General features: G+C 42.4%; 7 protein-coding genes and 3 pseudogenes across 35 annotated transcripts in view; 7 read left to right on the forward strand and 3 right to left on the reverse strand.

Annotated features, from left to right (window-relative positions):
* The first annotated feature begins 21,770 nt into the window (after positions 1-21,770).
* Nsd1 (nuclear receptor binding SET domain protein 1) lies at positions 21,771-165,814 on the forward strand. 20 transcript variants are annotated; one of them, XM_063230857.1, is made up of 24 exons: positions 21,771-21,793; positions 25,055-25,168; positions 25,909-25,998; positions 64,174-64,309; positions 82,663-82,835; positions 86,253-88,830; positions 100,443-100,567; positions 104,980-105,250; positions 106,444-106,553; positions 114,745-114,817; positions 118,121-118,239; positions 119,195-119,338; positions 123,699-123,822; positions 127,705-127,905; positions 128,958-129,137; positions 131,733-131,889; positions 134,437-134,642; positions 137,398-137,510; positions 142,869-143,138; positions 144,336-144,452; positions 146,438-146,579; positions 152,055-152,161; positions 156,848-157,052; positions 159,533-165,814. In XM_063230857.1, exons 2-24 carry the CDS (start codon positions 25,139-25,141, stop codon positions 161,158-161,160), a joined length of 7,299 nt encoding a protein of 2,432 aa, XP_063086927.1. In that variant the 5' UTR covers positions 21,771-21,793; positions 25,055-25,138; the 3' UTR covers positions 161,161-165,814. The 20 variants fall into 20 exon arrangements, with proteins under 20 accessions (XP_063086927.1, XP_063086920.1, XP_063086930.1 ...); XM_063230860.1 differs by lacking the exon at positions 21,771-21,793 and adding an exon at positions 21,884-21,904; XM_063230854.1 differs by lacking the exon at positions 21,771-21,793 and adding an exon at positions 22,463-22,599.
* LOC134471737 (uncharacterized) lies at positions 107,340-114,738 on the forward strand (annotated as a pseudogene).
* LOC111757844 (U6 spliceosomal RNA) lies at positions 154,920-155,017 on the forward strand (annotated as a pseudogene).
* A 1,533-nt stretch (positions 165,815-167,347) lies between the features above and the next one.
* On the reverse strand, positions 167,348-169,512 carry Rab24 (RAB24, member RAS oncogene family). 2 transcript variants are annotated; one of them, XM_063230867.1, is made up of 8 exons: positions 169,035-169,512; positions 168,888-168,956; positions 168,621-168,699; positions 168,449-168,516; positions 168,211-168,348; positions 167,995-168,045; positions 167,796-167,858; positions 167,348-167,691 (listed from the first exon to the last, which is right to left on the reverse strand). In XM_063230867.1, the coding sequence occupies exons 1-7, from the start codon at positions 169,149-169,151 to the stop codon at positions 167,802-167,804; spliced, it is 579 nt and encodes a 192-aa protein (XP_063086937.1). In that variant the 5' UTR covers positions 169,152-169,512; the 3' UTR covers positions 167,348-167,691; positions 167,796-167,801. The 2 variants fall into 2 exon arrangements, with proteins under 2 accessions (XP_063086937.1, XP_003473289.1); XM_003473241.5 differs by having other exon boundaries at positions 168,249-168,348; positions 169,035-169,493.
* Positions 169,513-169,578: 66 nt separating this feature from the next.
* Prelid1 (PRELI domain containing 1) lies at positions 169,579-173,593 on the forward strand. 3 transcript variants are annotated; one of them, XM_063230864.1, is made up of 5 exons: positions 169,579-169,862; positions 170,304-170,622; positions 172,599-172,712; positions 172,830-172,908; positions 173,101-173,593. In XM_063230864.1, exons 1-5 carry the CDS (start codon positions 169,771-169,773, stop codon positions 173,247-173,249), a joined length of 753 nt encoding a protein of 250 aa, XP_063086934.1. In that variant the 5' UTR covers positions 169,579-169,770; the 3' UTR covers positions 173,250-173,593. The 3 variants fall into 3 exon arrangements, with proteins under 3 accessions (XP_063086934.1, XP_003473290.2, XP_063086935.1); XM_003473242.5 differs by having other exon boundaries at positions 170,397-170,622; XM_063230865.1 differs by having other exon boundaries at positions 173,052-173,225.
* Positions 173,594-173,803: 210 nt separating this feature from the next.
* On the reverse strand, positions 173,804-179,411 carry Mxd3 (MAX dimerization protein 3). Of its 2 annotated transcripts, XM_063230866.1 has the most exons (7): positions 178,198-179,411; positions 177,821-177,929; positions 177,123-177,152; positions 176,879-177,007; positions 174,650-174,734; positions 174,365-174,548; positions 173,804-174,278 (listed from the first exon to the last, which is right to left on the reverse strand). In XM_063230866.1, exons 2-7 carry the CDS (start codon positions 177,918-177,920, stop codon positions 174,264-174,266), a joined length of 543 nt encoding a protein of 180 aa, XP_063086936.1. In that variant the 5' UTR covers positions 177,921-177,929; positions 178,198-179,411; the 3' UTR covers positions 173,804-174,263. The 2 variants fall into 2 exon arrangements, with proteins under 2 accessions (XP_063086936.1, XP_003473291.1); XM_003473243.5 differs by lacking the exon at positions 174,650-174,734 and having other exon boundaries at positions 176,879-176,993; positions 178,198-178,707.
* A 20,573-nt stretch (positions 179,412-199,984) lies between these two features.
* Lman2 (lectin, mannose binding 2) lies at positions 199,985-214,255 on the reverse strand. Its single transcript, XM_003473244.5, has 8 exons — positions 213,864-214,255; positions 213,591-213,709; positions 208,596-208,713; positions 207,676-207,755; positions 207,332-207,493; positions 207,088-207,202; positions 204,208-204,327; positions 199,985-202,329 (listed from the first exon to the last, which is right to left on the reverse strand). Exons 1-8 carry the CDS (start codon positions 214,141-214,143, stop codon positions 202,169-202,171), a joined length of 1,155 nt encoding a protein of 384 aa, XP_003473292.2. The 5' UTR covers positions 214,144-214,255; the 3' UTR covers positions 199,985-202,168.
* Positions 214,256-214,381: 126 nt separating this feature from the next.
* LOC100727874 (high mobility group protein B1-like) lies at positions 214,382-215,735 on the forward strand (annotated as a pseudogene).
* Positions 215,736-220,960: 5,225 nt separating this feature from the next.
* Rgs14 (regulator of G protein signaling 14) lies at positions 220,961-234,658 on the forward strand. Of its 5 annotated transcripts, none has more exons than XM_063230869.1 (15): positions 220,961-221,190; positions 228,189-228,210; positions 228,375-228,553; positions 228,887-228,979; positions 229,062-229,205; positions 229,482-229,625; positions 229,741-229,852; positions 230,168-230,280; positions 230,695-230,904; positions 232,720-232,796; positions 232,983-233,127; positions 233,216-233,297; positions 233,407-233,453; positions 233,605-233,650; positions 233,936-234,658. In XM_063230869.1, the coding sequence occupies exons 1-15, from the start codon at positions 221,146-221,148 to the stop codon at positions 234,136-234,138; spliced, it is 1,662 nt and encodes a 553-aa protein (XP_063086939.1). In that variant the 5' UTR covers positions 220,961-221,145; the 3' UTR covers positions 234,139-234,658. The 5 variants fall into 5 exon arrangements, with proteins under 5 accessions (XP_063086939.1, XP_063086938.1, XP_063086940.1 ...); XM_063230868.1 differs by having other exon boundaries at positions 220,962-221,190; positions 233,536-233,650; XM_005005181.4 differs by having other exon boundaries at positions 220,963-221,190; positions 233,001-233,127; positions 233,536-233,650.
* Positions 234,659-243,404: 8,746 nt separating this feature from the next.
* Positions 243,405-251,059, forward strand: part of Slc34a1 (solute carrier family 34 member 1) — a 13,974-nt gene continuing 6,319 nt past the window's right edge. Inside the window, exons 1-8 of one of the 2 annotated variants that reach the window (XM_003473245.4) lie at positions 243,405-243,556; positions 244,867-244,996; positions 245,138-245,287; positions 245,374-245,502; positions 245,574-245,717; positions 246,566-246,677; positions 246,811-247,006; positions 247,091-247,186. In XM_003473245.4, the coding sequence (XP_003473293.2) occupies positions 244,888-244,996; positions 245,138-245,287; positions 245,374-245,502; positions 245,574-245,717; positions 246,566-246,677; positions 246,811-247,006; positions 247,091-247,186 (936 nt within the window). In that variant the 5' untranslated portion in view covers positions 243,405-243,556; positions 244,867-244,887. The remainder of the gene's footprint in view (positions 243,557-244,866; positions 244,997-245,137; positions 245,288-245,373; positions 245,503-245,573; positions 245,718-246,565; positions 246,678-246,810; positions 247,007-247,090; positions 247,187-251,059) is intronic. The other variant, XM_013156224.3, reaches the window with a different exon arrangement.

A 251,059-nucleotide genomic window follows, 5' to 3' on the forward strand; every position in this document is an offset into this window, starting at 1 on the left:
AAAAATACTTGGTATAATGATCTCTGGTATACAGTATGTGCTCCATGGATGTTCCTGGAATATTCAAAATTCATATCCCAGGCTGACTAACAGATCTCAGAGAGGCTTCAAAGACTTTCAGGACATGTGACCTTGCCCCTGAAATATATCTGCTATATCCCAGAGGACACAGCAGAGGCAATGAGACCAATGTCCAAGACATTCCTAAAAATACACCATAAAATACAAAGAGCTCAAAATAGAAATACAGAGAAGGTACAAACAGGCAATTTACTAATAAGAAAAGCCAGAAGCCAACAAGTATAGGGACATACTAAACTTGAGAATAATGGAAGAGATGCTCTTATTCTGTACTTTTAAGAATAGGAGTGGTGGGCTGGGGATTTAGCTCAGCGGCATAAGCGCCTGCCTTACAAGCAGGCAGTCATGAGTTCGATCCTCAGTACCGATAAAAAGGAAAAAGACAAAAAAAAAAAAGAATAGGAGTGGTGGGCCTGGGGTTTAGCTCAGTGGCACAAGAGCCTGCCTGACAAGCATGAATTCTATCCCTGGTAACAAAAAAAAAAAAAAAGGCTAGGAGTTGTGGCACAGCCTGTAATCCCAGCAGTGGGAATTGGAGGCAGCAGGATTGCAAATTCTAGCCCAGCCTGGGCAGTTTTTCGAGGCCTGGTCTCAAAATAAGGGCTGGGGATATAGCTCAGTGGAAAGGTTCTAGATTTAGCCCCCATTACTAGGAAGGAAGGAAGGAAGGAAGGAAGGAAGGAAGGAAGGAAGGAAGGAAAGAAGGAAGGAAGAAGAGAGGAAAGAAAGAAAAAAAGAAAGAAAGCTGCTAATGAGGTTGGGAAAGGGCTGGAGATTTAGCTCAGCAGTATAAGACTGCCTAGCAAGCTTGAGGTCGTGAGTTCAATACGTGGTACCAGTAAATAAATAAATAGAGTGGGAAGGGCTAGGAGAGCATCTGCAAACCCAGCACTCTGAGACCTTAAGACAGGAAGATGAAAAGTTCAAGCCCATTCTGGGCAATTTAGCAACTTAGCTAGCAAAATTCTGCTTCCAAAACCAGGAAAGAAAAAAAAAAAAAAATCAGGCCAGTGATGTAGCCCTGGGTTCAACTCCCAGTAGGAGACGGGGATGTGGCTGGGAGATATAACCCAGAGCACTTGCCCAGCACGCTGGAGACCCTGAACAGTTAGGTGAGTAGTGGGTATAGTGGTTCAGGTCTGTAACCTCAGCACTCCACTAGAGAAGGAGGAAGATGAGACAGGAGTATTTCTAATTTAAGACCGCCAGGGCTACATAACAACACACTGTCTCAAAAATATCTTAAAAAGGGGCTGGGGATTTAGCTCAGCGGCATAAGTGCCTGCCTTGCAAGCAGGCAGTCATGAGTTCAATCCCCAGTACCAGTAAAAACAAAAAAGACAAACAAACAAAAAAAAAATCTTAAAAAGTCCTAAACAACAGCCAGGCATAGTGGTTTATGTTTGTAATACCAGCGCTTCAGAGGCTGAGGCAGGAGAAACCCAGAAAGTTCAAGGCTAGCCTGGGGCTACTTGGTGAGTTCATCAGCCTGAACTACATAGTGAGATCCTGTCTCAAAAAATAAATAAATAAATTTTAAAATAATAATAATGATAAAAATAAATAATAATAATAATAATGATAAAGAGGTGGGTGAACCTGGGCCTGGTGGCACACCTCAGCAGTGGGAGGCTGAGGTAGGAGCATCATTGTCAGTTCCAGGTCAATCTGGGCTACTTAGCAAGCTCAAGACCAGTCTGAACTTCACCATGAGACTTGTCTCAAAACAAAAACAAAAAACACGCAAGCAGTTGGAGTCAATCTGCCAGGGCTTAGGAAAGGACTGCAGGACAGATACATGGTGAACATTAAAGGAAGTCAGGCCAACGTATTGTGCTTGACCCTGAGAAAAGTTAACAAGAACAGAAAAAAAAAAAAAAAAAGGAACAAGAAGACACCACCCCAAGTCCACCGTATTCCTGCCTTGTGCCCCAAACATCCCCAGCCCCTGTCCAGTCCCACTCCTTCCCTCTTTCACCTCTTTTTTCCCCTCCGGTTCTTATCCTGTGAAAATTTTGCAGCGGAGGGCTGCGGGAACACGCTGGCGTGCTTGCGCCACCTTCTGACATGTATGGGAAGTGCCGCACCCCCGTCAGCCTGCTGGGCAGAGGTCAGAACTGAGGGCTACCATGGGCTGGGGGTTTAGCTTAGCCGCCTATGCCCCTGCCCTGGCTAAGCACGAGGTCGTGACTTCGAAGAACTGAGGGCTAAAGCTGCCTTTCCCAGCCGCTGGCCACTCGTGATTCCTGGAGGACCGTTCAATTCTGGGTGCTGTATTTTTCAGAGCAGGGCCTATAAGGCCACTTTCACCTTACTCTGAAAGTCAGTGAAGGGTAAAACTGAAACTGTCCCAGTTTGCTCTACGCTGACCTCAGGATTGTTTCCAAGTTCCTTTTTATCATCTTTGTCCGCGGTACCCAGGATTGAACACATGGCCTCCGCACTGAGCTGCCAACCCCAGAACTTTTTTCTTTTGAGACAGTCTCCCTAAGTTATCATTTTCTCCAGGTGGGCTCACACTTATTTCTTTTTTGATGCAGAGTCTTGCTATGTAGCTCAGGCTGGCCTTGAACTCACACAGACCCTCCTTCCTTAGCCTCCCGAGTGAGTGCTGGGATTACAGGCATGCACCACCACGCCCAGCTTGCCTCCACTCTCCTTAATGAAACAGCTGCTTCTGTGTTAATTTCAGTCTCCCTCCCTCCTGATCCCCCATGCACCCTGGGTGCGTTCCCATAGGTTGTTCCCTCTTTCTTCTCACTGAGCCCCCAAACTCCTATTCCTCTTTCAGACCTCAGAGTCCTCAGAGACCTTCTAATACTCCCACAGGAGCCAGAAATAAGGATGAGGGAAGTGTCTCGGTGGGAATAGCCAGATGTGGTGGTGCATGCCAATAATCCCAGTGCTTAGGGGGCTGAAGCAGGAGGATCACTGCAAATCTGAGGCCAGTTTAGGCTACATAGTGAGCTCAAGGGCAGCCTGAACTGCACAGTAGGACCCTGTCTCAAAAAGACAAAAACAACAACAAAAGTGGGAACAGCATATACAGAGGCCAAAGTCTCCTTCAAGGAGACCAAAGAAGACCAAAGACCAGAGAGGGTGACTGAGCTGGTTGGCTACTGCAACAGATTTCCCGGGCACTGGTGACAGCTGAAACCCCATCAAACAGTGAAAGGTTGCAGTTTTCAGCAGCAAAGGATGATGTCAGCCATGTGTCTGCTTAGGCTCACATCAGACTGCCAGGCAGATTTCGGGAGTACAGGCGAGGCATTACAGCACAGAGATGATGGAGCCTTGGACCCTAGAGCCCCTGTTCCATACTAAGCAGGTCCTAAAACAGGGTTCCCTTGACTTTTTCCTTCCTAGACAAGGATAGTCCTTCAGGGTACCAGAACCACTGCCTGATATCACAGAGAGGACCCCAGCTCACCCAAGTGTGCCCAATGGTAGCTCTGGGTACCTCTTGACAGTCTCCCGACATCCAACTTCTCACCTGGGGTAGGAGGCCTCCAAGTGCTGCCCATGGAGGAGAAAGCTTGTTTCAAAGTTGAGAAGTCAGTTGTGAGTGGCAGAGATGGGATTTGAACTGGGATCTCTGCCCTCTCTGCCACACTATGTGGCCAGCAGTTTCAGGTATGGCTCTGACACCCTGATGACCTTGGGCATCTGGTTTACCTTTCTCTGTCTCAGGACTCTTTGAGTGGGCAAGGATCATAACCCACCCAGTAAACTTTATGAAGAGGCATTTGACAGATGGTTGCTGTTCTGTGAATACTGTCACAGGAGCTTAGCACTTTCCTGGAGGAAATGTGCTTCAGGCTCCTGACTCAGGGAGAACAAAAGGAACTCCAGAAGGAACCACAAGGGAAGAGCAAACAAGCAGTGTCCCAAGGCAGGTCTGGAGTTAAGTCATGCTGAGTTCCAAGCACAGAGCAGGTGCTAAGGGCACCAGATTGGAGGAGCCTTGAATGCCTCACTCAGCAGCCATCCAAAGGTTGTAGAGTTAGACCAATCATGGCCCATGCTGACTTCCAGTGATGGCCTGCTCTCTCCCCCAGGGGCAATAGCACTGGTCTTTGGTGGCCTGAGGGATTTTAGATGGTGGGGAAGGGCAGTAGTTAGCAACAAGGAACTGCAGAGTTCAGGGAATTCAAGTTCAGCTACCCCTCCCCGCCTGAGGGAAACTGCCAGGTGTAGTTCCCCTGCCAGTCACACGGTGGCAACAATGCATCATGAGATCTCTGCTTCTCCCTCTCAGCCAAAATGAAAGCCCAGTGCCAAGGCCTTCCAGGTCCCAAAGAGACATAGGGAAAAGCCTTACAATATTTCTATGAGGTTGAGTCCTGAACTTACCTCATAGAAATGATGGTTCCCAGAAACAAAATAGGATTCCAAGATCACCCAACCAGGATCTGAACCCTGGTCAGTGTATTTCCCAGTCTGGCCCCAGCAGCTGTCTGTCCTGGAGGAGCAGGCCTAGTCCAGCCTCCTCCCCACATCCTGGGGCAGAGCTGCTTGAGATAAGCAGACAGAAGGAGGAGTGTCAGGCAAGGCAAGGACCTTTGCTTTTGCTCCTTCTGTCTCCAGAGTTTAGATTTCAAATGTAGATTTTGCAATGGAGATGAAAGTAAAGTGACAGTTTCTACCTCTGACATAAGAGAGGCTTGATCAGGACTGTATGGTGGTGCATGCCTGCAACTCCAGCACCAGGAGACTGAGGCTGAAGCCAGGAGATCACTGTGGGCTACATTAGCAAGTTCAAGGCCAGCCTGCACTACAAAGTGAAACCCTGTGTCAGGAAAAGAGGGAGGCTGATCTGAAGAATGAGGACTCCCAGGCTCCCTCTCACCAGCCTAGGCTCCTGAGACTGAATTCCCAGTCTCTTAGCTTCAAAAGAGAGAGGAGCTCATTCTGATCGAACATTACACAGCGGCATTATGTCAAACATCCCTTTTATATACCTTTACCACCCACTGTGGGCTGACAAAAGGCACAATATTCCAAGTTCAAGGCCTATTTTAAATGCTATTTATAGACTTATATGTAAGTATATATATTTTAAAATTTTTTCCAGGTGTAGAAGGCCACACCTGTAATCCCAGCACTCTGGAGTTTGAGCAAGGAGACTGCCATAAATTCAGTGCCACCTTTGACTATATAGTAAGCCCAAAGCCAACCTGAGCTATACAGAAAGATAAAACAAAACAAAACAAAAACTTATAGTTAAAGCAAGGTGATGTGTGCCTGTAACCCTAGCATCAGGCAGAGACAGGGGGACTGACTTTAAAGCCAGTCAGTACTATGTAGGAGGACTGTGTCTCAGAAAACATCAAGTCAGGGCCAGTAGCACATGCCTGTGATTGTAGAACTTCGGGATGCCAAGGCAGAAGAATCATAAGTTTACGTTCATTCTTAAAATTTAATTGATTTATTTATTTACTCATTTATTTTTTGAGACAAGGTCTCATTATATGTAATTTAGACTGGCTTCAAACTCACAGCAATCCTCCTACCTCAGCCTCTTGAGTGCTGGGTTTACAAGCATGTACCATCATGCCGGCCCATAAGTGTAAATTCTGCCTGGGCTATCTAGTACGATCCTGTCTTAAATAAATAAATAAACAGTTGGAGATATAGGCCAGCATGAAGGCCCTGGGTTCAATTTCTAGTACAGCAAATAAGAACATGGTCAGGCATGGTAACCCACACCTGTAATCCTAGCATGTGGAAAGCTGAGCCAAGAGGATTGCTGTGAATTCAAGGTGAGCCTGAACCACAGAATGAGACTCTTGTCTTTTTTTTTTTTTTTTTCTTCTTTGTTTGTTTGTTGTTAGTACCGGGGATGGGGATTGAACTCACAACTGTGCGCTTCCAAGGCAGGCACTTATGCCGCTGGGCTAAATCCCTGGCACTGTAAGACTCTGTTTTAAAAAACAAAACAAACAATAATAACAAAAGGGCTGGAGATATAGCTCAGAGTGAAGCTCTGGGTTCTATTCCAATACCACAAATATTCTCAAATATTCTTTCTTCTTTTAATACCGAGTTTACTTTTTTTTTGGTTCTTGTCTTTCTTTCTTTCTTTCTTTCTTTTTTTTGGTATGGGGGATCAAACCCAAGTTTATTTTTTAAAAAGATCTTTCTTTCTTTCTTTCTTTCTTTCTTTCTAAATAAAAACACTTTTGCCAGGCATGATGATGTATACCTGTAACTCCAGCACTCTGGAGGCTGAGGCAGGAGGATCCCTATGAGTTCAAGGCCAGCCTGGGCTACAAAGTGAGTTCAAGAGCTGTTTGAGTTGAATAGCTAAAACTGTCTCAAAATTGAACTGGATAGCTAAACCCTGTCTCAAAAAGACAAAAAAATTAAAAAATAAAATAAGCACACTTTTGTTTTTGGTACTGGGAATTGAACTCACAACCTCACACTTGACAGGCAGGCACTTCAGCTGCTGAGCTAAATCCCTGCTCCTCATGCCTTTTTTTGATAATTGTAGGGATGGAATACAGCCCTTGACTAGAGTATACTAAACAAGCACTCTGCCACTGAACTACACTCAGTTTAATATGTACAGCACATACTTTTTTTTTTTTTTTTTTTTTTTTTTGTCTTTTTCCTTTTTATCGGTACCAGGAATCGAACTCACGACTGCCTGCTTGCAAGGCAGGTGCTTATGCCGCTGAGCTAAATCCCCAGCCCCAACACATACTTATTTTTTGTGGTGCTAGAGATGGAACTCAGGGACTTACACTTGCTAGACCGTGTTCTACCACTAGCTACACCCCCAGCCCCCAACCACTAGTACATATATTGAATAAATGATTTGCATTGTTTGCCTTTGCAGTATTAGGGTCTGAATCTGGGCTTTTTTTTTTTTTTTTTTTTTTTTATCGGTACCAGGGATCGAACTCACGACTGCCTGCTTGCAAGGCAGGTGCCTATGCCACTGAGCTAAATCCCCAGCCCCCCTTTTTTTTGTCTTTTTGACACAGGGTCTTGCTATGCAGTTCAGGCTGGCCTTGAGCTCACTTTGTAGCCAAGGCTGATCTCAAACTCGCAATGATCCTCCGGCCTCAACCTCCCGAGTGCTGGGATTACAGGCACACACCACCACGCCCAGCTGAATCTGGGCTTTCATACTAAGCTACATCCCCAGCCTCTTTCATACACTGAGCCAGAGATACCCCGACACATCCAGGTAGCGAAGCTGTGTGACAAATCTGGGCTAGAGTCTGAGGCTCAGGCATTGCTGCCACTTAGGGGATGCAGTGACAGAAGAGACCCCTGAGGTCTCTGGTATAGGGCACTGGGACATTTGTTTGCTGGGAGGGAGAAAGAGGAGGCATGCCCGGGACACGAAGAAGCAGGAATACAATGCTCCCAAAGGTGCAGTTAAGTGCTGCCGCAAATGAAGCAGCAAAGATCTCGAAATGCCACCAGATTTGCCTGGGTATCACAATTAGCGACCTGAAACCAGATTACAGTGGGATGCAGCGCGAGAGGAGGGTAGTGGAAGCAAGGACAAGCAAAGAAGTTGAGGTTTTCCTCTTAAAAGAATCTAGAAGTGGTGGCACTTGTCTGAAATCCCAGCACTATGGGAAGCTGAGGCAGGAAGTCAGCAAATTTGAGCTAGGGAAATGAACAATTTAGTAGGATAATCCCTCTTCCCCTCTTCGCAGGCTGTCAGGAAGGCGCAGGAAGACAGGAAATGGTTGGAGCTCTTAAGGGGAAGGGCTAGAAAGAACTGTGGCCCACCAACAAAAGAGGGAACGCTAGGGTGGAACTCGGAGGTCTGGAGAGCCATTCCATTTCTCCTCATCTCCCTCGCAGAGTACAAGAGAAGCAAGCGCGAGCTGGATCTGGGGCACCCAGGGCTTTAACGGGAATTGGAGCCCTTCCCTGGCCCAGCCCAGTCAGCAAATACTGCCTGCGAGGCACCGCAGTTGCACTGGGGTGCTCGCAAGATGACGGCCCGGCCACCACTGATTGGCCCGCACCAGTCATGTGACCTCTCCGGCCAATTAGAGTCGCGCTCCCAGGACCGCAGTTCCACGCGTGGCCCATTGCTGAATCCTCCGCGCTGGTCTCAGTACCGCTGCCTTGTGGGCCTTGTGCACCCCTGGAGGTGATGACCTGCGAGGCGGAGCCAGCCGCCCATTGTCCCTCTGCAGGGCACCAGGACGTTTTGTCCTTAAGCTAAATCCCTGGCTTCTCTTTGGCTTCTGTGACTAGGTTCCTGTGGCCCTCTCTTCCCAGATCCAGCGCAGTACGTTAGCAGATTTCGAACTGAATCACTTGTGCACCCATTGTTCTGCTTTGATAAACCTCAAGTTCCTCGTCTGGAAAACAGGACTAGGGTAGTGTTACTACCTACTTCACTGTTTCGGGGAAGAAGTTTCTGGCCCCTATTTTTTCTTCTGGCCCCCATTTTTAATGACTAGGGATAATTTGCTCGGGACAACCAATCCCTCCACATTGGCCAGAAGTTAAGGCTACTTTTTCTCTTTTCCCTTACTGGAATGTGTACTGCTTGTTCAGTGAGTGCCCCACATGGCTTTTGAATCTTCCCACCCCACGATCACTTCATTTAATCTAACAAACTGGGTATAGTGGCAAATGCCAAATACCAGATTTTGCAAGGTTGAAGCAGGAGGATTGTGAGTTCAAGAGCAGTGTGGGCTACATAGTGTCTTCAGAAAGCCTAAACTACATAGCAGGGCCCCTCTTTTAAAAATTGTTATTACTTTTTTTTTTTTTTTTGGGAACAGGGGATTGAAATGACCTCGAACTTGTCAGGCAGGTGCTTATGCTACTGAGCTAAATCTCCAACCTATTAATTAATTTTTTAAAAACCAGGACTAACCAACCAACCGACTAAAATAACCATGCCTGGCTTCCAAGAATGTTTCTGACCTCTCATTGCCACAAACTTGGGAGGCAAAAGGAATTGGAGTTCTCTCTCTTGGTTTCAGTCCCTGCATGACCTTGATATCCAGGGTCCAGCATAATTCCAAATTCCCTGATGCCCCCTGGGCAGGGCTGCAGAATCAGTCCCCAGAGTGCTTGTTGTTAACTCCAGATCTACCACTGACTCCCTAGGTGAGGGACCCAGAGTTTTAGGGGGAGAAAGGTAGGGAGAAGAGGGCAGAGCTGTTGTCATCTTTTAGACCTAAAATGGTGGTCAGTCTCTCTCTCTCTCTCTTTCTCCCTCTCTCTCTTTGTCTGTGTCTGTCTGTCCATCCGTCTGTCTGTCTGTCTGTCTCTCTCTGTAGTACAGGGTACAGGGGCTAGCTATAGGGTACATGTCTGTAATCCTAGCCCCTTGGGAAGCTGAGGCAGGAAGGTTACCATGAATGTTAGGCCAGTTTGAGCAACACTGTGTTTAAGTCCAGTCTGAACTACATAGCACTACATAGAAAGACTCTGTCTCAAACAAACAAATAGCAACAACAAACTCAAGTAATACAGGGTATTGAACCTAGGACCATCACTCTGAGTTACATCCCAAATAGTTTTTTTTCAGACAGTCTCACTAAGTATCCCAGGCCAGTTTGAGCTCTCCATCATCCTCCTTCAGCCTCCAGAGTGTTGGGATTACAGGCCTGTGGTCCCACGATGGGCTAGGTAGTCATTATATTGTTTCTGTCTAAGCACTGGCCCATCTGGAAATACCTATCTCACTAGAATTGTCCTCCTCAGATTTCCTGAGATTGTGTTTTTGGTTTCCATTTAAGAATCAAACCAAGATACTCTATCAGTGAACTATATGCCCAACCCATTTTTTACATTTTATTCTGAAACAGAGTTTTCCTAAATCACTCAGGCTGGCTTTGAATTTATAATCCTTCTTCTTTGGTTTCCAAGGAGCTGGGATCCCAGGCAAGGGCCGCATATCCAGCTCCCAGTGTTTTCTTACTGCCTTTGTTCTTACAAAGGCTTCAGGTCTCATCTTCTCCATGATGACCCTTGCAGTATTCATTTTTTTCCTGCTTTTTTTCAGATTGTTTTTGAGAGACAAGGTCTTGCTATGTATTCCAGCCTGGCCTTGAACTCATAGTAATCCTACTGCCTCTGCCTCCTGTGTTTTAGGATTACAAGTATGTGCCAACATACATGGCTTTCAATCCCCCCCCCCCACCGCTCCCCCGCATACTAGGGACTGAACCCAAGACCTCACAAGGCAGGAGCTAGACAAGTAATTTATCACTAAGCTACATCCCCAACCTTTTTTCCATAATTTGTTACCACATGTATGTCTGACCACAAGCATGACATATTCTGTGGATGTTCTTCAAGAGCTATTTAAACCTTACATACTACACCACAAGCATCTCTTTTACATAAGAAGCATTCTTGTCAAAAACTTTAACCCAAATCAGGCATATGGGCACATGCCTGTGATCCCAGCACTTGGAGGGCTGAGCAGGAGGATTGCCGAGAGTTCAGGGCCAACCTGGGCTACATAGTGAGCTTCAGGGCCAGCTTGGAATACATAGCAAGACCCTATTTCAAAATAACAGTAGCAAAAGAGGAGATTAAATGATACCACAAGGAAGAATCAGCCCACTGCAGAACATAAGGTATTCGGGCCAGGATATAGGCCAGTAGTACAGTGCCTGCTTGTCAGGCTCAAGGTTGTGAGTTTAATCTCCAAGTACCAAAAAAATATAAAGAACATAAGGTATTCTCAGAATACCTGGGACACTCACTTCAAAAATTAAATATTGGTGTGCAGCTGTGTACACCTATCATCCTAGCATTCTGTGCAGCAGAGGCAGGAGGATATGGAGCTCAAGCCCAGTTTGGGCAATGTAGCTATTTAGTGAGACTCTATCTCAAAAGAATACAAAGAGCTGTGGATGTAGACCAATGCAAACCCTGAGTTTAATTTGCAGTATGGGGTAGGGGAGGGGTTAAGTGCTATAGAAAACTTGAGGAAGAGCACATACCAGATTATGAGATGACATATAAACACGAGGTGTAGTGGTATGCACCTGTGCTTCCAGCTGGTTGGGAGACTGAGGAAGGGTGATTCTGAGTTGGAAGGGTAATTTGGCTAGCGTAACAACATCCCATCACAAGAATAAATAAATAAGATTTAAGGACCAATGTATCATCCATCTACCAAATACTGTTGTTATTGTTGTTGTTTTGTCTGTTTATTTATTTATTGTCTTTTTGAGACAGGATTTCACTCTCAGTTTGGCCTAGAGCTCACTTTGTAGCCTACGCTGGCCTCAGACTCATGGTGATCCTCCCGTCTCAGCCTCTGGAGTGCTGGGGTTACAAGTGAGCATCACCACGCCCAGTCTTTTCCAAATTCAAATGTTTTAAAAATGTATCTGAGCCCAGACTTTTTCAAATGCAAATGTCTTTAAAATGTCTTTGAGCTGGGTGTGGTGACACACACCTGTAACCCCCACACTCTGGAGGCTGAAGCAGGAGGATCACCATGAGTTCGAGGCCAGCCTTAGCTACAAAGTGAATTCAAGGCCAGCCTGAACTGCGCAATGAAACCCTGTCTCAAAAAGACAAAAGAAAAAAAAAAAAAAGGATATTTGGAAAAGGCATTAGATGTTAGGAAGTTATTTTTAGGTAGGCTGTGGTTATGCAGGACTCCTCATGTTTTGGAGGTTTGCTAAGTATCTAAGTGAGAATTATTAGGGTGCCCTATCCGACTATGAAGTGACTGAGGGGAACAGAAGTGTAGTTTGGTGACAGACTACTCACCAAGCATGATGAGGGGCTGGATCTAAACCCAGCTCCCCTCCTCAAAGGGAGAAAGAAAAAAGCAAGCAGGAAGGGTAAATGAGAGGGGAGAAAGACAAAAAAATTTTTTTTTGTTTTTTAAAAACTTTTTGATGTTAGCCACTAATATTTTTATTTATTTAGTACCAGAAATTAAACTCATGACCTCATGCTTGCCAGGTATGCTGCCAAGCTAAATCCCCAGCCTATTTTTGCTTTTCTCTCTCTCTCTCTTTTTTCTTTTGTTTTCAGTACCGGGGATCAGGACCAGGCGCTTATGCTGCTGAGCTAAATCCCCAGCCCCATGTTTTTGCTTTTTTTGAGACAGGATCTCAACTGTGTACATCACCACACCCAAGAAAGAGGAAGTCTATTTAAAAAAATTTGTGGGACTGTGGATTCTCAGCGGCACAGCACCTGCCTGGCAAACACAAGGTCCTGAGCTCGATTCCTGGTACAAAAAAGAAATGGTGGGCTGCAAATTGTGGCCCACCCCTTAATCCCAGCACTCAGAAGGCTGAGGCAGGAGGATTGCTGTGAGTTTAAGGTCAGCCTAGGTTACATAGTGAAAGGTTCTTGCCTTAGTATAAATTACTGTATAATTATGGTGGTGGTCTAACATGGTGGAAGGCCAAAGCAGGAATGCTTACCATTTCCTCCTTCTTCAGCCCTAATTGAACTCCCTTTCCTGTACGTGCAAAGAAAATTCCAATCAGTTCCTCACACATCATCAATATCTGCCCCATGCACCACTTCTGATCAGAGGTCATAGAACCCTCTGCCTCTCTGTATCCCATGAAAGAAGACAGCCCAACTGCCATGGGTTGTGCTCCTTTCCATGTCCTCAATAAACCTGTTCTTTTCTTTTTTACTATTGTGCCAGAAAACTCTAACACATAGTGTGTTTGAGGCCAAAGTGGGCTGCATAGCAAAACCCTGTCTCAACTCCCCTCACCAAAAATAAAAAGAAAATTTACCAAATGCTAACACATTGAGTTCAGCTGGCACAAGCATATGGTTTCTTTTTCCCATATGCTTCACAAATATCATAAACACATACAGATATTTTTTGTTATTGAAGACAAGGTTTTGGGCCAGGTATATAGCTAGGTGGTACAGCACTTGCCTGGCAAGCATGAGGTAGTTGTGAGTTTGATTTTCAGTATCACAAAAAAAAAAAAAAGACAACGAGTCAGGAATTTAGTTCAGCAGCATAAGCGCCTGCTTGCAAGCCCAAGGTGTAAGAATTCAATCCCCAGTACCAAAAAAAAAAAAAAAAAAAAGACAAGGTCTTGCTGTGTATCCCAGGTTGTCCTGGAACTCATGATCCTTCTCCTAAGCCTCCTCAATGCTAGGATTAGATACATGTGCTACCATGCCTGGCTAAAAATCTTATACTTGATCTTAGCCAAAAGGCCAAGAAGTGATTAAAAATATTAATATATTTTCTATGTGTGTCCTAGTTGTATTCTTCATCTGGTATTCTTTCTCCTATCCAGAATCTTCTCCTTAACTTCCTGGAACCCTGGACAAACGCTCCAAAGTCGCTACTCCACAAACCTCCGGCCCCTCCCTCTGATTTAATTTCTGACCTCATTTCCTACTTCTCCAAGGAAACAAGCCTGATAGCACAAGTCAGTAATCACAGCACTCAGAAGGCTGAGACAGGAGGATTGCCATGAGTTCGAGGTCAGCCTGGACTACACAGTGAGTTGAAGACAAGCCTGGAATACACAGGGAGACCTTGTCTAGAAAGATAGAAAAAAAGAAAGAAAGAAAGAACTGGGGCGTATGTAACTCAGTGTGAAGGTCTTGAGATAAATCCTGAGAGCAGCAAAAGAATAAAAGAATTATAAAGCACTTCTACAAAAAGTGGTGCCTAATTCCCTGGGGACCTGCAGGGAGGAGCCAGGGCTGTCCAAGCTGAGATTCTGGAGCCCACTGATAGAGGAGTCTGTCCCTTGGAAAGCGGGGAGGAGACAGCCAGTATAGGCCCCAAGGTGGAACTGCTTATGTAACATTGAAGCTCTTCTGCTGTTTTTTTCTTTTTTTTTTTTTTTTTTTTTTTTTTTTTTTAAAAAAGCCCTCTCACCCTGGCGCTGTCCCCAAGGACTTCTGGCCTTTGTTTTACACAGTTCTGTTTCTCAATCCTGGGTTTTGCCTAAACTCTTTGCTAGAGGGATGTGAAGATTTTCCCGATTATTCCGAGCACAACTGGTGGTAAGGAACAAATTCCCGGACCTTAAACTTCCATGTGGCCTCCTCCCTTTAGCCTGAGGAGGGCCTTTCCTGAGGTCTCCTTTCTGGTGGCTTCCTGCACAAAAGAAAAGCCACATGGCACCCAGATGTGTGTCCTGGGAGTGTGGACAGCCAGCTCAGGAGGGAGGACCCAGGAGAGTCAGCCTTGGGCCACAGTCTCACTCGGAGCTCTGACCTCGCCCTGTATCCTAGAGTTAGATCCAGTGGAGGAAAATCATCAGGGACCTAAAGGAGCTCCCTGTTTTGTTTCTCCTCTCTTTTCCTCCCTGCTTTCCTTCTTAGTATTTTTTTTTCTCCTTTTCTTTTTTCTTTCCTTTCTTTCTTCTTTCCTTCCCTCCCTCCTTCCTTATGTCTTTTTCCTTCTTTTCAACTTTGTAGCCAAGCTAGCCTAGAACTTGATGTCCTTAACTGCCCCAGAGTTGGGAGTATAGGACTGTGTTATTGGGGAATGAACTACACTGAGCTACATCTCTAGCTGGTTTAGTTTTATTTTTTGAGGTTCTTGCTAAGTCACCAAGTTGCTTAGGCCAGATTTGAACTTGTGATCTCCTATTTCAGCCTCCCAGAATTCTGGGATCATAAGCATGCACCACCATACCTAGCTGCAGTGTGTTCTATTTTATTTTATTTGGGGTGTGTGTGTGTGTGTGCTCTATTTTAAAGAGGAAGGGCATGGTGATGCACACCTATGATCACAGAGCTCATGAAGCTGAGGCAGGAGGATCAGTGGAAATTGTAAGCCGCCAGCCTGGGTTACACATTGAGAGATCCTGTCCCCCCCCCCCCACGCCCTGCTCAAAAATAAGTGGGAATAGGTTGTATGTATAGTTCTCCAAATTACTCTTTCTCCTCCTTTTTTCCTCCCCTTTGGAATGCTGGAGATTAAACCTACTACAAGTTCTCTACCACTGAACTACATACCTATCCCCTCAAAATTCTTTGAAGGGCGCCAGGCCTGTAATCACAGAATCACTGTGAGTTCAGGGCCAGCTTAGGCTGTGAAGTGAGTTCAAGGCCAGCTTGAACTATATAGTGAAACCCTGTCTGAAAAAATTCAGAAAAACAAAAAGTTGGAGCCCAACCTAGGCAACTTAATTATTTAGTGAGATCCTCTCTCAAAGGAAAAAAGAAAGAAAGCACTGGGGATGCAGCGCGGTGCAAAGGCCCTACCTTCAATCCCCAGTACCACAAGAATTTTAAAGACATTGAAAGAAACCCTTTAAATGAGTACTTAGTCTGTGGGCTGGAGATAGAGATCAGTGGTGCAGTGCTTGCCTAGTGTGTACACCACTCTGGGTTCAATCTCAGCACTGAAAAAGTAGAAGACCATCCCCTGATATCCACACTTCTCACTTCTTTACCTCTTTTCATTCATTCTTCAGTCAAGTACACACCTGAAAAGGTTTTCTAGTAGTTCACCAAACCCTTACCCAAAGTTTTATAACATTGCTCTTTTTTTTTTTGTAGCAGAAATTGAACTCAGGACCTCGGTACCTCTATCTTATCTGACACCTACCCTTTCACTGTAGTGGAGATTGAACCTAGGGCCTGAAGGCCCTTTAAAAATTTTTTTTTTTTGGCCTTTTTGAGACAGTGTCTTACTATTCAGTACAGGCTAGACTTCAACTCATTTTGTGAGGCTGGCCTGGAACTCACAGCAATCCTCCTGCTTTGGCCTCCTGAATGCTAGGATTACAGGTGTGCACCATCATGCCTGGCTAAAATTTTTTTTTGAGACAGGATCTCACCAAGTAGCTAGATTGTCCAGGTTAGGCTAGAATTTGCAACCCTCCTGTCTCAGCCTCCCACAATGCTAGGATTATAGGTATGTGCCACTATGCCTCTTTTCAGTGTTTATTGAACAACTACTGCGTATAAGTTGTACCATTCCACTACTTTCCAGGGTGGGACTTTCATAAGCTGCTTTTTGGCCTCTGCTTTCATCAGTCAGCTAGGATCTGATTCTCCTCTGAAGGGAGTTATGATATGGGGAACTGTGAAACGGTCTGCCTCTGTAGGCAGGCGGGGCAACCCAGATGGGGCTGCTGGCCGGAGGCTCTTTCCCTGATGCAGGCCTCCCTCTCTTGCCAGACCTCCCCACATACACTTTCAGGTTCAGAAGAGTTTGGCTGGGAGCCAAGGGTACACCCAAGAAAATAAAAAATCCGAGCCACAGGTTGGGGCCAGGGGAGGGATGTCAGTAGTTGGGTTGAGCAGCCCAACAGCCTCCTGGAAAAAGTATCCAGTGGTGGATGCCTCCCTGCATAGTAAGCTCTGCCTGCTTTACCTATTTTTATCTTCATAATTACCTCATTTTTGAAGCTCAAAGGCAGATAGGGACTTTCCAGTAAATGGCCCAACTGCAATCAGAGACCAAATTTATCTGACTTTCATACAGCTCTCTCTCTCCTCCTCCTCCCCTCTCTATCTCTCTCTTTGTGGTACTTGGGTACCAGTCAAACCCAGGGTTTTTGTATCAATCTACATCCCAGACCTTTAATTCTGGGGAGGTAGGTAAAAGTACTTAAAGCCAGGATCTTTGGACTAAGTGAAATCCCTGGATATTTTTACTTTACTTTACTTTTGTTTTATTTTTGTCTTTTTGAGATAGGGTCTCTCTATGCAATTCAGGCTGGCCTTGGGCTCTCTTTGTAGCCCAGGCTGGTCTCAAACTTGCAATGATCTTCTGCCTCAGCCTCCTGAGTGCTGAAACTACAGGAATGTACCACCACGCTTGGCTTATTCATTTTTGAGACAGGCTTGCTAAGCTGCTAAATCGCCCAATTTGAGCTCAAACTTCTGATCCTCCTGCTTCAGTCTCATCCTGGAATTACAGGGGTGCATGACTTTATCTCCCCCATGACGGGCTCTTCAACTGTCTGAGTCCACACTGAGAAGCCAGTAGTTACTGCAGGGGCTCATTGTGATGATGGGGTTGCTGCTTTTAAGTAGAGGGTGGTGGATCAGGGAAGACTTCCAGGAGGAGAACTGATGGATGAATAGGAACTTGCCTAACAGAGGAGAAAAAGCAGAGGGACCAGAGGTACCGGGGCTGGTTAGAATGTAGCCTGTTCTGGCCATTGGCAGCTGGAGGAATGACTGAGGGCAGATGGGCAGAGCTTAGTGGATGTCATACTTTGGATTTTGGAAAGAGAATGTTTGAAAGGAAGAAAATTTGAAGGTGGAACCTTGAGTCCTTACAGCTGGGGCTGGGTACACAGGATCAGGTTAGCAGACAGAAATCTGGTATTTGGAGCAGGAAGGAAGCTTTACAGCCAGATAGGTGTTTCATATTTTTTTCCTCCCCCAGTAATGAAGATTGAATCGAGGGCCTTCATAATGAGCTATACCCCTACTTTTTTAGAATTTTGAGACAGGGTCTCTCTAAGTGGCTAACTTGTCCAGACTGGGTTCAAACTTGTGATTGTCCTGCTTTAACCTCCCAGAGTGTTAGGATTACAGGCATGTGCTACTATACCTGACTAGTGTTACGCTTCTAGCTACTTGGGAGGCTGAGGTAGGAGAATCATGAGTTCTAGGCCGGCCTGGGCAATTTAGTGGCTTAGTGAAACCCTGTCTCAAAAATACATATATACAATAAAAGGCTGGGGAGTAGTTCACTACAAATGCCCTTGGTATAGTTCCCAAAAGAATAAAGACCAGTTGTGGTTCTGCACACCTGTAGTCTTAGCACTTGAGAGAGGCTGAGGCAGGAGGGCATTCTTGAGTTCAAAGTCTGCCTGTGTTACATAATGACTTCAAGGCCAACCTGGACTACACAGTAAGACCCTGTCTCAAAACCCTAAAATAAATAAATGAGGAAATAAAAGCAAAAATTTCTGCTGGAGGGCTGCCTGGCTTCAGATATGGCCAAAACTTTTTTTTTTTTTTTTTGGTACCAAGGATTGAACTCAGAACCTTGTGCTTGCTAGGCAGGCACTTATGCTTGCTGAGCTAGATCCCTGGGCCTAAAAATCTTCTTTATCTTGAGTCAAAGTCTGATTCAGTTGTGGAGAAATCCCTTGGTGAAGGGAGGACAGAAGCCATTTGAGGACTCAACAGAAGGGACAGTCACATTTGGAGTTAACTCCTGAAAGCCTCCCTGCCTCCCCCAAAAGTTGGCTGGTGAGTCAGAAAGCAGATAAAGAAAACTACTTCTTTCTCACAGGGACAAAGAGCTGGAACTGGGAGTCAAGGTTTGGAAGTGTGGCTCAGAGCAAGTCATGCTTCTTTGAAAAGTAGGGAACACTACAGTGCTCATCTCAGAGGACTAAAAGGAAGAGCGTTCAGGAAGAGTAGCTGGCATGGAGGAGGATATGCCCACAACTGCTACTGAAACAAAGTAATCCTGGCACCTCCCAGACAGACACAGGACCTCACTGGGGGTTGTTTCTGGGGAGGAACCTGTGCCTTCTGGGTTCTGCTGGCAGAATTTTTTACTACATGGATGTGATCATGTCATAATCTAGCTCCTTAACCTTCCATGACTCACTACTGCCTTTCAGATAAGGCCTAAACTCTTCAACTTTACCAGCAAAGCCCTGCATGATCAGGTTCCTCCAGGGGTCTCCTTTCCTTACTCAGTCCCTCACAGTCCGCCCTTCCCCTGGTGTACACCTTGCTGTACAGCCACCCTTACTTTTTTATTGTTTTGGGGTTTTTTTTTGGTACCAGGGATCAGACTCATGACCTTGCACTTAGCAGGCAAGCGCTTGAGTCACTGAGCTAAATCTCCAGCCCTAATCATTATTTTTTGTTTGTTTTTGTTTTTTGGTACCAGGGATCAAACTCAACTTACCAGGCAAGGGACTTACATTTTGTCAGTTCCTCCACAGCTTGGTATTTCTGCACAGTCTTCAGTTGGAATCCCTACTGCTTCTCCTTCAAAACTCCCTTTGGATGTCATTTCGTCTAGGAAGTGCTGTGAAAACTGCTGCAAGACTTTTGCAGTTTTCCTGGGACCTCCCACTTCTCAGTGCTCTCAGCACTGTGCTCTCTTCATTTATTTTCCTGATACTGGAGATTTTTTTCTCCTTAATTTTGAGATGCAATCCTGCTTCAGCCTCCCAGGGTGCTGGGATTACAGGCACGAACCACCTTGTCTGGTTTGAGCTCTCTATCTTATTAGCTGTCTTCCCTACAAAGCTCTAAGAGGGCGTTCTGTATCTGTTTAATTAGTGAATGAAAAAGGGGTAGTTTTGAAAAAAAGTCATTGTACATTGGCCAGATATCTCAACAAGTATCTGTTCCAGTAGGTGTGGAATGACCAGGAGCCATGATTCATAGATGAGGAAACTAAGCTAAGGCAATCTTACTTTGCCTGGTGTTCGAATTCCTGACCTTGTGTGACATCACTCTGGCCTTTTCACGGTGTCTGTAGGGTATATAGGCTAAGAACAAAGCAAATGCCAGGTGTGGAGGCACAGGTACATGCTTGTAATCCCAGCAGTCCAGAGACCAAGGCAAGGAGTTTGCTGTGAATTTGAGGCCGGCCTGCATTACATAGTGAACTCAGAATAAGCCTGGACTACACTACAAGACTGAGTCGCAAACAAACAAACAAAGGTTGAAAGGCCAGTCATACAAGGTAAGAGTCAAGGCTCTGAGGTCTTACATCAAGAGCTTCATTTTTTTAGATCTTATAAACCGGTTGTGGTGAAATGCCTGTAATCCCAGCGCTCAGAAAGTTGAGGTGGGAGGATTGCTGAGAGTTCAAGGCTGGACTGCACTACAAATTGAGACCCTGACTCAAAAAAAAAAATTTTTTTTTTTAACTTTAGATCTCAGTTCTTCACAGGCTTAGTGAAGGATTAAAGGACGGAATGGATGTGTGTCAAGTGCCCAGCAGTATTTGATTCTTGTTTCTATTTTAAAAAGGGAGGTACAGGCCCCAAGAAGTTCATGGAGTTGGATGTGGTGGTGCTTCCAAATGCAATTATGGCATTTGGAAGGCTGAGGCAGAAGGATCTCAAGTTTTGAGGCCAGCCTGGGCTACATGGCAAGTTGAAGTCCAAGATGGGGAGATCCTAGCTGGGTGTGGTGGCTCAACCCTGTAATCCCAGCACTCAAGAGACTGAGGTGGGAGGATCATTGTGAGTTCGAGACCAGCCTGAGCTACAAAGTGAGCTAGAGGCCAGCCTGAACTGCATAGTGAGACCCTGTCTCAAAAAAAAAAAAAAAAAAAAAAAAGGGAGATCCTATCTTAAAAAAAAAAAAAAATCCAATGTCCCTGAGTTGAGGTGACCAGCCAGAGAACACTTGGATCTATATTTCAGTGTTTTGCCTTCCAAGGACTCAGCCTATCATTTCTTCTCCCACTTCAAGAATCACTATATTTGTGAGAGTGTATGGACCTGTGGCTAGCTCTAATCCAGTGCTGGGACACATGGGATGCTTAGCTAGGGTCTACTGGATGGAAAAGCAGCAGCGATGGCTGCTGGGGTTGAAGACTGTGTGGCTACATTTACTGCATGAGGCAGGTAGGGCCCTTTGGTGTCACCTAGGGAAGTCTCAGAGATTTTCACTGAGGTTCCAGTCTTTTCCCCCAGGCTTATCACTAACCAGTTCACTCTCAGCTGCCAATCTCCCTTTGACCTCCTCTCCTCCTCCAGGAGACAAGGAGGTCAAACAAAAGACTACCTGCAGGATAATGTGTGGACATCAGGCATCTCAACACCTTTATTAAACTGCCTTCCTGAGAGCAAGGGTTCCCTGATGCAAGCATCTCATTGTCTGCTTCCCTAGTACTCAGCACACTGCCTACAATGCAGGAAATGGTTGATGAAAGGAGCAATGAATTATATTTTAGCATTCATTAAGTGCTTAGTCCGTAAGTGTAGTGCTTCACTTTGTAGCACTTCACTTTCTGTTACGGGAGTCTCAGAGCCCCAGGTGCTACGGAAGCCACAGGTGAGAAAACTGAGGTGTGGGGCTGTTAATGGACTCACTTAAGGGTACACAGCGGCAGCTCCCACTCTCTCAGTGGCTAAGGTGAGGAGGGGTGTGGCTTGATGAATTGGGGCTATTGGCAGAGGGATAATAGTCAGAAATGATTGGCTCAAATGATTAGGTGTGAAGAAGAAACCAGTTAGAGCTTCTCCATTGAGCTGCCCAAGAGTTTAGCAGGAATGACTCTGGAATCACTGGCTGAGTCCTATCCTGAGATGTAGACCCAGTTCTTCTTTAGCTGGTTTTAGGACAAAGAAAACTGCCAGCTCAACTCTGTAACTGAGAATTTTCAGAGTACCTGAATCTCAAAGAAGGAGCCCTCTAGCACTCTCATTACTAGCACTCTCATTACTGGGGTTCCAGGGGACGATTTCCCTCTAGCAAAGCCTAGTGGTCGTTTTGTTTGTTTGTTTGTTTGTTCTGTAGGGTGGGCATCCCAGCACTTATTCAAGTTGTGCTAAGGGCTTGTTTACTTGTGAGTTCCATTACTGCATTACAGATCTTAGGCAGCAAAAGGCTAGTGGTATCCGACGCTGCCCTGCCTGCCTGCTGGGGACCGCCGACCGCCAGGAAAAGATGGAATTTAGCTAGCTCACCACTGACACTGCATGGCAACACCCAAAGTGGCCTTTCTCCCTGGTGGGCTCTGATTAACAGAGGGCTGGGTAAACGCTCCACTGAGGCAACCCTGGGAGAAATGGGAATCACGTGGCTCTCGAGGGCGGCGCCCTCAGCTGAGATGGAGTGAACTTCAAAGGTAATCACAGGAGACTTTCTGGAGGAGGCAGAAAAATTTATGGCAGTCCACATTGGCTTCTTTCAACAACAAGGATGAGCTTAGCGTTCTAGGGATCAAGTAGCTCCAGAGGTGAGCTTTTTGCTGGGGAGCAAGCCTAGGAGGCAACGGGATTCCAGTTGGGAGAAGGGGAGGAGGGAAGAGCCAGAGTCGCAGGATCAGACCCGACTTGGGTCCCCCGACCTGCCCTTCCACAGTCTTTAAGGAATGAACGCGCCATGACCACGCTAGGTCGGTGCTCCGTGGCCCGGTCCCAGTTTCAGGCCATCGGGTCCCGGAAGCCCCCAGAAGAACGCCCCAGGGCGGGGGTTGCGCCTGCTAGTTTGGCGAGGCCTCCTCGTATAGTGAGGACGGGGTCTAGAAGGCTGTCCCACAAGAGAGAGGCGCGCGCTTCCCGGGGAACCAGACTGCGGAGCCAGCGGCCTGCGCCGGGCTGCGGTGGCACGAGAGGGCCATCTGCCTGGGTGCGGAGAACTGCAGCGTCCGCGGTGCGAGGCGCGGCCCCTCCCGGTCCCCAGCCTGGCGCGCACGCACCTATCTACGCCTGCCAGCGCCGGTGGCCCGAGCCCCAGTGCCAGGCCCAGACCTAGACTGGGCGCGGGAGGCGGTGCAGGGATTAGTGGACCCCTCCCCCGAGCTCTCCCCCCTGCACCTCCCGAGGCAGCGAGGACCCCTGGGTCCCGAGGCTAGCTCGGGAGCTTCGTCTCGGCAGTGCCCAGGCTGGAGATTCGCCTCGCTAGGCGGGGGCCGCACGGCTGCAGGCCGAGGTGCGGGAGCGCTGTTAGGCTGCAGTCCGACTCGGGTTCCGGGGTGGGCTCCCCGCCGAGGTCGCAGGGCCTCTTCCCTCCGCAGAGGCCACGGCCGGGCGAGCAGTGCCCGGGCGGGTAACCCGACCCGGGTCCCCCAGCCGCACACCCCGCACGGCGGGGCAGGGGGAGGAGATGAACAGGGGGAGGGGGAAGAAGTGGGGTGGTGGGTGAGGGGTTGTGGGGACCCCTGGGCCGAGTGCCCGGCCCGTCAGCGCTGCTTTGGGGCGGCTTCCCGCGGCCCTCGGGAGGAGCCAGCCCCCTACCTCGCAGGCGTCGAGCCTGCGGCAGGAGGGAGCCCTGGGGCTGCACAGGCTTGGCTCGGGGAGGCAGACCCGAGATGCTGCCTCCATTTTGTTTCCTGCTTAGCTAGGTCTGTGGTAGTGGTGGTGTGGGTTTGGGGTGCGGCCGAGCAGGGGGTTCACCTGCCGCCGCGCTTGCTCGGGGTCTGAGGCCTCGAAGACCCCCAGCCCCAGCTCCCAGGTGAGCCCTATGGCAGGAGGAGGTTTGCCTTGGCCTCGGGCCGAAACGAGCGGGCCGAGGGCAGGTGCCCAGTCGATGGGGAGCCTGGGCTGTAACCTAAGATGGAGGCCGGGACTGACGCGGGCCGGAGCAGGGCGGTCGAACGGGCCTCAGCCAGGCCAGGCGCTGGGGTTGGGGTTCGGGACGGGTAGGGTGCTGTAGTCGTGTGCAGCCCTAGGAACTATGCTGCGCCCTGAGGTAGGTGAGGGGATTGGAATGCCACCCACGACGCCCTCGGGCCGGGACAGCCAGAGGCGCGCGAGGCCCCTAGGGAGCTCAATTCAGGCCCCGCCCGGGCAGTCAAGCCGGCCCGTAGGCCGGGGCCGCCGAGCGCCGTGTAGGGGGAGGGGAGGGGGCGGCAGCGGCAGCTCCGCTGATTGGGCTGCGCGCTCGCGAGCCCGACTTCACCCGCCCTGAACCCCGAATAGTGAGGCGAGGGAGCGCGCGCACGGTGGGGGAAGGGGTGCGCGCGCACTCGGGGCCCCAGCTGCTGCACGCGGGCCGGCGCGAGGCTCTCGGTCGCACGCGCCGACGCGGGGGCGCGCGCGGTGGGGGTGTGAGGAGGAGGAGGCGGCCGTGGCGGCGGCGGCGGCGGAGGAGGAATAGGCCGGGGCAGGTCGCGCTCGCTGCCTTCTCCCCAGAAGAGAAACGCGGGGGGAGGGGGGTGCGGCGAGCGGCTCCGCTCTCTCCCCACCGTTCCGCTCGCGCCCCAGTGTAATGAGGGTCACCCCCTCCCCCCAGCTGGCCCGGGAGGGGGCACGGGGCACGGTAACTAGTGCGCTGGGGTGGGCGGCGGGCGGGCGAGCGCGAGGAGGAGGGGAGGCGGCGGCCGGGTGGGGAAGATGGTGGTAGCCGTGAGGTGAGGGGCTCGGGGGAGGGTCGGGCCCGTGTGGGGCTGGTGGCCGGCGGCGTTGAAGTGAGGGCCCCTTCCTCCTCCTCCATCACTACCAGCCGGGTTCAGGCCTAGCTGGCCGGGCTGCCGAGAACTTCCTCCCGGCGCGGCCCGTGCCCCGCCGCCCAGCCGCTTGGCCGCGCGCACCTCGGCCTCTGTCTCCCCTCAGGTAGCCAACTGGGGGCCGCGGGGGCAGCAAACTAAGCTTGCTGCTGAATATTGATGAGTGTGATCGGCACGGCTGGGAGGTGTTGCCGCTGTTGCGGGAGGAGCGCGGCCAGGGCAGGCGGCGGTGGCGGCGTCGGCAGCAGCCATGTTTGTCAAGCTGTAGCAGCTGCTGCTAACCTAACTGGGCTTCTCCAGCCACCTGGACTTCTCCGCCGGCCGCGTCTCGGTCTTTGGACCCTGCAGCTGCGGACTGAGTAGGCCTGCAGTCAAGAAGGCGAGCTTCGGGGTACACTGGCTTCTGTCGTCTCGCCTGCGGCCTTCGCACGGCCACTGCAAGGCTCCGGCGACGGCTGGGCGCAGGGTGCAGCGCTATTGTGACCGCTGCGTCCGAGCGAGCCAAGAAGGAGGAGGGGTACCTTTTTGTGCAGCGTCCAGAAGGCCCCCCCCCCCCGGAACCCGGCAGCCCTCTCCCTTCAAGAAATCCGGCACACCACCGGGCAGTGCAGGACTAGGAGAATTCTTGTTTGAGATTGGGAAATTTTGACTGCCAAAGGGATTTAATTTTTAGTTCAGCCCAAGTGTCCACCAGTCTGCAGTGCAGGAAAAAGACGGGCTGTTTCCATGTGGCAGGATTTGCTTAGCTCTGAGAAGATGGAGTTTGCGGAGGTTCGCCGAAGCCATTTTTCCATCCTCTGTCAGGAGAACTTTTTTCGTCCTTGGAAGTACAGCAGAAAGGCATAGAGGCCATTGGGCCTTGAGAAGTGGCTGCCATTTTGAAGGGAAGAGTCAGATGGCCTATTAACTTAGATTAATTGCTGTGTTTTTGGATTCCAGGTTGATGCCGCCCCAGGATGGATCAGACCTGTGAACTATCTAGAAGAAATTGTCTGCTGCGCTTTTCCAATCCAGTGAATTTAGATGCCCCTGAAGACAAGGACAGCCCTTTCGGTAATGGTCAATCCAATTTTTCTGAGCCACTTAATGGGTGTACTATGCAGTTATCGACTGCTAGTGGAACACCCCAAAATGCTTATGGACAAGATTCTCCATCTTGTTATATTCCACTGCGGAGACTACAGGATTTGGCCTCCATGATCAATGTAGAATATTTAAATGGGTCTGCTGATGGATCAGAGTCTTTTCAAGACCCTGAAAAAAGTGATTCAAGAGCTCAGTCGCCAATTGTTTGCACTTCCTTGAGTCCTGGTGGTCCAACAGCACTTGCTATGAAACAGGAACCCTCTTGTAATAACTCCCCTGAACTCCAGTTAAAAGTAACAAAGACTATCAAGAATGGCTTTCTGCACTTTGAGAATTTTACTTGTGTGGACGATGCAGATGTAGATTCTGAAATGGACCCAGAACAGCCAGTCAAAGAGGATGAGAGTATAGAGGAGATCTTTGAGGACATTCAGACCAATGCCACCTGCAAAAATGAGTCCAAATCAGAGAATGATGTAGAAGTGGCCATGGGAAGTGAACAAGACAGCACACCAGAGAGTAGACATGGTGCAGTCAAATCGCCATTCTTGCCATTAGCTCCTCAAACTGAAACACAGAAAAATAAGCAAAGAGATGAAGTGGACGGCAGCAATGAAAAAGCAGCCCTTCTCCCAGTCCCCTTTTCACTAGGAGATACAAACATTACCATAGAAGAGCAATTAAATTCAATAAATTTATCTTTTCAGGATGATCCAGACTCCAGTACCAGTACATTAGGAAACATGCTAGAATTACCTGGAACTTCATCATCATCTACTTCACAGGAATTGCCATTTGTAAGCAGTTTTTGGTACAACTTAAATATATACCCGAATGTATATATACAGGCCACGTAAAGGAAAACTTGTATCTGATTTGTTTTTGGTTATCAGTTCACAGCTGAACGGTTCTGAATGATAAACTTTATTGGGGAGAATTTGAATTTGATTTTTAAATTTATCTGTTGTGAGAGTTTTGTTCATTTCAGCATTTCCATAATATCTTTACATTGAGAACTGGCTAAGTATCAAACTGTAAGAGTGTTTGAGTTCAGGTTTAATTTTTCAGAATAACAACTTCAGCCTCCTGGTATAAATACAGATGAACCAATTTATTTGGAGTCCTGTTTTCACATAGACATGGCTAATTTTTTTAGTTGATGGTGACTCTTGCTGTAGATTGAAAGTGCATTTGGGGCACAGTTTGAAAGTATTTTAAGATGAGAAAGCTTTCGGGGCTGGGGATTTAGCTCAGTGGCATAAGCACCTGCCTTGCAAGCAGGTGGTCCTGCGTTTGATCCCCAGTACCGATATTTAAAAAAAAAAAAAAAAAAAAAGATGAGAGAGCTTTCTTGGAAATCAATATAAATTGGGTTAATTTTTCTGAAATGTTTGGTGAAGCTACAGAATTGTATACTTTTGATAAATACTACCATCTGTAAGGTTTTTAATCTTTCCTAGTTTTAAATTCTGAAGTGTGTTAACACACACCATTAGAAATGCACAACTCTAATTTGAGCTGTGTAATGTTGCTAGGGAGTGCTAAATAATAAAGTTCTTTTTATCAGAATTTACGTAGAATTTGACTTTTAGTTAGCTAAATGACCAGTTGACTTAGCTTAGCTTTAGATTTATTCCGGCTAAAATCCAGAAGTGTTTGATTTATAAAAAATGTCTTCTAGCTTTAATTTGTTGATTTTGATATTAGGTTTTGGTTTTTTGGGTTGTTTTGAACCGAGAACTTGCTGTGTAGTTAGGCTGTCCTTGAACTCACTGTGTAGACCAGGCTGACCTCTTAACTGGTGATCGTAGTGCCTCAACCTCCTAAGAGGAGTGCTAGGATTTCAGGTGAGGGCCACCATGCCTGTCTAGGTGCTGATTTTGTTTCTGCATGGATGTCACATTGTTGTGGTCAGCGATGTCACCACAGAGGATTTATTTTCAGGGACAACAGAGGCTTTAGAATTACTATGTGAAGATTTGATAAATGAAAGTTTTTACAGCACGTAAAGATTGTTTTGCGTGTACTAAACATTCATTCTACTATGCATCCCTGCTCTTTAAAGTAATAGAGGATCAATGTGAGTGTGTCCCTTTTGTTTTTGTTGATTTATTTCTTAATTATGCTTTATTATTCTGGTTCCTTAGCTTGACATTTAATAGATTTTTGAAAAATTGCTTTGGTGATTAGCTCAAGTTTGTATTTTCCTGGACATTTTAAGGTGGTTAGGCTGGTTTGAAAACTTGCAGTTAAGACATCTGTTTTGGGGAGTTCATGCTGAAATTGATTGTACATAGCTTTGCCCTTGTTTTCATATGTAAATTAATTTTTGGTTTTTTGAGACAGGCTCACTGTGTAGTACAAACTGGTTTTGAACTGCATTTCTCTTGCTTCAGCCTCCTGAGTGCTGGGATTACAGGCCTATGCCACCCTTGTCTGGTTTCACATGTAAATTTATTTTTTATTTTTTTATTATTATTATTTTTTTGTCTTTTTCATTTTTATCGGTACCAGGGATCGAACTCACGACCGCCTGCTTGTAAGGCAGGTGCTTATGCCGCTGAGCTAAACCTCCAGCCCCGAAATGTAAATCTTTGATACATCATAGCAAACAAATGTTACTAGAGTATTGGTTCTGTTAAAACCAAAAAAAAAAAAAAAAAAACAAAAAACCAAACACCAAATCTTGGTGCCTGTAGGAAATGTTGTATGTCTAATGTGGTAATTAGTAATCTTGGATAAACGTAGAATTTTTTTTTCAGGGAGAAAAGCTAAAAATTGCTCAGAGACTTTTTGTGAGTGTGAAGGAGCAAATTTCTAATTTATTGTTTTAGGTCTTTGGCTCATAGTTATGACTAAAATCTTTTGATTATTTTGTGTGTGTGTGGAGACCAAGGTTTCCTTACTTTTTTTTTTCTTTTTTTTGGTACTGGGGATTGAACTCACAGCCTCATGCTTGCTAGGCAGGTGCCCCTAATAGATTTCAGTCTGGCCTTAAGCTTGCTATGTATGTAGTCCAGGCTAGCCTTGAACTCACAGTTATTCTTCTGCTTCAGCCTCTTGGATTGCTGAGATTACAGGGATGTGACACCATGCCCACCTTTTTTTTTTTTTTTTTTTTTGGTACTGGGACTTGAACTCAACGATCTTACGCTTGCCAGGCTGGCACTGTGCTGCTGAGCTATATCCCAGGCACAGCTTTTTCCTTTTTGAGACAGGGCCTCAACTATTGTAGTCTAGGCCGGTCTCTAGTTTTTTTTTTTTTTGAGACAGTCTTAGTATGTAGTCTATGCCGACCTTGAATTTACTGTGAGCCTAGGACAACCTCAAATTTGGGCAGCCTTCCTGCCTCAGCCTCCTAGTGCTGGGGTTACAGGTGTGTATGACCAGGCCCAGTTCATAGATTGATAATTTTAAATGAAGTCAGCCCCAGAATAGGAATTTAACTAAACAATACAGTTTGGGAAAGATGTTAAAATATTCTTGGCCAGCTGGGGATTTAGCTCAGCAGCTCAAGTACTTACCTGGTTAAGCACAAGGTTGTGAGTTCAGAATGTATTTGGCCAGGTATGGTGGTACAAATCTATAATCCAACACTATAAGGGTGAGGCAAGAAGATCACAAATTTCAGTCTTGCCTGAGCAGTTTAGTGGCATAGTGGGACCCTATCTCAAAGTGAAGAAAGGGCTGGGTATATAACTCAGTGCAAGGGCTTTGGGTTCAGTTCCTAGGAACCCTTCCTCCCCAATCTTTTGAGGTATATCTGTAATCCCAGCATTTTGGAAGCTTGAGCTGACAGTATAAACTCAGGATCAGCTTGGGCTACGTAGTGTCCCAAAACAAAAAGCAATAATTTTGTGTACTCGTATGGCAATTTATTCAGATTGTTCCTAGTTAATTTAAATTCATTGATGTGCATGTAAAAGCCCTAATGCTTAGGAAAGAAATTTAGAAAGCTCTTAGCAAATGTTATTTTATTCTGTGTGTAATACTATTGTATTGTATTGAATTGTTTGGTACTGGGAATTGAACTCAAGGACCTTGCCCTTGCCAGGCAGGCACTATGCCACTGAATTTATACCTTATTTATTTATTTATTGGTTTTTTTAAGACAGGGTCTCATTGTGTAGTCCAGGCTGGCCTTGAATTTATGGCAATCTTCTTGCCTCAGCCTCCTGAGTGTTGCAATTACAGGTGTGAGCTGTTACTTAGATTTTTTTTTTTAGACAGGATTCTTCTATATAGTTTAGGCTGGCTGTGAGTTTGCAGTGATCCCCTGCTTCAGCTTTCCAAACGCTGGGATTACAGGGATTTACCACCACACATGGCTTTGTTTGTTTGTTTTTGGTGCTGGGGATCGAACTCATCACCTCACACTTGCCAGGCAGGCTGAGCTAAATCCCCAGCCCCCACACATGGCTTTGTGTATAATATTATAGAGTAAGATTCTCTTGAGAGTGGCTTACCATAGTTGCTAGGATTCTAAGCCTTGTCTACCATCAGAGAAAGATGCATAAATCAGGTGCTTTCTGTTGTTTTGTATGTCTTAAGTGTTGAGCACACTAATTTACTTCCTGTCAGGAACGAGTAGCCTCCTCAGTTTACCTTTTGATGCTTTTAAATTACTTTTTCCCCTACTGTGCTAGGGATCCAGTCCAGGGCCTTCGGCTTGCTAGGCAAGCCGCAAATGACACCTTCAATCCTTCTTTAATTATTCTTTCTATGTACAGTGATATGAAATGATTGTTGTATGTAGTTTAATCCTGACCTTGTTTGTTTGTTTTTCATTGCTGTAGGGGAATTGAACTTGAGGCCTTTGCACTGAGCTACCATCCTAACTTTTTTTTTTAATCTTCAGATAGTGTCTCACCAAGTCACTAAGTCAGTGCTGGTGAACCTATGCCATATGTGCTGCTGTTATCATTGAAACTTTTTTTTGGGGGGGGGGCGCGTTTGAGAGGGTTTCACTATGTAGTTTAGGCTGACTTTGAACTCACTGTGTAGCCCAAGCTGGCATCAGTCTTGGGGTGATCTTCCTGACTCAGGCTTGTGAGTGCTGGGATTACCAGTGTGTGCCACCAAATCTGGCTATTTTAAATTTAAATATTTTTTTTGGTACTGGGAATTGACTTAGGGCCTCACATTTGTCAGGCAGGCACTGTGCTGTTGAGGTACATCCACAGCCCCTTTAAAGTTTAATTTAATTTTTGAGACAGAGTCAAAATTGGAGAATTAAGTGAACATGACAGTTTTTTTTTTTTTTTCTTTTGTGCTGGAAATTGAACTCACGACCTCATGTTTGCCAAGCAGGCGCTTATGCCCCTGACCTAAATCCCTAGCCCCAAATGACAGTTTTAAAGGGCACTTGGGGATTGACATGTAGAATGGATGTATACAAGTAATAGGGTCCTACAAATTTAGATTGCATTTTGTATTCTTGTGGTAGGAATTAGGTGCAATGAGGGATTTTAGTTGAGAGATAACATGATAAAATTTATGTTTGGAAGACTTTTTTGCAGAGACCTGGTAAAGATGTTGGAGTTTCTTAGAATAGTAATTTACACTTAGCCAGGCATGGTGGCCTGTCCCTGTAATCCCAGCACACTGTGAGGTTGAGGCAGGATAAGAAATTCAAGCCTATCCTGGACATCCATCCCAATATAAAAAATTTAAAAAAGGACTGGAGAAGTGGGGTAGCTTATTGAGAAACTTGGAGCTTAAGTCTCAATTCTGTGCATGCGCATCCTCCCTTCACCAAAGAAAAAAAGACTTGAGTAATCAATACTAGAACGAAAGGGCATCAGTCTAAAAGATTACAGTATTTCAGTGGGGGTATATTGGCAGCACTGCTGGGATTGTTGGAAGCAAAGATTGGATCCTGGATTTGAAGAGTGAAAGAGATGTGAGTACAGGTAGATGTCCAAGAATTATTTCTAAGGTTCTCTCCTCTACTATCTTAGTAATTCCCTACTCCTCTTTTCCTCATTTTTCCCTGAGAAGAAAATTGCTGACACATCTCTTCCCTGACACCCTCCTGATAAGGAATCTTGATTTCTTCTTTTTTTGTTGACATCTTCATTTTTAGCCTTTCCAGTGTATCAGCTTTTCTGCCTAAAACATTGATGATATCTTCTTATTCTAAAGGACTCTTCTTAAACTTGTAACTTCTTTTTTTGAAAGTGACTTCATTTACCTCTCTGTAATGTTTTGTGATTTTACTTCCTGAACCTTTGCTCTGCTGAAACTGGTTCCCCCATCTTTTTTAGAGACAGGGTCTCACTATGTAGTTCAGGCTAGCCCTGAACCCGCTTTGTAGCTCAGTTTTGGCCCCAGCATTAATCCTTCTGCCTCAGCCTCCTGAGTCCTGGGATTACAGGTGTGTGTGCCACCATGCTTGGCACTATTCTTTTCAAAAGTCACAAATGACAGCCTCTCCATACTTACCCTGCTAGATCTGAAGCATTTTGGTCATCACATTTTTGACTTGCTCTTTTTTCTTCCTCTTCTTTTTTTATAGTATTGTCTCCTCTTAATGATTCATCTTCCTGCTTCTCCGCTGTATGAAATAGTCTCTTTCTTTCTTTCTTTTTTTTTTTTCTTTTTTGTCTTTTTGAGACAGAGTCTCTACACTGTTCAGGCTGGCCTTGAGCTCACTTTGTAGTCCAGCGTGGTCTTGAACTCACAACAATCCTCCTGCTTTAGCCTCCTGAGTGCTGGGATTACAGGTGTGAGCCACCACGCCCGGCCCAAAATAGTCTCTTTCTGAACTGACTTCAGACCAAGAAATTGAATTACCAACTGAGATTCTCTTCCACCTTGTCTGAGATTCTCTTAAATGTAATATTATTAACAATTTGGTAATAATTAGTAACAATTAAATTTTTTAAAGAGGGTCTCATTAAGTTCAGACTGTCCCCAAATTCTCAGTGATCCTCCTATCTCATTCACCCTCCTGAGTGAACTTAGGTAGCTCTTTTTTTTTTTAATCGGTACCAGGGATAGAACTCACGACTGCACACTTGCAAGACAGGCGCTTATGCTGCTGAGCTAAATCCCCAGCCCCTCTAGGTAGCTCTTATTTTTTAAAATTTTTTTAATTTTATTTTTTTGAGATGGGTCTCATTATGCAGTTCAGACTGGCCTTGAGCTCAATTTGTAGCCCAGGCTGGTCTTGAACTCGCAATGATCCTCCCACCTCAGCCTCCCAAGTGCTGGGATTACAGGTGTGAGCCACCATGGCTGGTTGGTAGCTCTTTTATTGCCAGCTGTGTTTCTTCTGTGTTAGTGATTACATGCTCCTGTTCATTTTAAGGGTGGAAATCTTGGAGTCACTGATTCATATATATGGCTAAAGCACATTGGAACACCACCTCTCTACTAGATGCTGCTAGTCTTTTTAAAAGAGAAAGAGCTAGGGATTTAGCTCAGTGGTAAGTGCAAGATCCTGAGTTTGATCTCACAAAAGAGAGAAAGAGAACAAGCAATTGAGAGAGTGAGAGTTGGGTGTGACACACAGTTGTAATCCCAGCTACTCAAAAGGCTGAGGAAGAGGGAGTGCAAGATCAGGGCCAGCTGGGGTAATTTAGTGAGACTTTGTTTCAAAGTAAGCACTTTTTTTCTTTTTATTTTTGGGTACATTTTAAATATACATAATGATTACATTCATCCTAGAGAATTTGTATCTGTACGTGATATATCTTGCTGCTTTTTTTTTCTCTCTCCTCCCTTAGCCCCCCTTCCCTTGTTTGTTTATAAAAACTTTGTTTCCATTTTTTTCCTTCTATACTTAAAGTGCCCTGAAGAACTCAGTGAGGTTAAGGCAATGCAGAATATTAAGTGGTTTAGTAGGAAATACATATGTAAGACTTTGGAAATGTGGAGGAAGACATGCCTAGAGTTATTAGGGAGGACTTTACAGAGTGGTTATTTATTTATTTAGTCTTTTTCCTTTTTATCGGTACCGGCAATCGAACTCACAACTGCCTGCTTGCAAGGCAGGTGCTTATGCCGCTGAGCTAAATCCCCAGCCCCTATTTAGTCTTTTTTGAGACAGGGTCTCGCTATGCAGTTCAGGCTGGCCTTAAGCTTACTTTTTAGCCTAGGCTGGTCTGGAACTCGCAACAATCCTCCTGCCTCAGCCTCCCAAGTGCTGGGATTACAGGTGTGAGCCACCATGTCCAGCTCCAGAATGGTTATTTATAATTTAAGCAGATAACATGCCAGTAAGGGAATAGCTATGCAAGTGATGACAAACTTACAACCTCCTGGGAGGGATGGCGTTATCAAGAGATAAAAAGGTATAAATGTAAGCCTATATGGCATGCTGTGTAGTTGAATTTTTATTTTTTTGCTACATTATACAGATTCCCTCAGTGTTTGTTTTTTCACTTCCATTGTTGTAGTACGAAGTATTTATTGTGGCTTTTTTTTTTTTTTTTTGTACTGAGGCCTGAACTCACAACCTCATGCTTGCCAGGGATTAAGTATTTATTAACAATCTTTAGTCTTTTGTTCTACCCTGTAAACTATATAAACTTTTTTCCTCAGTTTTTTTTTTTTGTACGTGTTTATAATTCATATAGTTTGCAGTCATCTTGGGGAATGGTTACATATATGTATTATATTACATTGTACTATATAAAATTATTTCTAGATCCAAAATTAGAAATCTGTTAAGGCTGTATCTTCATTGTTTTATGCTTCATGATTTCCTCACAAAACCCAAGTTCAATGTCCTTTTCTTTGTTTCTTCTTTCCCTTTTTCCTCCTCATCCTCTTTATTTTTTTGAGATGGGATCTCTGATGTCTAGGCTGGTCTCCATATGTCAGCTCTTTAGGCAATCTTCCTGTCTTAGCCTCCTGAGTAGTTGAGTCTACCAGCATGTGGGATTATTTGTAGCTTTCACAAATTTTGTTTCAGTGTATACTATACTACCTATTTAATTGGAGAATGCTCTTGAATTTGGGGGCCCAGTTCCCCCACATTTAAATTAAGGATAGTACTTTTGTTGCATAGTTGTTGAGAGGATGCAACAAGAGAATTTATATGAGCCAGATGCTGTGTGCACTTGTAATACCAGCTACTCTGGAGACTGAGGTAAGAGGAGTGCTTCAGCCCAGGAGTTCCAGACTAGCCTGAGCAACACAGTAAGACCCCTGTCTCATAAATAAACAATTAATCTAAAGTAAGTAGCACAGCACTGTCCCTGAAGTAGGTGCTCAGTAATGCTTGTTACTGTGTGCCCAGAGTATACATTTTAAAGATGGAATTGTGAATTAGAGGATAATGTCTTTTCTTGCTTCATTGACATATATCAATGCATTTTTATTTTTGTTTTAATTATTGGGGATATGTTCCTCTTTTTTTTTGAATCAGGAATTGAATTTACAACCCTGTGCTTGCCAGGCAGGTGCTGTGCCACTAAGCTCTATTTCCAGCCCTTCCATTTTTGTTTTATAATTAGAAAAAATTTGAGATCAATACTTGAGTGTCTATCCCAACTACATGTGGTATAACTTAATTTTTTTTTTTGGTCTTTTTTTGACAGGGTGTTGCTATGCAGTTCAGGCTGGCCTTGAGCTCATTTTGTATCCCAGGCTGGCCTCAAATTTACGATGATCTTTCCACTCAGCATCCTGAGTGCTGGGATTACAGGTGTGTGCCATCACACTTGGCTTATTGCTTTTTCTGGTTGTCCTTTGTCTTTTTTTTTTTCTTTTTTCCTTTTTCAGACAGGCTTTCACTATATAGTTCAGGTTAGCCTTAAACTTACTTTGTAGCCCAGGCTGGCCTCATACTCATGACAGTTCTCTTTCCTCAACCTCCTGAGTGCTGGGATTACATGTTTCATTTTTTATTCCTGGTTTTTACAGGAACACAGTAGTTATGTAAGTGGCATAAGCGTGTAGCCTTTTGGGGAGTGGCTTTTTCCTTTTTTTTTTTTTTTTTTCATACTAGGGTTCAAATTCACAACCTCATACTTGCCAGACAGGTGCTGTGCTGTTGAGCTGTATCCTAGCCCAGGATTGGCTTTTTTCACCTAGCATAATTCCCTGGTGATTCATCCAGGTTGTTGACTCTATCAGTAATTATTTTTTTTTTTATTTTTATTTTTTGCAGTATTGGAGATTAAACCTAGAGCTTTCATACTGAGTTACACCTGGCTTTTTAAGAAAAAAAGTCTATCTGGTTTTTAAATCAGATTTTATTGGTACATTTTAATTTTTTTTTTTTTAATCAGTACCAGGGATTGTGTGCTTGCAAGGCAGGCATGCTTATGCCACTGAACTATATCCCCAGCTTTTCTATTGGTACATTTTAGATACACTTAATGATTACATTCATCTTAGAGAATTTGTACTTGTGTGTTATATGACTTGTCTTTTTTCCCATTCCCCTCCATTTAGTTCCTTTTCTCTTTCCCATTTAGAAGAGCTGACGAGTTTCCATTTTTCTTATCTCATTGTTTTTACTTTTCCCTTTTTTCTTTTCCTTCCCTCCTTTTTTTTTTTTTTTTTTTGTGGTACCTAGGTCATTCTCGTGACTGTTCGCTTGCAAGGCAGATGCTTGTGCAGCTAAGCTAAATCCCCAGCTCCTCTTCACTCCTTTTTGTTGCCCTTCCCATCTGAACATTCTCTCCCTATTTTGCAATAACTGATAAGCTTTTGGTTCTTTTTTACACTGTTTCTCACACCAGAGAAACAATGGAGTACTTATACATATGTCTGATTTATTTCATCTGGCAATATCGACTCAAGTGCATCCATTTACATAGGAATGTCTCAAGTTTATCCTTCTTTATGGCAGAGCAGTACTCCATTGTATAAAAAACCCCCACATATTCCTTACCTATTCCTCAGTTGATGGGCATATGAGCTGTTTGCAAGATTTGGCTATTCTAGAATGTGCCACTACATATGTGTGAGTGCATATATCATTGTGGTATGATGCTTTTAATTCTTTTGGGAAGATCCCTACAAAAGGATAGGTGGGTTAGATAGGACCTCTAGTTCTGGTTTTTTGAGGAATTTCTACACTGACTTCCTCATGGTTGCACAAGTCGTGATTTCATTTTTGGGTAAATACAAGTTTTAAGAACTTCTTCAGGATAGATGTCCAGTAGAGCTGGATCGTATGGTCATGGCGTGTTTTTTTTCTTGATTGTTCATAATGTTGAGGATGGAACCCAGAACCTTACATGTGCTGGGCATACTCTGCTAGTCAGTATACTCCTAGCCCAACATTTTTTTTTTTTTTTTTTTTTTAAATAGGTGTCTGGAGTGAGTGTGGGGGCACACACCTATAATCCCAGCACTTGGTGGGCTGAGGCAGGAGGATCACAGCAAGTTCAAGGCCAACCTGGGCTACAAAGTGAGTTCCAGGCCAGAAACCCTGACTCAAAAAAGACCAAAAAAGAAAAAAGAAAAGGAGAGGTAGGGTTTGACAGTGTAGCTCAGTGTGGAAGGCCCTAGGTTCAGTCTTTAGTACCATTAAAAAAAAAGTGCTGGAGATATAGGTCATTGCTGGCTCAGTGGCACAAACGTCTGCCTTGCAAGCGCGCAGTCAGTCAGATATGAAAGCCTTTATATTCAAACCCCAGTACTGGAAAAACCAGCAAAATCCTATAATTTTTAAATGTTTGCATTTAGGAAATTTAATAAGAGAACTAATAAAATACATACTGATTTGGTCTTAACAATTGGAATAGATTTTATTGCTTGTTGCTGTGTGAAATTACTTAAGTAGTTCTTTTAACATATGTAGTAGCTTTATATAAAATACCATGATTCCTGCTCCCCATTGAATCCATGGCCTTCCCATTGAGCTATATTCCCAGACTTTTTTTTTTTTTTTTAAATTTTGAGGCAGAGTCTCATTAGGAGGCTGAATTGCCCACGCTTGGTTTAAATTTTTAGTCCTCCCACTTCAGTTTTGCAGTGTTGGGATTGTTGGTGTAGGTCCATATCCAGCTCCTTAATAGGCTTTTAGATTGCTGGAAGGAGAAAATCTGTTTTGGTGGTTGAACAACTATATTTACATATTAGATTAAATTAAAAATAATTACTGGTTATATGATATCCCCTCATATACCAGCAAGAAGCTGAAGGTAACACTCCTTTGTAAATTGTGAGGGATGTATTCCCAATGTCATTTCTAATTTCTCTTGATGCTGTAATTGGAGCTGGTGGGGCTCCCTGATGAAAGTACGTGATACATCAGTAATAATAATAGACATTAGTACCATACTAGTAATTATCATTGGAATTTTACATCAAAGTATTTCCTTTTTAAACATTTTTTTTGGTCTTTTTCCTTTTTATCGGTATCAGGGATCGAACTCAGGACTGCCTGCTTTACAAGGCAGGCGCTTACACTGCTGAGCTAAATCCCCAGCTCCCTTTTTTAAACATTTTTATGGCAAGGTGACAGTGTATAGTTATATAGAGACATTTATCTCTTTTTTTGCAGTATTGGGAATTGAACTCAGGGTCTTGCATGTCTGACTACTGAGCTATATCTACACGCTATTACTGATTGTTTTGTTTTGTTTTGTTTGTACCCGGAATTGAATTTAAGACCTCGCATTTGCCAGGCTGGCGCTGCCACTTGGCTATAACTGTTTTTTAAAAAAATTTTAATCCTTTAATTTTAATCCAGTTATATCCTTGGCTATAACTGTTTTTTTAAAAAAAAATTTTAGCTATTCTACCTGGATGTGGTGGTATATATGTGTACTCTCAGTTGTCAAGAGACTGAGGCAGGAGTATCACTGTGAGTTTAAGCCCAGCTTAGGCTCAAGTAGTGAGTTTAAGGTAAGGCTAAACTCTACATAGTTTCAGGACTCTCCACTCTCAATTTTTTAAAAAGTACCCTAGCAAAGGTTTTTAATTTTTTTTTCTTTTGTTGGTATTGGCAGTTGAACCTAATGTCTTCACATTGAACTACATCCTCAGCCTTTAATTATTTTAAAAATTTTAATTCTGTGTTTAGATTTTTTTTTGTCTTTTTCCTTTTGATTGGTACCAGGGATCGAACTCACGACTGCCTGCTTGCAAGGCAGGTGCTTATGCCACTGAGCTAAATTCCGAGCCCCCAAAATTTTATTTTTTTTAATTTTTTTTTTTTTGGTCTTTTTTCGTTTTTATCGGTACCAGGGATCGAACTCACGACTGCCTGCTTGCAAGGCAGGCGCTTATGCCGCTGAGCTAAATCCCCAGCCCCAAGCCCCCCAAATTTTAATTCTATTGGTTTTTTGACATAGGAACTTGCTAGGTAGTTAAGGGTGGCCTTGAACATACTATGTAGGCCAGGCTGGCCTCAAACTTGTGATCCCCCTGCTTTGGGCTCCTGAGTGTTGGGGTTATAGGTGTGCATTACAACTCTAAGTTTAGCCCTTTTTCATTTTAGACAGCCTTGCTAAGTGACTTAAATTGTCTTGACTGGGCTAGAATTTGGGATCCTCATGCCATAAACACCTAGAGCACTGGGCTTACAGGTATGCATCATTACATTTAACTAGTTAATTTTTGTAAGTAATCTGAGATGAGGGTCCAGCTTTATCATTTTGGTTATGGTTATCCATTTGTCTCAGCACTATTTGTTGAAAAGGTTACAATTTATTTATTTGGAGATGAATCTCCTGTTTAGTGCAGATTGGTCTTTAACCCACTGAGATCCTCCTGCCTCACCCTCGTGTGTGCTGGGAATACAGGTGTACACTACCATGTATTTTTTGGTTTTTGAGATATAGTCTTGCTGTATAGTTCAGACTGGTCTTGAACTTACTATGTAGCCCAGGCTGACCTTGAATTTGAGGCAATCCTCCTTTATCTTCAAGTACTAGGAATACAAGCATGCATATCACCATGTCTGGCCTAACGGTATGGTTTGGTGTGTGAATTTTTCATCACCATGCTCAGCAAAAAGACTAGTTTTTTTTCATGATAGTATTTTTGAGACAATTCTCACTATGTAGTACTGACCTTGAAATTGCAGTGTAGCCTAGGCTGGCTTCCATATGGGGAACCTCTTGCTTTCATTTTCCACACATTGGGATTATGCATGGGTACTACCTTACCTTCCTCCCAACTTTTGATACCCTCTTTGAAAAAATACATGTGATGAACTACAAAGTAAGGTCAAGGCCTGTCTGAACTATAGTGAGGCCCTGTCTCAGAAAAGAAAAAAAAAAAATGTTTTTTGAGACAGGATCTTACTGTATAGTCCAGGCTGGCCTTGAACACATTATGTAGTTGAATGCAATCCTTGAGCTTGCAATCCTCCTGCTTGAGTCTCCAGAGTGTGTTTGGATTATAGATGTGTGTCACCACACTAGCCAAAAAAGTATGATTTTAATCAGAATTTTTCTTATGTACCCTTTATGAGATTTAGGGAGTACCTTTCTAAGTTTGTTCAGGACTGTATTTTTATTATGAAAATAATTAGATTTTATTCCATGTTTTTCATCTGTTGAGCTGATGATAGCATTTTTCCCTCTTGTGGTGCCAGGCACCAAACTCAGGCCTTGTACATACTAGGCAAGTACTCTACCACTGAGCTATACACCCAGTCCCTCAACCTCAAGTTCAGTCTGTAAAATGTTTTGAAAATTAAATCCTAGCACAGTGCATGGTACATGATGGGTATTTGCTGCTGCTGTTAATATTGAGAACATATGCTAGGTGGCTGGGCTCTTTGTACTAAGTGCATAATAAGTATTATCTTAGTCAACCCTCAGAACAACCTATGAGTTGCTAGTTATAGTCATCATTACAGGTTTACACATTAGGAAATTGTTACTACTTAGGGAGATTAAGTGATTGCCCAAGTGATGGTGCAGCTATTCCAGTGAAGGCCATCTGCTTTCAGAACATCTGTCATCTGCTCTGCGGCCTCTCCTGTTGCAAAAGAGTAATTTACGAACAATGTTCACTACAAAATGTATTTTTAGTGAATGCTTGTTGTAAATGGAAGATTAAAATGAGAAAATTTTTTCTTTGCTTTTTTTTGGTCTGTGTATAAATTTGGCATCAAAACAAGAATAGAAAAGCAAGTGTTCCTGCGTCTGGCTTCTGGTATCTATCAAAACCAAATGTAAATCCATTTATTTATTTATTTATTTATTTGAGACAAGATCTTGCTGTGTAGTTCAGGCTGGCCTTAAACTTAGTGTGTAGCTCAGGCTAGCCTTGAACTCATAGCAGTCCTTTTGCCTCAATCTCTTGAGTGGAATGCTTAGGTTACAGGTGTGGGCCACCATGCCCAGCATGTAAATTCTGTCTACTATGAGAATTTACTTTATTTATTTATTTAGTCTTTTTGAGATAGGGTGTCATTATGTAGTTCAGGCTGGCCGTGGGCTCACTTTGTATCCCAGGCTGGTTTTTTTTTTTTTTGTCTTTTTCATTTTTATCCGTACCGGGGATCGAACTCAGGACTGCCTGCTTGCAAGGCAGGCGCTTATGCCGCTGAGCTAAATCCCCAGCCCCTACCCAGGCTGGTTTTAAACTTGGAATAATCCTGTCTCAGGCTCATGAGTGTTGAGGTTTACTGGAGTGCAGCACCATGCCCATCTGAGAATTTACTTTTGTTTGATGTCTGAGTTACAGCTAAGTTACTAACAACCACAGTGTAAATGTATCTGCCAACTAATAATCTTTCAGTTTATCGGGAATAAATGTTCCCCCCACAAGAAAAAAGAAATGAATGATCTTTTTACGAAATATACTGACCTTGAACCTGCTGCATACTGACCTCGAATTTACAGCAATCCTTTTGCTTCTGCCTCCCAAATGCTAGGATTACAGGTGTGTGCCATCATGCCTGGTTCTAGACTGGTTTTTATAACTTGTGATAAAATTTAATTTAAATATTCACATACACCCTGCTCCTCCCGCCCTTTTGCTGTTCTGGGGATTGAACCCAGGTTTTACACATGCTAGGCAAGTTTCGTGCCACTGATTTATACCTCCAGTCTCCCTCCCTCTTTCTTTTTTTGTTTCTGTGTTTTTGGAGGCTCTCACTGTGTAATCTATTGTGCCCTTGGATTTGCTACTGTTTGACTTGTGATCCTCCAATTTGGCCCAATACTTTAGTTACAAGTCTATACTGCCCCTAGTGCCTTGTTGTTGGTTTAAAATTATCCTTTTTAAATTTATTTTACAGTACTAGGGATTGAACCCATAACCTTCAAACTGAACTAACTACATCTCCAGGCCTTTTTTCCCCGATTTTTTATTTCTGTCTCAGTTTCTTGTTTTCCTTAAGATAAGATTTTGCATAATCCCAGCACTCAGGAGGCTGAAGTGAAGGATTGTTCCATGTTCAGGGCCACCCTGGGCTATATAGTGAGCTCAGGGACAGCCTAAAAAATGAGACCCTGTCTCAGAAAACAACAACAACAAAAAAGATCTTGCTAAGTGACCCAGCTGCCTCAGCTTCTCGAGAACCTAATAGTGAAAGCGAGTGCTATCATGTCTGGAAATATTTATCATTTTAAAGTGTACAATTCAGTGGTATTTCTTTTACATATAAGTTGTGCAACCATTACTGTTTTCTCATTCTAAAAGATTTTTATCGGGGCTGGGGATTTAGCTCAGCGGCATAAGCACCTGCCTTGCAAGCAGGCAGTCGTGAGTTCGGTCCCCGGTACCGATAAAAACGAAAAAGACAAAAAAAAAAAAAATAAAATAAAATAAAAAAAATAAAAGATTTTTATCACCTCAAAAAAGAAATCATTAGTGATAATGCATTCTTTTTTTTTGTGATAATGCATTCTTAAAATTCTAGAACTCTTGGCGGGTGAGGTAGAAGATTTCCAAGTTCTAGCCCAGCTGGGGCAACTTAGTGACTTAGAGAGACTCTACCCTGTCTCAAAAAAATCAAAACAAAACCTTTTCCAGTAAGTAGGTCCTTCCTGACTCTGTCTCTGTCTCTCTGGTGGTACTGTCAATTGAACCCAGGTCCTTTGTGCTTTGCATGGAACTACATTCCTAGCCTGTAAAAAAATTTTTTTTTTTCTTTTTTGAGGCAGGATTTCACTATGTAGCCCAGGCTGGCCTTGTACTCACTATATAGCCCAGGCTGGCCATGAACTCATGATGATCCTTGTGCCTCAGCTTCCCAACTTCTGGGATTACAGGTATGCAATCATACCTGGAAATTTTTCTTTTGTGAGACAGGGCCTCACTTGAGTAGTTCATGTTAGACTTGAATTCACCGTGTAGCCCTGACTGGCTTCAAACTTGCAGTGATTCTCCTGCCCCAGCCCCACCTTTTTAAAGTTCGGGGAGTCAGGGTCTTAATATATGTTTAAGTTGCCTGTGCTGGACAGGAATTTGTGATCTTACCTTAGTCTCCTGTAGTAGGATTGCAGACATGTGCCACCAAACCTGGTTTCTTTTTTTAAAATTTATTTTGAGACAAGCCTCTTTAAATTGGCAAAACTCTTAACTTGCAATCCTCCTGACTCAGCCTCTAGTGTGTTGGGATTCTATGTATTGCCATCACACTCTGTTATAATTTGGTTTTTGGATTAACTACCGAACAGCTTTTTCTGTTTAATAGGAAGGATGTTTATTGGTAGACTGTTTACTTAAGTAAATATTTTGGTTAACATTTCTTACTGCCCTTCTTGATTCTTGGAAAAGAAAATAAAAAGTTCTGTGCCGTCATGGCATTTTTTGTGTAATGATGATTATTTTTGCGTTTCGTAGTTATCACTAAATTTACAATTTGAGGTTTTGGATTAGATTGTCTTTATTTTGTATCTTGGGGCTTCACACAATTCCTGAAGAATATATAAGGAATATTTGCAGGGAGAATGAAGGAGTAGTCTGTGAGATAAATAAATACCTAAGTAATTTCTTGTATCTTGATTGTTCTCCAGAAAGAAAAGTGAAATTGTATTTTAGAAATATAGATTGAAAATATGTAGGGACTTGCCTATGAACAGATCGATTGGAGAAAGTTATATAATAGAAACTGTGGTACAAAATAGTTACCTGATTTTTAAGTCATGAAATTATAGCTTATCCTTATTTATTATTTTATTACTTTGGGAAAATGTGGCCACAATGGTGAAGGTTAATATTTTGTAACTAAAGTAGTGAGTAGCTAAAAATTTTGATAGCATATGTGAGAAAATCAACATTTTGAAAGTCTTCTTAGAGGTTATTCTTCAGAGGACAAGTAGCTTTCGAGCTGGCTAGCTTGCTTGTTTGCTTTTCTTTTTTTCTTCCTTCCCTATCTTTCTCTCTACCTCTGTTCATCCTTTTCTCCTTTTCTTGCCCTCCTTCTTTTTCTCTTTCCTTCTCTCCTTCTGCTGAAGATGAAAACCAGAACCACACAGTTGCTAGGCAAGTGCTCTATCAGTGGAATACAAGGTGTGATTGAAAAATTGAGCAAATGTTTAAAAACATTTTAAACTTATATTACAGTAAAAGACACATTGCCATTCATTCTCCTCAGAATACTCCCCCTTGCTTTGAACACACTTCCTTCATTGCTCTTGGCACTTTCTGAAGTAGTTTTGGAAGTCCTTTTTTGTATCTTCAGTGTGTTATTTATTGTGGGTGCCTCCATGTCCTGAATCTAAAATGTTGACCTTTTATAGTCATTTTGATGTTAGTAAAGAGCCAGAAATCTGGTTGCCAATTTGGTGAATAAGGTGGGTGAGGACTTTTTTTTTTTTTTGAGACAGGGTCTTATTATGTAGTCTGTGCTGGCCTTGAACTTACTATGTAGCCTGGGCTGGCCTTGAACTCTATAGTTCTGGTGATCCTACTACTTTAGCCCTTCTGAATGCTAGGATTATAGGCATGTGCTACCACATCTGACCTGACCAAGATTATTAGTTTTTACAGTTGAATAACCAGTGTATAGTTTATATTTTACTAGAAATGTTTAAAATCAGCTTTTCATTTTGTGGTGCTAGGGATTGAACCTAGAGCATTTTTTTTTTGGTCATTTTGAGATGGTTTCACTATTCAATTGAGGCTGGCCTTGAACTCACTTTTTATCCCATGCTGGCCTCAAACTCACAGTGATCATCCTTCTTTATATTCCCCAAAACTGGGATTACAGGTGTGTATTACCATGCCCAGCCCAGAACTCAGGGCTTTTGCACTAAGCTACATTCTTAGCTTTTTTTTCAGTTTTTTTTTTTTTTTTTATTAGCCAGTCTTTCTCTTGAATAGTACACAGCAGTACCATTGTAGTATTTTTGATCATACCTTGGGAAAACACAGAAGAGAATGCTGAGTTGCTTCACAAAGTGGCAAAGACAATGGGATAAGTGCATTCAAAGTGTGTGTGTACATGTGTGTAGTTGATGCTTTGACGGGGTTTAATGGTAGTGTGTCTTTAGTAGTATAAATTTTTAAAATGTAAATATCCATTCCCAGTCCTGTGTTCCAGCTTGTTCTTTAATATCTGGTACATTTATTTAAAGCACTTGGAAAGTGATACCTTGTGTGGCATCTAAAATAATAACATTCAGGGGCATGGTGTCACATGCCTATAATCCCAGCACTTGGGAGGCTGAGGTAGAATTGTTGCAAGTTCAATACCAGCCTGGGTTACAAAATGAGTTCAGGGCCAGCCTGAAATGCATAATGAGACTCTGTCCCAAAAAGAACAAAAGATTTCTGCAATGGCAAGTGTTATGTCCTGTTTACATTTTATAGCAAAAGTATATTTGTTATATAAATATTAATGTGAGGATATTTTACATTTTCATACCAATGATTTGAAGCTCTGTGTTTTGAAATTGAAAGATTAAAAATCAAAATATTAGCTGGGTGAGGTGGTGCATTCCTGTAATCCCAGCACTTGGGAGGCCAAGGCAGGTAGATCTCGGCAAGTTTGAGGCCAGCCTGGGTCACACAGTGAGTTCAAGGCCAGCCTGAAATACATAGTGAAACTCTATCAAAAAAAAAAAAAAGAAAAGAAAAATATTAATTTTCTTTTTTTTGGTAAGTATTAATTTTCACAGTTGTATAGCCAGCATATAATTTGCATTTACCAGTTAAAGAAATGTTTAAAATAATATTTTTAATTTTAATTTTTTTAAAAGCTGTTCTGGGGATTGAATCCAGGGCCTTTACACTGATCTATAGTCCTGGCTTTTTTCAATTTTCAATTTTGAGACAGATTTCACTTAAGTCCCTGAGTTGCCTGTGCTGAATTTGAACTTTTTTTTTTTTTCGAACTTCAACTTCTAATCCTCTTGCATTTGTTTCCCAGAGTGAAAATTAGCTTTTGTCATAACTTTTTCTTAAAAAAAAGTTTTTTTGTGTGGTATTGGGGATGGACCTTAGGATTTTGTGCATGCTAGGTAAGTATTCTTCCACTGTGCTACATCCTAATCCTTTTTTTCTTTCTGGTTTTTGAGATAGGGTTTCACTGTGTTGTTCAGGCTGCCTTTGAAGTCTGTGATCCTTCTGCCTCAGCGTTCTAAATTCTGGAATCACAGGTGTGTGTCACCATGTCCAGCTCATTTCTTATTACTGCAGTAAAATCTAGAAACACTCAGCTGGGTGCAGTGGCACACACCTGTAATCCCAGCATTTGGGAGGTTGAGGCAGGAGGATCATTGCAAGACCATCCTGGGCTACAAAGTGAGCAAGGCCAGCCTGAACTGCATAGTGTGAGACCTTGTCTCAAAAAGACCAAAAAAAAAAAAAAGAAAGAAACACTCATTCCTTTGTGTTGGAAGAGCTTGTAGCAATTTTATTTTGTGTTTTTCAGAATAGTCTTTATTATGGGCCAAGGGTTTAGCTCAGTGGCATAAGCGCCTGCCTAGCAAGCACTAAAAGAGGTCATGAATCTGATCCCTGGTCCCCCCCCCCCCCGCGCCCCCCCTCCCCCGCCCCAGTGCGCACCCGCCCAAAAAAGCTTTTATTAGTTACTAAACAACTTTTTTTTTCTTTTTGAGACAGAGTCTTGCTGTGTATTCCAGGCTGGTCTTGAACTCACTCTGTAGCCCAGGCTGGCCTCGAATTCACCTCAGTTCTCTTGCCTTAGCTTCCCTATGTGCTGGGATTATAGACCTGAGCCACCATACCTGGTGGACTTAACAATTTTTTAATTGCAAGTCTTAGTCCAGCACCCTGGTCTAAATTTAGAAATGCATCATGGTGATAAATACCCAGACTTTAGAGATCAGCTAGAATTGAAGTCATGAGTTAATAGTGTCCCCCTGTGAAGTTTGTTTTGGAATTTTTAAATCATAAATGGCAGGTAATACCCAACTAAAAGAATTTCTTTTTTCCTTCCCTCCCCTCCTGTTCATTCTCATACTGGGGATTGAAACCAAACCTTTTGCAATACACTGCATTCCCAGTTGTTTTCTTGAGACAGGGCCTTGCTAAGTTACTGATTAGGCTCAAACATAGATCCTCCTGTGTCAGCCCCCATAGCCCTCAAATTATATCTGTCCCCTCTGTTCTTCCCAACCTCGCTGTGGCATCAAATTCATGTTAATCCTCCTGTCTCAGCCTCACAAGTGCTGAGATTAGAGGTGGGTGCTACCATGCGGACTGACCTTCCAAATGGATACATATCACTGGTTAGTTTTTTAAATTTTTATCTTTTTGAGGCAGGGTCTCACTATGGAGTTCAGGATGGCCTTGAGCTCATCTTGTAACCCAGGCTTGTCTTGAACTCATAACAATTCTCCTACCTCAGCCTCTTGAGCACTGAGATTACAGGTGTGCGCCACCATGCTCACCTTAGTAATCAGATTAGCAGAGATTTGACTCTTAGATTTAAGTTTGTATGCGTTTTTTTTTTTTTTTTTGTGATATTAGTTTGGTATTTGATCCATTTATAAAGGTTATATTTTTTCACCAGGAATTTGGATACAGAATTTTTATAAATCTCAACAGTTTTATCTTTGAGAATCTTTTTTTTTTTTTTTTGTTTTGGTCTTTTTTGAGACAGGGACTCTATGCAGTTTGGGTAGCCCTTGAGCTCAGTTTGTAGCCCAGGCTGGTCTCGAACTTGTAATGATCTTCCTACCTCAGCCTCCTGAGTGCTGGGATTACAGGTGTGAGCCCAGCTGTTATTTTACCCACTTAAGAAATGTGGGTAAACTATACTATAAACTTTTTATTTATTTATTTTTATCAGTACCGGGGATTGAACTCACGACTGCATACTTGCAAGGCAGGCACTTATGCCACTGAGCTAACTCCCTGGCAAAATGTGGGTAAACTATAGAACACACTTGTTTCTTGATGATTTGTTCCCGGTCCCTGTTAGCATCTGCTATATCTTTTCATTTTTTAAAATATTCTTTATATCTCTTTTCATCTCTTTTTTTTTTTTTTTCTTGACACCACCAAAATAATCTGTTTAAATTTCTGGAATATTTTTAGATTACTCACAACTGGAGGACAAAGTGCCCACTGGCTGTAGTTTTAAATGTGATACTAGTGTGGTGGTGCATGCCTGTAATCTTAGCACTAAGGTGGCAGCTTGGGCTACATAAGCCAGTTCAAGGGTACCTGCACTGCATGGTGAGACTATGTTCAAAAAAAAAAAAAAAAGTGAGACCTTAGTAAATGCTATTGTAGGCTTATGAATTCAGGTTTTCCTTTTATGTAGTCTGTGCTGTTTTACTGCCTATACAATCTTAAGGTGGCCTTATATTTAAAGAATTAAAGAAAAACTAATTTGTTTTATTATTACTATTATTGTGACAAAGTCATTTTTGTGACAAGGTCATGCTGTATAGTTTAGGCTGGGCTTGAACTCAAGGGGATTCTGCTTCCACTTCCTGAGTTTTGAGATTACTGGTACATACCACCTACATCTGGTTGTTTTGTTTTTGAGATAAGTTTCTTGCTATTTTCCCCTTATTATTCTCAAACTCCTAGGTTCAAGTGATCCTTTTGCCTCAGCCTTCTGAGGAGTTGGGAAACTATAGGTGTGATATCCGCTCAGGTTATCATTAATTTTTTTCTTGCTCATTCAGTTATCACTTGGTCAACAAATAATGAGCATTTACAATGTGCTTTGTTTTGAGTGTAAAGAATAAAGTGATGAACAGAACAAGATGGTTCCAACCTATAGGGATCTTATAGGAAAGTGAGTTAAACTTTAAACCAGTAAATTTTCAGTACAATATATAATTGGGTGTCACTTAATAAGAGGCTCTCTGGGAAATGTCATTGTGCAAATTTTATTATTAACACGATTGGAGTGCTTGTGAAGTAGGTAGCTGAGAGACCACTGGTGTACATGTCCTGAAATACCGTTTTATGGCACAAAATTATAATTGAAGTTAAACAGAGGACTAAGCCAGGTATAGTGATGCATGCCTGTAGTCCCAGAATTTGGGAGGCTGAGGCAGGAAGATTACAAATTTGGGTCCTTCCCCGGGAAATTTAGTGAGACCTTGTATCCAAATAAAAACACTGAGGGTTAGTGTAGAACACCCTTAGATTTAGTTCTCAGTGCCTCAAAAACAAAACAGAACACCTAAAATAAATTTCTCTGCTGAACGGTCATTATTTAAACTTGTTTCAAAGCTTCCACCCTGGTCATATTATTTCCTTATAGTAGCACCATTTCAGTATTTTGTTGCCCACTAGTTACCATCTCTACACATTGATTTATCACAAGATTCATAAAGGGATTAAGGCCGGGGATTTAGCTCAGTGGCATAAGCACTTGCCTGGCCAGCTTGAGGTTGTGAGTTCGATCCCCATACCAAAAAAAAAAAAAAAAAAAGCATAAAGGGATTAAGGCCCCATAATATTCCTTGAGCATGTCACCACCATTTAATTTCAATGATAACTTGTTTTTCATAATTTTTTTCAGCTTGGGAAGGAGATCTTTGCTTGTGGTGTCTAGCCCTCAGGCTCAGAGCTCCTTTTTTTTTTTTTGGTTCGGGGAATTGAATTTGTCACACCTGCCAGGCAAGCACTGGGCCACTGAGTTATTATGTGCCCGGCCCCAGAGCTCCTACAAAAAGGTCATCCTGTGCCTGTTCCCTGGGGTGGATTGAATCAGGAGCTTGCTAGTGGTTTATCACTGAGCTATATTCCCAGCCCCTTTTTAAATTTTGAAACAGGCTAGCCTTCAACTTGGGATCCTGTTACCTTTGCCTCTTTTTTTTTTTTAATTTTAAAGAGGGTAAAATTGAACACAACAGAACAAAACAGAACATAAGAAAGCAATGTAAGAGACATAAATTTCAAAGCAAGACAATCTGAGATCTTCTATCTATCAAATTGTTTTCTTCTTTGCCTCTTGAGTAGCTGGAATTATAGGCTACAAATTTTTTAAAAAAATAGCACCATGTCTGTATCTTTTTTTCCCCCTTGTCTATTCTATTTGGTGGATAATACTGTATATATATACATATATATATTTTTTCTTTTTTTTATAGGTACCGGGGAATTGAACTCATGACCATGCACTTGCAAGTCAGACACTTATGCTGCTGAGCTAAATCCCCAGCCCCAATACTATATAATTTTTTTAAGATATAGGCTCACTTTTTAAATTTTTTTTGTATCAGGCTTTGAATCCAGGGCCTCACAGTGAATTTGATAAAGAGTCCTTTGAATCCAGGGCTCACCTACATAGGGTCTCACTATGTAGTTCAGGTTGGCCTTGAACTTACTATATATCTTGCCTCAGCCTCCTGAATGCTAGGTTTATAGGCATGTACCACCAGTTTCACCCCTCTGTGAGATAGTTTTACTAAACTGCTTAGGCTTATTTAGAGCTTGCCATTGGCCTGCCTGAACATGCACTACCCTGCCCCACCCCCCATTACACCTATGAATCATCACTCCCAGGTTTTGTGATTTTTTTTTTTAAAGTTGTTCAGAAAGCTTTAAACTTTTCTTTTCTTTCTTTCTTTTTTTTTTTTACACTACAGAGACAAAGTAAAACTTTAAACTTTTCATGGAACATAGTACCATATTTAGAATTCTATTATCAAATCCTTAATGCCATCCTTAAAATCCTTTACCAACTCAGTGTTTATTTTTCACCTTTATCTATTTCTTAAGATTTTGTCAATATTGAAATATTTAATACATACTGGAATTTTATTTAATACATACTAGGGATTGAATCCAGGTCCTGCCACATAACAGGCAAGGACTCTATCACTGAGCTTACTTTGTAGACTTTTCTGCATCTTTTTAAAATTTTGTTTGTTTGATTGTGGTTTTTGAGGATTTTGCTGTGTAGTTTAGTCTGGCCTTGAACTCAAGGCAGTCCTCCAACTTTAGTCTCCTGGGTCCTGGGATTACTGGCATGAGCCACCACACCCAGCCTACATTTCTGTTTTGAGAAGGTCTCACAAGATTACTCTGGCTCTGTTGGACTTACTGATTATCTTGCCTCAGCCCCAAGTAACTGGGATTAGGATTGTGTGCTACCCAGCTCAGCCACAAAGGAATTTTTTTTTTCACAAAGGAATTTTGCTGCATGCGTTTTTTTTTTCCCAAATGGTTAATTAGCTTTCAAGCATCATTTATTGGATTCTGTTATGCTTTAAATGTTTTATACTGAATTCCACGTGTTGGTGATATACTCTAGATTTTATATCAGTACTTTGAGAATGTTTTGTTAATTCTTCCCCACAGTTCATAGATATTTTGATGGTGTGTGTGATTTCATCACAACCAGGTAACCTCATTTTGTTGATAGGATCTTGCTATCCTAATCTGACCGTGAACTCATAGCAGTTGTCCTGACTGTCTCCCAGTGCGGGATTACACAGGTTTACTATGTAGCCCAGGCCAGGCTGGTCTCTAATTTCAGCTCATTTTGAGTAATGGGATTATAGGTGTGTGCTACTACACCTGATTTGCCTCATTAATTTTTATAACAGCAGAACAGAAAACTAGCTTATAGTATGTGTCATAATTTTTGGTGTTTTTGAGACAGGGTCTTGCTATGCAGTTCAGACTGGCCTTGAGCTCACTTTGTAGATTGGGTGGTCTTGAACTTGCAAAGATCCTCCTGCCTCAGCCTTCCGAGTGCTGGGATTACAGGAATGCACCATCATGCCTGGCTTAGTATGTGTCATAATTTATAACTAGTCCTTAGTGATGAATATTTAGTTGGTTTTCAATGCTGTTGCACCTAGTGATTGTATATATTCTCATTCCATATGAGTATATATGTATGTGTCTACAGGATGAAATACTAATTTAGCAGATAACTTAATAGTTTAACTATAAGTTTATGGATGATGGTGTTTGAGGGTTTTTTTTTTTTTTTGGTTGGTTGGTTTTGTAAACCTAATGGATTCTTTTTTTTTTTGTTTTTTTTTTTGGTCTTTTTCCTTTTTATTGGTACCGGGGATCGAACTCAACGACTGCCTGCTTGCAAGGCAGGTGCTTATGCCGCTGAGCTAAACCCCCAGCCCCTGACCAGTGGATTCTTAGAGCTAAGTTTTTGTTTTTTCTGAGACAGAGAGTCTTGCTATGTAGCTCAGGATGGCCTTGAGCTCACTGCATAGCCCAGGTTGGCCTTCACCTTGTGGCAGTCCTGCCTCAGCCTACAAAGTGCTGAGATTACGGCTGTGAGCTTTTTTTTTTTTAATGGGTATGGGGGATTGAACTCATGACTGTGTGCTTGCAAGGCAGGCACTTATCCTGCTGAACTAAATCCCCAGCCCTAGATTTTGCTTTTTATGAATGAATGAATGAATGAATGAATGAATGAATAAGGGTCAAACCTAGGGCACTGGGTATGCTAGGCAAGTGCTATTGAGCTGCATGCCCTTCCATGGATTCCTAAGTAACTATTAGCTGGACAAAGGAAGAAAGAAGCATAGTATAAATGGAAAAGGAGTCAGGCATAGAGGTGTGATAGCGTGAGAATTATGTGTAACTGTAAAGTGTAAATTGTGAGATGGATGTTGGTGGTAAAAGGCGCTATGTTTGGATGGATAAATAGGAGTTAGGTCAGCAAGGGCCTACCTGATTTGTCATTTTAGGAGTTTGGACCTTGTGCTGTTTCACTAACTCACTGATTCATTATTTTTTGTTTTGTTTTGTTTTGTTTTTTTGAGACAGCGTCTTGCTATGGAGTCTAGGCTGGCCCAGAACTAACTAGTCGAGGCTTGCCTTGAACTGTGTCATCCAGGCTGGTTTTGAACCCCACAGCAAACCTACCACAACCCTCTTGCCTTTCATTTACTGTGGTATTGAGTATTGAGATCAGGACCTCTCCACTGGACTGTATCCCCTTTCCCCCTCAATTTGAATTTGAGACAGGATCCTGCTAGATGTTTAGGCTCAGGTGGGAGTAGAACTTGTATATCTCCTGCATCAGCCTCCCCCATACATGGCATTACATGCCTGTGTCCTGGTTCCCAACTCATTTTTTTATAGCTTCATATGAAGTGATTTTTTTCTTTTTTTTTTTTGAGATAAGGTGTTTCTATGTAGTTCAGCTTGTCCTTGAACTTACTGGGTATCCCAGACTAGCCTTAAATGCATGGTGATCCTCCTGCCTTAGTTAGTGCTGGAATTAAAGGCATGTGCCAATATACTTAGCTAGCTTCAGATGAAATCATATACAAAATTCCAAGTATAGAAGATAGAAAAAGAAAAAGACGAAACTGCTTTGATTCGAGCAGCCATCTTTTCTCATTTTTGGGTGGTGCCTAAGGGTCTCTCTAGAACACTTATCTGAGGAACATAATTTGTAAACTACCTCAGTGGTAGAGTTTGAACAAAATGATTTTGAGAAGTTCAGATGGATTGATTAGCTACACCAATTAATTGTGAAGTACATTACTTTTTTTAGAGGTAGAAATACTGTAACTTGATGTGATATATGGGAAAAAAAGGAAGAGGAAACCAGTTATGTGTAAGGCCATTTTGTCAAGATTAACTGCAGTTACCAAAATGAAGGCTAATATAGATTGTTGATTTTGTCTTTATTGTTTTTTCTTTTGTTTTGTTTTTTGGGACAGGGTCCACCTATGCAGTTCAGGCTGGCCTTGAGGTCACTATGTTGCCCAGGCTGGCCTTGAACTTATGGAGATCCTTCTGCTTCAGTCTCCCAACTCTGGGATTACAGGTGTGTGCCACCATGCCAGTGTTATCTTTGTTGTGATGTAGTAAAAAGAACACAGGCATTAGTTGAACTGACAGCTTGGTTTGTTTCTTGGCTGGTTCATTTCCCACTTAGGAGCTTCATATACTGTGTCTGTAATAAGGGGATTAATACTTGCCTTATTGTCTATGAATATTCCTGATAGTTTCTGCTGCTTTTGTATGTAATGTTTTTTTTTTTTTTGCCATATGAAATTAAATAATATTAAAATATATAGTCTGCACCAAAAATGTATGCAGCTATCACAGGATTAATATAAGTTACCTTTGGGTTACAAGAGGTGCTGTAAATGGTAGCCATTAGCTTCCAGACGTTTATTAGTACAGTAAATGACCGAAGTGTGTGTGTGTGTGTGTGTGTGTGTGTGTGTGTGTATGTATGTATGTATGTATGTATGTGTATATATTTTTTTTGGTGGATTCTCTGTACATAGTATACCAGTTGTATCACATGGGTGAGAATCCCATCTCTTAGATTGGTGTTTTTTTTTTTTTTTGGTACTGGGGATTGAACTAGTAACCTTGTGCTTGGCCAAGCAGGTGCTTAGACCACTGAGCTAAATCCATAGCCCTAGAGTGCTGTATCTTATCTTCCTCTTTTTAAATAAACCCAAGGTTGTAATTTTGACCATTCATTCATGCATATATATATATTTGTCTTTTTGAGACAGTACTTCACTGGGCAGTTTAATACATATATTTGTCTTTTTGAGACAGTACTTCACTGGGCAGTTTAGGCTGGCCTTCAACTACTTTGTAGCCTAGGCTGACTTTGAACTCACAGCATTCCTCCTACTTGGGCCTCCTGGGTGCTGGAATTACAGTTGTGCACCACCAGGCCAGGCTTTGACCACATATTTACTCCCAAGTGTATGATGTGTTTGTTTTCAACCTTTCAATCTTTTATCAGAAGCGATCATGGATGTTTTAACAAATTAGATACCAAAAGCCCCATTCTGTATGTACTGACTCAGTCTTCAATTTTGCCAGTGGGTGGGGAGAATTGAGCATGTGGTGCATTTATTTATTAAAACTTAGCTGATTCCATTGTGCAGCCAGGCTTCACAACCATTGATGTGCTTCCTATAGCATACAGAAATAAATTCCTCAACTGAAGCTGAAGTCAAAGAAAATTAGCTCTAGGCCATAATCAACAATTGTATATAATACAGTGATAAATAAGAATTGGTAGAGGTGTAGCAGGTTCTTAAATGTTGAGAAAATTTTTATAGTTAGGAAGACTATGTAGAATAAAAGTGATTGATGTTAGAATGAACATGGCTCAAGTTATTATTCTTTTTGTTGATGCTGGGGAATGAACCCTTATATACCAACCCTTCCTCCACCCTTTAATTATAGATAGGGTATTTCTAAGTTACTGAATAGCTGAAGCTGGGCTTTAATATACCATCTTCCTGCTTCACTCTCTCAGAGTTCTGGGATTACAGGCAGTGCCACCACACTTGGCTTCTACAATTTTTTTTTGAATTGTGAAGAAAATGCCTCTAGTTTGCGTTAAGATAATGCCCCAAATTAAGAGGCCAAGGAATATCCTGGACTAAAGTTTTAGTCATTCAGTGTTAGTGTAACATACACTAACAATGGTTTTTTGTTGCCTCAGGCCAGGAGATTATAGCCTTTCCTCTCCTGGGGTTATATAGGGTTATACTTGTTCAAGCATGTCCTCTGCACTGTCATCAAACCTGTTTTATAAAGTAGAAAGCCTTACTCTCAAAATAAAATCCTGTTCGAGAGCAGTGTCTTGGCCCTGACATGTTTCTTCTACTCTGAGCATGCTGCCTTACTTTCATGCTTCAGGATGGGTTTCCACTGATAGTCTCCTAGCCCAGCCTTATCTGTGGTCTTTTTTATGCCTTTGACCTATCTATGAGTTGCTATGCTTTTCCAGCTTTTCTTGGACCAGTTTCCTGGTTTTTTTGTGCCTGTTTTTAAGTCTTTAGTTGTTCCCTGCCTTGTTCAGGCTTTCTCTTTGATCTCTTGTTCCCAAGGAATCTAGCCAGTGAATAAGGAGCATTTCTTACTTTATTAATAACAATTAACATTTACTAGGTTATCATTAATTCTTTGGTTGCTGCAGGCTAATATTAATGCCAACACAAGTCTATAATCCCAGCACTTGAGGAGGGTAAGATGGGATCACAAGTTCAAGCTCATCCTGGAAAATTTAGTGATTTAACAAGACCTTACCTCAAAATAAAAACAGCTGGTAATGTGTAGCTCATTGTGAAGGTCCTGGGTTCAGTCACCAGGGATCCACTATCCCTCCACTCTTTTCTGGATTTGCCTCGCTGGGTCTCAGGTCTTCCTTTTGTTTCTTGGCAAATGATAGCTTACTGAGCTAAACTCAGCCTACTAGGTAGAAAGGTTTGTTGATTTTACTTCATTTCTTTTTCCATGATTGGTATGATGAAGTAGTTCTAGTTGCTGGGTTAGCTGCATGTGGTGGTGTATGCCTGTATCTCAACACTTGGGAAGCTGAAGCGGCAGGATTGCCATAAGTTTGATGCAACCTGAACTACACAGTGAGACCTTGTCTCAAAAAACAAAAAACCCAAAAGTCGTTGGTCTCTAATTGTGTTTTTTTTTTTTTTCTTCTGGCACTGATAATTGAACCTTGGATGCTACACATGCTAGACAAGTGCTTACTGCTGAAGTACGTACGTTCTAGGCCCTTTTATTTTGAAACAAAGTCTTGCAGAGTTGCCCAGCCTGCCAACAAATGTTTCACCCTCCTGCCTCATCCTCCTGAAGAGCCGGGATTACAGGACTATTCCACTATTCCTGGCCTAATAGGCTTTTTGTTAAAGGGCACTAGACCCCTAACAGGATCACTGAATTAATTTCATTGTCTGTAGTCATGGATAATAAAATGTGTGCTGCCTGCTGGATATGAGCCCTTTTTATTTTGGAGACAGGTCTTAGGAAGTTGCCCAGGCTGCGTGAGCTCCCTGAGGACATAGTTGTTCCATCTCTGTATTTAGTTATGTATATGCTTTTCAATATGTTTATAAAATGATTAAATAATAAATGCTTAATGTAGCAAAGCGAGAATGAATCCTTCATACTTTTCACCTCAGGAATAATCATTCTTTATCAATATCCAAACTTAGTAAATATTTGAGTAAATGATCTCAGTCTGAGCAATACAGTGAAGTGCCATCTCAAACAAATGAATAGCTAAAAATAAATTCTAACTATTAAGAAGTATTGACATATTGCTCCTCAAGAGTAGGCAGCATTCCAGCGTGGTTAAGACATAGTGGTAAGTTACTTCAAAGAACTTTCTCTTTCTGAGCTATATAGAGAATATGAACAAAAGTTAGGATTTTGGTAAAGTGATTCTAGCAGTTTAAAAAGGATCCTTATCTATTTTTATTTCCCAGGATTTAGTCCTTCGATGTCTTTGTCTGTATCTGTTTTCTTAATGTTTTATTTTGGCCCTGAGGACTCAAAATTTGTAGCTTTAGCATGGATCCTTTGCTACCTAGTACTTGAGTATCATATATTCGTGTGTGTGTGTGTGTGTGTGTGTGTGTGTGTGTATTTATGCATGCATGTGCCTTTTTGGTGATTTCAGTGGGTTGTGAAATTGGAGTTTTTATTTAATGTGAAATTCCAGCAGTTTCTAAAACCTTCTGTACTTCCCAGTTCTGAGGAATGAACCTAGGACCTTTACATTTTATTTTGAGACAGGGTTTTGCTGAATTGCTAAGTTGCCCAGTCAGTCTCAAAAACATCCTTTGCCTTACCCCGCTAAAGTGCTGGGACTATAGGCGTCTTCCACCATGCCCAGCTAATGCTCCCTCCCTCTACTCCCATCTGTACTAGGATTGAACCTTCATATTGAGGTATCTGTCTAGCCTTTGTTTTTTAATTTTATTCTTTTCCTTGGTACTTGGGATTGAATCCAGAGCTTTCACAATAAGCTACATCTCTAGCCCTTTTTTATTTTTAATTTTTAAGATAGATGTAAAGTTGCTACACTAACTGGCACAGAGATGCACACTATCAGCACTCAGTAGGCTGAGGCAGGAGGATCACAGATGAAAGCTAGTCTGGGTTTCATAGTGAGTTAAAAGGGTGAGTCTGAGCTACATGACAATATGCTGCCTGAAAAAATTTTTTTCTTGTGCTACACTGTCAAGGCTGGGCTTGGATTTGCAGTTTCTTGTTTCAACCTTCCAAAGTACTAGGATTATAGGCATGTGTAATGTATCATGCCTGCTGGATGTTGAATTTCTTTCTCTTTCTCTTTTTTCTTGTCTTTTTGAGGCAGGGTCTTCCTATGCAGTTCAGGCTGGCCTTGTGCTTACTTTGTTGCCCAGGCTGGTCTCAAACTTGTAAAGATCCGATCCTCCTGTCTCATTCAGCCTCCCGAGTGCTGGGATTCTAGGCATGTTAACACATGCCAGCTTTTGGATGTTTAATTTTTTTTTTTTTTTTTTTTTTGTATTTTTCCTTTTTATCGGTACTGGGGATCGAACTCACGACTGCCTGCTTGCAAGGCAGGCGCTTATGCCGCTGAGCTAAATCCCCAGCCCCTGGATGTTTAATTTTTGTTGTCATAAATTACTGCTTTAGCCAGGTATGGTTTTTTTTTTTTTTTTTTTTTTTTTAATTTTAAAGAGATAAAAGATAAAAATAGCTTCAAAGCAGGTTAGTAGGACAGTTACAATAATTAATACATTGTGTATTGTTGTCCTCAGTAGTTATTCAAAGTACAACATACAGGCATGGTACCTTGTCCAAACAATACTAGCACAAATATTTTTTTTCAGTGAACTAAGAAAAACTAACTGTATAACGTCTTAACTATTTTGTGTTCACATATATTTTTTCTTTTCCCGTTTTTGTTTCCCCACTGGGAAAATTTGTCTTTTCTTTTAAACAGTTTCTTCCCAGTGTTAGCCAGGTATGGTGGTAGAAATCTGTAGTGCCAGTCACTAAGGAGATTGAGGCAAGAGGATCACAAGTTGTAGGTTTAGCAAGACACTGTCAAAAATACAAAAAAAAAGACGGATGGCTGGGGATGTAGAGGAGTACTTTCATAGCACGTGTGAGGCCTTGGGTTCAATCTCTCATTATTGCAAAGCAAAACCTGCTTTATGTATAACTTTTTACTATTTTACTTCGAATTGTTTCCTTTGAATTAAAATATCAGAAGTGGAATTATTCATTGTCATTTTATGGCTTATAGTAAAGAAAATTTTCCTGGTTTTTAGGATTTACCAAACTGAAGCTGAATTAACTGTAAGGTATTGTGATAGAGTCAGAAGGAAAGATACATTACTATTCTCAATGTGAAACCACTTGTATTTTTTCCTATTAATCACATATTTTATGCTTCTATTAATAATACATTGAATTCTTTTTGTAGTAGTTCTATGAGAAGACAGATCTAATACCAAGTCCTGGATTGATTCTACATACATTTTTTTTTTTTGGTATTGGAATTGAACTTAGGAGCTTGCATTTGCCAGGCATGCATTTATGCTTCTGAGCTATATCCTTGGCCCCTAAATTTTTATTTCATTTTTTCCAGTTTATTTATTTTTTAATATCAAGTATATTTATTAGAAAAGAAAGTTATGAAATAATCCTCATATCTTTCCTTAAGAAATTAAAAGAATAAAACAAAAAAGAATAGAAGAAAATAATAAAGATCAGAATACACAATCCTTTATCAAAATGCCAACATAATTTTTCATAAAGATTAACATTTTGATTCTTACATTTCTGTAAAAATACAGAAGACCCAAAACAGTCTAAACAACTTCGGTAAAGAAGCAAAATTAGAGCTCTAACCCTCCCCAGTTCCATGATTTATCACCAAGTTACACCAATCATGACAAAATGGCATTGATATCAAGATAGACAAACCACCAAAGTACCAATATGTAAGTCCCAAAATAGATACCCACACAACAGATGGTTGATTTCTGGGAAAGAAGCAAAAGCAGTTAAATAGAGGAAGAATTATATCTTCAATAAATACCTAAGAACAACTGGACATCCACATGCAAAAAATCTAAACCTTATAGCACATCAAAAGTTTCTCAAGACATCTAAAATTAAATTCAGAATGGCTTACAGTGGGTCAGTTAAAGTAAGCAAATGTGGCCTGAGTCATTGCCTTGACTGAAGTCTTTTTCTCTAGGACAAAATACATGTTTTTTCTTACAGTTTGTCACACTAATGAACAATATGATGTTTATACATGTGGGACATATTCACTAATAAGTATGTTCTCAAGGCACATCCATTTACCTATAAAAATGCCATTTATCATTCTTTGTGGTTGAGTAGTATTCCACTGTATATAAACACCATACCTTTCTTATCCATTCCTCAGTCGATGGGCATTTAGGTTGTTTACAAGATCTGGGTATTATAAACTGTGCTGCTATAAACATATTTTTGCTATAGTATGATGTTTTTGATTCTTTTAGGAAGCTATCCAGAAGGGGAATAGCTGGGTTGAATGGGATCTCCAATCCTAGTTTCTTGAGGAATCTCCACACTGATTTCCTTAGTGGTAGCACCAGTTTGCATTCCCACCAACAATGGAGAAGAGTTCCTTTTTCTCCACAGCCCCTCTGGTATTTGTTAATTGGTTGATGCTTAATATTAGCCACTCTTTCTTGGGTGAGGTGGAATCTCAGTGTTGTTTTAATTTGTATCTCTCCAAAGGCCAGTGCTGTCAAAATATTTTTTCATGTATTTATTTGCTGTTTGTACTTCATCTGAGGAGTGTGGGTTCAACTCAGCTGTCCATTTTTGAATTGGATCTTTAAATCTGAAAGAACTGATTTTTTTTTTTTTTGAGTCCTTTATACATTCTCAATAGTAATCCTTTACCTGAGGGACAGCTGGCAAACATTTTCTCCCACATTGTGAGTTGTCTTTTCACCCTGTTGGTGGTTTCTCTTGCTGTGCAAAAGCTTTTCAGTAGGATGAGATCCCATTTGTTGATTCTTTGTGATAAGTCCTTTGCACTCTGGATTTTATTCATAAAATCTTTGCTTATACCAATGTCTTCAAGAGTTTTACCTACTCTTATCTTCCAGCAGATTTAATGTTTCTGTTTTATTTTTTATTTTTTTGTCTTTTTCTTTTTTATCGGTACCAGGGATCGAACTCACAACCACATACTTGCAAGGCAGGAGCTAAATCCCCAGCCCCCAATGTTTCTGTTTTAATAATAAGATCTTTAATCTTATTATTTATGATTTTAACTTAGAACATGGTGAAAGATATGGATCCAGTTTTAATGTTCAAGTAGAAAGCCACTTTTTCCAACACCATTTATTTATTTATTTTTTACAGATTTTATTTTTTTCTTTTTCTCTTTTTATCGGTACCGGGGATTGAACTCACGACTGCCTGCTTGCAAGGCAGGTGTTTATGCCGCTGAGCTAAGTCCCCAGCTCCTCCAACACCATTTATTAAAGAGACTATCTTCCAGTGAATGTGTTTGGCACCTTTGTCAAAGATAAGGTAGCTTAGTGTGTCCACAGTTGTTTCTGCATCTTCTAATCTATTCATTTCATTGATCTTTGGGTCTTTTTTTTTTTTTTTTCCAGTACCATACTTTTTATCATAGTAGCTTTATAGTATAATTCTAAGATGGGGATTGTTATGCCCACTGTCTTGTCTTTGTTGCCCAGGATCACCTTTGCTATTCCAGGTTTCTCCTGATTCCAGATGAATGTTAGAATTGTTATCTCTAGTTCTGTAAGATATGTTGTTGGAAATTTGATTGGCATTGCATTGAATCTGTGTAACAGTTTTGGAAGTATGGCCATTTTCACTATATTGGTTCTCAAGATCATGGGATATCTGTTTTCTAATATCCTTTCAATCTCCTTTTTCAGAGTACTACAGTTTTCAATGTAGAGGACTTTTACATCTTTTGTTAGATTGATTCCTAGGCATTTCTTTTTTTTTGGAGCTATTGTAAAAGGTAGTGTTTCCCTGATTTCTCTCTGAATTTATTATTCGTGTTCAAGAAGGCTATTTAATTTTGAGTGTTGAATTTGTAACCAGCTACTACTAACTTTGCTAATTAAATCTAGAAGTCTTTTGGTGAAGTTTTTGGGGTCTTCTAGGTAGAATCTGCAAATAACGATCGTTTAACTTCTTCCTTTTCTATTTTTATTCCTTTTATTTTTTTCTCTTGTCTAATTGCTCTAGCTAAAGTTTCCAGGACTAAATTTTTATAAAGCATATAATAGAAAACTGTGATGTTTTATTATTTGATGATAGGGATGTGTTTAATAGTTTACACTCTGAAGTTAACACTGCCCAAGTCTGAATCCTGGCTCTACTACTTGGTAGTAACTACATGATTATTAGGCATATCGTAAAATAGGAGTCATAATATATCTTAGGAGAATTTAAGGAGAAATGACTTGCTGTGTAGCAAATGTCAACTAAATCTTGGTTATGGTATTTAAAGTCAGTTTAGAGTTGTGTGTGGTAATGCATACCTGTAATCCTAGCACTTGGGAGGCTGAGGCAGGGGGATCACTTCAGATTTGAAGTCAATCTAGGGCAGCATGAACTACATAGTGAGACCCTGTCTCAAAAAAAAACAAAAAAAAAAACCAAATCCCACTTCGGTTTGGAGAGAAAAAAAAAATTTAGAATTTTTAAAAACATGCTTGTCTTGTATGTAACAGTTGAAATTTTTTGGTTGTTTTTCTCCTGTCCGATTGTGTTCCACATCCAACCTGTTCAACCTGGTGCCTTTGCACTGAGCTGCATCTCCATGTAACCTGTTTTTTATTGTGAGACAGTGTCTCATTAGGTTGTTAACTTCCTGTAGCTGGGGCTCAGTTTCAGTCCATTTAGGCCTGTGCCATTATGGCTAGCTGTAGTCACAGTACTTTTTAATGAGATTCAGCTTAAATTTAGCTTGCTGTGACACTCTTGAAGATTTAATTTGTGAGCTGGGCGTGGTGGCTCACACCTGTAATCCCAGCACTCGCGAGGCTGAGGTGGGAGGATCGCTGCAAGGTTCGAGACCAGCCTGGGCTATGAAGTGAGCTCAAGGCCAGCCTGAACTGCATAGTGAGACCCCATCTCAAAAAAAGACGAAAAAAAAAAAAAAAAAAGATTGGGGCTGGGAATTTAGCTCAGCAGCATAAGGGCCTGCCTTGCAAGCAGACAGTCGTGAGTTCGATCCCCGGTACTGATAAAAAAGAAAAATACAAAAAAAAAAAAAAAAAAAAAAATTTGTGTCAGAAAACAGTGTTGATTTTTGAATAGTAATTTATATGTCATTGAATTTAGCCAAATCCTTTGATATCTTTTAAGGTAGTAATCATCATTCATTTGTGTTGTTTCAGTGAATTCATTGAACATACTTTTAAAATTAAAATTTTTTATTTTATTTTATTTTTTATTTTATAAAATTTTTTATTTTATTTACCGAGGATCGAACTCATGGCCTCACACATGTCAGGCAGGTGTTATGCTGCTGAGCTAAATCTCCGGCCTTTTAAATTTTATTTTATTTTATTTTATTTTATTTTTTATTTTTTTGTCTTTTTCAGTACCGGGGATCGAACTCACGACTGCCTGCTTGCAAGGCAGGCGCTTATGCCGCTGAGCTAAATCCCCAGCCCTTAAATTTTATTTTTGAAATGGGGTCTTACTCCATTCTCACAAGTTGAGGTTAAAAAAAAAAGGGCGGGGGGTTCTTACTGTGTAATTCAAGCTGGACTTGAATTTATTCTGTAGTCTGCGCTGGACACAAACTTTTTTGCGGGGGAGATTACTGGGGATCAAATTCATGACCTTGTACTTGCCAGGCAAATGCTTTATGCTGCTGAGCTAAACCCCTGGCCCCACACTGGACACAAACTTGCAGTGATGATGCCTCATGTGTCTACCTTCCCAGTGCGGGGGTTATAGGTATATATTACCATGTCCAACTTCAGCATACCTTTTTTTGAACATAAGTGCCAACAGGGAAGATTAAGTCTAATGAAAGGAACTCATCACACTTTTATTTTTTTTTTTGAGACAAGGTTTCACTATGTAGTCCAGGCTGACTTTGAATTCATTGTGTAGCATAGACTGGGCCTTGAACTTAAAACAGTCCTTTACTTCCACCTCTGGAATGTGGAGATGATAGGCGTGCGCCACCAAGGCTGGACAAGCTCTTTGCAAGATACAGGTCTTTCAGAAAATGTTTTGAATAGATGGGAAGGGTTACTCTTAGTCCATGTTTCCTAGATATATTTCTTTTGGTGATCTAGAGATAGCTCAGCATAGTTGCAACTATGGTAAACTTGATAGCCTAAGACCTGTGCCTATTAAACAGTCTTCCTTTTTTAATGTGTGTGTGGTTTAACTGTTAACTTTATTTTTTAAAATTATAATTATGAATACATGTTGTGTGAATAAATGGGTTTCATTGTGACATTTTCATATGTCCATATATCTTGCTTTAATTTTTGTCTTACCATCCTTTATACTCCTGTTTCTCCCTGTCTATCTTCCTTTTCCCTAAAATAGTCCATCTTGTACATTGAGTTACTGTGTTTTTAAGATGTCACTTAGCAGGGAGAAGGTGATACTTGTCTGTCTTTGTGAGTCTGGCTTATTTTGCTGTGCCTTCCTCTTAAGGCAGAAGATACATGTGTGAGTGTAGGTATGTGGTAATGGCTATGGAACTCAGGGCCTTGTGCTTGCCAGAGAGGCACTTGTGCCACTAAGCTATATCGCTGCCCCCTCATCTTGAATATTTCATACATTGCTTTTTCAGAAAGATAGTGGGGAGATGATAATACTGATTCAAAAGGTTTTGATTTTTATTGACAACCTCTTTTTTTGTCTATCTAAAGTGTCAACCCAAGAAAAAGTCTGCGCCACTGAAATACGAAGTTGGAGATCTCATTTGGGCAAAATTCAAGAGACGCCCATGGTGGCCCTGCAGGATTTGCTCTGATCCATTGATTAACACGCATTCAAAAATGAAAGGTAATATTTATAGTTGATTATACAATGCTGACATGCAGTATGGCATTATAAACTTGCATTTGCCTTTTAATATAATTTAGTTTTTGTTATCTTGACTAGTAATCCATTTATTCCTTTGAATGGTTAAGAGTCTCTCTTAAAAATTTGTTTTATTCCATGATTTAAGAATTTTCTGTGAGGCATGGCGATGCATCCCTATAATCTCAACACTAGGCAGGCTGAGGCAGGAAGATGTCAGGGAGTTCAAGGCCAGCCTAGGCTACATGGTGAGACCCTGCTACAAACAAACAAAACCGGAGTTGGGGGGATGGATGGAGAGTTTTCAGTGATTCTATCTATAAACACCAGGAAGGTGTTAGACTACTTTTTTTGGGATATAGTCTTGCTGTGTAGTCTAAGGTGGCCTTGAATTCTCTGTGTAGCCCAGGCTAGCCTCCAGTTTGAGGTGATCCTCCTGCTTCAGTTTCCTGAGTACTGAGATTACAGGCATTCCTCACTATACCTGGCCTTCCATGACTTTTATATTGACTGGAATCACTTTTCGTTGTATTTTTGGATTTATATTAGTTTTCAGATTTGTATTATTTTTGGTAATTTAAAAGCTCAAACAAGAGAAGTATGAGAGAGGGAAGGGTAATGGGGATGCAAAAAGAATTCAGATGTGTTAAGAGCCAGGTACGATGGCAGATATCTGTAATTCTGGCACTTGGGAAAATGAGGCAGGAAGATTACCAGGAATTTGAGGCCAGCTTGGGCTACATCAGAAAACCAAAAGACAAACTGAAAAGCTCTTTAAGGTTCTGTCTTACTTCAGAAAGAACAATCATGAAGGATTCACAAAACAGGGTACTGGTGAGGTTGTGAGGGAAAAAAGCCCTCCTGCTTTGTCGGTGGGAATGTAAACTAGCACAACCACTGTGGAAATCGGTATGGAGAGCCCTTAGAAAACTAAGGATAGAGATTCCATTTGGCCTCCTCTGTCTTCCTGAAAGAGTTACAGATCCTAATTACAGTGATACATGCATACCTAGGTTTATAACAACAGCACAACTTACAAAAGCTAAATTTTTTTTTTTTTTTTGGGCTACTGGGCATTGAACTCAACCTTGGACTTGCCAGACAGGTGCTTATGCTGCTGAGCTAAATCCTCAGCCTCATAAAAGCTAAATCTTGAAAGTAGTTGGTAAAACCATTCAGCGATAAAGAAGGGTAAATTTAAAAAAAAATTTTTTTTTTTGACTTTTTCCTTTTTATTGGTACCGGGGATCGAACTCATGACTGCCTGCTTGCAAGGCAGGTGCTTATGCCGCTGAGCTAAATCCCCAGCCCCCTAAATTTAAATTTTTATGAAAATGTTTGCACCTTGAGATCATAATGGTAGGTGTATTAAATCAGACGTCAAAGGTTAAATATCATGTGGTTTCTCTTGTGAGAGAAACCTGAAGCATAAATAATTTTTTTCTTTGTTTTTATTTATTTATTTGTGTTTCCGTATAGGGGATCAAATTCATGACCTTGTGCTTGCCAAGCAGGTGCTGTGCTACTGAGCTATATCCCTGGCCCAATTTTTTATTTTTTAAAAAATTTTGATTAAGTTTATTAGTACATTTTATGTGGTAAAAATAATTTAGGAGAAAAATAAATGATAGGAAAAAGAGAAACTTTCTGTCGATGAGAAGGGAATCTAGTGAGAGGGGGAGATAGAAAGGGGATCTGGGGATAAGTTGAGATGGGAGGTAGGGGAAGAGAAAGGGAAGGGAGGTAATCAAGATGCAGCTTGTATATGTACTTACTCTCAGGATAAATGTTTTCATTATGTAGTGTAAGTATATACTAATAAAAATGGGAAGAAGAGATCTGATTATTTATCCTTTGTGATATGTATGGAAAGTTTTTTGTCTTTTTTGAGACAAGGTCTGGCTATGAATTTCAGGCTGGCCTTGGGCTCATTTTGTAGCCTGGGCTGGTCTTGCATTTGTCACTGTCTGCCTGCCTCAGCCTTCCAAGTGCTGGGATTATAGGACTGCACCACCACGCCTGGGTAGAAAATCTTTTTAAATTCTCTAACCTCTTTATCCCTATGAAACTCCTTACTCATTGTAATGTTTTGTCCATATACTAGTTGGGTTCATGGTATTTGTTAAATACTGTGTGCATCATGTAGGTTGTATGCTGTGGTAGGTGCTGGGATCAGATAAGGGCAAAATATCAATACCTTTTGCCTCCATGGGAAATTAGAGTCCAGTAAAAGTGACAAGGCATCAGTTAGTAAGTCATATAGTAACTATTTAAGTGAGGATTCTGTCCAAAAGAAAAATAATTTTTTTTTTTTTTTTTTGTCTTTTTGAGACAGGGTTTCACTATGCAGTTCAGGTTGGTCTTGTACTTACTTTGTAACCCAGGCTGGCCTTGAACTTGCAGTGATCCATTTGCCTCAGCGTCTTGAGTAGTGGGATTACAGGCATGTGCCACCATGCCTGGTCAGAATTTTAATGTGCAATGGGAAGTAGATCAGGCATGAGAACAGTGGACCTTCATCCAAAAGAGATCTGCCTCAAGTGGTCAGTGGCAGTAGACCTCCAGCAAAACAGTGCTGTGAGCACCTGCACCACTGTCAGCCTAGTGCTGCCAGGCTCGGCTGTCGCTGGTGGAACATGGCAACTTGGATGCTGTGGGATTGCTGTCAGCACATGAGCTGGGGTTCTGGTGCTCTTCATCACCTTTGTGGTGGCCTGGTCCTATATGCCAACATGTAGCTATGTGTGTGTCTCACTACCTGGTTCAGGCTAGCCTCATACTCACAGAGACCTGCCTCAGCCTCCTGAGTCCTGGGATTATAAGCATGCACTACCATGTCTGGCTCTGATTTTTTCTTGTAGAATTAGCCCAATTCAGTATGATGTCATGTGAAAATCTACTTTTGCTACTTCGGGAAGAGGTGGAAAGCAAGCCAAAGTTGTGGCATGACAATGAGCTGGAACAAGATATGACAGATAGAGAAGCACAGAATGAAGACCCTCTGATTCAGATGAGGAAGAAAACAGATATAAATAAATATTTGACTAGTTAAATTGCTGCAAAATGGTCATATATATTTGAACGACTCAACTTTAGGCTGTAAAATATTATTAGTTTTTTTAGAGGGGTGAGGCGTCTTTTTGAGACAAGGTCTTGCTATGTAGTTTAGGCTGGCCTTTGATTCACTTTGTAGCCCAGGCTTTTCTTGAACTTGCAGTGGTCCTCCTGCCTTGGCCTCTCGAGTGCTGGGATAACAGGAGTGTGCCACCAAGTTTCTTATTAGGTTCTTGACAGGGATGAAACCTATTGCTTGGAATGCCAGTACTGTGATTCAAGTGTTAAGGAATTGGTTGGCACTGGCAATATGCTACAAGATGTTTTGAAATACACTAATAATACAAGAAAAACATTCTATATACACCAATAGTAATACTCAAAAACACATTCATTGTGACTCCTATCTAGACAAAAAACCTTCATAGAAGGACTTTGTCATCCTAATTGTCAGAATGTAAATGATTTATGGAAAAGTGACAGATGTGATTTTGAGATTTGTGGAACAATAATGATACTTGAGATTTGGTTTCTTTCAAAATTGCCTATGTTTTGATGAGAAAAAGGTCCGTCAAGAAAGAAAGAAAGAAATCCAACCTTTTGATTGCTGTTTACTCATTTGTTGAAAGCTTTGTTTTGAACTGTGAAGCATTTTATACTGTCTGAATACATTAGTGGTTGCAGCTTTTGGCAATATATATCAAAGAAATCTTCCAAATATGGTGTAAAAATGTACGTCTTGGTAAATGTAAAGACATTTACATCTTGAATTTAGAAATTGATTCTAGAACTTAGCCACCAGGTATGCAGAAATAAATTGTATGATGTTATATGAATAGACTTCTTGATCTATAGGGGCCAAGTTTACAGCTCAGTGGTGCAGTGCCTTCCTGGCAAGTGCAAGGCCCTGCATTTGATTCCTGGTACCCACAAAAAAGAAAAAAAAAAGAATATATGTGACATTCAACAGTTAGTTCACTACCCATTGGTGTTAATGTTTGCTAAAAGAATACCAGTTGACCAATTCAGGAACTATTAATAGGAGCAAAGTGGTAGATACCCCCAAAAATGTTGCACATTCACAGAAGAGAAATATATAGTACAATATTTGAATTTCAGAAAGATATAACATTGAAAAATGACATAACATTCACCTCCTGTAGTGAAGAAAAACAAAGTATTGATACTGTTAACATTATACCATGATAAGATTGATAATAAATCCTCAACACAGGTGAAGCATAAATAGCTATGTTTTACAACAAAAGGAAAGGCAAAGTAGAAGATGAGGTATGTAGCAAGTATGATGTCATGTGAAACACAAAGATTGGCCAGTAGTTATGTTTTACTCATTCCAAGCCTGTCAGGCATAGTTTCATAGTTTACAAAGAAAATAAGCACAGAATATCACAGAAAAAATTTTCCTAGAGATTCTAAGACTAGAATTGATAAATGATCAGTTATGACAGAGGGAGAACAGTATATATCAGCCCAAAGAAATCCACAAAGAATTCTGGAGCAGACTGTTAAACAGACAGGTGAAATATCATAAAAACCTCCTAAGAAAACAGGAAGAACAGCAAGATGGCAAGTATGTCCTAGCAAAGAAAACAGGAAAACAAAATATGTGTGCTATCAATGTGATACTTGTATGAGGAATATACTGTCCTCATATGTGAAAACTGCTTTAGATAAGCTGGGCAGGGTGGTGGCACTCCTGTAATCCCAGCACTCAAAGGCAGTAGGATTGTTGGAAGTTTGAGTCCAACCTGGGCTACAAAGTGACTCCAAGGCCAGCCCGAACCACACAGGGAGACTCTGTCTCAAAAAGACAAAAACAAAGCAAAAAAAAAAACTGCATTAGGTGTGATATTAGAAGCAAAGATTATTTCTGTGGTAGTTTTATTTGTATTTTTGTTGTATTTCACAGAGGAATTAGGAACCTTTTTGAGGCATAGTCTTACTATGGAGTTCAGGGTAGCTGTAAACTCAACTTTTTAGCCCAGACTGGTCTCGAACTTGAAGCAATCTTCCTGCTTTATCCTCCTGTGAGCAATTTATTTCTGTTGTTACTTTAGATCATGTAAGTTGGTAAATAGTTTGATATTGAAAATGTTGATGTTGGTGTCAGATGTGATGGCACACGCCTGTAATCCCAAACACTCAGCACATATTTAAAATTAAATATTTTATTTTATTGATATTTTCTTGTTAAGTATACAGTGTATAATAAAGCTTAAAATTAAATAATTCATCAATAGAAATACTTTGATCTGAGACTTTACAGCATGCATTAGAATTATTAGAATTAATTAGGTCAAATAAGGAGAAGATAGCTCCTATAACAATCTACTATGTGGTCTGGTCTTAAAAAATCTGTAGTTCAGATTTAAAGAGGTTAGCACAGTATGAAGTAGATATGGACCAAATCACACATAGCTGTCAATTTTCTGCATTTCAGAAAAGCTTCTAAATTTTTACCTGTATCACTGAATGATTAGTTACCATTTATTGAGAGAACACTGGTATATCTGTAACTTAAGTGCTACCAACTTCTTCCTATTTGTGGGAGACATGGCAAAGCTTTGATGAGATAACCAGGAACAAAAATACACAGTGAGAAAAAAATGTGGCTACCAACATTTGAAATTAACCTATAGTATATGGAAGAGATTGAACATGGAAAAAGTATGAAAGAGACTTAAGAGATGGAAGTGGAAACCCAGAGAACAAACCAAACCCAGTTTGGGTTAGTATTGTTTAGAGGTCAGATAAAATGTCCATTAATTATAAGGAGATAATAATCATTAGTACTCTTTTTGATGGTTTGATTATGACATGTTATATTGGACTGCTTTGAGGAGGTTGAGACAGAGACAGGGTTGCAACAATTAAAGAAGTATGGGGTCCAGAAAAAGTTTTAAAGATGAAACTAATGCCAGACATGGTGGCGTGTGCCTATAATCCTAGCACCTGGAAAGCTGAGGCAGGAGAATCACCACAAGTTCAAGACTAACCTGGGCTACATAGTGAGACCTGTCTCACAAACAAACAAGCATGGTATTAATGTGGATGAGAAGCACTAACTGTTCTAAAAGTAGATTGAAGCTGAAGACAGAGGGATCAGTGATAGGATCATTACATAAGGATCCTGAGAAGGAAAAAAGTGGAAAGCATTCATACCAAAGTGAGGATTTGGCCTTAATGGCAAGAAGTGTATGAATGCTAAGAGTGGGAAAGGTTGTTGGTGATTATGTCTGGTGTGGCAGATCTCTTGCTTTAGCTTTCAAGAACTAGGATGACAGGTACAAGCCACCACTCCCAACTTCTGACCTATTTATTTTAAATCAAGAATATGGTCACACTAGAGAGCAAGTGCCATACATAGTCGGTAGGAGGACCATATTTTGTGGAACTATAAAGCATTACCTCTTCCATAAACACGTTAGAATTGAACTCAGGGCTTTTCATGCTAATTTTCATTCCTGGCCCTTTTTAAATTTTAAAGAAAGAGTCTTGCTAAATTGCCCAGGCTGTATTGAAACTTGTGGTCCTCTTGCCTTAACCTCCTTGACTACTGGGATTCCAGGTGTGTACCACCACTTATGGCTCTACTTGTTCATTTGTTTGGTTGGTTTGGGTTTTTGAGAAAGAGTCTTTCTGTGCAGTTCAGGGTGACCTTGAGCTCACTTTGTAGCCAAAGCTGGTCTTGAACTCAAAATGGTTCTGATGCCTCAGCCTCCTTGTGCTGGAATTACAGTTGTGTGCCATCATGCCCACCCTTGTTTTAGTTTTAGATAGAGTTCACTATGTAGTCCAGGCTAGCCTCAAACTTGAGGTGATCCTATCTTAGTGTCCCAAGTGCTAGGATTACAGACCTGTGCCACCATTTTTTTGTTGTTGTTTTATTCTTTTTGGAAACAGAGCCTCACTATGTATTCCAGGCTGGCCTTGAACTCAGTGATCCTCTGACTCAGCTTTCCAAGTGCTGGGATTATAAGCACGTCCCACCACATCCATTGGAACCACCAGTTATGGCATTGCCTGGTGGTCCATAAGAAATGTTGGATGATTATTGTAAAACTAATCTCTCTTCCTGCTACATTGACATTATCACCAGTGTTTAACTCATTCATAGCTGTGTAATTTTTTTGAGACCTCTAAGAAAGTACAGTAGTAAAATGAACACCCATATACGTGGAGATTTAGCTGTTAAAATACTTTATACCAATCATTAATTGATATGTATAAAAAAAGAGTATACTGTTAATATTACTGTGCTATTCATGATTATTATTATTCATGTTAAAATAATCATATTTTTTAAAAAAACCTGTTTTAGTTAAACCAGTACCTCAAATGGTGATAGAGGGCAGAATGTGGTGGTATAGGCCTGTAATCCCAGCACTCAGGTGGTAGAAGCAGGGAAGATTATGAGTTTGAAGCTGAGTTACACAGTGAGACCCTTTCACTCTCTCTTGTATTTGCCTTCACACAATCAAAAAGCATGTTAGAACCCCCACTCCCCGCCCCACTTTCTTTGTTGGGCTGAAACCCAAGGCCTTGCAAACCCCTTATCACTGATAATCAGCCCCACCCTCACTGTCTCTATCATTTTATCAGACATAGTACAGCCAGTTTAAAATGTCAAGTGGCTGATCTATAAGTCTGATTAGGAAAACAGTCTGTTGATATATTCCTTCCCTGAAAGTACAGTTAGCTAGATTTTTGTTTTGAGACAACTTCACTGTGTTGTCAGGCTATTCTCAAACTTGCTTTTGTAGCCCTTGGATGTCTTCGGGATAACCCCCCCCCCCCCACGCCTTTTCCAAATACATTTTATTTCAAGGATAAACAATTTTAAAAGTAGAGAAAAAAAAAAACTACAAGAAAATTTCTATTTTTGAATTTGAATTTCTGATTCTGCTAACTCAGGTTTCCAAATGCTGAGATTACAGAGTGTACCCTTACATTTTGCTTTTTAGCTGAGTCCTTTTTTTTTTTTTGTCTTTTTGAGACAGGGTCTCACTATGCAGTTCACACTGATCTTGGGCTCACTTTGTAGCCCAGGCTGGTCTCCAATTTACAGCGATTTGCCTGCCTTAGCCTCCTGAGTGCTGGGATTACAGGAGTGCACCAGCATGCTCAGCTTTAATTGAATCTTTTAACTATATCCTCCCTTCTCCTCTCCTCTTCTCCCTCCTTCTTACCTCCCTTCTCCTCTTCTGTTTTATTTATTTTATTTTATTTTTTTTTCTTTGATACAGGGTTTCACTGTGTACTTGAGATTGGCTTTGAACTTGCTTATGTATCCTAAGCTGGTCTCAACTCGTGGTGATCCTCCTGCCTCAATCTCCTGAATGCTGGATTTATAAGCAGGCTCCCCTGTGTTTGGCTTTAGCTCGATCTTTTGATGCTTACTTCTGTGTCTCAGAATTCTGTTCTTTCAGATTATTGTTAGTTTTCACCCTAGAATTTGTGGGTTAATCATTTTTAATTAAAACATTGAGCTCTTACTTCCTACCTCAGCTCCAGCATATATTTGATAATTTTGGTTAGGAATTTTTGCAGTACATTAACAGTATATGAAAGTACATAGCTGAGCCTTTACATTCATAAACATCATTGTTTTCTCACAGTGTGTGTGTGTGTGTGTGTGTGTGTGTGTGTGTGTGTTAGAGAGACAGAGAGAGATTGGGCAGAGGGTTTCTCCTATCTTATGTATGTATGTATGTATGTATTTTATGTCCTTTCAAGACAAGTTTTTCTATGCAAGTCAGGCTGTCTTTTAACTTACTCTGTAGCCCAGCCTGGGCTGAAACCCACAGTGATCCTCCTGCCTCAGCCCCCCCAAGTGCTGGAATTACAGGTGGGTGGGAACCACACCTGGTTTGTGTGTTTATTACTAGTTCAAAGTGAAACAGTGCTATTTGTTTATGTTTTCCATGTGATTTGATATATCTGATGTTTTGTCATTTTCATCATCTTGAGGAAGATGGACTGGGGACTTAGCTCAGTAGCACTTGCCTGGCAAGCATGAAGATGTGAATTTGATTCCCGGTACCAAAAAAATCTTGAAATCTTACCCTGGAGTCTTAAATACTCTTGGTACGTGCTAGCTGTCTTCTGTGTGTGGTAAACAAATGTCATTTGAGAATTCTCTTCAAATCTCTTAAATAAAAATTCTTAGCCAAGTGTAGTATTGCACACTTACAATCCCAGCACTTGGGAGATTGAGAAGATCACTGTGAGTTTGAGGCCAACCTGAGCTACATAGAGAGTTCAAGGCCAGCCTGAACTACACAGTGAGACCTTGTCTCAACCAAAAAAAAAAAAAAAAAAAAAAAAAAAAAAACCAAAATGAAAAAAGTCAAAAACCTTTTCTTTGGTTTCACCTTATTCATTTTGAATATAGAGTTGAATATATAGAATCTCTTAATACTTTCCTGAGAAATGGAGTATTTGAAACCTTGTATTATTTAAGCACAATTTTATTTTCTTACGGTTTGATAATTTGGCTAATACTAAGTTGGAGATAAGTTTTGCTTAGAATTTTGAAATCTTCACTCCATTTTCTGTCTGTAAGACTCACCTGAGCTTGCTATGTTCTGACTTTTTTTTTAAAAGATGGTCTTGTTCTGTTGTTCTGGTCAGTCTTAGAATTTGCTGTGTAGACAGGCTGGCTTCAAATGTGTGATTTCTAATCTCAGCTTCCCAAGTTTTATACTGGGATTGCAGGTGTGTGCCACCATTCTTGTCTTGGTGAATGCTGATATTTGTTATGTGAGTTTTGTCCTTCTCTCTCTCCCTGAAAGCTGACAGTGTTTTCTGTTTGTCCTTATAGTACAGAAGGCTGTCCCTTCATGTGCATTTGTTTTCATTCATCGTACCTGATACTTAGTGGGCCCTTTTGTTCTACACATTCAGTTCCCTTTAATCTGGGACATTTACTAGAGTTATTTTGTTGACTTTCTTTTCTTCTCTTTTTGTAAAACTCGTTCAGGTGTTGATCTTGTATTTGTAGTTTTTCATCTTTTATGTAGCTTTGCTGTGCTTCAGAACAAAGTTTTGTCTTCAAACCCTTTTCTGAGCTTTATATTTTCAATTTTTGAAAAATTCCTTTTTGCTGTATGACTTTCTTTTATCATTGCAATGTGCTTTATTACCTGTGAGGCTACTAGTGATAGCTTTAGTAAAGTTTTATTTTATTTTTTACATTGTTTACAAATGTTCCAGTCTTTTTTTTTTTTTTTTTTTTTTTTTTGGTGAGGGGAGGTTAGTGTGAACCCAAGAGAAGTTTTTAAAAAGTGTTCTGCTTTGGGAATACTAAGAATTTGACTTTCACTATTCTGGATGTGAACTGGGGAGATGGCTGAGTTGTTATAGAATTTAGTTCATTCATTTGTTCACGTGAAGTTAGACTTCTACACTGTGCTTGGTGTTGTATAATCATCTGTTGTGGAGGGCAAGACTGTGTTCCAGTGGTTTGGAGCAGCGGAAAAAATTTAGATAGCCTAGCTTCTCATCAGCTTATCATGCTGATCAATTATCCATACTTTTATCATCCTAGACTCAGTTACCAAGTTTTGCCAGTTTCTAGGTAAATTGAGGATGCTGTGCTTGATAATACAGTTAGTTTTTGGCTTTGTTCATGGGTGACTTAGGATTTGGCATTTTTGGATCTTAGTTATCATACTTTTCAGCTTCCAGAATGTAGCACAGGTACCTAATTTACATTTAGCCGTTTTCTCCTGTTCTCTCTTCCTTATAATTTTATGTCTTTACAATGTTACTAGTGTACCGTTAGTGTGGTTTAGGAAAGAAGTGAATTTATTTATTTAATTTTATTTTTTGAGACAGGGTCTTACTATATCATTTAGGTTGGCCTCAAACTTGTGGCTATCCTACCTCAACCTCTTGAGTCTAGAATTACAGTATGCAACGTCACTCCTAGCAAGAAGTGAATTTAGATGTGTTTATTCAGTTTTCCATCTTTCCGGAGTCTCTTTTCCTGTGCTGAAGATTGAAAGAAGGGTTTATTTATTTATTTATTTATGTCTTTTTCCTGTTTATCAGTACCGGGGATCGAATTTATTTTTTATTTTGAGGAAGGGTCTCAGTAGATTGCTCAGGCTGTTCTTAAACATGGATGTCCTGTTGTAGCCTAAGAGGATTCTTTGTTTATTTCGTTACAGCAAAGAATTAGTGTTAACTTTATGGAACTGAAATGAACTAATATTGTATTTGAGTACACTTAATAGTCCTAAAAGCTCTACCCATGACATTTTACTTCTCTGTGGCAACTGTCACTTGTCTATTTATTTATGAGAATAAAACCAAACAAAATAGAATAAAGCCAATCAAAACAAAACAGTGAAAAGGATATAGGGCTTCAAAGTAAGATAATAGGAAATCACCAATGGCTACCATAATATGTTTTGTTATCTTCAGAATAGCTTCCCATACCATCAGATATAGTAAAATTAAGCCAAACAAAACAGAATAAAACCAATCAAAACAGTGAAAATGGGGGCTGGGTATTTAGCTCAGCGGCATAAGCGCCTTCCTTGCAAGCAGGCAGTCGTGAGTTCGATCCAAAAAAAACCACAAAAAAACAGTGAAAATGATACCAGACTTTGAAACAAAATAATGGAAATTAACAATGGCTACCACCTTCCTTTTTTAGATGTTTCTTTCCCTTTCAGTTTTACAGTATCAGCTGTACATTGTGAATCCACTGAATCCTTTAGTTTTTTTTTATACTAGGGAGACAACATGATGTTCACGTATGTGAGAGCATCTGAGAGCATAATCACAAGTTGCATCCATATATCTACAAGAGCCTCTTGATTATCCTTCTTTATAGCCAACTAGCTTTCCATTGTATAAAAATGCCATATCTTTCTTTTCCATTTGGCAGTTGATGCATAAGCTATCCTTGCTTTTTTCTGGTTCTCTGTCGCATAGAGCATTGTTTTTTTTCCTTTAACTTTAAATCTGTGAATTTCCTTTTGTGTTAATTGTATTTCTTGTATACTGCATATTGATAGATCTTGCTGCTTGATCCACTCTGCCTGTGTTTCTTTTTACTGGTGAATTGAGGTCATCTACATTAATGGTTATGTCCAGTATGTACTGGTTCATCTCTGCCATGCTTTTTTTCTGCTCTTGGCTCCCTACTTTTCCCCTGCATTCAACACTCTGTCCTGTTCGGTGATCCCTCTTTCTTCTTGTTGTTCCTGAAACCATGATCATTTTTTATCTCTCTCTGGAATATTTTTCAGTACTCTTTGTAGGGTTAGTTTGGTGGTTATGAATTCCTTCAGTTGGGCTTGGTCTTTGTCATAGGAGTGTCTTATTTCTCCATCAATGTTGAAACAGTTTTGCAGTGTAGATCAATCTGGGTTGGAAGTTGTTCTTTCAGGATTTGAAATACTTCACTCACAGCTGTTACTTAACTTGGTTTGTGTTGAGAAGTCTGTTGTGATTCTGAATAGTTTTCCTTTATTAGGTGATCTGTTTCTTTTTTCTAATATCCTTTAATATTTTGTTCTTGTGCTGAATTTCTGGGATCTTGATTATTATGTCTGGATATAGATTTTTTTTTCCTATTTTTGGTTATGGCTTGTTGGAGTTCTGTATGCTTCATTTATCTGTATGTCCTTTTCTCATGCTTGAGAAGTTATCAGCTATTTTGTAGATAGTCTCTACATCATTTGTGGTGACTCCTTTTTCATTAACATCTATCTCTCTTAAATTACTTTTTTTGCGTTATCTTGCAGTGATCAAATTGTTATTTTCTGTTGTTATTTTTTAAGAGCTCTTTCTTTTTGCAATTGCTAATTCCCATCCTGTCTTCAAGGTCTGAAAGTCTGTCTTAAGTTTTTTTTGTGTGTGTGTGGTACCAAAGATCAAACTACGACCTTGCACTTGCCAGGCAGGTACTTTTGCCACTGAACTAAACCCCTGGGGTTATCTTTAGTTTCTTTCAAGTGGTTTCGCCAGCTTTCAATGGAGATTTGAATTTCCTGGATATCTCTTTGAGTCTGTTTCATGCATTCCAGTTTTCTATATTGTTCATTCACGGTTTCTCACATTGGTCTTTGCTCTTTTTATTTTTTACCTTCTTTAGATATGCTCAGCAACTTTTTAATATGCTTGTCATTTCTTCTTTTACCTGAGATATTATTTCTCATCTGATTTCTTTTACAGCCTCATGAAGTACTTTCTTTACTTCAGTTGCCATCATCCCAGAAATTTCAGATGTGCAACTTCTACTTTCTTCCATTTCCATGTTTCCTGGACTAGTTCTGTTTGGGCTGGAGGCCAGAGATTGCCTTTTATTCCTTTGTCTTGACATTTTCCTGGGTTCTTCCACATAAGCAGGTTGTAGGGTCCCAGGTACTTACCATGTTGGCTATGCATGTACAGTGTGGGGAATGGGTTAGGCATCTACGTTTCTCTTAATTCAGGCTCATGAGGAGGCATTGAGGTTCAGGGCAGGCTTATCCAGACACTGGTGGCTCCCCAAGGCATAGTTGGTTGGTTCTGGCTAACACTGGGCATCCACAGAGACCCCTGGTGGCAGCCAGTGTGTATGCTGGGGCTGGGCTGGCTGCTTCTCCCAGTCCATGCTGGCTACCTGTGGGAGATTTTCAGTGGTGTGGGGCTGGGCTCTACTTGTCTTTCATAACCATGCTTGTGGGTTATTGACCTACACCATTTTCATATGTGTTATTTGTTTCTGACTCCATGGAAATCTGATATTCTTGTTTTGTTTTTTTTTTTTTGTTTGTTTTGCATTTTTGAGACAGGGACTTACTATATATTTCAGGCTGGGCTTGTTCCTTCTGTTAGCGCAGGCTGGCCTTGAGCTTCAGTCTGAGCTTGCTGCTGGGCCAACCTTTTGTTTGTGGTTTTTTTTGAGACTTGAACTCATTATGTAGTCCAGGATGACCTCAAATTTGTAGTGATCCTCTTGTCTCAACCTTCTGAGTGCCGGGATTACAGGCATGTGCTACCCTCCCTGTCTGGCCTGAATTTATTCTACTATTTTTGAGTATACCAGGACTATTGGTGACCTTGTTATCTAGTGGATACTTGTTTTTTAATTTTGTGTGTTTGGTACAGAAAAAGAATTCTTTTTTTCTTCTAATAACTACCTCTTCTGTGATTTTTGTGTTCTGTTGGTAGTATTTTTTTCAGTAGTTAAACTATTTAATTCCTGTGTGTGTGTTTGAGATAGGATCTGGATGAGTAGTTTAGGCCAGGCTTGAACTCCGTAGTCTAGGCTGGCCTAAGAACTGGCCTAAGGCTTTTTCTGCTTTATCCTTCAGAGTACTGGGATTACAGGCTGTTGCCACCATGCCCAGTCAGTAGTCAGTATTTTAACTGATTTATTTTTATTATCCATTGCTAAATTCTCTTCTCCTTTCTTTTAAATAATTATTGTCAATTCAGCTCTTTCCTTTCCCTTTTTTAAGTTCTTCTTTAATCTTTGCCTTTGGTTAAATTCAGGGTGCCATAACAAAATGCCATTTACCTAGGAGCTTAAATAGTTTTAATTCTTACAGCTCTGGTGGCCTGAAAGACCAAGATCATCTCAAGATCATGTAATGTTTGCTAACGATGGCTTTCTTCTCTGGCTTATAGTTAACACCTTCTTGTTGTGTTCTCAGATGTTAGAGACATAATGTTCAATAGGAGCATGCTCTGGCCTCTTTTTTCTTTTATCCCCTTCTTCCTTTTTTCCCTTCTCCCTCCCCACTCTCTTTTTCCTCTCATACGCAGTTTCCCTTATTTTCCTCTCTTCCTTTTTTTTTTTTTTTTTTTTTTTGTCTTTTTCCTTTTTATCGGTACCGGGGATTGAACTCACGACTTCCTGCTTGCAAGGCAGGTGCTTATGCCCCTGAGCTAAATCCCCAGCCCCTTTTGTTGTTGTTATGTGACAGGGTCTCAATATGCAGTTCAGGCTGGCCTTGAACTCTCAGCAGTCCTGCCTCAGCCTTGAAAGTGCTGGAATTACAGGCTTGCACCACCATGCTCAGATGAGCTGTATGTCCCTTTTCCCTCCCCTTTCTCTTCCTTTTGTTCTTGCGCTTTCTGCTTTTCTCTTTTTTTCTCTCTTTCCTCTGTCCCTCCTTCCCTCCCTTCTTTCCTACTTCTCATCTATCCATTTATCTCATCTATCTGGAGGCCTTGGTGTGTATTTCAGGCTGACTTTTAAGTCATTCTGTGGTGCAGGCTGCCCTGGAACTCTTGAGATCTCAATATGGGGATTATAGGTATACATCACCACATCTGGCTTTCCTTTATTCTTACAAGGGCACCAATACCTTAAGGGCAACCCCATCCTTACAACTAATTTAACTTTACTATCCTAAATGTACCACCTGCAAATACCATTACATTGAGGTTAGAGTTTCAACATAATGAAGTTTTTCTAGACATAATTTATCCAATTCCCTTCTATCATGAAGAGCAGTCTGAAATTCATGTTTTAAATTGTGAAAAATCTGGGCATGGTTGTGCATGCCTATAATCCCAGTCTTTGGGAAGCTGAGGCAGGAGGATTGCTATCAATTTGAGACAGGCTAGTCTCAGCTACAAAGTGAGTTCAGGGCTAGCCTGAACTGCATAATGAAACCATGTCTCTCGAAAAAGACTTCCCCCAAAGTTGTTAATCAAAATTGAATTCAAATCAAAACTGAATTCATAGGGCTGGGGGTTTAGCTCAGCAGCATAAGCGCCTGCTTGCAATCGCCTGGTCATGAGTTCGATCCTTGGTACCAAAAAAAAAAAAAAAAAAAAAAAAGAAGAAAAGAGAAAACTTAATTCATATCTATAGTACTTAAGTTTCTCAAGCTTTAGCTCTGTATGACCAGCTCAATACTTGAACTTTTTATCAATACGACCAGTGTGTTGTCTTCTCTTTCATCCCCCTCCCCACTGTCTTACACTGTAGTTTAGGCTGTCCTGGAGCTTTGTGTAACCCAGGCACATCTTATTCAGATATTTTTCCCTCAGCTTTCTCTGAGTGTTGGGATTGCAGGCACGTGATGTCATGCTGTCATGCAATCCAATTTAAAATATGGATTTTTTTTTTTGGAGGGATAGTGTATTAGGGATCAAAATCCAGGACCTTTTTACTGACCCATATCCCCAGCCACTTTTTTTTTTTTTTTTTTTTAAATTTTGAGACACAGAATCTCACTAAATTGCCCAAGCTAGGCGTGTACCTCTGTGCCTAGCTCTTTTCTCTCCATGTTATTTATAGGTTGTGGAAATTTTTTTTAAAAAATTTATTTTAAGGAGAAAAAGTAAAACAAAATTTCAAAACAGGATAGTAGAGTAACAGTGGTTCAGGGTTTTCCTTCTCAAAAACCCAAAAGTTAAATCTGCTTTTTGCATGCTGGCCAATGTTCCTCCAGTCAGCTGTCAATACATCATTCTACCTGCCCCTTTAATTCCACCCCCTGTCAAATTCCAAATAAAGCCTACAGTTTTTTCCTGAAGCTTCCAGGGGGTGCTTGTCTCTTTTGGGCAGCCCTCTCACACCTGTAGTAAAGTCCTCTTTTTTTTTTTTTTTCTATTTTTTTCTTCTTTTTCTTTCTTGGAGTACATCAGAGAACTAAACACATACATTGTATATTTTTATCTTTAAACTAATTACTCAGAGTACAAGATGCAGGTCAAGGAAGGTTTTCTAAGATAGAAAAACTAAACCTAAACTGGAGTTGGTAGCACATATGTGTAATCCCAGTATTCAGGAGGCTGAGGCAGGAACATAGTAATTAGTTTGAGGGCAGCCTGGATAACATAGTGTGTTCCAGGCCATCCTGAATTACACAGCAAGACCTTGTCTCTAAAAGAACCAAAACCAAACAAAAACAACAACAACAACTGCCTGTTTTCATTTTAAATGAGATTTATTGCTCACTGGATGTCTAAATCCTTAATCTGCCCTGGATGTTACTAGTTGTTTTTTTTTTTTTTTATTTTTAAAACCAAATTTTACTATGTAGTCTAGGCTGGCTTTGAATTTAGAGGTCCCACCCACTCCAATAGTCTCATTTCTGTTTGTCTTGGCTACCAGGCAATGACTTTTTTTCCTGTTTTATTTCAGGTAAATTGTTGATCTTAGTTGAATTTATTTATCTGAGAATGATTTATCAAATTGGCTTTAATAGCCTTATTATAGATACACATATGTGTTACTAATTTTCATCCCCTTTAATAGGTAGTTTCTATGATTTCTGTTTTAGGATTTAATTCATAGGTGAGAACTGCACTAAATTTGCTTACAAAGCCTGTTTTTAAGATGAACTGAGCTGGATGTGGTGGTATGTGCCTGTGCTTGGGAGGCTGAGGTAGGAGGATCACCAAAAAAACTCAGGGAAATCCTCCTGCCTCCTTTTTAATTTGAAAGTTTTACCTTTTGAAATAGTATAAAATGCTAATCTGTAAAGCCAACATTTGGCTACAAAGTTGTTCTCTGAAATAATTGGAATTTACTGTGTCTGTAAAAGCAGGATCATAATACTTCTTGAGTTGGTTCTAAAGCCATTGGAATTACTGTGTTTTTGTTTTTGTTTTTGCAAAAGTTTCATGTAGTACAAGATGATCTTGAACTTGCTCATGCAGCCCAGGCTGGCCTCAACTGATGGTGGTCTTCCTGCATCAGCCTCCTGAGTGCTGGGATTTATAGGTGTGTGCTACTACACTGCCCCACGCTATGTTGGAATCACGCTGTTTGATTCTAGGATTGGTTATTGTGAGAAGTCTGCATAGCCTCTATTATTAATGCATTGTACTTGGCCCTCTGTTGAAATATTGCCTCCTCCATATTGTTTACCATGGTGATTTTAGACTTTTTCTTATTTTTAAATCTGTTTTTGTGTTGCTACAACTTCTTACACGTTCTTTTATTTTTTTTTTTTTTAACACTGTGGTGATAGCATTTTATGAACTGACGGTAAAAGGAAGTTAGTTGACTGCTGTGTTAAATTGTTCTATGATTAGTTAATCAAATAACTAGTTTCAAATGCATATCAAATTTCCAGATATTGATTCTTCAACAATTCTGAAAGGTTTTTTTTGTCATATAGATTGAATTTTTAAAGCTTTCCTTATATGGAACCCTTTTCAGATTCTCTAGTTTTGAGGTTGTTTTAGTATTGTGTTTATATCCAGAGTCATCTTTGGCAGTGAGGGGTTATAATATTGTCTAGATAGTGAGCAGTTATGTTTCTGAAGTAATGGCACTTTTTTTATCCTTACAGTTGCCAACCGGAGACCCTATCGTGAGTACTATGTGGAGGCTTTTGGAGACCCTTCTGAAAGAGCCTGGGTGGCTGGAAAAGCAATCGTCATGTTTGAAGGCAGGCATCAATTTGAAGAATTACCTGTCCTTAGGAAAAGAGGAAAGCAGAAAGAAAAAGGTTATAGACATAAGGTAAAACCCAAAAAGGATCTCTCTAAAATTATTTAACTGCTGAGTATGAGCAGTCAGGGAGGAAACTTTTTTTTTTTTTTTTTTTTTTTTAAATTTGTAAGCTATTTCTTTGTTTATAGGGTGTCTGTAGTAAGCTGGGCCAGCTTTTAAAAATATACTCAAGTTTTTGAGAAATATTTGCAGTTCTGCGTTGTCTCCCACTCAAAGAAGTGACAGTATGATACAGGAAACCCAGTCTTTCTGCAAGAAGAAGGTGATCATAAAACTAAATGTTTAACTTCTTGCCCTGTGGGCTAATTATTTCTCCTGAGACTGTTGCAAATGTGGTACACACATACAAATCCAGCACTTGGGAAGCTGAGGCATGATGTAGGCTTATTATTTTATGTTTCATCAGTGTTTAAGTTTATAATTTCAAACCTGACCATATTTTCAATCGTAAAGTTTTCGTTTTTTTCCCACCTCTGCTAATGGGTAGTGAACCCAGGGCCTTGACACCAAGCTTAATTCTCAGCTCCCTCTCCCTGTTTAAATTCTTTATTGTTTTTCTCTTATCGTACTTGGCAATGGCGAAGTACGCATTTTCTTGGTATTCCTCACAGGAATAGACTAATAAAACTTTCCTAAGTAGACTCATCCTGTCTACCTTCTCTATATTTCTTCTTTTAATTCTCCACAGTTTTAAACAATGGATACACACATAATTTGCAGTGTGATATTGCCAGAAACTCTAACATAATTTGCATGAATAGGTTTTATTCTGTTCAAACCTATAAGAAAAATATAACAATGTATAATTTTCCTAAGAGGAAACATTAAATATTTACTTAATACACATTGAACAACAAAATCCTGATTTGTTATACCTTGACAGTAATGCAAATGATTAATATCCAATAAATTTTCACTAAAATTTATTTTGGCATACTGTGTGAAAAGCTTTGCTAATATTGTCAATGCCATAATTGTGTTTATTGACTTTTCCATGAAGCAGAAATAGGGTTATTTCAAGTCATCTTTTTGAATTTTGAGAGCATCTCACTAAGTTGCTTAATTAAACTTGTGATTCTTGTGACTCAACCTCTTAGAGTAGGAGATTACAGGTGTGTGCATGTATAACATTTTTTTTGAGAGAAGGTCTCCATAAGTAGTTCACTGTCCTTCAACTCATTATGTAGCTTGGAGTGACTCAAATTCAAAGTGATCGTTTTGGTCTTTGCATGCTGGGATTACATGTGTGTGCCACTATGCCTAGTTAATATTTATTTCTTTTACTTGATGTTTTACATTAAAATTGACTCAAAAAAGTTTCCTTATTTTTGTTTTTCTTTATTCTGTTTTTGTGGAACTGGATTTCAAACCCAGGGATGCACTACCACTGAGCTACACTTCCAGGCCTTTTTACTTTCTTGAGACAGGGCTGTTACATTGACATGCTGGGTTTGAACTTGAAATCCTAATCCTGCTTCAGCCTCCCAAAGTGTTGGGATTACTGGTGTATGCCATGGTGCCTGATTTGCTTACTTTTAATACTTTGTCTTTTTTTTTTTTTTTTTCCTTTTGGTACTTGAAATCAAAGTTTGGACCTCGAACTTTCCAGGCAGGTGCTATACCACTGAGCTGTATTCCCAACCCCTTACACACAAGACAATGTTTCTCATTTCAACTTTTTTATTTTTTAGGTTCCCTGAGACTTAGTGTCTTTATCTCTAAAATTAGTATAAAAACATGTATCTTGTAGAATTTTTTTTTCAAGTATTAGAAATAATTATAAAAACATATCATGTGATTTCCCCCCACCCCCCACCCCCCAGTCAGGATCTTGTTAAGCTTTCCAGATTTGCTTGAACTTGTGGTCTTCCTGCTTTAGCTTCCCAGAGTGCTGGGACTACTGAAGTGTGCTTGCATTTAAAACAGTATATGCTGTTAGGATAAAGGAATGTAACTGTATTCTTCCCACTATTTTAAGTGGTTAGTGGTGGAGAAGGGTCACAAGTTTTGTGTTAAGCCCTTAGCTATAGATTTGTCATTCTTGTTTTCTGAAGAGTTTACTCACATGAGCACTGGTCTGTGTGTGTGAAAGCAGTCGGATGGTCATTTTAGTGTCTTATAAGAGGAGGGTACGCTGTTTTGTGACCTATGCTTTGTAGAATATCTCTTTCAAATGTATTAAAACTCTTAATTAGTAGTTACAGCTTTTACTTACTAATACTATTGCTTGGGGCCAGGGATGCAGCTCAGTGGCACAGACTCCTGCCTGACAACCACAAAGCCCTGAGTTAAGTTTCTGGTCACACATAACAAAAAATAACCTATTGTATGGAGCTAAGGAAAGAACTAGAGAGTCTGGAAAATTACCTTTTCCACAGAGCCTCTAACCCTAACTGTAACCATAACGCTATGAGGAATTTAAGAAAGTTGACTTATATTTCATCATACTGAGGGTGTCTTTGTATCTCTGGGCTACATAATTATGTCTCATTGGGCTGGGTGTAGGGGTGCACACCTATAGTTCCAGTGCTAGGGAAGCCAGGGCAAGAGGATAACTGCAAGTTTCAGTCAGCCTGGGCTGCATAATAAGTTAAACTGAACTGCATAGCAAGACCATGTCTCCAAAAAGAAGAATAAAGAGAAAGAAAATTACATACTCAGAGATGACCTTGTTATAATCCAGGTTGAATACAATATTGTATAGCACACTTGTGGTTAGTCAGGTAACCTGGTGGTTTGTAGAATTTCAGATTCCAGGAGGCAGATCTAACTTATTCCTCCTGTCCTACTTTTTCGTATTTGTCTTCAGATTTTTTTTTTTTTTTTTTTTGTGATGGTTTTGAGATAGGATCTCAGTGTCTAGTCCAGGGTTGCCTTGAACTCACTGTGGAGCCCAGCTGGCCTTAAACTTATGGAAATCTTCCTGCTTCAGTCTCCTGAGTGCTGGGATTACAGGTGTGTACCATCACCACACCCAGATTTTTTGCTTTTTTTTTGTTTTTTAAATCCAATTGATCATGTTCTTGCCTTTCCTTGGATAGAAAAAACAATCCTTATTTTCATCTAAGGTATAGAGGAATATATAGGGAGGGTCTGAGTACTCTTTGATTTGGAAATGTAATTAGTTCTAGTCTAAATTATGGTCTGCTGTTTTTTTACTTACGAATGCAAGGAGGGTAGAGCATTCATGAGACCAATCATTACTACACTAATAGATCTTATGGCAGTGTTTTGGTGAACTGTGCATTATATATGCTTTGTGGGGGTACTCAGATATTAAATACTTTGCCAGTCATATGAAAGGGCCTTGAATAGTCCAACAAAGTCTGGAAAAGTATCTAGTTTGAAAGGTGTTTACCTGATTATCTTTTCCTTCTCCCATTTCTTTGATAAGTGCTATTTTTTTTTCTCTCATTTGAATTTAAGGTGCCTCAGAAAATTTTGAGTAAATGGGAAGCCAGTGTTGGTCTTGCTGAACAATATGATGTTCCCAAAGGGTCAAAGAACAGGAAATGTGTCACCAGTTCAATCAAGTTGGACAGCGAAGAGGATATGCCATTTGAGGACTGCACAAATGATCCTGAATCAGAACATGACCTGTTGCTTAATGGCTGCTTGAAATCTCTGGCTTTTGACTCTGAACATTCTGCAGATGAGAAGGAAAAACCCTCTGCTAAGTCTCGAGTCAGAAAAAGCTCTGATAATCTAAAAAGGACTAGTGTAAAAAAGGGCCTTATACAGTTTGAAACACATAAAGAGGAACGAAGGGGAAAGACTCCTGAGAACCTTAACCTAAATTTTATCTCTGGGGACGTATCTGATAATCAGGCTTCTAATGAACTTTCTAGAATAGCAAATAGCCTCAGTGGGTCTAACACTGCCCCAAGCAGTTTTCTTTTTTCTTCATGTGGAAAAAACACGGAAAAGAAAGAATTTGAGACTTCAAGTTGTGATGCGTTACTAGGATTATCTGAGGGTGCCTTGATCTCTAAACGTTCTGTAGAGAAAAAGCGAGGTCTGGTTTGTAATTCAAAAGTACAGCTTTGCTATGTTGGAGTTGGTGATGAAGAAAAGCGAAGTGATTCTATTAGTATCTGTACCACTTCTGATGATGGAAGCAGTGATCTGGATCCCATAGAACACAGCTCAGAATCTGATAACAGTGTCCTTGAGGTAACAGATACTTTTGCTAGAACAGAAAACGTGTTACCTGTGCAGAAAAATGAAAAGATGAAGTATTCTAGGTATCCTGACACAAACACTAGAGTAAAAGCCAAAACGAAGCCCTTCATTGCTAACTCACATACAGAACACTTACTGGATCGTAAGATAGCAGAGCCTGAAAGTGAAACATCTCAGGTTAATCTCTCTGATCTTAAGGTGTCTACTTTTGTTCAGAAATCCCATTCAGATTTTAGAAATGATACTCTGTCTCCAAAATTCAATACACCCAGCATTTCGAGTGAGAACTCACTAATAAAAAGCGGGGCTACACATCAAGTTCTATTAAATTCAAAAAGCAAACAGCCCAAGTTCCGAAATACAAAGTGCAAACATAAAGAAAACCCAGTTATGGTAGAATCACCAGTTATAAATGAGGACTGCAGTTTGAAATGCTGCTCTTCTGATCCTAAAGGTTCTCCTTTGACCAGCATTTCTAAAAGTGGGAAAGTGGATGGGCTGAAACTACTAAACAACATGCATGAGAAAACCAGGGATTCAAGTGACATAGAAACTGCAGTGGTGAAACATGTTCTGTCAGAATTGAAAGAACTTTCTTACAGATCCTTAAATGATGATGTCAGTGACTCTGGAACATCAAAGCCATCAAAACCATTACTGTTTTCTTCTACTTCTAGTCAGAATCATATACCTATTGAACCAGACTACAAATTCAGTACACTGCTAATGATGCTAAAAGATATGCATGATAGTAAGACCAAGGAGCAAAGATTGATGACAGGTCAAAATCTGGTCTCTTTTCGAAGTCCTGCCCGTGGAGATTGTTCTACCAGTAGCCCTGTAGGAGCATCTAAAGTTATAGTTTCAGGAGGCTCTACACATAATGCAGAAAAAAATGGAGATGGCACTCAGGACTTAGGCCGTCCTTGCCCTAATGGAAGTGACTCTGCACTGTCTGGGGAGTTGTCTGCCTCCCTACCTGACTTAGTGTCTACCAGAAGAGACTTCACTCCTGGCAAAAGTCGATCAAACTGTGTTTCTCGGCGCAACTGTGGCAGATCAAAATCATCACCCAAAATGAGAGATGCATTTTCAGTCCAGATGTCAAAGAACACATTGAACCGGAAAACCTTAAAGACAGAAAAGACCTTAAAGACAGAGCGCAAAAGAAAACTGAATCGCCTTCCATCAGGGACCCTTCCAGGTACACCACAGGGAGACATAGAGAGTGGAGGCTCAATGACTAGCCCATCTAGGGGTAGGGCAGCAGATCCTCCTAAAGAAGAACCTCTACAATTAATGGACCAGTTAGCAAAAGATGAAGATGCTCGTTTCTCTGATGTACATTTTGATAACAAAGTTAAACAGTTGGACCCTGAAAAAATTTCTGAAAAAGGACCTACTTTTGAGAATAGTAAAGGCCCTATGCTGGACTCTGAAATGAACAGTGAGAACGATGAACCCAGTTCTGGTGTAAATCAAGTAGTGCCTAAAAAGCGGTGGCAGCGTGTAAACCAAAGGCGTGCTAAAACTGGAAAGCGCACTAATAGGTTTAGGGAGAAGGAGAATTCTGAGAGTGTTTTTGGGATCTTGCCTCCTGGTGACCATGTAGAGAAAGGGCTCAGTGATTTCTCAGAGTGTAGAGCTCCTCCTTCTACAGATATACTGGAGGATTCACTAATAGCTCCTAATCATGTCAGTCACTTAGATTCAGTTGGGCCACAGTTGAATATTTGTGGTAAATCCAGTACCAGCATGGAGCACATGGAAAAAGAGCCAGGAATTCCCAACTTGACACCACAGGCTGAGCTCCCTGAGCCAGGTAAGGATTTTGGATTATGTTAGAAAGGGGTTGGAGAACAGACTGATAATGCTACCCTTCTAATCTATTTTAATGGAAAGATAAACTGGGAGGGATGGCTTGTTACTTGAATAAGGAACTTTATGTAAAAGGGCCTGAAATTAGAAGACTGGACTTTCTTATATTTTCAGACATTTTTTTTTACCAGAACTCTTAAAAACAATTCTTCCTTTCGGTGCCTCAACAACTTTTTTTTTGCAGAGTACCTAGGGCTTGACACATGATGCTAGGGCATTTGCTATACTACTGAACTATGTCCTCAGCTCCCAACAATATTTTTGCTACTATTTCCTGTCATTTTATTTTATTTTGTTTTTGAGACAAAGCCTCACTCATGGTGGCCTTGAACTCACTGTGTAGTCCAGACTGGCTTTGAACCAGGGGCAATCTTCTACCTCATCCTCCTGAGTACTGGTAGACACCTTCAAAGAACTGCACCCTTGACTGTGTAAACATACCCAGAAGTCATCTAAGGGTTCCTTTTGTGGACAGGTTGGGAATGGAGATAGGTTTCAGTGTATAGTACAGGCTGGCTTGGATCTCACTTTGTAACCCAGGCTGGCCTCAAATTCATAATTTCCTTTGCTGCCTCAACCTCACTGAGTGCTGGGATTATAGGTATGGACCACCACTGCTGGCCTAGATTTATTTCATTGTGGTTAGTACTTCTCTGCAGTATGTAATGATTACATTTATGTTATATTGTGTGTATACAATACTTTCTTGTTTCTCTCCCATCTCTGCCTGATCCCTACAACTCTTCTTCCCCTCTGTGTTTTCAAAAGTTGTATATTCATTTTTTTTTTTTCCTTTTCAAGTTAAAAAAATCCCTTTTAGGGACTTTTTCCATTTTCCCTTTTTTTGATACTGGGAATTGAACTTGGGACCTTGTACTTGCCAGGCAGGTGCTTATGCCACTGAGCTATATCCCCAGCTTCCTTTCCTTTTCTTCTCTGTCTCTGTCTCTCAACAGCATTTGCTAGGTACTTGAGGCTGGCCTTGAATTCTGTAGAGTCCAAGCTGCCTTTGGACTCATAACAATCTTTTGTCTTAGCCACCCAGTGCTGGGATTACAGGCTTATGCCATCATGTTTGGCCCTTTCCTCCATCTCTTGTTCCCCTTTTCATTTGAAAAATAGTTCCATATTTCCTGGTATCTTTTATTTTACTTTTTATACTTCGAGTTTTTCATATAAAGGAAGCTATTATATTTAATCTTGCATGTTTGATTTCATTTAATACTAGTCTTTTTTTTTTTTTTTTGTCTTTTTCCTTTTTATCGGTATCTGGGGTCGAACTCACGACTGCCTGCTTGCAAGGCAGGTGCTTATGCCACTGAGCTAAATCCCCAGCCTTTTAATACTAGTCTTGTTCTGGATCCATTTACCTAAAAATACTTTAGATTTATCCTTCTTTATAGCAGAGTAGTACTACATTGTATATGAATATCACATTTTCTTTATCCATTCGTCTGTTGATGGGCATGTAGGCTGTTTCCAAGATTTAGCTATTAGAAATTGTAAACATGGATGTGCATGTATCTCTGTAATACAATGACTTAACTCTTTCAGGAAGATAACTCTTGGGAATAATTGGGTCAAATGGAATTTCTAGTTTCAGTTTTTTGAGAAATCTCTATACTGATTTTCATTGTTACTAGTATTTTTGTTAACAAATCACCATCCATTGCAATGTATTAAAGGCTCCTTCCCCTTTTTTGAGAGAGCTTTTCACTGTAGTTGAGGTTGGCCTCTAACTGATGGCGATCCTCTTGCCTCAGCCTTCCAAGTGCCAAGGTGGCTGGCCCTTTTTTATTGTTGTTACTGTTGAGATAGGGTCTCACTGTGTAGTTTAGTCTGATCTTTTTTCACTGTGTAGCCCAGCCTGCTCTCTTAACTCATAAAAGTCCTGTCTCAGGCTCACGAGTGGGAGAAGTGGGATTACATGTATGTGCTGCCACACCTAGGGTACAATCTTTTACAAGTTGCTAACTTCAGTTATATATGAAAATTCTACTCTTCTACATTTCCCCACTGCCACTTTGCTGTTGATGTGACAAATCATGTCCTTGTATTATGTATTCATTAACATAGTTTTGTAGACCTAGTTGTTTTTATAGTTTAGTTCAATTCAATACTACAATTTGGAGTGCTTTATGCACCATTGCAGTATTCAGTGTTATAACTTTAACTTTAACATTTTAAGTTTTGAGTGCTTTCTGTTATTTGCCAGTATCTTTTAGGGCGAGGGGCTTTTTGAGACAAGGTCTTACTATGTAGTACAGGTTGTCGTTGAACTCACAGTGTAGCCCAGAGTAGTCTCACATATGGCCTCTCAAATGCTGGAATTACAGGTGTGCACTGTCGAGTGTCTTTTTGTTTCAATTTGCAAGACTTAACATATGAAGGCAGGTCCAGTGATGAACTCCCTCAGCCTTCATTTGTCTAGGATAGTCTGTTTTCTATCAGTTTTGAAGGGCAGTTTATCAGAATATAGTATTGTATTCCTGCTTGGCAGTTTTTCTTTCAGCACTTTGAATATATTATTCTAATCCCCTTTGGTGCGTACAATCTCTGACCAGAAATCTGATAATGTAGTGTGAGCGCCTATGTATGTATGTGATGAATTGTTTTTCCTGGTGTTTTTAGGATTCTCTTTTCCAAATACTGTACTGTGAAGATTCTTTTTCTTCTTTTTTTTCATCTTATTTATCACGTTTCTCATTTGGTTTGGTGCATAGACTGAATTCTTTGTTTATTTAGTTATGTATTTCTGCTTTCTTGTAGATCACGGAATTTCTGTGAGTTTATTCTGGCTGGAATATTTTAAACTTTAATTTTGATGTCCTTTTTTTTCTTAGATTTGTTAAGTCCTAGGTTATTTTTTCAATTAAGTTCTTAGTTGCTCTCCTTTTGTAACATGTATAATATTTGGTAGAGTGGTCCAATTGGTATTGTGTTGTGTTTTGTTTCATTTTTTACACAGAATCTTGCAGTGTAGTTTAGGCTGGGATTGAACCCACTAGGTAGCCCAGGCTGGCCAGGAACTCATGGCAATCCTCCTGCCTAAGTCTCTTTTGTGCTGGGGTGACAGTTGTGGGCCACCATGCTTGGCAATAATGTCTGTTTTAGATTTTATTTTTCCCCTAAGGCAAGGTTTTGCTATATGGTTCAGTCTGGCCTTGAACTCACTCTGTAGACAAGGCTGACCTCAAACTTGCTGCATTCCTCCTGCCTTCGCCTCCTGAGTGCTGGGATTATAGACATATGCCACCCCTGCCTGACTGATGATGTCTTATAAATCCTTATGTTTTCCTTTGATCCTTTGATTCTGCAACTTCAGATTCCCTGTCTTGAGTTTGCAGATTCTTTTTTCTGCTTGAATGTAGTGTTGAATTCCTCTAGTAAATTTTTTAGTTCAGTTGTACTTTTCAATTTCAGAATTTCTGATTGGTTCTTTATTACAGCTTCTATTTTGTTTTTGTTTTTTTCTCCCTCTTGAGAACAGGGTCTTGTATGTAGTCTAGGTCTGGTCTCTATGTAGCCTCAGCTGGCTCAAACTTTCAAATCTGCTCTGTCAGCCATTCTAGTCCTGGGCTGATAGTTGTGTGCCATCATGCCTGGCTAAGGGTTTCATTTTGTTGGGTGCATAGACTGTGTTCTTTGTTTAGTTGTATATTTCTGCTTTCTTGTAGATCACTGAATTTCTTCAAAACTATTAATAGCTGGATGTCCTGGCGCATAACCTATAATTTTCACACTCTAGAAAGTGGTGTGTGATTCAGGGTCACCCTAGGCAATTTAGTGACGTAGCATGACCCTATCTGAAAATAAACAAAAAGGACCTAGGTATGTAGCTTAGTGTGAAGGCCCTGGGTTCAGTCATCAGTACCATAACAATGTGTTTATTTTTTAAAGTGAGTAAGAATATACAGTGTGAAGGTTTTGGGCTAAATCCCATACTGCCAAGAAAACGGTAAATTATTCTGATATCTTTGTCAGGCTATTCATAGGTGTCTGTTTTTTAGGATTCATTTGTGGAGATTTAGAGTCTTTTATTAGGCTATTTGTGTACACTGTGCTTTTTTTTTTTTTTCCTTTTTCTTTTTTAAAGACAGCCTTTTACTATGTAGTCTAGGCTGGCTTTGAAGTCATGGCAGCCCCCCAGCCTCTCAAGTGCTAGGATTGTAAGCCTGTGCCACTACACCCAACTTGGTGCTTTGTATTATGCATTTGAAAATCCCGTGTCTCCTAGTCTTTGCAGACTGATTTCATACTGAATTCCCAGTTATTTTAGCAAGAAATTTTAGGGACTATCTGAAGGATGTAACCACTGTGGGTAGGCATGTAGTTTGCCAGTTGGAGAGGGTTACTTACTTCTTTTTCAGATATTTGCTCTCTCTGGTGTGTGTACTTCAGATGTCTTGTGCTTTTATAAGCTGCCCTGCTTGTTGTAGATAGCTAAAGCTTTCTGTTCCCTTGTCAGCTCCAAAATCAGGCAAACTGATACTATCCTTGGGGAAAGTTACCTGAAAAACCTAAACCCAGACCAGTTGCTCCAGTCTTCTCCAAAGGAGAGATCATGTTTGTGTTCTGATTGTAACGTGTCTTGTATTTCAGACACCCTGATTTTGAAGTAGACTGTTTTCAGTCTCCCTAGGTGTCTTTAATTATGTCAAGTAAAACAGTAACTATCCATGGGACAGCCCTTTGGCTAGCTAAAATGGTGGATACTTCATTTTTTTTTCCTTTGCTTACTCACCTCACACCTCTCAACCCATACTTTACAACAGGAAGCTGTCATTGGATTTGAGCTATATTGCCCTGGGGAAAGAGCAATGTTGAATGAAGTCAAAAGGTTGCTTTTACCCTTTCATGTGGTTTTTTATCTTTTGTTCACCTGAAGTTACTGCAACCTCTTAACTAGTTTCTGGGGTTCTCATAAAGATGTATTATCTGTTTTTGGTTGTTAGTTCAGCATTTCTGTGGAGGAAGGGGGAATAGGACTTTGTATTTTGTTGTCTTGATTTTCTATTTTTTTTTTTTTTCCTTCTTCCTTTTTTTTTTTTTTTTTTTTGGTCTTTTTGACCCGAGGTCTCACTGTGTAGTTTAGGCTGGTCTTGGGCTCACTCAGCCTCCTGAGTGGTAATTAGAGGCATGCATCACCATGCCCATCTCATGTCTTTTTTTAATGCTAAACCAAGTATTGTATTATATAAATGAACCGTAGTTTGCTTATTCATCAATTGGTACATGTTTCCTTTGTTTCTACATTTTGGCCTATGCATAATGCTGTTGTAAATATTTTGTGCAATATTTGCATGGATATATGCTTTTGTTTCTTTTTGTCTATACATATAAGAATAGAGTTTGTAATTTACAAGGTAATTCTGTGTTGAACCCTTTGAGGAATTACCAGAATGTTTGTAAGCTGCTTTACCATTTTACATTTACACAACTAGTATATGCTTTTCAGTTTCTCCATGTTCACCAGCATTTATTTGGTTGTAACTACTTTAGTGGGTATGGAGTAGTATCTGTGGTTCTCATTTGCATTTTGCTGATGGTTAGTAATATTCAGTATCTTTTCATGTGTTTATTGGTCCTTTGTATAATTTGGAGAAATGTCTATCTAAAATTCTGAGTCTTTGATTCTATTTTGATTCAGGGTCTTTGTCTTCATTAAGTTTTAAGTCTTCTTTATAGTAAATATGTTCTACTTTTTTACCCCCTTAATACTGGGGGCTGAATCCAGCACACTGAACTACATTCCCAGCCCCACTTTTTTTTTTGGAAACAAAACACTTGAATAGGCTGGGCTGTCTTTAAAAACACACCAAACCTCCTGCCTGAAGTCTCCTGTGTGCTGATTATAGACATGAGCCACCATGCCCAGCTCCCAGTCCCACTTTTAATTTTGAAACAGAGTCACACTAAATTGCCAAGTTGCCCAGGCTGGCCTTGAACTTGTAGTGATCTTTCTGCTTCTGCCTCTGGAGTACTGTGATTACAGGCGTGTACTATACTTGATTTGTTGTTTTGAATTTTGAGATGGGATCTTGCTAAATTGTCTAGGCTGGGTGTGAACTTGGTATCCTCCCATTTTAGCCTCTCAATATTACAGGTGATTGCTACTACATCAGGCTCATTTTTGTATATTTATATCTCAAAAACTTGGTTAACTTGTTCCTTATGTCTGATAGTTTCTTCCATGAATTGTTTCAGATTTTCTCCTTATATGACTGTGTTAACTGTAGACAGAGATGGTTTCTACTTCATCTTTTCTTATGGGGGATTCCTTTCTTTCCTTTTGTTCTTGCATGCTTTTCTTGGCTAGAAATTTCAGTTTCATGTTGAATAGATGTGGAGAGGCATCTTTGTCTTGTTCTTGATTGGGGGGAAAAGCATTCTGTATCATTAAGTATAATGTGGCTTTGGTGTTTGTTTTATTTCTTACAGTCCTGGCGATTGAGCCTAGGGTTTTCATACTGAGCTATGCTTTCAAATCATTTTCATTTTGAGAAAGGATTTTGCTAAGTTTCCCAAATTGTGCCCAAGTTTGGGATCCTCCTGCTTCTGCCTTCTAAGGTGCTGGGATTATAGAAATGTGACATATAGTTTATAGCATATAGTTTTAGAAAACACTTCATGTTGAGAAAGTTGTCCACTGTCCTTATTTTGTCACGTTTTTCAGATGTATTTTTCTGTGTATTGAAATAATTTTCTCCCTTCTATTAAGTATTACATTGATTGATTGTTGTATTTTGAACCAAACATGCAGTCTTAATGTAAAATCTGCTTGGTCATTATGTGGTTTTTTTACTTGTATTTATTGGTTTCTTTTTTATCTATATTCATAAAATATATGATTCCTTAGTTAATACTCGCCTCAGAGAGTTGTGGTATAGATATTTTAAAGAATGTGATTCTAAATATACACTTTATTACTGATCTATATCCCCAACTACTGGTAAGACCCTGTCCTCCACTGCCCCACCAGTATTGGGGATTAAATCCTGTTCCTTCTCAGTAAATCTATTGAAGACAAATGCAGGCTAAATTGCCCAAACTGGGCTTGTGCTTTTGATCTTCCTTCCTCCCAGAGTGCTGGGATTATTGTGTACCACCACAATTAACTATTTGGCAGATTCTTTTTCTTTTCTCCTCTTCCCTCCCCTCCCCTCCCCTTCCCTCCCTTTTCTTTTCTTTTCCTCCCTTTTACTCCCCCCCTTCCCCTTCCCCTTCCCCTTCCCCTTCCCCTTCCCCTTCCCCTTCCCCTTTCCCTTTCCTACTGGGTATTAAATTTATAACCTTGTGCTTGCCAAGCAGGCCCTGACGGCACTGAACTAAATCCCTGGCAACTTGGTGGATTCTTAAGTAATGATTTGCTAGAACTTATTTGTGCTTTTCTAATTTATACTTTCGTAGAACTTTTCAGTATTGCTATTCAGGGCTATATAGTTGACTTTTTGCTTTTTTGAGACAGGGTCTTAATTCTCTAGTCCAGGGTGACTTTGAACTCACTATGTAGCCCAGATTGGCTTCAAACTCACGGCAATCCTCTTTTTTCAGTTTTTCAAATGCTGGGATTATAGATGCGTACCACCGTGCCCAACTAGTTGATTTTTTTTCTTGAAATGTGAAGTGTGTGCCAGACTGTGAGACAAGTATTTGATAGGATTACTCTTTTGTTTTCAAGTGTAGATTTTCAACTCTGATTTCTCAATGTAGTTTAGGATCTGGGAATTTATCCCCTTCTTTTTCTCTCTGGTCTTGCTTTATTCTAGTTCTAGTTTTCTCTAATAGGCACCAAAATTTGAGGCAAATTATTCTTGTTCCAGGGCATTGTTTTACAGGATGACCTGTAAAATGATTATTGGTCTCCATAAAGTAAAGTAAAGTCATATTTTTTAGAAATCTGTTTTTGATTTTTGAGGTAGGATCACTTATTGCAGTTTGACGGAGTAAAGTGGTGAATCATGAGGGAAAAAAATAGATTGTAAATGAAACATTCAAAATATTTATGTATTATTTATTTATTTATTTACGTCCTTTTTGAGACAGAGTCTCGTTATTTTGTTAGCCCGGGTTGGTCTTGAATTTGGAATGATCACCTCCCTCAACCTCCTGGGTGCTGAGATTATAGGAGTGCGCCACCATACCTAGCAATGTGTTGTTTAAAATACAGTGATTTAAATCTCAATGATTAGTTTTAATAGAATAGTAAAACTTTGGTTTTCAAGCATAATTCATTCTGGAAACGTTATAATCTAAAGCTCTTGAACTTACTACTGATTTTCACCCTATGCTGGCCCACAGAAGTCTGGCCCTAGTCTCCCAAGTGCTGGGATTATAGGTGTGAGTTATCAGGCCCATTTAAAACTCAGATATTAAGAATAGATATTTAGAAACGTTTTTTTGAGTGGGGGAACCAGGAGTTCAACTTCAGATCTTGTGCTTGACAGGCAGGTGCCATGCTGCTGAGCTATACCTTAAGAATAGGTAGCTAGAATCTTTTGTAGCCACTGAAACTGTATTATCCTTTGAGCATCACAGTTAAGAAACCAGGCTCATTTTTTATTTTGTTATGTTTTATTTTATTTTTCCATTAATTTAAACATGATTTGAAAAGTTATTTAGGACATTCCTCTCCTGTCCTTCCTTGGAGTATTAGTGGTTTTTTTTTTTAAAGTGGCAAAGAGATTTTTAAAAATATAAATCCAGAAATTATGACTTTTTAAAATATTTTGCCTATAGGCAAAAACTGCTTTCCCAGTTAGCCTAATTTTATTCCTGGTTTTAGTCTGGAATACTGTGACATTGGCTCTAGATTTTTGTTTGACAGTTTTTAAATAACAGATTTATTGTCTACCTTGTACTTTTGTTTATATACTTTACATGGTTACTTTTTTCTTGACATTGTTTTCCTCCTTCCATTACCTTTATAGATCTGACTTTTTGGCAGATAGTCATATGGGTGCTTGAAATAATCTTTTTGTTCATATTTTTTATTCAGAATAAACATGAATATATTGTGAAGGCAGATGCTGTCTTTTCCTTAGTAATATTTCACAGTGTTCTTTCATTGTAATATTTCAGATATTTACATAATAATTTAACTTTTTAGTTTGGAATTTGGTAATATGTTCACATAATTCAAAATGCAAGATACAAACAGTTACTCAGTTTGTCCGACAAGGTAGTGCTTACCTGCAAGGTAATGCTTGCTAGGTGGAATCAGGAGGATCACTTGGGCTAAATAGTGAGTTCAAGGTCAGTCAGAGCTACATAGTGAGACCTTGTCTCAAAAAAAATTAATGAAAATATTCCCTGAAGTCCTATCTTCAGTGAATCAGATTTCTTTCCAGAGAGTACCAAGTGCATTTAAAAAAAAAAAAAAAAAAAGTTCCTATTTAAGCAGTTGTAACATACGTTATGTTTTGCATTTTGGTTTGTTCACTCTTTCTTTTTCTTTTCTTTCTTTCCTTTTTTTTTTTGTACTGGGGATCGAACTCACGACCTCAAGCTTGCCAGGTAGGGGCTTATGCCACTGAGCTAAATCCCCAGCCTGTTTATTCACTGTTAGGTCAGTATTTTACTCTTAGATACCTTGAGACTTATGTTTTTAAATTTCAGACTATTTTTCATATAGTGTACACAGTTTTTTGCTTTTTTTTTTTTTTTTTTTTTTGCGATAGTGGCCTTACTTGGTTTGCTCTCTTTCTTCCTTTTGCTTTTGCTTTTCGTTTTCATTTTCCTTTCCTCTCCTCTTTTTTTTTCTTTTTTGGGGACTGGAGACAAGATCTCATTGTAGAACTCCCGGAATTCCCAGGCATTATTAATTGCTTTCATTTTATTGAGAGAATATCAGTAATAAATGCCACATTCAGTGTAGGAAGGGGGGCTGGGGATTTAGTTCAGCGGCATAAGCGCCTGCCTTCACGCAGGCGGTCGTGAGTTCGATCCCTGGTACCGATAAAAATGAAAAAGACAAAAAAAAAAAAATCTGCACATCAGTGTAGGAAGAAACAGCTTCTTGTAAAGGTATATCATTTGGGAAATGCTTCTTGTTCCCTAGTGAGACTGTATCTTGCCTTATGGAGGCATTAGCTTTAGCTTCCAAAGAGTTTACAATATAGTAAAGTGACTGTAATAGATTAACATTTAATGGTTTAAACTTGGGCAAAGTTTTATAGGGAAATGGTAATAGTTGTTTCCATCATTAAAGAAAAATGTTATCCAGTTGACCCTCTGTAGCCTGTGTGTATACAGCAGTAAACCAAAAATGTTTGGAAAACAGAAACTATGTGTTCAACATGTACAAATATTGTTTTCTTGTCATTATTCCCTGAGTAATATGGTATAATATGTACTTGTATTACATTTACTTTTAATAGATATTAAAAGTAATCTAGAGATGATTTAAGTTCAGAGGAGGCTTTTGCACAGATTTTGTACAAATAAGTCTTTGTATAATAGGGACTTGAACATCGGTAGATTTTGATATCTGCAAGGGTTGTTGGAATCAAACCCCCATGGATACTGAAGGACTACTGTACTCACCCCTTCTTTCACATATATAGCATGTGACATTGTGACTTTGAGATAATCTAATTATTTTTTCAGTAATTCTGTTCCGAAATATATTCAGATTTCTTGGGCGTGGTGGTGCAGTCCCCTAGTCCCAGCACTCAGGAGGCTGAGGTGGGAGGATCACTGTGAGTTCTAGACCAGTCTGGGTTACAGTGAGATCTCAAGGCCAGCCTGAACTGCCATAGCAAGACCCTGTCTCAAAAAAGATCCCCCTCCAAAAAATACCAGAAGTGTATTAAGATTTCTAATATGAAACGCTGCAATTGAATGGATTATAAAATGCTTTTGAAATTCATGTGGTAGTGCTGATTAAGTAAATATTTTATCTAAATGTCTACCTAATGCTCTACATAATCCATATGTATTAATTTAGAAGTTTGTTGTTGTTTATGTTACCAACTTGGCGCTCTAGGAAACTATGTATTCCTCATACCTGTGAATCAAAAATATTTGGAAATTCAGGAAAACTCAAGGAAAAAAAAATATTTGGAAAATAGAAACTGTGTTCATATTCAACCTGTAGAGACTTTTGTACTGGTGTCAGTTCCTACAAGATAATGCTTTCAATTAAATCTTTTCCTCAGGATTGAATAGGCCTCTGTGTGTGTATGTGTTTACATATGTATGTGCATTCATCCATTTGTGTAAAGAAACAAAAATCCCAAAGACAGATATGGTTGCACATATCTATAATATCAGCACTTGGGAACCTGTACCAGGAGGCTTGATGTTAGACCAAGTCAGACTCCACTATATAGTGAGACCTTTCCTAACAAAAGAAGACAAAACAAAACAACAGAAAATCACCAACTTTTGCACATGGGTAAACCATAGTGTTACATTTTGAGTTTTTGCTCAAGCCAGAATCTTTTGGTTAGATGGCTTTCCATCTTGGTATTTCTAGGAGTGTGGAGATGATTTCTTGAAGACAGGGTTTTACTGTAGCTTTTTAGTTACTACTGAACATATTTCTCCTTTTAGCTGTGCGGTCAGAGAAGAAACGCCTTAGGAAACCAAGCAAGTGGCTTCTGGAATATACAGAAGAATATGATCAGATATTTGCGCCGAAGAAAAAGCACAAGAAGGTACAGGAACAAGCACATAAGGTATGTTCCAACCTATATTTAGCAAACAATCATTGGCCTTCAGGAGATAACTGTGGTATTTTGGTACCAGTATCATATTTTATCTCTTTGAGACAATAATTTCTTATCTGGGACGTTGCTTTTTTATTTCATTATCAGTTATTATTCATTCAAGAAATGTATTAATAAGTGTATATTGTGAATTGATAATATGTTTTTTCTTCTTTGCTGTCAAACAATGTTTAGGGCTTTAGGAATATTATCATGCTACATGTTAGAAACATAGGATAGAAAATAAATTACATAGGCATGGGAATGTATTCCTATTAAATCCCAGCACTCTGGGAAGCAGAAGGATTACAAATTTGAGCCCCAGCCTGAGTGACTTTGTGAGATCTTGTTTCAAAAAAATTAAAGAAAAAAGCACATGAGTATGTTTATGTTTGTCTGGGGAATATAGTTCAGGAGTTTTCCTCATCCCCTTAAAAAAAAAAATAACAAACTTTATTGGTGGGGAGAGATTACTAAAGGGATTGAACCAAGGGCCTCATACATATTAGGCAATTACTCTATTCTACCACTATGCTATAATCGCAGCTTTTTTTTTTAATACCAGGAATTGAACTTGGGACCTTGTGTTTGCCAGGCAGGTGCTGTGCCACTGAGCTATATCCCCAGTCTCCCTAGCTTTTTTATATTTGATTTTTAAGACAGAGCCTCACTGAATTGCCTAGCCTGGCCTCCTACAATCCTTCTGCCAATTGCTTTCCCATATCTGAGATTGCAGGCTTGCATTACCAAGCCTACTTTATCCTATTGATTGATTGTTTGGTACCGGGAATTAACCTCAGAACCTTGTACTTGCCAGGCAGATGCTTGTGCTGCTGAACTATATTCCCCAGCCTTATCATGGTATAGAACAAAATTTTTTGAGACAAGGTCTTACTCTTTAATTCAGGGTGATTTTAAGCTTGCTGTGCAGCACACGTTAGCCTTGAACCTGTTGCAGTTTTCTGGCTCAGCCTCCTGAGTCCTAGGATTTACAGGCATGTTTCCAGTTAAATAATATAATGTATTCTGTTTTTAAGTTCAGTTTCTTTGAAATATTTTAAAGTAAACTAGAGGTTGGAGTTGGACATAAAAAATACATTAGAACTAATTTGGTTTTTGTTTTGTTTAGATTGAATCAGGCCCTTGTGCATGCTAAGCAATGCTCTAACACTTTGTTGCATCCCTAATCCTGGAAGTATTTTGGCATATTCTTAAATATTTTAATATGCTTCTGTAAAAAATAAGACAATTTTGCCTTATAAGCAATGTAACTTTTTTTTTTTTGGTCTTTTTGAGATAGTCTCATTATGTAGTTCAGGGCGGCCTTGAACTCACTTTATAGTAGCCTTAAACTTGCTGTAATCCTCCTGCCTCAGCCTTCTGAGTGCTTGGATTATAGTTGTGCGCCACCATGTCTGGCCTAACACTTTTAGATCTTATAAAAACCGCTTATCTAATATTGGCTTTTGGAATATGTATTTTATGTATTTGTATGATTGCTTCCTCATGAGTATCATTTATCTTGTTTCTCTATTTCCTCTGTTCCTTTGAAGTAGAAGTTAGAAGTAATAAGTTTACAGATAATGTATCATATATAGCCTGACATTATAGGACATTGAATACCTTCTTTCCATAATGGAGCTGATTTATTCCGTCTCTCTGAGGTACTGGAGATGAAGATGGAACCTAAAGCTTCCTGGGCTAGACATGCACACTACCACTGAGCTGTATGGCCAAGCCTCTTTTTATTTTTAAAAAATATTTTTCCTCTTTTCTTTTTTTTTTTTTTGGTGCTAGATATCAGACTTGGCCTCATGCTTGCAAGGTAGGCACTGTGCTGCTGAGCTCCATCCCCAGTTGCTACCTCTTTTTTTTTTTCTTTTTTTAGTTTCCATTTTTTAATCTTCTCACGAGCAATTTGCATACTCACCGCAGACAAAGGCATTATAAAATCTGTATTTTTTTTATTTTAAAGAGAAAGAATAAAAATTTCAAAACATGATAATTAGAGGGTAACACTGGTTAATACATTATGTGTTGTTATTTTCAAATCAGTTGTTCAGAGTATAAGAGATCTGCATTTAATTGAACAATATTAGCACAAACCTATGTTCAGTGAACTTAGAGAAATTAGTAGTATAACTATCTTAATTATCTTTTATATCTACTTATTTTTAAGTATATTTGTTTTATAACATATATTTTTAAGTATATATATTATTTCTTTCAGTTTCTCATCTTTTTTATCCATTCCTCAGTTGATGGGCATGTAGATTGTTTCCACGATCTAGCTATTACAAATTAAACTGCTATAAACATGGGTGCACATATATCACTGTGGTACAATGTTCTTAATTCTTCTGTGAAGATATCCAGCGGTCATATTTTTAAATAAAATTTTATTGGTATATTTTAGATATACATAATGATCGCAGTCTGTGCTGCTTTTTGCCAATACCAACATTGGCATTTGTACTGCCCTATATCTCCTTCATTCTCTTCTTGTATTTCACTGTTTTCTTAAGATCTTTTCTACAAGTCTTATGTTTGGAGTCATTTTCCTTTGCACCAGTCATTAGTCATACCAAAGCTAATTGTTTTTGCCAGAATAGATTCTGCATCCAAAAAAAAAAATGATATCTCTTGAAGTTTTGTATATTTTAGCTTGTTTCCCCCAAATTTCTGTCTTAGGTACTGTTGCGTTCCCAGGGTTCAAAGTAGTTAACAATCATTTGTTTCCTCTAAAATCGTAGGCTAATCCGGATACTTACTCTGACATTTACAATGTTGGTAGATGATCAGGCACCTAGGGAGGAAAAAGATTATTTTTATTTTTAAAAATGGTCTTGCTGAATATCTTAGGCTGAGCATGAGCTGATTATCCTCCTGTTTTAGCTTCCAGAGTAGCTGGGATTAGAGGCATTTGTCACCAAACCAGGTTTAATATTCTCTTGAAGTTATTTATTACCCCTTTGATCAAGCAGCAGTGTATAGATAGTTATTTTGGTTCCAAAGGAATATCCTGTTCTCCAGTAGCCATTTCTGTGATTTTTTTTTTAATAAAAAAAATGGGTAACAACAAAAACCTCATTGATAATCTTTCCTTATATCAGTAATTTCATTAAGGGATTCAAAATAATTTGTACTCCTTTTCTCCTCCCTTTCCCCTTCCCTTCCCTTCCCTTCCCTTCCCTTCCCTTCCCTTCCCTTCCCTTCCCTTCCCTTCCCTTCCCTTCCCCCTTCTCCCCACCCCCGCTCCCTTTTGTTCTGGGGCTTGCCAGGCAGTTGCTGTGTTGCTAGCTACATCCTTGGCCCAAGGACTTCTAGATTCTGTCATTTCTTCTACTTTTAGCTAACAAACTCTTCTTGAGCTGAACTCAGAAATACTTGAAAGGCAAAATTTCTTTCCTGTTAATTACTAGTTTTAACATACTAGTTTTAATATTAAGAACTAGTTAGTTTTAATTGATAATATACTGTATCTTTTTTTTCATTTATTGGATTACCATTATGGATTTAAGCTTAAGTATAGTAAATAATATATAACAAAATTACTGAATTAACTATTTTTGAGTGTACAGTTCTGTAACATTTAGACACATTGTTATACAAATCGTATCCAGAACATTTTTCTTTTTTTAAAATTATAAAAGGAAGAAAAACTCCACAATTTTAAAACAAAATAGTAGGAGAGTAACAGTAATTAAATAAATTGTATATTGTTATCTTCAGGGTAGTTACTTAGGGTACAAAATAAAATATGAAGCCAGGCATGGCAGTGCATTCCTGTAATCCTAGCAGTTGGGAGGCTGAGGCAAGAGGATCATTCTGAGTTCAAGTCCAGGTTAGGCTACAAAGTAAACTCAAGGCAAGCCTGAACTGCATAATGATACCCTGTCTCAAAAAGACAAAAAAGAAAAACAAAGATATAAATACGAGATCTTTTCAAACAATGTTAGTGCAAACATTTTTCTATTTTCCCAAATTGAAATCCGATACCCAATAACTAATAACAGTAATTCCCTGGCAACCACTATTCTGTTTTATTTCTGTGAGTTTTATCCTTAAAGATACATATTAACAAAATCAAGCATGTTAGGCTTATTTCCCTTAGTGTAATGTCTTCAGGGTTTTTCCATGTTGTAACCTGTCAGAATTTCATTTCATTTTTTTTTTTCTTCTTGTCTTTTTGAAACAGGATCTTACTATGCAGTTCAGATTGGCCTTAGACTCACTTTGTAGCCCAGGCTTGCCTCAAACCTGACAGTGATCATCCTGCCTTAGCCTCACAAGTGTTAGGGTTCATTCTTTTTTGATGCATTATTTTTATCAAATTATAACAATTTTGGCCGGTGGATTGTATTTACACTTTGTGTTCTTAGGTAAGTTCCCGCTGTGAAGAGGAAAGCCGTCTGTCCCGCTGTCAATCTAGTTCTCAGAACAAGCAGGTGGATGAGAATTCTTTGATTTCAACCAAAGAAGAGCCTCCAGTTCTTGAAAGGGAGGCTCCATTTTTGGAGGGGCCCTTGGCTCATGCAGAACTTGGAGTTGGCCATGCTGAGTTGCCACAGCTAACCTTGTCTGTGCCTATGGCTCCAGAAGTCTCTCCAAGACCTGCCCTTGAGTCTGAAGATTTGATTGTTAAAACACCAGGTGAGGTGGGGATGGGTTTTCAGTATGTAAGTGGATATAATTGGAGACAACAAGAAATTTGTAGTGTTATTTTGATGTAAAGCATTTTAACTAAATATAGCAAAGTAGTTACTCATTTGATATCTTACCATGAATAAATTTGTGATAGTCTCAAGAACTTCTTTTTTTTTTTGATACTGGGGTTCAAACTCATAACTTTGCGATTGCCAAGCAGGCACTTACTCGGCTGAGCTAAACCCCCAGCACAAGGACATATTTTTAAAAACTACCTGCTTGCTGTATTGCTGCTTTTATGATTATTGATCAGTTGTCGTGTGAACCAACAACCAATGATAACAGAATTTGGGAAGCAGCAGTACACACTCCTATAATAATCACTTGAAAGTTGTGTTTCAGATATTCCACCAATCCCTGTGTAATTTGGGAAGTTAATTAATCTTTGAACTTTTTCCTTACCTATAAAGTGGGTATTATAATGTAATCATGATGTTACATGTTTGAACACATAATAAGCAATTGGTATTTCCCAGAAGTTAGTTACCAGCTGTTTCACCTGATAGTTAGATCTAAATATATTCTCTCATTCACATATTCACAGTTGAAATTTTTAGTAAGCCAAAGGAAGAAAGAATTCTTCTATTTGTGTTTCTATGGTTCCAAGGCAGAGCAAGTGCTAGGAAAGTTTATCCTTAGCCCCAAAAGATTTTTCAGAGATTAGACTATATAATTACTATTTTAATACCTGTTAAGTGCTAAATCTGTTTATTAAGCTCTTTTATGTAATTCTATGAATATTCTGCTAAAGTAATTGTCTTTTATTTGTTTATTGAACTTATACTTACCTAGTGGCAAAGCAAAAGTTGTAATCCTGGTCCATTTTATGGCCAGAATCCAGGTTCTCCTTTACTTTTTTTGTGCTTACTACTAATAAATGCAGTTCATCCTTTTTCCTTGATGATCATGTGGTTTAAAAAAAAACAACAAAAACATGTAGAGGAATATTCTTACGTTAAATTGCATCTTGAAATCTACTTAATGGTTTTACGTAGTAATTGTCCTTCTTATAGCCATTTTATCCCTCTCCATAAGATGGTGAGGCAGATCTAAGCAATTGTGCAGTTTGTGTTAGAATGTTGAAAATTACCTTGTACCAAGTTTCTATATCACCTAATGAAAAGATATATGCGTTTCAGGAAACTATGAAAGTAAACGCCAAAGGAAACCAACTAAGAAACTTCTTGAATCCAATGATTTAGACCCTGGATTTATGCCCAAGAAGGGGGACATTGGCTTTTCTAAAAAGGTATGTTATTTTGTTAATTCTAAAATAGAGTTAAACCTAAGAAGTATGAGTTTTAAAATTAACTTTTTTTAGTAAAATTTATAACTTGATATACAGTTGTCCTTTCTTATTCTGAGTTTCATTTTCCACATTTTCATATAACTGTGGAAAGCTACAGTATGAAAATATTAAATGGAAAATTCCAGAAATAAACATTTTATGTTTTAAGTTGTATACATTTTGGAGAAGTGTGATGAAACCTCACGTCTTGGCCCTTCAGTCCCAATCTGGATGTGAATCATCTCTTTGTCCATTGTTCAGATTGTATATGCTATCCACTTGTTTGTTGTCACTAAGCTATGTAACTTATTAGATTAGCTGTCATGGTAGGGTAGTGTTTGTGGTAAGTTTATTTTACTTAATAATGGCCCAGAGCCCAAGAATAGTGATGCTAAAAATTTGAGTTTGTCAGAGAGAATCCTCAAAGACCTTCCTTTAAGTAAAAAAGTGAAAATTCTTAATAAGAAAAAACCCTCAAATGCTGAGGTTGCTGAGCTCTTAAGAATACGTTTTGTACTTATGAAATTGTGAAGAAGAAAGTATAAATTCATAAGCTGGGGGCTTAGCTCATCGATGTAAGTACCTGCTTGGAAAGCTTGAGATTATCAGTTCGATTCCTGGCATAAAAAGGAAAGAAAACATAAATTCGTGATAATTTTGGTGTCAACACCTAAAACTACAGAATTTATGGCCATACGATAGGTCTTTAGGCAAGATGGAAGAGCATTAAATTTGTGGTTAAAAGAAATGAACAGAAAACGCAGTGAAGTTGACAATAAAGTATTACATTAAAAAATATTAAGCCTCTTAGAATACTTCAGCAAGAGAACCCTAAGAACAAGTGTGACACCATATCAAGCCATTTACTGCAAGTGAAGAATGGTTACACAGATTAGAGAATAGGTTTGGGCTGAATAATCTTAAAAATGCCTGAAGACTTTACGTGCTGATGAAGAAATTGCTGCCAAATTCCCAGTAGAGTTGAAGTTAAGGAGGAAAAATACCATCCAAAGCAAGTTTTCATTTGTGATGAATTGGGCTCTTGTGGAAGATGTCCAGTAGAATTTATATTGCTTAAGTGCAGAGGCTTGGGGCTGGAGGTTTAGCTCAGCGGCCTTGCAGGCAGGCAGTCGTAAGTGTGATCCCCGGTACCGATAAAAAGGAAAAAGACAAAAAAGTGCAGAGGCTTAATGCGTGGAAAGAAAGATTAATTCTGGTGAGTATAGTACACTAAAGGTATTTTAAAAGAGAGAGAAACCATAATCATGTAACATTCACAGCCATGCAAGTGTTCTATTTATTTATTAGTGTGTAATTGTGCCTATTTTATAAATTAAGCCTTATTACATGTGTGTATACATAGGGCAAAATATGACGTTATATACCATTTAGTACTACCCACGCTTTCAAAGCATTTTTTGGAGGTCTTGGAATGTATTGCTTTTGTATAAAGGGAGATTACTATACAATAGAAATTACAGTGTTGGTCATTTCTGCATTGGGAGTAGCTCTCTTGTCAAGGTCCCTCACCCCCTGAAAGTGTACACATGCTCTAGATTTTCTACACCCTGTCCTTGATCAGGAGCACCTCCCAGCTGGTGAGCCAACCAACTGTCTGCAGTAGTGCTGAACAGACAAAAAGATGCCAACAAATGAGAGCCTCAGCAGCTTTGCAGTCCCTCATCTCCCCACCTCACTAGCACCTCACTTGTACGAAACTAGCATCATTTCAAGAGACATTGACATAGGATCCAAGTTCATTGGAGCTGGGGTTGCCACAGTTGGGGTGGCTAGTGCTGGTGCTGGGATTAGGGCTATGTTTGGAAGCCTCATCATTGCTTATGCCAGGAACCCTTCACTGAAGCAGCAGCTCTTCTTCTATGCCTGTGTACTTTATCCTCTTGGAGCCCATGGGATCTTCTGCCTGATGGTGGCATTCTTCGTCCTCTTTTCCATGTACAGGAGCCATTTCCACACACACAGTTCTTTCTCCCAGGTCTTATGTGCCCTGTATATTACTTCCCTGGGCTGCCTGGGGAAAGCGACTGGCCCAGGGTTTGACAGTGGGAAAATAAATAAACCCTGTATTAATAAGGAAAAAAAAAGAAGAAAGAAACTACAGTGTCAGGAGCACCAATCTGAAAGATCCTGTATTAAGACTATTTTGCAGGTGAATGGCCATGTGTATAAACTGGCTTTAGGTTTTTTTTTTAAACAAGTAAAAAAGTTTTTTAAATTTTCAAAATAACATTTGTGATTTTTTTTGTCTGTGCTCAATGTCATTTATCTAACTCCTATGTAACTTTAGTCTCTTAAACCATTAGTCTGTTTAACATCTAGCTTTGTTATAATCTCAGCAAAAATATTTGAGTAAGTTTTCTGAGTATGAAGAAATTTTTTTGTTGTCAAGAAAGCCTTATTAAACATTAGATGAAACTAGAAAATTCTCCAATGGATAATGGCTAGATATTCTTTTTTTTTATTTTTGTCTTTTTCACTTTTTTTATCGGTACCAGGGATCGAACTCACGACTGCCTGCTTGCAAGGCAGGTGCTTATGCCGCTTAGCTAAATCCCCAGCCCCTAGATATTGATTCTTAAAAGTCTTACTTTTTGTATGAAAAATAACATGGGGTGAAAGTTACTGATTCAATTATAGAGTAGAAATTTCCTATTAAGTACTTTCTTTAAAGAAAAAAAACTATGTTGAAATCAAATCATACACAGAATTTTTTGATTTTCATTCTTTCTTAGCTTTAGAAAATTCTGTCCTGTAATCCTATTTTAAAAGAACCTTAAGTTTTGGTTGTTTTATAGTGTTCTTTTTTTTGGAGAGGGAGGTGTTACTAGGAACCAAACACTGAGCCTTCTCACTGAGCTAAATAACTGCAGAACAATTTTTATTATTTAATTTGAGCCAGGATTTCACTTGAGTCATTAGCTTATACTGGGCTTCAATTTGGTATCCTTGCAGATTGCTGGAATTTCAGGTCTGCAACACCACACCTGTTAGTTTCTGTTTTTGTTATATATTTATCTATTTGATTTGGCATAAATGTAAAATTTGTGTTTTTTACCTTTAAAAAAACACAAGGCATTGTTTAATTCTTCTATTGTCTTCAAACCAGTCTTAAAACTTGAACTTTTAATTATTATTAGGTGATCCAGGCACAGTAATACTCACCTATATTCTCAGCACTATAGTAGGCTGGGACAGAAGGAGTGCCATGAGTTTGAGGACAAGTTGGGCTACATAGTGAGGTCAAGATTAGCCTGAACTACGTAGCAAGACCCTATTTCTCTCCCCTCCCTATATAATTCTCATTTCCTCTGCAGTTTTTGCACCTTTTGTGATAATGTGATCTCACGAAACCCTATAGTTAATAAACCTTTGATGATTTATTGTATTAGCTTTTTCTGTCTTTGCTTTCTTTTGTTAAAGTTTTCAAGGTTGTTATAAGATACGGGTGTAAAGGGCAAAGGAAAGTGAAATTCAGTTGAATGTTTTTGAGAAAAGAAGTGGCAACTACAATTAAGGTAAATTTAGTAGTACTATGTCAAATGCTTACTTTTTTTGGGTGCCGGGGATCGAACTCATGAACTCAAGTTTGCCAAGCAGGCACTTACACCACTTGCACCCCTTCCTTTTTAAACAGGGACTCATTGTGTAGTTCAGGTGGGTCTTGAATTCTCTATGTATCCCTGGCTGGCCTTGAAGTCATGGTGAATGTCCTGCCTCAGCCTCCTGAGTGCAGGAATTATAGGTATGCACCATCGTGCCCAGTCCTGTCAGATGCTTCCTAATCTAAAATAAGACTTGTCAGGTTTGTGAGTTAGTATTTTTTAAGAGGATAAAAAGTATCATATGCTTTATATTTAATTTCATCTTTTTAGACAAATATATCTCAGGTCTCTGAGTTTTTAAAAAATTGAGATCATTTACATGAATAAAATTTTTATGATTTTTTTTTTCCATGTGTCGCCTCTACCACTCATGATATTTGCATTCAGCTGTGCCTTATAGCCCCTCTTAAATTTTGAGGCAGTTTCACTAAATTGTCCAAGCTGATGTAAGATGAGATCCTGCTTCCTCATCTTCCCAGAGATTTTATGCCCAACATATTTCTTCCTTAAAACTTGAACATATTCCTGATGATATATACATGAACGTCTTATGCCATCTGATGAGACAGTCATACTTGTACTACCAGCCATTCAATCTGCCTGATGAAACAATCATATAAATATAGTTTCATTGTTAGTGTGTTTTTCTGTCTGATGGTGTGAGACAATTGTGTAAAACCTATGTTATTATCATTCAATTTAGGGCTAATCTTTCATTGTCACCCGGAACTTCCCCATGTTACTTGTCAGTTATGTCTCCTCTCCTGTCTAAATCTGATGCTTTCTTCTGTCATAAATGATTAATTATGCTTGTTTTTAGCAATATTGGCTTTTCTTTTATTCTAACTTCTTTTATTTTTTATTTACATTATTTGTGTGTGTGTGTGTGTGCACGTGCACATACACATGGGGGGATTGAGACAGGGTCTTGCTATGTAGCCCAGGCCTTAAACTCCTAGTGATCCTGCTTCAGCTTCCTGAGTCCTATGATTACAGGTGTGTGCTGCCATATATGGCTTTTCTTTTCTTTTCTTTTTTTTTTTTTTTGTCTTTTTGAGACAGGGTCTCTGCAGTTTAAGCTGTCCTTGAGCTCACTTTATAGCCTACGCTGATCTTGAACTCGTATCGATCTTCCTGCCTCAGCCTCCAAGTGCTGGGATTATAGGCTATCAAGCCTGGCTAGGGCTTTTATTTTTTAAATAGAATTCACATATTAAGGAAAATATGCAATACTTTCAGAGACTGGCTTATTTTAATATGGTGCTCTCCAGTTCCATCTACTTTCCTGAAAATGATATCATTTTGAATAATGCTTTGTGTGTGGACATACATACCACATTTTATAGATCGATTATTCTTTTGATAGGTACCTAGGCCGACTCCATATTTTTATATTTGGTGTGATGAACTGTGCCAAATAAACACAAGTATGCTGGTATCCTCATACTATGCTGACTTTAATTCCTTTGGATGTATAACAAATAGTGATTCAATGGATCATTCATTCTTAGCTGTTCTGAGAACCTCCTCATTTGTACTAATTCATATTTCCACTAGTGGTGTAAAATGCTTCCTTTTTCTCTGGTTTGCTGTCATTTTAAATTTTGACATTCTGATGAGTATTAAAGTTCATTTTCTTTTTTATTTTTTGGTGTTTCTTTTTCTTTCTTTTGTTTTTTTTTAGGCCAGGTTTCATTATATGATTCAGGCTATCCTTGAACGCACTTTAGCCCAGGCTCACCTCAAACTTGCACCAATCTTTCTGTCTCAGCCTCCTGCATGCTGGGATTACAGGAGTGCACCACCACTCCTAGCTCATTTTCTTTTTATTAATACATGTTTGCAGTATATAATGATTACATTTATTTTGGGAAGTTGATACATATGTATAACACACTTTAGTTCTTTGTCATAAGTATTATCATTTCATTATGATGTTTATTTTTCTAATGATTAGTGATGTTGAATCTCTTCATATCTGTCAGTTGGCCATTCCTAGGTCTTTTTGAAATAATTATTGAAGTATAGTGTTCTTAATGTTTTTGGTCTTTGATTTGGCCATTCCTTTTTTGTGGGTGGCTTTTCAATTTGTGAAACAGAGTCTCACTATGTCTTGCAGGTTGATCTTGAACTCAATTATATAGTCCAAGATGGTCTGGAATTCACAGTGATCCTCTGCCTAAATCCCCAAGTGCTGGGATTATAGGAGTGTATTAGCTTGTTTGTCCTGTGGGCTTTTTTGTTTTCTTAAGTGTGTTTTTATAAGAAAAATTTAAATGTATTCATTTACATTAACGATTGATACTTTTTATATCTTGTTCTCATAAAGTTCTTTTTTGTTTTACTTTTGTTGTTCCTTTGTGTTTTTATTTCTTTAGTTTTAAAAATTAATCTATTGGGGGGGTACTGGGAAACTGAGTTTGCAGGTGTGCACCACCACACTCTGCATTCCATTTTAAAGTTTTGAAATGGAGCTTTCAATTTTCAAATGCATGTTGAATTTTTTTAAAAAATGTAAAATTCTGCCCCTCCTGTCTTTCTAATCTTTTAAATTTTATGCCATTATTGAAGTTTAGCTTTTCTGGGGTGATTATAGGCATTAGATATGGTATTAGAACAAGAAAAATATCAGGATTAGTGGTGACTGCTAGCACTGTGATGGAATGTGGCTCTTTGTTCTAAGAATTTGTACTTGCCATCTGACATAGTTTCATCTTTGAGATCATAGTTACGGAGGGGCATAATATGTCATAAGATTCAGTTTGAAACTAGATTATTATGTCTTTGCAGTCTGACCACTCTGTATATAGATATATCAATCAATAAATAGCGAGGTAGAAATTTTCTGTTGAGATAGAGCATGGCTTAACATATACCCTCATAGAGACTAAATATGTAAATTATTGAAATCTTAATCCTGCAAGGCAATTACAAAGTTCTTTCATTCTGAAAGATTTTTACTTGTGCAGTATGTTAATGGATGTTGTTATTTCTATTTTAATTTATAAAATTGATGAGATTAGAAATGAAAATATTTCCTGCATTATTCTGAGTATGATTTTGGGAACATTGTAATTGTTTTTGTCCATCACGCCTGGGTGATTATTAAAAATGAAATAAGTTGTTTATTTAAATTACGTAGATCTGGCTTTTTAACTATGTAAATCTATTTTGTGATTTGTGCCAGGAGTCTTTTTGTTCCTTTAGGGATACCTAATATCACCCTTACATTTTATTTGACTTCACTCTCATTTGTTCTTTTTTTTTTTTTTTTTTTTTTTTTGGTATGGGGATCTAACTCATGACCACATGCCTGCAAGGCAGGCACTTATGCTGCTTAGCTTAATCCCTAGCCCTTTGCATTTGTTAATGCTGAACATGAGGAAAGGTGTATTCTCGTGATTCACATCTATATTTTGATGAGCATTCAGAAATTCACAGTTGCATTTTCTTTTTGATCAAATTTTGGCAACTTTATAAGAATGGCATCTGAAATACTGACTTTAGTTAGAGTAACATTCTTGTTGGAGTGGACATTTTTTTGGATTTTTTTTTTTTTTTTTTTTTTTTTTTGTGGTGGGTGAGGGGTACTGGTGATCAAACTCGTAACATCGCACTTGCAAGGCAGGCACTTGTGCTGCTGAGTTAAACCCCTGACCCTGGAATAGCATTGTTATATGAACAATAGTGGATAAATAAAATGTTTAGCTTCTTGACTTTGAGTTTTAATGTTACTTTAGATATATCTGAAACCACTTAAGTTATAAGGGCATTCTCTGCTTCAGACCTGTTTAATATCCAATGTTCATTAAATATATAAGTATCATACCTAATGGTTATAAATACAAGTTTAGGAAGGTATTTTTGGTGTTGAGAATTTAACTCACAACCTCACACTTGCCAGGCAGGTACTGTGCTGCTGAGCTGTATCCCTGGCATGAAGGTGAATTTTTAATATAGTGTACGGTTAAATAGAAATGAACTTGGTTCTTGGTACATATTCCTCTCTCTTTCCCACTTTGGCCAGAGGAGTATTTATTTATTTATTTATTTTTGTGGTAGTCTGACTGAACAAAGGAACATTTTGTATCTGCTTTATATGCGGAAATTGTGAGTAACCTTTTCTTTTCTTTTTTTTTTTTTTAAATATGTTTGCATTGTTGGCGTTGAACTCAGGGTCTGGTGCATGTTATTAAGGTATCCTACCACTGAATTACAACTCTGACCTTCTTCCTTTTCTTTAAGAAAGACTTTTCCTTGAAATTTCTTTTCAAATCTTTGCTATTATTATACTGGTTTTTTCGTTTGTTTATTTTTGTTTTTGGTACTGGGGGTCAAACTCATGACCTCATGCTTGCCAGGCAGGTGCTTATGGTGCTGAGCTAAATCTCCAGCCCCTTAGGCTGTTTTTTTTAAATTTCCTAAAATGACTAGAATTTGGTATTTATGGCAGTAGACAATTTGGATTTGAATGTAAAAGTTAATTTTCTACTGTTTATAAATCATGTTCTTTTTTTACTTATTTGTAGTGTTATGAAGGTGGTCATTTGGAGAATGGCATTACCGAATCATGTACTCCATCTCATTTGAAGGAATTTGGTGGTGAGTATTTTTCATATGTAATAGATGTAATCAGGAATAAACTTGAAGTTTTTAGACTGGTTTTTCAAAATTATGCTTCTTAAATCTATGCAAAACAGAAAATGTTTTTATTGCTTTTTGGCTTTATGCTGTTACTAATTAAATGAAGCTACACTTATATCTGAGTTAGAAAATTTTTAGAACAACAGAGAAAAATCAGTTACTTAGTTTCATTATTAGTCTAGGTCTACAGATTTAGCATTGATTGCTTGGCTTTAAATTTTTATTTCTGTAGGATAGAAAATGTGAAATATTCAGTTGAGGGGCCAAATTATAAATAACCTATTATCCTAATTTCTTATACTAGATCTCTAACAATTGTTCAGTTAGCATAGGCTTAAAAAAGCATATATTGAATCTATCTCATTTTGATTGTCCCCTAAGGGACTGGGAATTCTCCATATGAAACTGTAAAGTTATCTCCCAGAACTTCTACTTATGATACTGGCTCTCTTCTCAGGAAGGATGAATAGTTCTTCATTCCATTACATGTGCGATATTCATAGATTATCAACTTAACTAAGGCTTTTGGTAGGAGTATTACCTCTGATCTGTCTAAAGTGTTATGAAGAATTAAAATATTATCTATACTCTCCCTGTTTTAAGGTGGAAATAAGGTAAACAAAGTAATAGAATTGAGTAACTAAATCCAGACCAAATTCATTGCCACACTGCTGTGTTACCTATCCTAGATTTTCTCCATGCTAGTTCTTTCTACCATTTTGATAATCTTTATGCCAGTACTATTTATTGATTAGTGTCATTCTTGAAATATTATCCCAGATTTAAGAACACTTCACCTGGGCCTGGGATTTAGCTCAGTGGCATAATGCCTGCCTGGCAAGCGCAAGGTCATGAGTTTGATCCCCAGTATAAAAAAACAAAAACAAAAACACTTCACCAGATCCAATCTTCCAGCAAAGATATTAGAAGATTATATTTATTTTTATTTTTTGTTACTGAGGATTCATAATCTTGCTCTTGGCCAGGCAAGTACTGCATTGCTGAGCTATACCCCTGGCTTTCATGTCGTTTTGTATGCATACTTCTTTTCATCTTTTTGAGACAAGGTCTCACTATTCAGTTCAGGCTGGCCTTGAACTCACTTTGTAGCTTAGCCTGGTCTTAAATTTGCAACAATCCTCCTGCCTCATCCTCCCAACGCTGCGTTTAGAGGTGTGCACAACCATGCCCAGCTATACTTCTTTTTAATATGATACATGATTATTAAATTTTCTAACAAATCCAGCAACATGTTAATTATATTCACGCAAACAATTATAATCCCATTGGTTGATCAGTTTGCTTGCCCGCTTTTTGGTGCCGGGAATTGAATTCATGACCTCACATTTGCCAAGCAGGCACTTAATACTGCTGAGCTAACCCCTGGCTGCTTGCTTGCTTTTAAAATAAACTTCTTCTAAAATAATGTTAGCTCTTTTATATTTGTTTTTTGTAAAACCTACCATGTAACCACTATCCTTGATAAATCTCATTGAAATGTTCCAACTCCTAAATATTTTCAACTCATGGGTTGGGGATATATCTCAGTGATAATGTTTGCCTAGCGTCCATTAGACCCTGAGTTCAATCCCAAGTACTACATAAACAAACAGAAATAATGGTTTTTAGCCTTTGTGTTACCATACTAAAAAACCATTAGACCATCAACAGCATTAGTAATACCATCTCTATTTTGATCTGACAGTCATAAAAAATAGCCCTGAATTTGGCCCCATATCAAGGTCATCAGTTTGCTGAAGCTAATTGGTTTCAAGCAGGAGCATATATATTGTCTGTTGGCCATTTCAGAGCTTTAGAAATGTAATGGTCAATCCATTGGGGCTGGGAGTGGGGGGTGGGGAGAAGACCAGCCTAAACTATACAGCAAGACCCTATCTCAAAAAAAATTTTACAGTTTTAAATTTATTTTTGAATGTACAAATAAATTTAGCATGGTGGCACACAGCCATAATCCTACCATGCAGGAAACCAAGAAAGGAGAATTGCTGTGAGTTTGAGATCAGCCTGGGCTACACAGTGAATTCAAGACCATCCTAAACTAAAAGCATACCCCTGTCTCAAAAAAAAAAAAAAAAAAAACACCAAAAATTAAAATGTACAAATGTTACAACTAAAGATTAAAAGTAGCACTGAAGCAAACTGTCTTCAAAAGTCTGCCTTTGATACCTAGCAAAAATATCTTAATATTAATTCAGTGGTATGGTCACCACTGGATTAGTTTCTTTTTCTGAACTTGCCAGGCAAGACCACACATTCACTTTATATTGTTAGATATTTGAAGATGTTATGACTGGATGAATATCCTAATTCAAGCAGCAAAATATATTGAGACATTTTCCCCTCTTCCTCCATAAACCCAACCTTACATCTTTCCATTTTAACCCTTAAATCATATGATGATATATAATTATGTATGTATGTATATATGCATGTCCTGTTGAGACAGGGTTTCACAGTGTAGCTCCGGTTGACCTTGAACTCATTTTGTAGCCCAGGATGGCTATGTAATGGTATAATTTATTTATTGTCACTCATCTTGGCATCTAGGGATTAGTATCTTTTCCAGACTAGGTAAATACATTTTCTCTCCATCTATTGGATTTTCATATTCTTTATGAACAAGAAAGCTTGTCATTTCAACCTTGGGAAATGAAATTGCTTTTAATAATTTATATATTTACTACTTAATATGTGAGGCAGAATTTATGTGTGATTACTTTCTCAACTAGTTTTCAGTAAATGGGTGGATTTCTTTGCTTTGTTTCCCATGAAAAGCAAGAAAACTTAAATGAGTTTTAAAACTAACATACCAGCAGGTGTGGTAGCATACTCTTATAATCCTAGTACTTTGGAGACTTAGGCAGGAGGAGCATTAGGAATTGGAGGATGGCTGGGCTACATAGTGAGGTCAAAGCCCGCCTGAATTACATAGTAACACTCTGTCTTAAACAATAATAATAATAATAGTAAAGTTAACATACCATAAATCTGAGATCCATTGATGGATTGATTGATTGTCTTTTTGAGACAGGGTCTCATTATGCGACTGCAGACCAGGCTGGCCCAGGCTGGTCTCAAACTCGTAATGGTCTTCTTGTATCATCCTCCCAAGTGCTAGGATTATAGGTGTGTGCCATTATGCCTGGCTAAGATCCTTTTATTTAAAAATAGGAGTTATGTGTATAACTAGTGGATATGTGTATAACTAGTCAGTAGGTAACACTTGTTTTCCTGTCATAGGTACAACCAAGATATTTGACAAGCCAAGGAAGCGAAAACGACAGAGACATATTACAGCTAAGGTGCAGTGTAAAAAACTGAAAAATGACGCCTCGGCTAAAGAGACTCCAGGTTCAGAGGTATTACTCAGTTCCTAATCTTTTGATCTTTCAAAGACAAGCTACTTTTCATAGTAGAGGCCATGTCCCTTGCCCTTGGATTTACTTAAGAATAGTATTCTATTGAAATGACTAATAGATACAGAGAATCCTGAAGTAGGAGGAGATTCTGATTTTACTAAGATTATTCACATATTACAGCTGTGGTTACGTCCCTTTAAAAAGATCACATCCTTTCGCCTATGTGCTCTAGGTGTCAGATGAAACGTACAACTTAGTTGAAAACTTGTTCTTAAACCAAGGATCTCAATATCAAGTAACCATATGATCTGAATGAACTTAGAGAATGCCCTTTAAAACTTAGATATTGCCCTTTAAAAGTTAATGCCACTCCAATTAGGAGTAAATTAATTTGCTTATTTTTTTGACCATCAGTTGGTTAATTTTAAGACAATATTTATAAGCATCATCTTTTAAGAAAGAAAGATTTAAAACCATTTTCATGCAGTCATTGGTGCTATAAATGACTTTCTAACCCAGGTTAAATATAGAATTAGGGAAAAAGAATTAAAACCAATCAGAACAGCATCACACATTATGATGCCAAATGTTTCTTTCCAGGACAGTTGAAATAGAATGCCCAAGGGGGGCATTATGTAGGAAACACTGATCTTGGAAGGACATATAAATAATCAAATAAACTTAAGAATGTTTTCTCTTCCTTAGTGAAACCTTTAAGTGGAACAACTCAAAAAGTTCCAGTGGAACAGCCTCAGAGCAGTTAGTGGCAGGGCATGAGGCGCCCACTACCCGCCCAATCACAGCAGGGTTAGAACTAACATTGCATGCAGTCCGCCCGCGTGATTGGCTGAACATCTGTAAGTGCTTAATGGCTAGACAATAGCAGCCCAGAGGGAGGGGGTCAGATGGAGACATAAATAATGCAGATGGGGGGACCTTATTTTTTCTCTGCAAGGGAGAACTGATGACTCACAGGACAGCTGCAAGCCCCAAGGAGAATATTGAGGAGGGTATAGAACACGATGCTTCGATGTCTTCGTCTAAAAAAATGCAAGGTGAACGAGGTGGAGGAGCTGCACTCAAGGAGAATGTTTGTCAGGTACAGGATCTTCGCCCACTTATATCTTCATTGTATGCTTATCTTTTAGTAGAAGCTTTGTTTATTGACTCCATAGTGGTTAGTGAAAAATTGCTTTTAGATGATTCTAATGGTGTCACTTTAAGCTTGTAACTCTTTGGTAATAAAAAGAGAAATAATTAGAAATAATTATACTTGCATGTATACCCATCTCTTGTGGTGAGAGATGTGCATGTATTTTTTTACTTAGACATAATTTTCTTGACCTGTAACTCTCCCAATATAAGACTCTTTAGGATTCTAAAGATTTTATATTAGCTTTTGAATTTTTCTTGTTGATCTTGTTGTCAATACTGGTTTGCTTGTTTTGACTTTTTGCCTTGAAGTTGTGACTTTAAGACTTACCTATATTTTTCCATTTATTTAATATATACATGTAATATGTGTTTTATTTTAAGCTCTCTGTAAATCATTCATTCATCACAATAGTCCCATAAAGTAGAGTTCTATTTTGAAGAATTTAAAGCTATGGAAAGATTAAGTAGCTTGCATAAAATAGACAAGAGCCCCTAGATGCAACGTAAGCGATCTGGGTTTAGAGTCTTAAACATTGTGTTGCCATTTTCTTTTTTTCTTTTTAATTTTATTTAAGGAGAAAAAGAGGAAAAAAAGCAGAAAAAGGGTACAAGTTATACAGAATTTCAGAAAAAAAATAAACAGGAAATCACTAGTTAATGGATTACATATTGTGCTCAACTGTATCCCCAGCCTGATTATGCCAATTATTGAGCATGAGAAGCCAGCATATAAAAACCCTTTACAGAAATTATTATTATTTTTAAATTAAAGGTAGCATGACCCTGGTCTTGGTTTGTGTGGTTGAGTGTGTATATTTGTTTTCCTGGTATAATCTGTTAATACAGCTCCTTTTCTCAAGTGTTCTTGTTTAAAGATAAATGATGTGATCATCTCAACTAATTTGTTAGTCTATAACATTTAGTTCACTTGAAATTTTTGTTCTTCAGTTTCTTTACTGTTTTCTATTAAAACCTTGAAGGTAAATTTGATTACTGTATATGAAAACTGATGTCATTGGCACTGTTAACATACAAAGCTAGAATATATTACAAGTTGTGTTTCAGTTTGTAGGTGTTAGTAGCAGGTAATAGTGAGTCAAACTTTTGAGACTACCTTGGCCTACAGGTTAAAGCCCTGGGGTCCTTAATTCTAGGCTACCTTTCTGGTCTTTCCTCCCAGAATCTTTCTAGTCATTTGTTGAAGAAACATTGATGTCTTTTAAGTGAAGAAGACCTGTTCTATTTCTTTAATTTCTTAATCATAGTATAACTTTCCCCCTTTATTGGCTTGTGCAATACGTGCCGTCAACCACCTTATCTCCCGGTATTTATGGATTTTGCACCTGTGGATTCAATGAATTATAGATGGGAAATATTTGGAAAAAGAAAGAAAGTTGTATATTCACAACTGTGCTAAATAGTTTGACCCGTGATGGCTGGTTCTTTACTGAACCTGCACAGAATTTTTTCTTGTGGTTATTCACTAAACAATACAGTATAACAGTTATTTACATAGCATTTACATTGTATGAGATATAATAAGTAATCTAGAGATGGAGATTATAAGAGAATGTGCACAGCTTAGTTGTAAATGCTATGCCATTTTATGCAAAGGTCTTCAACCTCCATAGGCTTTGGTATCCCTAGAAGGTCCTGGTTGATGTATGAGACACCTCCCACCTTTTTTTCCAGTTGGAGCATTTTTGTGCCATAGGGCTTACAAATCAGGATTTTGGGGTAGTGAAAAGTAATATTGGGGATTTATAGAATTTTCATAAACCTTATAATATCTTTGTAGCCCAGGCTGGTTTTAAACTTGCAAATGATTTTCCTGTCTCAGCCTCCCAAGTGCTGGGATTATAGGAGTGTGCCACCATGCCCTGGCAAGACCCTCATTTTCTAATACCTTGTCCTTTTTTTTTTGGTACTGGGGATCCAACTCACGACTGCACGTTTGCCAGGCAGACACTTAGGCCACTGAGCTAAGACCCCAGCCCCTCTAATACATTGTCTTAAATGATAACTTATCTTAGGTGACATCACCTTACCAATATAATTTGTCTGAGATGATTCTAGCTATATATCACTGTCAGACATTCTTAGTATTTCTTTTGAAAGTGTGATAATTCAAGTTTAGTTGACTAGTATCACTTGCTTGAACCATTGCAATGTGGCCTTCTGGTTTGTCTCTTTGTTCTTGCTTTTTTATTCTTAAATTTGTTTTTCCATGTAGCAGCCAGAGTGATCTTTTGACAATGAAAACCTCATTTCATCTTTTATTGGTAAAACTCTTCTGTATTATACTTTTGCAGTTCAAATAAAATCTAAAATGATAGGCCATTGCCTCATATTCTGCCATTTGCAACTTTCATTTACTTTAATGACATTGCTTTCTTTGTGGTTCTCAAATGTGGTATGGACTTTTGTACTCTTTAAAATACAGGTATAAACTATATTTTTTTATGTATACATATATATTGTTTCTTTTAGCTTCTCACACTAGTGAGACATTATGACGTTTATGCATGAGTGTCTGATATATTTCCTTTAGTCACATGGTCTCAGCTTTCATTCATTTACCTATTAAGGTCTCAAATTTGTCATTTATGGCTGAGTACTATGCATTGTTCAAAAGTACCACATCTTTTTAATCTGTTCCTCAGAGGATGGGCTTTAGGTTACTTCCAAGATCTAGCTATTATAAATTGTACTTCTGTGAACATCAGTGCACATATATTGCTGTGGTATGATGTTTGTAATTCTTCTGGGAAGAGATCCAGAAGGATAATAGCTGGTTCAGATGGAACCTCCAATCCTAGTTTTTTGAAGAATCTCCACACTGATTTCCAAAGTGGTTGCACTGGTCTACACTCCTCCCAGCAGCAGCAAAGGGTTCCTTTTTTCCCCCCAGCCCTGCGGCATTTGTTATTGGTTTATTTCTTGTCAATAGCCATTTTTTCTGGGGTGAGGTAGAATCTCAGTGTTGTTTTAATTTGCATCTCTTGAATGATGACTAGTGATGATGAACACTTTTTAATATATTAATTTGCCATTTTTATTTCTCCATTTGAGAGGGAATATTCATCTCAGATGCCCATTTTTGGATTGTGTTGTTAAATCTGGAGGGACCGAGTTGTTTGAGTTCTTTACATGTTCTTTATAGTAATCCTTTGTCTGAAGAACAGCTGGCAAACGTTTTCTCCCATATTGTGAATTGTCTCTTCATTCTGATTTCCTTTGCTGTGCAAAAGCTTTTCAATAACATGAGATCCCAGCTGTTGATTCTTTGTGACAGTTCCTGTGCAATCAGGGTTTTGTTCATAAAGTCTTTGCCTACATCAATATCTTCAAGAATTTTACCTCATCCATCTTTTAGCAGATTTAAGGTTTCTTTTTTTTAAAATTTTTTTAATTTTTTATTTTTTTTTGTCTTTTTCATTTTTATCGGTACTGGGGATCAAACTCACGAACGCCTGTTTGCAAGGCAGGTGCTTATGCCGCTGAGCTAAATCCCCAGCCCCTAAGGTTTCTTTTTTAATATTTAGATCTTTGATAAATTCTGAGTTTAGCGCCTGGTGAAAGACATGGTTCCAACTTTAATCTTTGACTCATGCAGAACCAGTTTTTCCAGCATCATTTACTAAAGAGCCCATCTTTCTTCTAGTGAATGTGTTCAGCTCCTTTTGTATTTTTGTACTTGTTCTTTATTCAGTTTATCACATGCATGTTTTGTCTTTCATAGACCAGTCTGAGATGCTATCCCTTATCACCATAGGCAAAGTACTTATTTGAATTTTCCCCTAATGTAATCATTATTTGACACCTTTCCTGCTTGTTTGCTTATACCTTGTTTTGAGACATGGTTTCCACTGTACAGTTCAGGCTGCCCTTGTACTCAATTTGTAAGCCAGGCTGGTCTCGAACTCACATCAGTTTTTCTAATTCAGCCTTCAAGTGCTAGCATTACAGATGTGTGCCACTATGCCTGGCCTGCTTGTGCCTTTTCCCTAGATTATTTAGTATCATAACAGAAACATAGCAAGTAAATATTTTAAATATTAGTTCTTTAAATACTTTTAAATATTAGTTCAATGAATGATAGGATTTTATGATTTTTGTAAAATCTGTTTTTGGTACCAGGGATCGAACTTATGACCTCTTATTTACCAGGCAAGCGCTTTGAGCCGCTGAGCTAAATTCCAGCCCTTTAAAGCATTCTTAACCTTTACCCTCATGAGGGCTACTTTCATTCGGGATTTTCTGAAATATTTCTATAGACAAATCTGTTTGCTTTCTTTTAACAGAACTGTGAGAAAGTGGGTGAGCTGCTCTTATGTGAGGCTCAGTGCTGTGGGGCTTTCCACCTGGAGTGCCTTGGGTTAACTGAGATGCCAAGAGGAAAATTTATCTGCAATGAGTGCCGCACAGGTAAAATAGATAAAGAAAGATCATCTTCTAAAGAAAATTTGAGTTTCATTTGTTGCAGGTTAAAAGAATTATTGGAGACATTATTCCATGGTCATGGCTGGGCTACTTCCTACACTTACATAATGAACGCTGTGAGATTCTTAACCTCAATAAAGCACATCATGTGAATAGTAAGAAGCTTAATATATAGCACAGAGAGAGCATTATATTGGAGACACAGTTAAAGTACAATGTGAGAAGCAAGATTACATTTGAATCCAGCCTGTGATATATAGCCAGACCCTGTCTTAAGAGAAAAAAATACAGTATGAGCAAAGATGAACTAATTATACAAGGGCGGACATCTGAGTATGATTTTAGAAAGAAATGGAAATTGTTGCAGGGAGAACAAAAGCACACGGTGTCGTATTAGAAGTGTATAAACAGAAAAATGAAAGTGAGTTAGATAACTGATGAGCAGCCCGTATAAATAGAAGTTAAAATAGTTTAGTTCCCAAGTGTAAGTAGTAACTGGGAGGGCTTCTGGGTCACTAGTAATGTTTTTATTTCTTAATCTCAGTGTGGATTGTAGAAGCATGTTTACTTCATGGCTATTCATGAACCATACATTTAAGATGGATGCACTTTTCATTCAGGTATTATGTGTCAGTATGTTTATCAAGGAAAGGAAAAAATTGCTGGGGAACGTTACTGTGTAAACATTTTGTCAGGCTCATACCTGTAATCCCAGCATTTGGGAGGCTGAGATATAAGGAGTTCAAGGCTGCCTGAACCACATGGAAAGACCTTGTCTCAAAAAACAAACAAACAAAAAGAGATTGGGTCAGAAAATGAGAATGGTTATCTGAGATAAGCTTGTAAAGCACATTATAAACTGTCCTAAGGAAAGTGTTCTTTATTCAGCATATTGTACAGATACTATAGCATTTAAGCACTAAAGAAATCAAGGCTGGGGCTGGGGATTTAGCTCAGTGGCATAAGCGCCTGCCTTGAAAGCAGGCAGTCATGAGTTCGATCCCTGGAACCGATAAAAATGAAAAAGACAAAAAAAAAAAGAAAAGAAACCAAGGCTGACGGTGTAAGTCTTATGCACACAAGTCATTGAAAGGTTTGGTGTCAGTGATGCCCAGTGAGAAGACATCTGTAGAGTGACGAGAGAATCACTGCCACTACCTGGGGATTCTGTCTCATAAGGAGCTATTGGAGTAGGAACTAGTCAGTTACCTATGAAGTTTTATGAGTTAGGTGTCATTGGCAGTCTCTGATAGGACACACACTAGGGAAGTTATGGAGTGTAAGAAACCTTTCATACTTGGTTTTTTGTTTTCTTTTTGGGTACCAGAGATAAACTCATGACCTTGTGCTTACTTAGCAGGCAGGCAGTCATGCCACTGAGCTATATCCCTGGCCATTCTTGCTTTTGAGACAAGGTCTTCCTCTGTAGCCCAGGCTGACCTTGGAGTCATAGTGATACTTCTCCCTTGGTCTCCTGAGCTGAGATTACAGGCATGCGCCACCATGCCTGGTCAGGCTTTCATATTTGCCAGTGAGAAAGTGCTTTGTTTTCTTTTTGCAAGATGCTTGCACTCTAAGCCAGGTTTAAAGGATAAAAGGACAGCATTTGTTTCTTGAAGAATCTTGACTTCAGTGAAAAGAAAGTCAGGGAAGAGAGAACATTATAGGAGTATGTTTTTGTTTTTGAGACAGGATCTTTCTCTATAATTCAAGCTCTCCTTAAACTCAATACATAGTCCAGGCTTACAGCAGTCCTTGTGCCTCAAGCTCCCAAGTGCTGTAAAGTATGGGCATGTGCTACCACACCTGACTATAGGGCCATTTTAAGTGTCTGTGGGAAGGGGACAGAAACTGCATGGTAGAGACATACCTGGCTACATACCCCAGCATTCTGAAAAGCTGAGGTCAGGGGACTGCAACATCAAGCCCAGCTTGGGGACCTTTGAGACTTATAAGGCACTGTGTTTTAAAAATAAGAGAACTGCAAATATAGCTCAGTGTGAATGTCCACAGTTTCATCCTCAGTACATTAAGATGGGATGAGGGGAGTGAAGAGTGAGAGGAAAACTAGTGCAGAGAAATCAATTTCTATACCATGAAAGGCAATAATGATGGAGCACAGAGAGCCAGGAGAAGGTAATCCTTAAGAGATTAAAGAATATCAGTGGGATATCAGTGTGGGATATCCCAGTGATATTCAGCTGGGATATCATTGTGCCTTGGAATTATAAAGATAAAGAGAAAACTGAAGTCCCCCCCCTTCCCCTGGCTTGGGGAGAATGATGGGAAAAATAGTTATTGTTTCCAATTTGAAAGTAGAGTTGTAGCTTCAGAGTGTAATCCCAGTGGAAAACATAATTGTATGTTGGTGTATAGAGAGCTGTATGAGAGTAGAGTCCATTCAGTGAGGGTAGTTATTTTATTTTCTTGCAGCCACATTCAGCAGTGAGAGAGCAGGACCTTGGACTTGCCAGGCAGGCGCTGTATCTCTTAAACTACATCTCTGACTCCAAAGCACATGTTTTGATACGTTGTGATGTATGTATATACATGTGCCTGGGAAACCATAACAGTATAATTATTTTGAGACTCAACAATGTGTTGTTTATATTAATAGTTCATTTCATTTTTGTTGGTGCATAGTACTTGGTACTGTGTATTTATCATAGATTATTGATCTGTTCATCTGGGTATGGGTATAGCTTCTTTTAAGTTTTTGCTCTTATAAATAAAGCTGCCATGAACATATAAATCTCTATAGACTTGTATGGGCTGTATTTTCTTTTCTCGGATAAATAAGTAGAATGGTAGAATGATATTAGTTACTGGTTAGCATTCTAAGAAGATACAAAATTATTTCCTAAAGGATTGCAGTATTTTATGTTCTCAGGAGTATGTTGGGGCAATTCTTCTACAGGTTTTTTTATTTGTTTGTGGCCAGGTCTCACTATGTAGTTTAGCCTGATCTTTAAATCAAAACTGGAATTATAGCAGACTACCATGCCTAGGTTCAAATTGTTTTTTGTGGATTTTGGAAGTTTTGTTTCGTTTTGGTTTTTTGGTCTTTTTCAGGCAGAGTCTCACTATGCGGTTCAGGCTGCCTTTGAGCACACTTGGTAGCCCAGTGGTCTTGAACTTGCAACAATCCTCCTGCCTCAGCCTTCTAAGTGCTTGAATTATAGGCATGCACTACCAAGCCCAGCCAAATTGTATTTTTAATAAAAGCACTTACTTTATATTGTGTTATATGTCTTTAAAGTTTCACTTAACAATAATATTTTTCATTCTATTTTTATGGCATTGATTTATTGAAACAGTTGTTATTATATTTGGTTGGTTATATCGTTTAAGTTTCTTTCTTTTTTTTTTTTTTGTCTTCCATATTTCATGTATATCCATAATTGAATTTAGAGACTGAATTAGATTCAAGTTCTGTTTTTCGTTTTGATAAGAATGCTTTGCAGACAGTGTGTATATGTTTTCTTGTAACATGTCAGTAAGTGTATGTTACTATTTTGTCCAGTTATGCTGGTATGTTCATTGGGCTGGATGTGGTGTCAAATGCCTATATTCTCAGCTACTTAGGAGGTTGAGGAAGATTGTGAATTCATGAACAGCCTGGACATGTTGGCAAATGTTATCTCAAAGTGAAAAGAGACAGGCTGAGAATGTCTGCTCAGTGCTCCCTAGCCTTAGTCCTCAGTAGCACACACATACCCCACTCACACAGAAGTTGTTCATTGGATTCAGATGTTCCTAACTTAGTGAATCTGTTATAAAATTGCTCAGTATCTTATCATACAGTAGTTTAAACACTGGGGTAGTTTCTTGAATTAGTTTTAATTTTTTGTTTTTACCCCTGTCTAGGGATCCATACCTGTTTTGTATGTAAGCAGAGTGGGGAAGATGTTAAAAGGTGCCTTCTACCCTTGTGTGGAAAGTTTTACCATGAAGAATGTGTCCAGAAGTACCCACCAACTGTCATGCAGAATAAGGGCTTCCGGTGTTCCCTCCACATCTGTATAACCTGCCATGCTGCTAATCCAGCCAGTGTTTCAGCATCTAAAGGTATAGGTTTTTAATGTTAACCAGTCTACACGTAGGACCCCATTCTCCTTGGCAGCAGATACTTTCAAATGTAATCTGGAATGTCTCTATGTATCTGTTTATTTAGTTACATACACAGCGGCAGTATGAGGACCATAGAGTAATAAATTAGTTTCATAGTGACCCACCATTGCATTATATGGTGATTTTAAATATTTAGATTTTATGTGAGATTTAGTTTGAAAAAATGTTTTGTTTCATTCATTATAGTTGTATAATCCCATTTTAAATTGCTATTAGTCTATTGATTGCATTTACCAGGTTCATAGTGGTTTCTACCTAGTGAAGTATATTAGGGAATATATTTTGTGTGAAAGAAGAAGAGACGTTCGTTTGTCTGAAGAACAAGATTCACAGAGAACTCCGTTTCATTGTATACACCTATTACTCTAGTTATTAGGAGGCCAAGGCAGGAAGATCACAAGTTTGGGGCCATCCTGAGTAACCTGGCACGGTCCATCGAAAAAAAGGACTGAGGATATAGGTCAGAGCTTCATGGATTCAATACCCGGTACAGAGAAGAGAAGATGGTGTTGGGTTTGAGGAATATCACTTAGTACCATGCAAGCACTGATATCACATCCGTCTACCCACATCATTTATTTTGAGACTGATTTCAGGTTTCCTAGGAGTCAGACAGTGGTTTCAATAGTCTTTTTCTTACCGTTTACCATTATGAGTTCTGACTCTTGCTTTGGAGGCTAAGCCATTTCTCCTATCTTAGCTTTCATGGTAAATTACATACTTAAGATCCATTGTTTTAAAAATGGTTGTGGTGGCGCACACATGTCACTTAAGCACTTGGGAGGACGAACCAGGAGGGTGAAGAGTTTGAGGCTATCCTTGACTCCTTAATGAGATCCTGTCTCCCTACCAAAAAATAAAATTAAAAAATCCCTTGACTTCTGTTTCTTACATTTTCACAATGCTAAAAAATAGGCTTTGGATAATTCACATTGTACATTTAATCTTTTTTATTTTTCTTTTCCCTATTCTTTCTCTCATATATTTAGGTCGTCTGATGCGCTGTGTCCGTTGTCCTGTGGCATATCATGCAAATGACTTTTGTCTAGCTGCAGGGTCAAAGATCCTTGCATCTAATAGTATCATCTGTCCTAATCACTTTACCCCTAGACGGGGCTGCCGAAATCATGAGCATGTCAATGTCAGCTGGTGTTTTGTGTGCTCAGAAGGTAAGACATGACTTCTTACTATATAAATGGTGTATAAGGGATTTTAGTACTTGGTTTTAATACTCTCCATCTCCTCCTCTGATCCCATCACAGCTTTCTGGTGACCTAATGTCCACCTACCAGAGTTATCCTGTTGATAGTGTCCTTTTCTGCAAAACTGATAAGCCTGCTACAGTTTTATCATCTCTAATGGTTGACCTTTGTTCACCAGTTTTTCTTGTTAATTTTCTTATTTGAAAACTAGAATCAAACCCATTTTACATATGAAGCATTTCTGGTATTTCAGTGAAAGGATTACATGTGCAAACTATACTGCACTCTCAATGAAACTGTTATTCTTTGGGTAACTAAGCAAGAGATGAACACTGTAGAAGGTACTCTGCCGTTGCCTCAGTTGAAGTTATGTGAATGTCACTTTTAATGTCCTGTGATAAAATAGACTTATGTACAAAAGTTAGCTAACGGTATATTTCAGAATGTATACTGTGTTTCAGACATACTTAGCAGTCTTTTTCTTCCCAAGTCAGGTGGCTTTTTATGTTTGTTTTTTTGGTATAGAGGATCAAATTCGCGACCTTGTGCTTGTCAGGCAAAGGTTTAACTCTAAATATGAACACCAGTATGCTGCAATACAGATAAAATGGTACTTTATTTTAAGAATTTGGTTGTGATTATTTGAGGAGATAAAAACATAGCATGAGAAGGAAAGTTAGGTAAAACATTCAGTTTTAGTAAGATTTTAAGAGGTAAAAGAGGCACAGTCAAAACAAGATGAACTTGGTATATTCATTTTAAGACTTCAGGGTAAAAGGCAAATATGAGAACTGTTGTATTTCTTAAATATGAATCTTGGCTGGGCTGGATAGAGCCTTGCCTAGCATGCCCCAAGCCCTTTTTAATTCCCTGAATGTTGTTTGTGGGAGTTGAAATGTTATCATCCTTTTCCTGCAATACCATATCTTTATTATCTTCAAGAATGAACTTTTCAGTATCTCTAAGTGGATTAGAAGTCACTTTTTTTTTTTTTGATATTGGAAATCAGGATTTTGTCTTGCCAAGTAGGCAGTGTGCCATTGATCTATACCAGCTCCTAGGAGTCACTTTTGAGCACATAGTTTTTAGAGAAATGAAAATTGTTACTATGTGTATATAAAAATTAATGTCTGAAATCTTGGATAGAAAAATTAATGTCTGAAATCTTGGATAGAAAGAGGAAACAAACTGAACTTTTGTCAACAAACCACAATACAGTAGTAGCTATGATGCTGGGGATTTGGCTCAGTGGTGTAAGTGCCTGCCTGGCAAGCTCAAGGTCATGAGTTCAGTCCCCAGTGCCAAAAAAAAAAAAAAAAAAGATTTATAGGTCGCTTCTGAAAAGGGGCCAGGGTACCAAAAACTCTTCTTTGGTTGGAGTATTAAATACATAGACAAGTGTATCTCACCATGGGCTATATACATTTTTATCTTTTTCGTAACACAGTAAAATGTGTAATTACCTTGCTGAAAGTGTGAAGTTATGAAAAGTTAGTAACTTAAAATGGAACCAACTATTAACATAGTAATATTTCTTATATGCCAGATAATACTAGTTGATTTATTAGCTGGTAAGGTTCTCAAACAGGTATGGTTGTTATTGGTCATTAAAATAAATAATCTTACCATTGAAGCATTTATAGCTTAGCATGTGTCTTGGTTACTTTTCTCTCATTGCTGGGACAAAATACCCAACACCCAAAAGTAAGGCAGGAAATGTTTATTTAGCTAACAGTTTGTGGAGGTTTCAGTCAATAATCAGTTGGCTCCAAGGAAGGGTGGCTTGGAACTTGGGGTAACACTTCCAAGCTATCCTTAAAAGACAGCAAAACAATAAGGGGAAATGTGAGGAGAGCAAGCCTCTTTTCCACTTTAATATTATAAGCAGACTACTCCTATCTGCCCTGTTTCTATCAGCATGGGTATAGCACTCAACACCCACCTGAGTGCCCTCCTCTTGCACAGGCTCAGGATGTTTACAAAATAAAGTCCCTAGCTCCTTGCTGAGTCTCTTAAACTTCTAAACTTCTCAAATTGACACAATGTGTTAACCTTAACAACAAGGAATGTGAATTCATGTAGTTAAAGAGCTATAATCCTAGCCTCGATCTGACTTCATTAAAACTTGTTCTTTTTATATTACGGTCATTGCATGTTTCTTTATTATGTTGCTTTTTTAAAATGTTTATATATTTATGTATATATGGGCGTGATTTTAATAGGTTTACTTTTTATTTCATTGCCTTCAAGTGCTTTTGCCAAGATATTTTTGTGTACTAACTGAAACTTTGGAATTAGGGTAGTTCAGGAATATGAGAAAGGAAATCTTTTAGAAAAATTTTCTGGGGCTGGGAATTTAGCTCAGTGGCATAAGTGCTTGCCTTGCAAGCACACAATTGTGAGTTCAATCCCCAGTATCCCCCCCCCCCCATATTTCTAGATCATTTGTTAAACTACAACTCTCTGACTTACAGAAATAGTTTGGAGCTGAGCAGAAGCTGTTTCACAAAAGTGCTTACTTTGAACCTTGTTTGTGAACATTGTGGTCTTTGAATCTTATAGGAGGCAGCCTTCTGTGCTGTGATTCTTGTCCTGCTGCTTTTCATCGTGAATGCCTGAATATTGATATCCCTGAAGGAAATTGGTATTGCAATGACTGTAAGGCAGGCAAAAAGCCACACTACAGAGAAATTGTATGGGTAAAAGTTGGACGATACAGGTGAGTAAACATGGAGACAATGCCAGTTGTTTATTTTTTACCATCCTGTTTGGTGAAGTCTCTCAGATACATTTTTCTGCTACTCTTGTCCTGAGGATTAAATCAAGGGTCTTCACAGTGAACTACATCTTCAGCACCCTCCTGCACTTTTATTTTATTTATGATTTTGTTTGTTTATGAATTTATTTATTTATAATTTGGGACGGATTTTCCTTAGGCTGACCTTGTGGGCTTACAGGTGTGCACCATCATGCAAGCACATTGCTTAGGAAAAAAAAACATCTTCTGCATGAGACACAGCCATTTCCTACTCAGTTTTTCCTTGCAAGAAAGAATAACTATGATTTGCAGTTGTATCAGTAAGATAAGTACTAAGCCAGTCGTGGTAACGCATGCTTAGAATTCCAGCACTTGGGAGGCTGAGGCAGGAGGATTGCTGTGAGTTTGAGGCCAGCCTGGGCTACATAGTGAGTTCAAGACCAGCCTGCAGTACAAAGCAAGACTGTCTCAAAACAACAAAAAATAATATAGTAGTATAATACAGTGGCAATAAATGAATGTACTGCAGCAGTAATGCATGTATTAATGAAAATAAATCTATAATCCCACAAATAAGGAAGATACATTAACATTTCAGCATGTTTACTTGCAGATGTATCAATAACATCCATCCCTATCCCCACTTAAATGGCCCCATAATTTGATACAGTTTTGCATCTTCCTTTTTCTAAAAAATTACAAAATAAAAACTTTTTTTTTTTTTGAGATAGGTTCTTGCTCTACATAGTTTGGGCTGGCCTTCAATTCACAGTGATCACCCTGCTTCAGTGTCCTGCACGCTGTGATTATAGGTGTACACCACCATACTCGGCAAAAATTTATTATATTTGGAATATATAGAAACTGTAACATAAATGATTTTAAAGTATTACAAAATAGCACAGTAATAGTTATGCTACTAATTTCTCTCATTTCATTGGAAAGAAAAGTTTGTGCTAATATTGTTTGAACATTTAAATGCAGATGTGTTGTACTCTGAGTAACTAATTTAAAAATAATGATATCCAATGTATTAACCATTGTTACCCTCCTATTACCTTGAAATTGTTTTTCTCTTTAAAAGTAAAAAACTAGTAAAGTACAGAGATAGATCACAGCAGTTTACGAGATATTTCATAAAGAATTAAAAGAGAGGAGATAATGATACCTAATACAAAGGAAGGATAACTGTTGAATGAGATGTATTGAATTACACTATTGCCATAGTTATATACATTTACTATATCAATAAAATATTTGTTGACAATAAAAATAACAAAAGAAATTTCTTGTATATACTTGTTAATAAATCAGAAGAACTGTTGTACAATTGAGACTTTTTCTGTTGTCTGATTACATGTTCTCTTTATCCACAGACATGCATGTTAAGATGAGTTTTGAGTGTTTCAGTTGTTTACCTTGCTATGTAAGCTTAGCACTTGTAAATATTTTGTTTTTCGTGTTTTAAACTTTGCTATTAGGAATTATTGATGCATTTTCCTACTGTGGTTTGTTTTTTTTTTTGTTTTTTGGTGTTTTTGAGACAGGATCTTACTCTGCAGTTCAGACTGGCCTTGAGTTTGCTTTGTAACCCAGATTGGCCTCAAATTTGCAACAATCCTGCTTTAGCCTCCCAAGTGCTGGGATTACATGTATGCGCCACTACGCATGGCTTTCCTGCTGGTTTTTTTTCTTTGTTTATTCATTTATGTCCCTGAGATTTTCTATAGTTTGTATTCCAATTCATGCATAGTCATTGTTTTGTTCTCATTTTGTTTGTATACACACTGTAGCTTCTCAAGGAATTCTCTGAAATAAAATAGCTTGGTGGGAGGTTCTAGCTTTATTTTATTGTCCTAAAATGATTATAATACTTCATGTGGTGTTTTGTCTTTTTTCCATTTTTGATGTCATTTTTCAGTACTTATAATTGGATTTTATTTCCTAGTGTACAGTATGTAGTAATATCATTCCCTTCCTGTTGAATATTCATATTTTCTAGCTTTCATCTTTGCTATTTTTAGTGAACATTATAGTAACAAAACATTTATATCTTGATTTTCTTCAAATAGACTCCTTGAATTAGAATACTAGAGTATACAGCTCAGTGCATATACGAGCATGAACAGTTATTTTCAAGTTGTAGTTCATACTACTTGCTACTTAGCCTATATGAATATCCCAAGGGACAAAAAAGAATCCATGTAGGTTGGACAGTAATGTAGTCAGATATTTTGTTTTGTTTTTCAGTGGTACAGGGCATTGATCCTAGGGTCTTTGGAGCTACGTCCCTTGCCTTTTTTATTTTTATTTTGACACTGATTTTTACTAATTTGCCAAGGCTATATTAAATATGTGAGCCTCTTGCCTCATTCGCAGTGCAGGGATTATATGAATGCACTGCCACACTTGTCACATTGTTGTTCTTTATTCCTATGTTAAAGGGGATATTTTCCCAGTGTATTACAGCCTTCTAGAAATTGCTTTCTTTGTTTTTACCTTTCCTAGGTGGTGGCCAGCAGAGATCTGCCATCCTCGAGCTATTCCTTCCAACATTGATAAAATGAGACATGATGTAGGCGAGTTCCCTGTCCTTTTTTTTGGATCTAATGACTATCTATGGACTCATCAGGCTCGAGTGTTTCCTTATATGGAGGGGGATGTGAGCAGTAAGGATAAGATGGGCAAAGGTGTGGATGGAACATATAAAAAAGGTAATTTTATCTGATATCTTGGGCTACCACAGAACTCTGTCCCCTGTCTAACGTGGTTAAAATTCATGTAATGCTACATTGAGCAGCTGTGTTTTGACCTCTAGTGTGGGGTAGAAGGTAGTTGTGGCTGAAGATACAGTAGGGGAAGTTGATCCACATAACTCATTTTTGCACCCAATCTTTTACTTAACTGTAGTTTCCTTGAGGAAGTTTTAAATTTTCATTTATTTGTTTTTGGTCTTATACCTTGTGTTTTCTCAGTAACACATCAAATAATGGATTTCTAGAACTGTTTTTTAGAATAAATCACTTTGCTAGGCAAGAGCTCAAATATAGTAAGGTTGCATTTGCTCCACAGAGTTTTTGTGTTTGTTATTTGAGACAGGGTCTCTATGTAGTTCAGGCTTTCCTGGAACCCATGGTTCTCTTGCCTTAGTGCTGGAGTTACAGGTGTCTGCCACTATATCCAGCTTTTATTCTTAAATATTTTGTTTTAGGGGGAAAAATATTTACCAAATTTGTAAGAGCAAGTAAAATTGCAAAGAATTGAATTTTTGAACTGGTCTAGCAGAGAAGTCAGTCAGGACAGGTGAACCTAAGAGCATGATCCCTTGATATAAACATAGCTAATCTTACCCCTTAGCCCAGGCAATTGAATGATTGGCACTTTTTTAAAACTTATAATGGGAAAAGGTTTCTCTGAGAGTTCAATATGCTAAAACCTGCAGAACACATAGTTGATATTTCCTCCCTTTGCTGCTTTTGAAAGGCAGTACATTTCTTGCTATTTGAATATTTTTGTGTATTGAATTTTAAGATTCTTGTCTCCATGGTAAAATAGAAAGGAATTTTTACCAAGTAAAACTTCTAATGAGGTGCATGAAATTTTTAAGCTCCTTAATAGGACATGGATGTCCTTCTGGAACAAGTAAAGCAAAAATTATATTTTTTCCACATTATTTCATTTATTGCAGTGAGCCTTGACGTAATCCATTGGCAAATGTGATTGCTTTTTAGAGATATGGACTTTTCATACTATTGATGACTTAATAATAGACGTTACTAATATAGACTGCCAGTATTACTACTACCAGAACTTAGTTCTTGACTGTTACAATCTCAAATATTCAGCAACCACACAACCAACATCTTGGCGACTACTCAGGTTGGAGGGAAACGAAAAGGGTCAGGGACAGCTACGGGTTTGAACTTGCTAAGTGGGAATTTGCCATTTCTGTACCTAAATCTGGGTCTGGCTGATTGCCTATTAAGAACTTGTTATTTCTCTAACACTAGGAACTAGACCTAGTGCTTGACAGTTGCTGAAAAAGTGCTCTTATCATTGAACTACACACCACAGCCCTTTTGATTCTTTCATCTTTTTTTTTTTTTTTTTAAATCAATGTATTGCTACATAGTTCAGGCAGGCCTAAAATTGACTGTATAGCCCAGGCTGGCCTCAGAATTTCTGATAGTTCTCCCTCACCCTCTCAAGTGCTAGGATTATATACATGTGCTGTCATATTTGGCTTAGAGGAACATTGCTAACTCTGGTAGTTGGAGTCCAGAATCCAAATTCTTGATTCTGTACCTTGAATATGAAGAGGGGGACATTCTTAAATGTGTCTAGAAAGCTTAAATTGCATCTAACTAACATGCTGAGTAAGCAGTCTCCTAATATTTGGCATAGTTTAAATGCAGGGATGAGGGAACACTGGACTGGAAAAGAGCTAAGTTAAATAGTTACAACAAAGTTTAGAAACCTTGACAGTCTTTAAAAAATTGACAGAGTATGGGAAAACTACCAAATGAAAGAAGATAGGAAGAATTGAAATTCTGAACCTGAATAAAAAATAATGAATTAACATTTTGTCTTAGGTAGAGAGCAATGTGACTCTTACTGGATTTTGTTTGTTTGTTTGGATTTTTAAGATATTACTACAGTATTTTAAGGATATGAAACCCACAAGGTTTGAATATAAGTTAAATATGAAGATCTGTGTATAATTAGAGCCTTTAGTGAATATTTTAAAGAATGAGTATTAGAAGAGTAGGACTGGTACTCTAGAGAATATGCAAGATGAGGTAACTTTAAATGTCTTTCAAAGAATACCAGGAATGCCACCTAGTGAATTCAGGAGTAATCTGGAGGTTGAACAGAGTAAAGAATTAGGCTTAAGCAGCCTGCCATGCTGATGTATACCTGCAATCCCATCATTTGGAGTCTGAGACAGGAGGGTTATAGTGAATGGAGACCAACCCTGGCTACATAGTTCAAGGCCAGCATGTACTACAAAAAGAGACCCTCTCTAAAAGAAACAAAAACGTAGCAAACGATTAGCCTTAAGTACAGTGACTTTGCTAAACAGATGAAATCTTTTTTGTTTTTGTGTGTCAAGGATCACATGAGGGTCTTACACATGCTAAGCAAGCAAATCCAGTGAATTACACCCTCGCTCCTGAAATCTATTAGGAAATGTACCCGTGATTCTTTCAGTGTCATTTGAACTGTATTTTGATTTGTAGTGTTGGTTTGTTTGTTTTCCTCTCCTGTGAAAATGGTAATCTGTAGTGTACCATTTCAAAACTGAGTACTGTGGGGACTTTCTAATCCATCTTTGATACATATTCGTGTTTTTGTGTAGTAGTGTTTGCTTTTTGTCTGAAATAGATTTATTTAATGTAATAGGGCAAAAAAGCAAAACAAGTCCATCTAGAAATTTTTTAAAGTAATTTGTGCCTTGTGTTTTCTTAGCTCTTCAGGAAGCTGCAGCAAGATTTGAGGAGTTAAAGGCACAGAAAGAGCTAAGACAGCTGCAGGAAGATAGAAAAAATGACAAGAAGCCACCACCTTATAAACATATAAAGGTGAGAAAAAATTCTTGAGACATGATCTCTGAGAGAGACGCTGTCGAGGTTTCACTTCTTCCTATTCTGCCCAGAATTGGGAAGCGCAAGCATAGCTGCTTTGAGACAAGAGGTTGAACCTTAAAGAAGAAAAAAATTACTAGAGTACCATTTCTAGAAACAGTGCGTGTACTTCAAAATGTCAGCTATGATTGAAAATGTTGGGGCTGGGGATTTAGCTCAGCGGCATAAATGCCTGCCTTGCAAGCAGGCAGTTGTGAGTTCAATCCCTGGTACCGATAAAAAAACGAAAAAGACAAAAAAAACAAGTCATGTTTCCTACTACTTTGAAAAGTTCTCTCAGGTAAAAAGGCTACATTCTATTCAATAAGTATCAATAAGTATTTTCATGTTTTAAACAAACAAACAAACATATTGAATGGAACCAAAAGAAAAGGCTATGATGAAAATTGCTAAATGGTCCTGAGAGAATGTGAGGTAATATACATGGTAAGTTTATTTGGTAATGACTGATGGTGATATTTTAGGTGACTAGTATGATTAGGAATTCCAAGGTCAGAAAAATTAATATTGAGTGTACCTAACCCTCCCATCTGCCTGATAAAATGGTCACTATATGTCAACTGGGTCCAAGAAACCTTTTGTATTTTTTTAAGCCATTTACATGAATAATTACAAACAAAAATAATAGTTAAAAATAAATTCAGAAAGTCAGTACTTAGTAAAACCTTCTATAACCTACCCATCTCCTCCGTGTTCGTATTTTTTGAGACAGTCTTGCTTTATAGTGCAGGATAGCCTTAAACTCAGCTATGTACTCCAGGTTGGCCTTAAGTTCATGGCTGGTAGTGATTTTTCTGTTGTATCCTCCTGAGTGCTGGGATAACAGGCATGTACCACTATACCTAGCCTACAATCCTGTTTTTTAAAATTAGATAAGTCTATTTTTGATCCTCCAGCATCATAAGACATGAAAGAGTACTATTAACTCTATTAACAAACTTAGGTTTCTTTTTATCATTCCTATATGAGAACCGTATTTGTTTTTTTGTCCATAGAAGTACGTTGAGAGGGGCTGGGGATTTAGCTCAGCAGCATAAACGCCTGCCTTGCAAGCAGGCAGTTGTGAGTTCGATCCCCAGTGCCGATAAAAAAGAAAAAGACAAAAAAAACCAAAACAAAACAAAAATTTTTTTGATGTAGTGATATACACTTGTAATCCTAGCTCTTGGGAGGCTGAGGCAGGAGAATAACCCAAAGTTCAAGACCAGCTGGGGCTAATGGCGAGACCCTGTCTCAAAAGGAAATGAAATAAATTTCTTAAATTGGTTACAGCCGTGTGTGGTGGTGCATACCTGTAATCCCAGCACTCATTAGGCTGAGGCAAGAATGTCACCATGAGTTGGAGGCCAGCATGAGCTATGTAGTGAGTGTAATGCCACTTGGGATGCATCTTGAGTGGCTCTGATTTGAATTCAAGCATTCCCACCTGTTTAAACCACTGGTGGTATATGCATGACTGTCCCACCCAGCAGCTCATACCACTTTTCACTGGTCTTTGCTTGTGGTAATGCAAAGGAAATCTTTGATTTAGCAGACCAGATATTATAGTTCCTTAAGGAAAATGATATTTTAAAATAGTATAGCTAATTTTTGTGGTACAGCAGTTCTAAATGTATATTATATACACCAGGAATGAGGTAGTTGTAAGATTTCCATGTTAAAATATAGAGTTAATTATTGATAAACTATTCATTAATATAAATACATTTTTTAATGTATTAAAATTTTCAATTAGTTTTAAAAATTGGAATGAATAGTGCTAATATTTACATTTGGGCAGTAATTATTCAAATTCAAGTGACTAAATTTTATAGACTTGTTATTAATTAGTAAAACAATAAAAGTGGTTAGAATCTTCATACAACCTGTAGTTTAAGCCACCCAATAGGACAGTTGTGCTTGTACCACTGGTGGTTCAAGCCACTGGGTTAATCCCCTCCAAAGGTTCACCCTTGTTTTCAATCATCCTTGCTATTTTGCAAAGCAGTCTTGGAAGTTCTTTTAGTGAATACGTTTAGGAGATGTGGTCAAAAATCTGGTGAACGCTGCTTTTGTGTCATCCGATGGAAAGGCAGACACATAAAAGCAATGTGTGCTAGTTCATTTTATTCATCATATCTGATATGCAACTTCTGGGCTTTCCCGCACAGTCAAAATTACTGTTACAGAAGGTCCAGGATTTAGCTCAGTAGCCCAGTGCATGACTGGCCAAGTGTGAGGTCCTGAAATGACCATGAAAGGTAACTGCTTTGAATCCATTAGGACATCAAAGCAACCACAACTGTATAATTAAGGACTCGGGAATGAACTACTTTATAATATAGCAAGATTGGTGGAAAAAGTACCTTCAAAGCAAGATGAAGTGTTCTGAGGGAGATTAATGGCAGTGTGTCTTTTACTGTACAAATTTTTAAATTCTTAAAATTGTAAAACATTTATTCATTTATCAATCATATGTGGAGAGAATAAAAGTAAGGGGAAATTCCGTGAGGATGGAGAGATCAGGTAAAGAACTCTGAGTCTAGTAGAATAGGTGCTCCAGTTCCCTGTAAGACCTGTAGTCTTAGGTAACCAAACTTGGCTGTTGTCTTTTATTTCCTCAGAACTTGCCTGACCTACTAGGTCTGTGGCTTCCACTTGCACGTGGTGAGTGTATTTTTCCACTAGTAAGTTACCTAAAGTATTAACCAATATTTTGAAGAGTACAGGGACAGATCTGGCAGTGAGAGCAATATCCTTTTTAATTACAGATTAAACTTGTCCAGTAGTGGGCTGTACTTGGCCCTAGAAAATTTGGTATATGGTCCCACAAGATAGTAAACTTATAATATTATTACGTGATTTTTTTAGTGATATGTTTCATGTATCAGTTGCGCAGTGCTGGAATGTAGACTTCGTAGACAAGAAAAGAATGCTGTAAGAGGTGGGCATGGTGCTCAAACTGCTTCGTGAGCCTACCACACACAGTCAATTGATATGCATATGTATACTCTTGCACAAATTGACAAGTAAAATCTAGTAATTACCATTGGTAGTTCTTGAACCTACCTATACATTTGTTTGTGAAGACGGGTTATTGTTATTAAGCAGACATGTAAGTATTCTCATGTAATTATTAAACATGGGTTTGTTGAGCCAAGAATGATGGTACATGCTTGTAATCTCATCACTTGCCAAACCCAAGCAAAAGTTTGAGGTCAGTCTACACTATGTATTGATAACATTTCCAAAATAAGAAATTTAAAAAATAAACTTGGGCTTATTGTTTTATTTTGTTTTAAATGTTAAAATATAAGAAATAGCTATGTTTGGGCTGGGGATTTAGCTCAGCGGCATACGCGCCTGCCTTGCAAACACACAGTCATGAGTTTGATCCCTGGTACTGATATAAAAAAAAAAAAATCTATGTGTGGTGGCACATACCTATAATTCCACAACTCAGGAGGATGAGGCAGAAGGATTGCTAGGAGTTCCACACAGCCTGGGCTACCTGTCTAGTTCAAAGTCAGTCTGTACTGCTTGAGACCTTGTCTGCTTTTTTTTTTTTCATCAGTACCGGGGATCGAACTCACGACCACACGCTTGCAAGGCAGGCGCTTATGCCACTGAGCTAAATCCCAAGCCCCGAGACCTTGTCTTAAACCAGTGAAGGAAGGAATATAGGTTGGTTTTGTTAATTATATGCACTAATGACAGTGATCCTCCTGCCTCAGTCTCCTAAGTGTTGAAATTACCTTCATGCTCCCCTATGCCTGGCTACTTATTTATTGGTATAGGGTACATATGTGTTAGGCAAATGCTGTTCCCCTGAACCTAGTAATCCCTAGCCAAGTAATAGTCCTTTTAGCTTGATTGAAATTTGTGATCTGGAATGTGCAGTATCACAGAAATGATTATAAGGGGACATAACAAAGAAATTAATTATGATGTCTACCATGTTTAAGAGGCTGCTGGGTTTTGTGATAATGTATACATTATTATTAGAATATTTAAAATAAATTTATTTGAAGCACATAGTTTAGTCAGATTTTATTTATTCGCTGTCTTTAAAGACTCAGTTTATTTTCACTGAATTAATAGCAACCAGGAGAGACTTACAGTATGCAGATCTATCTGGCCCAGTTTTGTCCTTCTACTCTTACTAGTATACTACTCTGACTAGTATCTACCAATAAAAATTCACATGAATTAAAAAAAAGTTCATATGAATAGTATAGTATCTTTGACCTTCAAGTTTTATCCCATTAGATTTTCTACTGTATGTTTTTTTTTTTAAAGTCGATCTGGTACTTGATTCACTGTATGTTTTGCAGCATTAGTCCTGCTACTGCATAAATGACATAGTTATGGTTGCTCTAAAGGATTTTAAACTATTATATGAAGTAAATATTAAATATTAAAATAGTAAATATTAAAATCCATCTTCACAAGTTACCCCAAGATGTTTTCATGCCATTAAGAAATTCCCATTTAAAAATAGCCGTTCAGGTGGGTACTGTTTTGCATACCAGTTATTCTAACATTCTTGGTGGCTGAGGCAGGAGAATCATAATTGTGAGCCATGGTAACTTGGCAGTTTAGAGAGACCCTATCTCAAATTTAAGAATAGGCTGAAGATGTAGCTCAGTGCAAAGGCTGAGTTGTTTTTTTTTGGGTTTTTCTTTTTCTTTTCTTTTTTTTTTGAAGAGTAGATATTTTTCTGTATCATTTAAATTGTCACCATGTGGCAATAACAAAAACCTGTTGGTTTGGCCTACGAGTTTTGAAGTTGATTTTTTTTTTTTTATATGTTTTAAAATATTTTATGAGTCGGGCAAGGTGATATATTGCCTGTAACCCCACAACTTAACTCAGGTAGCAAGATTACCCTGTTCAAGGCCAGTCTGGACTACACAACATGTCCCTGTCTCTAAAAAAATAAATAAAATTTAAAATTGTGAAATTTACCCTTTTGTCAGGGAAAGGTCTTGCATATTCCAGGCACTGTCCCTAGTGCTGAACTTTACATTATGTCCCATGGCTTTTTTTTAGGCAGAGTTTTACTGAATTACCTGGGCTGGTCTCCCAATTTGTGATCCTCCTACCTCAGCTTCCAAAGTAGCTAGGATTATAGGTGTGTGCCTTCATGTTCAGTTGAGATTCATACGTTATAAATCATGTGAGGCTTATTTTTAACTAAGCTGCCTAAATCCTGATTGTTTAAAATCATATAAAATAAAAAAAATTTGCCTATTACAGGTCCTGACTTGTTTAAGTTGAGTTGCCTGATATACAATACTGTATCCTGTTCTGCAGGTGAATCGTCCTATTGGCCGGGTGCAGATCTTCACTGCAGACTTATCAGAAATCCCCCGCTGCAACTGTAAAGCTACTGATGAAAACCCTTGCGGAATAGACTCTGAGTGCATCAACCGCATGCTGCTGTATGAGTGTCACCCCACAGTGTGTCCTGCTGGAGGCCGCTGCCAGAACCAGTGTTTCAGCAAGCGCCAGTACCCAGAGGTTGAAATTTTCCGCACATTACAGAGGGGCTGGGGTCTACGGACAAAAACAGATATTAAAAAGGTGATGAAAATGTCTTTATTATCAGATTATTTTATTTTCATTGCTTAATATGATTACTTCTTGATGAATGTGAGAAATCAAGTCATCATAGAGGAATCTAACATAGTTTAGGGGCTAAATGTTACTACTAATCATGCCATACCTTCCAGTGTAGATGATAGAGTATGGTTTCCTTCTCTATATACTGATCATGTTCACTAGGAAGCAGAATAGAAAAACAGGAAAGCTTAGACTATCACATTATTAGCTCTTTTGTGAAAATCCCAAATCCAGTAGTAACTACTAGAGGGGATAATAAGCACACAATACAGAGATGTTAATTACCTTTTAATAAAATACTTCAGTGGGATAAAAACAGTTGGGTTCATGGAAGATAAAGAGAAATAGCTAAAGGTCTTTTTCAATAAAAATGCATTAAAATCTTCAACTGTAAACCTGTCAACTTTTGTGTATTTTAACAAATAGGTAATGCTATATATAGTCTTGGTGTGATATGAATCTTATTTGACATTTTAATAAAATAAGCCTTATTTTGGGTATAATTTCTGAAGAATGTAATTGATATTTCTTAATTGGAAAGATATTAAATTGGGTAGGCTAGTTATTTGGCAAGTAATTACATACCTAGTGTTTGGGCATTGTGGGGGAGATACAGTAATCAAGATGGAAGACATAGACCCTGCTTTCATGAAGCCTACATTCTAGAGCCAAAGAGACATGGGGGAAAAAAAATCACTCAGTGCTCTGAGTTTATGTGGCAAAGGAACTGAAAGTTTTGCTTTGAGAATGTTTTCAGACTTTGAAGAGGAACACTTTTTGGCTCAGGCAAGGCCAAATATAAAATAGCAAGAACAGTGATATGAAATGTAAGGGATAGTAGGTAGGGTGAGCTCCAAGGAAGATGAACATACTTTAAGGAATTGACTTTCTCATTGACTATCCATGCCTCCTTTATGAGGAAGCTTTAGTTTATTTTTTCTGTTCTGGTGGTTCTATAGTACCTAGTTTATTCCTTTTGCTGCTGGGGTCTTTGGCGATGAGTAATTTTCATTATCAAATAATTGAGACATCATAAATTACTAATTGTATGTGGGTAAACTGATTTAAAGAATGTAATATCTTCATTAGTTTCTAAATCCAGTAAATACCTGTGTACTTTTCCCATTAAGTCAGGGATTTTTTTTTTTCTTGTTTTAGGGTGAGTTTGTGAATGAGTATGTGGGTGAACTAATAGATGAAGAAGAATGCAGAGCTCGAATCCGTTATGCCCAAGAACATGATATCACTAATTTCTATATGCTCACTCTAGATAAAGTAAGTAATGGATTATATACTAATATGGTGAAATTTGTATTATTTCAGCTAGTGTTTGTAGGTGTAATATATAAATTTTACTCATGGCCTGAGCCAGTTGTTTTCAGCATTTATGGGAATTAAGTGATACAAGTTCTATACTAGGCAGGCTTGCATGTTTCTGGCCAAAAGCAGTAAAGCCGCTTTTATAATTTGAATTGAATTCCTCTCTTTGCACTGAGCATGCCTATAGAACCTACAATCTGAGATCCTGAAGCAGGAGTGTCATAAGTTTGAGGGCAACTAGTACACTCTGGCCTTGTCTCAAAAGAAAAAATTATAAAAAGATTGGGAATGGAGCTTAATCCATTCAGTGCCCAGTCTCTTCATACCACCCTGTAAAAAGGGGCTCAAGTTGTTCTGACAGTCATAAGAATTTTATGACAAGTTTAATTTTATTGGTGCATAGATTTTTTTTTTTTTTTGTCTTTTTGAGACAGAGTCTCTGTTTGCAGTTCAGGCTGGCCTTGAGCTCACTTTGTAGCCCAGGCTGGTCTTGAACTTACAACAATCCTCCTGTTTCAGCCTCCCCAGTGCTGTGGTGCATAGAATTTTTTTTTTTCTTCTCAGTACCAGGGATCGAACTCATGACCGCCTGCTTGCAAGGCAGGTGCTTATGCCACTGAGCTAAATCCCCAGCCCCAGTGCATAGAATTTTTATATTAGAATTTATTTTAAATTTTAGTATCCGAAGCTGGTCATGGTGGTACACGTCTATAATCCCAGCACTCAGGAAGCTGAGGCAGGAAGATAGTTACAAATTTGAGACCAGCATGGGCTACAGAATGAGCTCTTGTATCTTTTTGGTTGTTTGAGATGAGGTCTGTCTTATGTAGTTCATACTGTTATTGAACCCGCTTCGTAGCCAGGCTGGCCTCAAACTCAGGGCAGTCTGCCTGCCTCAGCCTCCAAACTACTTGGATTACAGACATACATAATAATCCTTTTCCTAGCATTTATTTTTAATAAATGGTTTTCAGAAGATTTTTTTTTTTAATTGTACTTTTATGGTGTATGAAATCTTTACCTCCGGATAGTCTCATTGTAGTTTAGGACAAGAAATTGTGTGGGTGTTTGTGTGTGTGTGTCTTTATATAAATTGAGACAAGATGTGTAGTTTAGGCTAGTTTTAAACAAACAGCTCACTGTGTAGCCCAGGCTGGCCTTGAACTTGCAGTGATCCTCATGAGTGGTGGGATTGCATATGTGTACCACCACACCTACTTTGATATCAGTATTTAAATCTCACTGGATCGTTTTTGGTGGTGGTTTTTTTTTTTTTTTTTTTTTTTTTGTGGTGGGGAGGGGAAATGGTTAGATGCTGGGGATTGAACCCAGGGCCTTCAAATTGGGCTACATTTCCAGGGCTTTTTTTTTTTTTTTCGGCTCCAGGGATTGAACTCATGACCTTGCACTTGCCTGGCAGGTGCTTATGCCACTGAGCTAAATCCCCAGCCCTTTTTTTCAATTTTGAAGTAAGGTTGTGTTAAGTTATTTAGTAAGTACTTGGATTCTGAGGCTTGCTGTTTCAGCCTCTGAGAGTACTGAAGCTACAAGGGTGTGCCATCATACCCACCTAAGTAATTTTTAATGTGTACCTGTTCCAAGAACTTCCTAATTAGAGAAAGTGGAGGTTTCTACTTCTAAGCCAGTGTAACTTAAATGTATGTGTATATCTTGAGAATTCTCTAGTGAACTTGCTATGATTGAGATTATTCAGCTCCATCACAGTTTCTACTTTAGAATATCTGAAGCACAACTCAAGAATTTTATTTCCAGTAACCTTCCAGGGGTAGTTGTCACTGATGGTCCATGTGCTGCACTTTCAGAACCCCAGTTTTCAAATTTCAAAGCGTTATTAGAGGATAGTCTAATTTCAGTCAGTAGCAGAAGTTTCAAGAAGTCTAACAAGCAACTTTTTTTTTAAATTGTTTTTGGAATTCTAGGATCGAATCATTGATGCTGGTCCCAAAGGGAACTATGCTCGCTTTATGAATCATTGCTGCCAGCCCAACTGTGAAACACAGAAGTGGTCTGTGAATGGAGATACCCGTGTTGGCCTTTTTGCCCTGAGTGACATTAAAGCAGGTAAGAGTCAATTAGAGATCTTGAAGTCTGAATTTTAGATTCTCTCATCTAAAATTTCACATGTCCTCCACTCTAACGTGAAGATTCCATATTCCTGAGGATATCTAAAGGCTTGCCAGGTGGTACTGGGTCACAATGATAAATTAGACATAAAACTTAAACCTCCCTCCCCCAATACTGAAGAGAAAATGTGGGAACTTTTCACTGAGCCACACCTCCAGCCCTTTTTCCTTATTTATTTTTTAAATTTTGTAATAAGACCTCACTACATTGCCCAGATAGGACTCAAATTTGTGTTTCTCTTGCCTCATCTTCCCATAGTACTGGGATTACAAACATGTACTACCAACTATTTTTTAAGATGTGCAGTTTAAATACATTAGTTACATTCACATTGATCTCCATCTGTCACCCCCACCTATCTCTGAAACCCATTTTATCTTCTCCACCTAAAACTTTTCCTGTTTTGACTGGTCCTGTATTCATTATTTTCTCCCTGAATTGACTACCCTAATAACTTCATATAAAGAGAATCCTACAGGGACCAGGGATTTAGCTTAGTGGTATAACCTGCTTGGGAGACATGAGGTCCTAAGTTTAATTCCCAGTACCACCCTCAAGCCCCCCCAAAAAATAAAAACAATCATGCAGTACAGTGGTACTTTGGTTCACAAACTCAAGAGACCTCTGTGATTTTGGATAAGATGGCCCCATTTGTGTTTGTATGAGAACGATGGCCTCAGTTGTGTTTGTTACCAAATGCAGAGTTTGCAAACAAAAACAAAATGTTGTTAAATTAGTCATACTATTTGCTAACCAAAAGCATTTACAAACTGAGATACCACTGTATTTGACTATTTGTGGCTCGTGTTTCATGTAGCACACTGTGTTCAAGTTTGAACATGAATAGTTTTAGGGGAATAAGTTCCTAGGCCTTCAACTTCGACATCAACATGTCACAGATTGCTCTGCGTTCAAAATTCCTAGTTCTCTAGGCCTTCCTTGTCACCCTTCTCTTGCAGTTGGTTTTTGTTTGTTTGGGGTACCAGGAATCGAACTTAGGATCTTGCACTTGCCAGACAGGTGCTGTGCTGCTCAGCTACATCCCCAGTTCCATAGTTGTCTTTCTGTTTTCCCCCTCTATATAACCCAAAAGTTGACCTTTCACTCAATCAAAAACTTTTATTGGAGTAGTGTTTTTGTTTTTTGAGATGGTGTCTTGCTATGTACTCATGTAGTGTGGGCTAGCCTTGAATTTATTGTGTTTATCTTGCTTCAGCCTCAAGGGCTAGAACTGTAGGTGTGCATTGCCACACTAGCTACTCATTCAAATCTTAATGTTTATTGGTACAAGCCCTCTGTGTGTGTGGTTGGCTGGGACCAAACCTAGGGTTGTAATGCATGCCAAATAAATAATTGCTGTATCACTGAGCTATACTGCCCAGTCCTCAAGTGTGGATCTTTTTTTTTTGAGATAAGGTTTCACTCTGTAATTCAGGCTGGCTTTGAACTCAAGATGTAGCTCAGGCTGGCCTCCAACTCTATGGCAGTCCTCCTGTGTCAGACTCCTGAGTGCTAGTATAAAAGGCATGCACAACCATGCTGGGCCCCAGGGTTATGTTTTAGGAAAAAAAAAAAAACATATATCTGAAGTGCCAAGAAACAGAACTGTTTGGAGATAAGAGTAACTCTTTTGTTGTCTTCTTGGAACTTTCTGCTGGCCAAGGGTACTTGCAGTCCTACCTTACCTGCCTTATCCTCCTCCATGCAGGGATTGTTTATAGGTGCACTGCACAACACCTGACTAGCAGTCTGTTTCTAAGAGTTGAAATGCAGAAGGGGAGATAGTGTAAGCAGGATAAGTAGTAAGACGTTTATTTGGATTGAAAGTAAAACTGAAATAGCCAAATTTTATGGTTAAAATTTATGTAGCTATGTTCCATAAATTAAGAGCTTCAAAGTTTTTATAAAAACTAATCACTTAGATAATATGGATTATGATAAGTAATATGCATTATGGCATCCTTCAAATTACATGGCTTTTAAAAATATTTAAATTTGGGGGCTGGGGATTTAGTTCAGTGGCATAGCCTGCCTGTCAAGTACGAGGTCATGAGTTTGATCCACAATACCACAAAAAAAGAAAAAATTTAAATTTATATAACATTTGTGAATTTTGAAATGTACTTGTGCATTTTCTCAGGGACTTGAGCAAAGTTAAAGGTCACTCTTACAATCAACCTAATATGAGACTGGCCTCATTCATAATTGACTATAGTCCAATTATTATTGAAACAGAGATATTCCACATGAACATTTTGGAAGATTTAAGTCTCCCTTGATCTAGTCAGTCTTGTTGATATTAAGTAGTGTTACTCAAGACAAAATAGTTAAAAAGCAGTTTGGTTCTTGTTCTCTATGTGTGTTTTATTCTTATTTATTTTAATCTCTTGAGATTTCTCTCCCCATGCCATGTACCTTTCTCTATCATTTAAATAAGGTTTTTTTATAGTCTTGTAGGCTTCAGAATTTCAAGTTTGTTATGATTTTCAGATTTAAAATATTGAGCCTCATTAGTCCCTCTTTTTCTGTCCAGCATTACATTTTTTGGTTTTTTTTACATTGCATTTTTGAAGTGGATCATGCATTAGTCACTTTTCAGTCAATGTTTGGTTTTGACTGACAGCTTTGTTTTGCCATATTTGACTTTATTCTCTCCCCCCCCCAAAAGTAATAAGAACTAAGGAGTAATAAAATCCAAAATGTGTAAATTTTATTGTAAAAAAGAGAGGGGGAAAAAAAAAAGAGCTCTAACGGATATAACAGCAAGTGTGTCTAGGGGTGTTAAATAGTTGACTATATTAATGTTTTTGGATCATTGAACACAGCTGTTTGCAGTCTCTCTGTTTGAATGTCCACTTTGTATTCTTTGATACTGTGATTTGAGCAACTATTTCCAAGATGATAATATGTAATCTATTAACAGGTGATTTCTTACTGTTATGTTTTTTTTTTTTTTGTAGTTCTGTATTATGTGTACCCTTACACTGCTTTGTTTTGTTTTGTGTTTTTCTCTTTTTCCTCTTAAATAAAATTAAAAAAAAAAAAACAAATACATAAAGAGAATCACCTAGTAAAATGGTTTATTTTCTTCTTTTTTGTTTTGTTTTGTTTTGTTATGGCTTGATTTTTTTGAGAGAGGCTCTCTCTTTAATTTGGACTAGCCTAAAACTCACATAATTCATGGTGGCTTTGAACTTGCAGTTTTCTTGTCTTAAATCCTCCCATGTGCTGGAATTACAAGAGTGCATCACCACAACCAGTTTAACAAGATTAACTTTGGTATACAGTTTGGACATTCCACTCCATGATTAGGTCACCTACTGCTTTTAGGTATCTGAGACACATATGCTATACAGCAATGATGGGACAAAAATGTTTATTTTACAATCAGAAAATAACAAAGGGCCAGAGATCCACAATCCTCTTCAGGGTTTTGTCCCTAATGACCTCCCACTAAGCTTCACCTTTTAAATGCTCTACCATCTTCTAATAGCATCTCTCTGGGACCAAACCTTGCAACAGATGTGTTTTTAGAGGACATTTAAGATTCAAACTAGGCTCCAGGGATGTAGCTCAGTGGCACAGTACCTGCCTGGCAAGTACAACTATGTCTAGCCATGTGTTTTTCCCATGTTCTCTTTGCTTAGGTAGGTTGACTATATGATCCATAACTTTTTGTCTTCTAGTCTGCATGGATTAGATAAGGAAAATGAGAATATGCTAAATGCCAGGTTGAATACATGTCAGAGTTGATGGTTGGGCACCCAGAGGCTTTGGTTTTTTGTGGGCAGTGTCTTGCCATGTGGTTGAGACTGGCCTTGAATTCATGAGGATCCTCCTTCCTCAGCTGCCTTAGCATGGAACATGCGTGCACTACTATGCCCAGCCTAAGCAAAGTATATATGTATGTAAAATTCTTATATCTGTTAGGCATCCCCCACTTGCTTTTAGTTGTTACATGCTTTTTGTGCTTCTATAGTTATGATGATGACCTTTGACACAAAGGTAGACTTTGTACCTTAACTCTGTTCTTCAAAGTTTGCTAGTTATTGCTGTGTGCATTATATCATATTCAGTCACTAAATTTTTAAGATCATTTCTCCATTTATAAAATGGGTTTTTCAGGGTTCAGAGCACTGAACCAGGTTTTGGCATACTGTGATGCATGTTCATTCTGTGTCCTAATGCTCATTAGTATTATTTGGTATTTTTCCCATGAATTGTTGCTCGGTAGGGTATGCTCACCAGGGAAGAGTTACCAGGTCTTCTTCATGCTTGTAATCCCAGTACTTTGCACAGTAATAGAGAATAAGTTTGATTTGGGCATGTGTTTGTTGTGATTTTAATGTATTTCGAAGGGTTGCAAAATGAATGAGAAAAATAATATCTCTATAATAAGGTTATTTTTAGGCCAGGGATTTAACTCAGTGGCACAAGCACTGCCTGGTAAGGGAGAGGTCACGAGTTCAAATCCTGGTACCAAAAATAAATAAAAAATTTAAAAATAACATTATTTTGAATATTACTGTTAAGCTATTGAAGTTCTGTGTTAAATACCTGATTAATAGTTACATATATAACCAGGTATAGTAGCACATGCCTGTAATCCCAGGACTTGGGTGGTGGAGGCAGGACCATTGTTGCGAGTTTGAGATGTCTGGGCTGCAGAGTGTGCTCAAGGCCAGCCTGAACTATATAGTGAGACCTTGTCTCCAAAAGACCCAAAAAACTTTTTTTGAAGTTACACAGTTCAGTTTTATTAATATACTGAGATTGGAGTTGATATTTTTATTTCCTATTTCTAAAACTAATCTGTTCTTTTAGAAGTTAATATTGGCCTAGCTTCTCAAGTGAAAAGGTTCCAGGCACACTTCTCACTGGGAACTGTGACTAAGGACCTTGGTGGAAGTGAAAGATTGGGAAAAAAGGATCCTCAGCCATGTCCTCTGGCCTCTATAGAGACCAAACACTGATACAGCATCAAGGCGAGGGCTAGGGATATAGTATAGCTCAGTGCCACAGCACCTGCCTTATAAGCATGAGGTCATGAGTTCAGTTCCCAGTACCAAAAACAAAACAAAAAGGACAACTTGCTGTGGGTGTAGCCTGGCTGCATCACTATTTATACATCAAAAGCCCTAGGCACTTTGGCTGTCATTTCTGTCACCTTCAAAAGTCCCTAGGGCTTGCAATCTGGAAAATATTTTCAACTAACTGCTTCAGCCCGGACATACAAAGGAATAAAAGTGTTGTTTAATTGCTGAAATATTGTATCATACTGCAACTGTACATTAATGTTCTCACTTACTGTAAATGTACCATGGTTTTATTAACAATAAACACCCATTAACAGTGGAAAATGTCATGTGATTAAAACTGTAGATAATAATATTTTCATGGTCTCTTATGCAGGTACTGAACTTACCTTCAATTACAACCTAGAATGTCTTGGGAATGGAAAAACTGTTTGCAAATGTGGAGCTCCAAACTGCAGTGGCTTCTTGGGTGTCAGGCCAAAGGTATCACCTTCTAGATTTTTGCATTGGGAACAGTGGTGCAGTTGCCCTTCTTTGGTGTTAGGGATGAGTCTTCATTGTAACGCAGTATATCTTCAGCCAGGCACAGTGGTGCATGCCTGTACTCCCAGTACTCCTGAAGCAGGAGGATCATCATGAGTTTATGGCCAGCTTGGACTACATAGTGATTCAAGACCAGCTTGAATTACAAAGCCGAGACTGTTCCCCGCCCCCCCCCCAAAAAAAGTCAGAAATAATATCATTAAAGTAGGGTCAATAATGCCAATGGGTAAAACATGAAGTCTGGATAATCTGTTTTGTTATTTAGAGGAAGAATCTGAGGTATTCCTGAAGTGTTTTGATCTGTCTTTAATTGGGTATATTTTTCTAGCTAAAAAAAAGTTGTAAAATACTAACCTTATGATTAGGTTACTTCTGACATCTTTATTGATCTCAACTCATCTTACATTTCTTAAGATGCTTAAGTTTGTATGATTTTCTTTTTCTGTTTTAAATATCTGCAGCTGAATTTAAGATTCTAATATCATATCCCAATATGATACTTGTATTTTTTTAATTTGGTACTGGAGATTGAACTCATAACCTCATGTTTGCCAGGCAGATGTTTATGCCACTGAACTAAAATTCCCCAGCCCACAGTATGATACAAAAAAAAAAAAAAAAAAAGGATACACACAAAGAAGAAAAAGGAAAAGGGAGGACACTATTCAGCATTACAATAAAGTATAGCCGTTATTGGGTCTCCCAGCTTTTCTTGCAGTTTTGCTTATAAATTCTATCACTGTTGTGGATAATTTATATACCTTTGTGGTATTTGGTTTGGGTTTTTGTCTTTTTTGACATAGTGTCTCATTATGCAGTTCAGGCTGGCTTTGAGCTCACTTTGTAGCCCAGGCTGGTGTCGAACTTGCTACAATTCTGCCTCAGCCTCCAGAGTGCTGGAATTACAAGCATGCACTATCATGCTTAGCAATTTTGCTATTTAATGTTACTTAAAAGCTTTCTATGCAGGGCATACCTATAAATGTAGCATTCAAAAGGCTGAGGCAGGAGGTTCACTGAGCTCAAGGCTACTTACTGAACTAAAGGCTATTCTGAACTACACATTGAGACCCTGATTCCAAACAAAACAAAACAAAACAAAAGCTTTCTGTTTTGTAGTTCTCTTAAACACGATTTTAATGATAAAGTTTTTTATGAAAAGGCCTAGCCATAAATTGTGAACATCTGGATGCATCAGGATTTCTCTACCATAGGTGATAATGCACTAAAAATTGAAATTCAATGTTGACGGGAAGTGGGGCAAGGTGTGGTAGGACATACCTATAATCCTGTGACTATAGAGGCTAAGGCAGGGGGAATGTCATTTCAAGACAGGCCTAAATTACAGTGTGAGACACTGTCTAAAATAAAAATAAATAACTATATCATTTATTTACCATTATGTATTTTGTCTCTTAATCTCAACATTAGCCATTAATCAGTCCCAGTTATATAAATTCAGGATGATCAAATATTGCGTTTTTTATATTAATTTTTAAAAGATAATATAAGGGGCTGGGAATTTAGCTCAGTGGCATAAGCGCCTGCCTGGCAAGTGTGAGCTTGTGAGTTCAATCACCATTGCCCCCCCAAAAAAAGGTAATAATAGGAACTATAAAAAGGAAAATTTTATCCAATTTATTCAGTTTTTCTTTGTATGGTATATCCTAAAACAACACAATGTTACAATCTGGACAGTAGTATTTTAGTCTTTTTCCAAATTATTTTTGCCTCAGGTTTCTCTGAACAACACACTTTACACTGTCATGTTGGCCTTGCTTTTTGTTCCATGATTGTTACAATTTCAATAAAATATCTCCCACCTAATGTAATGGTCAAATTGTTGATGATAGACAACCTGGTCAGCCTTTGCTATCCCATACTTTTCAATTACTTGTTCTGTTAGACCTAATCTAAATTTTATATGACTTTTTGACACCCCGCCCCGCTGTTTTGAATAAGTAACAGATGACTTTCTTATCATTTGGTGTGGAATGTGAATAAATATAATATTTTTTTGAGTGACCCACTCAGTACCCTCCTTCCCTCAGGAGATATTCCTGTTCCTCATTGCTACTCCCCAGTAAACTTTTCCTTATGTTTTGATTACATAATAGCTCTACTATGTCAACTGTGTCAACATCATCTGTAGACTTACTATAATCTTGACCACTGTTGGTATTTTTTTTTAGTTGTGTTTCTTTTAGATTCTATCATTTCTGTATTATGAATAATTGACCATAGGGAGACCTTTTTTCTTTGTCTTTCTATTTCATAACAAAGACTTTTCCTGTCATATGCAACATTTCTCCTGTTTTTCAGTTTTTTCTTTTGCAGATCTTTTGGCATTTCCTTCCTATTTATATTTAGTCTTAGTTTCCTAGATATGTCTGATAAAAGAATATCACTTTAAAAAAAATAAATCACTGAGTCGTGGAAAAGTATAACTCATACTTCTAATGTACTTAGTAGTTTTTATAGATTGTGGTACAAAATTATAGGTTATTTTTCACAAAATAAAATTACATTAGTAAAAAAATAACTAGAACTTACTATTAGATTTCACTAGAAACCAACATCAATAGCAAATACAATGTTTTGGTTTTTTAAACAATGTTCTAAACTTTAAAATATGCAAAAAATAGTTAATATAAAACAAACATGTAGAATGGTATCTCCTGCAAACAAAAATCAACTGGTGTTCTCTTAGCACATATACTAAAATTGGAATGATAAGGTCAGCAGTGGCCACTGTACAAGGATAACACACAAATTCGTGAAGCATTCCATATTTAGGACAAAAAAAAAAGAATCAACTGGTTGAAATGACAACTGCCTGAACAGTGCTCAGGAAAGTTAATACATACACAAGCACTGTTTGGGTGACTTTTGGGATAAACTGTTAAGTGATTAAAAACTGAAAATGTACATTAGCATAGAAACTAGTAAGAAAATAGAGTAAGCAGGGCAAGGTGATGCACACCTGCTGTCATAGCACTCTTGAGAGGCTAAGGTGGAACGATCAAAAGTATAAATCTAAACTGGGTGTCGTGGCTCATACCTATAATCCCACCAGGAGGGAGGCTGAGGCAGGAGGATGGTTGCCAGTTCAAGACCAGCCTGGGCTACAAGGTGAGTTCAAGACTAGGCCAAACTGTGTAGTGAGACTCTGTCACCAAAAAAAAGTTTAAGCCTACCCTGGACAACTTAGCAAAAGACCTAGTCTCTAAAACAGAATTGGGTACGTAGCTCAGTGTGAAGGCCCTAGGCTTAATCCCTAGTACAAAAAAAAGGTAAATAATTTTGCGCACTAAAATATGAAAAGGGCTGGGGATTTAGCTCAGTGGTGTTTCCTGCCTGGCAAGTATGAGGTTGAATTCGATTCCTGGTACCACAAAAAGTAAAATATATCAAATAAAATAGGAAAAATGAAGACTACTCAGCTATACAGTTTTAATTGTTAAATAGGGAAAGTCACCTTTATATTATATTGGATTTCATTTTTTGTTTAGTTCACTTAGCCAGCTTATTCCTAACGATATCACCTGATTTCTTTCCTGTAAATTAAAATAATACTTGAATTTATTCCATGGTTAATGATGTCAGGTTTCTACCTTATGGTCTTTACAGGATGACAGCCAGAATTCAAGTTTAGAAATAGGATATTACTTTGGGCTCTTAGGAAATATTGCCCTATCAGAATAGAAGGGACCTTAGTTAACAGCAATACACATAAATTACAGTCAGTCATAAATGTATTAAGTCTCTGTGTCTGTCTGTGTCTATCTTTTTGAAATAGGGTCTTATTTTGCTGTTCAGGCTCGCCTTGTGCTCACTTTGAACCACAGGCTGATCTTGAACTTGAAAAGATCCTCTTGCTTCAGCCTCTTGTGCTGGGATTACAGGAGTGTGCCACCATGTCTGGCTGAATCTATTAAGTCTTACCGATTGGTCCTGGATGTTTCTTTGTTAAGATGAATAAAGTGATGAAAATCAGTGTTTGATGACCAACTGAAGGCTGCAGGAAATAAAGATGAATACTGTTAGCTGTAGCTGGATCTGTCTTGACTCAAATACAGGTCACAGTTACTTGTGTCTTTCTAGTGTTTAATGAAGGTTTGTTGATTAAGAAATTGGACGTAGAGCCAGGCGTGGTGGCTCACACCTATAATCCCAGCACTTGGGAGGCTGAGGCAGGAGGATTGCTGTGAGTTCGAGACTAGCCTGGGCTACCAAGTGAGCTTAAGGCCAGCCTAAACTGCATAGCAAGATCCTGTCTCAAAAAGACCACAAAAAAAAAAAAAAAAAAGAAAGAAATTGGATGTATATATACACACAAGCAATGGCTTTGAATTAGACAAACATAGACATGCAGTAAATAAACTTCACATTTTTTTATTTGGCTGAAAAAAATAACTGGGACAGAACTAGTTTTTGATGGTACTATGTATTTTAAGTTTATCCTGTGCTAGGTACCTTTCCTGCATTTTTTTCCCTTACCTTCTCAACAGACTAAGGACTGTCTTATTCTAGAGGAGAGATGGAGGTTCATAGTGGATAGTTAATCTGGTCATGATTATGTAACTAAGGTGTTAAAGTCCTGACTGCTCAATGTCTGATCTCTAGAATCAACCCATTGCCACAGAAGAAAAGTCAAAAAAATTCAAGAAGAAGCAGCAGGGGAAGCGCAGAAGTCAGGGTGAGATCACAAAAGAACGAGAGGATGAGTGTTTCAGCTGTGGGGATGCTGGCCAGTTGGTCTCCTGCAAGAAGCCGGGCTGCCCCAAAGTTTACCATGCGGACTGTCTCAATCTGACCAAGCGGCCAGCAGGTTGGTGCCGGAATCCATTCTGAGTGCTGCTTATTTTTCTGCCAGAATCCTCAGGTCCTTATAATCCTTGATTCAGTATGAACAAAATACCATTTGTACTCCTCCTGCATGCTGTTCAGGGATGTAGTCCATGTTCTCATTCTGGAAATAAATGGCAACTGAGACTTATAAACTATAGAAAGTACTTGATTTTCAAGTATTCTACTTTGTTTTAGCTTCCCAGTATCCCCAAAATGTCAGTTTTCTCTATAATGCACATGAGGATCAGTCAAGATGGAGATCTGCTGTCACAATTAAATGAAAGTGCTGTATTCAAAACCAGGTTTTCTGACTCCCAGGTCACTAAATGATGCATTTCTAGAAGAAGCAAAATTGAGGTAGTGGTGCCTTTGAGTTGCTCCAGTCAGTGAAAGATGGGACAACACCCCATTAGTCACTTTCTACCCATCTTGCCCCTACTGGGTTTCCTTTTTTGCAGAGTATACTTTTTTTCTTTGAAGATGCTGTAGTAAATTAATATGTGAGACAGATGCTTAGGCAGGAGTTTGATTGCATCAGTTGATAACCATTAGTTCATCATTTGGGGTTTGAAGATTAGAAGAATTTGAAAGTGCTTTTTTTTTTCTTTTTCCTTTTTATCGGTACCGGGGATCGAACTCACAACTGCCTGCTTGCAAGGCAGGCGCTTATGCCGCTGAGCTAAATCCCCAGCCCCTGAAAATGCTATTTTTAAGAAAAGAGATGAGTAGGGAGTCATTCCATGGTGAGATGATTATATATGACTAGTGGTTTATATTCAAGAAGTGCAGAAATAGAACTTTTGATTGCAAGTGAGAGAAATGTTTTCCTGAATTGCTTTGCTTTAATATATATTTGTCAGATTCATTAAACAATAGAAACTCAAGACCATAACATTAACATGTCAGTGCCAGGATATAAATTTGGGACTTATCTGAGATGAGACACAGGAGGTGATATAACTGATTGTGCCTGTATGCCAGCAATGAAGCCTAACATAGTTTGTTTGGAGTGGAAACACTGTCCATAGTCAAAACTCACATTTCATGAAAGGTTAGGGTAGGTACAAGCTCACACTGACTTCCAGTCTTTTCCACTAATCCTATTTGTCCAACATAGAAGGTTTTGTGCTTTAAGACTTAAAATTTTACAAAGGTGAATGTCTACTTCAATTTTTTTTTTCAATTGTGTGTATATTTTTCCTATTTCTTTTTTTTTTCCTTCTTTTTATCGGTACCGGGGATCGAACTCACGACCGCCTACTTGCAAGGCAGGTGCTTATGCCGCTGAGCTAAATCCCCAGCCCCCAAAATCCAAAGAGTTGTTTGTTTTTTTTTTTTAATCAGTACCAGGGATTGAACTCATGACCTCCTTACAAGGCAGGTTGCTTATGCCGCTGAGCTAAGCTCAGTGGCGTCTATTTCTTATTTTAATAGGAAATTAACAGTGGTTAATACATTGCACATTGTTATCTTAAAAGTAGTTGCTTAGATTATAAGATATAGACATGCATAATTGATCAAACTGTTAGAGTGGGGGCTGGGGATTTAGCTCAGCGGCATAAGCGCCTGCCTTGCAAGCAGCCAGTCGTGAGTTCGATCCCCGGTACCGATAAAAAAACGAAAAAGACCAAAAAAAAAAAAAAAAAAAACTGTTAGAGTATTCTGGCGCAACAGAGAAGCAAAAAGTACAAAACAAATAGGTTTATTAAGTTATTGTGTGGAAAGGAGCGCACAACCCATGGAAGTTGGGCTGTCTCCTTTGACGTGGTACAGAGAGGCAAAGGACTATATGACCTATGATCGGAAGTGGCGCATGGGGCTGATATTGATGACATGTGAGGAACCGATTGGAATTCTCTGTGTGTGCAAACAGGAAGAGGAGTTGTAATTAGGGCTAAGAAGCAGGAAATAGTAAGCGTTCCTACTTTGGCCTTGCACTACATTAGACCACTGCCATAATTGTACAGTAATTTATACTATGGCAAGAACCTTTCACAAACAGCATAAGCACAAACCATTTCTTTTTCGTGCTTCTGTTAAAATCATGTAAACAAAGATATAAATAACTAGGTATTCTCTTAAACTTGGGTATTAGATGTCCACAGTACAAATGGAGTCTGCTGAAATATGAAGGTAATATTCAAAAGCTTCATCTTAAAGGAATTTAGGGATTGGTTTTGTTGGGTTTTTGTTTTTCTTCTTTCCTGAATGTAGTTTAAAGATATGGGTTTACTCTTGCCTTTATTTACTAGTTGCTCAACCATGATACTTGCTATTCTGTGTATTGTTCTGTACAGGAGAAGGTGGAAGTTGAAATTCTAGGGAAGAAATAATAGCAAGTAAATGGCATAAACTCTCTGAAAAAAGTGGCAGTTTGAAGGCTTTGAAACCACTATACTGACCCACTATACTCATGTAACATCTCTTTCCAAAGCTTTTATTCATTTCTTGTATTTTTAGGGAAGTGGGAGTGTCCTTGGCACCAGTGTGACATCTGTGGGAAGGAAGCAGCCTCCTTCTGTGAGATGTGCCCTAGCTCCTTCTGCAAGCAACATCGGGAAGGGATGCTCTTCATTTCCAAACTTGATGGGCGTCTCTCTTGTACTGAGCATGATCCCTGTGGGCCCAACCCTCTGGAACCTGGGGAGATTCGTGAGTATGTGCCTCCCTCAGTACCGCTGCCTCCAAGCCCTGGTACTCACCTGGCAGAACAATCATCAGGAATGGCTGCTCAGGGGCCCAAGATGTCAGATAAGCCACCTGCTGATGCCAGCCAGACGTTGCCAGTCTCCAAAAAAGCTCTGACAGGAACTTGTCAGAGGCCACTGCTACCTGAAAGACCTCTGGAGAGAAGTGACTCCAGCTCCCAGCTTTTAGATAGGGTCAGAGACCTTGCTGGGTCAGGGACCAAATCACAATCGTTGTTATCAAACCAGAGGCCACTGGACAGGCCACCTGCAGTGGAAGGACCAAGACCACAGCTGTCTGACAAACCCTCTCCAGTGACCAGCCCAAGCTCCTCACCCTCAATGAGGTCCCAACCACTGGAAAGACCTCTGGGGATGGCTGACCCAAGGCTGGATAAATCTATAGGTGCTGCCAGCTCAAGGCCCCAGTCACTGGAGAAAACCCTAGCCCCCAGTGGTCTGAGACTTCCACCACCAGAAAGACTGCTAATCACCAGCAGTCCCAAACCCCAGGCTTCTGACAGGCCCACAGACAAATCCCACCCTTCTTTGTCTCAGAGACTTCCACCTCCTGAGAAAGTACTGTCTGCAGTGGTGCAGACTCTGGTGGCTACAGAAAAAGCCCTGAGGCCTGTGGACCAGAATACTCAGTCAAAAAACAGAGCTGCTTTGGTGATGGATCTCATAGACTTAACTCCTCGCCAGAAAGAACAGGCTACTTCTCACGAGGTTACACTGCAGGCTGATGAGAAGATGTCAGTGTTGGAGTCGAGCTCATGGCCTGCTGGCAAAGGTCTGGGGCATGTGTCACGAGCTCTGGAGAAAGGCAGCATGTCAGACCCCCTTTTCCAACCACCTGGGAAAAACACAGTCCATTCAGAGCACACCTGGCAAGCTGTTAAATCACTCACCCAGGCCAGACTTTTTCCTCAGCCACCTGCCAAGGCTTTTTTATATGAGTCCGCTACTCAGGCTTCAGGAAGAGCTCCTGGAGGAGCTGAGCAGACTCCAGGTCCTCCCAGCCAACCTCCAGGATCGGTGAAGCAGGTAAAACAGATGGCTGGAGGCCAGCATCTACCTGGACTTACTGCCAAGAGTGGCCAATCCTTTAGGTCTCTTGGCAAGACTCCAATCTCCCTCCCCACTGAAGAAAAGAAGTTGCCAACCACAGAGCAGAGTCACTGGTCCCTGGGAAAAGCCTCACCAGGGACAGGGCTCTGGCCCATAGTGGCTGGACAGGCACTGGCACAGTCTTGCTGGTCTGCTGGGAGTACACAGACATTGGCACAGACTTGCTGGTCTCTTGGAAGAGGGCAAGACCCCAAACCAGAGCAAAATACACTTCCAACTCTTAATCAGGCTCCTTCCAGTCACAAGTGTGCAGAGTCAGAACAGAAATAATACCAGTAAATGTCACGTCCAGACAGGCTGTACCCAGAGTACCATATGGGGAGGAGAATCTTATGTTTCTTTCTTTTCCCCCTTTGAAAAACAGACCTACCCCAACACTCTTCCACTGTTACGCTTTCCTTGTATTCCAATACTCAAAACTCTTGTGACATTAGCCAGTGGGGGTTTCTGGTTGTGTGAACCGTGTATGGAAATTCAACTGGCCCTAGCCATGCAGACAGACTTGCATCTCTTTTTCCCAATTTTTACACACAGTCAACTTAAAATAAAAAGTCCACTCTGGAGTCAAGCATGGAATTCAATTCCACTGGTCAAGCTGGAAAGTATAGGGGCTCTCAAAGCTATTCCCATAGCCTATCAGAGCCCCAGAGAGGATGCTCTATGAACTCGTGGGAGGAACCGATGTTCATTCAAATCAGTAGCAATTTCCTGAGTATTCATGTATGTTAGCCTTAGTGTGGTCTATGATGGAAAACACAAATACATAAAAACTGTTCCCGGTGAGCCTAACTTGCTGCCCAGATTCCCAAGGCTATTTTTAAGAATCTTTGATCTGGAAACAGGAAGTACTGAGGGGCTTTGGATTTCCAGGCTTATTTCGAAATATTCTGTGTGGCACCCGAAGTGTCTGTGTTGAGCAGGTGTCTCCTGGTTGTGGTGTGAGTGCATGTATATGGATACATGCATCTTCAGAACTCTTTGTGTATGGAATGGTGCTGCATCAAGGCCAAGGAAGGGTTTTGGCTGGGGCAGCAGCTACTGTGTTCATCTGCATAATGCCTAGGCTGTAGATTTGTCCTTGGAAGAAGCAGCTGGTTTAGGAGGCGCTGGGCTCTATGAGAATATAGCTAGCTTTCTAGCAGTGAAGAGGAGAAATGGCAAGCATACTTTTCTTTTCTACCAAGTTTTACATCAACCCATCCCACCCCAGCCCTGTTTTCTTGAAACACTCAGGTGCTTTCAGATTTTAGTCTCAGGCAGTGGACATAGGGAATCTCTGGCCACTTGTGAGCCAGACACACTAGCTTCCAGAACAGTGCCGGACTCTAATGGAAAATTATTTCTGCCCTAGTCCTTTGTTGTTTTTAATTGAACTGAGGGAGTCCTCTTCACCACCTCCTTCAGAATTGCTGTGCTTTTTATGGAGAGCACTTGCCTGCTGACTTAGGTCAAAAGCCAGAACCTTTTCCTAAGACTGGAAAGAAGTGTTTGGAGCAATGTCCAGTCTAAGAGACGATTCCTCATTAACTGCTGATTATCTGTTACTGCTGCCCTGAGCTGGGGGACCCAAGGGCTGGGAAATCTATTGGTGCTACCCTGCCCTACCATTCACCCAGCTCATTGACTGCCAACAGGAAGTACTGTTTGGCTAGTTCCTTCCCACTTACCCACCCCTCCTTTGTCCTTAAACCAAACAAATCTCTGCTTTGCCAACTCAGCCAGAAGCTTTAGCCGATAGGCTACCTCCTGGCCCCAGAATCTCCTGGCCATTGTGTCACAGTTACTGCTTTTACATTCTCAACAGGATTCTGTATCTCATCCCAATCTCCTCCTAAGTTCCTACTAAGGTTACATTACTTTCAGAGGGAAGGAACAGTAGTTGTTATAGAAGCATTTGCGCTTTATATAAAGACTGAAAGTAGAAAATGCTTTTATCTCCCAAAGTCTGTCTGTTGAGATACCTAAACTCAGGCAGAGGGTCCAAGGCTGGGCAGGACTGTCCTGAGTTTAGGGGCTATCCCTGCATTTCACTGAGACCTCAGAATCTCATCTGTGGTTTTCACCTGCCTAGTTCTTCCATTTCACCCTTTTTATCCTCTCTTCCACATCATCAGAGAAGGAAAAAGTTGTTTAAAAGGAAGAGAAAAATATAAAGCATCTTATTTTCTTTTAAAAGAATTTTAAACCATGAAAAAGATATTTTTAAAGAAATTACCCAGAACATTAAAATTCACTATATTAAGTATTTATCATGTGTGGAATAATAAGTATATAACTGCAGCTAGTAGGCCCCTTCCCTTATCTCTTAGGTTGTCAGTAGGTTGCTTGGTGCCAGTCCTGTGTGCTCTTTGCTCTCCTGTCATCTATAGTTGTGATCAAAAAAAAATCTGCACTGCACTGTCAGAATCTCCTTTCACTATGTTGTGTGTTCAATTATCTTACTAGCTTTGTTTCATGAAATAAACTGTGAATTTTTTGGGGGGTAGGAATGCAGGCTATGTAGACTTTTGATTCTAAGCTAGCTTCTCTGTAGTAGGCTGTGGTAGGTGATTGACTTTGACAGCCATCTAGAAATGTCTCACAGGGACAGGAGAGAATGAGGGATAAGAGGCTGTGATTGGTGACTTTGTGGTTTCGTTTGGTTCTTTCCATTCTTTACCATTCACTGGAGTCTCTGTTCCAGACCTGCCTAGGAAAACTTCTGAGTTGGTTTGGGGCAACAGTTCTTTGAATGGAATGATGACCAGGCTTCTCTCCTGAACCACTGACTCAGGGTATTGAATGGAAATTAGAAAGTCAAGCCTTTGGGCCCACTGTGAGAGCGTGAGCGCAGTCACTATCCAGTTAGAAGCAGTCAGCACAGGTGCTGGGAAATGACTCATGAAGGTGGGCAGAGGATGACTGAGCAGCCTTCTTGGACCTCTCAAGCCTGCAGCAAGACCCTTTCTTCAGACAGGTGTGGACTGGCAGTAAATCTTTCATTTTAGAAACTTCTGCTAATTGTGCAGCATGGCATTTTATTGTTTGGTGTATGGCTCAGTACTTGGAAATTAAGTTCTCAAGAGAGTCTGCTTATGAGCCAGTTTCCTAGAAAGACTTTTTGAGGGGCAAGCCAAAGATGGAAGTGTTCCATAGGTAGCTAGAAAATACTAGTTCTAATAAATTAGAAAAAAAAAATTGGAAACTTGAAATTTATATTCCAAGTCTCATGTTTCTCCTGCAGGAACCCACTCATCCTAATACAAAACAGCTGTCATTTCCACAAAAGCATCCATGATACATTAGCTGCCAGCTTTTCTCTACAGTTTGAGATTACTTAAATCACTGTTGATCCTCTTCTGAGCCAAATTCACCTTTTTGGCATTGATGAAAATAATTATTCTTGAAATCCTCCACCCCACACTATTGTCTGGCCATGGAGTGTACTAGTAATCCTTCCTGGTTTGGCATCTGTTCATCTGTTCATGAAGCTAGACTCTCGAGTTATAGTCTATTGTTGCCTTGTGAAAACTAGCTACCAGGAAGGAGCACTGGTCCTCATGGAAAACAATCAAGAGAGCATTAAATTTGGTAGCTTTTACTAGTAGCTCCTGTAGAACAGGGTTTTTCCTAAGGCTTGGGATACTGTCAGCCTCTTAGGTTTTGTCACCAGGTCAGAGGGGCCCAGTGGCCTAACCTCCAAGACCATAGCAGGAAAGGCATTGCCTCAGTCGTTTTTCCTGCTGAGTTCTTCTGTGTTAAGACATTCCACATCATTTTAGAGCTATCAGCTGCTGTGGGAGCTTTCTTGCCTGTGGCCATTTAGCTCTCAGCTGACCATCATTGGCCAGTATGCAGCCAGAGGTTGCTATAGTATAAACTGAAATAGATAATTGTTTTGTGTATGTACATACACACACACACACACACACACACACACAAATGATGGTGCTAATTTCGTTATATAAGTAAGCACTGCCAAGGGTTGAAACGCTGGTGACTTCAGCAACTTGGGTTCCTATTTGGTGGGGGGCAAGAGATTTCCTGCAAGAAAGGTTTCTTTAAGGCCCTATGAGAAGTAGGAAGAAGGCAGCACATTAGTGAAGCCTATACTCAGCCCTGGAGTAGTCCCATGCAATCCAGAGGTAGAAGAGATCCTGTAACTAGCTGAAGGTGGTCATTGAGTTTTTTCAGGGATGGGTTCACTTTGTCCATAGCCTCTGTCCACAGCACCAGGAACCGGCTGGTGGAGAGCTCTCGGTTTTCCTCCATTACCTTTTGCCCCTCTACCTCTTCTCTCATGGAAGATCTCTATTGCTTATGAAGATTAAGGGTAATATTTCTTAAGGAAATGGAGTTTATTAGAAATCTACAGACTCAGAGGAAATGTTTGTTTCTTGCCAGCCTAAGAACACATATTAAACTCTTCTGTGGTCCTTTCCCTACAGTTGCCTTCTCATGACTCTTTAAATATTAGGGTATGAAGGGCCCTGGAATAGCATGTGGGGGTTTAGCAAAGCTCTGTGGGCAGATATGAACACTGAGCAGAGCAGAAAGGAAGTCCTGGTACATTAGGCTCCAGGGTAGGTGGAACAGATAGTCTCCCAGCTTGAGGTGGTGCTGTCTGTGTGTGTAGGTGTGGAAGGTGGTGAGTGCAACGCACAGGAGCTGGTAGAAGAGCAGCTTTCTAGATCTTGGCAAAGAAGCTGACATGAGAGATCTGTTTTTATATTTTTAAGAAAGGGGAGGGGCAGGGGAATCCAGCCAAGGCCCATCACTGTTGCCTCCCTTACTCCCCGTCCTGTCCCCTCAGACTGTCAGCTGGAAGTGAAACTCCTAGTGAAAAAGAGGGGAACCCTATGCTAGGAGTCCCCATAAACATGTACTGTAATTCTTTGTATATATAAAAAAAAATACTGTAAAGTAAAGTTTAACTTTACTCTTATGGCCCTTGCCCTGTGGTTTTTTTTTTTTTTTTTTTTTTTTTTTATATTGTCCATGGAAAGATATAGCCTAACGAGACAGATTGGTTTGGAGTAAGAATCAAAAAACCACCCCAGAGATAGTTCCCTATAAAGGACATGGCAGAGCTTAGGACTTCCTCCAAGCACTTTGTAAGAGTGGCATTGGTTTTCCCCCAGGTACCACAGCTGCCTAGGCATTTTACCCTCCTGTTTTGAATGGCTGGTGTCAGTTTCAGTCTCCTCCACAGGAAGCTTGTCACTCAAGAAGGAAGAGTATTTTGAGGAATTGGTTTGAAAAAGAGAAGTGGAACTAAAGCACTTTTGGGTGTGAGTCCAACGTTGTTTACTTCACAAGCAGGAAAGCTGGGGCAAAGGACAGGCTGGAAGGTGAGGCCCATATACCATAAAGGGCTGCAATACACTTCCTTCTAGTTGAACAGGAATCATTCCCCCCATTTACAGTAACAGCTGAACTTCCAGAAAATATGGACCTTCAAGGCGTAATATTTTGGGGGAACTTTGTGAGTGCACACCTCTTCTGCCCTGAATACTCTGCTCACTCAGCAGAAAGCCTTCAGGGGAAGAGTAGAATACAGTCAAGACATTTAGTATTGCAGTTACTCTTGAGAGGGGTTTTTTGGTTTTGCTTTTTCAATGCAGGAGATGAAAATGCTAAGCAAGTACTCTTCTACTGAGTTACATTCCCACTGGGCCCCTCTATCACATCCTGAGTTGCCCAGTCTGACCTTGGGCTTGCAATTTTGCCTCAGCCTCCCCAGGACATATACATCTGCCCCTGTGCTTGGCCCACTTATGATCTTGATGATTCTGAGTGAGATGTCTTTTTTTTTGATACGAGGAATCAAATACAACCTCACACTCACCAGACAGATGCTTATACTGCTGAGCTAAATTCCTGATCCCTGTTACCTCATCTTGAAAGATAAACTCAAGTTTAAGTCACTTTTTTGTATTAGTAGCTGAACTGGATCTGAGTGTAAATCCACAAGCCTTTCCATTTTGCCCTTTTCCCTACCACCAAATCACATTGCTGATGTCACTGGGAGGCTCAGACCTGATCATCGGTCAGACCCAAGAGCCCATGACAGACAAGACAGAGCTAGCTAGACCAACTACAGAACCAGGAATGCCTGGTCCTTTATTTCTGAGCACAATTTAAGTACTCTATTGCTCTTCTCTGTGCCCAGGAATTGTGAGCATGGTACTGCCCTATCCTGACCTTGAACTTTTCTGCCCCCACCAAAAAAAAAGCTGGGATATGCAGCTCCAGTGAGAAGAGCACTTGCCTAGCATGTACAAGGTCCTGGCTTCCATCTCCAGCACCACAAAATAAAGTACATTGTTTGTCCAATATTGCAGTCATAAACCTGGGGAAAAGTTAATTTGGTTTCAAGAAAATAAGGAATGGGAAGATTCTTAAATAGAGGCCAACCACAAAAGGCCAGAACTTGGTGTCTTGGCACCCAGTTCACACAGCAGGGAAAGGGGCTGAGTATAATTCATAGTGCATTGGTTTTATTTACGGATCAAAAGCCACTTAACCTGTAGACAAAGTGCTGTCCAGGACAGAAGCCTGAGATTGAAATCAGCCTTTAGCCTTCCTAATGCCCAGAGTCAACCCAATGCTGCCTCCATTCCATGGGCCAGCACAGGCGGTGGCTCCTCTGGAGACCTGGGGTAGCTCAGACATTTGACCACCCAATCCTAGACAAGAGCTGGATCCAACCCTTCTAGGAATTTCTTTAATTCCCCAGGGTCAGGTTAGTGGTGCCTCAGTGATGACAACAGCTGTAGAAGTAGGGGTTTGCCTTCTGGCCCAGGTCCACGCCCTTGTCCTCTGTCAAAGAGAGAGGTAGCAGCTCAGCACCACTGCGTTGGAGTCAGTAAGACAGTCTAGAGACCACAAGCATACAAATGTCTGAAGGAGGGGGAAGCACACACCTGTCATCACCTGGAAGGCAGCCACACTGACGTAATCATCTGCCACTTTCTGGAAGAGCTCGTCTGGCAGGAAAAGGATGATTAGTGAGGGCCTGCTGCCAGCAGCCCTGGGATCTCCCAGTGACCCAGCCCTCTGGGCTCTCCTGCTTTTCCTCTGGCACTTCCCTGTTCCTAATGTAGGCCTCAGGACAACACTCACCCACACTCTGGCCTGTCTTGCTGGATGTTTCAAAGAGCCGTGCTTTGATATCTGCAAAGAAAAGTGGCGAATTGAGTCATAACTGACAATCAGGTCAACATAGGAGAAGGGTTAGCAGTTCAAGGAGTGCCTTAGGCTCCACAGATTCAAGAATACCAGAAAATTAGCACATCTTGCCACAGGAACCCTTATTTCCTGTCACCCACCCAGAAGTACCTCCAGCCCCCACCCCTTTCCCTGGGTTGAGTAGCTACTGTCTGCATAGTCCTGGACATCATGGAAGTCTACACGTCGACGCCGCCGGTCTTCCTCCAGCAGGTCACTCTTGGTGCCACACAGGTAGATCTGACAGCCCTGGGGCGAAGGACAAGGCCAGGATCACCTTTACAAAACCACAGGGCACACCACCACCACACCTCCCTCCCTGCTACACCAGCAAGGACTGACTACCTACCTCCTCTAGGTTTTGCAGCTCCTTTACCCAGAACTTTGCTCTTTCAAAGCTGCTACTGTCCGTGAGGTCTTGGTATGGGATATGGAGAGGAAAACCAAGAATTAGGGGCTGTTCTCTGAGTTGGGTAGGCAGCCACCTCTTGCTTGAAGAACACACCAAAACTCCACCTTACCATAGCAGACGATGGCAGCTTTGGCACCCCTATAGTAGATTCTACTCATGGCCTCATAGCGCTCAGAGCCTGCTGTGTCCTGAAAGGGAAGGAGAGGTTTAGGCTTGGCCTAAGGTACTGGGCTAATTCTCAAGGCTGCAACTATGTTCTTCAGACTCCCATTTTCCAGACAAGAAATGCCCTCGATGAGGCCACCAGTCAGTAATTGGCAGGAGTTAGGCCTAACAGGAATGACTCTCTTCAAGACCAGATACTCAGGAGACTTACCCAAATACCCAAAGTCACTGTCCGGTCTCCGACGGACATCACTTTAGCCACGAAAGCAGCCCCAATGGTCTGCAACGAGAGGGAAGAAATTAGGGATGCAGGGGCGGACTGGCCCTCTCCCACTCATCCCAAAGGGACACAACTCACATTCTGGTAGGGCCCCACTAGGAAGCGGTCGTGCACGTATCGTTCCACCAGGCTCGTCTTGCCCACGTTCTCCTTGCCCAGCATTACCACCTTGACGTCCACGCGCTGCCCGCTCATGCTCCCTGGGCGGCTCCACTCGCGTCAGGGTCTGCTCGGCCCAGGCAGCGCCCAAGCCTCAGGCCCCTCGACCCCTAGCTCCTAGCACCTCGGCAGCACCTCTGTCTGCCCTAGGTCTTCGGCTCCGGGTGCCAGTTATCCCTCCAAGAGCCCAAGAGCTGGGCGGCCTGGAAGCGCGCAGGCAGCACCCTCCAGCGCCACACGCTGCCGTGAACTCGCTGCTAGTCACTTGCCTTCTGCTCGCTTGCTCGCCAGCCGGGTTTATGCTCTGCTCAGGCCTGGATTCCCAGCCAAACCTGGGGTCCACCGGAAACCTGCTCCAATCCGCAACGCCGCGACTCCCGCAGGCGGGGGCGAGAGGGCGAAGGGGCGGAGCGCCTAGTCACGTGGCACAAGGCGCCGGAAGCGCTGGATACTGTGCGGCTTAGTCGGAAGTGGCGCGCGGCAGTACTATCCCCTCATGGCGGCAGCAGTGACTTGGGCGCGGCGAGTCGGTGACTGAAGTGCGAGCCTGGCGGGCGTCCGCCGAGTCCGGCCCGGCCCGGCCCGGTCTCCGCGTGCCCTCCGGGCTCCTCACCTCTGATGCTGTACTGATACTGAGCTCACCGAAGCCGGGACGATGGTGAAGTATTTCCTGGGTCACAGCGTGCTCCGAAGTTCTTGGGACCAAGTGTTCGCTGCCTTCTGGCAGCGTTACCCGAATCCCTACAGGTAAGTGATCCTGGAAAGAACAAACTTCCTCCCTTCTTAGCTATTTGAAGATCGAAGTGCAGGTCGCTCCTAATGAAACCAGGAAGGACACGACATCTTGTTCGACGCGGGGGATGTCGGGAATCCTGGTCGTCTTCAGGGCACGAAGACCTTGGTGGTGATGGTGGGGGGTCTGGCCAGGAATGAGTGGTAATTTACTTGGTGCCCCAATCTGAGGTTCTCAGGGTGGCGAGACAGGAAGAGGCGGAGGCACGAAATCTGAGTATTTGCTTACTCGCCTCTTGGTGGCGCTTTCCATTGGTGTAACAAAGCCTGAGATCTGCTCTGGCTGAAGACTCAAGAATTTTGATGAGGAAGGAATCAGGAGTTGAAATTTACCCAGGAATAGGTTCAAGATACTTAATTCCGAACGGCAGCACGGATCACTCTGAAAAATTGCAGGAAGGCATGGCCTGGAGGCTCCAAATGGAAACTCCACAAGGCAGTCAATAAGGAACAGGCTTCTGAGAGTCCCCTTCACTCTGACATCTGCAGCAAACATGTCTTGACGGAAGACATAGTACACCGGGAGGTGACCCCTGACCAGAAGCTCCTGTCCCGGAGACTCCTGACCAAGACCAACAGGATGCCCCGATGGGCAGAACGACTGTTTCCTGCCAACGTTGCTCACTCGGTGTACATCCTGGAGGACTCTATAGTGGACCCACAGAATCAGACCATGACCACCTTCACTTGGAACATCAACCATGCCCGGCTGATGGTAAGACCCTCCTTTGGACCCTCCAAAAGTAAATTGTTTTTCAGCTTTACAGCTGGAGTTCCAAGGGACCTGTGGCCTGAGACAGATCTGGATTGCTGAGGAACAGGGGCTACAGGGTACAACCTCAGATTATCTTTCTTGCACCTAGTTAGCCTTCATCTGTTCCTTCACTCATAGATGGGAAAAGGTCACCAATTTTTGCAGAGTTGTAGCAGATACTAAACAAAAAGTACTCATAATGTCTAGCACACTTACAGCTTAGGTCCACAGGAGTGATGCTGAGGGAGGGAGATAGTGGTTTTCAGATGGAATCCATAAAGCCATCAGGTGCTTTGGATGTATCCCAGGGATTGATGTTTTGGTCCCTTACCCTAATTTAACTCAAGGAGTTCCACATTTTTCTGTTTCACCTACCTAAAGGAGTTTGGGGTAAAGGCATCCACCTACTTTTGATCTCTTGTACTTTAAAAAGCTTGCCAAGGCAGGAGTGGTGCATGCTTGTGATCCCAGCACTTTGAGAGGCTGAGATAAGCGGGTTATAAAGTCAAGCCCAGTCTGGGTAATTTAACAATTTAATGAGACTTCTTGGAGTGGGAGTGTGTTGGGTAGGGGAGAATCAGAGTTGTAGCTCAGGGCATAGACTCTGGATCAGTACTAGGGAAAGGGGAAAAAACTAGCCCTTGAAGCCACACTTTGTGGTTACATTCCAGCACTTTGGGAGGCTGAGGCAGAAAGTTTGAGTTCAGCCTAGATAATTTAGCAAGATCCTACCTTAAATTTTTTTTTAAAGGGGTGGGGGATGTAGCTCAGGAATAGAATACACTGGATTCAGTTCCCTCTTATCTCAAAAAAAGAAAGAAAGAAAGAAAGAAAAAGAGTCAAAACTAAGAACAAGGAAAATTTTCACCAGGTGTTGTGGCACACACCTGTAATCCCAGCGCTCAGAAGGCTGAGGCAGAAAAATCTTGCTAGTTTGAGACTATCCTGGGCCACAAAGTATTCAAGGCTAGCTCAAACTGCATAGTGTAATCCTATCTCAAAAAAAAAAAAAAAAAGAAAGATATTAAGAAAAAGAAAAACTTGAATACCTATGGTTTTTTGAGACAGTGTTTGCAATGTAGCCCAGGCTAGCCTTAAACTTACTTTGTAGCCTAAGGTGGCTTTGAACTCAGAGCAGTCCTCCTGCCTCAGCCTCCAAGTGCTGGGAATACACGTGTGTACCACCATGCCTGACTCCAGCCTGTGGTTTAAATGCATTAATAACATACCCTCTCACATGTGAATACTCTGAAGACTTTCAGAGAATTCTCTTTCAGCTTATCCTCATAACTTTGAGAGGTGCGTGGTACTCAGTTGTGCAAAGATAAAAATGAGATTCAGATAGGGAACATGTTGTACAAGGTCACAGAATGAGTACAACTTCCTCTGCTTAGTGCTGTACAATATCATCCGAGATGACTGTATGAGAACACACTCCCTCTGCTTGATAAATTCCCAAAACAATCTGTGAGTATTGTAAGCCCTTGGGAGGTAGTCATCTACTTTCTCCTCTCTGATAAGAGCTGTGATGGTTACCATCCATTTTTACTGGGACCAACAAAAGTTTCAGAGCTGCAGTGGATGGACAGCACAGTAAAAATACCACATGTGGACACAGCAACCCAAAAAAGCCTGGGACCTGTCAGCCCTCTGCTGATCCCAAAAAACCATGTCCTGATTTTAAAGGTCGGAAAAAAAGCTTGAGAGGACAAAATGCCTTCCTTTTCTTCCACTTTTAAGTGCCACTTGAGGGTGTGATAGAAAGGAATAGCTTTTTGTTATTTTCATTTGGGAACAAGGCATGGGACCAGCTGGGGACAGTGCTGCATGTCTGCTGTTTGGAGGGCCAGCCTGGCAGCACAGCAAAGAGGGAGGATCCATTCTGTGTATAAGCTGAGGACACCCCTGCATTGTGCTTGGCCTGGCTCCCTGCACAGGTGGTGGAGGAACGATGTGTTTACTGTGTGAACTCCGACAACAGTGGCTGGACCGAAATCTGCCGGGAAGCCTGGGTCTCCTCTAGCTTATTTGGCGTCTCCAGAGCTGTCCAGGTGAGCATGTTATAGAGTAGCTGCAGCTCTACGGCCCAGGGTTTTGGGCATTAAGGCTGGACCTGGGGTCACTGGACAGTTCCAAATCCTTTTGCCCTCCCCTCAATCTTTTGCCAGGAATTTGGCCTCGCCCGGTTCAAAAGTAATGTGACCAAGACTATGAAGGGCTTTGAATACATTTTGGCCAAGCTGCAAGGTAAGCTCTGGGCACTGATGGTGGAACCTCTGCCATAAAATTTGGGGTAGTGCCTCTGTGAGCCTGGGACTCCTTGTTTGAAAGGGGCAGAGGGAGCCACTTTTGTAAAGGGGCCTGGCCCATACTAAGTGACTGTCTGGTAGGAGGCCTTCTGGGCATCATCTGAAGCCAGCCCACTGCCCTTCACTGCAGGCGAGGCCCCTTCCAAAACACTTGTGGAGACAGCCAAGGAAGCCAAGGAGAAGGCAAAGGAGACAGCGCTGGCAGCTACAGAAAAGGCCAAGGACCTCGCCAACAAGGCTGCCACCAAGCAGCAGCAGCAACAACAACAGTTCGTGTAGCTGGTGTGGGCCTTGCCACCAGAACTACCATAGGCCACCAGCCAGAATGGCACTGCTCCCTCCGCCCTCTCCCCACTGTACTTTATTATTAAAACTCAGCTCGCAGCCCTCTGTGCTGTCTAGGGGGTGGGTCAGGCAGGTGTTCTGTCACATCTGGAGTATACCATGGCCTCCACATCTAAGCCCATCCTACTTATTCCTCCATTGGGCAGCTGGTGACAGGTGCGGAGATTTGCCCAGGGTCACACTGGCATAATGCAGGGCTCTGATTGTTCTCTGTGGCCCAAGTACCTGGAACAATACCTAGCACATAACAGGCACTCAATAAATGTTTGTCGAATTCAGTCAGCCTCAGTGCTGGAATCAAGGCTTTTGGTTTGGAACCTCAGGCAAATCACATCAGTTTGCCTCGGTGCCAGCGCCATCACAGAGTGTGAGGATTAAAGATACACTACTGGCATAGTCAGTTTTGGGTGGTGTCTATTGATCTTATTTCCTTTCTAGTCATGGCTGGGACTTCCTCTGTTTCATCAGGCAAAACCATGGACAGGAAGTTAGGAGAGGCTTTTAATGAAAATACTGTACAGTGTGGAGTAAAGGCAGAGGGCCTTGTCTGAGAACATGAAGGTCTGGGAGCCTTCTGCCCCATGGGGACAGCACAAGCAAGTGCTACAATAATGCTTAGAAGGCCCAAGATGCCTGCTGTGTGGGGCTCTGAGGTGGCCCAGGCCTTCCTCACCCCCACAGGAGGGGCCACCTGGTAGCCAGCAGCAATGTCCAGGGACATTCCCATAGGACTGTCCTTTCAGTCCATACCAACAGATAAACACTCCGAGCAGCCCCCAAGGCTTGGCAAGGGCTCCTGTGTGGAACAATCAGCCCAGTCAGTGGGGGGCAGTCTAAGCAGTGTGCATCATAGCCATGTCCCAGGGTTGTGTGAGTAGCTGTGCTCCTTGCCCGTGCTGAAGCTCCGCAGCAGCTCCGCCTCACCCCCGAACACCAAGCTCTCCACATCTACCTCCAGCTCCTCTGCACAAGGAGTACAAGGAGGGGGTCCAGTCAGGAAACTCAGCTCATCCACATGCTCCTCAATCCTGGGGCTTAGGGACACTCACCTTGGTCAGAGTCAGAGCGCTCAGAGGAGAGACCGGAGGAGTCCAGGCTGTCTGCCCGCAGCCGCTCCCATTCCCTTGCCCCTGGCAGCCCCTGCAGCTGCTCCAGCTGCTGCTGCAGACTCTGCTGTTTATTGCGCAGCTTCTCTTTGAGCCACCGGGCCCGCTGCTCCTGCTCCTCCAACTTCTGCAGAACCCATGAGAGTAGGGGCTGGGGTCAGTGGGCTGAACCTTGGGCCTTACCCTAATGCCACTTGGCACTGGGCCACAGCCATAAAGTACCATTACCTACTAGACAGGCCATGTGTCAGTCTGGGCTCCATGTCCTCTGGGAAGCTAGCCTTCTGCCCTTCCACACCCAGAGATGATCTTTCTAAATGGGCATAGCATGGGGGGCTATGTAATCTCAAATGCCCTTCAAGCTTAGTCGAGTGATAAAATGAAAGTAGGGTATAACAGCGATAAGGACTGGGGAACATGGCATCCTGGCAGCTGTGTACTGTGGCCTCCAGAAGCAGCCATTTCCAGGAACCAGTCAGGTGCTGCCACATAGCAACTGCCAGATCTCCCCATTTCCTTAAGGGAAGCTGAAAAGCCAGATTTTTCCTATCTGATGTCTTTAGTGCTGCCACTAACTATGGGCTAAACAAAGGTTAGCAATTTGTAACTCCTAACAAGGGTCCACCCAGGAGCCCTGAGGCTCCACCCCTCATTCCTTTCTCATGCTTGATTTGTCTGTTTGAGCCAGGGTCTAGCTATCCAGTTCAGGGTGGCCTTAAACTCACTTTGTAGCACAGACTGGTCTTGCAGTTTCAACAATCCTCCTGCCTCAGCCTCCAAGTGCTGAGATTAAGGGCATGTGCCACCGTGCCCAGCCTGACTTCAGGATCTGGAAGCCAAGGACTCTCCTATGTACAGCCCTTGGTGGGCAAAAGGCAGTACTCACTCACTTATTCAACATGAATGGGAGGGTGGGCTGAGGTAGCACTTGGACAAAAGGATGTAAAAGGATATATAGGCACCACCTAGACAAGGACAGGGATGAAGCACCAGGAAGGGGCTGGAGAAGCCTGGAGAGCAGCTTTGTCTTGAGGGGTGGGTAGGATTTAGTGATGAGCCCTGGGATGGAGAGGACATCAAGTTTCACAGGGAGTGAGAAGTGGGCTGTGTCTGTCAGGGTTTTCAGGTGGAGGTGGACCTGGCCAGATCTGTGTACAGGTCATTCTGGGGCAGAGTGGGAGATAGCATAGTGGCAGCCCAACCGAAAACAACAAGGCTGTGTGTATCAGTCCAGGAGAGAAGTGATGGGACGCCAAGGAAGGAGCCATCCGCAGGCCCTGCCCATGGGCCAGCCAGTGCCTGGGAGCACGTGCCATCCACCTGAGAGCCAGGCCCAGCAAGCTGCACTTACCAAGCAGAGTACTCAGGCACAGTGAGGCTGGCAGCAGGCAACTATAAGACAGGGCAAACACTTCCTCCCAGCCATGATTTATGTGCTGGAAGGTACATGGATCTGTTCCTGCTTTGGCCCCCAGAGCCTAAAATGGGGCCTATCTGGGCAAATGCTCAATAAATATTTGTTTAAGGAAAGAATGTAAATCAAGGAGCCTGGGCCTAGATCCTGAATCTGCCTCTCATCAGCTGTGCCACCTGCCCCTTATCCCAGATGTGCCTCCATTCTTCCCCTATCAGGAAGACCAGGAGGACAGGAAAGTTTATTGTTTCCAAAAGAACTTGTGGTGCCTACATGGCTGGAGCAGCCTGGGACTTTGGGTTTGCACAACCACTCCTGTCCACCAGGTCAAGCTTCTGCCAAGGCAGCTGCAACAGCCCTAGGAAGGACAGTAACTGGCTTTTCTTTCCTTTCTTCCTTTTTTTTCACCCCCTAGTGGGGATGAACCTACCACCTTTGCACTGTTGAGACACTGGGCTTGAAATTGCAGTCATGCCTCAGCCTCCCAGAGTGCTGAAATTTCACCATGTGAGTGTAATCCTAGCTGACTCCTGGGTCTAGCTGCCATGTCCAGCAGCTGCTGGCTCTTCACAGTCCTTGCCCCCTCTGATACCAGTAACTGCCTCCTAGAAGAGCATCAGGACAGAGAACTTACAACAGGAGGCCTTGAAGTATGGGGGCCAGAGAACAGGCACCACTCTTAACAACCTAAGGGACCCTTACATAAGATCACAGAATCTTTCCCACAGTTCTCTCCTAGCCAAACAAGAAGAAATGCAAGTCCAGACAGGCTACAATGACTTGCCTAAGGTCAAACAGCTGAGATCTAAGAATAATAGCAGTAACAACTCACCCTTGTTGAATACATAGAGTGAGTTCACTGAAGCCTCAGAACAACTCTTTGAGTTTTCTGCTTTTCTTCCTATTTCTTAATTTGGAAACAGTACAGAGAACTTTCCCAAGTCACACAGTTCGTCTATACGTGGCCCTTATCCCTAGTAGTTCTACCTCATCCCTTCACACAGTCTGGCAAGCTGCCCCAGGTGCAGGGAAGGCCCCCTCACCTGGATATGCATCCTTGCTCTGCGAAGCAGGCTCAGCGTGGTGTATCGGGCACAGTCGGCCCCCAGGGGCATCTGCTGCTTCAGCTGCTCTAGGCACCGCTTCAGCTGGGCCCTCCTGGGGGGAAGGGTCTGGAGGGCAGTGCCAGTTCCAGCTCGACTTGAAGGCCATAGGATAGCGGAGAAGGGAGGGCCCAAGGGAGGTGGCTCCTGGGACTTGGTGCTGCAAGGTTGGGGTAGAACTCACCTGCGCTTCTCCAGTTCATTGTGCACAGATCTGCCAATACCAGGGAGGATGAGGTGAGGGACTGTCAGCTACTGGCCTCACCCTTTGCCCCAGGACCCCCTAAGGCTACAGATATTTGTCCCAAACAATCTGCCTTTGAGCACCCTTGTGCTGGCCTCAAGCACCAGAGCCCTCAATGAAAAAGGGCAAGAGGAGACAGACACCACCAAGAACCAAATGCTGAGAATCCTGCCCAGGTGGTTGCAGGGGTCCAAATGAAGCTCCCTTGCCAACCAAGCAACAAAGGGTTCTGAGACAGAAGTCACAGTTGAGCTGAGCACAAAACAGAAGTTTCCCACAGCAGGTATTGGAAGGAAAGGCATTCAAACTGGAAGGAAAAGCACATGCACAGGGTTGATGCACTGAGAGAAAAAAAGAGGGGGCAGTGTATGTACGGAGTGCAGGTGGAGTGAGACCCATAACAGTCTTGTCCACACTTCCTGGTATATCAAAGGCACTCAAGAAGGAATCTATGAATATGAATGGTGTGTGTGTGTGTGTGTGTGTGTGTGTGTGTGTGTTTGAGGAGTGACCAGATGGTAGGAGGAATCTCAGAGCAGGGTACCTGATCAGGAAGATGCAAAACGGAGGAAGTGACCGCAGAATAGGCTTATGAGGGACAATGCCCCCGCCCCAGGCCCACCACCCCCGGTTCTCACCGCCCACTGTCCAGCGCGCCAGGAGCTTGTGGATGGGGTCGCTTCCTCCGCTTGTGGATGGGCCCTGGACTGTGGTGCGGGCACAGCGATGCGTACCCATGCTCCGCCTCTGCCAGAGAGAGTTTCAGCCAATGTCAGACTGGGGGGGGAGAGGGGGGACTCGTCCAAGTAGAGCCCCTGGCAAGGCACGGTAAGGTCTTGGCGCCAGGATCATCTCCCCAAACCCTTCCTGGCAGACCGTTCGCGGCTTCCTCTCGAGTTCAGGGCGGGAGCGAAAAGTTACCGAAAGTAACTGCCCTAGAGCAATGAATCGTTCAACTTAGAAGCCAAGGCCAGTGCCAGCAAAGTCGCCCAGGAGTCACCGCCAGGATTCTTACCTCTCTCGCGGCGCTCCAGGAACTCGGCCGCTTGCAGGAGGACCTGGATGTTGCTAGCCACACATTCCATGTCGGCGACACCTGGCAGCGGGCGGGCCTAGCGTGCGGGCTGGAACAGCGACTGTACCACTTTTGTTACAATGTAACTGACACAGAGCAACAAATAAGGGCTGCGGCCCCGCCCCCAGCACGCCCCTCCCGCGGCAACGCCCAGTGTTTAGCCCCGCCCCTTCGGGTCCCGCCAGGGAGCACAGCCCCTTGCCGGGGTACCCGCCCACCCGCCTGGAGCGGCCTCAGGCTCTCTTGGTGACCGCTCCAGGACTGGTTCCTTGGCAAGCCCTCCCCAAATTAGGGTCCACTGCGTCTTCCCCGCTTCGCTTAGTGACCCCGACGGCTCTTTGGCGTCTTTGGACCTCAGTTTCCAGCGAGCGAGGAGCGCCGAACACTTAGAACAGCGATACAGAACCCGGGCAGTCCCCAGGCGGCCCCGGCTCCGCCCTGCGCTGGAACTCTAGGGGCGGGGCCGGCGGGGTGCAGCTGGCCCATTGGCGGGCTGCCCGCAGGGCTTGCCGTCGTCATCTTCTGGGCAGGGCTGAAAAGCCTCTGAGGCGTGATTGGCTGGCGTGCGGCCCTGCCTTCTCCCGCTGCCTGTCCACAAATTCGGGCGGGAAAAGAAGCAGGTTTCAAATTTGAAAACCCAGTGCTGAAGGCGGGGTTGAGCGGGGAACGAGAGCGCAACGCGCAAGCGCTGGCTGAGGGGCGCGGACCCTGTTCCTGAGCTCTGGGGTCTGTGCATTCGCCTGCCTACCATCTGCTCCCCGTCAGGCGCCCACTGGGCTTCAACTCTCAACTTCCTATTGTGTTGAGCGAGGATCCGCGCTTGGCTGGTCTGGTTCATCAGCAGGTTCATCGTCTTGTCAGCATGAAGACGTAGATAGTGAAACAGCTTCCCAAGCCAGGCCATATCCTGGAAATACGTCTTCTGTCTTTTTAGGAAGCTCTTTACTGTGGAATCGAGCAAATGGGGCTCCTCTCTTGTCCCTGCTGACTCAGCTATGTGTAATTTGGGCGCCCAGCAATGACATGGTGGAAAGATCAGAGCCAATGCCTATGTAATACTCTGATATGAAACAACTGCCCCTGCCTAAGGCCGGTCCAGCTAGGAACTTCTTCCTCCTGCCTTTCTGGAGCATGACTTATGCAGAATCCATGAACCTTTATTTATTTATTTTTTAATTCTTTTTGAGGCAGGGCTTTACTGTGCAGCTGGAACTAGCTTTCAACTCACTATGGAGCCCAGGCTGGCCTCAAACTCGCAGCAATCCTCCTGCCTCAGCCTCCTGAGTGCTGGAATTACAGGCTAGCCTCCACAGGATGTAATGTTCCTAGTCTTCTAAAGCAGTAGCTGCACTTCCTAGGTAGAGCACCAGCAGGTATAGTCATGCTTCCAGGACCAGAGGTAAGAGCAGTTGTTAACTAGGTGGGGAAGTCCTGCCAGGCCTGAGACAGTAAGTGGGGAAACAGAGGGAGAAGCAGGGGAAGGAAGATTCTGTATAAAGAGAGCCCTAGATAAACACAGACAGGCACATGTCAGTGAGGCCTTGGAGGTTCTCCAAGTCAATGCTAGAGGAATCACTTATCCATTCACCTCTCCACTCAGGAAATACTTTGGCAGGCTCTCATAGGAATAGAGGGATATTTTGATCTAATCAAAGGGGTCAGAGGAGGTTTTGCTGAAAAAATGCATGAATGTGTTATCTATGTATAGGAGGGAAGAGAATTCCAGACACAGGAAGAGAATGTGCAAAGGCCCCTGGGGTTAAAAGGAATGAAGCAGTTTGTAGACTAAAACAAGGCGAATATGGCTATGTAGAACAAAAAACAGTGCAGATTGACACTAAGGCTGTCTAGACTCAAAAGAAGCTGATTGGTCCCTCAGACTCCCAATTTCCATTAGTTATGCCTGAAAGAGGCAGATGGAAGACTTTGGAATGTATTTCTAATTTTATTTCACTAACAACCGCACCATACAATGCAGGCACAAACCTAGTCAGACACTTGGCACCCATGTGGCCTGGCCTTGGACTCAGAGTACAATGGCAGTGGCAGAAAAGAAGTTCTTAAAGAAAAGTTCCCAGCACGGGGAGGAAATAAGGAGAGGAAAGTGCAGGCAGGGACTTCAGAGAGGCCTGTGCAACCCCACTGAAGAGCCGGAGCTTTACCCTCAGAGCCAAGGAGAAGATGCAAGCTAGAAAACAGTAGACCTGATCATCAGTTAAGCCTCATCTCTGGACTCCTGCCTCAGCCCCTCCCACGTTACTCATCCTCTCCTCTTCCCAAAGGGTAGCATTCCTAGCCTGAGAGCTACCCAGGTCTCCATTCAAAATGTTGCAGGTTCCAAAAGCAGGAGGAATCTAAACACGTGGCCTCATTCTTTCAGCTAGGTAGTGTAACTGAGCTCAGAGACCATGTCATCTCTCCCTGGGCGTCTTTCAAAGCATTCTTCGATTTTCCTCACTGCATAATCTACTTGTTCATTCCTTGACTCTCACCCTCTATTGTCCTTCCTCTTTGTTTATACCCTAAAATTTCCACCTTTAAAAGGGACACTGGTTGGCCACTGTGTTAGTCCAGGTTGCTGGCAGGAATACCAGTCTCACTAGGGCCCACCCATCACGTGCACATGGGTGGCCACCTGGGGACACACCGACCAGTTGTCTCCATCATGACTCATGTTGGCCCCAGTTTGTTTGTGTTTATTTTTTTCTGCACTGAGGACTGAACAGAGGGCCTTCACACTGAGCTACATCCCCAGCCCTTTTTAATTTTAAAACAGGCAGGGCCTCACTAAGTTGCTAAATGGGGCATGAACTTGTGATCTTTCTGCCTTGATCTCCCCAAGTGCTGGGATGACACATGAACACCACCATACCTGCTTGTGACCCCAATTTTGGCAGATGGAGTGAAAGTTCAACCCCCCCCCCCGCATTAGGCCCTCAAGAATCTGAACATAAAGGATTAAAAGTATGCACGCTCTTACTTAGGGATCTTTACTACTTCTGGTAGGTGCATTTGAACCTTTGTCTTGCATGCCCTGTACTGGGTAGGAAAAAGGAAGCTGAGATGTAATGGTGGGGGATAAAAAGTATTCTCATGCCAGCATCCTCTCCTACCTTCTCCACCCCTGATCCACCAGAGAAGCACAGGAATCCGCCAATGCTGAGTGTGAGCGCACAGCTGTGAAGGTGTGTAACCAGTCCTTCCACCTTTATCTCCCCTGATTTTAGTCAACAAATATTTCCCTTGCCTGTTCCAATTCTTCATCAAACTATTGCTTTGAAAACAGTGTTTTGGCCAGACATGGTAGCATATGCCTGTAATGCCAACACTTGGGAGGCTGAGGCAGGAGAATCACTGTGAGTTCAAGGCCAGTGCAGGCTACATAGTGAGTTCAAGTCCAACCTGAACTGCAGACAAGACCCTGTTTCAAAAAAAATCTCTTCTTTGCCCACCGTTACACATTATGGGCTGTGGAATGTGTCCTTTGGTCTGAGGAAAAGTGACAACACATTTCCGAATTGATGCTACATTTTCCTCTGTCATCCTTCTGTTTATTCTCTTTCAGCACTGTGACAAAACTCAAGTCCTTTGAACTGAACATACCCGATATCTCCTGCCTCTTTGAGACAGCATCTCCCTGCTCATTGAGCTGCCCAGGCTGGGCTGCTCCTCCTGCAGCAGACTCCTAGAGTGCTGGGATGACAGGCATGTGTCATCGTGCCTGGCCCATCCCCATCCTTTTACTGTGCTCTGATCTCTTCAGGGTAAACGAGCCTGGTTCAGAATGACTACCAGGCCCCATGCACAGTCTCTAGGAGTGGCAGGTGTGAGGTGGTTTGCCAGATACATGCAGGGGCCTTCCCCACAGCCTGTCTCATTGGCAGGCACAATGGCTCTCATTGGTGCTCTGTGCCTCACAGAACGTGAGAGGAACGTGCTTGGATCAACCCTCTCTGCACTGTGGCAGCCCCACTCCTCTGCCATTCATGGGATGCAGCCAGGCAGCCACCTTGTACGAGAATATCCGCCCCGGCTTGAAACATCCTCTGATCTCGGAATGTGGATCAACATGACCTCCTTTAGAGTCCCACAGGTTCCCACAGGGCTGTGCCCCACTCAGGCATCTGGTCAATAGGCCACTTGTCCATTGCTCCTGCCTGACCACATAGGCAGCCACTGGCCGCTGCTTACAAGTCACTGGCCCAAATGTAGAGGTAAGTGGCATGCGACTCCGAGCGGCTTTGTTGTCACTTTCTTCAGCACAGTCCCAACCAGAAGCTCTCCTATCACCTCAAAACCTCCATTCATAAATCAAGCAGGGTTTTTGTTGGTTAAATGGCACAACTGGCCACAGGACTCAGCTCCACAGTCAGCTGCAGGGGGGAACAAAGGTTCCTAGCTTAGGACACCTTCTTACCCTTACCCGGTGCATGCTTGCATGCAAACTGCTTCATGCTGTTATCTAATTGGTCAGTGCACGTTCTTCACTTGAGCATTTCTCCACCAACACTTTAGACCCGAGCATTTCAGATGTCAAGAGGTCAAAATTATATCTTTAAGTCACAGCAGCAATCTCAAAATTACTTTGCCTCTCAAATGACAGTGTTCTGGTCCCAAATCCCAGCAGTTGCCACGAGGTGTCACTCACAAGCCTTGCCATAAACTCCAATAGGAAGAGACTCCACAAAGGACCATTGTTAGCAGCCTATACGGCTCAGGGGAGCACGTGCCCATCCAGTCCTGTCCACACTGGCATATGGGCAGATTTAGCTGTCCCTTATTTTGACAAGTTACGTAGAGGAACTTTTCCCAGGCTGGCCCAATCCATCCCTGTGGTACATTCAAGGTTGTTTGTTTTTTAAGAGACAGTGTGTCGGGGGCTGGGGATTTAGCTCAGCAGCATAAGCACCTGCCTTACAAGCAGGCGGTCGTGAGTTTGATCCCTGGTACCGATAAAAAGGAAAAAGACAAAAAAAAAAAAAAAAGAGAGACAGTGTGTCCCTCAGTTGTCTCCCAGGGTACTGGGATTACAAGCAAACACCACCAGCCCCAGATATTCAACACATTTATTTATTTTTGTCTTTTTGAGATCCCTTTGTAACCCAGGATGGTCTTGAACCTGCAAAGATCCTCCTGCCTCAGCCTCCCTGAGCTGAGATTATGGGAATGTACCACCACACCCTACTAAGGCAGCCATCATCTCATTTTTTATAACCACTGAAAGATGTCTATATTGCTGCAATGAGTCCCCCACTATCTCCTTTGTTTGTTCCTATTGTTCTGTGAATCATTCTGTCTATGCTATTATATCAAAATCATTTCCCCCCTATGAGGAATAGCCCCAGCTTGGCCCAACTTTGATCCGATCAAGAATCTGCCACAACATATGCTTTAGCTTGCATTTTAGCTTTAACAGATAACAAAAGAATGATGGTATATTTAGCTTTTTAAATGTTACTTTATGTTTCCTTATGTATCCAGTGAATTTATTATTTGGGACTAGATCCACCATTTCAAAAATCCACTATTAACTTTTGCTCCATAACTGATTACAGAAGAGCTGCAGCCCCCAACCATGGATAGCCCCCACTATCCTCTGGGAATCAAAGGTTCATCACATCCCACCCTGCAATCCAGTTTTTAGAGGAAGTAAATGGCTTACCTGTGAGCCCATCACTCATATTCAAACCAGCTAGTCCAGAGCCCAGCCCCGACCTCCTCCTGACTGCGCTCTTATGCTCTGAACCACTAACTACTACTCGGCCTTAATCACTCCAGGGCCAGAGAACAGACAATGGGGGTGCTGCCACCCCAGCACCCACTGGAACTATTCAGATGCGGCAATCCTAACCTGCCTACCCTGCCCTGCCAGCTGCTTCCTGAGGAAACCACAGTAAAGGCCTGGCCAGAGCTCCTCTCTCCTCCCGTCCCAGCCAGCTCAGGCACATCCCTCCTCCTGCTTCCAGTGACCCACCGAGCTGCTATGGACCCAATGGGCAGCCTGAGATGGTGCCCCTGGTTGCTAAGTCCAGCTCTTCAGTGTGAGTCCTCTCACGCTGCTGCATCTGCCTGATGGTGAACGTCTGGGGTGCTCAGCATCTGGGACATGTGGCCTCCTGCTCAGGTAGGCAGAGCACCCTCGAAGGTACAATAACCGTTTCTCCAAAAGACTCTCTGTAGAGGACATGGAGTGACCATTCTTGGATCCCGGAGGAATCCAGCCTGCCCTCTGGCCGCACTGACAGGCAGTGAGTCCTATGTTTGAAAATGTCTAGGACCTGGGACATTAGATATCTCTGGGCCACCCGGTAAACCACTACCCTTTTCCTTCAGAATCTTGCTGAGTCAGAGATTTCGGGCTGCTCTCCCTGTGACAGCTGCTTGGGTCCCTGAGCTTTCTGCGGGTCAGCGTGAAGGCGTCTCTTGGGGGGCCTGGGGCCCTGTAACTCCAACTGTTCACTGCGTGGTTGAGGTCTTCCTCCTCCTGTCATGATTTGTGGCATGAGTCGGTGGGGTGTGGAAGGTCCCCTCCTACAGGCCAGTGGCTGACGTTTAATACCAAGAGGACAAGGAAGAGGCTTCTAATTCCAGCTGCTTCCAAACCCTGAGAGTGTGGCCAGTGTGTGAGTACACGCAGCAGCCCCAGCTCAGAAAGATGCACTTCTCCTGGGCCCACATACCTCAAGAGTAGAGGTCTGGCTGACACAGCCAAGTGGGCCACAAAGCCCTGCTGAGGACAGAGCTGAGGGCTGGAGAGTCGGAATGGAGGCCAGGCCAGGCGGGATCCAGCCGCAGCTCAGACCGCAGCGGAGTTGGTGGAGTCAGCGCCTGTCCCATCCACAGGTGCTGCCGCTGTGACTCAGCCAACCATAACAGAAAAATATTTAGGGGCGAAAAGCGCCTGTGGCAGGTGGTGTTGTGCACTAATAATCTAGCTACTCTGGACACGGGGGTAAGAAGAACATCTGAGCCCAGAGTTTGAGGCTAGCCTGGACAGCACAGTGAGCCTTTAACTAAAAAAAAAGTGCCCATACTAAACATCACAGACTTGGTTTTTTCCTTGTCATCATTCCCTAAACAATTCAGCATAGTAACTATTTTATGACAAATGCTGGCAAGGCTATGGGGGAAGGAACCCTTGTACACTGTTGGCGGGCATGTAAACTGCTACAACTAGAAATCAGGACAGCGATTCTGCCAAAAACTAACATACAGGGCTGGGGATTTAGCTCAGCAGTTCGGGCGCTTGCCTGGTAAATGCAAGGTTGTGAGTTTCATCCTTGGTACCAAAAACAAACCAAAACCAAAAAATCCAAATTCCATTCAACCCATCTATATCTCTTCTAGGTATCTTCCAAAAAGAGTTAAAGACACAGTGTTACAGGGATCCATGCATACCCACGGGTATGGCAGCATAATTCATAGCAGCTAAATCTTGGAAGTGGCCTGTATGTTCATCAGCAGATGGACAGACAGAGAGAATGTGGTATTTATACAAAGTAGAGCAGCACTGCACCACAAAGAAGGATAAATCCGAGTCACCTGGAGGAAAATGATGCACCAAGACCATAATGCTAAGCGAAACAGAGACCGAGGTTAAACACTGCATGCTCTCGCTTACATGAGCAACCCAAAGTAAAATTCCCTTTAGCTTGTATTTATCAGTCCCCGTTAGCAGTGCATGATTAAAATCACTTGTGGGCCTTGGCCCATGCACACAACACATCTTTTTTTGTCTCTCTTTTGTTTCATTCCCTACCCTTCCCTTTCCACCCTGCTGCTTCGACACTTGGTCCCTCTCTCATTTATAAAAGCTCTAGTCTTTCCCCCCTCGGGTTTTCTTTTTTCCAACACCCATTTTTGTTTCCCCATCCATTTGGAAAAGGTCTCCCCACTTCCTCCTTATCTATCTTCTAATTTGGTCTTTATTTGTACATATACACAGCATCCTCTAAAAAAATGCGTACACTCCTGCAGGTCACCGCACTAATATCTGGAAGCAAATGGCCACCACTTTGAGCGCCTCTGGTAGACCCAAAGCTAACTTGTATTTGTCTCAGTCAGTCTGTTGGGGGTGGGTACCAGGCATCAAACTCAGGACCTTGTGCTTGCTGGGCAAGTGCTGGATCACTGAGCTACATCCCAGGCCAATCAATTAGTTATCATGTATTTCTAGGGGCTGGGGATTTAGCTCAGCGGCATAAGCACCTGCCTTGCAAGCAGGCAGTCGTGATTTTGAACCCCGGTACCAATAAAAAGGAAAAAGACAAAAAAAAAAAAAATCATGTATTTCTACATGTTTTTCTGTTCCTGATATACACATTCTTTGGCAGACTCTGTACATACATGCATGGTTTCTCATATAAGAGAACCATATGAATAGATAATTCAAAGAACAAAATAAAAGATTGAGAATAAGAAACAGGGAGGTAGACTTTTTGGAAATTGGAAGGTGTCCATGAGTAGAGGGAGAAGGAAAGTAAAATAACTCAATGCGAAGTGTATTTGTACCTCCTCCCCACAAGGCATGTATTCATCATGGATCACAAACATGGTGGTGCTCACCTGTAATCCCAGCACGACTCAGGAAGGGGAGGCAGGAAGGCTGCCATAGAGTCAAGGCCAGTCCAGGCTACTGAATGTCCAAGGCCAGCCAGAACTGCACAGGCCTCAAAGGAGCAATGACAACAGTAAACGGATAATAAAAATGAGGCGCACATCAAGGGAAAGTTTAAAGCTGCACCACTGTGCAGCGCCCTGCACAGTTACACGAACTGTGGAGTAACTCCCCAGTGAAATCCCCTTGCGTCTTGGTAATTATCACTTATTTAGCTAACAAAAATAAATAAATAAATTTATTTACTTAATAAAAAATAGCTAACATTTATTTAGTTAACAAAAAACATTTATTTAGCTAACATAATCGCATTAGGATGTCATAGAAAAAAAGGCAAAACATAAAAGGGGTAACCTCAAGTGCTTAATAAAGAACTAAAGCCAGGAGGCTGAGGCATGAGCGTGGCTTGAGCAAATTCAGTAATTTAGGGCAGCATAGCAAGCGCTATCTCAAAAATAAATAAATAGAAAGAAAACAAAAGCCCAAGAAAGTAAAGATATAAAGTTGAGAATATATAAATTAAGGAAAAGGTGATACAGACATATAATTTAGAAATATCAAACTATGAGAAGAAATAGCTGAGTTTAAAAAGCACTGTCCCAGGGGGCAGTCATGATGGTACATGGCTGCAATCCCGGCACTCAGGAGGCTGAGGCAGAGAACTACTGAGTGAATTCAAGACCAGCCTGAACTACACACAGGAATCCTGTCCAAAAAAAAAAAAAAAAATCATTTTCCCTAGAGAATAGAAACGGGGGATCACTGTAGAGAGCTCACTGTTGCTACAGGGCTTTGGTAAAGTTGATATTTTCATTGTCACATTTACTATTGATGCATCTTTAAATAAAAACAATCAGTATTAATTTACTTATAAATGATTTCAGTTAACTCACAGTGTTATTTAATTTTAGCAAGCTTTTGTCTTTTCCTAGTGGAAATTGTATTCCTAATATGATGTTCTACTTTGCGAGAGTCTCATCATTTTTCAGAGTCATTAACAAATTTTAAGGCACGATTCTCTCAGGTCTGTTACAGAGAGAATACTTTCTTATGGAAATGCTCAGCTGATTACTGAAATGATAAGTTAGTTTATTCAAGGGATTTTTCTTTTTTTGGTACTGGGGATTGAACTCAAACTTTTGCCCTAAGCTACATCCCCAGCCCTTTTTAAATGTTAAAAATAAAATAGAGGTTTGCTATATCCCTAAATTGCCCAGGTTGGGCTAGAATTTGCAGTCCTCCTACCTCCTAGAGTATATGGGGCATGGTACCTAGGGTAAAGGAACTTTATTGCTATGCGTACTCTGGGTGACATGAAATTTGTACTTAAATGATGGGAAGCTGTGCCCCCAAATCCAAGCAATTCAACTACACTCCTTTCCTGAAATGCTTGGCACCAGAGTGTTTCGGATTTTGGAATATTTGCAGATACACAATGAGATGTCTTGAGGATGGGCTCTAAGTCTAAACATAAAATCCAACTCTGTCTCATATACATTTTATACATACAGCCAATTGGTAACTTTATACACTATTTTCAATACATTTGTGCATGAGTTAGTTTTTTGGGGTGGAATTTTCCACCTGTGGAGTCAAGTTTGCATTCAAAATTTTTCAGGTTTTGGAGACTTCTGGGAAAACATGGCGGATAGATAACAGCAGCTATGGAGGCTAGATAGCCAGCTTAGATTCCAGGAATAGTGCGGTGTGGGGAGTCCTAAGCAGGGGGAGATATACCGTGCCAACTCAGGAATGAACTAAGCTGAGAGGAACCAACTGGAAATGCAATCCCGGTGCTATGACTAGAACAGCTAAAGTCTCAGTGCTGAAGCTGGAACCCACACCTCTGGAAACTGCGGCTTGAATTTCCTGCCACTGCTGCTGCATCTGAATTGACACAGCAGGGATAGAGACACAAAAGCTCTGAAAGTGGGAATGGGTGAACTGAATTGAGAGCAGAGCTGGTGGGGAGCCCTGCATCGACCTGTGGTAAGTAAGAGGAACAGGGACCCTTCCATAGACTAGGAGGCTCCAACAGAGGACATTCTGGGACTGAGCAAACTAGCCAGAACAGGCCACTGCAGTGACTTCAGTCACATATTCCCCTCTCAAGTGGGATTGGTGGGGAGTGCTTGACCTGGGTGACACCACGGACTAAGACCCAGTAGGCTAGCCCAAACCAGGTCCCAGTGCCTGGCAATGTACCCTAATGCAGTGAAGCCTTCAGCAGGTTGACTGACCTGGAGGGGCAGGCCCAGCATAGGCTGCCCAGGTCCATGTCTCCCTAGCACACTGCAGTGGGCAGGAACACCTACCCGGCATGATTCAAACAAACTGTAACTGACAAAGAAAGAAACTGGGTCTCCTATATATGCTTGTATGGAAGGAACAAAAAGTATGGTAAGAGGGAGCAACAAGAAAGGGTCCTCAGTCCCCAATCCTGAGAAAACTGATCCAGAAAAGGTAAATGCAAAGGAGAATGAGGACAGAAAACATGCAATATCAGGCATGGCACCAATAGAGATAAAGCGATAACTCCGGGGCCTCATAGACAAGTTCAAAAGTGAAGTATTTAACCAAGTAAAGCAAGACATAAGCAGAATAGTTAAAGAAATGCTAAGCATCTCCCAAGAGAAAACAGATGGTGGAATGGAAGAAGGGAAGAATTGTTTGATGGAGAAAATAGAGAAAACGTAGAATACATGAAGCAGGTTCAAACAGATTACCAGGAAACTAAAAACTTTATTGAAAGCTGGCATAACAGCTTGAAAGAAACTAAGGACAGATTATCTGAACTGGAGGACAGATCTGTAATGTGGGAGCATGAAAGGAAAAACTTCTTAAAAATAACAAGGAAACAAGCAGTAACAATACAAAGGCTAGAAGATGATAAGAGGATCTATAACTTAAGAATTAAGAACGTAAAAGAAGAAGCAGGGATACAAGCAAATGAACTGCAAAGTCTATTCACAAAAATAATCAAGGAGAACTTCCCTAATATGGGAAAAGGTAAAGATACTTAGATCTATGCAGCATACAGGACCCCAGCCACCTACAACCCAAACAGAACTACACCAAGGCATATCATAATCAAAATTCCAGAAATCTAATATAAGAACAGAATATTAAAAGCTGTCAGAGACAAGAAACATCACTTACAAGGGAACATCCATCAGAATTATAGCAGAATTCTTGGCACAAACCATCAAATCATGAAGAGTGTAGGGTGAAGTAATTCAAGCTTTGAAAGACAATAACCTCCAGCCAAAATTGATATATCCTGCACAACTGTCCCTAGAAATTGATGGAAAAACAAGGTGCTTCCAGGATAAAGAGGAACTAGGGGAATTTGTAACCACCAATTCAACTTTACGAGAATACTGCAGGACATTCTAAAAGAGAAAAATACCAAGATTCCAGAAACAGTGGCAGAGAGGCCACAATGAATGGAGCAGAAAGCGAAATGAAGAGAACAAACTGACAACTAATGACAGAAATAGAGCTCAATAGAAATGAAGCAGAGAAGGTTAGATGGTAGGAACAGCTATTTTGGAGAAAATAAGACATCATAATAGCTAGTGCTGATTTAATATCATCTTGTTTTGAAGTCCCATCAAGCTTTTGGTCTCCTGTCTCCATCAGTTTTAACATGTTGTATCTTATTGGATTTTATTATATGTGATAATATAAATAAAAACTTTTATAGACAAGGAGATTATACAGAAACCATTGTTTATTTTCTGTTAGTTGATTCTAAATACCCTGTAATACTGTCATTCTCTTGAATGGTTTCACATTGTCTTGATATGTTTGATGCTACAGTATACGAAGTTATACTCAAAGATTTTAAGGAAAGAGACAATATGGTAACTACTTTTATGTAAGGATATTTTGTGGTGAAACACTATTTTGCTTAAGTGGTTATGTTTTGACCTGTGCTGTTTTGTTGTTATGTTCTCTTTTATCTCAATCTCCCTTTTTTATTTTTATCTTTTTAATTAAGGGAAAAATAAATAAATCATAGCAGGATATATTATAGTAACCCACTTTTATTTCCTATTAACTTGATTTGAAACCCTGTATTGCTCTCACCATCTTGTTTTGACTGATTTTCCTCTATACTATTTTGCTTGATAGTACCAAGTTCAAGAGTATAAGCAACAACTGTGAAGACAATAAGATTCACTATGATGCCCATTCTGGTTCGACTATTATCTTCTTTTGAATTCTTTGTAATGTCTCCAGTGTTTTGGTTTTATTCTTTACTGTTTTGTTCAATTTTATTATAATTGATGATATAGGCAATTCTTTTTAAGATAGCAAGAGGCATTATGATAACCATTGTTGATCACCTTGTATTTTGTTTTTACAGTATGTACTATGTCCATCCTTTTGATTTGACTGACTCTGTTCTGTTATGTCACATTTGGTTTTATTCTCTTCAAAAAAAAAGTAATAAGAACTGTGAGAGTAATAAAACCCAAAATGTGTAATTGTCATTGTAAAAAAGAGAGGAAAAGAAAGTGCTCTAAAGGATATAACTGCACGTATATTTAAGCGTATAAGATAGATAACCATATTACTGAATTTTTGTTGGATCATTGAACAGAACTGTTTGCAGTCTCACTGTTTGAATGTCCACTTTATATGCTTTAATTTTGTAACTTGAATAACTATTTCTAAGATGACAATAGGTAATCTATTAACTAGTAATTTCCTACTGTTTATTTTTTTTTTGAAATTCTGTATAACTTAAACCCTTTTTCTGTTTTTTCCTTTTTCTCCTTAAATAAAAAAAATTTTTGGTGGTACTGGGGATCAAACTCATGACCTCAAGCTTGCCAGGCAGGCACTTATGCCACTGAGCTAAATCCCCAGCCCCTCTCCTTAAATAAAATTTAAAAAAAATTTTTTTCAGGTTTTAATGCATTTCAGGGTTTTCAGATTAGGGATGTCCAACTTCTAATAATGAAAAAGAATTAGACCGCATCCTAAAACATTGCTTTTTCATTCCAGGTTAAAATTTTTACAAGCAGGTTTCCTTAGCAAAAACCCTCAATCGGGCCAGAGCTGCTGAAAATAATAAACCAAGGGCTAAAATTTAGCTCCTCCTCACCTGATAAATAACAGTAAGTGAGTTTTGGCTCTTGCAAACCAAAAGAACTTTGCGACTGTAACTAAAACATAGAATATAAAATCAAAATTTTAACTAGATGCTGTTCTGAATTTGCAAACTTTCAGAGTCCAATTTGTCACTGGAATGTCAGCAAGAGTGAGCCACTAGGGGGCGCGCTAGCTGAAGAAGAAACCAACGCCGGGAGCCCTGTGGAGGTTTTTTACCTGCTTTCTGGGAGGAGAGTATGGAATACCATTACTGAAGGACCTTGTGCCCTACATGGTAAACACAGTTGTTCTTTGGTAGCCGTTGGTAGTCAATTACAGGAACCCTTTGCATACCAAAATTTACAGATACTCATGTCCCTTATATAAAACGGCATAATGTTAGCATTTAATTTACAAACATTCTCTCATATACTTTAAATAATCTCTAGACTACATCCTTATAATATTAATATGATATAAATGCTATGTAAAGAGTTGTTATACTAATGGATGTGGTGGTTTGCACCTATAATCCCAGCATTCTGAGAGGCTAAGGCAGGAGGATCATAAATTTGAGCCCAGCTTAGGTAACCTGGCAGACTGTATCTCAAAACTGGAAAAAAAAAAAAAAAAAAAAGGCAGGGAAGGCTGGGGATTTAGCTCAGTGCACAGGCCCTGAATTCAATCCCTAGTCATGTTACAGATAGCTAAGTTAGGTGGGAATATTGTAGACAATCAGGCAGGGCTGGGCCCTCCTCAAGAGTTCAATGCAGAAGACGACTGTGGCTGAAGGTGCATTCACTGAGGGCCAGGCTTCAAGAGAAAGAAGAACTACCAAGAGTGATCAACAGTGACTGCCAGGCACCAATCAATTGGGAGGACCAAACCTCCTTACCCCACCCCCTTCCAGGAAAGTCCTTGTCCATGCCATGTGGGCTTGCTCTGTGACTTGCTTCCCCCTTTAATCAGTATTACCCAAGCAACTATACTCGTAATCCTATTGGGTGACCATAGTTTTGTCCCACCTCACACCCATCCTATGATTTGCCATTGAATCAAGCGACTATACTTTAATCTTAACTGATATAGTTCTGTCCCATCTTAAGCCTGCCTCACCTCATGGCTTTGCTCAGGACACACCCTTGAGAAGCAGGGTTGATGGGAAACCCACCTTCTGGGCCCGATTCTGTCCCTCTCAGACAGAAGGTTTCTCTCAATAAGTTCTTCCTACTCTTTTTTTGGTCTTTTCCGTTTTTATCAGTACTAGGGATCGAACTCACGACCGCACACTTGCAAGGCAGGCACTTATGCCACTGAGCTAAACCCCCAGCCCCTAAATTCTTCCTATTCTTAACCTCTGTTGTTCCTAGAATTCATTCCTAGGTTCCAGAGAACATGAACTCTGTGTTTCAGACATCTAGCTGGTTGGGAGTTATAGTTCCCCTATATCAAAATCACACATACACACAGAGTTGTTAATCCTTACTAATTAGGGAAGGATTAGAGAGTTACAAGCTGGTCGTAGTGCATGCCTATAATCCCAGCACTCGGGAGGCTGAGGCAGAAAGGTCACTGTAAATTTCAAGGTCAGCCTGAGCTACATAATTGAGTTCAAGGCCAGCCTTTACTATATAGTGAAACCCTGCCTCAAAAAAAAAGTCACTGCTGGGCATGGTGGCACATGCCAGTCATCCCAGCACTCAGGAAGATGGCCTGGGCCATAATTCAAGGATAGCCTGAGCTGTGTAATGAGACTCTGTCTCAAAAAAAAAAAAAAAAAAAAAGTCTTTTGTGTGTTCAGTACTGGCACAGGCATAGTAGTAGGCCCAATGATGTAAGGCTGACTGTATTGAAATTCCCTATTTGTTCCAGAATAGATACAATGATATTTTCATTGGGTACCTTTATTATTACTGTAGCTCTTCAAATATGCTTTGTATTGGGTTTGTGGAAGCCCTGACAGAATGGCCACACAGATACAAATTGTCTGTACATTGACTTTTGGTGTGCACAGGAATTCCTTTATATGCTTATTAGAAATGTAGATTCTCAAACTGCGTTTGGTAGCACATGCCTATAATCACAGCACTTAGGAGGCTGAGGCAGGCGAATCACCATGAATTTGAGGCCAGTCTGAACTATACAGCAAGACCCTGTCTTCAAAACAAACAAAATCAAACAAAAAACAAAATTCAGATTCCCAAGTTCCACTTGCAGCAATTTCATTCAGCAAGCCTGGTGGCTCTGAGAAATGTGATCTGACATGTGCCAGCCATTTGGATGTTTGCATTTAAACTTCCTAGGCTAGAAAGTGGGAATACTCATGTTTCTTTAAACTGGAAGCTCTGGTGCCAACACCGTACATATATCCAAGAAGGTTGGATTGATAAACCATCTTTCACCCTGATTACCACAAGCCTATGGTCTGGTATGTGTACAAACTGCTCCTCCTGCCTGGAAGGAGGTCTCACGTCACGGAGAGTCAGTTAACTGAAGGGGGCGTGTAAATTTCCACAAGTTCTGAAGAGGGCAGATACAGCCCCAGTGCCAAGGCATGAGCAGAGCCTGCAGAGTGAGTGTGAGGTGCTGTTGGAGACTCACTCAGACAGCATGGAATGTCTGCTTTCTCACCCCCACATGACTCGAAGAACAAGACCATGGATGACTGAGGCCAGGAGATCCCAATGTCCTTTTCCTCCTCTCCTTCGGCAGGAGAGGGCCAAAAGGTGGTGACGGGTAGGATGCTTAGGGTTCAATCACTCACTGCTGCATAAAAAACCACCCGAAGCTAGAGAAAGAAAACAACAATAATTTGTTTACACTCCTGGATTCTGTGGCTCAGGAATTTGAAAGAACTCCAGAACCGGAGAGGGCGTTCTTTCTGCTCTGTGATGCCTGAGGCCTCTATGGGGGTGACTTAATGGCTGGTCTGGGAGACCAGGTGATCTCTCCTCACAGTTCTGGCACCTGGGCCTAAGTGGCTGAAGAATGGGATCAACCAGCGAAGCCAGGAAGCGAGAGGGCAGGCAGCAGGGCAGGGAAGTCTGCGCTCACATTAGAGGCCTCGCTAGACATGGAACCAACTGTTTCACAGGCCACAGCCTGGGTAAACTGAGACAAGCCCTGGGAAGAAGGGTACAAGGGGCTCCTGACATCAGAAGCCTAACTAAAAGCAGTGACCACACTGTCTTAGTTTTCATTGTTTCACTATCTTATTTTTGTGCATCTACCAAAATGGCCCAACAAAACGCATAGAAAGCCCCTGAACTTTGGGCCTTCCTCACCATCCTTCTGTTGAGGGCCTCAGCTAGCAAGAGCTTTTTTTAAATTTTTTTTTTTTTTTTTGTACCAGGGATTGAACTCAGGACCTCGTGTTTGCCAAGCAAGTACTTATACTGCTGAGCTAAACTCCCAGCCCCGCAAAAGCTTTTCTTTGTTCTAATAAACTACACTTGGTTCCTTCCCCACTGCTGCCCTTTGACTTATTTGTCATTCTCAGATAAGAGCCCAGAGAGAAAACTGGCTACACCAGGACCAGCCGCTGAGCTCTCCACCATGAGGTGGTGACATCCTACACAAGCCTCCTGCCCTTAACAGCGCAGCCCCCCGGAGTGTTCACACTCCAATTTAGTTACTAATCACAGACTTGGAGGGCAACAAAAGCACTCACACTACATGTCAGTGGACAAGTGTCAAAAAGTGTGAGCAGTCTTACAGAAGCATCACAATGGGCCATCAGGAAAGCAATAGAATCTGAAGGAAGACATAAATTCCGAATTGAAAGAGGGTCCCCAGTTGCATTCAAACCGGCACAGACATCTTGTTTCAGGGACCAAAGATAACAATTCTTTAAAGCTTCCAGAATAACAGTATATTTTCAGGCACAGGAGAGTTAAGAATGATTACTGCCCAAGCTAGCTAGCTTCTTCCCACTGTGACAAAATGCCTAAGGCAATCAACTTGTAAGGAAAGGCTGGTTTAGGCTCTTGGTTTCAGAAGTGTCAGTCCGTGGTCACTTGGACCTATTGCCACAGGATCGGGTGGCACAGTACTACATAGTGAGTGCGTAGCAAAAGATGCCCGTGCACCATGGCAGCAGGGAAGCAAGGAAGAGGAGGAGCCAGAGTTCCGGTGTCTTCAAGGGTACACCTCCGCCACCTTAGCTTCCACTAGCCCCACCTCCTATGGATTGTATCATCCAATGACATCCCTGGCTGGGAACTAAGCCTTTAACATTTTGGAGCCAAACCATAGCAACACCCAAATTGTCTCTAAGAATTTCTAGAGGACAGATACACAGTCCCCAACTTACCATGGTTCAACTTAAAATTCTCCCACTCTATTCTGATTTATAAAAGTGATATACATTCAATAGAAACCAAACTTTCAGTTTTGACATTAGATTTTCTTCTCAAACTAACAATATATTGTCTGGTGCTCTCCAGATGCTGGGCAGTGGCTTTGAGCTATGGCTGAGTCAGCCAAGCTAGGGAAAACCGACTGTGCTCACCATGCAGCACTTTGATAGGCTAGAATGCTTTGGGGATTAAGAGTATTAAATGCATTTCCAATTTAGGATATTTTCAACCTATGGTAAATTGAAAATATCCTATATGATTATGTAGGATGTAACCCCATCATCAGGGAGCAACTATATTCCACAAACACACAAAAAGAAAACAGAGGATACAAGAATTAGAGATTAAAGGAACCAAGAAATGAGCGGGGCATGGTGGCTCATGCCTGTAATCCTAGCACTCGAGAGGCTGAGGTAGGAGGATCCTTGTGAGTTTGAGACCAGACTGGGCTACAAAGTGAGTTCAAGGCCAGCCTGAACTGCATAGAGACTCTGTCTCAAAAAGACCAAAAAAAAAAAAAAAAAAAAAAAGGAACCAAGAAAGCAAGCAATTGCGTTTTTCTTTTTTCTTTTTCTTTCTTTCTTTTTTTTTTTGGCGCTGAGGATTAAACCCAGGGCCTCACAAGTGCTAAGCACATGCTCTACCACTGAGCTACACCACCACTATAACAATACATTATTATTATTAGGTCTTTTTGAGACAGGATCTTGCAGCTCAGGCTGGCCTTGGGCTCACTTTGTAGCCCAGACTCATAAACTTGCAGCAATCCTCCTGCCTCAGCCCCAAGTGCTGGGATTACAGGAGTGCGCCACCATGCCCAGCTAACAACACATTTTTTATCGGCTCATTGAGATAGGGTTCTGCTATGTAGTTCAGATTGGTCTTGAACTCAGTGATCATCCTGTCTCCGTCTCCTGAGTGCTAGGATTTCAGACATGCATCACTATGCTGGGCAATGGCATATTTTTTAAAATAGAAACTTGGAGTCAAAATCAAGTAATTTCTGTTGATTTTCCACTCTACCCTTCCAGGATGATGGAAGGTGCAGGCCACATGTAACTGCCTTTGCAGGGTATCAAGAATACTACCCAGGATTTAGGATTTTCAGTTTTCCATCAAGCAGTTACTGCACAAGGGCAGACCAGGTAAGATCAGGAGAATGTGCCATGACACGAGCGGGTGACCCATCCGTCATGCATCAGTCAGCCATCTTTACCTCCTAGTATCAGACAAATTGATGCAATTTGCCCTGTTCCTTCCTAATGTGCTTTCCACAAAATCAGACTCCCTCCCAAACTGACCGATGACATTTCTCAATATACTAACAGTCATTCAATGCATTTAAATAAGATTCTCCCTCTGACCGTGATTTACTTTATGAATTAGGATTAGGCTGTGAATGAAAAAAAAAATAAAACAATGCACTCCTAGTGGCTGATTTCGCTTCTGTATGGAATGCTGTCTGCAGCAACAGGCCAGGGAGCCCAGGGACTCTGGAGCCCTGTCCAGGTGCCCAGGTCCCCAGCAGCCACTGCCTGGGGGTGTACATATGAGGGCCAGCGGGCTAAGCATTCACTGTCTCCAAGCGGCAAGCCCAATCCACTGTTAGGTCTGGAGCCTGGTGAACTACATTTCCTGGCCTCCTTAGCAAGCCACTTCCTCCCGGGGTCTCCCACTGGGAAGTAGAGATGGGGAGTAGTGGGCAGGGCCTCACTTCTGGATTCCTTGCCCAGTTCATGCCAAGAGTTTGATAAAGAGCTATTGATTAGCTTTTAGCCCACATGTGGGATATCAGTATTATTGACACAAATCAGAAAATGACAAATACTGACCATGAGATACTTACAACAAAGCTGCCATTTGGAAATGTATCTTTTTCTTTTTTTCAGAGATTGAACCCAAGGCCTTCACATTGACCTACTTCCCCAAACTCTTTTTGAGACAGTCTTGCTGGTGAGCCCAGGCTGGAACTTGCGATCCTCCTGCATTTGCCTCTCAGACTGCTGGGGTTAACAGAAATACTTGTATCTTAAAGCTAATTCAAATATTATATATGGAAAATGTGCAGATCTTCAGTACACAGACCAATGAATTTTCACTCATTTCAGGTTCTTAGCAAAATCACAGGTCTTGCTCCACTTTCACCTCACTCTTCTCACTCACTTGCATTAATTTTTTTCTCTTTAACTACTATTACGGGTTGAATTTAGCCCATGTTCAGTCCTAATCCCTAGTACCTAGACTTGGCTTGGAAATGGGAGCTGTGCAGACTTAACCAAGTGAAGAAGAGATCACTGGAAAGGGGGAGCCTGACCCAACGTCTAGTAGCTTCAATTTAGACAGGCACTGTAGTGGATTAACAACTAATGGTAACTAATGTAACGCCCAGCTGAACTATGTCAGTGTGCGCTGGGTGGGTGTGGAAGGCTCACCTGAGGATTGCAGCCAACAGCATACAGGAACTGGAGAAGATGGCACTGTCCTGCAGAAGCTTGTCACGCTGCTTTTCCTGTATGAACTTAGCTGTTCTCGTCAGAGAGGCTCAGCTCCTTGCTGTCATTGAGAATGGCTGTAATTCTCTGTGGGGGGGGAGCTCAGGTCCTTTACCTTGAGCGTTACTTCCTGGCTCCACTGCAGATCCCTCAGCCTGCAGGCACACATCCTTCATCCTGCTGGCACAGACCTTCTAGCTTCCATCACTGGCCTTTTGGCCTTCTCAGTGCAGATCCTTGGTACAGACTTGCATGAGACATTGTCATGGGCTCTAAGCCCCCAGTTGGACTCATGGAGGACATTACATGGGCTGCAGGTCTTTAGCTGAACTTGTGCAGGACACTGCCATGGGATCCAGATCCTCAGCTATTCTTTGGGTCTTTAGTGTATGGACAGATCTCCTGAACTTTTCTGCATTTGACTCTTGGGGTGAATATTAAAATAATCCTATAAATTGTGTCCTATATTAAATATTTGCCCTTATAAACCTTGACCACAACAGGCATGCAGACAGGGAAGATGTGAAGACAGCCATGTAACGATGGAACCAGTGATTACAGTGTGTGTCTACGAGTCAATGAACTCCAGATTGCCAAGAACTGCCAGAAGCTGGGAAAAGGGAAAAGGTAATGGTGATCCCAGAGAGAGTCAGAGAGGACATGGCCCACCAATAATTTGATTTCAGGCTTTCAGTCTTCTTATTGGTAAATTTCTGTTAAGGTCACCAAGTTTACAGTTCTTCTTCCACATTTCTAAGAAACAAACACAAGCATTATCCAGCATATGTATTTTTTGTTTTTGTTTTTTCTTTTTCCTTTTCATCAGTACCGGGGATCGAACTCACAACTGCCTGCTTGCAAGGCAGGTGCTTATGCCACTGAACTAAATCCCCAGCTCCTAGTATATATATTTTATTTATTCCATCTGATTGCACTACTAAACTGTAAGCACTATGGGAGAAAAGATTTTATTCTTTTTGTTCTGTTTTATCCCCAAACTATAGCCCAAAACTATGTGTGGCAAAGGACAGGCAGGTGAATGACTGTCAGGTGCTGTGCAAGGCAGGCCCAGGTGTGTCAGCAAAGTCACCACATACACAGCGGTACAGGGATGCGGCTGTTTTTACTTCCAAGTAAGAGCACGTAGGACACAATAATTTGAACAAATAAGGATTTATTTTTTTTTCCATGTAAAAACCCAGCAGTTAGCAGTCCAAGCTTTGGGCGGCACCCCAGCCATGCTATCACGGACCCATCACACGCCAGTTCCACGCACTGCTTCAGCTTCCATGGTCACAGATGGCTTCTGCACCCTCGTGTGTACCCTTCAGTTCCAGGCAGGAAGATGGGTGGGCAAATGGCCACACTAGCTTCTTTACATTGGAAATAAACCAGTCCAAGACCCTCCCCAGTACACATCCTCTCTAGCTAGAAGGGAGCTGGGGAGGTCACCTGAATACTTAGCCTTCCAGCCACTAAAAGAGGAGAAGAGCAAGGGGCAGCATTAGCAGTGGTTGCCATGGGGCCTCCGCGGGTGAGGAAGGATGAGCGATGAGACAACAGGGTAAAGACAGTGAACAATCCCTACCTCACAGCCAATACATACAAAAATAAATTCCAAGTAGATTAAATGCTAATTTTGGTGAAACCCTGTCTCAAAATCTCAAAATACAAAAGGCCTGGCAATCAATGCAACCCATTGGGAAGGCCCTGGGTTCAATCCCCATAACACACACACACACACACACACACACACTCTCTCTCCTCTCTCTCTCTCTCTCTCTCTCTCTCTCTTAGGGAAAACAGTATTTGGGAAAGATCTGTAAGTGACACTTGAAGGTAGACACTACATCAAATGCCATCATTACAAAGTAGAAAGCCAAGCATATAACCAAAGGATTCTTATATAAGAAAACTGTACACTAGTAATAAAAAGAAAAAGGAGGCTAAAATTAAAGTACCACAGAAGAAATTACACAACTGATAACGATCTTCAAACTGACTTGCGAAAAAACAGAAACTAAAACTTTTACACATATCAGATTGTTAAAAGTTGAAAATGGTCATCAAATGCTTAGTGGGCAGAGGGGAATCTCAGCAGCCATTAACCACAGTGGGAAGAAAAGGACTCGCTCCACTTTGGAGAGCAATGGGGCCCCGTCCAGTAAAACTGAAAATGTACACAAGGTGCCCAGCAACTTTACATTTGCAAGGATAGACATGTGCAAGAACATCTGAAGCACAAGCAACATTTAAGAGCTAAAACCTGGAAACCACCTAAAATGTTCAGGGGTAACGTAACAGAGACACGAGTCAATTCATTCCAACAGCATGACAGTGAGGAAGACACATCCTGAGCTACATTTTGCCCCAAGCCCACCAGCAATGTTGAGTCTTTTTTTTTTTTTCTTTCTCTTTTTTATCGGTACCGGGGATCGAACTCACGACTGCCTGCTTGCAAGGCAGGCGCTTATGCCGCTGAGCTAAACCCCCAGCCCCGCTTCTTGAATTTCTTGTCACTGCACTCCTCTGCATCCTGCTCTCCTCTATCCTTGAAGCCAGGTTGAAGTCACACCCTCTGCAGCCCCCTTGCCCTCCCCATGCTGTCCTTTTACTGAGAGGCCCGGAGCACGAGACTGCACAGTCTCTAACACACCACTTGCTGGGTGATGACGACGGGCACATTTTGCTTCACTGTACTGTTTCTCCACCTGGGAAATGGGGCAACCACATCCCTCCCAGCTGGTGCTCTGCTGAGGGCCAGAGGCTGGCTAGAAGTTATCAAAGGAAAAAGCAAAGCTCCCGAGGACAGTTGCAAGGCTAAGGTTGGCTACTTCACTTTATTTAGTAAACAGTCACACTCTGAGCCCCACCAAACAGCTCCTCCACCCTCATCTGAGGTCGGCCCTGGCACAAGCTCAGAGGGGGACAGGAAGGCCCAGGTTCCCCAAAGTGAGCTTTGTCTGTCATCATACACATCACACGCCTCAGAACAAAACCACTGCCCTGGGTCCTTGGAGCCACCCCAATGTGGTTTGGGGGGCCCTCCAGTGTTCAACAGCCATGTCCAGGGCCACAGCCCCGGGTACAGAGCCTCTGTTCCTCACATGCCACCAGAGCAGTACTGAGAGCCTCATCCCCAGCTGTGGGGATGCAGACACCAGCTCTGCCATCTGTCCATGCTGGGCAAGAAGCAAAATGTACGAAAATACTTTAATCATTTCTTTGAAACGGTTAAGAAATAAGATCGTGTTTTTCTTTTACGATCCCAGTTTAAAAAAAAAAAAAAGTTCACATTAGAGCCTCGGCTGGAAGTCAGGCTCTTTCCACGGGGCGGCAGCTTAGTAGAAACGCTTGTTCCGTTCCTGGCGCTTCTGAAACACCACAGCGCCCACCACAGCACACACAATGATACCCAGGAGCGCGCACAGCAGCAGCAGGAATACCCTCCAACCCGTCAGGGGGCCGCTGCGGAAGTTCCCTGTGGGGTCGTCCACGTTGTCTGGGGAGGAGAAACAGGGTGGTGAATGGGCAAAGGAGGAGGGGCTGGGCACAGCTGGCCTCTAGGAATGCAGCTAACAGGATCATGGCCCAGGACCAGGTCTACCATCTCAGGGGGCCACGACATACAGCCTACATGTGGGACAGTGCTGGTTGCAGGGCAATGTCTGGTGGCCACAGCTAAGCTCTTAGGTCCATAATTGGCAGGACAGGAGTAGAAAGAGGGTCAATCCCACAGGGACCAAGGTCCCAGGACCTGAGGCCTGCGGTGCATTCTGCTGCAAGGCATTGGTTAAAACCAGAGATCCCTAGGCTCCCTCCAAGAGCCTGATTCTGTCCAGGATAAGCCCAAGGATCAGATCTGTGGGCAAAGCCCTCCCAGGAAGCACAGCCCTCCCCAAAGGGTGATCTCACAGCTGAAGGGCCCTGGCAGCCCCTCCCCCTGCTGGGTGCCGGGCCTTGATGTATGTGGGATCTCAGGGATCCTCAACACTCTGGGATATAGTGCCCTCGTGAATTCCCTTTCCCAGGACGAGAGAAGGAAATACCCAGTCATAGATGGAGGAGGTGAGGTCTGGGCTGAGCCTTGCTGCAGTTACTCAGCCTCCTCCTAGATGCAGGCCTCACTCTCCAGGGCAGGTCTGCACGGGCCTCTCAACCCAGCCTCGGGTGCTAGTCTTGACCCTCAGTTGCATCCACACTGCCCACTTGATAGAACACTGACTCCAAGCCAACCTACAGCCACCCCTCCTGCAAAGCCTGCCCCAGGCAGGCCCCTGCACAATGACAGCAATGGCTACTGGCTGAACCAGGAGAGCTTCAGGGCTCCCACAAATAATCCCTTTTCTGCCTCATTTGCTAGACTGAGCCCTAGGACAGGCCCTGCCTCTCCTCAGGTTTCCAGTGCTAGCCCATGGCTAGTTGTAAAGTTCTGGAAACATCTGCTGAAGGAACAAGTAGATCACCAAGTCTGAAAATCAGTTAATCTCTGCCTCGCCAGCCACAAAGTGGGTACGCAGAGTAGACGGCATCCTTGAAAGCACTCAGCAGCCACCAGTCTGACCAATGGTGACAGGATTTGTCTGGCACCTAAAATATTTAAAAGCCATTCCAATCTTTGAAAAAGTGAAATATCACATAGAAGGCTAGATTCTGACTTCTCTTAAAAACCCGGAAAAACACTGGGAATGGAACCTAGGACTGGGCTAAGCCCTTCACATCTCAGCCTGGTAAAGCTCACTCAGGCCTGTTCCATGCATGTTATTTTCTTTTTGTTTTCTTTTTTTATACAGGGTCTCACTGCATAGTTCAGGCTGGCCTCAAACTTGCAATTCTCCTGCCTCAGCCAAGTGCTGGGATTTTGGCCTGTACTACTGTGTCCAGCATTTTTTTTTGATACCTGGAACTGAACTCAGGACCTCGTGCTTGCCAGGCAGGCACTGCACCACTGAGCTGTATCCCCGGCCCCGTCCATGCACTTATGTCACCACTGGCTCCACAGTTCTTGGGGTAGGAGGAAGTGGAAATGCCTCATTCCTCCAGCCGGAACATTCACTCCACGGGACAGAGAGACAATTAGTGGATGAAATCAGGCTTTATGGTTTTGCTGAAACCCACGTTCAAATATGGCCTCTCTACCTTAGGAAATGCAAGGAGGACGGTCTCTAAGTAACTTCTGCCTCACCCATTTACTTGAAAACTCCTCAGAGGTGACCCAACCCAAACTCCTGACCTCTAGGAGCTTGGGCAAGGTCAGTCAATACCATTTCCCCAAGGCAAGGCTGAGCTCAGACCACAGCCATTACTGGATTGGGAAGGGCAGAAGGACCACAGTGCTCACCTGAGGCTCAGGTAGGGAGGGAACCATGTTCACACATACCTTTGGGAGACTTGAAGAAGCTGACACCAGGCTCAATCTTGGTCCAATCAATGTTTTCTTCATCCGGAGTGTGTTCTACCATGAGCTGGAACAGCTTGATGGAGATGATGTCATGATTGTCTATGGGATGAAGAATATACCTCATATTATCTGGACCCAGCCTCAGGTGCATGGTCCGAGTCCCTCTCCAAAGACAAAGAACTGGCCTGGGCTTGAGAGTACTGCTCCTGCCCATGGCTGGCCTCTTTTCTTCCCTGCTACCTCCAGCCCCAGGAAGACAGTATTCTAGGAAATCTGCGAGGGATGGAGGGTGCAGCTCAGTGATAGATGGTGTGGTTAGCAACGCACACACACACAGAAAATAAAAGAGAAGTTGTGCATGGTGACATGTGCCTGTAATTCTAGCATTCAGGAAGCTGAGGCAGGAAGATCATCAAGAGTCCTAGGCCAGCTGAGGCGACAGTGAGACCTTGTCTCAAAAAAAAAAAAAGAAAAAAGAAGAAGAAAAAAAAAAAAGAAACCTAGGAGGAAGAGACTAGGTGGCAAAAAGAGAGCATGAGCTTTATGTTCAAAATCATTTGAGTATAAATCCCATGTCTGCTCCCCGCTTTGAGGTTCAATTTCCTCATCTGTAAAATGGGATTGGTATGATAACCCTCCTCTAGGCTGTCTAGGCACTATGGCAAGCTAATGAACATACACAGAACATGAAATACACACTGCTGCCAGAGGGTAAGTACTTAAAACAGAGACCAGGTAAGGGCTGACTGAGAAGCCTGATCTTCCCAAGGGCAGGCAGCTTCCAGGTACTCCTGTCAGAGACCCAAGTGTACATTACAGATAGACAACTGAGCGTCCAGCTAAGGACCAGACCCCAAAACAAGTGTCAGTTATTGTACCTGAGGAAACTTAGAAAAGGGATAGTCCAAAGAGCCCAGGCAGGAAAGAGCCTCTGCTTGACACTAACAGATCATCCCGTTAAGAGAGAAGGAGCTCTCCTTGCCAGCTGGATTCTCTAGCCAAAAACTTGATGAACCAACTGGAATCTGGGAAAGGTCTTGTTTAAAATGGAAAATCTCCTAGAACCATAGTGGAAGGAACTGGTGGCCGGATCAGGAAGCTCCAGATGAACAGCAGGAGGGCACAGCCCCTCAAGGTGGTGAGTGGCCTGGAGATACAAGGACTAGCTATGGTGTCAGATTCTAGCTCCCATTTGGGCTCTGCCACTTCCTGCTTGTCGTGTTGGGGAAATCCTCCAATTTTCAAATTCCCTATGGTCTCAGTTACATAAAAATAGGAACTGCTACCTACCTAAGAATATATCCCATGACTACCTATAGGATGCCTGGCATCGACAACCCCCCAACTAATGGCTAGGCACTAACTCTTGCGGCGGTCTCTACCATGCTTCACTGGACATCTCAAAATCACCTTGGAGAGCACCTATCAGCCACAGATCTGCTCCTCCCATGAAGAGATACTGTAATACAAAACTCTTGGTAAAAGTGGAGGGAAGGGAAGTGTGTTATGGTGGATCCTTAATGAAACAAGACGGATCATGTGCTGGTAGTTATAGATGCTGTGGGACCAGAACAGGAGCCTTTAGGCCATTCGTTTGTGCTTAGAGTACACAACTGGAAGTTCTCTATTAAGCTTTGCATGGTGGTGCATGCCTGTAATCCCAGCACTCTATGAGGCTGAGGCAAGAGGACTGAAAGTTCAACCCCAGTTGGACAACTAAGCAACACTCTGTTTCAAAAAGAAAGGCAAGGGATGTAGCTCAGTCTGAAGGCCCTGGTCCAATCCTCAGTGCTGGCCCTCTACCAGAGTTCTCTATTAAAACTATAAAATCCTAAAACAATGGACATTTTGGGATTCCTGAGATTACACGGACCTATGTATTGCCCTGGAGGGGGAGGGGCACTGGCTATAAGCAACATTCTGAGGATAAATAAGTCTAACACATCCCCTCCCGGTTGTGCTCATTAGGAGCTGGCTTGGGCCTGGTGCCTTCCAGGTGCCCTTGGTAGAAGACTGCAGATCACAGACAAGGGCCACCAAGTATCTCCTATGCCAACTGACATAGCATGGCCTGTACAGGCATGCTGACATTTCCTGAGTATCTACTGTGAGACAAATGAAGCATATCATGCAGGTTACAATTTAGATGGTGGGTAGGGGGAAAAAAGTAGAAAATAAAATAAATTTTACAGCTGACTGAAAAAAACAGATGCTAGCCCAGGAAAATGAAGAAGGGAAAGGTAATGGAGAGTATGTTGGGGACTGGAGACAGCAGTTTTAAATAAGAGAATGGGGAAGCTCCACTGTGGAAGTTTCACTTGAGCAAGAGCCAGCTTGGCGGCTGCCATGAGCAGGGAAGTGGGCCCTGAATCAGACGTGATGCAGAGTGTCGAGGGGGCTGGCGTGGCCCTGACTCTGAGTGAGATGGCAGCCACTGCAGCACTGAGCAGGGGCAACCCCTTGGAGGTGCACTGTGATTGTTCTGGCTGCTGCACAGAGACTGAGAGGGGCTAGTGTAGAAGGGTGATTGCTTGGGAGGCTCCAGAGAGGTGATGGGGATTGAACCCTCTAGCTAGTAAGAGAACAGGGATGCTGAGCCAGCCACTACTTACACAGGTCTGGAGACAGAATCTATAGAATCTACATTCAGCCTCTAATTTCATAAAGATAAAGAACGATCACTAATGAATTGTTTTATGAATTGTTTGGGCCTACCTACAGTTATAGGAAATGGAGAGAGAAGAAAGATAGTGAGTATGGAAACCAAAGGAACAAAGGTTACTAACTGTGTGAAAGCTTCTAAGAGACCACGGAGGACCTGGGCTTGGAAGGAATTCCCCATTCAGCTCATTCACTCACCAGACAGGTCACCAGTGCCAGCCGAGGCTCCAAAGTAGTAGCCGGTGGGCAGGCGCACTCCTATGATGTCAATGCAGTTCTTCCACTCATTCTTGTCTTCCAAGTCAGTCATCACCTGCAGCCAGCCAGCCAGTCAGGCACACCTGCAGGCCTGAGCCTGACACCTCCCCAAGCCTCTGCAGAACCAGCAGGGGCTCAGCTTTGGGCTTAAGGGGCTCCTCCCTCACACTGTCAGGCAGCTTACCGTCAGGCGGTTGCGGGAGTAGCGCACTGCCAGGAAGGTATCATGGTCCCGGTTGCGGAAATCAGCCACGCAACCCGCCAGCTCAGTCCAGCGCCCATCCTTGCTGTGGTCGTAGGACAAGGAGCCATTGTTCACCATCACCGAGATGTACGGGAACACACGCTGGGACCAAGACACTAGTTATTCCACGGTTTGCCCAGACTGTGGGAGGAAGATGGGTGCCCTCCACCCCAACCCCTGGTGGCTCCTTTTGTGCCTGGACCAGGAAGAAGACCCAGTCCCCAACTTCTAGCCAACTGCCCAGTCCTTGCCTTCCTGCTCCACAGGAGAGAACAGGGCCCTACCTCAGTGGTCTCGTCATTGGGATATGTGTCCAAGAAGATGGCTAAGCCATGGAAGTTGTCTTTGCTTCCAAACACAGGCCCTGGAATTAGAAGGAGATACTCACAAAGGGAAAAACTAGAAATGTCTTCTGGGTAGCTCAAAAGCAGTGTAGGTAGGGGCTAGAGATCATTCACCCAGGAGAGAAGAGAAACTCTGAAGGAAAAAGATGAAGTGGGTCAGGAAGGCTGTTGGGGTGCAGCAAATCTGACCTAAGTAGCCAGCCACATTGCTGGGCCAGTTTCAAGCCAGCAGGCTTCCTAGTCCATAGGAATAGCCCTTAGGCCGAGGGCAGTGAACTTTCTGTAAAGGGCCACAGAGGGTACATTTTTAACTTTGCAGGCTATGGACAGTGTCTAATAGTCTTCATGTTTTACCCTCTAAAAAAATAAATAAATAACTCTACTAGGGTCTGGTGGTGTACACCCATAATCCCAGGAGGAAGGAGGATTGCAAGTTCAGCCTAACCAGGCAACTTAGGAAGACCCTATCTCAAAATAAAAACTAAGTCAACAGCTAGGGAGTAGCTTAGTGCAATGGCCCTGACTCAGTCTCCAGTACTGAAATAACAGACCCCTCAAATTACAGAATGGCCAAAATCAGGTCACAAGGGAGAATGGTGTGGAGCAGGGAGGTCTAGCTGCTCTCCTCTCCTAAGAAGCCCTCCTGCCACAGCCAAACTCCTTTCCAAAGTGCAGTTTCATCTGAGGACAGCAGCAGTATCTTCTCGCATGATGGTGCAGAGCAGAAAATCTTTGACCACAGAAGCAGAGGAAAACCCCCTTGTCTCACCTGCCTCTACCTCCCTGGTGGCTCGAAGCCAGCCTCACGGCTGCCCCACTTTCTGGGACTCAGTAGCATCCCTGAGCTAGCCCTGCCCTACCTGGCACGAGGCGGTCCCGGGTATACCACAAGGCAATGCCATCTCCATGAAGATTCTTCTTTCCTGTGCCATGGACTTTGAAGTGGACATGCATCTCCCAGTCCTTGAGGAAGCAGGGCTGAAGTGGGAGCAGAGAGGGCTGCTCAGAACTCCCCAGCCTTTAAAAAAGCTGAGGAGGATCTTGGCCCAGAACCTGTGTAACATTTCTCTTTTCCCAACCCCATGAAGACCATGTACCCAGTCCTTATCCCAGGGTCAGGTAGCAAAGTCATAAGTGCCGCCAACCTCAGATCCTCAAGCAAGAAGGGAAAACCACAGTGGTTCAAGGTTGCTTGAGGCCTGGCCTCTGCTTCCCTGGGCCTGCTTTTATACTGTTAGTACCAACCAAATCCTTTAGCCTGTTTCATCTCCAACCCCTACTGCTCCTACTCTGAGGTCCTGCAGGTAGATAACTACCCCTATTTGAGCCGGTATTTTCAATAACAGAAATGCTGAAGCAGTTGTACATGGCAGGTTACAGTATGGTCTTGATTCTTACCCAGGTCTGTCTGAAAATTTGAGTTCCATCTTCTAGGCCAGTGACAGCAAACCTTTTAGAACTCCCAATGATACAAACAGCCAGCTATGGCATGCGTGCCATAGGTTTGGCACTGTCCTAGGCTTCCCAAGACCTTCAGGCCTTTAAATATAAATTGTACCAAATCCTTTCTACCCATGCCACCCATCTTCTCTTATATCCAACCTTCCAAAGTGGGGAAAAGCAGGCTGAGGAAATTCTGAGATTCAAACTTGGTCTGGCTGACTGCAAAGCCCAACTCTTGGCCCAAAACACCTCCGAGAAACCCAGCTCAACCCAGGGATGGGGGCTGTTCAGGGAGGTGGCTCTGGGCCACCATGTGAGAGAAACAGATCCTCCCCATGGCCACACGAACCAGATGCTCACAGCAAAGGTAAACACCCTCCCCTTCCCTACCAGGAAACTGCTCAAGAAAACTTAAAGTAAACATACTTCGACAAGAGTCCATTTAGAGAAGTCAACAGATGGCCATGTGATGAAGGGCAAACTAAAACGAGGTAGTATTGATCTGTCATTGTGGGAGCTACTAAAAAGATCGTTAGTATTGAATACAGCCGGCACAAAGAAATAGCACTTTCAGATAACTGGTAAGACTGTAAATGGTTCTGTTTTCTTGGGGGAAATTTGATTGCAGCTTTTTAACAATACGGCAGATCCCAGAAACACTTACATCTATAGGTATCAAAGACACTAAAAGAAAAAGTAAGTTGTAAGTAGTATCAGCTATAGTCTCATGGGGGAGGTAATTAAGAAAAAAAACAAAACAAGAACTCATATTAATTTTAGGTCATTATGAGAGAATTGTGAGAATGTTTACTTTCTTTCTTTTTGTGGTACTGGGGATCAAATTCATGACCTCGTGCTTGCCCGTTAGGTGCTTATGCCACTGAGCTAAATCCCCAGCCCAAGAATGTTTACTTTCTATGTTTGGAGAGTGTATAATGAATATATTACTTCTATTACCAGGAAAAACTCAAATCAAAAATAGAAAAGGTTATGTACCAATGTTGGCAAATCAGCTTATGCGCTCATAGATCCACCAGATTCACTGTTCATCTCTGGGTCCTGGAAACCCAGATGATGAGACCCAGTCTGGCCCCTGAGATCATGGAGATCGGAAGCAACTGCAAAACAGCTTGCAAACAGTGTAAAACTTCAAAGTCTCCTCAATTCTGGAAGGTTCGCCAGTCTGGTGAGGGCATCTAAGGTGACGAGAACTAGCTCTCAAGGACACAAGGAATTTGAGTGCGAAGTCTACTGAGGATTATAGAGGCCTTGCTTTGAGTTAGATTTGCACAAAGATTGTAACCCAAAAGCAAGCGCGCACTAGGAAAGGCCCTCCCAGGGACTCAAGTCACCTTTGAGTCCTTCTTCTGCCCCAAATCAGACTAAGGTAACTTATCCAGGCCTTAAGCTTTCCTACAAACAACTGCATAAATGCAGTGTCCCACACACAGTCATAAATAACCAGGCAGACAAAGAGAAACAGTATGAATAAAATGAAGAGAAAAAGGAAGGTCAGGAGGAATTACAGGTACCAGACTTTCAAATATGTTCAAGGAAACAAAAGACAAGATTTAGAAATCAGGAAGGTAACTGAAATTTTAAAAATTCACATTAAAAGTACACCAGAACTAAATACAGTAACAGACAAATATAGTAACCATTAAAAACAGTAGAAGCCAGGCGTGGTGGCACATGCCTGTAGTCCCAGCTCCTGAATCCATGTGTCCTTTCCTGAAACTGCAGGACCTGATCAAATCCAGGGCTTTTACACAAGTGCTCCACTGCTGGCCACACTGCTACACCTCCACTCCTTTTGCAAATTTTTGTTCATTTATCTTTGAGACAGGGTTTCACTATGTAGCTCAGGCTGGCCTCAAACTCCTAGCAATCCTCCTGCCATGGCCTCCCAAATGCTGGGATTTTACGCATACACCATGATGCCTGGCTGTTTTCATTTGATTTATTTTTGTCTTTTTTTGGGACTGAGTTTCACCATGGAGTTCAGGCTGGCCTTGCACTCACTTTGTAGCCCACGTGGGCCTCAAACTCACAGCAACTGTCCTGCCTCAGCCTCCAGAGTGCTGGCATTACATATATGCACCACCATATTTGGCTGTTTTTATTTTTTGAGATAGGATCTTGCTATGTATTTCAGTCTAGCCTTGAATCATTACGCAGCCCACCCTGGCTCACAGCGATCCTCCTGCCTTGGCCTCCTGGGTTCTGAGATCACAGATGTGTACCAACATACCTCACTAAATATTTAAACTTAAAATGATTTTTATATCAACTTTTGTAAGGGACAAATAATTCTGGATTGGAACATTAATTTATAAAGGAAAAAAAAACAGCTTAAAGGCCACTCCTACAACCTCTACACAAAACGCCTTCAAGATGGAGGCTGAGTCTGTGTCTTCTGCTTCAACTATCAGACACCTGGAGTTCTAGTTACTTTTGAGCTACATTACAGCTCAGAAGACAGTAGGAATGTGGGGGGTATTTGCTAATTCAGTGTCTCCCCCAGATGAAGCAAATGGAGACAGAAAAACAAAAAGTGCAGAAAGCATCTCTTCAGCTCAGTGAAGGGAGAGATAGTTCTTGGGAAGCACTTAACAGAAAATTCTAAGAGATTCAAGCAACTGTGTTGAGGAATATAGGAGATACTCCAAATATTTACGGAGCATCAGTAGGGCCCAACAAGAAAGATCTACGGAGCTGAGTAGGAATATGGGGGTGGAAGGCAAAATCATTATATTTTAGACTGCAAATTTGATAAAGAACAGAATGCTCTCCATCCTGTAACATCTCCAAGTCACTGCAAATACCAACCACTAGCTACCTACAATCATAATTTAAATAATTTTCTTGGGTATGGTTATTCTTTGTAATTAAACCCAGTTTCTAACATTTCTAATACTATTTGTGCCTTGTTTTTTTAAACTCAGCATTATGCTTAACTCCTTCCTATGAAAAATATAAGAGTATATTATCATCTCTAAAAACTAGTGAGGTATAGCAGAGTGCTTGCCCAGAATGTGCAAGAACATGAGTCTGACCCTGGGGGTGAAGGGAACCCTAAAACAGAATATTGTGACACAACGTGCTTCGAGGGAGAAAAGGGAGTTAATGAAATAGTCACTGAGTGGGTGGCACTTGAACTGAGACTTAACAGAAGGAATCAAGTAGGCATGAAGAACCAGGAGGCAATGTCCCAGATAGAGGGAACAACAAGTGCAAAGGTCCTGAGGTGAGAAGGCAGAGAGTTGGAACAAAATCAACAGAATGACTAGAGTTGCCAGGCACCATGGGCCAGATTGTACAGACAAAGTGTGCAGTTATCCTTCACAGGAGACCCCAGGCTCTGAGGATCACAGTAAGAACTGAAGAAAGTACAGATGCCTTTTAAACAGCAGTGTGGTGGCACAAGGCAGGAAGAGAGATGAGGCAACACAAGGATAGGGTAGACTCCCACAACTAAAGGAGAAAGAGAGTCACAAGGAACGAAGGAGCAGAGTGATGGGGGCATTGGCCAATGGTGTAGACCATGGGAAGGGATGGATCAAGAAGGCTAGGGAAGGAACAGATTCATTCTAAACTTATGACCCACCCCCAAATAATTCCCTTTTCCAACCTACATTTCCTCAGCTCAAACACTGTGCAGCAACTCACCTTGGCCACTGTTCACATACAACATGTCAGTGACACCTCAGGCTCTCTGACATAAAGGGCAAAAATCATCAATGTCAAAACTGGCTACAAATAGACTTTCCTGAATGACAACACCGTCAAGCAAGCATGGGAGAAGAGGTCTAAGCCTGCAAGGATATCAAAGGGATCCTACTGTCCAGAAGGAGGAGATCAATTGTTTCTAGTTTCTGCTGCACTTGGAGATCTGACAGATCAGTGTAAATACTGTTTGTAATTTACTGGCTGTATTAGCTCTGCATAAGGTCATGAATGCCACCTTGTTCAAGTAGCCTGCTTGAGAATTAAATGCAATAAAGCATGGCAAGGTCAGTGCCTAAAAAACAGCAAAATATCAAATAAAGATCCAGTTTGCTTCATTTTCCCCACCACTGAGGTGGTTCTTTAAACAGTTTGACAGCACCTTAATTTCTGGTTATGTGACTATGGATAAGGCACTTTTAACCGAGCCTTAGCTTCTCAGTAAAATGGTGCTAACACCACTTAACTCTCATGGCTTTTGAAGAAATCAAATGAAGAAAGTGTAAAGCCTCAACCACAGCTCCTGACACAATAACTACTCAATATCCACTGCCTCTTATTACTGGTAAGAGATTAACAAGGGGTGGAACAGAGGGGCACGCCTATAAACCAAGTTCAGGTCTTGGCTGGCGGGGAGGCCGTGGCTCAGTGAACCATTTAAGTCCAGCCTCGTGGGAACCACTCACCTGGTGATTCCAAATAGAGCCCTCTTTGCTGCGTTCGTCAGGGGTCAGACGTACGTACTGACTCGTGAGCATAGTGCTGCCTTGGAAGTCCCAAAGAGGCATAGAGCTAGAACCAACTCCTGTGGGGAGAAAGACAGGCACAGACAGGTCAGCCAGGACTGGCCGTGTCACAGGTTAGAAACCCACAGCGCTACTCTGCTCAAAACAAGAGTGCACGTCCTCACTCAACTTGGTACAGCCCCCACCTTCACTCATGCCCGCCTCAGGCCTCACCTTGGTAGGGCTTAATGAGCGAATGCTCCCGCTTGAGATGCTCACTGTTGCCGTCAGTTATATCCGCAGCCACCGGCCCCAGCAACAGAAGAATATGTACAAGAGTAGCGGGGCCAGGGCCGGGGCCAGGAAGCCCAGTCCTCCCTGGGACTCGCCGGCCCCAGCCCCAGCGCCAAAACCAACCCTCTGCCGCCATTCTCCTCCACTCTCGGCCACTTCCGCCCCAGGAGTTCCGCCTTCCGGGTGTCCTAGCTAATGGCCTCCGGCCGGAAGCCTCCATCTTCAGTGTCCCCGAGAGTTAAAAAGCAAAGCCTTGCAGCCGAGGGGACTTCATCTTTACTGGCTGGGCAGCCCTCTATCCTGGTCGAGTGCTGTTCCATCACCTTGGAGGCACCAGGGTACCTGCGGGCGGACTCAGCAACGGGTTCTTAGACGCGACAAGCGTTGCAGCCAATCGCGGAACAGCACGTTAGGCTTCCGAGCCACTGAGAAACAGAGGAATAGTTTGAGCCGCGAGCAGCGCGGGCGTCGTTTTTGAACTGGGCGTGCTGGAACTTGTAGTTTTTATGGGCTGTTTACACCGGGAGGACTCGCAAAGACCACTAAACTCACAGTGGCTTGACCCTTAGGGCACTGACCGTGTCGCATTTTTCCCAGCTAGGTGGGAAGGAACTCTAAATTGAAACAGGTTACAGAGCGGAAAGGGTGAGGAGGCTGCGTCTGACTCCCACTCTCACAGCCATTGTAGTACTTTGTGCTCCAAAAGACAGCGTAGGGACAACCAAGAGCTGGACGGGCAACTGAGCTACTTTGTGCCTCTCTGAGGAAAATAAGTAAACATGGGCAGAGGAGATCCTAAGAAGCCGAGAGGCAAAATGGCATCATATGCATTCTTTGTGCAAACTTGCCGAGAGGAGCCCAAGAAAAAGCCCCCAGATGCTTCTATTTCTCAGAGTTTTCTTAGGAAACGCTCAGAAAGGTGGAAGCCCATGTCTGCTAAAAACAAAGGAAAATTTGAAGACGTGGCAAAGGCGGACAAGGCTCGTTATGAAAGAGAAATAAAAATTTATATTCCTCCTAAGGGAGAAACAAAAAAGAAGTTCAAGGATCCCAATGCGCCCAAGAAGCCTCCTTCGGCCTTTTTGTTCAGCTCTAAATATAGTCCAAAAATCAAAGGAGAACATTCTGGCCTCTTCATTGGTGATGTCGCAAAGAAACTGGGAGAAACGTGGAATAATACTGCAGCAAATGGCAAGCAGCCTTATGAGAAGAAGGCTGCTAAGCTGAAAGAAATATGAAAAGGACTTTGCTGCCTACCGAGCTAAAGGAAGATCAGCAGCAACAAAAGGACTTGTCAAGGCTAAATAAAGTAAGAAAGAGGACGAAGATGAGGAACACAAAAAGGAGGAAAACAGAGGATGAAGAAGAAGATGATGATGCATAAGTTGGTTCTAGTGCAGTTTTTTTCTTGTCTATAAAATATTTAAACCCCTTGAACACAAATCACTCCTTTTGAAGAACAAAGCTGAAATGTAAGGCTGAGTAAGATGTTTTTAAACTGTACAGTGTCTTTTTTTTTTTTTTTTGTATGTTTAGCACACTACCAAATGTATCTTTAGATAGGCCGGTCCTGGTGGTATTTTCAATAGCCACTAACCTTGCCTGGTACACTATGGGGGTTATAAATTGGCAACACAAATTATATATGGGGACAGTAGTTTTTCATCTTCAGTTGTCTCTGATGCAGTCTATGTGAAATAACTGTTCTATTAACTGAATAGCACTCTATAATTGAAAAAAAAAGTTGCAGCATTTTGTTGGCATTCTGAATGCTTCCAAGTAAATACAATTTTTTTATTAGTTTTAAAAAAAGAGCCGGTGTGGTGACACATGCCTGTAATCCCAGGAGGCTGAGGCAGAAGAATCATTGCAAATTTGCAACTAGCTTGAGCTAAAAAGTGAGCTCAAGGCCAGCCTGAATTGCATAGCAAGATTCTGTCTCTAAAAGAAGAAAGAAAGAGAAAGAAAGAAAGAAAGAAAGAAAGAGGACACCTGGAGTCCTACCCCAGTGCCACTTTGAACTGACTGAGTAGCCCAGGGGAGCCTTGAAGCCATGCCTAGCTTTATCCACTCCAGCTGGCTCCAAGCCCAGTTATTTAGGGAACTTTAACTACCCCCAACTCTGCAGGCTCAATTCAGGTTGACACACGAAGAGCTGGCACAGATCCTGCCTTGGGATGGTTTTGGAATCCATCTAGATTCAATGACAGTGCCCTGCACAGCAAGAAGGATCCATTCAAAAGTCCAGGAAGGCTGGCTGTGATTATGTGGTAGCCTGCATCCAGAGTACTGTTCTACCTGCTAATTCTATTTTGATGAATGATTTAAGTATCACAGTAAGTTGTGGTACTGAAAATTCACATCAGAAATCCAGACTTCTTAAATAAATATAAATATATATATATATATATATACATATATAGAAAATAAGTTCAGGTAGTTATACTACTAATTTCTATTAGTTCATTGAAAAGAAAGATTTGTGCCTATATTGTTTGATCAATTTTTCATTCCCATGTCTTATAATACCAGCACCTACCTTGAAGATAACAGTACAGCAAGGTATGCTGGTGCATGCCTGTAATTCCAGCACTCAGGAGGTTGAGGCAGGCGGATCATTGCAAGTTTGAGACCACTCAGGGTTACAAAGTGTACTCAAAATCAGCCAGCCTGAACTGTATAGTTAGATCCTCTCAAAAAGGCCAAAAACCAAAAAGCAAACAAAAGAATATGCAACATACTAACCATTGTTACTCTCTTACAATCTTAATTTGAATTTTTGTACCATCGTTTTTATTGGATTTTTTCTTTAAAATAAAAAACCCCTAGAGTTCTGATTTTTCAAGAAAAAATTAGGAAATATAGGTCCTTATGTCTGCAAAACAACAATGTGCTGGTGCTAAAAGGGACTACCCCTTTACAAATGTTTTCTTCTTCTAAGCTAACCTCTATCTGGCCACTAATTTTACAGTTGCCTGAATTAATGACACCTGATATAGATCTCCAAAGGTGTGATATTGATTGGTTGCTCCTTTATTTTAATATCCTGTCCCCTTGAATGAATGTATTCAGAATTGAGTACTAAGACATCTTTTCTTTCTTTCTTCTTCTTCTTTTTTTTTTTGTATTGGGGATCAAACACTACCATGCACTTGCAAGGTAGGCACTTATGCTACTGAGCTAAATCCCTGGCATCTTTTCTGAATCATTCATTTTAATTACTATTTTCTCATGAATACATTCCTGTATTGTGCTTGAACATACAGTTCATGCCTTGATATCCTCAGAGGGATTCGTTCTGACTACCCCTCTATACCAAAATCACAGAATGTTCAAGTCTCTTTTAGAAAATGACACAATATTTGCGTATAACCTATGAATACTCTCTCATACTTTAATCATCTCTATATTACTAATATTTAATACTCATATTATGTAAATGATATGTAAATCATATCAGGTTATACCTATTGTTTAAGGACTAATGAGAGAGAAAACGTCTGTGCTTATTTAGTAATGATGAAACTTTTTCCAAATTTTCCCCCATGGTTGAATTTGTGAATGTAGATGTAGATGTCTGGATACAGAGAGAGACAGAGACAGAGATGGAAACAGAGAGAAACATGTATGTACAACAAAAGTTGTCTGCCTGTCTGCCTCTCCCTTCCCAAGCAGTGTGCCCTTCTAGAGATTTACCTATACCTGGCCAAATTAGGACATGTACATTCCCCTGGACCTCCACAAGGGCTGGGATTTTTATCATCCACAGTCACTGCTGACTCCCCAGCATCTAGAATAGGGAGTAGGGAGTACTTAACTGGTGAGATAATGAATATTTGTTCTAAAACATGAAATTGAGTCATGAAGAATGAGTAGAATTCCCAGGGAGAGGAAAGGCATTCTCAGCAAAGGAAGAAAGATGCAAAGGTAGAGAAGATGTCTGAAAGTTTAAGGAACATGTCTGTAACACATGAAAAGTATGGTTTGAGAGGAGGATTGGATGAGTCTAGAACTCAAAGGGCCTTCAATTTCCAGCTAAGCAACATGGCCTTTTGGTAGAACTCAGTGGGGGTAACTTTAAGAATGTCAGTAACCAAAAAAAAAAAAAAAAAAAAAAAAAAAATGTCAGTAACCTAGCTACAGTGAGAAGAGACTGGGGTCTGGTAGAAGACTGGATTCAGAGAGGGCAAAGCCTAAACCTAGGAGGTTCCACAGGGGAAGAGGATCAGAAGTGTCAGCCAGAGACTACTCATGAGTAACCAAGGGAAACCAGTGAGACAGAAGTTGAACAGTGTTTGTGGGGTAGAAATACTCCACCACTCTCGTAGAGTGGAGAAAACTAGCTGAGGGCTAATATGAAGAGTCCAGGGTTAGTGGGAGTCCCGGTGGTTACAGCAGAAATTGGCATCTCTGGTGGAGAGTTGAGCAGAAGCATCTCTGCAGGAGCAGAAGAGGACAAATTTTTAGAGGGGATCATTGTGACTGGGCCTTTGAGGGGACAAAGATGAGCTGTTGGCGATTGGCCTCGTGGTGGCTCAGGCCCAGGTACCAGCACCCAGAGCACATTCACAGCTTAGTAGATCTCTACCATGATAAAGAAAATAGCTTGGACAACTCACTTCTCTCTGAGCCTCAGTTTCCTGGTCTGTCAAATGTAAATGATGAACACCACTCACAAAATGGTTTTGAGGATCAAGTGAAGTCTTGTCAGGAGAAGACCCTGGAAACTGTAAAAACAAAACAAAACAAAAAAACCTAACAGTCCTAGGCCTGGGTCCATGGCAGTCTTCACTGACATCACATACTGTACAACCTGCTCATAGGCACTTGAGTAAGACTACCATTCGCAGTACTCCAAGTCCAAGAGTAACATCTTCCCCACCCCCTAACAAGCATCAAGTCTGACCAAATCCTTCAGTCTGTATGGTCTAAACCAAATGTCTAGAAAGAGATGAATCAAAGCTGGAAAAAGAGTATATTAATTAGGACCATAATAGCTACTATGACAAGTTATCCCTAGCCAGGCGTAGTGCTGCATACCTGTAACCCCAGCACTTAGGAGGCTGAGACAGGAGGATTACCATAAATTCAAGGCCAGTTTGAGCTACATAGTGAATTCAAGGTCAGCCTAAAATACATAGCAAGACATAGATTAAGAAAAAAAACAAAACAAAAAACTGTAATCTCAGTCTTGGGAAGCTAAAACAGGAGGATTGTTGTGAGTCCAAGGCCAGCCTGAACTAGATAGCAAGACCTTGTCTTTACAAGCCAACCAATCAATCAATTAAAAATAAAAAACAAGTAGGTATTAATATGTACAACAGCTTGAAAAATTTATTTCTAGTGAGCTCTCCTAACTGTCCAAAGCTGGTATTCTAGGCTGGTGAATGGCTTCCACACACTCCACAATCCCACAGAGCCTCATTGTCCTCTGTACCCATCCAGCCAAAGCAGAAAGAAAGTTCATGACACACAACTGGTTCTTCAAAGCCTTGAGCCAGAAATGGCACATCTTCTCTCTTCACATTCAGTTGGTGGGACTAGTCACATGGCCACACCTAATTGCAACGGAGTCTGGGAAATTAAGCTTAGCCATGTGCCTAGGAGGAAGAGGACATGAATTGGTGATGAGGACCTACCATTAAAAAGTTCAAGTCACAGCCTTAGAAGAGGACAGTGGGGTGTCACCTTGACTCTATAAGAGGAGTAACCAATCCAGAGTGGTAGACGACGATGTCTCTACGTACTGCTATGCTTAGAGTACAATATAAATCCTTATAATAGGAACATGTGTGTGTAGAAAAGAGGCAACCTGAGGATTCTAGTTAAATGACCTGAGATCATCTGGGGCAGGGTTAGGTATGAAGGTAGGGAGCCATCATCCTTCAGCTAGCAGCAGTTACTATGCTACAATTTGTGTTTTCCTAAAGTTCATATATTTTGACACAATAACCACAGCATGATGGTATTCAGAGATACGTACTAGAGGTGATGTCTTTGGGGGTAATCAGGTCATGAGTAGAGATCACTTATGGTGGAATTCATACCTCTGGAAGAAGAGACAGCATGGTGCCAATTTTCTCTCTCTCTCTCTCTCTCTCTCTCTCTCTCTCTGCTTTCTGCAACATTAGGACATAGCAAAATGATGGCCACCTGCAAACCAAGAAAAGAAACTTTATGAGACATGGGACCTGCCAAAACCTGACCTTGGACATCCTAGCCTTCAGAAATTGTGAGAAATATGTGTTTATTGTTTAAGTTACTTAATCTATGTATTTTTCTTTTATAGTAACCTGAGTTGCTATATCAAGGTGGAATTTCTATGCGAGTGAGTACACCTGTACATGGGTGGTTGGCATAGTTGTACCTGATCATTCCCCCTCTTAGATAGTTGAACAAGTGCATACCTGATTACACATACTGGTGGGGGTGTCAGCACACACACCAGTGTATGGTATTCCTGTCACATGTGTCCATCAAAGAGATACGCATGCACAGGACTGAGTGTCCAGCTGCTGCTGGGGAAGAGCTCTTGTGTTTGTGACACGCACACCGGAGTCCACCTGTCTGCACGTCTGGGCACATGCACAGATGAAAGCCTGTAGGTGTCTGAAATTAGGGGTAGTAAATCTGTACATGCACAACTGCCTGGGGTGGGGATGCTGAGCACATGCATACCTGGCACACAGTAGGGATGAGATAAGTGTGTGCTGAGTGAAGTACATGTGCGGATATGCAGGACTAGTACACACAAGTGCGTGTCCATGGGAACCTCTGCCAGAGTGCCAGAAACAAAGGCACCTCGTTGTGTCACAGTGCACATCTGTGTGCTCAGACCTGACCTTGGAGCTCCCTAGCAAAGCCAGACCAGGACAGGCTCTTCACTGGGCATGGGGAGGCCTCTGCTGTGTGTTGGTACCTCTTTGGGGTGCTGCCAAGGGTGCGTTGGTGGAGTGTGTATGTGTGTGTGTGTGTGTGTAGGAAGAGGCATTCGCTCTCTTAGACCTTGCTTCTTTCTGTGGTTTGGTTTCTATAGAGACACTTCCTGTGGCAGAGAAAAGAGGTAGTGAGCTGGTGTTTCAGGATGTGAGGGCCCGCAGGAGAAGACGGGTTCTCTCTGCCGCCTGCCTGCACTGTGCACGCTCTAGCCGCTCTAGCCGGCGCTACCCACGGTCCCCATGGTGGGCTGTCCCCGCGTCGGGGACCCGTGATCAGCAGCGGCATGCCAGGGAAACCCAAGCACCTGGGTGTCCCCAACGGGCGCATGGTGAGTGTGGGCTCTGGGCCAGGGCTATGAGGAAGGGTGGGCACACCCAGGGTGGAGCCCAGAAAACACACCCGGCAGGACCAAGCAAGAGCTCTCAGCTGTCGGTGGGTGGGAGAAGTTGGGCAAAGACAGCTGCAGGCAGTGGAATCTGGTGCCCTCATTCCCAAACCTTGCTAGACAGCCTCATTAGGAGCCTGGTGGAACCCAAGGGGATGAGACGAGAGCAAAGTGGGCACAGGCTTCTGGTCCAGCATGTAAGTTAGATCCACGGCTCCTTTACCTACTACTGGTCTCATCTTGAGCTGCCTGCATCCCAGGGCAGCAGGGAGACCTGCTATGCCCCTGGCCCCTGTCCATCTCCATTACGTCCCTAGCTGCCCATCACATTCAGCTTCTGTCCTCCCCTCCTCACCTTACATCCGGGTGCCCAAGGTCAGCTTAAAAAGCAGCTCTAACTCTAGCTTGACCTGCTCGGAGGGTTCCTGCTAGAACTAGTGTTCTTTGGGCAGTACAGGATGGGTCAGCAAAGTCAGGCTAGCTTGAACAGCTCCTATGTGTTCCCTTTCTCAGCTTCCAGGAAGAGCAGAGGTACAGACACTAAGCTGCTTCCACTTCACCCCTTACAACCTCTCCTTGGCTGCTTGACTTCTGATCCAAGCTGTCATTAGAGGGTCTGGTTCATCTCATTCATTTAGCAGACAGGGCAGGGTTCTGGCTCACTTGGCAAAGCCCCTGTGAGCAACCCCAGAAGGACAGAATAATATTTCACCCTTCCCCTGCACCAGGTCCCAGCCTAGCACCATGAGACAAGCCAAAGGATCCAGTCCCAACTCTGCTGTCCCTTACTGGAATGGGTCCTCCTCTGTAAACTGTGGAGAGTGGAATGGATCACTTACTGAGATGACTAAATGGGATGATAAATAAGAGGTCCTTGACTCCTTGTGAGGGCTGCACAAATGCCAGCCCAAAATTTCCCTACACTTTTAGCCCATCTCCAACATCTCCTGCTCCAACAAGAAGCTGAGCCACCTCATCCCCACTCCTACCTCCAATTCCCAAGACCTAGCACTGTCTCTCCTTCTAGTACCCTTTTATCACCCAGCTCCAGGCTATCTGGGTGGGAGAGAGGCAAATCCTTCAAAGCTACCTCAGCCCCTCCATCTCACTGTCTGTATCACCAAACTAACTTTGAACTTTCAGGAAGAACTCAAGTGCTTTTCTTTCTGCCCCAGAGGCATGATACTTGACTTGCCCTCCCCCAGGTATCCAGGCCACAAATCCAGGGAGGAGTACCCCATGTCCATGGGAGGGCAGCTGGACTGATGCTTCTGAACAGTGCCTAGAGCTTCAGGGCAGCTGAAGGGGCTGGGAGAGAGACCCAGCCTGTGTTTCTCCTGCATCGGCCCACGGCATCCCTATCCAAAAGTCATTCCAAGTAGGGAGGCCACCTCAACTCTGCCCAGTCCTTTTTAGCCCACTGAGATGTCCCAGCTCCTCTTGTTAACTCTCTGTGCCACCTCCTGCTGGCCACTGGGCAGCTTTCTAAGGGTATGCTTGGCTAGGACAGGGAAGGGTGAACAGGCATTGATGACTTTGACAGGGACATGGATAGAGAGACACCTGTGGGCCAGGTGTCTGGTTTCTCCCAGGAATGATCTCTAAGGGGAAGCCAGCTGTGGAGCAGGATCAGCCCTTGTGTCCCCCATCACCACTGCCTGGCTCTGGTCCTCCCCTTCCTCCCACTGCCCTCACCCCTCATCCTCCTTCATTCCCTGTGAGGCAGCTTCAGTTGTCAGCCTTGTCTTTCTGCCACTCGGCTTGTCAAGCAGTTGCAATGAAATCTGTCACTCAGAGACCGCTCCCAGCCTTCCCAGAGATGTCTTCTTATGGCTCCAACTGCCTCTTCGTTTGTGCATTCACTCATTCATTCAACAACCCCTTCGTCTGGGGTCTGTGCTGTATCTATTCCAGACACTAAAGATCCAGCCCCATTGGCCCAGCCCCTCCTACTCCAGCAGCTCCGAGCGGGGAAACATGGCCAAAAATACTAAAATGAAATGCAGCTTTGGGGAAAAGCTGCAGGTCAGGAACAGAGAAAGCCTGAGGTAGACCTGGCATGGAGACCTAACTTTACTAACTACATCCACAAAGATGGTCCTTACAAAGTATGTAGGTGAGAGGGTGGAACGGCCTGGGAAGAGATCTGCAGAGGGAAAATGGGTGCAGGGGGACATGCCCCATAGGGAGGCTTCTAGAGGGTGCTTGTTACATTCTGTCATTGTCATGGACCCGCTTAGTATTTCCCTCCTGGCAAGGAAAATTGGGGGAAGCCACGTATCTCCCTGGTTGTTGGCTCAGGACCATGTGCTCCATTGCAAGGTGTCCCCAGCACTCTGGGTGGCCGAGATGGAGGATATCAAGTTCAAACCCAAGCTAGGCAGCTTGGCAAGACCCTGTCTCGAGATGAAAATTTAAAAATGACTGAGGAGCTGAGGATGTAGCTCAATGGGAAGGCCTTGGGTTCAGTCTCTGGAGGGAGGGAGGGAATGAGAAGAGAGAGAGGACAGGGAGCAGCCCCAAGGCTGGCTCAGACTAAAAGGAAGCCAGGCTGTCTGTGAACATCCTCAAAGAGAATCTGGGACCTCTGTCTCACTGAGGATGAAACCAGGCAGTGGCACAGGTTCCCAGGACAGAAGATGTTGCATAAATTACTGCCCACCCTGGAGGTTTGACCTCTCTATGAGTCACAGTTCAAGAGGAGACCTGGGGTGCTGCATCGCCTTGCAAGGTCCCTGGTTCTCCAAGCTCCCCTGTCCACAAAGGGAAGCAGGGTGGAGCAGGGGGAACAAGGCCTCAGGAGCCAGCTCTTCCATTTCCCAGCTGTGTGGCTTCTTTGGGCCTCAGTTTCCTCACCTGCTGCAGAGGATAAAGATGGAGTGACAATGTGGATGTGGTGCACCAGAGAGTACCTGTCCCATGGGAAATTCAGGACTTGTGGGGACTTATGATCTCCTCAGTATCTTTAGGTGCCAGTGACTCCCTCAGGGCTCACTTCCCAAGGACAAAGCATGGCTAGCTGAAGCCTGGCCTCGGGACAGGAGAGCCATGGCTACCACATCCTTCCTCACTCTTCTTCCCCTTTTCTTCCATTCACTCACCACTTCTCCTCAAGCAGATAAGGGAGAGGGGACAAGGCCAGCCCTGCTCAACACGACTTCCCTGAGCCCTGTGCAAGTCAGAGCCGCCAGGCAGCAAGCATCTGCAGCCACCTGCATGCATCTTCTGTTTACTGGGGTCGACAACATGTCGCCTGGGGCAGTGTAGAGGTGGGCTGCTGATCCGGCCAAGCATGCCTGGTGCTTTCACAGGGCGCGGTGTGGAGGTGGGTCCTCATTCAACCGTGCTCCACAGCAGCCCCAGGATATTGGCAATGCAGGGCCCCGTGTTACTCGGGAGGAAACTGAGGCTCAGGAAAGAGAAAGTATTTGCTCCTGAATGGCAGAACAGGAACTGGTGCATTCCTACTCCTCCCAGCTCGAGATCTCTGTCCCTACAGATAACTCAGTCTCAACTATGTGATTAGCAGTTAGTGAGGTGACAGGAGCGAGGAACTTTGTGTGGTATGAAGGATGAAGGATTTGGGCCTCCAGATGGTGAAGGAGGTATTGGGCCAGGCCCCTGGGGGCCCTTAGGAGCACTGGTTAAAAGAACAAAATGGGTGCTTATGGAGCAGAGAGTTCATGTGCACTCCTGTCCCACAACCAGGCCTGTCCTCCAGGAGCTGCTAGCTGGCCAGGGAGAGACCCAGACCTGGGTGGGCACAGGCACGGCTGGAAGGAAGAATGAGAGGATGACTGATGTCAGTGGGCAGGATCTTGGAGCACTCTGGGGAGATGGCGCAAAAGTGGTAGATTCTCAGGCAGAGGAAACAACAAATCAGGAAGCAGGACTGTGTCGGGATGTGGAGAGAGAGAAAAGTTGATAAAGTAGAGAGTGGAGATGAGGGAGAGGGAAATGGGTAAAGCTGGAGGGGCCAGTTAGCTGTAACCTGTCAATAGCCTGGTGTATTCATGGGAACTGGGAATGGGCAGCAAATAGGACAGGTAGGATGGCGGTAGGCCCTGGGGAGGACCTGGGGGCCATCTCCACTTAGGGACACTTAGGGACATTCAATTCAACATGGTGTAGAAATAAAACCTTCGGGAGCCAAACAGAATTGGAGTGTGGGCTAGCTTATGTCCCAGCACCTTTCACCAGGAGACAAAGGAGGGGTTGATTTAGGTAGGGGTGAAGGACAGGAGGAAGGTTCCTGCAGGGTACCTGGGGAGTGCACAGCCAGGAAGCCACCGCTGAGGGGGAGGGTGATGACTCCCAGAGAAATGGTGAGGGGAGGGTGGGGAGTGGCGGCAGTGACAGCATCTCCAAGCTGGGAACACAGCTGCAGAACGGCCCGGGGGAGGAAGAACATCGGAGGCGCAGGCAGGTGCAGGATGGTGAGACAGCGCAGGAGAGAGCGGGCCGGAGGGGGATCTGCGGCCTGATTGCTAAGGGCTTCCACTTGTCCCTTTAAAGCTGCCTCCTCTGCCTTCTGTCCCCAAGTCAGCCTTTCTCTACAGTGGTGGGGCACTGACGTTGGTTGTGGGAATGACTAATGACATGGGTCCCCTGGGGGAGTGTAGAGGTAGGGCAAGAGCGGGTGGGGATGCGGGAGAGTGCGCAGGGCGTGGGGTACCCCGGGAAGGAGCTGCCCCACTTTCAGCACACTGTGCAAACTTTCTCTCCTGCTCAACAACTGCTTACCTCATGCTCCAGATGGGAGAGGAGGCTCAGGAAGGAACTAGAAAAAGGCAGGGCGAGCATTTGAATCTGGGTCTTGAGACCTACAACACCTGTGTTTCTTCTTCTATGGCAGTGGTGGCAAACTCAAATAGCCAGGAGGGTTAGGCATCAATATTGATACAGTACAATTGTAATGTTCCTGAACATTTAATTCCTACTTTCCAAATAGTGTTTAGAGTTCTTTATGTCTCTTTAGTTATTTAACGAAAGCAATTCTTTTAAGTCAGGGCCATTATTTACTGAATATTTAGAGAGATAGAAACTCAGACACAAAGGGGTTAAGTATCTTTTCCAAGGTTACACAGTACAAATTTGAACTCAGGTAGACTGGGGCAGCTCCTACCTCATACTGACTCCAAAAGTAGCACAAAGGCCTCAAATTGGTCCCAGAGCCCTCTGAGGGGAGAATAAATCCCTTCTAAGGAAGACAGTGGCTGCTCAGTACCAGCCAAGGATATGTGCTAGAACAAGCTCAGGGTGCCTGGACCATCACAGCCTCCAGGGAGATGTGGAAAACCAGTTTTATGTAAAATCTCTTGATTTTTAAATGAGACAAGCCACTTTTATCTTTAAAAAATTCGGGGTACCAAAATAATAATAAGATCCTACGTATCTGCAGGTTCAGTCTGGCTTACAGGCGGCTGCTCTGTGACCTGGGGTTCCTAGGCTGGGAGCTGGCAGCACAGAAGCAGGGCAGAGGAGAGGCTTTCTGGGGCAAATATTCCCAGACCTGTTTCCAGTGGGGATAGAAAGAAGGGACAAGTGATAAAAGTTCCTGTGACGGAGCCTAGTGAGAAATGTAGGAGGTGAGAGGGAGGAGGGAATTGGGGATGACTCAAGCTGTGGTGCTAGGAGCCCAGGTGATGGATGAAAGATAGGGTGCAGGGGAGCTAACTCAGTACTCTGGGTCTCTGGGGCTTCAGGAGCAGAAGGGACTTCCATTTCAGATTCCCAGAGTTTGAACGACTTGTGGAGCATTTGGGGGGAAATGTTAGCAGGAAGTGGACTACCTGGAGTTGGAGATGAGATCTAGGGGGAAGGTATGATGAAGAGCTCAGTACAGGACCACGGAGGAAAAGAAGCCAGCCTGCATGAGAAGGAGATGATGGGGGAGATGGGGGAGCTGCTAGGAAGGGAACCAAGAGAAACCACTGCAAGACTCATTTCAAGAGGAGAGTTTTTCTGTTTCACTAATGGTTGGGATTCCCAGAGAAGTCTGAGTTAGTGCATGCTGTGGGGGAGGATGGCAGTGGCTTGAACGGCAATGCTACTTACAGTGTGCTTCCTGGGCCCGCAACATCAGCATCCTCTGGAGCCTGTTAGAATAAAGAACCTTGGGCTCCATCCTGGACCTGCTGACCCTGACTTCTGGAGATGGGTTCTCTTGGGTCACTCTATGACAACATTTGAGAGCTACTGCTCTATACTATAAAAATAACATTCTGGGTGAGCATGATGGCTGAAGCAGAAGAATCAAGTTCGAAACCTTATGTCAAAAGGGGGGGGGGTCCTAGGAATTTAGCTGAGTGCTGGGTTCGATCCCTTGTGGTAGGGTGGAGGAGAGCATTCTGTGCCCTGTCCAAGGTGATGTGGAAGAACCTACATCCCAAGAGGAAATCCTTGCAATCAGGAGATCATTGTAAGGAAATCACCTTTCTTTCCTTCAAGGCAACAGCAAGCATGATGGAGACTTACCACAAGCTGGCCATTGTTCTACATGCTATAAATATATCACACTGATTGGAGGCACACAACAGCACTAGGCAGGAAGTTACTATTCCTACTGCCATCTCTTATTTACAGATGGAAACCATTAAGCAAATCAATTTGCCCAAAGTCACGCAGCTAATAAGTGACAGAAACAGGATTAAAATCTGCTGTGTATACTTGGGCTCATTCATCTAGCAGAGGCTGGGGGTGGCAGGAACCAGGGGCCACCAGAAGGTACCTGGCATAAGTCCCAGCATAGTCACTGACACATGATAGAAGAGGGTGGCCAACACCCTGACCAAACAGTGTCTGGCTAGGGACACCCAGCATGCCTCTTCAGGTGGGACGGTACATGGTGCCAGCTCTTTTCTGCAGAACTGGTCCCAGAACCGTCCCCTGAAATTACTCATGGAGTTCTGCTCTGACTTTCTACCTCGGGTCTCTTGTAGGTTCTGGCTGTTTCAGATGGAGGTAAGTGATAGAGTGTGTGGAGAAGGGCTTGCTGGAGGAGAGGGAAGAGGGAGAGGGCAGTGTGTGGAGTCTGTACCTGCAGTGTGGGTGTATACTAGAGGCACAGTTGGGCAGGGGCTGCGGATAGAAACACTGCTCACCTCCAATTGTCCATCCCCTTGCAGAGCTGAGCAGCACAGCGGGATCCCAGGCCCAGGGTGAGGGCCGAGGCAGCTCCCTCAGCATCCACAGTCTCCCCAGTGGCCCCAGCAGCCCCTTCACCACGGAGGAGCAGCCTGTGGCCAGCTGGGCCTTGTCCTTTGAGCGGCTGTTGCAAGATCCACTGGGCCTGGCTTACTTCACTGTGAGCCCCGGGGTGGGGTGGAGGTGGGGAGGGCTGGCGGCAGATGTCACTGCCTGGGGAGCAGGCGGGAATGTGTGTGGGCGAGGGCAAGGATGGAGCTTCAGACTGGACGAATGGGGATCCTGTTTCTCTGTGCCCTCATCTAGACTTTGTCTGGCACTCACCCGGTTCTCCGTCTGGGAACTCCTTTTCCTTTTCCGGTCCTCATTTCTGCTTCTCATCTCTCCCAGATCTGCTGCCATCTGTCTGTCTGGCCCTCTCTGTCTGGCTGGTCTCTCGGCCCTGTGTGGGTCCCAACTTCGTGGTTGACTACCTTCCCCTCCCTGCCCCCAGGAGTTCCTCAAGAAGGAGTTCAGCGCGGAGAATGTGACTTTCTGGATGGCCTGTGAGCGCTTTCAGCAGATCCCAGCCAGCAACACAGAGCAGGTGGGGAAAAGCGGGGTGGGGCAGAGGCACGGGCCGGGGGCCGGACTGTGTCCCCCGACCTCTTCCTGGCCCCCTCCCGCAGCTAGCTCAGGAGGCCCGCAACATCTACGAGGAGTTCCTGTCCAGCCAGGCGCTGAGCCCCGTGAACATCGACAGACAGGCCTGGCTGGGCGAGGAGGTGCTGGCCCAGCCCCGGCCGGACATGTTTCGGGCACAGCAGCTTCAGGTGAGCGGCGCCAAGGAGCGCAGCCTTTGCCAGAGGGTGACTTGCAAAGAGAGCGCAGGGGAGCAGAGGTGGAGTCGGATCCTGGGGCGGAGCCTCGGCGGCCAGAGCCTGGAAGGGGAAACTTGGGCTCCGGGGCTCCGGGCGGCCAAGGATGGGGCGGAGCTCCGACCCGCAGCCCAGCGTTAGCCCAGCCGGGGAGGGGCGGCGTAGAGGCTCGGTCTCCTGCCCCGGGCGCGCGGCGGAGCGGGCTGGACGCCTTCCCCATTTGCCCTGCAGATCTTCAACCTGATGAAGTTCGACAGCTACGCGCGCTTCGTCAAATCGCCGCTATACCGAGAGTGCCTCCTGGCCGAGGCCGAGGGCCGCCCCTTGAGGGAACCTGGCTCCTCGAGCCTTGGCAGCCCAGACACCACGAGGAAGGTGCGGACGAGGGCCGGTGGGGTGCGGGCGTCCAGAGGTCGGTCTGCAGGAGAGCAGCTGCGGTGTCAGCCCGTGATGGGCCAGCCCGGCATCAGCACCTTCTCTGTACCCGCAGAAGCCAAAGCTGAAGCCTGGGAAGTCGCTACCCCTGGGCGTAGAGGAATTGGGGCACCTGCCACTTCCTGAGGGTCCCGGCGGCCGCCCACTCCGCAAATCCTTCCGCAGAGGTGAGGGCAGGAACAGGCTATAGAAATGCGTTGAGAATACCTTTCCTGCTACTTGACTCATCCCGTCCATAAGCCTGAAATAAAAGAAAGAAGTGCCTGTCCCAGGGGCCACCTCATTCCCCTGGGGGTTCCGTTCCCAGGTTAGACCCTAGAAGTTTCGGAATCTCCTAAGTTAGCAACATTTCCAGGGACCCACATCACATTGCCCCCGCAGGAGGGCTTGGAACAAGGTCCACCAGAAGCCCGAGAGGCCTCTGCAGAGGGATGGGTGAGCAGTAGAGGGGCTGTTCCTGCTCATTGCTCCCCCTCCTCTAGAGCTGGATGGCAAGGCCACAAACTTGGCCTTGCGCAGAGAATCTCAGGGCTCCCTCAATTCCTCGGCCAGTTTGGACCTCGGCTTCCTTGCTTTCATCAGCAACAAATCTGAGGTGAGCCAACTGCCCCGCGAAACAGGGTACATTGTGGATTAGGACCGCTCTTCGCCCTTTCACATGGTGCCCACCATTCTCAGCAGATGTCCTCACTACCATTCCCAGCTTGCTCTATGGCGCCGAACCCTCATCCTCCTTTTCTTCCTGTCCTCCTGCATGTCATGGTCACACATCCTCATCTAACACATATGTGTGCATGTACAGATCTCAGGTATACAAACAAGTGTGTGGGTGTCAGTGGGAGAACCTGTGCACACACTTGGTTGTGTATACCTATGTTCCCATAGGACACATACTTGCCTGCTTGCAGTGTGTCCTTGGATGTGTGTGCCGCAGTGAGCTTACCTGTCTCTGTGTACCTGTCTGTGTGCCGTGGCGCATATACCCACACCCTGCCTCTGCTCCTGCCAGAGTCAGAGCCACCGAAAGAGCCTTGGGAGCACAGAGGGTGAGACCGAGAGCCGGCCAGGGAAGTACTGCTGTGTGTACCTGCCTGACGGTACAGCTTCCCTGGCACTGGCTCGACCTGGTCTCACCATCCGTGACATGCTGGCAGGCATCTGTGAGAAACGAGGCCTCTCTCTACCTGACATCAAAGTCTACCTGGTGGGCAACGAGCAGGTATGAACTTGACCTGGCTGTGACTCTGACCTTGATCCTGACCCAACTCCATCCTGTGCCAGTCCTATCAACGTGGCCCTTTTCTCCATCCTCACCCCCTTTCTCATTCCACCCCGCCCCACAACCACATGCCAGCCCTATGCCCAATTCTAAATCAACTCCAGGACCAACTCCAGCACCACCTCCTCACTCAAACTTGCACATCCACCCGTATTCCACAAAAATCCCTCCCTTTTATGCCGATCCTAACTTCCAGCCTCATCAGTTTCCTATTTTGCCGAGGAGGAAAGCCTAGCAAAAGTTACTGGTAGATCTGAGATTTTCTTCCCTGTTCCCTAGTTCAGACTGTCATCCCTTTAAAAAGTCTATATATGCAAAGGAGCCCTCACCTTCTCTGCCACTAGGGTCATCCAGCTATACCTAACCCCTGAACACCTTTCCTCTAAGCACAAAGTAGAATTAAGCTTTAAAGAGGGTTTTGGAGAAAATCTCTTTAAATTGAACCATCCAGTCAAGGAATCTAAAGGAACACTACTGCATTCCCTGCAGACCATCAGGGTTTCATTCACCTAGCAGTCAAATCCTAAGGCCCTGCTGAGGTGGTGAGCAGAGGCACTCGGACCCAGGCTGTGCTCTGCAGGCCCGCAGTCTGGGGTGAGCAGGCAAGAGGTGCTCAGGGAGGAGGGATCAAGCCCCAGCGGAAACCTCTTGCGGGGAAAGCCATCGTGTCTGGCTGGTGTCTGGAAGGCTTCATGGAAGAAGTAAGAATTGATGAGAAGAGGGAGGAATCTGCCTGGCAGAGCTGTGGCAGAAGACATTCCCTGCAGAGGGAACAGCTTAAGCTGGAGGTGGGGACTGGAGATGGGGACTTGCAGAACCTGTTCAGGAACCCCGTGAGGGAATGTGAGGGTAGTGGAGGGGGGAGGCACTGTGCCCAGTCTCCCAAGCCACCAGAGCAGCTGCCAGCAGCCCAGATGGGCATTCGTACCTGCTAAATATAACTTCACCACCCACACTCCACCTGTCTCTGCCACACAGCACAGGCTTATGTCTGGGAGAGGCTCCTCCCCCAGGGCTGGCACGGACAGCAAGGCCTGGGGGGGTGTCATTGCTGCAGTTAGTGTTTATGTACCTAGTGTGCGCCAGGCACTGTGCCAGTGCCTTACATCCTTCTGGCTACAAGGCAGTCTTGGGGGTGGGTGCCTTTTCTGCAGTGAAAAGACAAGGAGTATCCTTAGCAAGGAAGGGACGGAGAGATGAACAAGTGTCAAAAAAGGAACAAGGCCTGGGAGACTGACCACAGAAGTGCGGTGAGGAAGGAAACATAGCTAGCTGGTCTGGCTGGATTTGCAGACTTCCTCCAGCTTTCTTTTTTTTTTTTTTTTTTTTGTCTTTTTCATTTTTATCGGCCGCCTGCTTGCAAGGCAGGTGCTTATGCCACTGTGCTAAATCCCCAGCCCCCTCCTCCAGCTTTCTTGCCACTTTTTTGTGTGTGTGTGTGAGACAGGGTCTTACTATGTAGCTCAGGCTGGTCTGGAACTCACAACAATCCTGCACAGCCTCCCAAGCAATGAGATTACAGGCGTGCACCACCACACCCAGATCCTTGCTATTCTTATTAGCTTGGTTTATTAGCCTCTAACACCACCTGGTTCCCTGCTCCATCTGCCCCTGTACAGCCCTGCTACCCACTTTCCTCAGATTTTTAGGGAGCCCATTGAAGGCCACAGGAAGAAGCAAAAGTAGTGCCCAAAGACACCCAGGGATGGCTCAGGGTGGGGTTAGGGATTCTTAGACCCTGCCTGGCATCTGCAGAAACCCCTGGTCCTGGATCAGGATTGCACTGTGCTGGCAGACCAGGAAGTGCGGCTGGAGAACAGGATCACCTTCGAGTGAGTGTCACACCCCAAGGCTTTGACTGGTTCTGCATGGGGCCTCCCAGCTCCTCTCAGGCCCCACACCCTGAGCTCAAACCCCACCTCATGCCAGTTTCACCCCCTGGTCCCATCTCTGCCCACTCTGGAACTGTCTTGGGAGGGTTGCGGGAAAGGGAGGGCTGGCCCTCTGCCCTTCTGCAGCCTAGGGCTCCTGTGCAGGCTCGAGCTGGTGGCGTTGGAGCGTGTGGTGCGGATTTCCGCCAAGCCCACTAAGCGGCTGCATGAAGCTCTACAGCCCATCCTGGCAAAGCATGGCTTGAGCCTGGAACAGGTGGCTCTACACCGGGTAAGCCAAGGGTCAGCTGACCAGGGGCACCTGCTGGGTGGCAGAGAGCCAGTTACCTATTCCGAAAGCTGCTGCCCTCTCCCCATAGCCAGGTGAGACACAGTTGCTGGATCTAGAGAAGCTAGTGAGCTCGGTGGCTGCCCAGAGATTGGTCTTAGACACTCTTCCAGGTAAGGGACATTGACCTACCTAGAACTTGATGTCTGGGTATGGCTCTGGCCTAGGAGGATGGGGGTCCCGGGAAGAGGCAGACAGCAGCAGTGGTGCTCTCTGTCACAGGTGCAAAGATCTGTGAGGCCAGCAACATAACCCCCTGCTCCAACCAGGTAAGCACAAGCCCTGGGATGCCTTCATTCCCCTGCTAGTTTTTTTCCATCTCCCTGTTGTGACTGACCCACGTTCTTGCAGGGACACACGCCTAAGACCAAGGACAAGGCCACTCATCTTCCTCCACAGCCCCCTGCTTCTCTGTTGCAGGTACCTAGCAGTGCCACTGGGAAACGTCAGACTTGTGACATCGAAGGTACATTGTGGGAATGGTGGGGCCTGGGGACCATAGGGACTAGGGAAGTGGGGTGGAATCAGAAAGGTTTTAGCTAAAACAGTGGCCTGTGTGCCTTTGGGACTGTTAACGAGAAAGTCTGGGGCCATTAGAATTAGAGGACAAGAAGGGCTGTGATAAGGGCCCCAGAGGCCACAGGTGCTGGGGTCAGGGAGGCTGTGGCCATAGTGAGACAGCAGGACTGAGGTGGGCTAGCATAGGCGGTGCTAAAGGGGAGAGGGGTTGTGACTCTGTGGCTACCCTCAGGCCTGGTAGAGCTGCTGAACCGGGTGCAGAGCTGTGGGGCCCATGACCAGAGGGGCCTTCTTCGAAAAGAGGACCTGGTACTTCCAGAATTTCTGCAACTGCCTGCCCAGCAGCCAAGCTCCCCAGAGGCTCCACCACAGACCAACTCAGCTGCCCAGCCCAGTGGGGGCCCATTAGATTCCACTACCCATCCAGCCGTCTGACGCCTTAGTTTCAGTCCAGGCCGGCTGCATGGCACCTGGCGGGCCGAGCATGCTATGGGTCCGCTCTGCATGCCCTGTCTGTGCCATGAGTGTTCCTGGCCCTTTCCTGCCATGGGCAGGCCCGCGGGAAGAGCCAGGAAGGGGCGGAGAGGGAACTCAGGGGAGCTATGTCCTACAGCTGCCACCACCTGGTCTCTCCAGGCTCACCTGCCCATTTATGCAGCCAGGCTACCGGGAGGGGGTGGCCCTAGCTCCTTGTGCAGCTGTGCCCAGCACAGAGGGGTGGCGTTGGCAGTGCCAGCCTCCCCAGCCTGTGCCAAGTTTCAGCAAGTGGCAAAAGGAGGGGCCGGCCCCTTCTTAGGGAGTGGATAAGAGTGAAGCCTGGGTGTGCAGGTGGGTAGCCCCTCCCTACACCCACAGAGACTCTACTGTACATATTAATTTTGCAATTGGCTTGGGGCAGCTGAGCTTGCCCTGGGTGTATGATATTGTTATTATAATTATTATTATTATTCTGCCATGAGGTATGTTCCTTGTGTGTCACTGTGCTCTGCTCTGCTCCCCGCCCCCTACAACAAACCACATTGCCTGTCACCAAAGTCAGTGCCAGGAAGTTCTTGGGGACTTCAGGATGTACCTCTTGACTTCCTGTTTTCAGAATCTCTTTTCCTGACTGCATAGATCATGGGGGGCAGAGGAGTGCACAAGAGAGAGAGACAGACGTCCGTCTGTAGCTGTGCCCCAACCATCATCCAGCCATTCAGTCTCTGGATCAGGATCCACCATTCTGGCTGCTGTTCTCTGGTGCTATCAGGACCCCAGTGTGTCTTTATACATCTAACTGGAGGCTCCTTGGATGCATCAAAGGCCTATATGGCACATGCGTATGATCCTAGTACTTGGGAAGCTGAGGCAGGACGCTTGTGAGTTTAGGACCACCCTGGACTGTGTAGTGAGTTCAGGCCAGCCTGAACTACATAGCAAGATTCTGCCTCAAAAAACAAAACAAAACAGAAAAGGCCTACATAAGGGCACTAATTGTTTTGGAGGGCAGATTCTCACATAAACTTGCTTTGGCTGGGTGGTTTTTCCTGTCGCCAGACAGACAGGAAAGCCAGGACTCTATGTGGGGAGGGGAAGCAGGGAAGACCTTCCAGAAAGAGGGCCTTCAGCTGTGAGGAGAGAAGTCAAACTTGTCCCAACCCAGAGAAGTGCTGCCACAGAAGAAAGAAGGGGCCTCCAGAAAGCGCCCCCTGAGGAGGTGAGAGAGAACCCTGCCTGCCACAGACTGCTCAGGCTACACCTACTGACCCCTGTTCCAGGGCTCCCCTACTCTCTCTCTCTCCTCATCCAGCTTGATCTTCTTCCTTCTTGACATTGGTAGTGCAGATCAGTGAGGTTTGTTGGGCCACCTTCCTCCCTCTCCCAGCCTCTGCTTTCTGCCCCCTTAGCCCATTTTATCTGACAGGGTGCATGAACTGCTAGGTGGGCTGATGGCCCGTCAGATACTCCCTTCTCCTGGCCAGAGATGGGCTCCAGATGGTCCTTTGCCTTCCGTTGTTCTGGTCAGAATCCCAGTCCTGCTCGTGTTTTATTATCTCCTGGAGATTTGTACAAAGGATCTTCAGGAGGAGAACCTGCGTGGGAATGAAACCAGCACAGGAGAACAGGACTGAGAGGTGCCTAAAATGCCTAAAACCGACCACTTGTAGACTTTCCCCTTAGCCAATCAAATACACTGGGCGTGTGTATTTGTTTCTAAGACCTGCAGCCACAAAAGTCCTGCTTCATCGACAATCTCAGCAGTCTCAGATGGTCTCAGTGAAGCATGCAGGGACAAAAGGTCATCAGCAGTTCTGACAGGGGACTGCTTAGCACTAGGGTTGCTGTGTGAGACTCCGACCAGCCACAGAACTCCCTTCAGACTTCCTGGGACCTGGGACTTCTCACCTGTGGAAGGAAATACCCTTCCATCTGTTTCAAGATAGAGAGGTGGGGGCAACAAGTGAGAGATGGTCTATCTCCCTGATGTTGGCAGGCAGATTCTGTAGGCTGCACCCAGCCCTCACCCATCCCTGTATCTCTGTAGACTCAACAGTGATGCTTGTTACCCTTAGGGACCAAAGGGATTGCTCCGTGGGTACAAGGGGTCAAGGCTAAGTGAAGGTCCTTGGCTGGGTGTGGTGGCATACTCTTGTAATTCCAGCAGTTGGGAGGCTGAGGTAGGAGGATTGCTGTGAGTTCAAGGCCAGCCTGGGCCACATGGTAAGGACATGAAGAAGGAGGAGAAGGAGGAGGAGGAAGAGGAGGAGGAGAAGCAGGAGGAGGAGGAGCAGGAGCAGGAGCAGGAGAAGGAGAAGGAGAAGGAGAAGGAGAAGGAGAAGGAGAAGGAGAAGGAGAAGCAGAAGGAGTCAGTTCTTACAGAGGAGGAACTCACATGTACTGAGTTCCCCAAGATAGATGTGAGCCATCCTTTGTCTCATCTTCATTGTCACAGCAAACAAGCTGGTAGTATTAAAGCAAGTTTGCAGGACGGGAGTGACCAGCCCAGGACAATGCATGGTGCTTTACCAGCACTCAGGCTTCCTGGAGCAGGGACATATTCCCGAGAAGGTCTGCGCACCTGAAACCCTCTGGTGGGAAGCCAGGCCCCTCTGGTGGGAAGGGTACATTGATAGGGCCACTTTGTGTGGAGGGGGAGATATTCAGAAGCTTCTGCTAAAAGTTAAAAATTATATGTGACCTAGTGATCCCACTAGAGAATCACTCACTCCAGGGATGAGGAGGTTATCTGTTACCTGAAAACTGGCAGCCACCTGTGGACAGGATTTGGGACTAATAGAACATTCTGTGGCTCTTCAATACCACAGAGCACAAAAAGAACTGGGTACAGCAGATCCTAGTATGGAAAGTTCTCCAAGATGTGTTAGTGCTCAGCAAACCAAAACAGAGCAACACCTATGGCGTGATACCTGTTGTGATCTGTTTCTGTTGCTATAACTGAATATCACAGACTTGGTACTTTATAAAGAATAAAGGTTTATTTGACTTGAGGGTATAGCTCAGCATATTCATGGTTCTAAATTCAGTCTCCAGCATCAAAAACTAAATAAATGAAATAAAAAGAGAGGTTTATTTTGCTCACAGTTTTGGAGACTGAGAAATCTAAGAGCATAGTCCCAGAATTAAATAAGGGCCTTTAAAACATGCCAGAGAACATCACATGGTGAGATAGCAAGCTAGCCAGAGAGCTCATTTTATAATAAGACAGCTCCCAAAATAACACATCAACCCATTAATCCATGAGTGGAGTAATTCATTCAAAAGGGAGGATTCCAAAAGTCCCATCTCACAAAGGTATCATCTCTCAGCTTTACTACAGTGAGGACCAAGTACCCAACAGTGTATTTTTAGGGGACACATTCAAATCATAGTTATAACTTATAAACCACAAGCACACAGAAAAGAGGAAAAGTTCTAGAAGTATACACAGTATATCAAACTAACAAGAAAATGGGCAGGGGACTAGGATTGGGAATAGGGGTCAATGAAAACTTTTGCTTTGACCTTAGTTTTTTTTTTTAAGAATGCATTTAAAATAATTTTAATAATACAAAGATCTACTCAAGGATCCAACTTGGTAGAGTTCAATTCTTCCTTTGAGGACCGGAGCCCACCCCCACCTTGGGTCGTTTGGTTGACTGGGTACGTGTCTCTGCCTAATACCCTCCATCTTCCCCACTCCAACAAACCCCCTGAAGTAGCCTTGGGTCAAAGAAGACCCTGTTTCCTCCTCACAGCTGCTGTGTCCCAGAGCCCTCAAGGCTCTGGGTCCTATTAAGCCCAGCCCAGCCAGCCCCATCTAGCGGGCTCAAACTCACAACTGCCTCCTCCAAACTGAGACAGGGATGAGGGGCACCAGCTGGTTAACCTATGAGGCCATGCTTCACGACTACTAGTGGAGTTGGTTTCTAAGTGGACAGGAAAGATGGTGTAGAGCTGCCCCTCACATGCTCGATGGGAAGCTGGGAGGACTGTTGGCCCTCTCTACCCAGTACACAGTGCAAGTAAAAGAAGCGAACACATACTTATTTGTTAACTAATTTTCAGATACTTCATGGTAAACTGGATGTCAAGATGCATGCCTGTAATCCCAGCACTCAGGTGGCTGAGGCAGGAGGATCACCATGAGTTTAAGCCAGCCTGGGCTACACAGTGAGTTCAGGATGAGCCTGAAGTACATAGTGAGACCCTGTCTCAAAAACAAATACACAAACACCCTAATACCTCATTTTACAGAGAACCCAGGCTAGGAGAGCAGGTATGACTTCTCGAGGACACCCGTGAGACCCAAACTCACATGGCTCCAAGCCTTTGAGAGACCGTCTTGTTCTCCATCTCTTGTCTTCCCCTACCAGGCTGGCAAAGGGGTACGAGATGGGCACAGGTACACCGTGACCTCAGTTCTGGGCCAGAATGGGGACAGTTGTGGCACTGCCTGTTCACCTGGAGGCCCTGCTGCCAGTATGCTGACACAGCAGCTGGTCAGTGCTTGCTGGGGCAGCCAAGTGCACCCTGCAGGGGGCCTGTCCTGCTAGTCAGGTGACTCTGGCTTACGAGAGTTACTGGGTGCTGGAGGTCACTTTCACGGGGAAACAAAGACCCAGATGGGCAGGAATTCAAATAATTCCTACACTGAATCATATGCAGCCCACACAACTCCAGGGAGTGCCATTCCCATCCCAGGAAGAGCTGGGAACATAAATGTGCAGATGTGGCCTATGAAAACTGTAGGACTTAGGCAAGAAGGGCTCTGTGACTATTTTAGCACTTGTCTGCAGAGAATCAGATTGAGGGTAGAGCAGAGACACAAAGCAAAAGAAAAACTACCACAGAGCCAGCATCCTACCTGCAGAGCAGCCTAGGGTACTGGATGTCAGGATGATGTTCTGACTGGCAAAGATGTGTGGGCAGGAATGACCTCACTACCCAGAGAGCGACCAAGTTCTACTGCATTTCTGAGGGACTGAAGGAACCTAGAACCCAGATCAAAGTCTGGAGCATGGAATCCAAACCTGGAGCTTGGGTTCTGGAACTGGAGTCTGAAGTCCAGAACTCAGAACCTGAAGCCAAAAGCCTGAAGTCCAGAACCTGGAGCCAGGCATCTAGAATTGGAGATGAACCCTGAGCCTCATGCCACAAACCAGAACCCCAAATTTGACATCAATGCCAAAAACTAGATCTAAGAGACTAGAACTCTGAGACCAGAGCCCAGAACCCAGAGCTTGGAACTAAGAATTTAGAATTCAGGACCTGGAACTCCCAACTGTAAGTGGAATTAGAGTATGGATTCTAGAACCCAGAGCTAAGCTCCAGGCCTAGAACATAGAACCCAAGACCTGAAGTCTGAAGCCGGATCTCAGAGCCCGGAGCCCGGAACTGTCACTTTGGTAGCATGCTGTCCATGCTGACCATGCTGTCCACAGCCCTACTCTCCATGCAGGACCCTGAGGCCAGCATGAAAGACACAGGGCTGGAGCCACATGAGGGAGGCAGCCACAGGGAAGATGCAGTTTCCAAAAAAGCTGGAAGCAGCCTCAGCTCTTTTGGCCACAGACTTTGTCCTTATCAGTAAATGAATGATCAGTGCCTGGGGCCACAACAATTAATAATTAAACAGGGTGATTATCACTGAAATGGCAATAGGGCATCCTCAGGTCAGCCATCCCTGCCTTGGGATTAGGAGGGTCCTTGGGTTCACCATCTGCAAAATAGAACTTGTAGGACACAGTGTTTCGGGGCTCTCTCTGCTGTGGGCTTCCCTGGAGCTGGGCTTTCCTTTGCAATCCAAATTCTCCGAGGGAGGACAAAGTCAAGAGAGTCAGGGGAAGCAGTGCTCTGTTCCCCAGGTAGCCCTACTGCTCTATCTGCCAGCCCAGTGACAAGAACCCTGAACACTGATGTGCAAGGAATGTGTCCATATGCATGTATACATATGCAGTCCTGATGTCCTGAATACTGGAACGATGATCACTGCCATCTTCCCAGAGTGCAGCACTGTGCTGACCAATAGAGGAGTTGAATCTCCTTAAACTAGTACCAGGCTTGTGAGAAAAGGCATGAATTCTCAAACTGTACTGATGGGAAACCCTGTTGTGGGATTAAATGGATCATAAACCAGTTCTCCCTCCACCCCAAACAATTCAGACAAAAATAGTCTCAAATGTTAGTTTTCTTCCCTTCGTTGTACTCAGACTTCAGGTCCTGCAGAAAATTTACATGTGCAAACTGTATTTAAGGAGCAAATGGAAGTTAACCAAGAATTGCAAAATCAACTGGTTGTGCCAACAACCTGTTCTGTTCCTGGATCCACACGCTTGTTCTTAGGAACGATCTTTCTCTCCATTCTGCTGCTGTGTAGCAGTATTTCCACAGGCATTATGAAAGCCAATCTATGTCAGCCTTGGCATTCACGCTGGCCACGCTGTTACTACTGTATATCACCACCACCTAATTCCTCCTCAACCCATGGCAGTTGTCTCCTCCCCCTCAGATTACCTGACATCTCCGTAGCATTTAAGCCTGCTGATCAGAGCGTCTCTCTCAAAATTTGATCAAACCAGGCATCTAGGGTTGTATTTCTTTCTGGTCTTTCCCCTGACCCCTGGGTGCTTCTCTTGGTCTTCTTTGCTGGTTCCTCTGCCTTACCCTCCCTTAAAGGTAGGTGAACTTCTGGGCTTGGCCTCTGGACCGGTTCTCTTTGTTACGCATACGCTCCCTGAGTTTGACTTCACAGCCTGAGGCCATGGAGGTGGGCAGGAATCCAAATTGCATTGGTCCTTTCAGGTGTACCAGCATGCTGTCTTTATTCAAGCAGTTAACATGTTTTTAAAGACGGGAGTTGGCATGATTAACTTTGGATTTTGAAGGGATCGTTAGTTGCTTTCTTTGGAGAATGGATTGTGCAGCCAGGGCAGATACAGGCAGAGCACTTGGGAGGCACTGCAATTTCCCAGGAGAGATGACTCAGCTCCGTGTGGCTCGGTCCAGAAAGGTGGCCACAGAGATGTCGGGCAGTGAAAGGGTCAGATTGCTCCTGGAGAGATAAAATTAGAAAAATTGGAGGAAGTGTTGGAGGTGAGTGGGTGGCGGCAAATAAGCGTGCAGGATGCCTGCTTGTGTCTGGCTCCAACTGATAGACTACAGGCTGCCTGCAAAGATCGAGAACACAAAGAAGGCTCACTCAGGATAGGGTAAGGAGCACAGTGTGCTCAGACAGACAGAGCCAACCGGCTCCTGCCAGAGGGCCCTCTGACACAGCCTGTGCTGATGCATCTTCCACCCAGATGGCTTCTCCCCTTCTGTGCCTTTCCTCAGAGTGAGAGGATCCCAACCAGCAAGGTTCTGGGCTGACAGGAAGTCCAGAGAAGCCATGACCAGAGCACAAGTACACAGACAGAGTGAGTCATTATCAGGGGAACACACAGACTCTGTCACCAACCAAGGAGGAGACAGGCATCTGGAGATGGGTAGTCATAAAAGGAGCAGAGCGCCTGACACCTGAATCTTCAGGGCTAAAATGGAGCCATTTTTTATGCTGCTCCCAGAAGCTCTGACTGAAGATCTGGTCAACTCAAAGGTTTCATTACTAGCTCAGTGGCACAGTGCCTGTCTGGCAAGCATAAGGTTCTGAGTTTGATTCCCAGTATCCCCCCAAATAAATAAAGTTTCTTTACTGTCACTAGGGCTGAACCAGCCCCACATCCAGAAAAAATAATACTTTTGGAAATAGTGACCATATAAATTAATAGAATTTTGGAATCTTATGTCTTTGGATGTATTTAATCAATAACTTCTTCCCTACTAAACCTGTAACTTTATCACAACTGTAATGTAGACTTCAGAAATGACAAAATATGGCATGGTAGTAAATACCTATATTACCAGAATTTAGGAGATGGAGGCAAGAGGATCTCTGAGTTCGAGGCCAACCTGGCTTACCTAATGAGTTTAAGCCAACTTGTAACTAGTTAGACAATCTCTCAAATAAATAAATAACCATAACCTTGTTAAAAAGAGGACATAGCCCCAGTCATCCTGCCTGGGGTCTGACCTAAGTAGAGCGAGGATAAACAGGTCAGCTGGGTTGGGATTGCTAGTTGTGGTCAACAGACCACTGCTGTGTTCAGACTATAAATTAAGCATGGATTAGCGAGCCTTTATCAATTTAAAGAGGAAACTGCAAAAATGCCTATTTTTCTTGGTGCAAAAAGCCTGGAGCTGTCACTCTGAAGATGTTGACAGCACTCTGGGCAATCACCTGGTGAGCCACAGTTACAGACTTGAAATACAGTGCACCTAGTGGAGGCCGGGCCGTGCCCTTGGCTGAGGCACATCAGCATCCGAGAGGCTCTTCGAAAAGGCTTGAAGCAGGAAGGCAGCATCACCCTAAGTGATCATCCTGAGACGGGTCATTTATCTTGTTGAATTCTACAATGCTGATGAAGCGTTACTAATTAATTGCTACTTTATAAGTAAAGGGAGTAGAGTCCAGAGAGGTGAAGTGACTTGCCTCCATCCCAGATTGATTCAAGGACTGCTTGGATCTTTACTCAAACAAGAGAAGAATCTGGCTTTCGCAGTCTTGTTCTAGCATGGAATAGGAATTTAACCAACGTGCTTAGGAATGGATGGGCAGACGACGACTGGCCAGATGGTTGGATGCATGGATGCATGGAGCAGAAGGAAGATGGATTGATAATGCTGGTAGTTTACTAGACAGTCACCTAAGCTAGATTTTGACAGGGTACTGAGGATTAAACCCAGAGCCTTCACACTGAATTATGCCCTAGCCCTTAAAAATTTTTTTATTTTTAAATTTTTGAGATAGTCGGAGTAGCTATGTCACTCAATCTGGACTTGAACTGTCAATCTTCCTGTCTAAGCCTCCAAGAATTCTGGGATTACTTGGACCCTTGCTTAAGTCAGAGGAGAATCTGGATACCATCATGCCCAGTTCTAAAGTAGATCTCGAATGGAACTCATCACTGTTTAATCTGATCAGATCTTTAATCCCAACCCAAATCTCATTACTCTTTGAATCTGGGCCCTAACTCAGGCTCCACCATCCCATGAAAGGGAAGTGAGATTCTATACCCTGGCAGGATCATGGTTCAGGTTGACCATCTATATTGGGGACGGTAAATCCTGACCACAGACTCCCCCTGCAGAGATGAAGATTAGCAATTAACTGGGAAGAATCTTGGAATGAAGTTAATTGGGGAACTAGAGGCTGGCAGCTAGTGTTCTAGAGACTTTGCCCTCCATCCAAATGTATAAAGAGAGGTCTCAGCTACTCCTGAGGCTCCTGGAGCCTTCCCTGAGCTACTAAACAGAAGCCGAAACATAGAACCTCAAGGTGAGACCAGGGCCTCCACATCCCAAGCTCAACTCCAGCCCATCACCCTGCTCCCTGTCTCTGTGCTCTCTCCCTTCCTGCTCGCTGTAGCATCTTAATCACAGCCCAGCCAGGCTCACTCTTCCAGAGCAGAAAGGACTGTTTTTGTAGCATTGGGAATTCAGCCCTGCATACTCCTCTACCCCAGCAGCCATGGACCTCTGGGACAGCATGGGAAGCACTGAGGCAGGTTAGAGCATCCCAACCCAAGAGCTAAGAGCTCCTGGGACAGTGCAGGGAGCACCTAAGGAGAGCCAGTCTTAGACTGAGGCTCATTCATGGAAAAGACTACCAGTATTTGTTTATTGCCCATTTGAAGAGGTAATGGGGGAAAGAAAGGCTTTGTGAGGAGGATGCAGGCCCGGGGACCCTTCTCTAAGTGTGTTCTCAGCTGGTGTCCATAACTCCTCCCTGCACTCAGGGTGGAAAAACCTCGGGCAGGGTTCACCTGGCCTGGGACCTCTGCAGCCTCTGTGTCCCAGTGTCACTTGTTGCCTGGCTTCCTCCAGCTGCATGCATGGCAATTTCAGTTTCTGAACACCTGGGCTCTCTCCAGACACAGGAGCTTTTGCAATCACACCCCTCTCCCTTTCCAGCCACTTATGTTCATCTCAGCTGCATAGTCTCTTCCTTCTCCATGAGCCATGCCTTGTCATGAAATGCTATAGTGGCAGCTGTATCTGTCATAACTCCCTGAGTGTAATTTCCCACTCATCGAGAGATTATTTCATTTGTATCTGTTTTCCATTAGATCTTGAACTTCCCCATGGCAAGGGATATGTTTGTCTTTTTTTAAAATCTCTCTCTCTCTCTCTCTCTCTCTCTCTCTCTCTCTCTCTCTGTGTGTGTGTGTGTGTGTGTGTGTGTGTGTGTGTGTGTGTGTGTGTGTGCCAGGAGTCAGATTCAGGATCTTATGCTTGCCAGTCAGGTGCTGCACTGCTGTACTATATCCCTGACTCCTATGTCTGTCTTTAATCATTATTGTAGCCCCATAGCAAGTTTGCAGCCTGGGATATAATAGATGCACAAGAAGTACTTGCAGGAGTGAGGATGTAGCTCAGTGGTAGAGCACTTGCCTATCTTATGCAAAGCCTTGGGTTTGAACCCCAGTACCACACACACACACACACCCGAGCACCTGAGGGTGTGTCTCTGAGTGCATCTGTGGAGAGGGGTGGGATGGGTATTTGTGTGTGTACATCTGTGTGTGGGTAGGAATGTCTAAGGCACAGCAGTTGTTACTCAGCATTGCTATAATCCCTGACATGCAGGCCTCACTGCCAGTGCCCACTATGGTGTCCTATGGAGAAAGGCTGGGGAACCCCAATGTCTCCCCACTTCCAGTCCGTGGCAGACATGTAATGCATGGGGCAGCCTTTGCCTATGTGCCCAGCCCACAGGGTGAGTGTTATTCCCACGCCCTGGACTGTGCTTGTCCATGGTTGTCCATATCCCTGGTGAGGCCTCTGCTCTTCCACTTGCCTCTCCCCATCCCTGGCACCCTGGGGTCTCTGGGAACTGCTAACCAGCATCCTTCCCCAGTCCTGCATAGGATCCCAGGGACAACCGCCTATGCCTTCCCCAGCCTGAGCCCAGTGGCCCTCACAGAGCACGGCTGCCCTTATGGAGAGGTCTTGGAGCTCCATGACCCACTACCTGCCAAGGTGGCCCTGGAGGAGGAGCAGAAGCCAGGTTGCTTGGGCCCAGAGGCAGCAGGGGAAAGGGCAGTCATGGCCCTGGTCCCCTACCTGCCATGCTCATGCCTGGCCTGCCTCCAGAGCCCGGACTGGTCCAGAAGGTACGCCAGGCTGGCATGACACTTCTCAAGGTACCCCTGATGCTGGCTTTCCTCTACTTCTTTGTCTGCTCCCTGGATGTGCTCAGCTCAGCCTTTCAGCTGGCCGGAGGTAAGGTAGTTGAAGAAGGCCAGGGAAGGGTTTGGGGAGGACCTCAGATGACACTGGTTTGTGCTCCCTAGGGAAGGTGGCTGGAGATATCTTCAAGGACAATGCCATCCTGTCCAACCCAGTGGCAGGGCTGGTGGTGGGGATCCTGGTAACTGTGCTAGTGCAGAGCTCCAGCACCTCGACGTCCATCATTGTCAGCATGGTCTCCTCTGGCTGTGAGTGGACCAGGGCAAGAGCCTGGGGGGCTGGGTGGTACTCGGTGGCATATCAAGGGTGTGGGATGAGGGCAGGACTGGGATGGGGAGACAGCTGTGGACAAAGGGCAGGGCTCTCACATCTGTCCTCGAAAGCAGAACCAAGAGTCTATATTATGATTTATTGCACAATATTATGATTCTTTGCATTGTTGTGGTACAGGATAGTCAAGTGTGAAATTTGTAAAACATATCATCTGGAAGAACAGGCTGAAATGCCCGAGCAAAAACCACGGCTGTCATTCATAGGTGAAAATTCTTCCTCAGGGAAGCCTCAGTTTAGTTTTTAAGGCCTTTCTTCCCATGGAATGGAGGACCACCTAGATTATCAAGCATAACTTCCTTTACTTAAAATCAGTCAATCTATGAAATACCTTCACAGAAACACCCAGACTTGTGCTTGATAGAATAAGTGGACACTATAGGCTTGTGAAATTGACACATAAAACTAACCAGTACACTTGCACACATGGATACACTCACAAGAACAAGTATGTGTTTGTGTATGAGACACAAGACCTCACAGTGCATGCACAGACATGCACACTCTTACCCTTGTACAGTGCATGTACAGGTGTTGTGGGGCTGGAGCCAGGTGGCCCACACCTAGTTAGGTAAGCAGTCACCTTGCCAGATGTGCTGGCATATTCCTGTAATCCTAGCACTTGGGAAGCTGAGGCGGGAGGATGGCTGCAAGTTGGAGGCCAGTCTGGGCTCCACAGTATGTTTAAGGCTAACCTGAAGTGCATAGTGTCTCAAAAGAAAAAAAAAGAACCAAAAAACCCTAAAGAAGTCACCTCTTCTACCAGTGCTGGAGGTGAGCTCTGCCATCCCTATCATTATGGGCTCCAACATCGGCACCTCTGTCACCAACACCATCGTGGCCCTGATGCAGGCAGGGGACAGAACTGACTTCCGGCGGTGAGGAGAGGGTAGAAGGGTGGGGCTTTCCCTTGTTGGGGAGGGCAGCCCCACATGCTAGGCACCTCCAGGATGAGTGCACCCTGGCTCCAGCCTGCCCTGCAATGCCCTGCAATGTGGCCTCCCTGCCCAGGGCCTTCGCGGGGGCCACAGTGCACGACTGCTTTAACTGGCTATCCGTTCTGGTCCTACTGCCCTTGGAGGCTGCCACTGGTTACTTGCATCACATCACTAGACTTGTGGTTGCCTCCTTCAATATCCGAGGTGGACGTGACGCCCCTGACCTTCTCAAAATCATCACCGAGCCCTTCACAAAGCTCATCATTCAGGTGGGGACAGGGCCTGGCATGGGGTCGAGGTTGGAAGGATTAAGAAACATCACCCTCACTCCCCTTCTCTCATCTTGCTCACAGCTAGACAAGTCTGTGATCACCAGTATTGCCATAGGTGATGAGTCCCTGAGGAACCACAGTCTCATACGGATCTGGTGCCATGCAGACTCCAGAGAGGTGAGTCCCAAGCCTGGCCTTTTAATTTCATGGCTCACAATGCTCCAAATAGTCCTTGGAAATCATTTAGGTAGGAGAGAGCAAATATATGCTACTTTTTCTGTGATACTGTGCCCATGGTAGACATTGCTAATCCCTCTCAACCTTACACATTGCTTTAGGCAGACATCACCAGTTAATTTTTTTTTTTTTTTTTTTTTTTTTTTCTGGTCTTTTTGAGACAGGGTCTCACTATGCAGTTCAGGCTGGCCTTGAGCTCACTTTGTAGCCCAGATTGGTCTCGAACTCACAAGGATCCTCCTGCCTCAACCTTCCAAGTGACCAATCAATTATTGATGTGTAATTGATATAAGCCAGTAGTTCTCAAAATATGGTCCATGGAGCACCAGCATCAATACCACCTAGGAAGGTATCAGAAATGCAAATTAGATATACACCCTTTCCTAGGACTACTGAATCATGCATCAACAAACCCTCTGGGTTTGCTCACGCTCAAGTCTGAGTACCACTGATGTAGTCAGCTCTCTGATCTCACCAGTAGATAGAGACTCAGAAAGGCTAGGAAGCTCGCCGGAGCTTGTCTGCTGTGTCAGGGCCTGAGGATATCAATGGGGTTAGTGACTCACATCTGCTGTGTTTATGGGTGAAAGAAATGCGGGAGAGAGGGTGAGAAGAAAGTACCATAAAGGACACTTGGGGAAACTCGGATGAGTGGGAACCTAGCTCAGGAGCAGGACACATGAGCTGCTGCTTGCAGACCTCCTTGGAGACCTCCTTGAGCCCAGCGGCCAGTTGTACTGGTATTGGGCTGCCGTCTCCTAGACTACACAAGTGTGAGTCCCTTGTCCTTTTGTGCTATTTCTACTGTTTTATTGCTGGAAGAATTACTGAGATTCATTGGACATTCATGGACCAGCTATTATGCCAGGGTAACAAGGAAGTGGGCAATTAGTGTACTTTCTTATTCGGCCATAAAAAGGGAAATGTTTCAAGACTGTAATCCACCACATTTTCTTCTTCTTAATTATTACTAGAAGAACTAATTCCATTCATAGCAAGCTATGAGAAAATCTGAAGTCCACAGCCCCAGCCTAAGCCTTTGCCCCCTCATTCTCTCTACGCACTGCTTGATGTTACTGGAGCTTTATCCCAGCATGAACAGAAAACACTCAAATCAACTTGCCCTGCCATGTTCCTTTGCATCCAGAGTGGCACACAGCTTGAGCTCAGCCTTGCTGAGAGTTCAAAGCAGCTCGACATTAAAAAAGCCCATGTGGATAGCTTTTATGCTGGCTTCATGACCTCTCTGACACATCAGCTGTCTTCTCCTGAGCTCTTTGGGCACTCAGAGCTTTCTGAAACATCACAGCCTCTCTACTATAGAGCAAAATCTAGTCTATGGGTGTATCACCCTGTACACGCCTGATCTCATCTGTAGAGCAAAAGAGAGAAGAGAGAAAGAGGAAGAGAGAGATCACACACTGATTTTCACACACAAAAAGAAAAGCTGCTTTTGAGGACACTACCTCTGAGTTGCCCGCTGCCTACCTGCTGCAGCAATAAGCAGGTTTCCACTTGCACCACATGCCGTGTCATCTAATGCAATCCTCATGCAGTGTTGGTGAGGCGGACACAAGGTACCTTCTTTACAAAAGCAGAAGCTGAGTTCAGCTAAAGAAGTGCCCACGTTCACCTGGCTGGGGCTGCCTTCTGGCTCGTCTCTACTGTTCCAGTTGCCACTTGCTGAAGCTCTAGTTTCATGTCCTCATTCTATCAGGAAATCTTCTCCTTAATAGCAGCTTGGAAGCTGGGTGGGGAGGGGATAGTTCCCTGCTCTCGCCCTCCCTCGGAGACTTTTGCTCGTAGGAATGTGATTCATGCCCTGTGCTCTTGTGACGTGAATTGGTGGCACTCCCTGCACCAAAGACTGCACTGAAGCTTTTCCTTTGATTCCAAAGCCTGCCTGTACTGTATGTACTTCCTTCCAAGTTCTTACTGCCCCCAGCTTTTACCACTCGGAACCCCAACCATGCCCACTTGGCCTCCAGGGACCCTATGACACCAAGGATGGAATGAGTCTCAGGCATTCCAGATGGAGAAAGTAAAAACACACACTTTTGGTGTTTCAATTGTTTCTGGATGTTCTTCAGGCCTGGCACTGTCCAAGGATACCTTTCTGTGGGGTCACAATGTAGACTGTCAACCATACTTGCCTGCTTTAAATAAGTATCTTTCGAGGACTTGCAACCTGGGAAATAGGGCTTATTAACCCCCTACTTTACCGATGAGGAAACAGCCTTACAGAGATACAGTGGTTTGCCTTAGTTCATAATTGTATAAATCCTTGTGGGATCTTGATTCATCTATCTGCCTCTCCAAGATACCAGCTTGACATCCCACCATATATGTGCATTTCCTATTCTGCCCATCAGACTTGGATGCCACTCCAAAGGTGGTGAGTAAGTGTTACTCAGGATAATTCCTTTTTTAGACAGGATTTCTTTATGTAGGTCAGTCTGGCCTTGAACACTATGTAGCCCAGGTTGGCCTCAAACTCATAGCAATCTTTCTGCCTCAGCGTGTGTGGTACCACACCGTTTATGGTGATAAATTCTCCTTTTAGCCACAAGATGGGGCTGCTAGCACAGAGCTGTCTGCTGCTTACAGAAGAACAAAGGCCCTGAGCGCCCTTCCTCTGGAGGGGAAACTATTGCGCCTGCCCACATCCTGTGTGTTTCTCTCCTGGGAAAGGCCTCTTAGTGCCTGGTAGTCCTCTGTGAACTTAATCACTTCCTTCAGTTCCCAGAAGCATCTCCTTAATTTGGGGTGTCCCTACAGGCGCTTAAATCCCAACTCCCTCTTGCAAAACTGCCAACTAGCCCATGGGAAAAGTCACGCAAGGCTAGGAGTTCCACACTGTGAAGAAGGCAAGGGAAGCTCAAGATAAGTGTGTGGTTCAGTGTCACACGGCTGGGAGAGGCTCGGCTGGGGTGGGAGCCCGGGGCAATGGGAGGCCCGTTCCTTCTGTTCTTCCTTCAAGTCTCCCTCCTTACCCGCTTTCTGATCGTCTTCTTGGACTCTAGGCCCAGGCAGGATGGGTATATCCTGGGAATAGGCCCCAGATGCCGGACATGTGGGTTGTTATCTAGGCTGGAGTTTCTGTCTTCTGCCTTGTCCTGCAAGAAAGCCCTGGGGGAATTCTGACTGGCCTTATTTCTCCTCCAGCTGCTTTCACAGTCGCCTCCCTTTTCCCCCACTGCCGCCTTATATAAAGGCATGTACATGACAGCCCCTGTGACTTAGCTAAAGTCATATAACCCCAAGTAGAAAAGTCAACATTCCAGAACACCAAGGGTGGGGCTGGGGATATAGCTCAGTGATACAACATGCGCTTAGTGTACTTGAGGCCTTGTGTTGTGGCATCAGCACACAAAACCCAGAGGCCTTAGATCTTGGCTTTGTCCTTGCCCCTGACTCTTCCAGACCTAGTGTGGGACTCCAACAAAGCTCCTTAACCTCCTCCAGTCTCTCAGGATCACAAGCCTCTCTTCTAAGACAGGACGCAGCCCAGAATGATCAGTGGGGCCCAGGTTGACTAGGTACACACAAGGGATCATCTGCTTCCTAAAGCTTCAGGCTGAGGGAACCCCCCCACACACACACACACCATACTCCTCAGAAAGGCCAGGATTAGGGGGCTGGGGATTTAGCTCAGCGGCATAAGCGCCTGCCTTGCAAGCAGGCAGTCGTGAGTTCGATCCCCGGTACCGATAAAAAAAGGAAAAAGACAAAAAAAAAAATTATGAAGAAAGGCCAGGATTTGCAGGCATGTTTGCAAGATTCATTGGGGTCCCTGACCAAGGAAGTCAATCA

Source organism: Cavia porcellus, unplaced genomic scaffold (assembly GCF_034190915.1).
Source record: "Cavia porcellus strain 051 isolate PalLab524CR breed Dunkin Hartley unplaced genomic scaffold, mCavPor4.1 scaffold_19, whole genome shotgun sequence".
NCBI classification, from domain to species: Eukaryota; Metazoa; Chordata; class Mammalia; order Rodentia; family Caviidae; genus Cavia; species Cavia porcellus.

Bases quoted from the DNA above. Each gene is read 5' to 3' on its own strand.
- Rab24 (XM_003473241.5), bottom strand. From the start codon at position 169,151: ATGAGCGGGCAGCGCGTGGACGTCAAGGTGGTAATGCTGGGCAAGGAG. The intron at 168,517-168,620 runs GTAAGGTGGAGT...TCCCATACCAAG, and splicing joins AGCTGCCATCGTCTGCTATG to ACCTCACGGACAGTAGCAGC. The intron at 167,692-167,795 runs GTGTGTGCTTCC...TCTCTTTGACAG, and splicing joins TGCCTTCCAGGTGATGACAG to AGGACAAGGGCGTGGACCTG.
- Nsd1 (XM_063230850.1), top strand. From the start codon at position 25,072: ATGGATCAGACCTGTGAACTATCTAGAAGAAATTGTCTGCTGCGCTTT. The intron at 64,310-82,662 runs GTAATATTTATA...TTATCCTTACAG, and splicing joins CACGCATTCAAAAATGAAAG to TTGCCAACCGGAGACCCTAT. The intron at 100,568-104,979 runs GTATGTTCCAAC...TTGTGTTCTTAG, and splicing joins TACAGGAACAAGCACATAAG to GTAAGTTCCCGCTGTGAAGA.
- Rgs14 (XM_063230868.1), top strand. From the start codon at position 221,146: ATGCCAGGGAAACCCAAGCACCTGGGTGTCCCCAACGGGCGCATG. The intron at 228,211-228,374 runs GTAAGTGATAGA...ATCCCCTTGCAG, and splicing joins TCTGGCTGTTTCAGATGGAG to AGCTGAGCAGCACAGCGGGA. The intron at 229,853-230,167 runs GTGAGGGCAGGA...CCCCTCCTCTAG, and splicing joins CCGCAAATCCTTCCGCAGAG to AGCTGGATGGCAAGGCCACA.
- Mxd3 (XM_003473243.5), bottom strand. From the start codon at position 178,267: ATGGAATGTGTGGCTAGCAACATCCAGGTCCTCCTGCAAGCGGCCGAG. The intron at 177,930-178,197 runs GTAAGAATCCTG...TCTCTCTGGCAG, and splicing joins CCTGGAGCGCCGCGAGAGAG to AGGCGGAGCATGGGTACGCA. The intron at 174,549-176,878 runs GTGAGGGGGCCT...TGGGTTCTGCAG, and splicing joins GAGCAAGGATGCATATCCAG to AAGTTGGAGGAGCAGGAGCA.
- Lman2 (XM_003473244.5), bottom strand. From the start codon at position 214,143: ATGGAGGCTTCCGGCCGGAGGCCATTAGCTAGGACACCCGGAAGGCGG. The intron at 207,494-207,675 runs GTAGGGCCCTGT...TCTTGGTCCCAG, and splicing joins CCAATGACGAGACCACTGAG to CGTGTGTTCCCGTACATCTC. The intron at 207,203-207,331 runs GTAAGCTGCCTG...GGCTGGCTGCAG, and splicing joins ACTCCCGCAACCGCCTGACG to GTGATGACTGACTTGGAAGA.
- Prelid1 (XM_063230864.1), top strand. From the start codon at position 169,771: ATGGTGAAGTATTTCCTGGGTCACAGCGTGCTCCGAAGTTCTTGGGAC. The intron at 170,623-172,598 runs GTAAGACCCTCC...CTCCCTGCACAG, and splicing joins TCAACCATGCCCGGCTGATG to GTGGTGGAGGAACGATGTGT. The intron at 172,713-172,829 runs GTGAGCATGTTA...ATCTTTTGCCAG, and splicing joins GCGTCTCCAGAGCTGTCCAG to GAATTTGGCCTCGCCCGGTT.